This window comes from Alligator mississippiensis, chromosome 1 (assembly GCF_030867095.1).
Source record: "Alligator mississippiensis isolate rAllMis1 chromosome 1, rAllMis1, whole genome shotgun sequence".
NCBI classification, from domain to species: domain Eukaryota; kingdom Metazoa; phylum Chordata; order Crocodylia; family Alligatoridae; genus Alligator; species Alligator mississippiensis.
The window spans coordinates 112898061-113166590 of record NC_081824.1 but is presented as its reverse complement, the minus strand read 5'-3'; the positions used below and the strand labels follow the sequence as shown (position 1 = coordinate 113166590).

Here is a 268530-nt window from a genome sequence, read left to right as displayed (position 1 = left end):
GGTGGAGCAGAGCGGCATGGATTGTGCCCAGCTACACTGCCCTGCCCCGCTTCACTCTGCCCCCACCTGCAGTAGTGCCTGCCTCTGACTTGGGAGAATAGGGACGGAAGGGAGGAGGCAGGTAGTGTCCCAGATGTCCTGGATTTATACCTACTTATAGGTCAAAACCAGCACCTTGAGTTGTGCTTAGAAAGCTATTGAGAGCCAGTGCAGACTCTGGAGCAATGTAATTGCATGATCCTGGTGATGGATCCCACACTGAGCAGGCAGGCTGCTGCGTTCTGCACCAACTGCAGCTTCCAGACAGTCTTTGACGGCAACCCTACACAGAGCATATTGCAGTAGTCTAGGCTCACAGTTTCCAAGGCATGGATGATGGTGGCCAAATCTGAAAGAAAACATTACAGCCTTCTCACCACATGGAGCTGGGGAAAGGCACTCCTAGCCATGACTACCACCTGAAGATCTAGGTGCAGCAGAGAATCCAGAAGCACTCCAAGACTGCAAACCTGAGTGACAAGAAGAGGCTGAACTCCATCAATGATAGCTGTCCCTTTCCACACCCACTCCTCCTTCCAGCCCCACCACCATCACCTCTAGTTTACTAGGAATTAGTTTAAATAGGTTCACCTGCAACTAATTCCTAGTTGGAGCAAAGCAATGGGACTGAGATTGTGCAGCCAACTGAGAAAGAGGTAGTCGGGTGCTAACATCACACTGATGGTACCTCACTCCAGACTTCCACATAGCCTTGCCCAGTAGCCTTATATTGAACAGGAGAGGTAACAAAATGGAGCACTGGGAGACCCAATGGAAAAGATCTCAAAAATAGGATGTTATTTGGATGTCTGAACTTTGGCTTTTCCTCTGGAATGCCAAAGAGAGAAAATAGGAGAGAAGTGAGAGACAGACAGACCATAATAACCAGTACTGGAACAGATAGAGCATTCCCCTGGGATGGGAAGGACCCCGATTCAATCACCCAGCCCAGGGCTGTCCAAATGGTGATGTATAGGTTGCATGCAGCTCCTGAGGAGTTAACTTGCAGTCCCCAGGCTCCCCATTTGGGTATTGCTCTCCCCACTGTTCCTCCTGCTGCCACAGGGGTCTCAGGGCTTCCTTTCCATCCTTCTTCCTACTGCCTGCCCCTGCCCCTGCTCCTGCCCCTGGTGGCTCAGGAGGGGCGGTGTAGCCATTGGTCAGGCCCATGGGAGCCTGGAGGCTCCTGTGTATGCTCAAGCCATGAATAAAAGTAGATTCCAGACAGCAAGGGCATTTGTAGATGTGCTCTGGGAAATGGGAAGGGGTGCTTTAATTAGCAAGCCATGCTAATTAAAAGTGTCCAAGCAACATGTGTTGCAGCCCCCCTGTGCTGAAAAAATGTCAGTGGGGCACTTTGAACTAAAGCTCATTTGACGAGTTTTAGTTCAAAGCGCCCTGCCACCATTTTTCAGCCTGGAGATGCTGATACACATGATGCTGGAGGCTGCCAGAGAGCACTAATTTCCGTGCTCCAGCAGACTCAATAAATTGCATCTGCTCTGACGCACTGGATTTATAGCATGTCAGAGCAGACTCTCAGGTGTGTAAGTGCCCCAAGAGACTATACCTATCATTCTACACCCATGAGGCAGAATCCTATCTCACTTAGGTACCCAAATGCAAGATTTCCAGCCATGCAATTGGTATTTTTTACTCTTACCACAGTTTGCAATTCTCTTTCCTGTTCAGAGTGGCTTTGTCTATACAGCTACTGAGCATGCACCAGAGGCTACATGTTGGCTAGGCATGTACATGGTTCCGTATGCACAGAGCTAGGTAGACTTTTGTGAGTATAAGTCACAAAATTCTACCCAGGGAAGTGAAGAAGAAGGACACTCCTGTTTTTTAGCCCAGATACCTCACTACTTAGGGCACCTGCCCAGGAAGGTAGCAACTCAGCCACCCTGGTGATCTTCAAAAAGAGTCTTGATGCCCATCTTGCTGGGGTCGTCTGACCCCAGCAGTCTTTCCTGCCCAAGTGCAGGAGGGCTGGACCCAATGATCTGTAAGGCCCCTTCCAGCCCCTAACAACTATGAAACTATGAAATACAGTAATGCCAACTGTTGCAAAACCGTTGTGAGACTCAGGATTTCTAAGGTGAAATAACTCCAGCTCATGATCTCCCAATCCAACCCTCAGATCTCTATTTTTCCCAGCTGGTAAGTGGAGGGAAAGGGGTGGGGGGTGAGGGAAGGGGTGGGGGGGAGATTTAAGGCCCCTGCAGTGAGGGAGAGAATGGGGCAGGAGCAGGGGCGGGGGTGAATGGGACCCCAGGGCCAGAGTAGGTCATCTAAAGGCATGGGAAGGGAGCAAAAGAGGGCTGCCTGCTGTGGGCTGGGGCTCTGTGCCCTGCTGCCTTGCCCCAGGAGCTCAGCTGTGTGACTCCAGTGTGTCTCTTGCTGCAGGGTGGGCAGGGGATGTGGGGCGTGGCCAGCACACCCCACGTCCCCTTCCTATCCAGTGGGTGGCAATGGCATCATGAAGCTGAGCTCCTGGTGCAAGGCAGAAGGGCACAGAGCCCCAGCCTTCATCCGGCAGTCCACCCCTGCTCTGCCGGAGACACATGCCCCCATGCCTCCCCCAGGGGTGTGTGCTGCTGCAAGGGGCTACATCTCCCCCACACCTGGGGCCCCCTGGAGCCCCATTCACTCCTGCTCATGGCCCACTCCATCCTTCACCGCAAGGGCCTCAATTCCTCCCCCGCCCCTTTCCCTCTACTTACCAGCTGGATGCTGTCTGTGGACATGTGTAGATGATACAGGCGTTAATGTAGAGTGCCTGAAAATTTTAACACAGCTTTTATTTGGTGCGGTGCATTTTTATTTGCATGACACAGTGTTCATTCATTTATACCACCTGGTATAAATGTTTGTGAACCAGCCTCCGTGGTCCACCATGGCTTGCAGGATCATGGAGGCATATCCTTTCCTGTTTGTGAAAGCCCTTTCCCTCCCTGCAGGGCACACCACTGGGATCTGAGTGCTGTCTAAAGCCCCCGCACAGTTCAGGAACCCATTCTCATTAAATCCATCTAGGACTTGCTGCAGATTCACCAGGTGGATAATTTTGCTTGTGGCAATCTCCTTAAGCAGCTGGCATACCTCATGAGTTGCCAGCCTGACTGTGCAGGCAGCCATACCCAACTGGTTCATGATGTAGCGGAGTCTGGATAGGCTGGCCAATTTTGTGATGGCCATTAGGGCAGTGCGAAACAGCACTGTTTCGTTTTGACTTCCGTTTTGCCATTTTGATGGGACAGTGTTTCGTTTTGAGTTTTGTTTCATTTTGAAAGCACTGCTCCATTTCATTTATTCAAAACAGTTTTGCTGTTTCGATACTGTTTCAACCTTTCGCCCATAAGCTATAATGGGGAAGCACAAAACTGCCTATAACTTTGTAATTTCTCGCCCAATTTGGATGATACTGGCAGAGATGGTAGCCCTTTCTGAGGCCATGAAGCCTGCCAAGTTTCAAGGAGATAAGCACAGGGGTTTCTGGGAACCTGCACCTCAAGCTGCTGACAAGCAAAACTCGTGTCACGTGTGTGTTAAGGCACAGCAGAGTGAAAACTGCAGGCATGGTAGCCCCTGATGAAATGATGATTTATTAATGGTCAATAATAATTCTAATGGTTCAATTCCTTATCACAGTATTTCAAAGCAGGTAGATCTGCTTTATCACCCTGCACACATCACACACACCCTGGGCCTCCACCATATATATATAGCCAATATATGATATAGACTTATGTTATTAATAGATTGTTAGGGGCTGGAAGGGACCTTGCAGATCATCGGGTCCAGCCCCCCTGCTCTAGGTGGGAAGACAACTGGGGTCAAGTGACCCCAGTGAGATGACTGTCCCGTCTCCTATTAAAAACCTTCAGAGTAGGTAACTGCATCACCTCTGGAGGGAGTTTATTCCACAGACTGGACACTGACTATGAAGGAGTTTTTCCTGGGGTTAAGCCTGAAGTGGCCTTCCAGGAGTTTGTATCCATTGGTACTGGTCTTCCCCAGGGGTGCCCCAGTGAGCAGTTGTTCATCGAGCTCTTGATGCAGTCCTCTAGTATAGCGGTAAGCTGCTATCAAGTCCCCTCTCAACCTTCTCTTCTTTAGGCTAAAGAGGCCCAGGTCCCTCAGTTTTTCCTCATATGGCTTGCCTTGCAAGTCCCTGATCGTAGAGGTGGCTCTTCTCTGGACCCTCTCAAGTTTTTCCATGTCCTTATTGCAGTGCAGCGCCCAGAATTGGACTCGGTACTCCAACTGTGGTCTCTCCAGTGCTGAGTACAGTGGGAGTATCACTTCTTAATTTTATATGAGATGCATCGGTTGATGCATGCCAGCATGTTATTTGCCCTGCTGGCCACCGCATCACGCTGATGGCTCATATTCATGCGATGGTCAATCATTACCCCTAGGTCCCTTTTGGCCATGGTGCAGGTCAAACTGTCACCCCTAAGCCTGTATGTATGTTCAGGGTTGTTTGCCCCAGATGGAGCACTTTACACTTGGAAGTGGTAAACTTTATCTGGTTCTGGTATGCCCAACTCTCTAGCCTGTCCAGGTCTGCCTGTATCTACAAACTATCTTCTGGCGTGACCACACTGCCCCATAACTTGACCGCACTGCCCCATAATTATAAAAACATATAATTACAGTTCTATGCCCTACAATGAGCAAGCAGATTCTAAGTGTAAAGCAGGTGATTATGCGCCCTCTCTGCCTCTTTCCCCAATGCAGGGAGGGGGAGGAAATGTCCACCTCCTATTTCAAGCTCCTCCCGAGGTCCCTCTTTACCCATGGAGAAGAGATACATACCTTTCTGCTTTACATACTACCCTTACTGAACTTGTATTATTTCCTCCTCCTGGTTGCTGGCCACAACTACTGCTGAGGCTTCTCTTCTGTGTACTACTTGAATTGTGGAGGTTTTCTTCATAGGCTTTAGCCTAAGCATCAGCTCAAGTATGGTAAGAGTTGCACAAGTTCTACAGATCTATTTCATATTATTCTAGCCCTCCTCCTGGTTGCTGGCCCTGTTTGCAAATAAGTGTATTATGGAATTGTAATTAGAGGATTGTTGCTGGCCACCAATGCGGAGGCTTTCTTCTTGGTTACTGGCCAATACCTCTGGCAAATTCCCTCCTGGGGTCCGGGTAGTAGGCTCAGGCCCGTGGGCTCTTCACCACACTTGCCCACATCTGCATCTCTCTGTTGCACCCTTGTAACTTTCAAATCGTTGCTGGCCAGAAAGAAAGCTGTTCTCCTGAGCTATGACCCCTGCAGTGACAGAAGTTGAGGCTTCTTTGCTGGCTTTGGCCTGAGCATCAGCTTGATTTGCACAGTTCTGCAGGCCCACTTCATATAATCTTCTCACCCTCCTCTTGGTTACAGGCCATGTCCTGCATCAGTATGAACTAGACAAATTCTGCAAGCACATTTCATTCATAGATTCATAGATTCATAGATTTATAGATGTTAGGGTCGGAAGGGACCTCAATAGATCATCAAGTCCGACCCCCTGCATAAGCAGGAAAGAGTGCTGGGTCTAAATGACCCCAGCTAGATACTCGTCTAACCTCCTCTTGAAGACCCCCAGGGTAGGGGAGAGCACCACCTCCCTTGGGAGCCCGTTCCAGACCTTGGCCACTCGAACTGTGAAGAAGTTCTTCCTAATGTCCAGTCTAAATCTGCTCTCTGCTAGCTTGTGGCCATTGTTTCTTGTAACCCCCGGGGGCGCCTTGGTGAATAAATCCTCACCAATTCCCTTCTGTGCCCCCGTGATGAACTTATAGGCAGCCACAAGGTCGCCTCTCAACCTTCTCTTGCGGAGGCTGAAAAGGTCCAGTTTCTCTAGTCTCTCCTCGTAGGGCTTGGTCTGCAGGCCCTTAACCATACGAGTGGCCCTTCTCTGGACCCTCTCCAGGTTATCCGCATCCTTTTTCAAGTGTGGCGCCCAGAATTGCACGCAGTACTCCAACTGCGGTCTGACCAATGCCCTATAGAGGGAAAGTATCACCTCCCTGGACCTATTTTGTCATGCATCTGCTGATGCACGATAAAGTGCCATTGGCTTTTCTGATGGTTCGTCACACTGCCGACTCATGTTCATCTTGGAGTCCACTAGGACTCCAAGATCCCTTTCCACCTCCGTGCCACCCAGCAGGTCATTCCCTAGGCTGTAGGTGTGCTGGACATTTTTCCTCCCTAGGTGCAGCACTTTGCATTTCTCCTTGTTGAACTGCATCCTGTTGTTTTCTGCCCACTTGTCCAGCCTATCCAGGTCTGCCTGCAGCTGTTCCCTGCCCTCCGGCGTGTCCACTTCTCCCCATAGCTTTGTGTCATCTGCAAACTTGGACAGAGTACATTTCACTCCCACGTCCAAGTCGCTGATGAAGACATTAAAGAGTATCAGTCCAAGGACCGAACCCTGCGGGACCCCACTGCCCACACCCTTCCAGGTCGAGACCGACCCATCTACCACGACTCTTTGGGTGCGACCCTCTAGCCAATTCGCCACCCACCGGACTGTGCAGTCATCCACATCACAGCCTCTTAATTTGTTCACCAGTATGGGGTGGGATACCGTATCGAAGGCCTTCCTGAAGTCCAGGTATACGACATCCACCCCTCCTCCTGTGTCCAGGCGTTTCGTAACCTGGTCATAGAAAGAGACTAGGTTGGTCAGGCACGATCTGCCCGCCACAAACCCATGCTGGTTTCCCCTCAGCATAATTTGCCCTGCCGGGCTCTCACAAATGTGAGCCTTGATAATTTTTTCAAAGACTTTACCAAGGATGGAGGTGAGACTGACCGGCCTATAGTTGCCCGGGTCCTCCTTCCTCCCCTTTTTGAAAATGGGGACCACGTTAGCCCTTTTCCAGTCCTCCGGGACTTGGCCCGTGCGCCACGAGCATTCGAATATTCCCGCCAGTGGCTCTGCAATGACGTCGGCCAGTGCCTTCAGCACCCTCGGATGGAGCCCATCTGGGCCTGCCGACTTAAAGGCATCCAGTTCTTCCAAATGACTCTGCACCACCTCAGGATCTACGCATGGAAGTCTGGCGCCTTGCTGCTGCCTCTCTACAACCCCAGTGAGAGACTTGTCGTGCCCCTTGCTTAGGAACACTGAGGCAAAGAACTCGTTGAGGAGTTCAGCCTTGTCCCCTCTATCTGTCACCAATTGCTTCTGCCCATTTAGCAGGGGTCCTATTCCTCCCTGGGCCTTCCTTTTACTCCCTATGTATCTAAAAAACAATTTCTTGTTGTCCTTTACTTGGGATGCCATCCTCAGCTCCATGGTAGCTTTGGCCCGCCTAACTGCCTCCCTACAAGCACGAGCAGAGGAGGTATATTCATCTTTATTCATCATTCATTGCTGCACAGGGCTTGGGGTGCAGGTCACACCTTCCACTAAGGAAGCTGAGGCTTGAGTTTCTTTTCTGAATGGCAGAGGCCTTCTTTTTGGTTGCTGGCCAAAGCCTCCGGGGTCCGGGTAGTAGGCTCTTTGCCCCACTTGCCCACCTCTGCCTTACACCTTGCAGAGGCTTTCTTCTTGGTTGCTGGTGAAGACCCCCGGGGTCTGGGTACTAGGCCCAGGCCTGCAGGCTCTTCACCCCACTCACCCACCTCTGGCTTACACCTCTCTATTGCACCCCACTAACTTTCAAATTGTTGCTGGCCACAAAGGAAGCTAAACTTTCTTCACTGGCTTTGGCCCAAGCATCAGCTCAATTTGCACAAGTTCTGCAGGCCCATTTTATAGTTTTCTTGCCTTCCTCCTGGTTACTGGCCATGTCCCAGCAAATTCAGACTGGGGTACATGTCTTCTGATACCCACCTGTCACAACCCAAGGGTGTGATTTTGTGTGTGCGCACTTCGGCACTGCTAAATTATTTCCTGCCATGAGGAGCTTTCTTTGCAAGGTGCATTTCTCAGTTGCAAAGAGAAAACCCCGGTGCAAAGAAGTTCACGCCACCCGCATGCAAATTTGTGTCCCACTATTGGCCAGTTCTAAATTATTCCCACGTGGCGGCTAGCGATTGACTTGCTAGCCGTATAAGAGGCTTGAGCGGTTTCCGCCCAAGTTGGAGATCTCCAAGGAGAACCCCGCAAGGAAGGACTCCACAACCATCTGGAGGAGGGGAACTTCACGTCTCATGAAGAACTGTAAGCGCTGCATAGCCTAACGGACCCAGCATGTACCTTAAGAAGGCTATAGGGGTCTGATCAACCTCTGGCCTCTCCCCGTCGCCAAATGATCCCTCGACGAACCCCTCCCCTGCGCGCAAGTTCCACGGAGCCTAGCAAACTTCGTGTGAGTGTATCCAGAGCTCTTCTCTGAGTTGTTTTCTTCGGTTGACATGACGGGCTCGTGTGTTTAGAGCCTTCAGCCAGATTGGGCTAGAGTTCGCGAGTTTAGAACTCTTGTCCGCTCTTCTTTCCTGTCTGTAACTGCAACTCAAGCAAGTTTTCCTGCCTGCACCGTGACCATCTACGGTGTAAGTAAAATAATCTTTAATCAACCGCTACGTGTCCGTGCCTAATTCTAGTCCGCTGGCCTGCATTCCCCGACTCGCGTGCCAGGGCTGCTGGCCACAGCCCGCCGCGCGCCCCCGAGGGCCTCGGACTGCTCCCGGCCCACACACCACCCACCACTCTGTCTCCTTGAGGTTTCTGTCTCCTTGAGTTTCTTCTCTGACTTGCAGAAGGAAGGAAGATTTTAAATAAATAAGGATAACAGAAAGTAGTTTAAATAACAGGACGTGGTTTAAATAAATAAGGATAACAGAAAGTGGAAAGTCCCCTGTCACCTGAGGGGGCCCCTCCCTCCCTCCCTAAGCTTTGCGGCCAGCAAAGTTTCTAAAGTTACAGTGTAACATAGAGTAGCATGGCCCAGTTCAGCCAGCCTGCTGTGGGGGGCCATTCCTACGAGCGGCAGGAAATCCTGGGTCGTGCAAACACAAACGCAGTTGCATCAATATAAATGGGCAATATTGTTTCATCTACACACACTCCCTGCATCTGTCAGTGTCTCTGTGTGTCTCTCTGTCTGCTCCTCAATCCCAAGCCACATCCTACCCAGCCCTGTTGCTGCTTTTCACTCCTGACCCACAGTACCCCACATCCTGCCACAGTGTGTGGGGACCCCTCTCTGGGCTCCAAAGCCCACACACAGCCCCCAACACCTTCACAAATAACACCACCCCCCCCCACACACACACACACTTCAAATATAGCGTCTCATGATTTAAATGCTAATCTCTTGATTTTTTTAAGAGTTCATCTCATGATTTTTGGCATGGTGGGGTTGGCAATACTGCAGATATTTGTGCCACTGCTGTTTCCCTGGGGAATCGCACATGCATGTTTGTGAGGATGAGCTCTTTAAGGAGAAGAAGTTTGACCCAAATCCTCTCAGCATTTTCTGTTAGTGAGAACAGGAGGCTCCTGTCCCATCCCACTTTTAAGTGTGAATTTAGCTCCTAATAAAATCTAATGAGGTACCCATCTGCTTAATCTAAAACTAAAGTCCAATGAGGTACCCATCTGCTTTAGACACCTGAATTCTATTTAAAACAAAAAAAGAGCTCCATTGCTTTAAACAAGTCCTTCCATATGCTCTGTCCTGCCAGTTCAAGACCATTCAGCTCCTGCTTTTTAGAGAGAGAGTTAAATCCAGTTTAATTGAAACCCTTATTTGTATACTTAGAGAAACAATAGGTGTTTGGGGAAACCTTAAGACCGCTTAGGGGAAACCTTAAAGCCACTTAAGGTTTGTGTTAAGAGTGCATGGTGAAATAAATTAAAATTATCTTCTGCAAGCTGATAAAAAATAATCAGTGTTGAACTCTTGCATGAACAATTAAAAAGTATGTAAAGAAAGTCAACTGATATTTCTAATTTAGCTTCTTTCTTCATCTCCTAAACCTCCATATTTTAAAAATACACCTAGCTTTCTGACTGTGATCTTGTTTGCATTGCAGGGTTAGACTAAAACACTGCAGCCCCCAGAGAGGTGTGAACTTCTCTTGAATGCATTTTAATGGCTGTTTACCTCAAAATACCATTTTTGACCATTTAAATTATAGCAATGTTAAGTACTGTATACCCTAAATAGTAACACCCTTTCAGGTCCTTTACATTTATTTATCTGTGTTTTTCAAATACAAAACAGTATTATTTAATTTTTTCTGTAGAACAAAGTTCTTTCAAAGTGCCTCGATTACAGTGGATGCACTGGTACCTCAAGCCAACCCCCTGCACAGTTGCAGGATACCTAAATCATCCCAGAGAGATGCCTCTCTAGCCTCTTTTTGATAATCTCTAACAATGGAAATTTCACAGCTTCTCTAGCTAGTTTCTCCATTGTTCTACAGTTGTTATAGTTAGGAAGCTTTTTTTTTTCTGAGATTTAATCTAAATCTGCTTTCCTACAGTTTAAACTCATTGCCTTTTGTTGTGCCTGCTGTAGACAGGGAAAACAGTTGGTAGGCAGCCTTTCAAATATTTGAAACTTGCTATCGTATCCTCCCCTAATCTTCTTTTCTCCAGACTAAACATGCCTAATTCTCTCAGCTCTTCCTTATCACTCTTGCATTCCACTTTTCTTATCATCTTTTTGTTTACTTTGGGATGGGCTCCGGTTTCTCTACATCCTCCTTAAAATGAGCTGCCCAGAATTGGACACAATACTCTGGATGAGACCTAAGCAGTTCCAAGAAGAGTGGTATTATCAGCTGATCTGATCCATCTTGCATAAAGTACTTCTGTTAATGCATTCCAAAATTGCATTTGCTTTTTTCTTTCTTTCTTTTTTTTTTGTAATAGCATGACATTGCTGACTCATATTGAGTTTGTGGTCCATTGTAACCCCAGAACCTCTTCACAGTGCTATAGCCTAGTCAGGTAGTCATTGGTATTTACAAACTTGTTTCTTCCTAAACTGTAGCTCTTTACATTTGTTTATATTAAATTCTAATGGTATGCCCCGTGTTTGCAACCCCTCCAAGTTTGTGCCATGTGTAAACATGATCAGAAAGTGCTATATTCCTGCATATAAGCCATTTTAAAAAAATGTTAAAAAGTTACCAAATCCAAAATGAACTCCCTGGTGAACAGCCCTTGAAAACCTCCTGCCATTCTGACATTGATTCATTTGTAGGTGCCCTTTTTTGTTGTTATTCAACCAGTTGTATATCTATCTAAGGTTAATTCTATTTAGCTGACATTTCTCTAGTTGACTTACAAGAATGACCTGTGGGAGTATCTTAAAAGCCATACTAAAGACCAGAGATATTCAAAACATCCACCAAACTAATTACCTGTCAAAGAAAGATTTCAAGTTGTTTTGGCATTATTTGTTCTTAACGAATCCAATTATCTGCCAGCTATTGTCCCTTCCTCTTTCAGAGGTTTTCAGATTGTTTCTTTCACAATTTGTTGTAGGTGATAAGGTCGAGCTGAAAAATCTATAATTCTCTGGGTCTTGCCTTGCCCTTTTGGATCATGGGCATTATGTTAGCCCTTCTTCAGTCCTCTAAGCTAGTGTTTCCCAATCTTTTCCAGTACAACACACACTTACATTAATAAACATTTTCCACAGCACACCTGCTAAGGCATTCCCCATCCTCATATTTATGAGTTCATTGTAGCTCATTGCCGTGGCAAAATTCTGTGGCATACCTGTTCATTTCTGACAGCACACCATTCTGCCGTGGCAGCACACCAGTTGGGAAACACTGCTCTAAGCCCTTGCCTGTCATCCATGACTTTGCAAATATTCTTTGTACTAGATTAGATTTCTTTAGGTAGCCCCCTCAGCATACTTAGAGGAAGTATGTCAGGTCCTGTAAAATTAATTTCAGTCAGACTGTGTATGAAGTCTCAGAGAGAGCTGAGGAAGGGTATTTCATATCCCAAAGTCTCCCAACTATACCGATGATCCAATAAAAGATATCACCCATAACAATCTTTGCCTCTCATTTTTTCCTACACTATCACAGCTACAACATTGGCCCAATGCTATCACAACATGGAGGACATCAAAATTTGCAGCTTTTTAAGTGATATTTAAAATCATTCAAGATTCAGTCAACTATATATTAAGGACTTGATAAATTTGCATGGTCATACAATAACAATAGTGTGAGATGTTAAAAGAAATCATTATGAGTCTTCAGTATTGGTTTTCTTGTTTTGAACTCATTTTAAAAGTTGTTACAGCATTTATGGGAGCGAAATGTCCTGTGCTCTAACCTTAAAAAAATCTTATTCCAAATCCTAAATTTTGAGTCATCTCATAATGTTGAAACTAATTTCTCTTGGACTAACCAACCAGGAATTCTACAGATATCCATCTCAATTAACAGTCTGGCACAACATTATGTTGATGAATTTGTAGACATTGAGAGCTCATGTACTGAATGTCATCTCAACTTACAATGAGCTATGTGCTGAAACACGACTGCCCACACAAAGCAAAATATGGGCTTTGTCCCAAACAACTCTGCAACGCAGGCCTAGCTATTTGTCTAGGTTTCCCAGTAGTTTATTGACTCCTCACTTCTGTGGTATGTAAACAACTTGTTTATGTCTATCCCGACCGTGCATTTGGTCCAATAAAAAATATCACAACAAAAATTCTTCCCTCTCGCACATTTCCTGGACCATCATGGCTACAACATCATTATTACAGTCTTTAATATGCTTCTTAATACAACATGCCTGTGAAGAGGATAGTATTGTTAACCTCATTTTGCAAAAGAAGAAATTAGGTACAGAAGCCCAGCTCCTCCAAGGTTGGAGTTAAACTTCCTAAATGCCTTTTAGAATTGGGGCCAGAGAAACAGTCTGCATAAGGAAATTTGCTAGCATAACTACTGTCTATCAGTATAGTTATGCCACTAGAATTATACTGCTTTCTTCTTATTGTAGAATAAGAGATCCATCTTGGGTCTTACATAATAGATAAATTGTGCTGGTAATTTTTCCTGTGTAAATAAGCATTTAAGTGCCTTGCCAGATTTACACAGGAAGCCCATGTCAGAGCAAAGAATTAGACTTGGATTTCCATGACCAGGGTAGCATTCTGAGAAAAGACTATCATCCCGTGGGACAGATAGTTCAGTTGCAAACTGAAAGTTCAGTTTTCCAAGAGGTGCTGTTTCTTATTATTTTATATATATAAATGCATTGCAGAATTTGGTGATTAATGAAAGTGGTGGAAGCTGTCTCCATTTACTATGTGCATATTTGAAGCACAACAACAAACTATTCCAGCATGGTGGAAAGATAAGAACTGCAGAACACCAAGGTGCCTAGTAAGTAGCTTCTTAGCTACCTATGCATCTAGAGGGAAACATGAAGGCAATGGAAGGAAAGGTGAATGACTAAGAAAGTCTGCCAAGGAATAGCAAGAACAGGCAGGAACAACATCAGAAAAGCAAAGATAATAATGAAATATAAGTGGCAAGGGATATCTAAGAACATGAGGGGATTTTCTAAATATGTCAGAAAAGAAAGACCAGGGAAACCATAGATCCACTGTTCATTAGTGAGGGTGAGCTATTAATAGAAGATGCAAAGAGGGCACTTTGCCTCAGTCTTCACAGAAAAGATAAAAGTGCAGTCAGCTAACACAATGAATAGAAAGACAGAAGGGGAATGGCTGCAGGCCCTGATAAATAGAATGCATCAGAAAGTTTTTTGAACATTTGACTGAGATGAACTTTACAGGGTCTGACAAACTTCCTCCCAGGACACTAAGGGGACTAGCTGAAGAAACCTGAGCTAGCCCAAACAATATTTGCAAAGTTCTGGATCACGGGCAAGGGCATGGTGAACTGAAGTAGGGCTAAGACAATGCTCATCTTCAAAAAAAGAGAAGAGCATGACCCAGGGAATGATAGACTCCTCAGCCTGACCCTAATACCTAAAATAAACTGTAACAAGAACAACAACAAAAAAAGCAACCAGTAAATCCCTGAAAGAGGAAGGGACAATGGCTAGCAGATAATCTGAATTTGTTAAGAATAAAGGAGGCCAAACCAAATTGATCCCTTTCTTTGCCAGGGTAATTAGTTTGGTGAAGGAGGGCAATGGTTTGAATTAAAACATGCCTGGTCTTTAGGAAGGCTTTTAACACCCCACTTTCAGCTAGAGAAATGTGGGCTTGTCTCTAGTCTCAGGTCCAGGAGCAGGCAGGGCCCACAAAGATCCTCGCCTCTCGCTTGGCAGCAAGTGGCTCCCTTAGAAAAAGCCTCTGTTCTGTTCTCAGGAGATCAGGAGGCCTCTTCAGTATCAGCTGCATTCAGAGCCAGCACAACAGAGCCCCAGGTCAGCAGGGGGAAGATCTTCCTGGTCCCCCTGATGGAGCTCCAGAGCCAGGCATGCTCCCACCCCCCTTCCTTGTCCAGGGCAACACATTGTGGGCACTTGGTGTAAGGCACTGCAGCCACCCATTGCATCTCCCAGCTCCCGGGTAGCAGCAGCACTAAGCCATGTGCTCCATGCCTACATGTTAAATGCAGGCGTGGCCCCCAGCTCCGCAACAGCCATACAGTGAGTGCTAACGGCTCCAGGCCGGGGCCATGTCGGTCCCTTCCCACTCCCTGGTTCTTTCCTGCCCCACCTCAGCCCCATGACGGGCTGTGGCTGCCAGCATTGGGACCTCAGGGGGTTGTGAGGCAGATAAGGGGGCAGAGATGGTGGGATCTGCCCCTAGTGCAGGAAGAAGGGAGCTGAGGTGAGCTGCAGCCCTGTGGTGCTCCACTGGAAGCCAGGCCTCTTGGCTGTGCTCTGTTCAGCCCTGGGGCACCCAAGCCTCCCCTCAGCCCCACTGCAGAGCCCTTGTCTCCTCCCTGCTGGGCTGGGAGGTCTTCCCAAAGGAGGTGAGCTGAGGGGGAGGGTGAAAAGGCCAGGAGCATCTTGAGCACCTGCTTCTGTTCTGGCAGCATTGGCTGATGCATGCTGTCACAAATGGACCCCAAGTGGGAATCTCAGATTGACCATGGTGCCCCAGTTCCCTTGCCCAGGCATTACCACCAGGTTTTAAAGTCCAGAAGGGGGCTTCAGAAAGAGCAGCATGGAGTACCAGGGGGACAAACCCATCAGAGTTGTAGGCCAAGCATCTATTTACATTCAAGCTGAGGAAAACAGCTAAGATAGACTAGACTGGGGTACTCAGATCCCTGCCCACAGGCCATATCTGGCCAGTGGAGCCATGGCATCCTGCCTGCAGGGCTCCTCATGGGTTGGGAAAATTGGCAGCTAGGAGTGGCAATTAATGCTGCAACCCCTTTCTCACTACCAAATTCCCAAGCCCTGCATGGACAGGTTACGACATGCTCTCTCCTTCCAACATGGCCAGGTCAGGGCTACGCTATACGTCCTTCCCCCCATGCAGCCACCCTGTGTGCCAGAGCAGGCCCACTCCCACAGATGGACTAGGCACTGCCCATCTGGCCCACAGGGCAAAAAGGTTGAGCACCATTAGACTAGACTGGTCTGCTCATGGGGTTATTCAGGAATAGCTACTGGGCTTTAGATTCAAGCTTTAACTTAATGAGCTCTCTGAGTGCGAGCAGACTTGGGCTAAACTTTGCTCTCTGTTTGTTCTGCACCAAGAAGAGTGGGCTCTTGGCCTACTGGACATGTGTACACGAGCCACTTACTGCACAGTAGCTCATTAATACTGTGCGGTAGCAACACATGGAACGAACCATGATGCAATGTGACTGTGCAGTACTTAGAAAGCTGTGCAGGGACACTACTGTGCAGAAACACTGGCTACTGCACAGTCATTTAGTACGTGGGTATGCAAGTACTAAATGACTATGCAGTAACAACTGCTCAGTTAGCATCTTGTGCAGATGAGGCCATTGTGTGCTACAGCAATACACAACATAGAGAGAGGAAATTGGCAGTATTTGTCTGAAGTCAGGTAGAAGGCAGAGTAGAGGTGCACCTTGCAGACTAACTGAATTAGAGATGCATCAGCTTTTGCATCAAGAGCTCACTTTATCAGATACATAATAACCCTGAGAGCAATGCTTGGCAGTATGCTTGTTATGTGGGCAAAATTTTTCCATCAGCCTCCCCTCTAAAGCATTTGTCTAAATGTTTTTTTAAACAATCAAATTGCTTATGTCACTATAGCTCATTCCTCTAAATTTACAGCTAACATCAACCTATTTTAAATGAGCATATTCTAGAACATTGTTCTTCTTTAACTATATTGTTTCTTAAACCTGTATGGTGTTGGTGGTACAAAAACTTTGTGTAACAGCAGGAAGAGAAAATAAAGTGAAACTGTGTGTTATCAATGGGAAGAGGTCTTTAATAATGTAAGTTTAAGGGTCTAGAGGATTAATTGACTCAGTATAGGATTGAATGGAGTCTGATTAATTTATTTTCTCTAAACTTTGCAAAGTTTGGAACACACTAGTTTCATCTGATTTGATAGTGCCCAAATTGCGGTAATATAAAGGACAATTCTGGGCCATCTACCATTCTGGATTTTGATGGGGACTCCCATTGATTCAAAGAAAACAGGGAACCAATTCTATGACGCTCTACACTTGAAGTCACTTAAATGAATAAAAGTGAGTGCAAAGTAGGCAAAGTATGGAAAGAAGAGAGAGAGAATGAATGAATGAATCATAGAATCATAGAAGTAGGGTCGGAAGGGACCTTGTAGATCTTCAAGTCCAACCCCCTGCCTGGGCAGGAGGAAAACTGGGCTCAAATGACCCCAGTCAGGTAGGCATCGAGCCACTTCTTAAAGACCCCCAGGGTAGGAGCCAGCACCACTTCCCTTGGAAGTTGGTTTCAGATCCTAGCCACCCTAACTGTGAAGTAGTTCTTATGGATGTCTAATCTAAACCTACTCTCCAGCAACTTGTGGCCGTTATTCCTTGTTATCCTGGGGGGCACTAGGGGAAACAAGGTCTCCCCCAAACCCTTCTGGTCCTCCTTAGAGAGTTTATAGATGGTCACCAGGTCCCCCCTCAGCCTTCTCTTGTGAAGGCTGAACAGGTTCAGGTCCCGTAGCCTCTCATTGTAGGGTCTGCCCTGCTGTCCCCGGATCATGCGTGTGGCCCTCCTCTGGACCCTCTCGATGCTGTCCCCATCCCTCCTGAAGTGCAGCGCCCAGAACTGGATGTAGTATTCCAACTGCAGCCTGACCAATGTCACATAGAGTGGGAAGATCACCTCCTTGGACCTACTTGAGATGCACCTGTGGATGCACGATAGGGTCCGGTTAGCCCTGGCGACCGTGACCTCGCACTGTTGGCCCATGTTCATCTTGGAGTCAATAATGACTCCAAGATCCCTTTCTGCCTCTGTGCTCTCAAGAAGGGAGTTTCCCATCTTATAAGTGTGCTGCTGGTTACTACTGCCCAAGTGCAGCACCCTACACTTGTCAGTATTGAAACGCATCCTGTTTTTGTTAGCCCACCCTTGCAACCTATCCAGGTCTTGCTGCAGTCTTTCCGTCCCTACTAGCATGCCCACCTCACCCCAGATTTTGGTATCATCAGCAAATTTAAACAGGTTGCTTTTCACCCCGTCATCCAAATCGCTGATAAAGAAATTGAACAGTGCGGGCCCAAGGACCGAGCCTTGGGGGACTCTGCTGCCCGCTTCCCCCCAGGTCCAATATGACCCATCGACCACCACCCTCTGAGTAGAACCCTTCAGCCAATTTGCAATCCATTTGACCGTGTAGGCATCAATGCCACAGTCACCTAGTTTTTTAATGAGGATGGGGTGGTCGACAGTGTCAAAGGCCTTGCTGAAGTCCAGAAAGACTACATCCACGGCGACACCTGCATCCAATGCTTTTGTGACCTGATCGTAAAAGGCAATCAGGTTGGTTTGACATGACCTGCCCCTAATGAAACTGTGCTGGTTGCCTTTGAGCATCATCCCTGATGCCGGCCCATCATAGATGTGCTCCTTGATGATCTTCTCAAAGAGTTTCCCCAGGATTGAGGTAAGACTGACAGGCCTATATTTGCCCGGGTTCTCCCTCCTCCCTTTTTTAAAGATGGGGACCACATTGACTATCTTCCAATCATCTGGCACCTGGCCCGAGCACCATGAGCACTCGTAAAGCCATGCTAAGAGCCCTGAAATAACCCCTGCTAGCTCCCTCAATACCCTGGGGTGGAGAGTATCTGGACCTGCTGATTTGAACACGTCCAGCCCCTCCAGAAGCACTCTAATCCAGTCCTCCTCAACCTTAGGTCTGGAGGTGTTCCCCTCGAGTCCGTCTTGAACCATGGTGGGGGAGTCCTGGTCCCTGCACAAGAAAACGGAGGTGAAGAATTTGTTAAAGAGGTTTGCCTTCTCCTCTGGCGCAACCACCAGATTGCCCAGCATATCCTGCAGGGGCCCCACGTTTCCCAGTGCCTTCTTCATCCTCCCTATATATTTGAAAAAGGACTTTTTATTATCTTTGATCTTGGACGCTAGTCCTAGCTCTATGTCTGCCTTAGCTTTCCTAACAGCCCCCCCTACAGGCCCTACAAAATGAATGAATTCTACAAAATCAGAAACATAGATAGCACTTTACACCCACTCTGCACATACTATGTGCAAATAGTAGTCAATCAGGCCCAATGTTGTATGGCAATTCAATGACTAAGTATAAAGGGAGGCAGGGATTTTTGTGGGCAATATTTTTTATTGAATCAAGTGAAATTCCCAGGTTTGTCTTTTGAATGTGTTCTGTCTGCTGTTTAGCTCTGTCATGTCTGTTGGTTTCCCAGACAGCTGAGGAAGGATACAGTGGTACCCAAAAGTCCTTCCTGACTGACTAGTTGGTCCAATAAAAGATATCACCCTCAAAAATCCTTACCCCTCACATCTTTCTTGGACCATCACAGCTATATCACCTTAGAGACACTGCTATCCCCATTTTCACACAAAGACTTGGTAGCATTTATATAAATAATATTCACTTTATAGCAGAATGCTATAGAGGAATATATCAAGTTACAACATGGTCCAAAGTATTTGTCCTTAAGTAAGCAAGAAGAGATATACCAGAGTAGCTATGATAGTCTATTAGTCTGTGTGTTTTCCCAAGTGTATAACAGTCTCTTCTAGACTGAAAAGATGCTTCTGAAGGCATCTAACCCTGGGCAGGTCTATGACTTTAGTTCATCAATGTTGCATTAGTTGAACTTTTTTTTGCATTTCTTCCCTTTGATCTTGACTTCTTTCCATCCTACCCTCTCATGCACTACTGCAAATGCAGAGAGAGATTCCAAAATTGTATTGGGCTTGTCTTATTTCTTTGCAGTGTATGCTGGCTGTCAAATGGCTCTGGTCCTAATTGAGTATTCCCCAGCTACACATTTTTAAAGTTGTTACTGACTGCCTCTCTGAAAGGTAGCTTTGGCTGATGGTAGTGACCCCCTTGAAAGAGTGGTAGAGCCTTTCTAATGAAGAGCCTGGCTTAGAGGAACTTGCTGCCATCTGGCAGGATCTGGCCTCAACTTGATAACATCCACACACAATATGGGACTCCTTTGGTGTAGATGCTTGCTTAGTTGACTGGTAGAGTTCTGATGTAATCTGGGGTTTCTGGAAATAGAGAAGTGTAAGGAGAACTTTGTTCCTTCACTGGTATTTCTTTCACAGAAATGTATGCAAAGAGTAGATTGATCTTCTTATTGTTTATAGATGCTTTCAAAATACATCTGAGACGTTGAAATGGGCTTTGCTTAAGCCATACCCAGAAGATATTATGGAGATAAGCACAGGATGAGAATCCATGTAGAAACAAATTGAAGCAAAAAGCTACTTGTTCCACAATGTAACACTGAACATTTGCCGTGTGGAAGACAATGCCAATGGTTTTTACTGCAGAACTGACAGCTAGTTAGGGCCATATTAAAGTTTCTGGAGGTTGCAGCTTTGCAATTTATATTACAATAACCTGTGGAAGCCCCAGTTTAGGAGCAGATGCTGTTGTATGAGGTTTTACAGTAGTAGTCTAATGGTTTTTGCCTACATAGTTTATAATCCAAAGATCACAATCCTGTAAACACTTAAGGATCATGCTTGATTTTGGGACATGAGTAGGCCCCCAAATAAAAGCTAGTAAACAATGGGTACAACTATACATGCATTAATGAGCCATTGCTACTGTGCATTGAGTCTAGTACCTCTAATATGAGGTACTAACTAAATGTGCAGTAGCAGGCACTACTGCACAGTAACAAAGGCACATGGTCTTTTCATGATGCTTAATGCACAGTAGACTAATTCTACTGTAAATTAGCACATTAGCATGGCTTCTGCTGTGACACACTAATGTGCAGTAGAATTAGTCTACTGCACATTAAGTGTCTCATGTAGGTGCGCCCAGTAAGTATTACCCTGTCGATGAAGACAGGGTAATACTGACTCAGTCAATTAACCTTGAACCTACCCATAGATCTCCTAAATCCCTATCTAACATTTTAACAAGACATGTTTTCCCTCTCTCAGGATGAATCTTACTTACCCTTGTTCTGTATTTTTGTTTCTTTACCTTTTCTCATTTGTTCTGGGCCTGGCCTTGCTATACATTGCTTGTACATGGCATCAGGCAGTAAGTGATTACTGCAGAGGTGAGCTCTAAGCTTTTTATGTAAAACTGGTGCTTTCTGGTCATCACCTGGAACATCAGCTTTTATTAGTAGATACAGGTGGAAGTACTGCAATTACAGTAGGGAGGTTTCAAATCATTAAACACTAGGACATACTTCAAGGATGGTTGCAAGCTTCTGTAGTTAGCAGTCTTCTAATTAGTCAGTGGATCAGTCCTGTTGCTCTGTATTTACCACGTTGCACTGACATGCAAGCAATCCAGAAACAATAATGTGTCCAGTCTCATTCATAGAGGCTGGAAACATAGCAGGGACATCTTTGATAGGCCTTCCTGGGGAGTGAATGCAATCCTAGTAGGAGCAAAGCTGTTGGGAATTCACCATCCATTGATAGTCTGGTGTAGTCAGGTGTATATGTATGAGGTCTGAGGGAGGTGGGGTGGTGAATATTTTTTTCAGACATGTTAAAAGGTGTCTTTCTGGGGAAGAGGGGTGGTGGTAGGATGGAGAATTTGCTACTTAAACATTTTGGGCTTCTGGACTTTCAGCCTAGCCTTGCAGATAATTTCATAGATTTCATAGATTTCACAGACATTAGGGCTGGAAGGGACCTCGGAAGATCATCGAGTCCAGCCCCCTGCCCAAAGGGCAGGAAATCAGCTGGGGTCATAGGATCCCAGCAAGATGAGCATCCAGTTTCATCTTGAAGGTGTTCAATGAAGGCGCTTGAACCACCTCCGGTGGCAGGCTGTTCCAGACCTTGGGGGCTCGGACAGTAAAGAAATTCTTCCTTATGTCCAGCCTGAAATGGTCTTGTAGTAGTTTGTGACCATTCGACCTCGTCATCACTTGGGGCACTCTGGTGAACAAATGTTCCCCCAGATTCTGGTGGTCACCCCTGATAAACTTGTAGGTGGCCATCAGATCACCCCTGAGCCTGCGCTTTTCCAGGCTAAAGAGCCCCAGGGCTCTCAGCCTGTCATCGTAGGGTCTGCTTCCCTGACCTCTGATCATGCGCGTGGCTCTTCTCTGGACTCTCTCAAGCTTCTCCACATCCTTTTTGAATTGTGGACCCCAAAACTGGACGCAGTACTCCAGCTGCGGCCTCACTAAGGCCGAGTACAGGGGGAGAATGACGTCCCGGGATTTGCTTGAGAAGCATCTATGGATGCAAGCCAGCGTTTTGGTCGCTTTACTAGCCGCAGCATCGCATTGCAGGCTCATGTTCATCTTGTGGTCAATGATGACCCCCAAGTCTCTTTCTTCCATAGTGCTAGCCAACATAGCACTGCCAAGCCTATAAGGATGCTGCGGGTTTTTTTTCCCAAGGTGGAGAACCTTGCATTTATCGGCGTTGAACACCATCAGATTCTCGTCCGCCCACTTGCTGAGCCTGTCCAGGTCAGCCTGGATCACCCGCCTGTCTTCTGGTGTGGATGCTTTGCCCCAAAGTTTGGTGTCATCGGCGAACTTGGCCAGTCCGCTTCTGACTCCAGTGTCCACATCATTAATGAAGATGTTGAACAGTATGGGTCCAAGGACAGAGCCCTGGGGGACCCCACTGGTCACAGGACACTACGATGAGTGACTTCCATCAATTACTACCCTCTGGGTCCGACTCCGGAGCCAATTTTCCAGCCAGTGGATCGTGGAGGACCCAAGACGACAATTGGCTAGTTTCTCCAAGAGACGATCATGGGAAACCAGATCAAAGGCTTTTTTGAAGTCAAGATATATGACATCAATCTCATCTCCCTTGTCCAGGTGATAGGTCACCTGGTCGTAGAAGGAAATGAGATTGGTCAAGCAAGACCTACCTGCAACAAACCCGTGCTGGCTATCCCTTAAGTTGTTGGCGTCAGCTAGTCCATTAAGGATGGCCTCCTTAATAAACTTTTCTAAGATCTTCCCCGGGATAGAAGTCAGGCTGATGGGCCTATAGTTAGCCGGATCCACTTTTCTCCCTTTCTTGAAGATAGACACCACACTGGCCTTCTTCCAGTCTTCGGGCACTACACCAGAGCGCCAAGAGTTTTCAAAGATCTGCGCTAGAGGCTGGGCTATGATGCTCGCCAGCTCCTTGAGTACCCTGGGGTGAAGATTGTCAGGGCCGGCTGACTTGAAAGTATCCAGCTTCTCAAGATGTTCCTTCACGAAGTCAGCATTAATGGAGGGCAGGGGATCACCCTCACCCGGACTTCCCGGCCCTGTAGCAGGCATGGGCGTCCCATGGGGCTGATGAAAGACTGACGCAAAGTACCTATTTAATAGGTTGGCTTTTTCCTGGGCGTCAGTTGTCAGTTGCCCCATCTGGTTCAGCAGGGGTCCAACGTTGCCCCTGCTTTTCCTCCGGCTCCCCACGTATCTGAAAAAGGACTTTTTATTGTCGTTGATACTCAAAGCTAGCTGGAGTTCAGTTGCAGCCTTGGCTTTCCTGGTCTGCTCCCTACAGGACCAGACCAGTGCAGAATAATCCTCCTTGGAGGTGACTCCCATCCTCCATCCTTTGTAGGCCTTTCTTTTTAGCCTCAGGAGGTCTGCTATGTCCCTGGAGAGCCAGGGGGGCTGCTGTGCCCTCTTGCTGCCTTTCCTCCAAGATGGAATAGACTTAGTTTGTGCATTGAGGATCGCTCCCTTGAGGAGCAACCACTCTTCTTGAACTCCCCTCTCCCCATGGTCATGGTCCCTTAGGGCCTCACTGACAAGCCTCCTGAGCTTGTCAAAGTCGGCTTTCCTGAAGTCAAGGACTTGCGTGTTGCTGACTGACTTGCCAGCTTTTCGGCGGATGGTGAAGGTGATCAGCTCGTGGTCGCTGTCACCCAGCTTCCCATCGATCACTAGGTCACCAACTAGGTCATCCCCAGTAGCCAGTACCAGGTCGAGCAGCGCTTTGCCTCTCGTTGGCCCATAGACTTCTTGAGTCAGGTAGAGGTCATCCACACATGAGAGGAAGCTCTGTGACCGCTCAGATTTTGCTGAGTGATCCTCCCACGAGATGTCCGGGTAATTGAAGTCACCCATGACAACCATGGTCCTGGAGCAAGCTGCCTCAGCCAGTTCCTGGGCAAACTCCTGGTCAAGCTCAGGACTTTGGGTGGGAGGTCTGTAATAGACTCCCACCATTGTGTCCCCTCTGCCGTGTTCCCCACGGATTTTAACCCAGAGGGTCTCCAGCCATCCACCCTGGTCGCCAATATCGGCTTGCAGGGACGCGTAGCTTTCCTTAACATAGAGAGCTACACCCCCGCCCCTTTTCTCTACACGATCCCTCCTGTACAGGGTATAGCCATCTATACCCGTGGTCCAGTCATGGGTGGAGTCCCACCAGGTCTCCGTTATCCCTATGACATTGTAATTGTTTGCACTGAGCAGGAGGATGAGCTCCTCCTGCTTATTCCCCAAGCTCCTGGCATTTGTGTACAGGCAGGCAAGTGCCCCCTGGGGGGCTCCTTCCTTGCCCACAGATTTTACCAGGGCTGGGGCCAGGGTGGGCTCCCTTGAGTGCCATGATCCTCTGGCTTTGCAAGGATTGCTCAGCGGGCCAGCAGTGGCAGTAGTCCCCCCGTCCCCCAGCGGGCTTAGTTTAAAGCCCGGTGGAGCAGGTCAGCCAGTCTGGCTGAGAAGAGCCTCCTCCCTAGGGGAGAGAGGTGGAGACCATCTCTTCCCAGCAGCTCGCTGCCTCTCTCACCAAAGAGCGGGCTGTGGTCATGAAAGCCAAAGCCTTCCTGACGACACCAGTGCTGCAGTCTTTGGTTGACCACATAGATCCTCCTGTCCCTTCTCAGCCCATAGCCTGAGACTGGGAGGATCGACAAGAACACCACCTGTGCCCCCAGACCCTTTAGCCCCGCTCCCAAATCCCTGTAGCACCTCATGACCTGGCTGGGAGTGCTCCGAGCAGTATCATTGGTGCCCACATGAATAAGGAGCATGGGATAGTGGTCTGTGGGTTTGAGGAGCTTTGGGATCCTCTCCGCAATGTCCCGGATGTGGGCCCCTGGGAAGCAGCAGACTTGCCGGGCTAAGGGGTCAGGGTGGCAGATTAACCCCTCAGTCCCCCTCAGGAGGGAGTCTCCCACAACAAACACCTTACGTTTTGTCTTGGGGAGAGCAGGGGCGGGAGCTGCAGTTAGGCCCATGTTGCCTGTGGGGGCCGGCAACTCAGCAGGCTCTGCTGGGGCAGCAACAGGTGCATACCTGTTGCTCAGCTCTGGTGGGGGAGGGGCCTTGGTGCGGCGGGCCTTAGGGCCTATGACCACCTTGGTCCATGCCCCTGGGTGGACACAGCAGGAGGTCCCAGAGTCCTCCTTCGGCGTGGAGGGAGACTGTGGTCTACCCTCTGCCTCCCGGGGGAGAAGGGCCTGGCAGTAGGAGTCTATCTCCTGCTCGCAGTCCCTGATGGCACGCAGTCTCTGGACTGTGGCCTGGAGCTCTCCAGCTGGCGTGCCAGATACCCCAAAAGGGAGCAGACCCCACAAGGGGAGGTCACCATGCTCCCAGGCCCCAGAGCCTGAAAAAGGGACAGGCAGCCCCCGCAGCTGAGAGCCAGGGGCTCCGTCTGCGTGGAGCCCAGAACCAGGGGCTCTGTCTGGGTGGCAGTCTCTGAGGTGCCGGGGGGGGGCCGCGGAGCCCGAGGGGACCCTCGGGGTGCGGCGCATGCCCATCCATGTCATGCCTCTGGTAGGCTGGCTACGGCTCGGTCTGTCTACCCTGGGGGGTGCGCTGGCAGGGTCCAGGGTCCTCCCGTGCGCCCTCCCGCGTGAACTCTGCGCTAACTCACGCGCCGGCAGAGAAGCACGCCTGTTTGCACAGCCTGTTCGCGCAGCTCCCTGGGGGGCTGGGCGAAGTAGGGGCCTGGGCGGGGCTTGACCCGGCCCGGCTCCACTCAGCCGCCTCCTCCCACACACACACTAAGGGGTTAGCCCCCTCTCTCCACGGGCCCCGCTTACCCCCGGCTGTGCTGGGGGTCGGCGGGGGGCTCCGCGGCTGCTGGAGGGTTTCTGGGGGGCTTCGGGAGAGCAGAGGCGCAGCGAGCTTTCACCCGCGCGTCTCTTGCCGCTTCCGAGCCTAACTGGGCTTTTTCCCGGTCGGCGGGCCCTTTTAAACTGCGCACATGCTCAGTGGGCCTGCCATCGAGGAAGCTGCTCTTAGGGCAATAAGGGGGCCCTGCCCGGGATTTGGGGGACCCTGCCCTACTGGAGGGGGGCAGGTGAGTACCCCCCCTCCTCTCTCTGTCTCCCTGGGGGGCTGGGCCAAGTAGGGGCCTGGGCGGGGCTTGACCCGGCCCGGCTCCACTCAGCCGCCTCCTCCCACACACACACTAAGGGGTTAGCCCCCTCTCTCCACGGGCCCCGCTTACCCCCGGCTGTGCTTTCGTTAAGATAAACATTAATGAAACCTTTTAAGTCTAGATTGCCACAAATTAACTGTCTGTCTGCAAGTGTGCTAGTTGATCCAAAAACGTAGTTGCATCAGAGGTCTTCCAGAACTTTGTATCTCATTTTACAGTGGCCACTTATTTCCCCCCAGTTGGCAAATCATTCGGTGGAGTGTTTGGTACATGGTGCACAGAAGCAAAAGAGTGAAGAGAAAAGGAGCAGTAAGGAGATGTTGATTGTAGTAACAGTCAGCTTATAGACTGAATCTGTTAAGAGTCAGTCAGGAGATATATGGTATTCACTAAGAAACTAAGACTTTCTAGAAAATTAATACACGTTACTCAGGACTCATCTCATAGAATCATAATAGGGGAGTAGGGCTGGAAGGTACCTCACAAAGTCACCTGGTCCGGCCCCCTGCTCAAGGAAAGTCATTCCTGACCAAATCATCCCAGCCAAATGCCTGTCTAACCTGCTCGTGAAAACTTCCAAGGATGGCAATTCTACAGTTCCTCTAGGTAGCCTGTTCCAATGCTTGACCACCCTCATGGTCAGAAAGTTCCTCCTAATCTCTAACTCTGGGGTTGGTAACATTTTTGACTGGAGTGCCAAAAAACACCCCAACCCTGACCCACGCCTTGACTTGGCATGCCAGGGGCATACTGTAGGGGAGCTGAAAGAGGCCCAGTCCTCGTTACTGATAGCAACACATGTGCCTCCATGTGAACAGCCAGAGTCGGGCCAGGGTTGTGCTCCCCCAACCCCTTCTCTGCCCTGTGACCTGTGGTGCGCATGCAGTCACTGCCAGCACAGAGCCAGTGCCAGGGCTCCAGAGCCCGGTGCAGTTGTTTGCAACTTGCCTGCCACCTGCTGCACCTGCCCAGAGCTCAGGCCAGCTGTGTCAGGCAGCCAAGAGCTGCAAACAGGTGCACCAGGTTCCAGAGCCCCGGCTGCATGCCTGCCTCCGGGTCTGAGACACCACAACCCCAGCCACTCCCAACCATTTGCCTTGGAGGTGCATGTGCAGTCTCTGCCATCACAGAACCAGGCCAAGGGCTCTGGAGCCCAGTGCAGCTTTTTGCAGCCTCACAGCTGTAGCTGACCTAAGCTCTGAGTAGCTGTTGCCAGCCATAGAGCCTCGGCTGCTTGCAGCAGGGCTTGCAGCCTCCTGGATGTCTGCTGCGAGCAGCCCAGGCTCTGTGGCTGGTGGCAGATGCCCAGAACCCGGACTGGCTGTGGCATGCCATGCCAAATGACCTCTAGTGTCATGCTCTGGCACCTACTCTAACCTTATTTTCCCTTGCTGGAGCTTGAAGCTATTCCTGCTAGTTCTGTCCCCTATGGCCACAGAGAAAAGCCCATCCCCATCTTCCCTGTAATTGCTCTTTAGGTATTCTCCACTACAAAGCTTTTGCCTCTGTAGGTACGCCAGAAGAACCTTTCTGAGGAACATATGTTAAGCTGGCAAAAGAGCTGTCCTGTTGGCAAACCTGTACCCACACCAGCAGTTTTGCCAACATAGATATCACCTGGGGTAGAGGGATTTCTCTCTCCCCTACATACCTCCAGGTTGTATAGCTATGCCAGCAAAACTTCATAGTTTTGACTGGTCTCAGAGTGTTGAAATACTGAGGACAGCTTTGATGAGGATGTGATGCACTAAAATAATCAAATAGCTGCTAGAAAGCTGGCTTCATTTTTCTAAAAGTAACAATTGTATGCATGTGGAACATCTCTGTGTGTGAACAGAATACCCAACCATGCTGTACAAGCATATTTGTTGCATTTCATAGGCACATTTAGTACTTACTATTTTTTTGTTTGCCAGTTTATTATTTTTTATTTACTGCACTACTTATACTAGTAACAGACCTAATGTAGACACCATTGTACCACTGGTACAACTTCTGTGCACAGGTAAATTCTACTACATATATTTGCTATGACAACAGTGAAATGGTCAATGGCTTTGTTGTCCCATTGAGAAATTCCCAATTCTCCTTTGGAAAAAATATCTCTGTATGAACTCACTGATTCTCTCTACACTAAAAATGAAACTACTTCAGCTGTCTGGGGACCACTGTGTCATAATCAGGGTCTTCAGTGTGGATAATGAGGTTTTAATATTTAATATGTGGCAGGTTCTGCTTTATAACGTATACAAGATCTCTAATGTTATCTCCAAAACAATAATATAGATTTCCAGATCAAGTTTTCTCAGTTTACCCTCCCACCCGCACCACCCCTCAAAAGGAAGGGGTTATCTTCTCTGACATTCAGAGTCCAGCTTAAAGCTGGTGGTGGAAATCAAGCTGATTTTTTTCCTGTTTGTGCATATTGCCAGTGATCTGCATGATGGATACAGTCCTTGCTAATAACTAGATAACTCATTTTTCTTCATATTTAGCCTTTTCATCTTTATACAGCATTGTTTGCAAATAAGTTGTATGGGGTAACAAAGGCCCTGCAGTTGAACATCATTTGTGAACTTTGATATAGTATCATTTACAGTATCGTTGTAGAGACAACACAGCTAACAGGATTAAATATTAAGCTTTGAAATATTTTTAAATACTCAAAGCTGGCAGGACTCTGAATGTGTATAGGACCAGATCTGTTGTGGAAGAAGGCTTTTTCCATAGTTGTCTTTTGGGGTTAATTCCTGCAGTAGTGGAACCTGTCTGCTTAGCATGCTGTGTTCAGTAGCCTTGGTATTTTGTCTTTAACTTCCCTTAAGATTTATAAGGGCAGCCTGGCTTTCCCTTGAGATCACTTTTAAGTCATTGTCTTTTGAAAAAGGTGGGTAAGTTCCCTGCCATTTACTTCTGAGTAAGGGTAATGCAAGTTTTCTTCTTGGTGCTCTCTGAATGGCATTTCTGGTGTGAGTGGTTTTCCCACATGTAACAGTTGATTGTAACTGTGCCTCCTGATTTTTGTGATGGTTAATTTTGAGCACAGGTTGCTTGGGTAGAAGGTTTCCTTGTCAGAATTTAGAATAATTCATGCATTTGAAAGTGTTTCTCCTTGCAGCAGGTATTCGACATTCTCAAGTTTCTGTGAACTTGTGTGGAATGCTGTGTCAGCACGTGCTTGAAGAAAGCCAGTGAGAAGTTGTTGGCATTTTTATAGTGGTTTCTCTTTGTCGACAAGTGCCTATTTGTAAGGATGAAAAGTTGGTCCATACACCAAATTTTCTTTAAGATGGCATTGTTCCTTTCTGCCTCTCAGCAAAATAACATAATAGCAAATATAATATACTATGCTATTCAAAATAATAGAATAGCATGGTGCTGTCCAACTGGCAGCCTGTAAGGGGTTTAATTGTGGTCCCTAGGCACCAACTTGGCTGTCGCTCCCCACATTGCTCTGGCTGCAGTAGCAACCGAGGGCTCCAGACCCCCTTTCCCTCCAGCTTCCTCTTCCTGCCCCTGCTACTGGGGCAGAAAGGGGCAGGGTGGTGGGATCTGTTCCAGGGAAGCCCACAGCTGAGGTGCCTGAGTGGTAAGGTGAAGCAGGGGAGCTTGCCACTGGGGAGCTAAGGGTGAGTAGGGGCATGAAAAACAGCAGAGGGGAGGCACCTCGGCTCAGGGTGGAGCAGCAGGGGCACATGGGATGCAGCAGGGAGAGGAGCTTGGACACACGGTGCAGCAAAAGTGGGGACATGTGGCCCCCATGGCACATGGACTCTGCTGGTGTGGCTTCTGCTAGGGTGGCCTGAGGGGTGCTCTGTATCTTCCCACAGAAAGAAAGACAAATCAAGGCTGGTTTACACGTGCTTGAAAGCAAGGGAATTTTCAATGAAAGTATCTTTAATTTCATTATTTAATTCCCACTCATCAGGCTCAGTGCTTTAATTATAGGCCTTGCCCCTTTACAAATGTCCCTTACCCCTGCAATATGCACACATACATGTACCCATTCCTCAGTGTTGCACTAGAATGCAAAACAATAACCTCAGTGACATCAACACGCATGCCTTAGGCGCCAGCGAACCAGTAAATTGGTACTGGGTTTCTTAGTGGATCTAATGCACAGCGTACCAGTAAATTGGTACTGGGTTTCTTTAGTGGATCTAATGCACCTTCTTTTTTTACAAGTGCTTTGGGATCTGTATACAAATAGTGATATATATTAATAAGTTGATTTTTATTGTTAGATAAAGCTACATGTAAGCTATGGACTCTCAAAATATCAATTAGAAAGTAAAAACAAAACAAAAATGGATTTAGAAGCAGCATGTTCTTGCAAATTCAAGAGGAGGTTGGATGATCATGTCTGGGGTCTTGTGAACCCAGCATTCATTCCTGCCTGTGGCAGGGGGTCAGGCTAGATGATCTGTTCACGTCCCTCCTGACCCTAGCTACTATGTAACTATGAAACTATGTTTTATCTTTAACTTTACAAATCCTTGCACTGACATTTTTCTTCATATTCCCTAATGACAGATATTAATTTCATGAATCTGTGTGTTCCTAAACCAGAACCATGCAAAATCACTGAACATCTGAAGCACACTAGTGCTTCAGATGTTCAGTGATTATATATATATATCTATATATCTATATATATATATTTTATTAATGAATTCCTAGTATAGCCTTGTGCAGCGGTAAGCAGGACTGTGCAAGGACAGCAAATCTTTCCTGTATCTTTGGGCCAGGGTCAGCTATTTCAACTCTACTCCTCCTTACCGAGTGAAATAAAAGATACCAGCAAAAGCGCAGTTCTGCAGTTATGACTCTGCCTCCAGTAGGAGTTTCTGCCGGCAAAGCTGTGCTGGAACAAACCCACCCACCACCTTGCCCTTAACTGATGTCGTTCGTTGTGCTGGCAAAATGCTAGTGTAAATCTCTCTTTAGTACTGCCATTGTCCTCTGCTAGTGAATTTTTTTTCTAAATCTCTAAAAGGTGACAGTTACGCTACACATTTTTATTGTTCATCCTCATTTCCCTTGTGTGACAATCCCTTCTAACTTGACAACAGTATAATGCAAAAAATCAAACAGTCAAATTTCTCTTGAAGTACATATCAACATTGCATGCTGAGGCTGGGAGCTGGGAAAGGGGCATCATAATTGTTAGAGTAGGTGTAAACTTCTCAAAGGACTGGGAGCCCTGGAACCAATGTAAACCAAGAAATAATTTGGGTGGCTGGAATATAGCTCCTTCGTGGTCGAGTTTGGAATATATATTCCATTAGAAGATTCTGTGAGATTTTGCTCCCCCTCACCACTGCTATGAGCATAATTCAAATTAAATGAATCTGCCTGCAGTTTCAGAGATGTGATTTTATGCTCACGTAAAACTTTTGGGGAGAAATAATGTTTTGGAGATAAGAAGTGACCCTTAGACACATTATCTAAACTAGGGAATGCCTGCATTAGGAGCAATATTTTATACAAGTGTTCCTGATGGGGACTTGGTTATACTGACAAAGGTGTACTTTGCCCACAGATAGTGCCATTTCCAAGCAAAACAAGCCATACTCTTAAAAGCGCAGGGTTTTTTTCAGTCATTATTGTGTCTATGCTCAGAGTGTGTGATGACATAGTTCTCAGTCAAGGGCTCACACTTTTTAACACCTGTGATTGATGTTGCTATGCTGGGAGAAGTTGATAGGGTAGGCATGGCTGAAGTTTGGGCTAAGGAAATAAACTCTCATTTTTTCAGTCTCTAAAAGGCGGCTCTGGACACATGCTGTCATGAGTAGTTCTGTGGTTTTCAGTGGGTGGGATCCTGCAGAAGCCGAAGGGGCAACTTGATATAGAGGCCTACTTCTCCATAATATGCGTTTGAATGAATGGGTGCACATAATTAGTGTTGTGCTAATCATGAACAGGCAGGGATACTTGACAGTCCAAGAGCTATGGTGACTTCCGTCTGTACTTTACAGTTTATATTGCTGAAAATATTACTTCAGCTGATTTTTTTTTTGGTTCTGTTTAAAGTACTGACAGTCAAAAACTATATATTATGTGTACAAGGCATGGTTGCATCCTTGGATGTTAACATAATAAACATAATTTAATAATGTGGGGGAAAACGCCCGCACCTCAGCCATCCATCTTTAGTCCTTCTACTTTTGTGCATAAAGTAGGGGGAGGCTCTCTTCTCTTAAGCCTCCTTACATTATTGTATTGGAGCATGTAAGCCAGCTAAACTGTTGTTGAGAGGCACTTCAAAGTGGTGTAAAGTGCATGTGAATCAGTCTAACTTTCTGATGTCCCCTGAAATTTCTACCATTTAGAAAATATACACAAGCTGCATTTCCATGCACAAATACATGTTTGTATACATGTAATCCCATGCAGTTAGATATTTGTATGCAGTCTCCTTTTTCCTCCCATGGCATTTACTCTGCAATATTTGAAGTTTGGCACCTCTCTTCCTTCGTAGATATGACCTGTCATATGACGCAACCCTCATGGTCTAGGCCAGTGACCTTTTTCCATTTTTATGAATCTTGTTTTTTATTTTTCCATTGATTGGCTTTTTAAGGCAAATGTCTTCCTGCTTTGCATGCTGTTTTATCTTTTAAGGTTCTGAGGATTTTTTTTTTGGTCCTGCTCTTCACAAGGAAGCAAGAAGTGTGACAGAAAGGTGTGATTTTTAATTTACACCAGACTTCTCAGCAAATAATGACTTTTCACACCCTGTTATTGCTGCTTAGCCTGGGGGAGGAGTTGTATGGCTACTGTTGTCATATCAAATTAAATCCACTCTTGTAATTCGGAAAGACATTCCTTTTTAAATTAACCCTTTTCGGTTTTTGAAGGAATTGCTAGAGAATATTTTGAAGTTCATTTGCTGCATACAACCTATATTTTGGGTAAATTTCACACTGAAGTGAGAAAAATGTAAATATTTTTTTTTAAGTATAATGTGAGAGAGGTTGTTTTTTTTTTTCATTTGATGGCTCTGCTTCTCCAGTGAGCTTCCTGGGGACGCACCGTCATGCTGATATGGAATTTATTGCAAGATCAAGGCCTACGTGTATCATCTAAGGTAGGAAATCTAATGTGGCTGATGGTCCTGGAAGGAACATGATTGGTTCATCTGAAAGGTTCTCTTGAATCAGTAAATGCAATATTTCTACTCACAAAGCAATTATTTCAACTCTTTGAGAATTACCTCGGAGTTCAGTTGGCACCAGAGGCAAATTACACTAGGATGGAAGATCAACAAGAAAAAGCACACACGTGGCAAAAGTTTCTCACTGTAAAATAGTCATAAAGGTGAAAGGGCAATTTCCCCTACAAGTCTTCGCGATGCAATTGTTTAATTTTTTTTTTATGTGCTGCTAATTTCAGAGTAGTCCAAAAGCCAGATTAAAAGCAGATTAAGCCAGTCAGTAAGCATAGATTTAAGAATCTTGTACTCGAGATGTGGAGGGATGGATTCTGAGGTTTCCAAGCTGTAATGAAACGAAACCATTTTTCTCATCTCAAGGGCTTGTCTGTATGCTAGTCTTGCTAGTCTACAACCAATGATTGACTTGTGTGTCATTTACAACAAAAAGATTGGTTCAGACAACCCGTTCAAAGAAGGAATATTTATATGGCATCAAAGTCTTTGGGTGGAGAAGTCAGGCAATCTTACAGCAAAATTAGAGGAGGAGCTGAGTTTTCTTAGTCCCATGACACCGGAATTGAATACTCCTGGGATTGGACTGTCTTGATACCCTCTGTTCCATGTATTATGCATTTCATAGGGATAGTCTGAGTTTGAAGAGTATGAATAGCAATTAGCAAAACCAGCTCCCCCCCTTCATTTTTCAGAAGCTTTTATTTCCCCTTATTGTTTGTGATCAAGAGTTAATTGTTCACTCCACCAGTTGCTTGGTAGTGTAGAGAGGGTTAATGTGCTCGATTTACTATAACATATATGTGGCAGACTCTTATCTGGTTTCTTTTTTTTTCTTTCTGTAAAATGTCAACCATTTCCTGATGAGCAGGGTGGTGGTGAATTTCACACCTTTCTCTTCTCTGTGTGGAAACCTGGGTGTTAATGGTACAGGATCAGGTCGCATTTTATGTTATAAAGAATGAGGCAGTCTGTTAGAACAACACAAGGAAGGCAGGGAGGAAAGGAAGGGGAGGTGAAGAAAGAAGAAATCAGAGAATTTGCTGTTTGAAACAGCATTAGTTTAGTTTTATTTCTTGATACTTAACCTAGTTTTACTCAGCACTTATAAATGTAACATTTTGTGATAGAAATCTAGCTTTCTATAGAGTTTTGGAGTTAAGCATAAATATAATCTGGACTCAAGCATAAAAATAATCTTCTAATATCATTCCACAGTGGAATTTACTATTGCAACATCAGAAGATGGAAAGTTGGTCAGTTGATCAAGTCTGCAACTGGTTGATTCAGAGAAATTTAGGAGAATTAGTTCCTAAATTTCGTGGTAAGGTGTTTGTGGTTTATCTGCTTTTATTGTTTATTAACTTTTTTTTTTGTAAACAGCTTTCCTCCTCTCTGCCTTAAAAAACATAAAATGTATATTTTTTTTTACATTAAATTGTTTTTTTGATATGGAGGGTAGTTATCTGTTATAGAATAGCTTCAGCTTTTTATAGAATTTGAGAGAGAACGGATTCAGGCCGGATAAATCAAAAGGAGTCTAAAGATTTATTAAGAAGCCTAAAAGAACTAGTGTGTGAGACTGAAATCTATAAATAAGTACACCTTCTAGGAACAAAATTGTAGGTTTATGAGGATATGTTTAGGCCTATTTAATATTGCATGAGTCTATTTGAAATGGTGCATCTTTAATATGTAAATGTTTTATCTGTGAATATATGAATGCTCTACAAAGGATTGAGGAGACTGGCATTCAGGCATATTGTGCTAAAGCTTTTCCTCATTAAAATATCAGTATGTTCTGATCCAAGCAAATAAGCCTGTCTGAAAGTACTAAAATAGTTAGTTAGTTTTGTGCAAACTTCATGTTCCAGATTCAAATTCTTGTTACTACCCAACAACCTGTAGAGAATTTTAATTCCTTAGCATTTTGGAAGAGACATTTAGCAATAAATTGTTTATTTTGGTATGATCCATGGAGGAGAATTTCAGAGGTAAAAAGCAGTTTTGTCTTGGAGATACCTCACCTTCTATCTTCATGGTGCATTCAGAATCTAACAATAAAGTAACATGACTTTTTCTTTCTCTTTAATATTTAGAGGAAGAAGTGAGTGGAGCAGCTCTTTTGGCTCTGAATGATCGTATGGTGCAGCAGCTAGTAAAGAAGATTGGGCATCAGGCAGTACTAATGGATATGATTAGCAAATACCGCCAACGAAATAATGAATTAGAATCCCTTACTTACAGTTGTGACACAGTCCCTCCAACATCTCCAGAAGCAATCAGTGGGTGAGTTGTCATGAAAGAGTAATTATGATTCTGTTTAAGTACAGTTTCCTGTTAATAATTTAACACTAGCATTCAATATTTCTGTAGCTGTAAGTTTAACTTTTTAAATATTTTGATCCTAGATGGAATGCGTGTTCAGTGTTATAAAAGCGTATTACTGCATGGTTTTTATGAACATTCCTGAACAAATTGTTCTAGGTGGGACTGATAGCTGCATTTACGAAATTCGCCCAGTGTTTCCTTTATAAGATGTGTTTTCATTTGCTTATAACTTTGCCAAACTTTAACCACATAGACTGATATTTTCCAAAATGGATGTCTGCCTCTGACTGAAGTTTTCTGGAGAAGTACAATCAAAGAGCTTAAGCTATTTCCAAATATAAGGCTAGGGAAAAATGCATTAGTACCCTTATGCTTTGGAGTCGGGTCTTGAAATCTTACAAGGAGGTAATCTTTGTTCCATATATATTTCCTTTTTTGAGATCTTTATAAAATCTACCCACATTTGCTTTAAAAAAAAATCAGACCTTGACCAAGCTCAGAAAGGACTTTATGATTTTTAGAAGCTTTGGGAAGAGTACGCTGGGATAAGAAGCCCTGGAGGAAGTACGACTGGAATTTTAAGGTGGCAAAGAGAAGGGAGAGAAACTGAGAATAGGAAGGGGAACCTGTAGGAATTAAGAAGTGTAATGTAATAGGTGATGGGTGTTTTGAACTACTGTGAGTAGGGACCTGGAATTGGATATAGAAAGGTTACAGCAGTGCTTAACCTGTCATGTCTCTCCTCCTATTTTTAATTTCATGATCACATACTCTCTTTTCCACAGGATGCCTGCCTCAATCAGTATATCAGAAGCACCTGCTTCAAGGATGGAGCAAGGCCAAGCAGTAAAGTCTATTGTCAGTGGGGCTCCTGTTTCATTTGCTGCAGAAGCTGGAAGGTGTGTAGCAATTGCAGTAGAGAATTGCAAAAAGGGAAGGGATGGTCTCTTTATTAAGGCAGCTGAATGCTGCCCTGGAGAATTGGATTCTGTCTGTGCCAGTGCAGTAGAGTTCCTACACAGTGCTAGAACTTCTGTAGTATCACAAGCAATAAAACTTTCATCTTTTTTTCCCTTTCTACCACCACATATTTCTTATATGGATACTATTCCTAGCTGACTTGCAACTCCTAGACTTCATCATCCTATTCATTTTCCAAGGGGCACCAGATGAGACAGCAGGAGTTCTAACAGCCAGGGGGTTGTACTCAGTCTAGCATCTGCCTTGATTGGGTACCAAAATGAGAAGTTGTAACTATATGAACATGAGGTGATGAAACAGTTTCACATCCAGCATTTCTATTGAAGCCCCTGAAATTTTGAATTGGGACTTGGATACTGGCTTAGAGCTTTAGGTTTCTTGCTAATTATATGGTCAAAATGCACCAGGAAGTGCCATAGGACCTGACAATTTTGCATGGTGTCTCCACGGCTGCGTGAGTGAACAGTCTAGTGCAGGATTTCCAAAGTATGACCCACAAGCCAAAGGCAGCCTATGAGTCTTTTGATGTGGTCCACCACCCAGGACCGCTATTTCAAAATGGCATTCCCTCCACTGGGAAGAGACTGGCACAGCTCCTGGCCCTGAGCCCACAGTAAGCAGCCCATCCTCACCCTGCACAAAAATCTGGAGGGGCACATGTCCCTCATTCCTCCCCCAACGGTGCACATAGCTGTGGGGAGCTGCCCCACCTCCCCACCCCTCCAGATGAGCCACCCATGACTCTATCCTGCTCCCAGGGTCACATTCACTACCCTAGCTGGGCAGTGCCTGCCCCTACCCCACTCCCTCCCTCACCATGGGGACCTTGATTTCCCACCCCAGCACAACCCTTTCCTCCCCATGCCCCCTCCCCCCACAGACTTAACAGCTGGGTGCTGCGCTCCAAGCTGCCAGGATGCATTTCTGTAAATCAGCTATTGGATCGGTATCAACTGATATGGCTTGTTAATAATTGGCCATCAGTATCAGCCAAGAAAATCTTTATCAGTGTACCCCTACTTAAAATCATGACTGTTCAATTAATTCATGGAAAATCACTTTGTATTTCTGCAGTTAAAATTTTGGAATTCTAAAATTTCTCTCTGTACAAGGGCTGTCCAATTGGCAGCTGTTGGAGGGTTAATATGTAGCCTTTGAGCTCCAGCCTGGCCACCACTGACCCCACCATTGCACCTATCTTGGCAGCTGGGTTCTTTGGGCTCTCCCACCCAAAGAACCACTCTCCTCTGGCTTCTACTTCCTTTGTCCTCTCCTGGGGGCAGGATGACACAGCAGAAGGAGGCTATGGTGGGATGGGGGTGAGGGGGTCTTAGGATCATAGGAAAGTAGGGCTGGAAGCAGACAGGGGTGCTGCAGTTGTGGTGGGGGGAGCCAGAATGCCCATATGGCTATGGGGTTGGGGGGAGGAGTTGGGCTGCATGCCCAGCTGGGAGGGGAATGGGGAGGCAGACTGCCTGCACAGCAGGTGTGGGAGGAGCCGTGCTACCTGTTCTGTGCCTGCAGTAGGGAAGAGTTTCCTGAGCTGCCTGTTCAGTGGGGAAGAGCCCAGGGGAAGCTGCCAACATGGCTAACAGCCCCTGGGCTTATGGCCCCCATCTGCCCAGAAGCTGGACAGCTCTACTTCTTATAATTTTTGTGAAATGTACAGCTCATCAGTGAAAAACCTTCTCTTCCAGGACTAATGATGTGCAAGTGTTCAATCCCTTTGGTCCTACAGAGAAGACCCTTTATTTTTCTCCAGCAGAAAATAAAGAAGGATTAATTGACCGAAGAGTCTTAAAGCATAAGTGAGTTAATAGAGCATTTGCTAACTTACAGTTGTTTTGAAAATGATGTTAAATGTTTGTTTCTAATGCTGAGACTATGTAGTTATTTCTTGTTGTTAGGACATTCTTGTATGCTCGGTTACAGAAATTATTCAATCTGTTCCTAAATACTGAAGGACAACTCTGCTCTCAGGTATACTGATATAATTCCCAGAGAAATTAGTAGGAGTTGAAATACAGTTATGCTAGGGACAAAAGGGAGTCCTTGTTTAACAGTGAAGTGAGTAGGTTAGATTTTTTTTCAACACTTCTAGCTTTCTGCAGGAGAACAACAGTTTCAGAAGACTGTGCTTTTCTTTTTCTTTTTTTTTTGTTAAATAAAACCCAATATTGGCAGAATTCTGTAGAAATGAAAGCTGCTCCTGCAATGTTCTGACTTGCTTCATGGAGATTAGCCTTCTTTCATTAAGGGCTTATGGGCTAAAATATTGCACATGGGCAGTTATGACAAAACAGCTGACTTATAATGAAGCCCTGCCTTTATATATATATATTGCACCATGGTCAATTAGATGCATGTCCATACCCTTAGTTTTGCCTTTATAGACATTTTTGCTCTGCCAAGATTTATACAAGAACATTTCCCTGAAGGACAATGTACTGTAATATTCCTTTAAAAAAACAGAAAAGGTGGGGACACATCTATTAGGAACTAGGAAGAAAGGTACAAATAAATCAAATAATGACAACCTTAAAAAAAAAAAGAAAAGAAAACGTAATGGTTTGTCACTTGAGAAGACCCTTATTTAACTAGGAAATAACTCACAAGTCCTAAACCCTAAAATTTCACTGGCACTTTCAGCATGTTTCTATCAGAAAATAAACTATATATAACTTAGAGTATAACTTTTCCAATAAACCATAATAAGTGTTTGTAACTTCCAGGATCCATTTATTTTTAATGATGAATAATTTTATCTTATGTTTAATGATGGGTAATTTTATCTTGGGCTGCACACTCTTAAAATGGGTTATGTGAATCACCATAACCCAGAATAGACTAGCTCCAGAAAACATCTTCACTGCTACAGTGTGCAGCTTTCAAAGACCCCATAGCTAGTTAAGGGTTACAATTTCTTGATCCATGCTTTCTTTGACTTAACAACAGTTTCACATGTTGAAGCATACACTATGCAAAATGGATTCACTTGAGGGCTACTGGTATATATACTGGGTTCAGAGGAGGCAACAACTGTGAGTGTATGTCTTCATTGTTTGACGATATAACTACAAACTATGACCCATTTGCTTGGAAGGTCAGAATGAGAAGCTAGCATATAGATTTTGCCTGACTAAAAAAAAAAAGAGAGAGAGTTAAAATTGGGGTAGAAAGTGTTACTTAATGGACATAGTACATCCCACTAAAGTAGCGATCTTTTACAGACACAAGATGTTTACTGCAGAGTTGCCTAATTAGCTCCACAGTAAAACATCACTGTCTACATGTGTGGTGCTATTAGGACAGAGTAAACTAACTCTGCCATAGGATAGTACTGCCAAATACAAGTACTATCTTATGGCAGAGTTATTTACTCTGCCACAGTGCAGGTGTGTAACAATGGGGCAGCCAAACATACCTGTCTCAGCAGGGGAGAGTCCCTGGAAGCACAACAAGCCCTTGGTGGAGAGTAGCCGAATGCCCAGTAGGGCAGGAGGCAGTTAGTATTTACTTGCAGGTGTAGAGCCGACAGCGACGACAGAGCAATTGGTGCCACTACAGCTGTTTATAAGCACCTACTCCCTGCAGGTCTGGCAGCGTGCCGGGAGTGATATCACGAGCCCACAACCTGGCCCAGCCAGTAAAGGGGAAGCAGGGCTGTACAGAGAGGGCAGAGAGAGCACCACGGATACAGCAGACCCAGAAACTTTGAAGTCGGCAGGGAGCAGACTGGTATCCACAGCCTGGAGACTTGGAGAGGTTTGCAGCCAGCCGGTGGCCCAGGATCACCCAGGGAGAGACTCCCTGTAGACCCTGGCACCCAGGAACTGGGAGAGAAGCATGCAAGTCAGGCAGCCGCTGGAGCCTGGAGATCCAGGCGTGATGAAGACACTGCCACCTTTTATTTCCTTCTTCCTCAAGAGATAATTGATGTTGATGTAGAAGTTGCAGACTCAGCAAAGGGGGCATGGACTTAAAGGCCCTGAATTGATAGTCTGCTCACAAGTTGATTTGAGCAGAGGGGATTAATTGATGTTTGATTTTGAAAACCCACAAAACTGATTATAGACCGAATTAATTAAAGGAAGCCCATGGATTAATCGGTGTGATGTTAATGTGGGGTGACCCCTGAGTTAATTGGTTGCAGCTGACCCAGGATTGCATTTGGACTTTATTGTTCTAAGTAAATCCAGGAATTAATTAATTTTTTGTGAAGCTGGATTAAAACCCCATGGTTTACGTGACAAGAATAGTGAAGACCTGTGGGCCAAAACTGATTGAGGACCAGGCATCGCCAGGGCATAGGTGTGTGCCATCAACATCAGACCAGGGTAGTCTGCGAGCAGGACTGCTGACACCATCATGAGCTTGGTTGGCATGTAGATGGGGTGTAGGGAAGGAAGAACCCCAGGAGCCTCCATAGCATTGTGCACTCACAAAGGTACTGATAACATCTCAAGATCAAGGCATGGCAAGAAAGTTGAAGAAGGTACCCCGTGCACAAGTCACATTGCCACCCTCCTGTGTGGGTGTCCGCTTCACAACTTGTAGACACTGATGGTGCTGCCTGGGGCATGAGGGTACTTCATGTAGGAGCTGCCTGCTGGCCCAGCCAGACCCTCTGCAGTGCATTGAGCTGGGCTTGAGCAGCCCTGGGCTGGCAGGCTGACCCCCAGAAACCCCTGCCAGCCACAGCTGCTCTGCCCTGGCCCAATATGATGCAGTCCTGGGTACACATGTAAATAGAGCAATAAACTCTGGCACAAACTGCAATGGAGTTTATTCAATCACCTTAATAGCACACGTAGATGTACCCTGTGGTATTAAAAATATGTAAGGTTGGGATACGCAGCGAGATTACATTTTTTCCTGAAATGATAACTGTTGAATTTTAGGTGATAGTCTTGACATTTAATGTGCAGAGGCCTGAGGTTTTTATGCTGTCTGTATACAAGTTGCTAAGGGGCAGAACAAGATGTATGCTGTAGAACAGGAATCAGCAACCTATGACCCAAAAGCCAGATCTAATTCGCAAAGCCTCAATCTTGCACAGGAAATGGTAGCATGGAGCTGCACCATGCTGCTGCTCCTGTCTATTTCGGAGCCCACTGCTCTGCTATGTCTGTGCTGCCATTGCTGCAGAGGGGTGAGGAATCTGCAGCAAGGGTGAGTGCAGGCAGCTGGCCACTGTGGGGGACAGAGAATTCCAGCCCACAGCCACAGATGAGTTGCAGCCTCCATCCTATGTCAGCAAAGGCCTGCCAACCCCTTTTCTAAAAGCTTCTATTAGCAGAACAGAAAAGCTGATAAACTCGTATGGGTGGATCTTTGGTTGGTGTGTAAGTAAAATAGAAGGCAAGGTAGATTTGCACCTTATAGATTAATCAAAGTAAATGTATATCTTTGGCTATAGATACTAGATATATATAGCATAAGGTTTCATGAGCAGAAGCTCACTTCATCAGATATTGTGAAAGGACGTACAGAAAGCAGCATCTGATGAAGTGAGCTTCTGCTCACGAAAACTTGTGCTAATATATATATATATATATATATATATGCAATTAATATATTTGGTTAGTCTATAAAGTGAAAATCTACCCTGTCTTATAGTTGACTGCAGACTAACACAGCTAACTAAGTCTCTTTCTGCTCATGGTAGTAAAATCCTGGGCTGGGCTGGTGGAGAGGATGGAAGTATGGAATACATATCCTGAAGGTTCCTTTTTCACTCCCGGGGTAACTTATATGTGGTATATTTGGATTTATCCACCAAAGTAGGATAAGTTAACATGTATTCAATTATTAAACACTTAAAAAAAAAAAAAAACTTGAGATCAATAATGGCTACTTTTTTGGTAATTCACCATAATGTTAATTTGATAATTTTTCCAGTGTTTTTGGCCTTGGTTTTCTTGTAACTTTTTATCATCTAGTGATGCATTTGTTACTTTTATGCTACAGACTTGAAATAGTGTAAACAGCATAGCAATGTAAACGAACCAATCCATGCACCAGTTGTTCTATGGTAGCTGCTTGTGTACATGCTCTTACCCCGCGATGAACAAAAGCTAAAACTGTGGCAGCTTAGCTGTCAATGCAACAGAATAGGTGACTTGTGATAAATCCTTGCTTTCTTTATCTTAAGGTAACTTTTTCAAGTTCCCGTACCCTTAACCCATGACAGCTTTCTTTCATTGAGGGGTATGCTATCTTTCATTTACCTTGCAGTAAGAGCCTGCACAGTGTCTCTGCTGACACATGATAAAGCCCCATCATTCTTTGTGTCTCAGTAATTTGTTCATGTGCCCATGCCCTAGCAATGTCCATGTGGAGAGTTATAGAAACTACAGCACTATGAATTCACACTGTATTTTTTCCCTATGTAGGAAACTCCTAAAAGCCTCCTTCAAAGTACATTTCTTAGTATTACAGAGAGGTCAAGAGAGACCATCATCAACTTGATCATTTAAACATAAAAATAAGGGTTAAGAGCAGCATGCCTCATATACTTTACCCTCTCTTCCACTATTGAAAAGAAGCACCAAACTGCATTGTGAACTCATAGTCAGAAAGGAATCTGCAGGCTGTGATGGCAGAATTCTTTTCAGTAATAGGTCAAGAACAAATAAATCAATGGGGAGACTGTTCTTGTTGAGCACTCAAAGTAAAGGTTAAAGCTGTAGTAAAGCTCTTCTCTGAAATAACCCACATAACATACAAAAATGCTCTGGTGAATATTTTCCATATCTGCTTTTCTGTCTCTAAGCACTAGCTCCTGCACAGCTCCAGGCAGTCTAAGTTGGCCTTGTTATTAAGAGAGCAGCTGTTTTTGCTTCTGGGGACTTGAGGCTGCTGTACAAAATAAACATATTTATTGGCATATATTCTATACGCACTTCCTCAAGGTTCATTTTTATCAAATAATATATATTCCATACCCCTTTCTGACCGTGTCTTTTAAGAAACTCAAATTGTTCTCTTTGAAGAATGAGCTCCTGACAAAGATTTATTCTCCCTCTTTCTCAAAATGTGTTTCATAGCTTTCAAGAGGTGTTGCATAATGGACTTCCTTTCTGAATGCCTTGGAGTGATATAATTCATGCAGGGGAGATTTCTGTGCACAAGCAAGACAGCAATTTTTCCTTTCAAATCCTTTCTAATGTGCTAACCTCATTAGTGTAAATATGGGAGGGATTTTTTAGGTTACAGTCTCACCTTCTATGAGCTAAGTGTTCATCCAATATCAATAAATATCTAAAACATTCTCATTTTAATCTGTCCATCATTTGCTGACACACACTTTTTAATCATCCATAATCTGAACCTAGATAGTGTTAGGATATTGCACAGAAAATATATTTATACTTGTGCAGGAAAACCAAAAGACAGTGGTAAATCTAACTAGTCCTGGATGATTTTTTTACTTATTATTTTAACCTGAAATGTTATAGATTCATAGATTCATAGATGTTAGGGTCTGAAGGGACCTCAATAGATCATTGAGTCCAACCCCCTGCATAGGCAGGAAAGAGTGCTGGGTCTAGATGACCCCAGCTAGATGCTTATCTAACCTCCTCTTGAAGACCCCCAGGGTAGGGGAGAGCACCACCTCCCTTGGGAGCCCGTTCCAGACCTTGGAACCTTTCCTAATATCTAACCTCAACTTCCCTTGCTGAAACTTGAAACCATTGGTCCTCGTTCTGTTATCTGTCACCACTGAGAGCAGTCTAGCTCCATCCTCTTTGAAATGCCCTTCAGGTAATTGAAGGCTGCTATTAAATCTCCCCTCAGTCTTCTCGTCTCTCCTCAGAAGTCATGTGCCCCATATCCCTCTAACTATTTTCATTGTCCCCCACTGGACTCTTCAATTTGTCTACATCCTTTATGTAGCTGGGGGAGGGGGAGATGTGCAAAATGACAATACTCCAGATATGGCCTCACCAGTGCCAAATTGAAGGGAATAATTGTTTCCCTTGATCTGCTGGCAACGCTCCTACCAATGCAGCCCAGTATGCTGTTACCCTTGTTTGTAACAAGGGCACACTGCTGGCTCATATTGAGTTTATTGTTCACTGTAACCCCCAGGTCCTTCTCTGCAGAGCTACTACTTAGCCAGTCAGTCCCCAGGCTGTACCAGTGCATGGGATTATTCCATCCTAACTGCAAGACTTTGCATTTGTACTTATTGGACTTCATGAGATGTCTTTTGATCAAATCCTCCAATTTGTCTAGGTAACTCTCTGAAAACCTCACCCTACTCCTCCAGCATATTCACCACTCCCCTGAGCTTGGAGTCAACCACAAGCTTGCTATGGGTGCAATCTGTCCCATCTTCCAGATGGTTGATGAAGATACTGAACAAAACCAAGCAATCACCTACTGAACATAACTACTCAAATTATTGTCAGCACTGGGTCTCCAAAAAACCTAAAAAATGAGGAAGTGGAATATAACATTATCCTGCTTTGGAATTCCCGTGGTATATATCTTGCATAAAATGCCAGTGTAATGATTCTAAAAGAAAAGCTCCACTGGCTTGTTTGTCAAATCTTTGTTTGCAATAAGGCTTTTCTGAATAGACTTTTTTTTTATCCTCTGAATATATTGTACCTTCCCTGCCATTAGAGTGATCATTGGTAGCACCTTCCCTTCTGGACATTATAGGTTTTTTCAGTTGACTCCTTACAGGTTTGGTGTGCAAGAGGAGCCAGAATGGATGTTCTCATGCTTATTACAATGAGTCAAACTAGAACCAGGGAACTGGTTCCCACTGGTATTTTTTAAATTGAAATGGGACACTACCTGAACTGTAATTTTGTCCTATCTGAACCAGAACTGCTGTAAAAACAGGTTATAGTTAAAGTAAAGGTGTAGCTGGGTATTTTAAGAAAATGACCACAATCTTATTTCCCTTGTAAAAGAAGACATGGGTGAGTGATTGGTAGTAGGAGGGTTTCCCCTACTGACAGCAGTGACATTTAGGAGGTTCACGTGGGTGCACATGCACCCCCTATGAAAAGGTGCCAATGACACTGTCAGCAATGCCTACATGTGCCGCTCACCACCCCTGCCACTGATACTGCCGGCAGCATCTGTGGGTGGTCACCAACCCCTGGCTGTTGCTTGCCTCCCTCCCCCCACCACCGCCAGTGCCGGCGGCATCTGGAGCAGGTCCCCCACTTACCACTGCCACCGCACTCCCGCCTCCACCAGCACCACTGTGCCCCCCACAGCTGCCGAGGGCACATGTCATTCATGCCTACTGAAGTGAAAAGAGAATGAAAATAGAAGGAAGAGCTGCATAGTGCAAGGCAGGAAGATACTCCATCTAGCTTAATTTGGTCCCTGGAATGGACAAGGTTGGGATGGAAACCATTGCCCATCTTGATCCACTGGGTAATCCTCAGTTGTTCTGGTGCAGAAGTGTGGAGGAAGGGCACCATCCTTGAGGTTAAATGAACTTGCCCAGGTTGGTAATAACTCATGGTCACCTATTTCTGAACTGCTTCTCAGACTTTTTTCTGCTACTTTGCAAAAATCACAACCCTACTTGATTTAGATTCTGGAATATGCAATTGGGCTATACAGTTTCCTTTGGTTTCTTTTTAAAAATAAGTTTCTGCTATAATTTACTACAGCAGTTGAAAATTAATCATGGGGAAGATCCAATAAAATTCCTAAGAAAGTTCTTCAAATATGAAAATATTTAAAACAAACAAACAATCTTTTTTGGTCAAGTTGGAGAATCATTGTGCAATTCAGTCATGCCAGAAAATCATGTTGGCAACCTGGAAAGACTCATTGAAAAGCCACTGAGTGGTATAATGTATCTTCTATACAGGGAGAGAAAATTTACAAAATAAAACTAGCAAATGGCTGCAATATGCACAAAGTTGTGATGATTCTACATCCAAGAAATCTACCACAGCACAAGCTGTTTTGTACTCCAAAGTTTATAACTAAGGCAATTATTATAATTATTTATGAAGTTCCCTTATTGCATTCTTGCTGAGAATTAGTCACTGCAAATGGAAAGTTATAGACATTTTCCAAAATTATTAACCCTTTTTTAGAAGGCTTGGGGACAAATCTTGTACTGAAGGCTGAAAATATGAGACAAAGTTGCCACTGTTGCAGCCACCATGGGGGGTGGGGAGGGGAATCAGAAATCATGGGAAGACTAATTTAATTGTCAAATGACTTGACTGATTCCATTTAGGGATTAACATTCTGTATATATTGCAGGACACATTGCTTTTCTAACCTAGCACTGAAAGAAATCAAGAAAAGATGACTCTCCAAATATTTTAAATCCAAGATTCACAAAATTGATGCATATAGAATTGTTCCAAGGTACACAAACGGCATTACAACAAGTAATGGAGTAAAAGTGGTGAAAGCAGTGAAGGTAGTGGTTAGGGATCAGGATGCTGAAGGTATAAAACAAAAAGTTCGGAATAAAGGGTGAACAGAGTGTTTGCTCTTCAGAAAAGATGCTTAAGAGCAAGAATATAGACCAAGATCAGAATAATTTTGATGAATGTGGTTGCAGGAACTCACTTTGGTCTGTCACAGCTAGGACATTGGTGTTGATGTACTTACTAGCACTACTGCAACTTCACAATTACTGCAAACCAGGTATAACTTTTCTAGTGTTGTGGGTGTCTCTATGAGCTCACCACATAATGTATAAGAGCAGGCTGTTAAATCTGATAAAGTAGTTTATGCCTCTGAACCAGCTGGTCTTACACATTTCATTAGTTTAACCATAGGTGTAATGTTGCTCTATTTTAATTAAGCGAATATTTCTATATGGTTGCTTGTGTATATAGGAAGGATATTAGTGTGGAGTTGCATCTCTTTCTCGCTGACCCAACTATTCAATTTTAAAATTATTTTACTTATTTATTATAATTACTTACTCATCTTTGAGGTCACCTAAACCTAACATATTTCTTCCTTTACAGTTCATGGAAATTAAAAGATTTTTTTCATACCTTGTTTAGAGATTGAAAACTAATTATGTACTCCCGTGTAGGCTGGGGCAAGTTTGAGAGAAACTTCAACAGTACTGTGGAGCTTGGAGTGCTTGTTATGTGCTGGGAAGCTTTGAAGGGGATAGGGAGTGACAGTTTCCATGGAAGCAGACATGCTGGTTTCCAGGGAAGTTTTCTTAATTGACTCACAACTTTCATTTAGGAGTTTGACTTCAAGCTAAGCAGCTTTGTTCCAATGAACTGAGGCAGTGGAAAGATATAGCTTATAATTCTAACGGGGCCTGGTGACAACTTCCAAAACTTCCCACCTTTCTTGTTAAGGTTGGTTTGGCTCTAACAGTGGTAGCAACATTGCCCATCTTACTGTGTGATAGTTTGCAAGCTAGCTACATGGTTTGAACTTAATGTCAAATCGACCTAGCTTGAACTGGATTAATTAATGCTGGTTAAAAATCACTGGTGATAGTTGGCTTCCCATCTACTCTAGGACTTCCATTATTAGTAAAACTGAGGAAATTGAATCAGTGCAGGTGGTACCAAAAAGCAAAAGGATCAAAAATCATGGGCTGCACAGCACCTTGAATAAATAGCATTTAGAAAAGGAAGGCAAACATCAGAGGTGTCCATATCATCTATGTGCGATGTCTGTATTCCAATTAACATGTATAATTAAAGATAAAAAGGTTGATTCAAAAAAATTGCATACCTTTTTCTGTAATATGGTTAAGCCTAGGTATACAATTCTTACTCCTCTGTTTGTCACGCTTGGTATTCATGGGGTACAGGCAGGTGTAATAATTGTACTTTTATCAATGAATACTGATACAAGATGTTATGATGCAATTGTTAAATCAGCATGAATCTGTAGCACTACAAGTGTAGTAAAACTGCTCCAACTTTAACCCTGCTTCGTCCAAGGTCAAATTGAGGGCAGTTTCACTAACTTGTATCACTCCCTATAGACTCAGGCCCATGTAAATAGCTGTATCCTTACAGGAGCTCCCCCTTTCCTTTTAAAGTGGCTTAAAGATATGATTGTTCATACCTACACTCTTGTATTTTTCTGCCTTTGATGCCATTAACTAAGTAACAGTTGCAAAACTGATCTGGAGGGAGAGGTAATTAGCTGTGTTAGTCTGAAGGTGAAGCTAGGGTAGCACCCTGGGGCATGTATAGATGAAACGGAGACCCTGAATTGAAGCGGTAGGTTTTTAAAAACAACACTTCAGTTTAGGGCCCTTTAAACCCCAGTGTTGTGCACACACCTGAACTTACCTGCCTCTCCGGTGGCGGTGAGGGGAGGGCAAGCTGCCGGCAGGTGGAGCGATCCCTGGGTTGGGGGTTGGGGACTGATGCTTCCCTCGGTGGCAGCGGCAGCCCCCACAGGCAACACCTGCCTGCAGGCACCCAGCTCAGGCAGTCCTGGGGGGCCCAACAGCCATGGAGGGAAGCACCAGGCCCCTGCGCAGCTTAGGCATGCAGGCAGGCAGGCTCTTGGGGTGATGGGGGGGGAAATAAAAAGATCTTGGGTGGAGCCTGTTTATCCAGGCTGTGGCCAAGCTGCCTCCGTGAGCTTCCTGCAGAGCCCTGAGCTGCATGGAGCCTGGTGGATTTGCTCCACGGCTATAGGGCAGCAAACTAAAACTCCTCAGTCATTTAAGGTGCATTACACTGCCAAGTTTGCTACAGTGGCTGGAATTACTGTGCAATACACTGCCGAAGCATGCAAACAGTAACACCATTAAAGCGCTGCAGAAGCATTTAACCCACTTTAAAGTGTTGTGCGCACATGCCTCTCATTTCGTCAACACACAGCCTTATAGAAACTGGTTCAGAGAGCACAGAGGCTTTTGTAGGTGACAGCTAGGGTTGGATCCAAAGGAGATACAGGCTAAGGACCAGAGCATAGAAAGTTTGAACTAGTGGCTAGGACACAGGAGAAGGCTACAGGCAGGGGAATTACAGAGGCATAGTCTATGTCACAGGTTGCCAAAGCTGAACAGAGTTCACAAAGCCCGAGCGTATTAGCAGAGCTGAGCAAACTGGAATTCAGAAAACCCCAACGTCCAGGGAGGCTCACCACAACAGACTTTCAGGCAGAATTGTTGGCTGGTTTACAGTCTGATGCCAAAGGTGGACTTAAATAGGAAGCTTGCTATCCTCAGTAGCCAGTCAGCAGGCCCTGCAGAGCTTTGTAACCTAGAGAAGTACGTAGAAAGGAGTTTTTTCCTGCCATAATAGCTTCACCACTTCACCATCCCTCTGCATGAATGCTTAGCTAGCAAAAGCTGTTAGCTTCTACAGTGGGGGTTTTATTAGCATAGCTACATTGGTTAGGTGTGACTCTTTTTTGTTTGGTTGGTTCTTCAATGCTTCTAGTTGATATAGAAATGCCAGTAGACCCGTGGCTTAGTGGCTCTTGTGGAGAGAACTTGAGACATGAAAAGATGTATATTTTGTGTTAGACCTCAGTCTAGTCCAGTGATTCTTCCAAGGGTGCTACGTGGTGCTACACAATGTTAATACTGTTAGGTGTGTAAACATGATTCACAAGATAAACCCAGAAATTTCAAATAGGAATCCTTAGTGTCACAACATTTTGACCTGTAATCTTTCTTTGCAACAGAAGAATTCCTCTATTATTTTTCTGTAGTCAAAAATGGAGTGCAAACTAAGAGCTGACATCTTCTGAGGGGCATCTTGAGTCTAAGAAGGTTGAGAACCACTGGTTTAGTCTCTCTCTCTCTCACCTTCCTTTAGTAATTGCCTAATAATTGTCATTGTTAATTCAGTCACAGTTTGTGCTAATCTTATTTTAAAAGGAAATTTCAGTCACGGCTTGTGCTAATCTTATTTTAAAAGGAAATTTCCATAACTCCCAATACACTCTCACAAGATGCCAGTTGAAATTCATTCAGTGATTCATGAGAGCCATTGAACTTGCAGGGCTCCTAGCTTCTTTAAAACTAAGACTGCCTCTTGCAGTTCTGAGACATATGTTTGTTTTTGCATCTTGATATTTTTCATAAACATAGTATTATTCACACTTCCTGATTGTAGTGAAACATTGATTGTTAAAAACAAGTCTCCACATAGGTTCTGGCATAAAATGTGCACATACTCTGTGCACATTTGGTTACTGATCACATGTATGGCAGTCTTTTCCTAGCACTTGATTTAACATGCAAGTGTTCTAACATCTTCAAAGATTTTATTGCATGCTGTAAATGCAGCTTTATTTTTCTACTATAGAGACTGAGACAGGAAAAATAAGTCACCTGATTAAGTCCAAAAGACTAATGACTTCTAACCAATACGGTCATAGATTTATTTTGTATAAAAGTATGTGGTTTGTGGTGTGCTTCCTCCCTTCTCTTCCCCCCACTATTTCCAGCATGGGAAAATGTAACTATTTTAGAATCTGATAAACTTTGGCTAATTTCATCTCTCTCTCTCTCTTTCTTTCTCTAGAAAAAATATGAAGCCTGTTTTTGCAAGATATAAGACACTGCAGTGGACAAATTCATACATTTTGCCTGAGTTCCCTTATGATGTCAAATGTATATTAGCAGAAAGAAAGTGCCCTGACCACAGCATGCGAATAAGGATTATTGAATTTTTACAGGCAGACATGACAAAATACCTGGAAGGATCACTGTAAGTACAGCTGTTTTGGATTTACTCTTTTTGGAGTTGTCAACAGACTGTGAAATGAACTTTTTCAGACGATTCTAAGCCATTTGCTATGTGAGATTTAAATGATAAAAAGTGTTGATTCCAAGCTTTTTGAAGTGAATGAAAAGACTCTTGGCTTTAGTGGACTTTGGCTTAAATTATAAAGGTTCTCCCCATGCAATACTTTTAGGATAACCTTTCCTTTAATGCAATTTAATATAAAATATGTCAGAAATACTGCATCAGTTGACCATATCTAAATTATGCATTTCAGATTGAAGACAAAGTGCCAAAAATGCAAACAATTCATATATGCTCTTCATTTTGTTCAAACAGATATCCAAACAGTCAGCAGTATAACGTTGTTGTCAATGCACTGCTACAGGCATATCCATTTCTTGATGAGGATGGGAATGGTTTTGTAAGTATTGCAAATAGTACAGTTTTCAGGTTGTTGTCTTAAGAACACTCATACTAGAAAACATTTTTTTATCAAAATGTTCAGGAGGAGTTGATTTAGTTCAAGGGAAGCACACCAGGTGTTTTTGTTTCTTTCTTTCTTTTTGCATAAAATGGAAGCTGCTGCTCTTAGAGATGTATGCCAAATCATGTTTAATTTAAACACCAGCAGTTGCATAGGATTAATCAAATTACAGGCTGCTTATCAGGTCACTGTCAGATCATACAGGCATCCACATAATACTACTGAAAAATTACGTACTTGTTGCTTGGGAGGGATTTTACTTCCACTGTAATTTGCTTTTTCTCCTGAGGGCCTGCCTCAATTAGATAAGTATTAAAGTGCATTGATTTAAAAAAAAAAATACTGGTGGTGATACTACTTAATAAGGCCAGTAGAAAATTGTGTCGGAATGAAAATACACAGCCATTATTGAATGAGTCTTTTGTTTTTACTCCTGCTCTTGAAATATATTATGATACCTTGTGTGCTGCCATTCTTTATCTAAATCAGTAGTCATAGTAGCTGCTGCTGTCTTTAAATGTGGCAGGAATAGATATACTTGGACAAATTAAAAGCATAGCTCTGCATAGCACCATTGTGGTTCTGTCTATGGCTTCATCAGGAAGCAGAGTAGGAGGAGAAAACAGTCTTAGTTTTAGGCTAATATTTTTATTCCTATGGTCTAGAAATATGTATGAGAGAGAGTCTCAAAGGCTAATGTTCATCTTTTGACTTCACATCACTTTTTTGCCATGTGATAGTTGTAAATGCAAATATCACACATGCTTGCTTTTCCTCCCAACCAAAAGGATAGATGTGTTGTTTTGGGTTTTTTTAACTGAAATACGTCTTTCAGCAGCTGAGGCTTTAAGATTAAAAGGTGTTTTCTTAAGATTTACAAGAAAATCTTGAGAACTGGCAAGACTGGATTTATAAATCCTGAAAATAAAGGAATATTTTAATCCCCTATTGAATGAGCTCAACAGGCCAGGAAGAGGATGCTTCTACTGTCACTTCTAAAAATGTCCTGGGTGTGCAAAAGTCGATAATTCTTTTTGCTTATTGTTGCTGCTTATGCTAACACTGATTCAAGCATCTTGTCGGATATGTTAAACATTCAGATATGTTTAACACCACCCCCCCCAAATAACCCTATTCAGATAATTCGATTGTCAAATCAGAAACACTTGTTCATCCACAAGTCTTGGATTTGGAGAACATGTTTGTGTTCCAGATTCCTGATGTTTGAGACAATTAGTAATTACCTCCAGCCTCTGAGGAGGCACAGAGAAAGGGTATAGACAAAAATACAACTGGAACAGTTTCAAGTGGGGAGGGAGATTTTACCCTGGATGCCAAAAGCTGGTTTCCTGTACAAGTCAAAAGAAGATACAGTCAGAGTTAGGCTAGTTATCCAGAGTCAAAGCTAGGGTGATTTATCTAATATGTATTACTATATTCCCATGCAGCTATAGTAGCTGCTGCATATTCCTGAGCAACATCTCCTTCCCCATTTTAGAAGCTGTTACAAACATACATTTGTCCATACCCAGAGTCTTTCCTAAATATTACAGGAAAAGCAACTCAGAGGTGAAACAGGAATTTCATTCCTGGAGGACTGTGCCCTCAAAAAAGTAAATGTAAAAAAAAAAAAAAAGGTTACAAAATTGCATGCCCTAACTAAATTACAGATTAAGAAAATAGAACATGGGCTGCTGAAAAGTATAGAGCCAAGTTTGGTTAGACAGTTTGTCAGGCTGTATGGGGATAGATAAAGGTGGAGTTGGCAAAGGCACAAAAACACAATCCAACTGTAAATGAAACAGTAACTTTGGGTATCTATACATGCATGTATGGAAGGGGAGGACGGGCACTAATTAAACTGTCTGCAGTGTCATATGTATTCAGCATCCTGTTTTTCAGTAATCAGGAAAGTGTTAACAGATTTTTCTGTCAAAAAAGCAGTTTGCTGTAAAGACAATGTAAAGCATCCTCCAAAATTTGGAATAGTTGGCCTTAAAATGGAATTTCTCCCTGTGCCCTATCCCTTTTGTTTTCTTCACAAATGTTTTGAACATTTTCAAATGTGGGGACACTGAATACACATGACACAGAGGCTGCTGAAGCACTCGAATTAGCATGCTCCAGCAGACTTGCAACAGACTTGATTAATCGAGTCTGCTCTGATGTGCTAATTATCACATATCGGAGCAGAGGTCCATCACATGTATAGGTGCCCACTTGTCTGAGACTGCTGAGAGCTTAACCCAATACCTTGAAGAGGGTGTGCTTCATACATCTCAGGCTATGTTACTTCCACATCTTCCATTTGGAGCAACTTGCCACCCAAGGAGATGCAAGCTTCGTTGGTGGAGTAAGTACTCTGTGGGGAACTGAAAGGGCATTGCACCTCCTATTCATGAATGTAGTTTTGTGCAAGGGCAGGGCTGTGGCAATTTAGCTATGAGAAGCTGTACGTTTGCGCTGGAGGAATAGAACTGAGCCAACAAAAAACTTGTTTCAAAATTAGGTTTCATTTTGAATTGGAATGGAAAGTCAAAACATTCAATTCCAATAATTTAGATTTTTGGCAAAGAAAGATGAGGAGGGAAAAAGCATTTGGAGAGCAATTCTAAAAAGCCCTGTAACACTGAAGCACATATTACTGACAGGAAGATATTTTCATAGAAAACATTTTGAGCACTCCTAGGTATCACCAAAGTGAAGACTGGGAACACATATGGGAACATAAACTCCACCCCCATCTCCTCCATAATGGGATCTGGGAGAGAAACCCAATGCTTTAACTTTATTTAAGGATTTTTTTTTCAAGGGGGATTTTTCACTTCTATATAGTATGTATCAAAACTGGGGAAGAGAGAAAAATAATCTTTCTTAGATGGTATAGGCTGTTCTGGTCTATATGGTATTTAAAAATGGTTATACCAAAAATGGTTCAAAGGCCTTAATGGGCACTTAGATAATAGAAAACTAATGCTGGATGAGTCAAACATTATCTTTGGTTTTCTGAATAGCAGAGAACCCTGAAAGTCATTGTGTATGCAAGTTTTATATTTAGCAAGGGGAAAAATGCAAGTTAGGCATAGTGAACAAGAAGTGAATGAAAGTGGCAATCCCCTATATAAAGAGCTCAATAAGACTTTTGATTAAAAGTAACCATAAAGTGAAGTTTAGATATCTCTGATTCAAAACCAGCAGCAGAATTTAAAGATACTGAACAACCAAATAATTCTGCAGTTATGATACCAATTTTTAATGCTGGCTGCCTGTATTTATTTTTGGAAATGTCAAATTAGGGGAGGAAACTTCACATATAACATTATATAAGCTACAAAACTTATTCTCCGCCAATTTAAGTCAATTTTAAGAGGTGCCTTGACAGAAATTGACTTAAAATCTGTTAGTAACACTCAGAGTGGGCAAAATCCTTTCCTTCAAAAATGCATTCACCTTTCAGTAATCAGGAAAGTATTAACAGACTTTTCTGTCAAAAAAGCAGTTAGCTGTAAAGACTACCTAAAGTATTCTCCAAAATTTGGAATAGTTGGCCTTCAAATGGAATTTCTCTCTGCTTCCCTAACCCTTTTCTTTTGTTCACAAATACTTGAAGTGCAGCACTAGTGTGTTTAGGGTTTTCTCTTGAGCTACCTCTGGCTTAGGACCTAAAACTTGGGTTCAATTCATGGTAATTTCTACTTGAATACCTTGGCATGTTAGCCTGTTTAGCTTCATGTAAGATGAAAGTGAATACATAGGGGAAGTATTGAGTTCAGTGGAAGATGTTCTTTGGGGAAGCCATAGATCAGCCAAATTAAGCAGGGAAGCTTAGGGCTGTGTTTTCAATCATGCAATAGAGTGAAACCCTTGCAAGGGATACAAGTGAATTTGGATCTTTGCTCGGAGTTTCTGTTTTGAGGATGGCTTTGAGCAGGGGTATCTAGCATCCACCCTGCGGAGCTCATCCATCCAGGCTGCAGAGCTACTAGAGAGCCAGGGAACTTGAGCGTATGGCCAGCAGTGGGCATGGCTTAATGCTGAATCCCAGGGTCTGGGCCTCTGGTTGATGTGGCCATCAATGTTAGGAGGAAGAGTGAGGTCTGTCTCACTTGCCCCACCACCCCTTTACTCGCTACCACTTGTGCCACAGCACAAGTCTAGCTGCCTGGCCTGTAGCTGCTTGCCCCACTGCTGCCATGGTGGCTACTGCCACCATTGCTCTCTGGTCTGGGCCAGGTCTAGCCCACCTGGAAACTCATGGTCTGGATTTGGCCAGAGGCACAAGGTGAGTTGGTTTAGAGGTTTATCTTGTTCATTTGATCATTGACCTGGCCTTTTTAAAACTGGATCAGATGAAACAAATTGTAAACCAACTTCAAAGTCTTGTTGTAATGACTTTTTTATTTAGTTCATATTAATCTAACTCTGTAGGGTGTGTTGTTGTGTTAGCAGTTTTCAGTCCTGTTTATACTAGGTATATCATTTTTATTTTTATTAAAATATAAGTGTTGTTTTGGTTTGAATCTGGAAGTGGTGAACCCCACATTATAATACAGTTTTAAGCCTGCCATATTGACCACAGTTGAGATCAGTCGGATCTTTGGGACTGGATTTCCCTTGGTATAAAGAAAAAATACTGTCAGGGCACTTTGAGGGTTGCTTTCCTTTGGTTCACATTGATTTGAAATAGCCTAAATGTTACCTCCTGGCCACCTGCAGAGCCAAACTGCCTGCCTGGTCTCAGGGACTGGATTTATGAGGCTTTACAAGCTCCACCCCTTCCAGTCAGGGGTTTCCACTTAGGCCTGACAGTCTCCAGGGCAGCGTAGTGCTGCTACTCTCTAGCAGTGCCCTTGCTGCCCAAGCAGGGCTCTGCCCTACCATCCTAGGCTAAGTACAGACAGTCAAAAGCCACAAGGCTAATTTGATTCAGTCTTTGCAGTTTAGTCTAAGCTGCAGATATTAAACTGAGAAACAACTGGATACACATTCACTTTTGATTCAGAAAATGCAGCTACATACCTGCAGTGGCTCAGGCCAAAAGCCTGGGGGCACTAGGACACGGCTCTCTGGCACATAGCCACACACATAGGCTGTGTGTTCGCTTTTTTTTTCCCGCTGCCCCCAAGGTCTGGGATTTGCAGTCCAGAATTACAACAGCAGGACTCTACAGGGTTGCTCATCACTTCCGCTTCCTGCTTCCAGGTGCCTCTGGGACTTGTAGTCCACAGTCGCAGCCAGCAGTAAGTTTTTAGCTGAGCAAGGCAGCTCTGTACTCAGAGGAAAGGAAGTTTAAGCCCCTTCCCTGGCCCCAGACCCAAGCTGGGGTTTGCCAGGAGGCGGGGCAGTTCCTGCCTCCCCCACCACCCACAAACCTTCTGTGGTTGAGCAGACAGCACAGCCCAGCCCAGGGCTAGAAAGCATGCTGGGATGCTGAAGGACTGTGATTTAACTTAAACCTGGAAGTGGTCTGCGACAGTAGTCCCACAGACCAGTTTGACCTAAATCAGTTGAGTCTAATACTACATTCAACCATGTTCATCTAAACCAGTTTCAGCCATTTTGAAACTGGTTTGTGTGCACTGAGCTTCTGTTCTGTTACAGGTTTAAACTAGTTGCTGATGACTTAAACCAGTTTATGTGTAACTTCTGTGCCTAGCCCTATTGTTGAGCCACTAGCCCTGCAATAGATCCTCATAACCTGTGGGTCTGTGCTGGGTTCTCCTCTGCAGCCCATAATGAACAACCTTCCCCCCCTTGGGGACTTCCCTGTGGCTGCTTCTCCCTTAAAGTAAGGGGATCCCCTGGGTCCTGTTACACTGATGCCTGAGGAAACTTATGCCTCTTTGAATGAATGAAACTTTGAGGATGCTGACAGAAATGAAAAAAGAAAACAGCGCTTTACTGGAAGAAGTGTGGTAGTTTGACCCAGCTCCCCAGCATCTGTATAGATCGGGCACGTCAGTGGGGCTTTCTGACACTTTTATCTAATAGCTGATTCAATCAGCTATTAGATAAAATTGCCAGAAAGCCCCACTGAAGCACCCAATCTATACAGACATTGAGTGAGCTGGGTCAAACTAATGCAATGCCTTTTCTGGGCATGCACTGCACTTGCTGTAAAGGCACTCCAAACTGAGAGTAAAGCACCATTTTTTCCACATCTGTAAGCAGCCTAAGTGTCATTGCCCTACCTGTGGCCAGCATACAATGTGACAGATAGTCTTTAACTACTAACCAGGGTTCAAACCAGTATAGATGAGGCCTGCATTCAGTTCTGTTGATGTTTTAAATAAATGTAACAGGGCTTTCAATCAAATACTAATGGAGTAAATTGGGTATTTCAGTTCACATCTGTTCTGATGCTACTGTATGCTCAGAGATGGTTTCTTGTGAGGTTTGTTTGTATATGGCATATGAACTGGTTTGGCCAGGACAGTCCTGTCTTGGGGGGGAAAAAAACTGTTCCAACCTCCAGAAGAAATTTAAAATATCTTGATTTTTGTCCAGGTTAAAACTGTTTACCTCAGAAAGACAGTACTTTAGCCCAGTTATACCCAGTTTTTTTTAACAATCTGGTTGGAACGCTCTTTGACTAGGCATGTGCTGCCTCTCAATTGGAAACAGTGAAGCCACCTTGGAGCAATGCTGTGTGGACACCAGTTATGTCTGCTGAGAGGCAGAGCTGTTGAGATGTGTATGCCAATGCAGCTATACTGCTTCTGGCTTGCAGGGTAGTGGACCCAACATATTCAGGAAATGCAACCTGGCACCTTATTGGGACAGTATAGGTATTACAGTTGAGACTCCCATGATTTCTGTTGCAACATGGGAGGCCAAATGCAGCTCTGATACATGCACACAACTATTGCAGTCACTTTTATAGGATCAAGTGGCAGAACTTGGCCCTTTATCTATATATTCACATACTGTTTTGTTTTTTAAAAAAGGGCTTAAATTTGGAGGAGGCAGAACTGTTGGCAGCACTCTTTTTCCCTCCCGTTCCAAAAAGAATTAATTACAGGCTCTGTTTTAACCTGTGTTTTTTATCTTCCTCTGTCCCTGTTAAACAGTCACTACTCAGTTTGTGTCACTTGCTTTCTTGTTGTAAAATACATGCGCGTCTATGTGTGCGCACATACACACGTTACAGAGGTAGAATTTGAATAGTAAATTGCTTTAAAATGTGGGAGTGGATCTTGAATTAAATTTTTACACCGAATTGATTGCAATATAGAAGCTAAATATATATTTAATTCCTGTACCAAAAGACTTCTTAAAAACATGTAGATTCAAAGCTAAGGTCAGAGTGTGGGTTGAATAAAAGCCTATGATAATGCCTTCATTTTGATTTGGTACTGCATACGCGATAGGCTATTATGGGATGGATATCTCTCAGTCTCCCTGCTGGGTTGAACCATTCTGTATAATTAATTAAGCTCTCACTGACGAGACTGACTCTAGAAGACAGTGGTTAGGGCCATCACCTGGGCTGTGGCATAGCGGTGTTTAAGTCCCTGTTCTGCTAGTCATCCATGTATATGGCTCATGAGTCATGATCAGATCATGCTCTTGGTTATTCAGAGGTGGTGTCTTGGTCCTTCTGTGTGCGTGTGCGTGTGCACGTGTGTGTGCGAGAGAGAGAGAGAAAAAGGGATTTTGCTTGTAAAGTACTGTTTTATTTGTGGTACCCTTTCTTTCAGGACTAAATACTAGACAGATCTGGATGTGGGCAGTCAGTAACCTCATTTCAATTTATTTTAGCCAGCATCTAGGGAAACATATCAAGCTTCAAAAAGTAAATTTTATCAAATGTAATTTGGAGGAGGGAGGGGTAAAATGGAGGGAACTGATAAATCCGACCTCCTATATAACAACCCATGCTTCCAAATTCAGCATTCTTCTGCAGTACTAATGCAGTGAAATCCTGAATCTCTTTGTTGATATTTTTATTATATAACTGTTGCATACAACATGATTATTCTCTAGTAAATTACTACATTTAATCTGCCTATAATCCTTTTCTTCCTCTGTCAGATACACACAGAGTAATCCTTGTTCTCTGCTCATGAACACTGTAAGCCTTCCTGATTTTATGGTGCTAGTTAAAACAAAACAAAGCAAAACAGCTATGTAGCTAACTGCTTACTCATTAAAAAAAGAGTTTATATTGTGGGAAGCAATATGCACATTTGCGTTATCTTAACTTGTGGTAGAGGTTAAGATAATCCTGTTGCAGAAATAGATTCAGCTTAACCTTTAATTTACATAAAAAGAGGAGGATGAAATAGGGAAGTATTTTGAACTTCAGGAGAGATTTAAAGGTCCACATAGGTTTCTGTCTGTCTTTTTGTTAGAAAAATGAACTAGCACATCTCCAAAGCAAGCAAGTGGAGCTTTCCAAAGGAGAAACCTACACAAAGCCAAATTAAAATAATATTTTAAAATACTCAACTTTTATAGGTTTTTAAATATATCTTTGGGATATATCATATTCTCCCAAATATTTAATATCTACCAAACATTTCAGAAACTAAAGAAGTTTTAAATACTAACCTAAGAATTCTTATTTCATGTTTTTACTTTGTATTTTCTCAGGCACACATATACAAGTTGTTTGGCTCTTTGCAACCAAATACAAATGCTTGGATCCAGGTTTAGACATCTAACAATGCCAGTAGGCTTCCAGTAGGATTTTCAAAAGTGTATAAGCACCTTATTCTTATTGTAGTAATGGAAGTTAGGCACCCGCCTCCAAGCTTTTGAAAAACTCAGTAGATGTTTATCTATATCTTAAGGTGTCTCATAGTTTCTTTTTGTGGTGTATTTTTCTTTTAATCTAACAACCCTCAAACAGACGTGTAAGTATTTAGATACAGATATGCTTTTGGCAGAAAACTGAATGAACAGAAGGGCTTTACTGTTAACCCTGAGGTTCAGATCGGGCAGTGATTCAACAGTAGTTCTTGTGTTTAAATCTGAGTGAAAGCCAGATTTGCAAAAAGATTTGGGTTTGCAGAGTGTATCAGTGCAATGTCTATTTTTCGTTACTTACCTGTCTAATATAATCTGCATCCCCAAATTCGTAGCTTAGAACCTTTTTATATAAGGCATACTGAATGGCTAAGAATGGGACTAATGTTGAAAAGTGAACTGCCTTAACTAGCTAAAAGGAAATGCCAAGTAGAGGGGATGACCCAAGCTATTCTCCTAAAAGAGTCTTCTTATTACCATTGGGCTGTAGGAGGTGTTCCATCCACTTGGGTTCACAGCCGCTGACATTTTCCTGGACTTAGGTGTCTAAGCTAATCCTTTCTCTTAATATGCAGCAGGAGGACACACTGGTGGTCCATCTACCTATGATGTGTGAAGCTAGGGTTTAGACCTACTGTCTGCCTAAGGGGAATTGAACCTACTCCTTTCTTACAGGAGAGTGTCCCAGTCACCATGCCGCACACTCTCAGTTTCTTCTGATGGAGCTGTTTCACTTCAAGAACATTTGAATATTCATATACAGGAAACCCTCATTATTCGTGGGTTCAGCATTTGCAGTTTCAAATATTCGCGAATGCCAAACCAACATTATAAGTATGCTTTATACATTTACCGGAGCTCCTTGGGAGCTCTGCGCTTGCTTCCACCGGGCTCCCGCCACCACTGCCGGGCTCCTGCCACCGCCACCAGGCTCCCACCATTGCTGCCGGAACTGGGCCTCTTCCCCCCAGCCACCGGGGGCATATGAATTCATGAACACAGTCTGCGTTCATGAATTCAACACCTTATTTGCAGATTTTGCCATTCGTGGGGGATACAAGAACATATTCCCTGCAAATGTCAAGGGTTACCTATACATCTTATTTTAATTGAAAAAATCAGTATCAAAGTGTCACAGATGAACATATTTTCAGTGCTTAATTCTGGAGGGATCTTACTTACCATACACAAATATATTTCCAACTTCAAGTTACTACTGTTGTGTCTGGTCTCTGTTTACAGGTAGTGGTAAGCTATATTCAGTTTTATAATTTTTAAGTTTGTGGGAAGCATGGTGTTTAGTATGAATGTATTTTTTAAAACCTTACTTAAAATGGGCAGTCAGTTGATTGCTAAACCAAGGGCCAGGAATGTTTTCAACAGGCTATCCACGAAGAAGGAAACCCTGGCAAATCTATCATTTCAAACCATGGAACCCTAACAGAAGAAATATAAGGTTTCATCAAATCCATCTTAAAACTGCTTGTCACCCAAAGACTGATTTTCATCCAAGACACAACTGACTTCCCGCGAAAACTCAAAAACATAGAACACCTTCCCAGCAATGCCCTGCTAACCATCATGGTTGTCACTAGCCTATACACCAACATCCCACACAAGGATGGCATCCAAGCCTGCCTCAGATATCTACAGGAACAAGATTACAACTCAGTGTACACACCCCAGGACATCACTGAATTTCATCCTCACACACAACAACTTCAGCTTCAACGACCAACACTCCCTCCAGACTATGAGCACAGCTATGGGCACCAAAATGGCCCCACAATCTTCCAACCTTTTTATGGCCCACCTAGAAGAAGACTTCCTCAAGAACTGCACCATCAAACCCTTACTATACCTGAAATACATACATGACATCTTAATCATTTAGACCGAAACCCAGCAGTCTTTGATTTATTTCCACTAAAAAATCAACAATCATCATACCTGCATCTCCAGAAATGTTGTACAGTAGAACCCCGACTTACGTGTATATTGCATTCCTGAAAAACATTGCATGTGTCGAATTCACGTGACTTGAGGTGAATTTTCCTATAGAAAATAATAGAAAAGTGAGGGGTTCCGTTCCTTAGACCTATCATTTATGACACAAAAGGTACCAAAATAAAACCTTTTTCAAACAATATTTTATTTATTATGTTACAAAAAATTATTTTTTGGGTTCTCCCTCAGAAGTAGAGGGCTGAAAGTCAATTGATTGAGTCAAGATAGTGCCGCTTCTTCCTGTAAAGCTCCATGTAGCAGGCATTGGCTTCCTTCATCAGCCTGGCAACCTTAGCACTTCTTTCACGATTGGGGTCATTTTCGTCAAAGAAGGCTAGGTAACCATCCAAAAGTTTGAACACATCAGCTACTGAATGAAGTGTAAGGGGTTAAGAGAGCTCTTAACTGAGAGCGTTAAGAGGAGATGCTGCTGCCACAATGGTGACATGGAGACTGAGCGAGCCTCCACAATCCTACTTGGGAACCTAAGCTGCACATAACTCTGACTCAGCCTGCTCATCTCTCAAGGCGTGTCTTGGGGTGTATTTTTCTGCTTGGGCGTTAATATTAATTTGCATAAACGCGAGACTTGGGTAAGTCAAATACACGTAAAACGGGGGTCTACTGTATATCTCCCCCAGTACACCAAATGCTCTGATGGAAAATATGTAAGAGAAACCAACCAACAACTGCACACCAGAATGAACACACACTGAAAATCTATCAAAGACAAGAATACCCAATTACCTGTGGGTGCCCACTTCTCACAAGACAACCACTCCCTCTCCAATCTCTCACTTCTAATCCTCAAAGGGAACTTACAAAACACCTTTAATAGACAAGCTTACGAACTTCACTTCATAAATTTACTGGATAGAAAAAATCGTGCACTCAATATAGACATTGTTTTTATAACACATTACAACCTGCCTGATATCTGATTCATCAGGTACTACCCGACCTGACCTCTTACATTTTTCTTTTCCCCCATCTTTTCTCCACTCCCCTCCCCTACTTTTCTGTCATTTGTCTCCCTGATTTCCTACTATTTCCTTCTTCACTGAGAGCCTCTTTCTTACCTTGTATTAGTACCACTGTAGTGTTTCACTTTGGCCATTTTTCCTGTACTTTCTTCCCCTTCCCTTACCTGCTTTACCTTTTGTTTTTCCTTATTTACCTATTTATATTTTCACTACATCCTTTCACACTTTGAGCTTCTCTCATTCCTGTTTTCCTGATCTCCAACTATTTCCTTTTTCACCGACAGCCTCTTTTCTACCTTGTATTCTATCACTGTAACGTCTCCTTTTAGCGTTTTCCCCCCGCTTTCTTTCCCCTCCCCTCTCTGCTTTACCTTTTGTCTTTTTAATTTCTACCTTTTTAATTTCTACCTATTTACATTCTCACTGACATCCTGCCACACTCTTAGTTTCTCTCATTCCTTGGAGTCTCAGAACAGCAGACTCCCTATGCCTGAAGAAGGGTGACTGTGTCTGAAAGCTTGCCAAGAACTTTTTTCCAACTACTCATTTGGTTTAATAAAAGATATCATATCTACTCAAAGAACCTTGCCTTCAATAGACTATAGGTAGACAAGGGTCTTTGTTCACACCTCAGAAAGACACTAGTTTACAGGGAGCAAGCCAATATCTGTAATGTGCACACAAACAGTACTGAAATAAATTTCAAAGGGAGATGCCTCAGTTTACCCAGACAACAACTAAAGTGCATTTGGAGGTAGTTAGGTTTATTAGTCTGAAGTCAGGCAGAAGACAGGGTACATTTACATGTTTATAGACTAACTAAAGCAGAGATGTATAGCATGAGCATTTTGTAAGCAGAGAATTTATGTCATCAGATGCTGTGAAGGGACTGCAGGAAGCAGAGGTGATAAATAGAAAGCAGTAATTAGAATACAAAGGGTAAGGAAGAGGTTTAGGAAAAAGAAGGGGCACTGCTAAGACAGGCAAGGTGGGTAAGAGAGAGAAAAGCAAAGCAAATAACCCATTGAGGGACATAGGACTTTTAAAAGCTATAGTAATGGGATAAGAATATATAGTCTCAGTTTAGATCATATTCAACATAATCTAGTTTGTGGGTGGTGTCTTGTCCTGCAACATCCTGTTCAAGTTGTTTCTTAAAGTTTTGTCATCTAAGCACAGCCACTCTGAAGTCAGAGATGGACTGTCCAGGGAGATTAAACTGTTCTGCCATAGGCTTGTGTGTATTTTTGGGATTGTCAGATCAGTGTTTCTTCATTCTTACATTCTTAAAGATCACTCTACCTGTCCAATGTTATGCCCCAGCAGAGGGGCACTGTAAGCAGGTGATGGCATATATGTTGCTTAGAAGGTATTTCACTTCCACTTGAATATAATATTAACTGAGGGAAATCTGATTTGGAGTTATAATATTTGCTCTCTTCCTGAATACAGGTTTCCCTTGCTTTATGCTGTACATGCATTCCTGGAAAATGGTGCATAACTTGAATTTGCATAAAGAGAACCCACTTTACAATGTAATAAATAGGGATTCATTCCAAGACCTCGACTGCACTGACCACCAGACTCATTTCTATCAGTTTCACGAGACAATTTTTATACTCACCAACAGCAGACAGTACACACAAGCACAGGGCACTATCATAATGGGGATAGAAATCGTAGAAACACGTGTTGTAGACAACGAGAGAGGAGCACAGATCCATACGGGAGACTATATTTTGGTGCACATCACTCCCACAAAGCACCACACAAAGCAGCTGATTGTGGGCTTCCACCACACCAATCACGTAAGAGTGAATTTACTTCCCATATAATGAATTTTTCATATAAAAAGGGTCATCACATAAGAGCAAATTTGCACATACAGAACCAACATAAAGTGAGGGAAACCTGTATAATAAAGATTATGGAAAGCACCTAACTTGTTCAGTAGATTCCTGTCTGGGGGAAGGAAATCATCTGCATAATACACATTCTCCCTGAGAACTGAATAAAGAAATAAAGATGGGGAGATATTAAAGTATTTGAGATGCCTTCTGAGGAGAAAGTTTTTTAGTTAACCCTGTGCCTTAGGGCAAATTCCTGACCCCCAGCTGCAATAGATGGTAACAGTGTGGAAGAACCAGTTGAGGGAGCTGGTAACTGCTGGATGCAGAGACTATCAAATAAGTTGTTCAGTTTTATATATCTTATTGATTGTTTCTGGGAAAGAGTGTTTCCAGAACACTTGAAAACTAGGGGAGTTCATTTCCATGGAGATGAAATTGCTGGCACTGTGGTCCTCCAACTAAGCTGTAAGATCCAGACTGAGTGCTGGTTTAAACTGCGATTTTGTCTACCAGAGAAGTCTGGGGAGCAAGATCAAACAGGCATCCTGGGGTATCCCCCCCCCACCTTTGTGACACAAAGTGAAATAGCTTCATGCAGAAGATAATGAAAGTCTACTCCAGAATAGCCTGTAGCCTTGTGATTTGGGACACTTTTCCTAAGGGGTGAGAGAGGTGGGTTCAAATCCTTTTAGAAAGGGTCTCTCTCAACCTGGGGAATGGCCTAACAGGTGGGCTTCCGAATCAAGGGGACAGGAATAGTTTAGTGGTAACTTTGTACAAGACCTGATCTTCTAAGAACTCCTTCCATATTGTGTCCAGCAGATAAGGCGGATATAGGGCTTTTGGAGATAGTATTTAGAAGCAGCTCAAAGTGCTGGGAGAAAGCAAGAGGAAAACATAGGTATTTCCCTGTCTTCACTGATAAACTTTCCTAGTGCTATATAGTGTGTCTTTTTTACGTGGTTGTAATCACAGCTGCTCCCTTTTACAGAATCAGGAGTACAGTATTACTGAGAAACAAAAATGCAGTAACTGTATCCCAGCAGACTTGTTAAAATAATTAGGATGGGATCTTAAATTCATGAAGTGGTAGAAAATTAGCAGGAGGTCATCGCCTTGTATTTTGGGAGGAAATTTGAGTGATCACTTGTAGTTTGTAGTTCACTTTTCTTGGCAGTTTTTGGGCCCAGTGTGAAGTGTTGACATGCAATGTTGCACCTGTAAGTCAAAGAATTGCATCTTAAGTAGTCAGATGTTTCAGATGCCCAGTTTACTTAGCTTGGCTTTGCGTGCCAGAAATGCTTGGGGAAGACCATGCAGCTCTTTGATAGGATCTCTCATGAACCAAATACTAAGACTATGCAAAATTTCACCAGCTGTTTCAATTCAACACTGTTTTGAATCATTTTGAGCTCGAAACAGTGAAATCGAATCGAAACAAAGGGCTTCGAAACAGCCTTGAAACAAAACGAGGCTAGTCGAAACATTTCAAAACTTTTGAAATGTTTCGAGTTTCAAAGCAGCCAGCAGCGAGGTGGTGGGAGACAAGGGGGACCCAGGGCTGCGCTCCCAGTAGCAGCCAGGAGTGCAGCCCTGGCTCTCTTTGTCTCCCACCACCGTGCTGCAGGAAGCTGATCACAGTGCAGGGGAAGGGAACTGAGCCTGGACTCAGTTCCCCTCCCAAGCACTGTGATCAGGATGGGGATGGGAAGTCAGCCCAGCTAGAATAAAGCTGCTCCTTGAAAGTTTTGCTGTGAATACTGTTCTTTGGTGTCTTACTGAGAAAATTGGCTTGAAACTGGTAATTTCCTAATAAAGCCAAAATGTTGAGAGAAGTAAATGTCATTTAGGGGAGAATGCAAAGTTCTCATCTCCAAGTATAAAGTGTAACACTTCATCAAGGACCCAAAGCAATTAAGGCTTTGTAATAAGACTTTGGTGCCTAAAGTGGTACTTGGTGGAATGAAAGTTCTAAAATCCGAGTATATGATCCTCCCAATCCTGTAGGTGCCTCACTGAGAGCAAGCGCTCAAACTTTTGTCAGTAAAATTCTGTAAGTACCTAAAGTTTTGTTTTTGTGCAGGTTCAGAACTGCTGCCATCCTTGCAAGTCTTGATTGTTTGGCACCTAGGCCCAGCTAGGATTCAGATGAGGCATTTTCTTGTCTAAGTCTCTCAAAGGACCCTACACAATAGGTGTTCTCTGAGCCCCTATCCCTAGGGGTGGAGTGGTGTGGCATAGCACAGGGAGCTGAGGGTGAGCCTGAGGCCTTGTGGACCAGTGGTGCAATGGCTGTGGGACAATGTTAACATGTGATGCATTGGTGGGGGATCTCTTATGCAATGCAGTGTGGGGGCGTCTATGTGGAGCCCAGGAGGCTTGTGGCGCAGCTTGGTGTCTAGTGTTTACTCTAAGCCATTGGGGTCTGGGGATGGGGTACTCACTCAGACCTCCATACTTTTGGGGTTCTGTCCTCGAGTCAGCATTCAGCAGAGACTGGTGGGGTGGTAAACAGCTTTATTAGGAACAGGATTCAGCAACTCACATGCCCACAGCTTGCAGGGAGAACTACAACTACCCACCACCACAAACCACACCCACGGGGCATCGGGGGAGAGACTGGGTCATCCCACTGCTGGCCCCTTAAAGGTACATTCCATATACAACATCCCCCTTCTTTACTCTGGAAGCTCCGTCTTAAATAGTTGGATGTTCATCAGGTGCTACTTTAACATGGAATGTTCAGGATCGTGGAGCCAGAGGTTGCTAGCACATGGCTCCCCGGTGGGGTCTGGCCTTTACCGCTATCCCATTACATAGTCCTTGTGCTTCACAGGCATTCTCACCACATGTCCACTCTTAGTTTGTGTGGTGTCATCAGGTTCCTCTGTGGGTGCTGGTGGATTCTCTGGAATGTGATGAACCTCTTGCTCATGGTGGTCTGGTTCCTCTGAAGTTTGTTCTGCTGCTGTCTCCTGAGGTACATCAACATATTCTGCTAGTACTGATGAGTAATCCTTTCTTAAGTGTCTTCTGTTCCTCCTGCAGACAATACCGCTGGGGGGTTTTACTACGTAGGTGCACGGTTTATCCCTTTTTGCTGTAACAGACACTGGTGTCCAACCTGTACTTGTCTGCATCCTTACTTTCTTCCCCTCTCGTAGAGGTGGCAAGAATGCAGCTGTGCAGTCATAGTGCTCCTTTTGGCACCTTTGAAGGTTCCACAACTTGTGGGAGGCAATTGATGGTAGTCTGGGAGTCAGCACTGCTGTTGTAGCAGGGACAGTATTGCGTAGAAGTCTCTGTATCAGAAGCTGCGCTGGAGCATACTCAAGACCGGTAATGGACGTGTTCATCAGATTGAGGAAAGCCAAATATAGATCAGAGCCATCCTGCAAAGTCTTCTTAAACATGGATTTGATGGTTTGAACTCTGCGTTCAGCCTGACCATTGGATTGTGGGTAACTTGGGCTAGAATGGGACATGGTTGTGCTCCAGTCAGTTGCAAATTGTTTCATCGTGTGACTTGCAAATGGCACATGATCACAGACAATTTCTTTAGGTATGCCATGACAAGCAAACACAGACTTCGTTTTGGCAACTACCATGCCAGCTGTTTTGTTTGGAAGGTGCAAAACGTCAGGGTACTGGGAGTAATAGTTGACTATGATCAAATATAACTGTCCCCGTAGGTCAAAAATGTCTGCTGCCAGTTTTAGCCAGGTCAGGTCTGGGATCTCATGTGAGATCATGGGCTCTTTCTGATTACTGGGTTGGAGCTCTTGACAAATGCACAATTCACAATCCATTGCTTGATGTGGGCATTCAGTTTAGGCCAATACATGATTTGTTGAGCTCACGCTTTCGACCTTTGTATGCCTTGATAGGGTGAGTGAAGCAATGTCAACATGTTGGTCCTCACACCACTTGGAATGATTATTTTCAGCCCAATCATAAGCAAATCATCCTGAATCCGGATCTGGTCTCTAAGAGGCCAGTAGGGCTCTAGTTCAGGTTTGACTTGTTTTTGCCTGCTTGGCCACCCTTTAAGATGCTGCACTCTAAGAGCTTGTAGTTCCTTGTCAGACTTCATGTTCTCCTGTAACCACTGGAGTAACTGGTCACCGGGTGGCTCTGTTTCCATCCGAACATAAATCACCTTTTCTGAGTGGAAAACATCAGGTTCAGGAGGAGGAGTGAGCATTGTGGCTCTAGACAGCGTGACAGCCACTAACATGTCTTTGACTTGGGTATAGTGAATCTGGATGTCATATTTTTGGAGCTGCAACAGCATCCTCTGTAGCCGTGCTGGAGCCTTTCCTATGGGCTTCACAAAAATTGCTTCCAGGGGTTTATGCTCCGACTGGAGCCATACCTGGGCACCATACACATATTGGTGGAACTTTGCAATGGCAAAAACAGTTGCCAGAATTTCTTTTTCAATCTGCACATAATTTCTCTTGGATCATGTTAGAGCCCTCAAAGCATATGCAATTGGCTGCTTCTGCTGAAACAGACATGCTCCTAAGCCATCTTTGGACATGTCAGCTTGGATTTGCAACTGCTGTGCTGAGTTGAAGTATCTGAGCACAGGTGCCACTGTGATGGTTTGCTTGAGCTTCTCCAGGGCTTCCTGATGCTCAGGTCCCCTTTTCCAGATAACATTGTTCCTGAGAAGTGCTCTCAGCAGGGCCATCAGGCTGGACTCATGGAATGTGTTGTGCTGAGCACTGAATGGCTTTAAGGAGTCTCTGAAGGCCTTTTTGTCTGGGCATCCTGTTGATGGTTTCCACTTTGTCATTGTCTGGTTTAACACCATCTTGTGAGAAGATATGGCCCATATACCCAACGCTGCTGACTAAAAACTATATTTTGTCCTTATTAAACTTCGCTCCTTTCAGACGTGCTCTCTCCAGGACTTGTTTCAGGATCGTGTCATGCTCCTCTTTGGTAGCCACTGCAATGAGCATATCATCCACGATTATGTGGATTCCTGGAAGTCACCAAAGCACTCATGATTCTTCTGTTGGAATATTTCACTACCCAACTTAATACCAAAGGGCAAGTGATTGAAGTGGTACCACCCCTCACCACTATGGGGTGTTAAAGGTACACAGCACTGCCAATTCCTTGTCCAATTTGACTTGCCAGCAGCTGTCCTTTTCATCAAGAATTGCGAACAGCTTCTTACCTGACAAGCTCTTCTGCACATCCTCTACACTGGGAATCAAAAAGTGCTACCTCAGCACTGCCTTGCTGAGGTCTTGTGGGTCTAGACAAAGTTGCAGTGAACCTTCCTTCTTTTGTGTGATCACGAGGCTATTGAGCTAGGGTGTGGGCTTAGTCACCTTTGTAACGACTCCCATAGCTTCCAGCATTTCGAGGGCAAGCTTCAACTTGCCTAGGGTTGCATAGGGAATTTTTCTACACCCATGCACAATTGGTGGTCCTCTGGGTCGACATAGATGTGGTGGGTACCAGGAAATTAGCCCAAACCTTCAAAAACATCTGCATATAGTTTGAGAGGGTCCACCTGGGTTGCAGGTGCTGTCAGACCCATTCCATGGACTCGCCTGATAAAGTCTAAGGTGGTGCATACCACCCTACCAAGTATTGGTGAGTCACTATTGTCTGTTATATAAAAAGTTAAATAAGGTTCATTAGCACCAGATTTGCAGCGTGCAATGATTGCACCTTGTGGTTTGATGCGTACACTGTCAAATGCAACCAATGTAACATGATCTGGAGTCTTTCAAAGCCTTGCAAAGCCTTTGCTACATCTGCTGGGGTAGTGTTTGCTTCTGCTCCAGTATCTAACTTAAAAGCAATTGGCAAGTCAGAAATCATGACTGTGCTATACCAGGCATTTTGGGTATCAAAGGTCTGTGAATGCTGCCTTGCAGACATTGTGCTGACATATAGTGTGCCTCTCCCTTTGATATGCACATTTTCTCAAAGTGATTCACTCCCAAGCATTTGTAACAAGTTTCTCCAAAAGCTGGGCAGGACCCAGACTTGTGTGTGCTTCCACACCTTCTGCAAGCTCTGCCTTTGTTAGTTGATTGCCCACCTGTGCAGCAAAATTCACTGATGGCTTACTTTGTTTTTGCTCACTGTATGCAAGCTTACTTCTGCAGATATAACTCAGGCCTGAGCACTTGTGAGAGCCTTTGCTCTGCAGATAGCCACAGCCTGTGCTAGGGTGAGGGAGGGATTTTCCAGAAGCCTTTCTTTGAGCTTGCAGTCAGTTATACTGAAGAAAATTTTGTCCCTCAACATAAACAACCTCACCAAATCCAAATTCACAATGCTGTGATCTGCTTCAGAGCTCTGTAGGAAAATCATCTATGCCTGCAGCCTCATTGAATCTAAGTTGCCGGAACGGATACCTTCCAAAGACAGGGTTTTTTTTCTGGGTTCTCAGTAGTTCTTGAATGCTGCAAGCACCTCCTATAAGGTTTTTGTTATTAGGGTCTGCAAACACCCCTTGCATGTTGTTGTAAATTTCTAAGGCTTTATCCTCAATGCAGTGAAGCATGACTGCGATTTTATAATTCTTTGCCTCTTCCTCAAACTCCGTGACTGCAAGGTATAATCAAAGCTTCTGTCCCCATCTCCTCCAATTCTCTCTAAGATTTCCAGTAAAGCATAATGCTGGTGGAAGTTTGAAATGCTCCATTTTTTTTTCTTTGAATGAAAGCTGTAACCCCCTTAATCAGGATGCTGGTGACTCCACCGAGAGACGACACCATATAGTGTTTACTCTATGCCATTGGAGTCCAGGGATGGGGTACTCACTCAGACCTCCATGCCTTTGGAGTTCTGTCCTCAAGTCACCATTCAGCAGAGACCAGTGGGGTGGTAAAAGCCTTATCTTTTTTAGGAACAGGATTCAGCAATTCAAATGCTAACAGCTTTCAGGAAGAACTACAACTACCCACCACCATAAGCCACACCCACAGGGTATGGTGGGGGTGGGGAGAGACTGGGTCAATCCCACTGCTGGCCCCTTAAAAGTACATTCCATATACCACAGGTACAGCCCAAAGGTCTGCAGCTCCTCCTGGTGTGGTTTGCAGGGCATGCGGCCTCCAGCCACTTAGAAGTTGGACAGCCCTGCCTTAAATGAGAAATCGTGAATCCTGTTCTGGGGTATGTGTCTCTTAAGCACTAAAGTTAGGTGCCCACACCTCTGACTCAGGTGGGATATACAACACATGACAGTCCCATGCCAGGATTTCTAATTTGCTGTTGTAGGCAGCTCTCTGCTCAATGTGCTGTTTGTCATGGACCCTATTCCCTATGAGTTCTATGGAGAACTTAGGGACCCAACTTAGGGCTGTGGCTTCCACTCCAATGTCCAGGTTCATGGAAGTTGGCAATAGTTTCATAGTTGGTAGGGTCAGAAGGGACCTGAGCAGATCATCAAGTCCGACCCCCTGCCATGGCAGGAAAGAGTACTGGGGTCAAACAACGCTGGCAAGGTGTTCATCTAGCCTCCTCTTAAAGACCCCCAGGGTAGGAGCCTGCACCACTTCTCTTGGAAGTTGGTTCCAGATCCTAGCCGCCCTGACTGTGAAGTAGCGCCTCCTGATATCTAGCCTGAATCTACCCTCTGCCAGCTTGTGACTGTTATTTCTTATCACTCCTGGTAGTGCTCAGGGGAACAGGGACTCTCCAATGCCTGCCGGTCCCCCCTGACTAGTTTGTAACAGGTCACTAGATCCCTCCTCAGCCTTCTCTTGTGGAGGCTGAACAGGTTCAGGTCCCTTAGCCTCTCCTCATAGGGCCTGCCCTGCTGCCCCCAGATCATGCGAGTGGCCCTCCTCTGGACCCTCTCCATGCTGTCCATATCCCTCCTGAAGTGCGGCGCCCAGAACTGGATGCAGTACTCCAACTGCGGCCTGACCAGTATTGCATAGACGGGGGGATCACTTCCTTGGACCTGCTTGAGATGCATGTGTGGATGCATGACAAGGTACAGTTGGCCTTCTTGACCACGTCCCCACACTGTCGGCTCATGTTCATTTTGGCATCAATAATGACTCCAAGATCATTTTCTGCCTCTGCAATGATGAGAAGGGAGTTCCCCAGCTTGTAGGTATGCTGCTGGTTCTTCCCCCACCCCAGGTGCAATACCTTGCATGTGTCAGTGTTGAAACCCATCCTGTTCTCATCCGCCCACCCCTGTAACCTGTCCAGGTCCGATTGCAGCCTATTCCTCCCTTCTAGCATGCCCACTTCTCCCCACATCTTAGTGTCATCTGCCAATTTGAACAGGATGCTTTTTACCCCCTGTCCAAGTCGCTGATGAAGATGTTGAACATTACAGGCCCCAGGACCGAGCCCTGGGGAACCCCACTGCCCACATTCCTCCAGGTCGAATAAGACCCATCCACCACCACTCTCTGGGTATGACCCTCCAACTAACTAGTGACCCATTTGACTGTGTAGGTATCGACACCACAGTCTCCTAGTTTTTTAATGCGAATGGGTTGAGAGACAGTGTCGAAGGCCTTCCTAAAGTCCAGAAAGACTACGTCCACTGCGACACCTAAGTCTAAGGATTTTGTGGCCTGGTCTTAGAAAGCCATCAGGTTGGTCTGACAGGACCTGCCTCTAATGAACCCATGTTGGTTGCCCCTAAGCATAATCTCCCCTGCTGGCCCCTCGCGGACATGCGCCAGGATAACTCTCTCAAGCTTACCCAGGACCGAGGTAAAACTGACTGGCCTATAGTTTCCTAGGTCCTCCTTCCTCCCTTTTTTGAAAATGGGAACCACATTGGCCCTTTTCCAGTTCTCTGGCACCATGCCAGAGCACCATGAGTGTTCGTAAAGCCGTGTCAGGGGTCCTGCAATGACCTCTGCTAATTCCCTCAGTGCTCTGGAGTGGAGATGGTCAGGACCTGCTGATTTAAATACGTCCAGTCCCTCCAGAAGTTCCCTGACTAGGTTCTCACTGACCCTAGGCCTGGGTGTGCCTCCTCTGGGATCTACAAGGGTCCCTGGGGGAGGGGGGGGGAGAGAAGGGGTGACCCAGTCCCTGCTCAGAAAAATGGAGGCAAAGAAATTGTTAAATAGGTTAGCTTTGCTGTCTGGTGCGATGACCAGATTTCCTAGCATGTCCTGCAGAGGCCCCTTGTTACCTGGTACTTTCTTTTTACCCCCTATGTATTTAAAAAAGGACTTCTTGTTGTCCTTGATCCGGGTAGCTAGTCCCAGTTCCATCTCCACTTTGGCCTTCCTGACTCCCCCCCCCAGCCCCAAGCAACAGAGGTATAGTCCTCCCTGGTGATAGCCCCTCACTTCCATTGGGTGTACACCTCCTTTTTAGCTAGGAGATGTTCTTGGGTGCTTTTGGTGAGCCATGGGGGCTCTTGTGCCCTCTTGCCCCCTTTGATCCGTGTTGGGATTACCTCCCTTTGGGCTTGGAGGATTGTCTCCTTAAGGAACGACCACTCTTACTGGACACTCAACTCCCCTCCTCTCCGGGACCTCAGTGCCTCCCTGACTATTCTCCTCACCTCATTGAAATCTGCCCTCCTGAAATCCAGGGCTGCTGCCTTGCAGCAGGCCTTCGCCATGTTGCGCTGGATGGTGAATTCCAGCAGGTGATGATCGCTGTTGCCCAGGTGGTCAAGTACTCGCAGACTCCTTACCAGGTTGTCGCCCATGGCCAGGACCAGATCCAACAAGGCATCTCCCCTGGTGGGGCTGCGCACCTCCTGGGTTAGATGGAGGTCCTATATCTTGACTAGGAACCTACGTTAGTGGTCAGACCTGGCTTACTGCTCTTCCCAGCACATGTCTGGAAAGTTCAGGTCACCCATGATAACCACGTCCTTTGAACTAGCTGCCTCCGTGAGCTGACTTAAGAATTCCCCGTCTAGCTCTTCCCCTTGATTGGAGAAGTGATAGTGACTCATCTCTCTAAGAAATGGAAGATTTTTTTTAATGTACTTGTATGGTGAGGAGGGGGACTGTTCAGATGTACTACAGGAAGCATATTTCCTTTTGTTATCAACATAGAAATATCCACAGGTGGATGGAACCTGATAATGAATAAGCATAGGCAGTATGAGATTCTACTGTACTAATTGTAGCCATTGTAGAGCATCTCACTTGGGAACCACAGTCCAATTAATCACATAGATTGGTGCAGGGAAGGGAGCTAGATACAAAAATAGGACTGTAAGCTACTTCACATTTGTCTGTGTTGTATCCCTTGTTACTGTCATATTTCATTGCCTGCATATATTGATGCAAAGGCAAGATGCAGTTGATGGCAATCTAAAGACTGTGGGCAGTCTTTTAAAGTACTCAAATGGCACCTACACAGTTGCATAACTGCTATTTTTTTCACTTATGCAAATGCTCCTGTGTGTGTCTATTGAGCACATTCCTTTCTGTTTTTAGCCCAGTGGTTTGGGCACTTACCCAGGAAGTGGAAAACCTAGGTTGTAGGTTAGAGTACAACCAGGGCTAGAGTACTGTGCTGGAAAGTCAGAAAAATGAGGACGACTTAAGAGCTTGACTGTCCTGCTTCCTGGGCGATTGCCTTGGGCACTTGACTTCCTTTCCATTTTCTTGTCCTTATGACAAGGTGTTTAGCAGAATTTGCAGATTTGTTGTAATCTGACAGGGCTGCACCATGAGCACATCTGTTATGGCCTCAAACTTGCAACCTCTGGGCTTTCAACCATGTACCCAGCCCAGCCACTTGACTATTTGGCAAAAGAATGGAAGTGTCCTTCTTGCTCTACTGCCCCCTCTAGTCACAGACTTTTGCTGGGTAGATTTTCATAATTTGTGCTTTCCCCGCTGTGACTGGCTTTCCCCGCTGTGGCTGGCTTCGGTTGCATTTTTTTTTTTTTTTTTTTTTTTAATATGCCGGTACCACCGTCAAGTTTTGCTGTATTTTTCTTCTTTGGGGATCAGCTTCCCCACCCCTTTACTCGCCTGCTAGGAATATGCTATGAGTTATCTGATTCTTAAGAAACAGGGATGTTGACCCACAGGTTCCCAGACAGGCTCCAGGCTCACCACCTGTAGGATAATGAGGTATTACCTTAAAGGCAAAAATGCATGTTCCTACCTCCCCTTGATGTGCCCTGTGACTCGCAGATGGTTTTAAAAATGTGTCTTTATGTTGGGGGTCTCAGCCATTGGGGCTTGCTCTCTCTCTCTCTAGCTAGGCCTGTCAGTCAAAACCCACTAATCAGGGCTTGACTCCAAGGCTCTAGCTCTCTAACTCACTTGGGCTCAAGGCCCTCCGTTCCATGCTGTCTGCGACACCAGGCCTACTGACCCTTCTACACTGCGTGTCCCTGTAGTGCCAGACTGTTGGGGCCTCAGCCCCTTTCGGCTTTGCCCCTCTTTCTGTAGTTAGGGCCTTTCACCTAAGTCTACCCGCTAGGACCTGGCTTCAAGGCTCCTATCTTGCCTTCAAGCGACTTTGGGCTCGTGGCCCTAGTGTGGCACCCCTAGTGCAGCAGGGCTTCTCGAGCCCTCTATCACAGTGCCCCTTGCTGCTAATAGGGTCTCCTCCACCCCTACAGCCTCAACCACAAACCACCGGCCTTTTTAACATCAAATGTAAACCATAGGCTCCTATGGCTATATAATGAAAATAATAATAAAGAAATAAGAGAGGCAAAGTGCCCACTTACTTTATGTGATTGTCCTTCTGTCTCACAGCGTGGTGTATTTTTCCCAAAGCTGCAGCTGCACCATAGTCCTCAGGATCCCCCTCTCTGCTCTCTCTCTGGCTTCCTCCACTTGCAGTTTATATGGTTCTGGCCTTCCCCTTCCTGTCACCTGACCAGCAGGCGGGGCTTGATACTTAACCCCTACTCGACCGGCCAGCCGTGCCTGGAAGGTTCTGGATTTAAAGGGACCGCCCTATTTCTTGGTAATAGGGCTAGGGTTCCCTGTTACACCTGCCTTTGCATGTACAGCCAGATACCTGTTGCATGTTTAGTAGTTATATGGATAGTCGCATGTCTACACTGTGCATAGAGTAGGGTTGTGAATTGTGTAACTATGAGAAATGGCAGTTTTGCAGCTGGTTAGCTGCCATTTGGAGACATAAAATGAGCTGGAATTCAGGTCCAATAAATACTGAAGCATTTATATGAAGCAGGATGATAGTGGAGTAAGCAGAATATCTAAGAAGACTCTTTGAGGATCTACAATTAACATCCATTGATTCTAAAGGATGTTTTCCAAAGTTAAAAAAACCTCCATAGGATAATAGACCCATTTGAGTTCTGTCTTGACTTTCTCTTTCTCATGTCTTTGTGACAAGTTATTTAGCAGAATTTGCAGATTCTTTGGAATCTGACATGGCCGTGTTGTGAGTGCTTTTGCTATGACCTGCAACTCTCAACTTTCAGCTGTTCACCCCAGTGTCCACAACACCAGGGTGGGGTACTCTAAGGTGATTATTGGATATCTTAAAACATTTAAAAAAACAGAAAAATGAGTTGTTGCCATCCCCTAGTAGCAGGTACACAATTGATATTTTCAGAAAAATTTGGCTTGGGGTGATAGGTTTGGGAGTGAACAGCGAAGAGCCTCAGACAGTATCTTTTAACATCTTGTTTTAATAAGCATTCTTTTATTTATCCCTCTTGCGTTATCAGTTCATGCAGAAGTATAAAATATAATTCATAGGATGCTGCTGACCTTGGGAGATAAAGTTGAGAAAGAGATTTCTGAATTGCAGCTCGCCTGTGGCTTCAAGCACATTCTTTAGCTTGTACAATTGTTTGCTGTTTTTTGAGGTGGCCGTTTCATGTTGAGATAAGGTGTCGTTAAAGAAGCTTGCCGAAAATGTGTGTCTAACACAACTTGTCAGTAATGCCTTTACCTGGAAAAAGAGGGAAATATCCTGCTTTAGGAATGAAGTACGCTTCTCAAAGATACTAACAATGTTGGCTTTCTTGTACAGTTGCTATGGAAACGAGCCCTTAAAGATCGCTTCAAATATGTGCGGAGACCAATTGAAGATGATGAGCAGGTTCTGAGGAACAAATGCAAGTTTGGCCACAGGAGAGGACAGACTAGGAAGTCTGCTGCTGCTGAAAGCAGATGTGATGAAATCCAAGTGGTACAGATAAAGGTAAGGTTTCTGTCTCAGTCTATAAATAGTATGTATGGGTCCTATAAGCTTCCTTAGGCTCCAGTATGGCAGTAAGCCACAGCCTGCCATAGAAGGGAGTATGGAGAGGCCACTCCTTATTAAAGGGCTGACCGTGTTGGTCAGAAAAGAGGAGACTAGGTTATGACCCCCATTCCTTTCTGGGGAATCGTACAGTGACACTGAGAAACCCAAAACAGGTGATCCTCTGTTGTCTTGCACCATTGCTTGTAGCACCAGCTAAATGGATATAAAATAGTATTTGCCTTCCTAAAATACTTTCATTCCATTTGTTTGACTTCAAGAGTGTCTTTCTTGACTTCAGCAGTAACTAAGGGCTTAGATATTTGGAGGAAAGAATAATCAAAGATATGCAAACCAACAGAAACTAAGACAAATAACACACTGATTTTATCCAAGGGAGGTCACACCAGGCTTAATAAATAGCCTTTAGATAAGGGCAAGGTAGTGGACTTAGTTTATCTAGATTTAAGCAAAGATTTTTGATATTGAGCCCTGTGGGAAATGATTGGCCAAATGGAGAGAATGGGGGCCAATACTACAAACACGAGGAGGGAGGTAAAGGAGACTACACTGGGTTACGTGGAAGAGTGGGTTTTCAGACTGGAGAGTGATCGCTAGTGAGGTTCCTTGGGGATTGGTTTTAGGGTCTGCTTTCTTTGTGCAATTCATGCAATTCATGCAATTTTTATACAGTGCCAGTGCCAGGCTAGGTGGTGTCGTTCCTCACCTCGCCCACCCTCCATCTTCCTTGGGAGTACTGAACATGGCCACAGCTATGTTTGGGAGTTTTGACTGAGGTGCATTTGCACATGTGTTAAAAAATCTCCTGGCTGGGGGATCTTGCTCTGTTCCAGATCAAACCAATCAACACATTTGAGGGTAGGAAGGAATTTTCCCCTTGGGTTACATCCACAAGGACTAAATACTTTTTGCCTTCCTTTCTAGTCTGGGGAATTAATTGGTCCTCTCCTTGGATCCTCTGACCATACAAATGCAGTGGGTGCCAGTGTTTTTGGCAGGCTTGCCACAAATTAGACACACTCCCTCCCTGAGTGCCACTCCAATTCTTTTCCCCTGCCTGATCTCCAGCTTTGCTTCCTGCCCTGTGCTCCCTGCCTGATCTTCTGCTCTTCCTTCTGCTTCTTGCCATATCTCCTGCTCTGCTGCCTGTCTCCCACCCTGATCTGTTACATGCCATGCACACAGGCTGCCCATGCCACTTGTGACACTCATGCCACAGGTTGACAACCCCTGAATTAATCAATTATTTGCAGTTGCAGTGGCAGGGTACAGTCAGTGCCCTTGTCTCCCAGGCTTTTTATCAGTTGAATGCTGTGTGGCATTCTGTGTGTTTCTAATTGTGTGCCTTGTAATTGTGATGTATGAGGATTTGGAGTATATGATAAATAGGGATCTTTGCCCATGAGTGCAGAGGCTCAATAGCCCAGCTCAGTGTACCAGTCATGTTGCAGGTTTTGGAGTGCAGACCAATAGACGCTCGGGCTCAAGAACTACAGTTGTACAAACGCAGCTGAGTTCTCCATGTGCAAAGAAGAATGCATGTGCACACTTGACTAGATGCTGAGTAACCAACCTTTTATCCTCATACCATATGCCTCTTTGTGGTATGCTGAAAAGCAATTTGTGTATTGCTGTAGAGGGTTCTGGTGAACATAACAGGCAGTTCCTTTATTTCCTTTTAAATAGAGTTTCTATTCCAGAAAGAGCCATTACTGTCTTGTGTTTTAAAATGTACTAATTAATTTATACATTTTCATGCAAGCATGCATTTTTCAATTATACTTTACAAATTCTCTTACCACCTATTTCAATAAGGCAATTAAATACACAGTTAAACATTAAACTATGCACTTCTGTGAATGTGTTAAAAATCAAGACACACAATCAAATATTTGGCCTTTAGTTTGATCTAAATATGTCCATCCACTCCTGGAAAGGAGAACCCAATGCTCCCTTTGGTTTTGTGGTCACACTTGCCTCCTCTTGCTTCCATGTAGCTGCATGGTTGCTTCGTCTGCTGCATTGTTCAAATATATTATTTAGTTTTTGTTTGTTTTATAGTTTGGGGAAGGACTCAAACTGTTCCGCTGAGGAAGGAACAACAGTTTCAAACAGAGAACTCAGTTCAGTAGCATTGAAATGATGGACATTTCTCACTGGTATTTCTTCTGTCCTTGTCTATTTTAGAATAAGTGTCTTGGGCTTTTAGTGTCTGTTATCTCTCAGGATACTCAACACTTTACTTTTTTTATTTATTCTTTATCAAAAACACCAAGGAAAATTAAAATGCAAAAATTATTAATGCAACCTTTAAATTTGAAACAACAGTCTTGTAAAATTAAGGACTTTGCACATTATTTCCTTATGTATGTATCACTACATAGCAACCAAATACATCTGGCTCAGAGGTCCTTGCAGTTTCGTGATTTAGAAACTGCAAACACACACTATTGAGCAAGTGTTCTAGCATCCTTTTAGGCAAGTGCCTTTTTGGTTTTGTTGTTTGTTAATAAGAACACAAAGAGAGGCATGCATCCAAGGTGCTGGCCATCCTGCCATGAATTCAAATTGCAGAATGCATATTCTACTCTTATATCCTTACAGAACTTAATATTCCACAGACAAAAGGAACTGGTAAGTGCAATACTACCAACACATCCAGTCTTCTTTATCTCCTTTCTACTGACTGGAAAAACAGATGGGCCTGAATATGTGGGCTAGAGGGCAACATGGTGGGTACTTGAGACCACAAGAGTGGGAGCAAATTCCAAAATGAAGGGACCCCTCTAGAGAATAACATGCCAGAGAACTCCAGTTTTTGTGTCAGACTACAACCGGGTCTGTATGAACCTGTGAGAGACTCTCCAATAGGCAGGTCCCAGGCCAGTTAGAACTTCGTAAGTCAAAGCCAGCTGGTAACCAGTGAAAATTTAAGAGCACATCTGTTCATAATGGTTGATCTGCTTGCCAAATGTACAGCTGATTTCCATACCATGTTCCAGCTTTTGCACAGACTTAAGATGCAGCAGCTCTATGGTGTATACTTTGTAGCAGTTCACTTTTCAACTGTTAACAGCAGAAAGGTGAGATCCTTGCCTAAAAGAATGCTAGTAGAGCCAAAGCCTATTCCACCTATTGGCCATCTCAGCAGACTTCTGATTCTGTTCCACCCCATTCAAGTCCTGAAAATTAATTGATGCATCTACTTTTGAATCACACCACCATCTTACTTTTGAAATTTAGTCACAAAAAGGCAGTGAAGAGGAGGAGGACTAGCTCACCTTCACTGCATTGAGCAGGGTGGAACAGAATAGAATGAGAATCGCACTTAGGAACTTCAGTCCATATTTGTGCCAAAGAGTGGAAGTAGAATCTGACCCCTAGTTTTTGTAGTCAGAGTTGGGTTTGGGTTAACAAACAACACCCTTGACCACTGGTGTCCAAAAGGCATGACAAGGGCCAGGGACAGACATGCATTTGTAGTGCTACAAGTGCTGCAGCACTTAATGGTGCTACTAAAAATTACCCCTGTGTGGGTTGTACATATGTTCACAGCCTCCAGGCTGGAGTGTTACAAAGTCACTGCACAGGTGTGCTTTCCAACCAGCGGACAATAGGAAGTTGTTCCTCTGCTTCTTCCCACCTCCAGGAGCCTGCTGGTGAGCCCAGTCACTCACAGCCTGCCATCTCCTCTTCTCAGAAAGGTGGTTCACCAGGCAGGTTGTTAGTAGTGGACAAACAATGTCTGAGCATGACTGGAGAGAGTGATTGGTAGGCACTGGTGCCTGCCACCCCAGAGGGGCAGCAGTGGTCTTGGGCAGTAGGAGGGCAAGCAGAGCTACAGCGTCCTGCTATCTAGAGGAAGCAGGGCTTTTAAGGTAAAAACAGATGTTGCCAAATGAGTTCTTTGCATCTCTATTCCTAGACACAGACCAAGACAAATCTCCCAGTTGGACCATAGATAGACACAGGAGGGACACAACTGTTAGCCTAGACTTAGTGAAGGGGCACTTGGAGGGGCTGGATGTGTTCAAATCAGTGGGCCCAGATGAACTTCATCCAAGGGTGCTGAAGGAATTGGCCAGTGTCATACCAGAGCCACTGGCACAGCTGTTTGAGAACTCATGGTGCTCCAGTCAGGTCCCAGAGGACTGGAAAAGGGCCAATTTGGTCCCTATTTTCAAGAAGGGGAGGAGGGAGGAACTGGGAAGCTATAGGCCGGTTAGTCTCGCCTCTATCCTTGGGAAAACTCTGGAAAAAATCATTAAGGATCATATTTGCGGGAGCCCAGCAGGAGAAATAATGCTGAAAAGAAATCAGCATGGATTCATTGCAAGCAGATCCTGCCTGACAGTGAGGCCCTAAGGGACTGTGACCACAGGGAGAGGGGAGTTCAAGAAGAGTGGTTGCTCCTCAAGGGAGCGATCCTCAATGCACAAACTAAGTCTATTCCATCTCGGAGGAAAGGCAGCAAGAGGGCACAGCAGCCCCCCTGGCTCTCCAGGGACCTAGCAGACCTCCTGAGGCTAAAAAGAAAGGCCTACAAAGGATGGAGGATGGGAGTCACCTCCAAGGAGGATTATTCTGCACTGGTCCAGTCCTGTAGGGAGCAGACTAGGAAAGCCAAGGCTGCAACTGAACTCCAGCTAGCTTTGAGCATCAAGGACAATAAAAAGTCCTTTTTCAGATATGTGGGGAGCCGGAGGAAAAGCAGGGGCAACGTTGGACCCCTGCTGAACCAGATGGGGCAACTGACAACTGACGCCCAGGAAAAAGCCAACCTATTAAATAGGTACTTTGCGTCAGTCTTTCATCAGCCCCATGGGACGCCCATGCCCGCTACTGGGCCGGGAAGTCCGGGTGAGGGTGATCCCCTGCCCTCCATTAATGCTGACTTTGTGAAGGAACATCTTGAGAAGCTGGACACCTTCAAGTCAGCCGGCCCTGACAATCTTCACCCCAGGGTACTCAAGGAGCTGGCGAGCATCATAGCCCAGCCTCTAGCGCAGATCTTTGAAAACTCTTGGCGCTCTGGTGTAGTGCCCGAAGACTGGAAGAAGGCCAATGTGGTGCCTATCTTCAAGAAAGGGAGGAAAGTGGATCCGGCTAACTATAGGCCCATCAGCCTGACTTCTATCCCGGGGAAGATCTTAGAAAAGTTTATTAAGGAGGCCATCCTTAATGGACTGGCCGACGCCAACATCTTAAGGGATAGCCAGCACGGGTTTGTTGCGGGTAGGTCTTGCTTGACCAATCTCATTTCCTTCTATGACCAGGTGACCTATCACCTGGACAAGGGAGATGAGATTGATGTCATATATCTTGACTTCGAAAAAGCCTTCGATCTGGTGTCCCATGATCGTCTCTTGGAGAAACTGGCCAATTGTCGCCTTGGGTCCTCCACGATCCACTGGCTGGAAAATTGGCTCCGGGGTCGGACCCAGAGGGTAGTAATTGATGGAAGTCACTCATCGTGGTGTCCTGTGACCAGTGGGGTCCCCCAGGGCTCTGTCCTTGGACCCATACTGTTCAACATCTTCATTAATGATGTGGACACTGGAGTCAGAAGCGGACTGGCCAAGTTCGCCGATGACACCAAACTTTGGGGCAAAGCATCCACACCAGAAGACAGGCGGATGATCCAGGCTGACCTGGACAGGCTCAGCAAGTGGGCGGATGAGAATCTGATGGTGTTCAACGCCGATAAATGCAAGGTTCTTCACCTTGGGAAAAAAAACCCGCAGCATCCTTATAGGCTTGGCAGTGCTATGCTGGCTAGCACTATGGAAGAAAGAGACTTGGGGGTCATCATTGACCACAAGATGAACATGAGCCTGCAATGTGATGCTGCGGCTAGTAAAGCGACCAAAATGCTGGCTTGCATCCATAGATGCTTCTCAAGCAAATCCCGGGACGTCATTCTCCCCCTGTACTCGGCCTTAGTGAGGCCGCAGCTGGAGTACTGTGTCCAGTTTTGGGCTCCACAATTCAAAAAGGATGTGGAGAAGCTTGAGAGAGTCCAGAGAAGAGCCACACGCATGATCAGAGGTCAGGGAAGCAGACCCTACGATGACAGGCTGAGAGCCCTGGGGCTCTTTAGCCTGGAAAAGCGCAGGCTCAGGGGTGATCTGATGGCCACCTACAAGTTTATCAGGGGTGACCACCAGTATCTGGGGGAACGTTTGTTCACCAAAGCGCCCCAAGGGATGACGAGGTCGAATGGTCACAAACTACTTCAAGATCGTTTCAGGCTGGACATAAGGAAGAATTTCTTTACTGTCCGAGCCCCCAAGGTCTGGAACAGCCTGCCACCGGAGGTTGTTCAAGCGCCTTCATTGAACACCTTCAAGATGAAACTGGATGCTTATCTTGCTGGGATCCTATGACCCCAGCTGACTTCCTGCCCTTTGGGCGGGGGGGCTGGACTCGATGATCTTCCGAGGTCCCTTCCAGCCCTAATGTTTATGAAATCTATGAAATCTATGACTAATCTTGTTTCATTTTATGACCAGGTCACAAAATGCTTAGACGCAGGAGTCAAGGTAGATGTCATCTACGTAGACTTTAAGAAGGCCTTCAATACGGTATCACATTCTGTTTTTGTAAATAAACTGACAGGCTGTGATGTAGATGATTACACGGTCAGGTGGGTGGCAAACTGGCTTAGGGGTCACACCCAGAAAGTGGTGGAGGATGGGTCGTTATCGACCTGGAAAGATGTGGGCAGTGGACTTCCATAAGGCTCGATCCTTGGACCAGCGCTATTCAATGTCTTCATCAGTGACTTGGATGAGGGCGTGGAGAGCACCCTGTCCAAGTTTGCAGATGATACCAAATTATGGGGCAAATTTAACAGACTGGAGGGTAGGGAACAGATCCAGGAGGATCTGGAGAGGTTGGAAAAATGGGCAGAACAAAATAGGATGTTCAACAAAGACAAATGCAAAGTGCTGCACCTGGGTAAAAAGAACCACTAACACACTTACAGGCTGGGGGAGGACCTTCTTAGCAGCATGGAAGTGGAAAGGAATCTTGGAGTCATAGTTGACTCCAAGATGAACATGAGTCGTCAACGTGATGAAGTGATCAACAAGGATAACTGCACTTTATCATGCATTAGCAGATTCATGATGAACAGGTCCAGGGAGGTGATGCTTCCCCTCTATGCAGTATTGGTCAGGCCACAGTCGGAGTACTGCATCCAGTTTTGGGCACTGCACTTCAAGAGGGCTGCAGAGAAGCTTGAGAGGGTTCAGAGGAGGGGCACTCATATGGTCAGAGGCCTGCAGGCAAAGCCTTACGAAGAGAGACTGAAGGACCTAGATCTTTTCAGCCTTCACAAGAGAAAGGTGAGAGGTGATCTTGTGGCTGCCTATAAATTCATCAGGGGAGGGCAGCATGGAATAGGAGATGCTCTATTTACTAGGGCACCCCCTGGAGTAACTAGGAACAATGGCCACAAATTAATGGAGAGCAGATTTAGGTTGGACATTAGAAAGAACTTCTTCACAGTAAGGGTTGCCAGAATCTGGAATGGGCGTCCAAGAGAGGTAGTGCTCTCCCCTGCCCTGGGGGTCTTCAAGAGGAGACTGGGCAAGCACCTAGCTGGGGTCATCTGACCCCTGCGCTCTTTCCTGCCCAGGGCAGGGGGTCCAACTCAATGAGCTACTGAGGTTGCTTCCAACCCTAACATCTGTGAATCTATGAATCAGATCTCTGGTTGCTGTTATGTTATGACTTTCTTTTTTCAGGGTATGCAATTTCCACTGCTTGTATGTTAATATAAGGTGCAAAGTACAGGTTGTCACTCTCTTTAAAAACAAACAAAGAAACAAAAACAAAACAAAATTAATCTTATTTGCCTCTTCAGTCAATTTGACAATTTGCAGACCAAGAATCACTCATTGCCAATAAACTCTTTTAAAATGTGTGGTTAGTGCTGGTACACCTGTCTAGTCTTGAATGTGTCCATCTGGCTCTAGAGGGTAGTTACATGGCGCTAATGGAGTGAGAGCCGACTTTTAAGATTTCTTCTGATTATATGTAAGATTTGTTCCAAATTACTCTGGTTCTGATGAAGAAATAGTTTTTGTTTCCTAGTTACCCATTTTTTTGATTCAGATATTCAGAAAAAAGGGGAGGTGGAGAGACCTACCATCAACAGTAGGATTAGGGGTGCTTCATGCTGCATGCTTTCTGAGTCTGCTGACAAGTGAGCAGGGCATCTCTTCTACCTCAGGAGGAACGTATACCCAGCAAGGCCTTCATCTGCTGTTTCTGCTTATACTGCATTCAAATTTCAGTAATGCCAACCCTAGTGCTGACAGCGCTGACACCAGCTACCAGGCATCCACATGTGATGAATAGTAAATGTGCACTGACTGGTACTGAACTTATGGTGCCCTGAATGCACAAGGTCTTAAAACATCCTTGAAAGAAATTTTCTAAGCCCTCATTGACACTGATGGCTGGGAAAAAGTTAGTGACTGCAAGATGAAGCAGCAAAGACAACACAAGACAAGGCAGCAGCAATACAGACTTCAATGCTGGGCCTATGCCAGCACTTGTCACCAGTACCAAGTCACTTCTTTCTCACTGCTGAGCAGCCATGACACAGGAACTGAAATATGCCATTACTACAAATTGGAGACACTAATTTCACATTGCAATAAAGATAGGGCTGATCGGCAGTGTCTAGCTGCTTTCCCTGAGGCCCTTACATCTATTGTGCAATTACTGGTTAATTGCACAATAAATTTAGACATGCAGCATGTGCAAAGTAATTAATGTACAATAAAAGTAGCCAACAAGCCATAAAAATGACCAAAAAGTCTCAAAATTGGTGCTTGGAAAAATGTAGAACATGTTTATAGCTGATTTCTATTAAGCTTTAATTTGAACATGTGGCATCTCACAGATAGGGTGATAGTATTTGGCCAGGCCCTCCAGCATTCCAGGGTAGATTGCTTTCTTCCTGCAAGAGAACTCGCTGTGAATCATGCTGAACTGCTGCCCCAGAGCCCAGTAGCAGAAGATGTCATGACCAAGGATCCTGGTTTTCTCTGATTTAAAAAAATCCCCAATTTTTGGTTAAAAAAAAGTAACCCCAGATCTACATTTTTCCATGATTAAAATGAAATGTCAAATATCTCTATCTATCTACCTATCTAGATATAGATATATAAATATAGATATCCATATCTTATAAGCTATAAAGCTATATCTATTGATTGATAGATAGATATGTCTATATATAGATATCTATATGTCTATATAGGCAGCTATATAGATATATAAGTGGTGTTTCATTTTAATCATGGAAAAAAGTGGTCTGGGGCTACTTTTTTAAACCAAAAATTGGGGATTTTTTTAAATCGGAAAAAAACAGGATTCCTGGTCATGACTTACTGCCACTCTCCTCCTTTCTTCAACCAATCTTAAGTCTGCTGCTTTAAGAAGCCATTAGCACCTCTATGAAAGCCAAGGAGTAAACAAATACTTAAGTGACATGCTTTACTTCTCTGACACAGAGGGAGATGGGAAGGGAATTTGTTCAGAAATGTGGGGGCAGGATAATCACATACAAAGAAGAACCTAATAAGGTCCCTGGATAATTCAAAACCTGCTGCGCCTTCCCTCCCTCCTCCACCCCATCCCACTGCCCTTCTCCTGGGTCTCCCCAGATCTGCATGAGGGCTGGGGGGAGCAGCTCCTTACTGGGGGGAAGCCCAGGCGACTTCTTATTCCCAGACAGCTGAAGAGATAGATGACAACCCCTGGCAGCAGCTTTCTAACTCCCCTGACTGGCAAGTGCTGGCAGAGCAAATTATCAAGATACTTTTTCCTTTCTGGATAGCTTGTCCTTTCAATGTGAAGCAGGTCACGTGGCATGACAGTTTCCATGACGTGATATTACCTTCATGGAAATAATATCTGATAGGGACCTGAGTATACTGAAATGATCAAAAGCATAGTCTGATCTCATTTTTTCTGCAAAATGGCACCATGTTTAAAATTTTTTCGGGATGCTACCAGCTTAATTGACTGATGATGTATAGATGACCTAGAGTCTTCCCTAGATTTTAATTCAGTTGACTAAAATGCAACTTATAAACTAAGTTTGTCCCCATTCTTGCTGGCCAACTAGCTACTGCTGGACATGGCTGTCACAGAATTCAAATTGTGTTCAAACAGTATTCATCCAAAAAATTTAAGTCAATGTAGTTGGTACACGCAGCTATAAAGGGATCATTTTATTACTGAATGGCAGCCACTTTTCTACTGAAATGACTTTTCATTTCATTTGCCTCTCTTTTCATTTACTGTAAGTCATCTTGTAACAAGCTGGAAGATAAAGGAAGATGTGCGTAGGTAAAGTAAGAAGAAATCAGTATGTAGTTCTTTGAATGTTTAAGATTTTCTCATTTCATTTTATTCAAGCATACAGCATATAATGGCTTGTTCACTGCTCTTCCTTGGTAAGACTTTATTTGGTAAATGTGTATAGGAAAAAAATGTTCTGAAATATGCTGTTTCAGTAATAAGGTCATTATATACAGAACATATTCTGCTGCAAGCATGAAGTTTAACACATTTTTGTAATAGAAGAAATCTTTTGATGTTAGACTTTAATAAATTTGTATGGATATAAATTATTTATGCCTTAAACAATGCTAGATTTTCCTTAATCTATCAAAACCCTCAAATACAATATGAATAAAACTACTTAAAAATACTGAACAAGTGTAAAGAAATAATTTTTCCACCTTTATACTTTTAGCAAGTTAGGCTATGAAAGCAACTATTGATCCACAAGCATGTGTTAGTTCAACATGCTGCACTCCTGTAATGACTCTCTGCTGAGAACAATTACTGGATAAACTAACATGGCAGTGGAGTCCCAAGTGCCTGATCTACCGGTGATTGATGTACATGTGCCACTCTTCATTAAATATCAATTGGAATTAAAGCACATGGTGATGGAAGGATAGGTTACTTCATGTATCAACTAATCTGTACTTAAGTTGCTTGGTTAGAAGGCGATAAATGCGTAGATCTAAAAGGCTCAGGCATATCTGTGTGTTGCTGCCTTTGTGCACTAAGCTGAGAGCCTCACAACCATGCCAGTGACAGCCCTAAAAACCAGCCTGGAGTTTCAGTGGTAGATGTTGTATTTCCTTGATGTAGCATTTTACACTTCAGCGTGCTTTACACATGTTTCTTAGCTAGTCTGAAAGGATAGGAGGATCAGAGCTGCAGACAGATATACATTAAACAAGACTTTTCTTCAGTTCTTTTTAGTCAAGTTCATCATTTCTTGAATGTGAGGTTTTTGTAGGTTTTATGGTTTGGGGCATCCATCGGGATTGCATGGTATAGCTTGCCTAAGCTAGAAGTACTTGAAATCCTCGTTATTCATGGGTTCGGCATTTGCAGTTTGAAATATTCGGGAATGCTGAACCCGCATTTTAAATACACTTTATACACTTCCAGGAACCCCTTGGGAGCTCCGCACTTGCTGCCGTGCTCCCACCAGCGCCGCCGGAGCCATGCCTGTATCCCCTGAGATATGTTCTTGTATCCCCTGCGAATGGCAAGGGTCGCCTGTAGAGTTTACAATTTCAATGTGTTGGATATCATCAACCCAGTGATGCAGCCCAGGGTGAAGTTACATGTTATACTTAGGCCATACTAAGGATACTTAAATTTGAGCATTCCCACATTAAAGCTCCTTAACTCATGCTAATTACCCCTGAGCATCTCAAAGTTATGCCACTTCAGGTGAGGGTTAACTGGGTTGTGCTACCTGGCTCATGTTAGGATAATTTCTGTCTGCCCTACCGAGATAAAACAAGCAATTTGCAATCCTCCAGCAGCCCAAGATGCTTCCTTCCCACCTTCCCTCCTCCCCTGCCCCCCATTACCCTAGAGCAGGGTTAAAGATAGATGTCCTGGCTCCTAGCCATGCCCCTGCTCACCAGTCCTCTGTGGCAAGTCAGAGCTGTGGAGGCAAGAAACAGTATTAACCCTTAATATATGACTGCTCACAGGATGTTCCAACTTTAACAGCACTTGAAGTTCCACGGATTTGGTGTGGTCTGAGCGTAACGCAATTTCACTATGAGAGGTGAGTGCTTGCTGATTAATCATAGGATGCCCAGGAGTTGTCAGTATGCTGCAGCTGTGAAAAAGACCAGCACAATATCCTAAGGAACATTAGGATGTCTGCACGCAGCAGAGACAAGAGGTCCTAATAGCATTGTACAAGGAATTGTTATGACCCTTTTTAGAATAGTATGCAGTTCAGGTCTGCATTCAAAAAAGATAAATTGAAACAAATTGAAAGTAGTTCCACTAAAATAGTTAAGAGAAGGGAAATCCTTTATTATGAAAGAACATTAAAGAAGCTTGGCTTGTTTATTTTAGCAAAACAGACTGAGAGGGAATACAATCACTCAATAAAACTACAAACATGGGTCAAATATTAGGGAAGACAACAGGGTGTTTTTTAGGGCTGAAAAACAACAGTGGCACTAGGTCAAATAGCTACACACTAACTACCATAAATTTAGATTGGAACTTAAAAGCTTTCTAATGATCAGAGCAGTGCAGTCTTAGGCAAGGAGTGTACTTCTCCCTAAGACTGAACTGGTTAAGTTGATGGGTAGGATGGGAAATTTTGGCTTACAAGTCAGCATGTGTAGATGTAGAGTCGTGTAATTGCGGCCCCCAGGGCTGTACTGTAGAGTGTAGCTCTGCAATGTGGAAGGCCTCTGTAATCAGGGCATTGCTGATTGTCACTTGGGGCCAGGATGGGATTTTTTCCCTTTATGAGTGTTGCTGGCTTTTATTTCACCTTTCTCTGAGATATCGAGATATTGGGAACAGCTAAGGCTGGGGGTTCTCGACTGAGGGGCGCTGATGCTCTTGCTGGTACTAGTAACCCAGAGGTTTCTCGAATTGTTCTTCTGTTTATCGCCAAATTTGAGGCCAAGAGGGGACTTTTCTGCTGGGAGGCGTACATATGTATGGGGTGGAGGGGGGGATGGGTTGCTGCATAGGCAGTCTTTTTCCTAGGATCTTCTAATCATGTATTTACTCAGCGGTTCCCAAACTCTGACAGATCGCGCACCACCAATTTAAAACAGTACAACCTTAAGTACCACTAGCAATGTTTTCAGTTCAACCTTAAGTCTGACCAGCAAATTTTTGTCATATAATGATAATAAATCTGTTAACGTGTACACAGGTTATCTGTGCACCACTGGTGTTATGCACACCACAGATGGGAATTGCTGTATTAACTACTTTCCTGTTATTGCAGTGACAGGGCATTGGCAGTGCCCTCGTCTCCCCTGCTTTTACAATGATATGTGAAAAGGTATCCCTAATGTTTTGGATGTTGTCCATTGTAATCGCATGTGACTGTTTGAAGTGGCAATTTGGAGGATTATTTCAGATAACGATAGCCAGGGGATGCAGGGGACTTGAGCTGATAGACTAGGAGTCCCTTAGCTTACGTTCGTGTTTCACGTTTACCCATGTAAAACGTCTTAAAGCCTTCCTTGCTCTGCCAGTTCCACCAGTTCAAGAGGGATGACAAGCATGAACGAAGTGAATGGGACTGGTCCTATATCAGCTTTTTCTTTGGATCTGCAGTTACTCTAAGGCATTGTGTTATTTCTGCTGCTGTTTGTTATGAATATTTGTGAGTGTAGTTCAGCTACTGAAGTCAGTAAAGGAAGTCGCTCAGGACTGCACAGCAGAATTGCAAGAAGGATCCAGTCATCAGTTTAGCTGTGTTTGCCTTGATAGGTGTGGGTGGTGATAAAATAAAGGTCTAGTCTTACTGTTTTGTTTCTAAGAACAGGGTCCACTTGCTGTAGTCCTGCCATGCCAGATTGAATCTCTTGTGAGTGGGTTATTGAAGGTGTTTCCTTCTCCAGAAACGAGCAATTGCAGCATAGATCAGGTGTCTGAACAAACTGGTAGTCCATTGGCAGGGAGACTGGAAATGGACCCAGAAGAACCATACACAACACCAGTGCTACTTGATGTTGGAGATGACATTTGCATGTAGTTACTTGTGGTTTTTGAAGTAAAAATCATTGCTGTTTTAAAGAAGTCCTACTCTGTGCATCATGCATGTGCATGTCTGACTAGGAGGTTGACATTTTATCACATGTCCTTGTACTATGGCTGCATCGTGTTGCACAAGCTGGTATTGAATGCACTTAACATGCCACGATGTATATATTTATGCCGACAAAAACTGTCCCCTTTAACTGGAGTGTGTTTGTTAAGAAAATGCTCTAAAAGCATTTCAGATACTTCTAATCATAGTGTTGGAAAGGCCTTCAAAGGCTATCATCTCTGTATGAGATTTGCTGTTACTAAACCAACCCAGGCAGATACCTATTGAATCACTTCATGAAAATCTCCCATGAGTAAGATGTCACTAGTTTTTAATTTGTTCCATTGTACTATGGCTTATGCTGTTAGGAAGTTTTCTTCAGATTTGATCTAAATCTGCTTTGTCCTGTGTCTGAAGAAAGAAACCAGTGAGGTAGCCATGGCATATTATGAAATACTTTGCTAACAGTAACTCAGAAGGATATTAAATAGTAGCAGTAGAAGTTAGACTTCTTAAATCAACATGGCCAGGTGATTAGTACCAGAGAGCTTTAAGAGATAATCAAGGAGGTATTGTGGTGGAGGTAAGGGCAAATGAGTTTCATACCCCTGATCTAAATGACATGGTAGTGGTATTCCCCAAGCCCTTCCTAAACAAATATCCTCACCATTGTGCTCCTACCATCCGAGCTGTACCGGTGGGGTACTAGTATAAGTGCAGCCCTAGAGTGAATTATCTGACCAGTACTCCTTTTTCCATATATGTATCCCAGGGTCATTTCGACACGCAAAATCACTGGTTTCCTCTAACTAAGTAATTCCAGATTTGTTACATATATTTATTCTGATGGCATCTTTCCCTAGTAATTACAGGCTTTATAATCTTGGCAGGGACCGTAATGATTTTTTTAAAAGGAAAATTGTAAGTTAATGCCTGCACCTTCAAAATAAATAATGTCTCAGAAATCAACAATTAAATTACTTAACTTGTGGTTGCCATAAGAATGGTAGTTTCCCCTCTTCCTTTCTGGTTTAAAGCTGTAATATAGACACTGAGAAGTTAATGAAAAATGTCAGTGTAGTGGTCCTCTGGAGAGCAGATGTACGCAAATGACTACTTCACTCAATTAATCATACTGGGATTGGTCCAGCAAACATTTAATTGTGTGAGTCATCCTACTGATATCAATGGGATTATTCAAATGAAAACAACTATCTGGCAAATGAGTACCTGAGAACACCAGTGGATGGGACTAGACTGAGCAGCTGAGGTGGCCCCTTCTAGTCCCATTTTCCTACTTGTGTAGGAGCTGGGAGAATGGTCCCATCTGTTCCATATATTCTTGGTCTTATCTATTTCCTAAAATCCTTTACTTAGCGTTAAAGAATCAACATTCAGAAGGGTGTAAGAGTACATCATTAATAACATCGTTCACATATCTCTAATAGGCTGCATCTGTGCACCCCGAGGAAAATTAGTGGGATTGCACAAAGATCAATAAGAAGATCATTTTAGATGGAGAAAATTTACTAAAAGCAGTAATCTGTAGAGAAAGGGAATCTAGTCTGCATCTCAGAATCTAAGTTGAGTTTGCAGTGCTGGGGCCAAGACATTTTGTCTTAATTTATACATTATAAACGTTACATACTTAACCCGAAGACTAAAGCACAATAAACATGAAAACCAATACTATTTTTATATATTGTACATGTTCAGGAGTGGATCCAGGATTTCCAAAGGGAGGTACATGAGCAGCAACTTACACTGTAAGGGTGACTGCACCCTGGCTGCCAGCTTCCTCCACACCTACCAGTGCAGGCAGACTGAACCACAGGAGCCTCCAAGAAATTTTTTAAGTCCCTAAAGAACGTGAAAACCCCTCTCCCTTTTCCTTTTTGCTCCAAGAAAGGTGCCTCCTTCAACCCCATTCCTCTGCCTGTTTTCTCCCCTGCTGGGGGGTGGGGAAGCTGCAGACCCTGCTGGGCTCAGCTGGGGAGGCGACAGCAGCAACAGGGTAGCTTGAGAGTAGTTCTCCCCACCCTGTCCTGTCTCAGTGCAGGTGCTGCTGATGTCCCCATCCCCAGCTGATCCCAGCCTCCTTGCAGGGACAGAAATGACTTTGGTGCTTCCCCACCCCTGGGATAGTGGAGAAAGAAAGGCAGTGGAGTAGGGAGGGACAGGAGCGAGGATGGGGCATGCTTTTGAGCAGGAAGGGAAAAAGATTTTCACCTGCTTTAGGGAATTTAAAAAGTTCCCAGGGGGTCCCATGGTATGCTCCAATCCAACAGGGGCGTGCAGTCATGCCACTGTACCCCCCTCGGATCTGCCTCTGTACATGTTTTACATCCTGCATCAGACAAAGCTACATCTGGTCTATTTAAATTTGTAGAAAAAAAATCTGTCTTTTTATATCTCACAGGAGGAACCTGCCTGTTTTGAAGGAAGTGAGATGAATGAACACACTAACTGGTTTAAGCAAGAATATGTGAAAACAGAGAGGAACTGGGAAGAAGTTGATAATAGGATGAATATGACATTAGGAATACGAAGAAAGATGATTAATAATAAGGCACCTTTGAAAGAAATTCTGCGCCTGTTTCCATTTCTAAGGTGTCCTTATCAGGTAGTATTCTAGGTCTCTCAATAGCGATATTGCATTTTATCGTGAAATATAAACAAGCAGCATGTCACCAGGTCAGTTGTTCATTGCCAGGAACGCATCCATCATTACTCAATCTATTCCACTAATGCAATGGTAAATTCATATTGCTGCATCATTTTTAAATATTTGCCCATTACATGTTAAGCTTGCTATACACTATAATATCATACTAGATACTATATGTGTTCTGGTGAAGCCTGAAATACTTACTATTTTTAAAAAAACCTGAAAAAATTGTCAGTGTATAATCCTGATTTATTAACCCAGTCGTCAACGTTTGAGCCTCAGTTTTGTTTCGTCTTGTTATGAATACTTCGATAAAATAGACTTTTTCTCTCTTCTTTTTAGCTTTTTAGGGAGTTTCACCTCCTGACACACATGGATATTTATAAAAAAACAGTTGAGATTTTGGAGATGTATTCTGAAAACATATTGTCTCTGTACTCGGTGAGGAATAATCCAATTAATGTTATGCTGCAAGAAAATCTGAAACAGCACATGGAGGAAGACATTCTGAAATGTTAGTATAAACTGGCTCTGTATTTGAGCGTTGTAGCAGGTAATTGTGTTACAGTAATTAGACTAGCTCTTATGGGTAATGTAGAAACATTGTTTTAAAACTGGTGGCTTCTTGAAAATACACACAAGATAGAGAAATATCAAGCAAAATAAAACCTATTAATAAATGAAGAGGGGAAAATATTAATAAAATGAATAAGATACTGAACTCATGTTTTTCTAATAAGATAACGAAAGAAAAATGTTAATGGGTAAAATAACTATTATAACATGTTTGGCTAATCAGAAAGAAATGAAATATTTCCAAATATACAAAAGTGCCTTATTGTATCATAGAGGAATTGTGGACAGAGAGAGGGGCATCTGTTGGAGAAAACCAAATAGCAGAACCTCTTTTCTAAAAATGAAAGAGACATGATCTGAGATATTATTGTTTTTACGACTGAAGTCTGTTCCTGATGAAATAATGGAAAGAAAATTACTTGCTAATAACAGTGCTAATAACTCTGACTCTGGTAGAGTGTGATATTGTTGAATACTCTATGATATTTTTGAATGCTCAAGGTTATTCATTTTGAATGCTCAGGGATATTTTTGAATGCTCACAGTTCCTTGTGATGGAACCATTTGAAAAGCAGTGAGTAGTGTAGCCAGGCAGCAGGATCCTGGTACATGAACATTTGCCACTGTGGGCATAAAAGGGATTACATATCCCCATTGCATTGGATTTTGGGGGAAGAAATGTAATCTAGAATACTAGAGTGTGGCCAGAAGCATGGGAAGTGAGGATCTGCAAAGGCAATGCAGTTGAGCTCATTTCTAGGAATATGTCTTTTTCCAGAATTGCATTAGCAAATCCCAATAAGCTAGAAGTAACACCTGTGGAAGACAGCTGAAAAGATCTCTTCAAACTAAGGCTGCTCTCCTGAAATGCAGGAGAATGCTCTCCTGGGATGCCATATCAAGGGTGTAATGCACTGTATGATATTCCCAACAGCAGTTTTGTAAATCTGGCTGGTAGAGCTAGCTGGAGGAAGTGCAACCACGTTATGAACACTGGCTCCATGGTGTACTTGGTAAGTTTGTTTTAAACATCAAAGAAGGAGCATTCAGGAACGTCAGGTCAGTAAGATATTTGAATTTACAGCCTAATCCAGCCTTGTGGTAGAGCAGTGTTTCCCTACCAGTGTGCTGTGGCACAATGGTGCGCCATCAGAAATGAACAGGTGTGCACTGGAATTTTGCCATGGCAATGAGCTACAATTGAGGATGGGGAGTATGAGGATGGGGAATGCCTTAACAAGTGTGCCACAGAAAATTTTTATTAATACAAGTATGCCTTGGGCTGGGAAAGGTTGGGAAACACTGTGTTAAAGGTATACTCCCATATCAACCTTGAGGCAAGGTGTAGGGAATTTTCGAAAGTGTTTTATTTAAATGACATACCAAAGCTCTCAATGTCTACTTCTTAAGTGGTGAGGTCTTGGTAAAACTGGGAGAGATTACTCAAATGGGTTATACAGTATTCTTAAGGTGTAACTAGTTTGAAAGAGGTTCAGTAAAGGTTGTACAGGCCACCTAAAGCTTTGTCTATACTAATGATTCTCAGCCAAGGTACTGCAGCACCCTGGGGTGCCTTTAGGTACTTTCAAGGGTGCTGCAATGTTAGCACCATTAGATTTAGATATGCCTCATAAGATAAGCCCTGAAATTTCAAATAGAAATCCATAGTCATGGGTTTTCTGAGTCCTTTGCAAGAGAAAAACTGCTCTATTATTTTTATGTAGGCCAAACAAGAGTGAAAAACTAAGAGCTGGCATTTTCTGATGGGTGCCTCAGTTGACAGAACCACTGATCTGTCTATACAATGACAACAAACTCTTTAAAATTCTGATAAATTGAATTTATGCTAATTTTCCCAACCTAGATCAGGTCTAACAATCACCAGGGAAGAATTCAAGTGAGGCTGAAGGACCACTTCACTTTTTGTATCAAAACTATGGATGGAATATTTTACAATACTTGTAATGCTTACAATAACTCTGAAAAGTAGGAGGGAAAAGTGTATTGTTTGGAACATTTATTCAAATGAAAAAGTGAAAGTCACCTGAGCCCACTGAGGTACTTAGGTGACTACACACCAGTTTTTGTAGCCCGTTATTGTGGATCGCATTGTATTTGCCTGCTTGTAACTCTCCAGTCTGAATGGGGAGACTGAGTTGACTAGGGGCAGCATCTGGCATGGGCCCAGAGCAGGGTTTGAAGTCATGCCTCTGGAAGATGCCTGAACTGTGGGGTCACCACACCCCAGCAGAGAATTTGAGTGAGACGTACCCATTTTTTCTTTTAAATGCCCTATGCAGAATAATCCAGTCATGGCAGCAAGATGGCCTAGATTACTCCATTAGGTTTTCTCCTTCACTGACTTCTATAGGGGATTTGGATTCAGAGTCTAATTTTAGCGTGATTAAAAATTAGCAGCTAATTCTCTGATCTGGAACGCTATACTATACTTTTTTTTTAGTATCATTAGTTGTGGATTTATGAAATTCTGTGCCTTTTTGAAAGTAGTATGTTGGTGGCAGAGCTGAGGACAGACACTGGAATTTAAATCAACACAAGGGTTGCAGTTTACTTTTCAAATTACTTTGTAACCAAGAACATGGATACAGTGAGGAGTTTAACCACCACCTTTATAACCTACAGCTCTTACTTCATAAATCAGTCTGCTCTTCCACAATGATATCGAAAAGCTTTCGTTCGTAGTTCAGTAAAAACCTTTGCTTTGACAGATATGAAAATGACGGCCACTTGTTTACTGCTGCCAGACGCCTTTGGAGATGACACCAGTCTGTTTGTTGCTGTGAATGAGGAGGTATTTAAATGTGGCTATGAAGGCTAGTTACATTTCTAAACAGATAAAATCTACTGCATTTTCCCACCTTCTCCGCCATCTAAATTAAATATCCCTTCCCTTCCTTTCCCTACCCTCCCTCCTGTGTCAGATAGTGGGGGACAATTGCAGTGATTAGGATTTTTTTTTGTATGTCTCTTGTATGATATCTAATGACATCACACATCATAAAGTGACATTTAAAGGAAGAATGTGATGTAGTACTAAGATCAGAGGACCATGTCTATAGTTCTGGTTGTCTTTCTGTCACTAATTGCTTAAGAGTCAGTCATTTAATCCTTGATTAAGTAAAGACTTTCAGGTACTGCACTCAAAGACTGGAATCCAGAACCCAGAGTTTGGTGCTTATGCTGCATATGCAGTGCCCAAGGAAAGGGGTGACCCCAAAAAGCCTCACACTGACTGGGGAGTTGCCTAAAGCTGGCAAACAGGAAATGCTGAACTGAAATCCCACACCACGTAGGTGCTTAGGAGCCTGAATCCCACCCAGGATTCAGAGTCCAAACCTCTCCTAAGTGTAGGCATCTGCCAGCAATCTTTGAAGGTATTGAGTAGAGATCAGTTTTCTTTTTAAAACACAGCTGGCAGAAGGAAGCGGAATACTGAATAGCAAGTTCAGTGATTCTAGATGGGACCAGGGTGCTGTGAAATATTTTGACGGGGGCTCCTAGGTGTACAGGGATAATCGCAAACTCATCCTTGTCCAGGTATTCCCCTATGGCCCAATCTCTGTGCAGGGAAGTAAGAGCAGTTTTGTTCCTGTCTAGCTGCTCTTCCTTCCTCTCCGTTCCCTCCCCTGGCTCCCATTGCCTAGCCCCTCTGTGAGGAAGGAAGCAAAGGCTTGTCCCTGCCCAGCTGCTCCCTCCTCCCTGTCACCTTCCCTGCACTGCTCAGCTCCTGCAGAGAGAGTAAGCACATGCTCTCTTGCCCCTGGCTGGTTTTCCCCCCCACCCCCTGTCCACTTCCTTAGCCCCTGTACAAAGAGGTAAGCACTGTAATAATAACAGTTTTTGAAATAGGGTGTCACTCAATTAAGTGAAGTTGTGGAGGAGACTTGGGGTCTAAAAAGGTTGAAACTATGGGAGAGGCCATAGACTAGTCCAGTGAAGTGGGATACCTGGGCTCAACCTAGAACACTTCATGGACACATCCTGTATGCCTCCAGCTGAAGCCTAGGCCCCAGTAGAAAGTGCCATGGGAGTGGGGCAGTAGGCAACAGTATCCTAGTGCTTTTGATGTATCCTAGTGGTTGGGACACAGCTGGGAAGAAGCGCCCTGGGCTCCAGTGTCTGCTCACAAAACTATTTATACAGTTAACATTCATTCACTGGATAACCCCCCTCCCGCCCCCCAGCAATAAGTTTGAAGCCAGGAGCTCACCTCTCCCAGCTGCACGATCTATGCACCCAGCTGCAGTGAAACACCCTCTTGCTTATTTTCTTGTAGCTCCCAAGTCTTGTCTTCTTTTCTATGCTATGGCCCAACTTCAGGCAAGAAGGTTGATGAGTCTCCAACTTCATCCTGGGCAAGTGCTTCTGCTCTGCCCTGTTTTTCTACCTCAGTGGGGCTTCAGTAAGAGCCAGGAGCCTGTTCAGCTGGACCAGTTCTGGGCAAGGACAGAAGGGCAATACAAGCGGCCCAGGGGACTTTCCAGGCCAAAGAGGGACCTGTCCAGTAAATTTAGACACCTCCATAATTGCCAAGTGAGGGTTTTTTTAAATCATGATTTTGGATTCAGTCTGCCTAAGTTTGATTTTAGACGCATAACTCTAAAATCTTCCCCTTAGCCTTTTTGCAGCTCACTATCTTCATTGTAAAACCCTGGCCTATGTTACTTAGTGTCTTTTGATGCAAAAGATCTCAAACACCCATAGAATTATTAACCAATTTCGAAGCACCTCTTGAACATGAATGTAACTGGCAATCCTCATGAATTTTAGCTTTTTGTTTTATTGCAGGTGAAGGTCTCGACACCAGTGTTGGAAGTGAAAAACCCCTTCAATGTTAATACGTGTGAGTTTGCTTTGTATGTGGAAAAAGAGAAACTGGCTCAGCTTGATGATTGTACAATGGCACTGGCTGCTCTGCTGGCTGCGTTCCATGTGTTTGACATCCAGTGTCCAGAAAAGATCCATAACACACTTAACTTTCTAGAGTCACTGATCTTTGAGGTGAGATGTCCGCAGTCTTTCCCAGTGAAGGTAAAGAGAGAACTAGAAGAACTTGAATGTCTGACCATTTGATAACAGATGTGATACTCGTCTCAGGGGAATGCCTTTGGAGCACTGTCAAAAGAAATCTTTGGTTGTGAAGATAAGTCAGTGTAATTCTTTCCAGTGGAAGTGTATGAATATTTATAATACAGCTGTGTTTTTACAATACCTGTTTTTTATTGTATGGGCTGCTGTTATTTTTAAAATTTAAAACCTGAGCATTTTCATTATTTTTAATGAAAATTCTAGAGACATTTTTGTGTTAGAAAAATAGTTTTATAGTTCACTGTAACTGCATTATTTTTCTGATAGAGCTTTTTTACTCCATTTGGATCAAGTTTTGATTAAGTTAAAGGTAAGAAACTCACTTGTGAACTAATTTACTTTTAATACTTTACTGCCTCAGTTGTTTATATTCCTTGCATTTGGATTCATGGTTTGATGTGGGTGTTTTTCCTTGAAGTGATACAAGTTAAAGATTTGCAATTAAGAGGTAATGTGGTTTCACTGTAATACGATCATTGAAAGTACTATAAATAAGTATTTTTCCATTTAAAAAGTGCTGCGTCTGAGGTTTAATTTGCAGACACTGGATCTGTGGATAGTATAATTTGGCCAGAGCCTGAAGAATCTTCCCTGCCTATGTGACACGACTTACCTTTATTTTCCTGATTAATTGCACTTGAAACAACTAAATGAAAGTTCTAAGTTACAAAGAGTTCCTTAAAAGTACTTTGGAGCTGAAATCAGCAGATAGATCTCTCTCTCTCTGGATTTGTTTCTCACTTGTCTTCTTTGTGGGGTGCAATTTGGCCACTCTTCTCTTGCTGCACAATTGAGGTATAATGTCAGCATGTGTGTGCAGAGACCATTTTATGTGGAGATGAGTCTTTGTGCTAGACCAGGTTGCCTCAATAGTGACCAGGATCATCTTCCACATTATGGCCCAGCATGGTTCTTTTAACTCTCAGAGCCTTTGCTTCCTTGGAGTTTCTGTGGTTGAAAAATGGAAGTAGCCAGCAAAATGTCACCATTTCATTGCAGAAACAAAGATAATGCTCTTTGTTTGAATTCCATGATTTTAAAGCTGTCTTAAAGTATTTATGCAGGATCTCTTGAGTTTGTTGTTCCTGCGTTAATTTTAGGAAGCAGAAGTAGCTTGGAAAATTCCAAAGCTTTGTTTTTGATTAGTGGTTCTGCAGATATACTGGGGGACTTGGATATACAGCTTGGTTACACCCAGCATAACTTGCATCTCTGCATAGTATGTTACTGTTTCAGCATCTGTTGATAGTAGGGTGAGCAAGTAATAGCCTTTTTGCCTTGAACAAACTGCTACCCTGGGTTAGGCTGCAGACCAACACACACACACAACACTGTGGATTTATCACTGATTTTTCCTAGTCTACACTGAACTTACATAGGATGCCATGTTACATAGCTCCTCTTTTTTCCATGGCACCGGAAAGGGCAGTTACAGTAGTGTAAACCTTTTGTGTGTCCAAGCCCTAAGTACTATGGTGGAGAAGGTGGTGGTAAGTTTCAGAGCTAAATTCAAACTATTAAGAGATGATGTTTCTGTGTGACTTTTACTACAGATTACAGCAGTGGAATAGCTGCCAGTCTACCTCCTGTACCATGTTCTAAGGAATTTAGTTTTAAATATGCAGAACTGCTTTTCATTTCTTTTTGTTTTCTTAACAAATTTTCTCAACCTTATTAGTCTTCCTAATACAAATTATTTGGACAGCTGCACCTCTTGATATGATACGTGTTTATCAAATTGGAGATAGTGTGAGAGAGTAATGGAGGGAAACTACTTTGGGTCTGGGCAGTACTGAATAAAAGACTGGGCCTGTGTCATTTAGTCCATATTCACAGAGGTGTCTTGTAAATGATAAGCAAAAATTTCTCAAAGTTCAGTACTTTTCTAGAGGCAAGAGGAAACTGTAAGAAAATCCCAGTATATCTCCATAGAAATCAGCTATTCCTAAACTAATTTGCAAGGGATAGCTGATAGTTCACATGGTTTTGGTACCTCATTGGCTTCTACAGGCTTTCAGGTCCTTCTGAAGAGAAGAACAGAGAGCACCTCACTAATCTGTAACCTAGAGAAATGTCTGATGAAGAAGAGAAACAGGGAAAGTGCACAGGAAAGTATATACAAAAGAGCCAAAATGGATGGAACAGCTGGGTGGAGAAGACGAAAAGGTGATTAATTGCATTAATTTCCAAATGTTACATGCCTGTGTGAGCAACTGATGTTGCCACAGGTAGGCTGCGTGATACAGGAAGTAGCTCATGAGATGATATCTTTGTTAAGTAGGTGTTTGGGGAAACAGGAGAGAACTCTTTTATAGCTGATTTTATAAAATCATGTCAACAGTTGAGTTGCTGTGTAGAAATCAGTCCATACCACCCTGTAGACCAGCTAAGTTCATTTTTGAGAATCCTAGAAAAACACAAATGTAACAATCTTCTCCAATTCAGATTTTATTTTGTATTGTAGATACAATAAGAGTGCAATTTGAATGTACAAATTTTGAACAAAATGTAAAAAATATTATTTATGCAATGTCATGGAAGGAGCCTAATAGAGTAATGCAACTTACTTCATACTGACCCTGTTTTACCTCACATTATGGCAGGTGCCAGTCACTTAAGTGACCCACAGTGGCACAAAGAGTTCTCCAAATCTTAAGGAATTCCAGCCAATTAGGAGGCCCTAGCAAAGTGTAGGAAGATTTTGTTCCTCCCAGCCTCCTGTGTGGTAGGAATGTTTTGCTCATTCTAAATTGCAAAGATAAACGATCCCCCTTACTTCACACTAGGCATAAGAGATTGTATGAGCCAAATGATCCAGTTCTCACCTTCCTCCCATGTGGATCATTCTCACAAGGAGGATTCTAGATCCATCCTTAGTCTATGGGTAGCTAGGCCTTTCTTAATTTAAAGTGCATCTTGTTCTATATCCTTTTTTAGAAACAGTGCAACACCTTCCCTTAATCGAATGCTTCTAACAATCCTTCAAGAAAGAAGGGTGTCTTACTTAATTACCCACTGTAGGAATTGGTGCCTGAACTCACAAGTGTCATGCACCTTGCTCCTCAAGTTTTCCTTTTCTTCCTCCTTTCATTTTCCTTTGCACCGTAAAATATATTTCCTAACTTGGGGTGACCTTCAGGCTAGGAAGAAGGGCTAAGTAATACCCCAATGGTAGGAAAATGAGCACCCTTCACTGAGCATGGACCTTGGGGAGCAGTCTGAGCCTTTGTACTCCTCTTTTTCATTATTGCAGTAAGTACTGAAGACCAGAAAGTACAGACATAGAAAAGGTTTTCTTTTTGTTTTAAATTCTTACCTCAAATATATATATATATATATATATATATATATATATACATATATATATATACACACACACACACACACACACACACACACATACACACACACACACACAATTTTTTACTCCATGTGCTGTATAACACTTGTGGGCTCCCAGGTTTGAAAAAAAAAAGAAACCTGGAGTGCCATGGTGCAGCATGAATAATGGTATTCTGTGAAGTCAAACGCTATTCCTCAGTTGCAGCTTTCTCTATACTGGTCTTTCGGTAACTTACATTAAAGATGCTGGTGGAAACCCCACCCCCCCATGTAACATTTTTATAATCGTGCAAAAGTAAAAACATTCAGTTTATCCAAAAATCATTAGAATTTCAACCTCAACAATGTAATTGTTACAAGCAGGTAGACAATTTCATAATTTTGGAAAGTTTTCTATGTTGTAGCATAAAGTGGTATTTATATAGCATAAATGTGGTGTTTTAAACTATGAAACAAAACCTGCATTAGCCACAACAGTCTGAACTGGCTACTTGTAGCCTCATTTTTAGCTAACCAGTTTTGTTTTGACAGCGTGAAGTAAAAGTTACTGCAAAGAAAAATGGATACGTGAAACAGAATTCAGGAGTTCTTAGAAAATATTACCATTTCCCTCATTTTATTATAGCATAAATAATCAGCGAAGGATTTCCAGATGCCAAAATAAAGGTAGGAATCCTATCTAACAGTCCATGAGAGAAATAGTGCCATTAATTTGGTAAATAAGACTAGCTGACTCGGGTGTTATACAGTACCTTGTTAAAGGCTCAAACACTTCCCAGAAGGATTCAGGTGTAGTTGCTCTCAAAGATATTAAATAGTCCACCAGCACTGGCTTATTTTTCTTCCATTCCAAGAGTTCTTACTTGACAATTCTAGTGAAACTTTGTGCTTTGAATAAAACATAAGCTCCAGTGGAGAAAGCTGGCTTGTATACACTTTCCATTACTTTCAGAGTTCATTGTGTGAATTTTTCTCTGCGGCTTTGAACATCAGAATGGAATTGAAGATTTTTAGGGCTGGTCCCAGTTTAATGCTCATTATTTTGACTATGTCTGTTTGGGTCATTAGCAGAAATGCTTCTCCATCAATTTGCTTTAAAAAGAAACACAAGGACAGCTATTAATAGGCTTGATGCTGTAATAATGTAACTATTTAACAATCTATAAAATAAAATTCCCAGCAAGCCAATTTATTTCAGACTAGGCTTAAGTGGAAGCTTGAATTTATATCTCTCTGTATGCAAATCTGCCCATTGCTTTGGGTTAAATCAATTCTACAAGGGTGTCTGTACTCTGATGCTGGATTTCATCCTAGTCACTAAACTTGAATTAACTGTTCTTCCAAATATAAGTCTTATGCTGCCCTTCCACCCCAAACAACACCAACAAAAAAAAAAATCAAAACTTACTTTCTCTGTTTTAACACAGGGGGCTAAAAAATACTTGGCTCCAGGTGCCAAAAGGTTTGATAAAATGGCTTTGAGCACAGATAAAGCTTTTTACAGCATTAAATAATAGATAACCATGTTCCTCCAAATTTTATAGCTTCACTATTTTAGTACACATAATTCATGCATGGTTTTTTCCTGAAATGCCAAATCTATTGGAGGTTAATTGTAGAAGGCAGCACAAATACAGACACGAAGGGTTACAATACCAGCTTAGTCATACCAGGCCTCTGTATTGAGGCCTACACAACTTTTTCCCCCAGGAGCAAAGAGCCATGGGTAATTTTTCAAGTCACTTAGAATTATATCCAACAGCAGGGGCAGAAGGGTTTCATTACAGCTCTTGAACAGATCAACACTTCTGGATGAGCTACCAGGAAGCCAAACTCTTTCTTTCTCCATCCCACTGTGGAGGGGGTAGGGAGGGAGACTGGAGCTCTGTAGGATGCTGGGGGGGTCTTAGCAACCTCTGTAGTGTTACATATAACTGAACAGATGCTACATGCAGTGCCATAGAGCATAGCACTACAGAGGAGTTCTTGTTTTAAACACAAAGGTCTCTGTAGTGCTTGGGTCATGTTTGTAACACCATATACTGTTCGTGCTCCTGTACGCTCACATTTTGTAGCGCTGTGAATGAATGTAACAGCTGTCCATATCCTCACTTCAAATCCTTCTGACAATGCATGGCGGTAGAGGGAGGAGAAGGCTTGTACACAGGCCATAAATTTAGCAGGAGTGAGAAAGAGAAACCCATACAAGAGTCAGCCTTACTCCACAACCTAGGGGTTAGGACATTCAGCCCATCTCAGGGAGATGTGGGTCCAGTCCCTGCTCCAATGACTATTTTAGGATTTCATTCACTGAGTAACACAAAATATATCAATTTGCACCAGGACTAGAACACCCAACTGAGCACCCCAGTCGCTAGCTTGTGGAGATATGCTCATATTTGCTGATATGACCCTTCTTTTAACCACTTAACTGTTAAATAAAAAACAATCAATACCTTCTGAAGCAAAGGCTTAGGAACCTAACTCCAGGGGAGACCCAAGTCCCAGAGAGAGTACACATTAAGGCACATGCCTCTTGTCAGTATTTCCCATTGGCTAGTTTAGGCACCTCTCCTCTCACTCTGTGGTCTTTTCTGGTTCTTGTCTTTCCACAGGCTGTATAAAGGAAACTAAGACACCTAAATCAGGGCTATGGTGAAATGGCACCTCAATATTAACTGGTGCAATGCTGAGTTTTGTAGTGGTAAGTCTTGGGCAAAACTAGCCCTTAAAAATTAAATTACCTGACTGCAGTCTGACAACTTATTTTAATAGGTTTAACAGGAACAAAGAATCTACAGAAAAGGATTTCAATAGCCCTATGGAAACCTTCTGTACCTAAAACTCTGCCATCCCCCGATGACAGGCTAAGCAGGACTAACTTACGCAGAAACCACAAGTACAAGTCTGGGTCCGCTGAACAATACATATCCAGATGAGAGTAAGCAAGCAAAAGCAAATGTAATTCTGTAGCTCTGTGAGGAAGGCAGGGAGGGGATCAGAGAAAATTAGGGTTGGAAGGGACCTCAGGAGGTCATCTAGTCCAACCCCCTGCTCAAAGCAGGACCATTCCCAACTAGATCATCCCAGCTTCTGGAACTGTTACATTAGACAGTCTTTAAATAAAAAAAAAAGCAGAAATAACTCTGGCATCAGGGACCAGGACTCTACATTCCCTGTCCCTCCCCAGTGGGAATGTTCACATCACTGGCCTACAGAATCAGGCTCCGTCTTGCTAGTCCTCCTCCCAGCATGGCTCATATTTCACCTCCCAATGATGGTATAGAGGGTGGACTCTGCTCTAACTTGGTGAGTAAGGCACTCTCCTAGCAGGTGAAAGATGTAAAGTTGAATCCCCTGAGGTTGAGGAGGAAGAGCTTAGAACCCAGCTCTCTTCCACTTCCTGGACAAGTGCTCTAACTGGTAGGCCATTATGTGGAAAATCACCACCATTACTGGCTGTGTTTCCAAGTAAGAGTGTCTGTGGATTTTGCACCTGTACTGTCACTCCATGCAGCTGGTCTGAACTAGGCATGCCCTGTGGGTAACAAGTGGACTGGGATTCTTGGAGGATTTAGCCACCTCTTCAGATCAATTTAGATTGTACTGGAGCTTAGACAGCAGTTATGCATGTAGCTGCATGAATCGGATCACTCCTGAGCACTTGCAGGAGCCTAAGCCTAGGCACTGAGACCTTTTCAGGCCAAAACAGCAGTGCCTAATGATTGTAGGCATCCCAGGTGTTGAGAGCAATGGAAGAAAAAGCAATGCGTGAGACCTCTAATTTAGGTGCTCAAATTCTACCTAAGGCCTGTTTTGCTACCAAAGTGATCTGGATCTGGGTTTAAGTGGTGGACATAGGTGTGACTTTTGAAAATGGGCCTTAGACTTTCCAATCATTTTAATTGTTTTTACCCAAAGTTCTCGAGTCTACCATCAGGCAAAGGCCAGCTGACCTTGGTGGCAGTCATGTCTGAGGATGGGTTTTAGCATTTAATCCTATGGCTGTAGATAAGTAACATGCTATCAGTTTGGAATGCAGGCAAGCAATCATTTCTGTCACACTTTCCGAAACAAAAGCTGTACCAGACTCACCTCATCCTTAAACACCTTGCCATGCTCTTCACATCCTGGTAAACTTCGTATGAATTCAGAGACCTGCCACCAAATCATAACAAAAGGTTTGGGGGTGGGAGTGGGAAAAATAAAACCTAAATAATTTCCCTAAAGTTTTGCTTCAAACTGCTGATACATGGTGAAGCAAAACATTTCTCATCAGTCAGATATTCTTTAAACTAGAATTACTCAGTGACTTGGCCTCAGTGTTGCAGAGTCTATGTTTAAGCATCCTGTAGCCTAGTAGTGATTAGCTGCATCAGTCTGCAGTCAGAAGGCAGGTCAGTACTGAAAGACTAATTGGTGGTACTTTAAAGACTAATTGGTTCAGAAAGGTATGAGTTTTTGTCAGCAACAATTTATTTTATCAGCTGCTATGAATGGAGACAACTCCCCCCGATCAGCTGACTAACTAACCCAGTCAACAGAAGATGCTAAGGACAGGGTGGCTTAATCCAGGTGTCTGTCTACACATGAAATTCACAACCATTAAACCTTTCCTAGGGTTATCTACCTAAACCAGATAATTTATTTCTGGCAAAAAAGGAAGAAGAGTGCATAGTTCCCCTTTCTGCCTTTCTACATACATACCTTTTCCCTACAGTCTCACTGGTCAGAGCGGTCACTGGAAACTGGAAGACCTAGGTTCAAATTTCTACTCTGACTATGGAGAACAGAAATTTGAGGTCTCCAACCTCCCACAATATTGGTGCCCTGTTGGGTTGTAGGGCAGTCTGGAGCACGTCTCTCTCAAACTCTCCCATTAAAATCATCCCACTTTATTTATTTCGTATAAGTTATCTGAATGCTTCCCCAAGTCCAACCAGCTGGTAGTCACTATCCCTAGTCATTAGGCCAGGGAACAAAAGGAAGCTGGCCACATTATTTCCTTGTGGGCTGGTGGGTATAGTTGCTAATGTGCCTTAACCACACTAAGTTGATAAGCTCTCTAGGCCTGGGGCAGACCTTGGAATTGGATGCAAAGTGGAAAAGCTTTACAGGAGAAACAGACTTCACAATACCCAACATCTTGAAAATCAGGGTAATATCCTGGATTTGGGAGACCTGGGACAAGTCCTTGCACCAAATCAAGGTCTGTCTTGGGCAAACCTCCCCTTTTCCTCTCCCACCAACTACACTTTTTGTGGGGTTGGGCACACCCATGAGATGAGTCCTGCAGCAAAGTTGGCAGGAGAATGACTAATTTGTGAATCTGTGGGGGCTCAACCTTTTGAGGAAGCTGTTAAGCAGCTCAGTTTGGGCAGTTCTGTGTGTGCCCAGTGGGAGAAAGGTAGACACCTAGGTACATTAGATGCATAGGGACAGGTACCAGTTGAGCAAGGATTCTGCCAGTCTTGAACTCTGGACATACTTAAGCACCCACATTCCTCTCGGGAACCTAACTCTTTGGGTGACATTCTGCTTTTTCCTAGTTATCTACATGGCTAGTTTTGGTCATCTATGTCACATCTGTGACAGTTCCATGCAGACAGGAAACCTGTTTCTGGACTGTACACTGACAGAATGGGCATGTGCACTGGTAACAAAATGGGAGAGGGAAGAAGCCAGTTCCCACCTCTTCCTCTTTAGAACTTAGAGGCTAGGGAAGTTGCCAGGGAAGTCAGAGGGTCTTGATGACCTCCTAACATAACACTCTCACTATGCCACAGGTTAAATACTAGTCAGTCTCTTCACTAGCACCCTGTATGGAGAGTGCCACAAAGCTATTGCTTCACTGGGAGAAAGAGCCCAAACTAAAATCCAGAGCCCTTCCCTGCCAGGCCAGCAGCCCCTCAGTCTCTGTTTATTCTCTTCCTCCTGGCCCCCCTGTATCTCACAAGTGTCTCCCTCTCAGGGCTTGGTGGGGGAACCAATTCCAAAAGGAGTGCCAGAACAGCGCCTGGATAATGGCTAATAGTTGTGTGCAGTGACCTAAGTGCTGTGGTGGGAACTCAGAAAAACCCAGGATCAAACTCAGTCTAGGCACAGGGGGGCCTAGAACCCAAAGTCTCCAGCTTCACAAGTAAGTACTCAAGCCACTCAGCTATTGAAAGAAAAAGAAGGAGAGGGCCTTTTTTCTCTCCTGAGTGTAAGTCATGGATTTTGACAACATTTTCAGGTACCTAAGGCCACTACACAACTATAAAGGTGGAGGGGAAGAAGGGGTACCCTGGCTCCTTATGCACATGCCCAGTCTGCACACATACCTAAATTACTATAATTATCCACCCATGCAGGAATCCAGGAATGTAATTCCTACCTATGCCAAAAATGCCATGTTAGACAACCAAAAACCAGCCCCTTGGACAACCAAGCAAGAACCGAATGTCACCCTTTGTGTACAAATTATCTTCAGAATTGCTGTGTCATTTACTTGTCATAGAGCAAATCTGGGCTCTATCAGCTGTACAACGAATATATGTAATCAAATAATATGTACTGAGTGCTGAGGCTACAAAGACTGATTCCACAAAGGAAGCCCTTCTGAAGTAAACCCACCTCATCAGTACTCCACTTAGACACTTGACTGGCTGGGATTCCCACCACACTTGGAAGAAGCTTGCTCTGCTGTTCCCAGCGCAAAGGTAGACATGGGATTTGCAATTTAGAAGACAAAACGACTGGCTGAGGAAAAGGCTTCTGGTTGCTGGGTTCTTCTCTATCTGCAAAAGGTGGAATAAGCATTAAATCCCTCAACAAATGGCTAAATAAATCACACTGAAACATATTCATTATTGTCCACATGCATGCACACATACCCCTGCACCACCTGGAAACTGTATGGCTCTATCTATACTGCTGCAGTTAAAGGGGTACAACTCCCATAGTATGAACACAACTATATTGTCTCTATATATTGGCTCTATAGCAATACAACTATTCCTGTATGGGAAGAAGAAGAATCACAAAAACATGTTCATCCATTCAGAGGTTGCATTGGTGTAAGTACTGGGTAAAAAAAATTCTCCCATATCTAATATTGTCACGTGGTACAACTTCTGTGTTGAGACCAGGTTCAAACTATTTTCAGATGTGTATCTGAAGTTCAACCTTACTAAATCCAGAATTGCAATGGTATAAAACTTCAGTGGTGAATCAGGCCCTCTCTTTCCAGGACACACACAACATTTAAATCTTATAATTAGGAAAACACCTTCAGCTATTTTCAAAGATTTGTACAGAAAAACAATGCAAAATCCCTAATCCTCTTTGTTTGGAAAAGTATTTCTCCCTGGTTTTTTTTTTAATGCCCATTTTCCTTTTTTCCCATTAACCGTGCCTCAACGCACAAGGGTGCATCCAGATGAGAGCGGTTATCCAGTATGTGGTGCTGCAAACGTGTCTGCAGCGCCACATACTGTACAACCTGGTGTTCTCCATGCTGCAGGAGCACACTGCCCAAACGTGCACTGCTCCATTTTTTATTTCTGCAGTTTTCTTTGACCCCTAGATATTCAGGGATCAAAAAAACCCACAGAAAAAAAAACAGAGCAGTGAACGCTCGGGCAGCATGTGCTGCTGAGAAACGGAGCTGGATCACCCAGCGCTGCACTGCGGTGATGGACACTAGTCCCCCTTGCCCTCCCCCTTCCCTCATCCTCGCTCTTCCCACCTGCCCTGCTGCCTTCTGATTCCTGCTGGGTCACCACGTGTCTTCTGCCTCCTCCTCGCCCCCATCCCCCCACTCCCACCAGACTGCGCCCTTCCTGAGCTAAAGGATAACTGGTAAACTAATTGGTTATCTTATCAGTTAAATGATTAATCATTTAACGTTTCACATCTCGATTCTCCAGGGGTTGGTCCTTACTTCATTTCACCTTCTTTCTTGTAAGTTCACTTGTAAACAAACAATCGATTAATCTCTATGTGGATAGCCTCCATAACTCTTTTTCTTCTCCAGAGCTGCCTCTGTCAATCTAAACTAAACTAAACTAAAAATCCCAGCCTCTCTCTCTAATGTCCTTTCTGGGGGACTCACTATCAGTTCAAGTTCAACATGGCTAAAACGGAGCTCTTAATCTTCCCTACCATGCACTCCCAACACCATCTTGCCTGCCACTGCCCATAATACAGATGGCACTTTCTGATGCACACCTTACTCCAGGTCTTCATATCTAGCCTGTCTCAGGTATTTAGATGGCAAACTCTCAGGTCAGGATCTGCCTCTTTTTGTACAAAGCCTAGTATAATAGGGCCACTGACATCATCTGGCATCCTTAGGTGCTCCCATAATACAAAATAAGGAATAATATTTAATCCTCCCTAAAATTTAGGACAAATGCAGCATTCGGTAATTATGTAAAATATCCCATGCTCATACAAGGGTTGATAACCAGGCAAGGGACTGTTGCCAAATGAGTATAAAGTAGAATAAATAGCATGCAGGAAAGCAGCATAAATAAAATGCAGGAAAACCATGGCAACGAATTCAGCAACCAATAGTTAGCAGCACACAAGAGACTGCATGGGAAAATTAGGCATAGGCAGCCATTGCATACAGCCTCTGTTGGGTCAGCAGGCAGCATGGACTAGAAATGGTGATCAGTTTAGAGCCGCAGCTGGGATGACTTTATAAAGCCACAGATCCATCTGCTCAGTGTGTTGAATTCCGGCTAGAGCTGTTTGATCTCAGGGCATTTGGTAACTCTCCTCAATTTCTCAGAATACACAGCAAGGTAGGAAATACATACAGAAGAAGAACATGTCACATCTCAAAAAACTGGATTAATCTCCATTTCCTCAGGATAAGCCTCTTCATATATTTACTGACATGCATAAACAGGTACATAATCAGCACAAAAAGCAACAGTGGCCAACCATGAATAACTGCACTCAGGGCATGATCTGCAGAAAGACTGAGATGTTACAATAGAGAACACTGCAATGCCTAACCTTTATGTACTCTGCTACCCTGTGACATCCACAGCCTAAAGGTAGGTACCCTGTTCTATGCACGATGCATGGAGAGAGTTAGGTGATTATGAATGTGATCTGCAAAGGCCTAGAGCAGGGGTCAGCAACCCCCAGCACACGTGCCGAGCGTGGCATGCAAGGCCATTTTGCTCGGCACACCACTGCCAGCCTGGGCTCTAAGCAGCTGTTGCCAGCCACGGAGCCCAGGCTGCAGCCAGGAGGCTGCAAACAGCTGCTCTGGGCTCTGGCATGTCGGTACTCCAGCACCTTCCAAGGTAGACGGTGTGGTTTTTTCGGCATTCTGGCCAAAAAACCTTGCCTACCCCTGGCCTAGAGGATAAGCAAGGAGCCACCCATGCTAGCCAAGAGGACGTGCTAAGGAGAGGAGTCTTATTCTCAGTCCCTCTTAAGGACTTTTGTGCCTAGGTCTAATTGCAGATGGAGAAAGAGGTCACTTATCTCCAGAAGAGATTCATAACCAGGGGTCTTAGTTTTCTCTGATTTAAAAAAATCCTCAATTTTTGGATAAAGTAACTCCAAATTCACACTTTTCCATGATTAAAATGAAATGCCACTAATACAGAGATACACTATTTATCTCCACTAGCTGATATATTAGTGGTGTTTCATTTTAATCATGGAAAATGTGGATTTGGGGTTAATTTTTATATCGTAAAATTGGGGATTTTTTTTAAATCAGAGAAAACCATGATTACTATTCACAACCCTGAAGCCCCCGGTGAGAGCTTGGGCAGCCTTACTCACAAAACATAACAATGGCAGGACCTATGCCTCTCTCTAACTGTAAAGGAGTTAAAGCACTGAGCTAGAATGTAGGGGCAGTGAGTACAGTTCCCTCCTCTGGCTTTCTGTGATTTCAACCCATGCATCCCTTGTTCTGGGTGAATACAGGGTGTTCTGATGTGGGCTTCTGCAATCCCAAACAGCTGAAACTATTCCACTTGGCATCAAATAATTAGATACCACATTTATTCACGTATAGTACTGTCTAAATAAGACACACACCTTGTTTTCGAAAGACAGAATGAAGAAAAAGGATCTTTCCTTAAAAATACTGGTATGGATGGTATTTTATCAGCAAAGTATCATGGGTTCTCTGTTAGCCCCTTGCTCAGGACACCACAGGTATTGCTGCCTGAGTCAAACTACCTGATCCTCTTCTCTTCTCAAGCTGAACTGGGTGTGCAACCAGTAGCTTCTGCCAGGCCAGCTAAGGGCCCAATCCTAACCAGTAACATTTGCAGTCAGCTGAAGGCCCAGACAACTGAGTCAGCAGGAGCATCTCACCTGCACCAGGGATTCTGTTCTGCTTTAGGAGTACAGCAGAATCAGCCCCAGAGGCTTCTGCAGCACAAGCCTCTGCCCGGGGAAAGAAAAAGTGCACACAGCTGGCAGCCAGGCAGGACTTGCATCATTACCTGATCTTTCTTTTGCAGAGGTTCATGAACAGAAGTTGCTATTACTGTATTTCCTCACTTAAAAAGTGCACCCCAATTTCTGGCAGCTCATTTTGGGGAAAAGGTGCATATACAGGTGGGAAAATAACCGGGCCAGAGAGAAAGGATGCACATGGCTCTAAAAGCCTATGGGTGGCAGTCAGCTAGCCAGGAGGAACATACCAGTTCCCCATCCCTACTCCAATGAATACCTAAACATTCTTTAGGCAGTATCTATTAGGGTGACTGTATCTGGATCTTGGGGAGCACTGGATTTGCAGCTAAATAAAGGCTTTTATCTGTGTCTCAGCAAAAGCTGCTAACCTCAAGGCTGAATGATGTATTAAAATAACCTTGCAAATGCTTAGGCAACTAGTTTCCTAACAATGGGATAGTGTGTGTAGAACATATGGTGTAAGAAGAACAAGATGCAGCCCACCAGCTATCGTCAGGAGATAAAGCAGAAGCAAGACCTTGGAGATGAAGAAGGAGTCAGCAAGAAACCAGAAAGAACCAGCAAGTGACCGAGAGAAGCCAGGGTCACAGTCTTACGCGTGTACTCTTAGCAGAGGCATGTAAATGAGTGAAATGCATAGGCAATCCCATGCTAATGAAGTAGACAGTAAACAGAGGTAGAGCTTGAGATGGGAGGAGAAATGGGGGGAACCAAAGGTGGAGTGAATGTTAATGAGCATGGACCAAGGTGTATAAAATGTAAAAAGTACTAATGTTCAGGGCAGGTCCCTGGTTTGTTGGTTTTTTGGGACCTTTGCCCGAAGCTGTCTCCATTCTGAATAAACCTGTTGTGAGTAATGTGTACAAGTAGCGTTTGCTCCCTGCTTGCTTTGGCTAATGAGTAACAGGATCCATGAGCGATTGGATCGTCATCTCCCTAGTCATTGGGCGCCGCATGGAGTCGGGGTCTAACAGTATCGTTTACTGGACAAGTAGCAAACTAAGACTCAGAAGACCTGGCCCTATTCTAGTCTATTGTAAATGCTTTGAGATCTACTGTTGGAAAACATGGAAGAGTCAAGTGTTATTACTGACTCTTACTGCTGAAGATTTTCTGGGAAGGGATAGGTTTTAGGTTGTTAAACCTCACTCTAGTCCAAGGGTCCTGGCTCCCCAAATTTTGTTCTCAAAATCTCTCCTTCTTCTGACATGTGCCAGACAAGTGAGGAGCTTCTCAGGCCTTCTGTGGTATCCTGTTCTCCAGGTTGCCCTGCCAGCTAGCCTAACCTAAACAAGTACTCTCGTTTCTCAGTCCTCTTCTGCCTTGGTCCAGGGAACAGAGTAGGGAAATAATTAAGAGGAAAGAGAAGTCAGACTTAGTGGAGCAGAGCTACTGGCAATTTTCATGCCTGTAATACAGTGGAATTCACTACATTATTACAAGTTAAGCTTTCAGGTTCTGGGCCAGAACAGGTTGCTCCATCATGAAGTGTCACATTATTGGACCATTAAATAAATATCATGCAGATGAAGAAAGGGGATGAAAGACTATCCATTAAACAATTAAGTTCCTAAGTGAAATGACAGTATCCTGGCTTTACAAATTAAGAAAATGCAGAGTACTCTACAGAAAATCTGAATTTGAAATTGTATATTACGGAGACCTTGTGGGAATATGTTGTTTTGTTAAAACTGGAATGTTTCATAAAATGTAATAGATTCTGCAGGAATTTTGTTTAGAAAAGAAATGTTCAGAGACTGTCTATTCTAGTCCAGCAATTTTTGGAAATTTTTTTAATTTTGATTTTAAATTGCCAAATATTCTGTTTTTCATTTAGATTTTGTTAGTATTATGCACTATGTTACAGTATAATGCTAAAGAAAAAAAATCAAAATCAAAATAATGTCACTTTGTCAAAAGATTTTGAAGAACAACAAATGAAAAAAAAAAAAATAATTTTCCTTCCCAGGGATTATTGAGATTTTCAGTTTTTACTCCAACTGTGAACAAAGATAAATGCCTAAATCTCAAAAACCTTCAAAAATGGAACTTTTGTCCTTTGCATAGGGTTTGTAGTAAGTGGATTAATTAGTACTAATATACTCCTCAATGCAACTCCGCTACACTCAATAAAACCAGTAGTGTCAGGTAAGTTGAAATGTCTAAGCTTTAAATGGGAGCCCAATAGAGGGAACAGAGATGTCCACACAAAAAAGAGAAGTGAAAAGCACATTCATTTGTGCTTCTTAGGAATGATATGTCAGGATGATCCTGAAATACTTTCTTCAACTGAGATTATTTGCAAACTATGGGTTATATCCCTTATTTAGCAATTCTGATCTCTGTGGAAAGGACCACAGACTTAAGAAATTAATATAAAAAACTACTAAACAAAACAGATAATGGAAGAACTACCCTTCTAAAAATAAGAACAGATAAGTAACAATCCAATACAAAACAGCTCCATATAATAAATAACCACAGGTGAGAAAGTAGTTATGGTACAGCAATAATGTGATGTCTGTGTTTTGATTTTTCAAACTCAAACCAGGGTCAATCGAGAGTACATTTAATGACATTCTCTAAAAGGTTTTTCATTAAGTAGAAAAGAAATTCAGGCCCCATCAAGGCCTCGTGTGTCACAACAGTGTTAAAAATAGCGAATGAATGACTTGAAGAAAGAATGGTACTGCAGGGTGCTGTCTTGTGTTCTGTTGTTTAGTCCAGCAAAAGTCAATTGCCAAACAAGTTCTATTTAAGAGCTTGAACTGAACTTTAAACATTACCTGGCACTGTGCTACAAACTCAGCCCTGTTCCAACTTCTCCATCCTATTCTAAACGCTCCAGTTCTGGGCAGTAGAGGAGTCCCTAGGCCACTGGTTCTCAACCATTTTAGACTCAAGGTATCCTTGGATAGACTTGAGGTACTTCTTGGAAACACCAGCTCTTAGTTTTCATTTTTTGCCTACAGAAAAAATAGAGCATTTTTTCTGTTGCAAAGAACTCAGAAAGAGCACAACTATGGATTTCTATCTGAAGTCTTTGGGTTTATCTTGTGAATAAAGTTTGTAAACCTAGCAGTGCACCAACACCTTACGACCTTCCAACCTCAGACCCGATGAAACGGAAAGCAGCAACCAACCCACAAATATTATCAATCTCCCCACACACACGCTTACCAAAACTGAAAAATCTGTCCTTTCTAAAGGTCTAAATTTCTGTCCAGAAAAACACCCTAATAAAATACTTCAATGTGGAGAACTAGAAGAATCTTCCGACGCCTGCGCCTCAAAGAATATTTCCACGACCAAACTGAACCCACTCCCAACATCAACGCATCCTCTGACAACATTCAGGAAAGGATCAATGCCAAAAAAGCCCCCAAAAACATCAGATTGGATACCTCGCAGTGGACAAAACCGCTACATAGACTGCTTCAGGGAAAGAATGAACAATGAAATAATCAGCAACACACGCCACCACAACAACCTCTCTCTACCAGAGAAAAAGGCCATAGAATCTCTAAGATCCAACCACCAAATAGTAATAAAACCAGCAGATAAAGGAGGAGCCATAGTCATCCTAAACCATGAGGATTACATAAAGGAAGCCAAAAGACAGCTCTCTGACACCACCTACTACAAAAAACTACAAGAAGATCCTACTCCCCTTTTCACCAAAAAACTCAACAATACCATCAAATCATTTCCATCAAGACTACAAGCAAAACTACAGACCTTGATCCCCCCACTACCTAACCAGGGGACTTTTTACATGCTCCCTAAAATCCACAAACAAGGGAACCCTGGCAGGCCTATCATATCCAACCATGGGACCCTAACTGAGGAAATATCAGGTTTCGTTGAATCAATCCTAAAACCACTTGTCACCCACAGAGCAAGTTTTGTACAAGACACTACAGACTTTCTACAGAAACTTAAAAACATAGACCACCTTCCCAGCAACATGCTCCTAGCCACCATGGACGTTACCAGCCTATATACCAACATCCCAGACCAGGATGGCATCCAAGCCTGCCTTACATATCTACAGGAACAAAATTACAACCCAGAATACAGACCCAAGGATATTACTGACCTTATACACTTCATCCTCACATACAACAATTTCACTTTTAATAATCAACACTTCCTCCAAATAATGGGAACAGCTATGGGCACTAAAATGGCCCCACAGTATGCCAACCTTTTTATGAGCCACCTGGAAGAAGACTTCCTTAAGAACTGCACCATCAAACCCTTGCTGTACTTATGATACATCAATGACATCTTCATCATTTGGACTGAGAACCTGCAATCTCTGATTGAGTTCCACCAGAAATTCAACAGTCACCATCCCTCCATCCGACTTTCTTTAGAATACTCCAGCACCAACATCCCCTTTTTAGACACAATGATCAGTATCCAGAAGGGTAAAATACAGACCACAGTATACAAGAAACCCACAGACCAACATACATATCTGCACAGAACCAGCAATCACCCTAAACACACCAAAAAAGCTGTGATATACAGCCAAGCCCTCAGATACCACTGCATTTGTACTGAAGAGAACACCCGGGATTGCCACCTCACCAATCTTAAAAAGGCTTTCACCCAGCAAGGACACTCCTCCAGAGAGGTAGATCGCACGTTTGAAAGAGCCACCTGGATACCACGTGAAGAACTGCTGCAGTACAGAAGAAAACCCCCCACAAATCGCACACCGCTGGTTATGACCTATCACCCATCCGTTGAACCTGTACAGAAAATCCCATATTAGAAAGAGACCCTATTCTTAAAAAGATCTTCCCAGAGCCATCCATCCTAGCCTTCAGACAAGCACTGAACCTCACCAACCTCATCACCAGAAGCAAACTTCCTCAAGCCCAGAACACACCAAAAGGATCCAGACGGTGCCATGACAAGAAATGCAAAACCTGCCAACACATCTCCACCACCCCCACAATTACTACACCCCACAACAGAGCCATCAGCATTCCTGGATCTTACAGCTGCACCTCCAGAAATGTAATATACCTCATCCAATGCACCAAATGCCCTGATGGAAAATACGTAGGAGAGACCAAACAACAACTGCGCACCAGAATGAACGCACACCGGAAATCCATCAAAGACAGAAACACCCAATTACCGGTGGGGGCACATTTCTCACAGGAGGGCCACTCTCTCTCCAATCTCTCAGTCCTGATCCTCAAGGGAAACTTATACAACACTTCCCAGAGACGAGCCTATGAGCTCCATTTCACCAACCTGCTGGATACTGGAGATTATGGACTAAACATAGACATTGGATTTTTGATACATTATAATCTGCCTGGCAACTGACTCCCCAGCCCAGCCCAGCCCAGCCCAGCCCAGCCCAGCCCCTGGCTTCTTTACTTTTCATTCCATCCAGGAAGAGCACACACCAACTGCTGCAGCTTCCTGAGCCGGACGAAGGGTTTTTGAACCCGAAAGCTTGCTTAATAACTATTCTCCAACCATTTGGGTTGGTCTAATAAAAGATATCAAATTCACCCAAGGAACCTTGTCTGCCTATGTCCTTAGACCAACATGGCTACAACCCAAACCCCTGCAATATCTGACAGATGGCATTCTTGAAAGTATCTCAAGGCATCCCAGGGAGTTGTGACACCCTGGTTGAGAATCACTGCCCTGGGCATAAGCACTGTGAAAGACTGCTATGAAGTGGTTTTCCAAGGGCTCCTCTGCATCCCATGATCAAGGGGGGCTTGCTAGGTGTGGGGCTGGAGTCAGGACAGGCTAGTGTTGCAGTATTATCATGAAAGAGATTCCAGAAAGTGATGTAACACGCTGCACAGCCCAAGGACACGGCCATCACTTAGGAACACCTGTAGAGATGCCTATAGTACGCCTGGGGTCCTGAAATAACTTGGATCAGAAGGGTATACATACTTTACCTCACCAGGGCAGTCAGTTCTTTAGGTGAGCTAGCGATCACATGTAGATCCACGTGATTGTTATGTCACCGTATACATGACATGTATACACACCCACATTGTCTTTATTTCTTTAGTCTAAGTGAATAAGCACCGAATCATTTTACAAACTACAGCTGACCTTTGGCTAATTCACATTACCTTCTCTTTCCACATTATATGGAAGAGAGTGAGCAAAATAGAAGGTGCAATGCGACCAAAAATAGACTGATGGTGAATAAGATTGCAGCCCTACATATTCGTGCCTTTCTTTGGCTTGTAATCTATTTACAAGTGCAGCAATATACTCCTAAATAAATCCATCCAAGCCCACATCCTGATGGAATGTTTTGGAAGAACTGGAAAGAACTTCCCTGGCTTCTGAGTCCGATTCCTTGCATTTGCTAGCAATCATGAAATAAGTATTTGTTCAAAGAGCTCCACAACAACATCCACTGGGGCACTTCTCCCACCACAACCACAAAGCACCCTACTTAAGAGAGAAACAAAACTGAACCTGCAGCACACCATGAGAAAAGAGACAAGATGAGAACATCACCAACACTACTGATTCTTCAGTGGACAAAACATTTAGGTAAAAAATACACCCTCCTGATCTGAAGAAGTCAACCAAGCACCCTTCCTCCAAAGGAAGTAAAAAACCCAGCAATGGTTCTTGTCAATCTGACCTGGATAAAATTTCTCCCTGACCTCACATCCAGTGATCAGCTTGACTGAGCTTGAGAACAAGACCAACCAGTACAGCGCATGTGAGGTTTCTGTGGCCTGTCAGGGTGCGTTCCATAGGGGAAAAAACAAGCACCACAACACAAAATGCCAAACATGGCATTCAGAGAAGGGGAAAAAAATTTCCTGGCCCTACAGGTATTAATAGAATCTTTGATGCATTTAGGCGCTCAATGAATAGGCTACGTCTCATTCTATTCTCAGTTTTACCAGTGTCTAGCAGGGAAACGTCCATAAAGCAAATGTAACTGTACCGGTGTAAAGGTGATACAAGATTGACTTGGATCTGATAAAGGGGATGTGTAATAGTCAGGGCAGATGTCCAAAGGAACAATGTGTTCGGTGTACACTCACTGAATGACAAAGATAAAAATCAATAAGGTACATCTCGCTCATTACTGTGCCCTGTCTAGTTCTGTCACTGGATGAGTCAGGAGCTCTGCAATGGCATTACTTAAACTATTCAAGTAAAGATTATGACTGTGATCTTCAATGAAATATAAAATGGGCACAGAGCCTCATTCCTAATGAAAGCTACTGTGAATTGGGGACTCTTTCCTTCCTCTCACCCCCTTTGCAAAATTGCAACCTATGGAACAGGCAGAATTAAGGCCAAGTGGACAACCTTACCTTTGGTAAGCCCTGATTCTTAACTGTATTTTTCACATTCTTTTAATATAGTTTTTGATGGAATAAACAAACTTTCCCACCCTTATAGTTTAGCTATTCTCAAAATCAGTTGAGAAAAACACATTTAAAGAGTGATCTTGTATACCAAGATTCAGTTCAGAGCAGATTTTGTGCAACTATGATGAAATTTTAGGCTTGACCTTCAGTGATCACAGAGGCAAAATAAAATGTCAAAACTCCCCAAAGGGGTTGACAAAAGTAGGAAAAAAACTAGGAAAGTAGGAAAAACTTATTTGGGATTAATGACATTGGGTCTTCTTGTGACAAGGGTGAATTTGGTTCATAAATAGAGAGGTAGAACGAATAACCAATCCACCTTTTCATTTTAGTGCCCGACATCAAAATGTTGATAAGTTACCTTTAGTTTCATGTAACGTTGGCAGTTTATTTTCTGTCTCCTCTTCACACTCTTTCTTCTTAGTGGACTCTTTAGCTTGCTGCCCTCCACTGAGGAAAACAATGCATTCATTTTTTGTTAACTTATCATCACACCTTTTAAATATGACAAAAACCCTTACTGAGTGAATTAAACAGTCTGTGTTACTTACACAAACCATACTATACCATATCAATAAAATATATAAAGTAGCTCTAAAATGGCCTGTACCCCAACTGATTCAGATGGTAACACTGTAATTCTTACTGAATAATTCTGCAACTGAGGTTCAAAAGGATTATATATTAAACCCTCACACGTAAGCTGCTTGTGCTCAACAGGTGTACATCTGATCTGAAACTCCACTATACAAAGCACATAAATTAAGATAGGTGCATATATATCTATCTCTATATCTGTCTCTCTATATATAGATATAGATATCTCTCTCTCTCTCTATCCCGGGCTGACAACAGGCAAATAGAACAGTGTATAACAATGGCAAATGAGTAGATACTGCATAGGGCAATAGGAAAATTGTACCTTGACATACATGTACTTTTTGTTTCATCTTAGAAGCAATTTTTGAATACATGTAAGAATTAGGGGATAAAATTAGACTTCAGGTAGGTGGGCTGAGCGTCACTGAGATAAACAGTGCTGCACTTAACATGGTATAAATGGTGTACAGTGCATTTGGTGACCAGAAAATCTAGCCCTATCACTGTAGCATTACACAAATAATTAGTGACATGATAGACAGGGCCAATGAAAACATGCATAGCAGGAATTCCATGAGGTGCCACAAACTGAAAGGGTCTCCGTAGACTTCAATGCCTTCTGTAGAATTTAAGTTTTTATTTACTGAAAGATGATGTTGCTAATACTACATGCAGAGAAAAACCTTTTGAATACGAATTGATATAGAGCTGCCTGAGTAATTTTGTAGGCAGATAAAACAAATGCTCTGAGAGAGTTGTAACTCCTTCAATTATCTTGACAGGTGCTAACACCTGATGGTGACAACATACATTTCAATTTTTAACTATTTCCATGCAGGAAGTTATACTAGAAATATCCACACATTGAACTTAATCCAGTTTAGTTGAATACATCTTAATTACAATAATCATATCTGCACCTTGGAAACTTATTCCATTTAACTGCCAGATTTGAATTCTTGTGCTTCTTATGTGTAAATATTTCCATGGCAAAGCCCTTATTAAGTTAATTTTCTTTGCAGCTATGGATATCTTGTCAATGTACTTTCAAATTCTAGCTGCTCGATTTCTAAAATATGTTACTGGATCTGGTATTACTGTTATATAAATTTATCTTCAGTTTTAATCTCTGGATAGCTCTAGACCTACACACTGCAGGCTCTCAAGACATTAAAGTTCAGAAAAATTTTCTAGCATGACTAACTTCTTGCAGACACAAACACCTTTTACTGTAGGGGAAAAAAATATCCCAGAACAGACTCCTGGTCCCAGCTGAAGACATCGTTCAATACCGGTTATTTGAAATTACTGGATATTCAATTACATTGACCCATGGTAACCAATTAGACGTGGAAGTAATATTAATTGCAGTAAAAGCATAGCATTTAATCTTGTGCAGACGATAACATACACCTGTTTAAAAATGCCATGCTGGATATGATGATGCAGTCTGTTGAACAAAAATGTGCTCTGTATACGTCATATAACAGTAAAAGAGGTGAAATGTAAGATTGCTGATTATTAGTCATCATCACAATTATGATGAGCTGGATGGTTCATTCAAACTCATACTGTGTAAATGCCAGATATTTCAAAGTGTTTGGCAACAGCTTGCTACTCAGGTGAATTTGATTCCCTGGATACTAAGAGAGATATGGGATTTATCTGCTGCTTGAGAACTTGATTCACATAAATAACATCCTGGAAAAATGGAAGGCAGAAGCACAAACTTCATTAGGAACCTAATGATTTGTTTTGAGAGCGCCTCTATATAAAGTCCAAGTTTTGTTTCCTTGAGGAAGCATAGTTAACTTTGGCAAAATTGTACTATTAAAATGATATGTAAATATGACACTAGCACAGGTCATTTGTGGATGGTACACAGACCTATTTTTTGTTCCATCTGTCTTTTCTTGAGATTTAAATTGACTTGGGTATGACTGATAAATGCTACATATCTATCTATCTATCTATCTATCTATCTATCTATCTATCTATCTATCTATAAGTATAAAAGATATGGAACTGGCTATTTTCTCTAATACTGCAAGCTGCAAATAGTCACATTTTTCAACAGTAGCTGGATAAAAAAATAGAGGCTGTGGACAGACATTATGTTTATAGCACTATATACCCTTCTAGTGCTGAAAAAGCAGATGTACAGATGTACACCCTGCCTGTAGCACTACAAAAATTGCCTAAGCACTACAGCAATGGTCCTGGTTGAAACAGGAAATTTTCTGTAGCGTACGGAACATCTGTACAGATACATGTAATGCTACAGGGAATCTTTTGTTCTCCCAAAAGCCCACAGCAGAATGCTCTCCCACTCTGGTCCCCAAAGGTGGAAAGGAGAGAGAGCAGCTGGCTGAATAACGACAGCCCACCATGGAGTGGACCAGCAGTCCAGCCAGAACTAGAGGCTACAGCTTTCCTTGACAGGGCAACAGAGACTTGCAGAGTGCTATCCTAGTTCTGGGTGCTGGGCTCATACATGGCTCTATCTTGCCATGCCCTATAGTGGTTAGCAGCCTATCAGTGAACAGGCTCTGATGGGCTTCCCTCCCAACAGTGGGAGACAGGGGGAGCAGAACTGCAGGTCTGAGCAATCCCTTATTGCCCCCTGATTGGAAAGCAAGCTGCTGAGTGCTTTGCAGTGATTTTGTAGCGTTCCAGCTAAGGGACTCTGCATGTCAGTCCCTGCCAGGTATTGCTACATTTTTGTAGTGCCTTGAAGTGCTGTGGTACTTGCAGTGCTAAAAACTGAATGTTTGTACACAGCCCAGGTAGAGTAATTTAAAAGATTGTTCCAAGGGACAAAGACTAAAGGTTTAAAAGGATGCAAATAAGAAGATATTCTAACAGGTATTTGATTCTTCTCTAACGTAGGAAAAAGTGAAAGAGAGATTGCTATTCCATGGGAATTGGAAAATATCCAGTGGAAAAAAAAATGACTGGAAAATCACAGGATAATATGTTATCTTAGACAACAGATTTGGAAAGAGGAATGAAGAAGCTGTTAGGGAAGGATGCTGATGCGGGGGAGGGCAACCCCCCCCCCCCCCCCCAACAACAACCTGACCTGGTTGCCCAGCTCTGTGGTGGGGGAGGGGGGGATTAGACAATTTTTTCTAGCCTGGCAGTTTTCATAATCCCATCAATTCATTATCTGAATTATGCAAACAGTCTGATAAGAGGAAAATGCAGAAATGCCAAGTAACACAGCTTTTTTAAACATATCCTATATTTTAAAAGGTATATGTTCTTAGGGCAGATGCTGTCCAATTTGCAGTAATTAGAATGTGAAGAGTGAAGGTTCATTATGTCGCCAAACACATCAAAGAGAATATAAGGACCAGTTTGCTAACTAACATTTTAAAACTCTTCACCGCTCACTTAGAATCACAGAATAATAGAAAATTAGGGTTAGAGGGGACCTGAAGAGGTCATCTAATCCAAACCCCTGCTCAAAGCAGGACCATCTCCAATTAGATAATTCCAATCAGGACTTTGTCAAGCCACACTTTAAAAACCTCCAAGGATGGAGTTTCCACCACTGCTCTAGGTAATCTGTTCCAGTGCTTCACTACCCTCCTAGTGAGAAAGTTTTTCCCAATATCCAACCTACACCTCCCTTGCTGCAATGTGAAACCATTGCTTCTTGTTCTGTCATCTGCCACTACTGATAAATCTAGCTCCATTCTCTTTTGAACCCCGCTTCAGTTAGTTAAAGGTTGTTACCAAATCCCCTCTCAGTCTTCACTTCTGCAGATTAAATAAGCCCTGTTCCCTCAGCCTCTTCTCAGAAGACATGTGCCCCAGCCCCCTAACCATTTTCTTTGCTCTTCGATGGACTCTCTCCAACTTGCCCACACCCTTTCTATAGTGGGGGTCCAGAACTGTCCACATCTGGACAGTACTCCAGATGTGACCTCAACAGTGCAGAATAGAGGCGAGTAATTACTTCCCTTGATCTGCTGGCAAAGCTCCTACTAATGCAGCGTAGTATGCTGTTAGCCTTCTTGACAATAAGGGTACACTATTGACTCATACCCAGCTTACTGTCCACTGTAGCCCCCAGGTCCTTTTTTGCAGAGCTTTTGCCTAGCCAGTCCCCAGTCTTTATTTGTGCGTGGGACTGTTCTGTCCTAAGGGCAGGACTTTGTACTTGTCCTTGTTGAACCTCATGACATTCCTTTTGGCCCAATCCTCCAATTTGTCTAGGTCACTCTGAATACTAGCCGAACCCTCCAGCATATATACTATACTCCCCATCTTGGTGTCATTTGTGAACTTGCTTAGGTTGCAATTCATCCCATCTTCCAGATCATTAATGAAGTTATTGAACAAAACCAGCTCCAGGACTGACCCCTTTAGCACTCCACCTGATATAGGCTGCCAACTAGACCTTGAGTCATTGATCACTACCCCATTGAGACCAATGATCCAGTCAGCTTTCTATCCACCTTACAGTTTGTTCATTCAACCTGTACTTCCTTAGCTTCCTTGCAAGAATGTTGTGGGGGACCCTATCAAAAGCCTTGCAAAAGTCAAGGTATATCATGTCCACTGCTTTCCCCGCATCCCCAGAGCCAGTTATCTAATCATAAAAGAAAATCAGGTTGGTCAGGCGTGACTTGCCCTTGGTGAATCCATGCCCCACTGACTGTATTACTGACTGATTTGCCAGCTTTATGGCGGATGGTGAAGGTTCACAGATTCATAGATTCATAGAAGTAGGGTCGGAAGGGACCTTGTAGATCATCAAGTCCAACCCCTTCCTGGGCAGGAGCTTCCCTGGCATCCTACCCTTAGGGATACAGGAGGCTCTCCCAGACTGCCCCTCTCTGGGGCTGGAAGTACTTGCCAAATCTCACTGCCAGCCAGTCACGAGGGAGCACTTTCTCCAAAATGTTAGGGCCCCCAAGGGGACACTTGTGTTCCTATACACAAATGCCAGGAGCTTGGGGAATAAACAGGAGGAACTTGTCCTCCTGCTAAACACAAATAAATGCAAATAACTATGATGTCATAGGGATAACAGAGACCTGGTGGGACTCCACCTATGACTGGGCCACAGGTATAGACAGCTATACCCTGTACAGGAGGGATCAAGTGGACAAAAGGGGCAGGGGTGTAGCTCTCTATGTCAAAGAAAGCTATGCTGCAAGCTGACATTGGAACCCATGGTGGACGACTTGAGACCCTCTGGGTTAAAGTCTGTGGGGAACATGGCACAGGGGGTACTATGGTGGGAGTCTACAAATACCCGCTATCCAGGGTCAAGACCTTGACCAGGAGTTTGCCAGGGAATTGGCTGAGGCCGCGCACTCCCGGTGTATGGTTGTCATGGGAGATTTTAACCACCTAGACATCTTGTGGGCAGGAAGCTCTCCAGCCAGCGCCTGTCTACTGACCCACATGGAGCAGAGGTGCTTGGCAGAAAGGTGAGTGGCTGGAGGTCTGCCACTGAAGGAGATATGGCCGATGGTGTCGTAAGGCTACTCCCGTGAAGCTGAAGGAAGCAACCACAGAAGTGGGAAGTTCTTGTGAGGGCATTTTTCTCCCCCAGAGGAACTACCTAGGGTCCGCTGAGGGTCTGGGGCTCATAGCCCTACATGGACAGTGGTTCTTTTCCTTTTATTTTTTTCTCGTTTTCCTCTGTGGTATGATTTTTCTTTATCTTTTGTGCCTACCACCTGGCTAAGCTGATTGCCCTGTTAAGGGTCAGGACTGCATAGGCTGATTGCCCTGCTGAGGGCAAGGACTGTTGAGGGCCTCAAGGTCTGAAGGTCTTAAGGCAGGTGGGCCCACAGAGGCCTGAATTCTCATTACTTCCCATCCTGGGGGTTGGGGTGAGAGATCAGATAGACAGTTCTCAGCATATCTTTTTTCTCTGTGTTTTTTTTCTGTTGGACATTTAATTGGTGATTTAGTGGCCCCTAAGGGGTGCACCCCAACTGTGTAAAAGGGCCCAACTCGTTGTTTTCTTCTTCTGAGAGTGGGGAAGCACCCAGGTGGAACAACCACTAGTAGTGGTAAGGTTGGGCTGTAAGGAAGAAGGAGCCCCACAAACTGACCCTCTACCCGGTCACATGGGACTGGCATAACTCTCCAAGTGTAACCAGCTCCCCCAGTAGAGAAACATCAAGTCTTGGCAGGTGAGAACTAATGAGGTGGAAGATAGTTGGGGGAGGGAACACCAGCATCCTCAAAGTAAGATAGGACAGAAGGGAAAAATGTCAACCAGACAGGGACCAAGGCCCTACAATACATACCTCTGATACTAATATACTCGTAGAAACCCTTCTTGTTATCCTTCACATCCCTTGATAGCTGTAACACCAATTGCACTTTGGCCTTCCTGACTTCATCCCTGCATGCCCGAGTAATATTTTTATATTCCTCCCTAGTTAGCTGCCCAAGCTTCTGCTTCTTGTAAGCTTCCTTTTTGTGTTTAAGCTCACTGAAGATTTCTCTGCTAAGCCAAGCTGGTTGCCTACCATATTTGCTATTCTTCCTGTACATCGGGATAGTTTATTCCTACACACACAGTAACATTTCTTTAAAATGCAATCAGCTCTTCTGGACTCCTTTCACCTTCAGACTGGCTTGTGGCAGTGTTCTTGGAATCTCAGTGTTACTAGCACATTAAGTCAGGGGAGAAGGAATTAACAGGGTAATTCTTATAGCAAATTCCCACCAAGAGTTGCAATAGTCTTTCAAAGGATGACAGCAAGCTTGGAAACTGTTTTAATATTGACACAATTTACCAGGTTATTTTGATGAAAGTCCATTGTACTTCTATTGTTAGAAGAAAATCCCTTTCTTGTCTTTAACTGAAAGATATTCTTATGGAATACACTAGGGGCTCAGCACATTTTAAAACCAGGTCACTTATTAGGTATGTAAGAGCAGATTTAGAAAACTAAGTCTCAGCTCCTATTTCTGAAAATTTCTCTCTATGATCATAAACAGACACTCTCCTTTGACTGGGATCAGCTATGTTGGGGTATATCCCACCAATTCATTAAGCTGATGCAATTCACTGAGTAATAGCGATGTCACCCATTTTTGCAGAGTTTCAAGAGCCCAATCCTGTGGGACAACTGCAAACAGAGGAAGCCTGGGTTCTCTTGTTTGCAGAAATCTGCCTGTGTTCCCAGGGTCACTTCTGCAAGTGGGAAACCCAGGCCGGGGCTCCCAGGGGCTCTATCCTGTGCACCCCTGGAATTTCCAGCCAACCTACCCAGATGGCACTGGAAAGTGCAAACAGCTGCTGGGTGCCCACAGTCTGCCACCAAATAGACTACTGCCATAAAAAAGTGACAAAAACATTTACTACCTTTTGTTGTGGCCACAATTTGGGCGTTTGTGGCATAACAAGGGGCGTGGACATCTGTTTGCTCTGGCTTTGCACCGCCATAAAAAAAATGTTGGTGGCACAAAGGCAACCTTCATTTGTAGCCTACATTATTTTAGCTTTCTAATATACTGAGGTTCAAATTTTGTTTGCCTGCAATTGACTTCTGATTGTATCATCTGAGTGTATGGTCTGATTCAACTCCTACAGAAGTCAGCCAAAGTCTCTGATTTCAATTGAACGTATATTGAGCCATAATTGCTTAAAATAAAGTTGACTTTGTTTTTTAATGCAAGTATTGTCAATAGTGCAATTGTTCCCTAAGTTGTGTAAGAATGATCCAGAAATACAAGTTACCTTTAGGATCTTAGGAAAGTAGAGCTGGAAAGGACCTCATGAGGTCATCTAATTCAGGCCCCTGCTCAAAGTAGGATCATCCCAGTCAAGCATTTGTCTAATCTGCTCTTGAGAATTTCCAGGGATGAGGTTGTGACAAGGTACCTGGCGCACCTCTAACTTTAAGAGGAAAGGCTTTGGGAGAAGCAGGCGGCAGGTGGCGAAGGGGGCTGATAAGAGTCATGAGACAAGAAGGGAGCTGGGCTTGAGACATATAAGCTCAGAACCTGCGCTGATCACGCAGTCTACACCTGACTGCCATTGGGAGTGGAGCTCCTGGCAGCAGGGCTGCACCAGGACTCCTGAGATAACAAGTGAGCTGGGTAAGCAACACAGGCCTTGGAATAAGTAGGTCTGGAGCGAGGGACCCAGCACCCACGAGGGATGAGGTGGCCTCGGAATAAATAGGCCCAGGGACAGAGGCAGTGACCCAAGATCAATGGCAGTTGATCACCAGCAGGACAATGTGCTATACTGCTTCCATCTGCATTTTGTAGGTTCTGGACACTCAATACAACCATACTGATGTAGCTTACAGTGGTTTTGTGCACTGTAAGTTAAACTGTTGTCTGGGGGACAGAGGCAATGGCTGGTGATCAATGACAGCTGATGGGAGGGGTGGGGGAGGAGGCAGAAGAAGGGAGGGCCTGGGGCCCAGAGGGAGTGAGTATAAGCCCAGGAGGGACTAGGTCCTCAGGAGAAGGTCTGGTGCCTGGCGGAGGGCCTGGTGCCCAGAGCTAGGGTGCATTAAGGGAAGCTCTGGTGCCTGAGGGCCTGTCAGAGGGCAGAGCCTAGGGCCAAAGGGCCCAAGCCCAGATAGTGTGTCACCAGGGCTAGAAACCCCAGAGGTCTGGAGCCCAAGAAGGGCAAACATCAATCAGTTCTGGGAGCCTGAAAGTCTCACTGGCCCATCTATTCCAAGGCCAGGAGCAGGGCCACAGCCCAGAGATGGGCTGAAGGCTGAGTAGGGCCGCAGCCAGAGACTGGTAGGGCCAGAGGAGCCCAGAACTCTCACCCGGCCGAGAAGCAGGGCCAGGGTCTTGGAATGGATAGGCCAAAGACCAGGGGTCACAGGAAGAGACCGAGGGGGCCAAGGAGCCTGTAGCCCAGGAAGGGCAAGGACTGGGGCTGAGAGCCCATAGTCCAGGAAGGGCATGTATTAGCAGATCATCTATTGAGGCATTGCAGCGGGTACTGAGGAGGATGGAGCCCACAAAATTAGCCCTTAAAGCAATGACCATGGGCATCTGTGTTCATAAGAGCAAGACCAGGTTTGGAAAGCCCTGGGGCAGCCTCCCTTTCATCAGAAGTTAATGACATCAAGGTGTGGCAGAAGAGTAAAGGTGAGGAGCCACCATATGGAGTCAGATTGGCAACGGCTCAGCAGCCACCAGAGGACATCACAACTACCCCTAGGATAAGCATTTGCTACAGAGGTGTCCATGATTTCTCTAGGTAGCCTGTTCCAATACTTGATCACTCTTACAGTCAGAAAGCTCCTCCTAATCTCCAATCTCAATTTCCACTATGGAGGCTTCAGGCCATTGCTCCTAGTCCTGTCCCTGTAGCCACAGAGGAAAGCTCATCTCCATCCTCTCTTTATTTGACCTTCAGGTATTTGAAGATTGTTATGAAATAGCCCCTCAAGTCGTCTCTTCTCCAGGCTAAATAACCTTAGTTCTTTTACCCTTTTTTTAAACTCATGCTTCCCAGGGATCTAATAATTTTTGTCACTCTCTACTACACCTTGCTAATCTGTCCACAACTTTTTTGAAGTATGGGACCCAAAACTGGACACAGTACTCTCGATGAGGCCTCACCAGTGCTGAACAGAGCAGAAGAATCACTTCCCTTGATTTGCAAGTGACACTTCTGTTAATACAACCCTTTGTACTCTTACATTTTTAATTTACTGTTTACTCTACTAATTAAAAATAGCTGGCTTACCTTTTTCCCCTATCTGCTTTACCTTTTTCCACTTATTAGGAACAGAATAAATAATATACTTTGAAGCACTGTTCTTATCAATGTTTTATATGCTCTTCCACTTCCTACTGAAATACTCTAGATCAAAATAAAAGGACCCGACAGAATTACTCTTTGCTTTGTTTCCTATCACCTTTCAGAAATTCAGTTTCATTTTCAACAGAAATTACACGGACAGTCTTTCCTAAGGCAGCCCAGTTTACTGTGCAGAATTATGAAAAACCTTGAATATTACTGAAAGTATCAATTCTTTTTTATCATTTTCATATTGCCTTCGATGCCATCCCACACTATTTATTTTTAGGAAATATATTACTCTTTTATTGACTCTACTAACTCAAATATTGCATAATGTTTCAAGAATTGAAGCTTAGTACTTGCAATAAAGTTCAGTGCTTCCATTACAATTTCTTTGAAAAACATTCTATTTTAAAGAGAGTAATTTTGTTTGATGATTTCACAGACAGAAAACATGTCAGCAATGCCAGAATTGCTGCAGATACCTGGGGCACCATAAATAAGATGTTTCTTGCTGGTGGATATTTATTCATTTTGGTTCCCTATACTGTGAAATAGAGTAACACATGTTACTTGGTACTTACATATATTATTAACTACTGCTATACAGAGACTGATATAAACAACAGATTGATATTTTCTTTACGAAACTGCATCATTCCCATAGTGTCACTGATTTGTACTTCTCTTTAATTATAAATCACTTTGTGCAATGTCATAATATCATATAATAATATTTTTTATACATATTTATCACCAATCTTGCATGCAGTGTCAGCAGGGTGATGTGCTATACTGCTTCCATCTGCATTCTGTAGGCTCTGGACACTCAATACAATAATACTGATGTAGCTTACAGTGGTTTTGTGCACTGTAAGTTAAACTATTGTCTGAGGTAAACAGTTCTTCCAGGATAGGTGCTGCAATAGGCAACAGTACAGCACTCCATTGCTAGCTGCTGGAAGAGCTGATAATAATCTGTTTGCTAATGCAAATGGCTGTGCCAGACATAGCACCTAAAGTGGTGTAACTATTTGAAAGAGATGAGGCAAATCAAGCTCAGTAAAAACAAATGTTGATAAAATGGTGAGTGCAGAAGCCGAGGCTATGAGACCAAAGCCATGCAAATGATCCCTCCTCCATCTGGTTTTATCTTCTTCAGAGTCTCTTGAATGAGTCTAACATAGCCCCTCTGAATGTGATCTTCTTTCTGTATGACTTTTAAAAGTCATGAATGAGTTTTCCCCATTTACTGTGAAAGTAAGGTTATCAAAGAAAAAGCTCATCTGCATGATTGTTGTTGACAATTCCAATGTCAATGTCATTTTGACTAATCAATTGCCTATTTAAGGGTAGAGGGAGAAACCTTGGCTGCTTACAGATGTAAAAAAACCCCAAAGAAATGGTGCTTTACTTTAAATTCAGTGCGCCCTTGTGCTGAGTTCAGCACATGCCAAGAAGAGGCATCATGTTAGTTGGACCTGGCTTGCCCAACATCTGTACAGACTGGGTTGAATCAGCTATTAGATAAAAGCATCAAAAAGCCCTGCTGAAGTGTGTGATCTATACAGATGCTGCGGAGCCGGGTCAAACTAAAAAAATGCCTCTTCCATTAAAGTGTGTTTTTTCCATCTCTTCCCTGCCACCCACATCTGTCAGCAGCCCTTAACTCCAAAGATGCATAGCAACCATAGCCAGGCACTTTGAAAGACTCTTGGAGTGGCAGAAAGATCAAAGAGAAGGACCTTATAATGAAAGCGGTCCTTTCCCACTAGAAGATCTATGTGTTTTCAACAGGATGGTCCAGAAGAAATAAGGAAATGAGAAATTTAAAGAAATTTCTTAAAGAAATTAAGAACTGAAAACCAGTCCAGTATAGAGAGAGTGACGGTATTATGGAAGCTAGGAAATAAATGTAGAATCATAACTTCCTGAGAAAAAAAAGTTTACTAAAGTTGAGGATGGGGTGCATATTTTTTTTCTTCCAACTTTCTCTGGAATGAGGAAGTATCTCGTATAAAATTCCTTCCCTCTGTACTTGTTTTGAAACTCCCTTTATAGCTCCCACTTGCAAAAGGGAGAGAAATTCTGCTCTTAACAGATCCTTGTTAGACAGTTCCTTGAAAGGTGATGGGGGGGGATTTCCTTGAAACAGAATTACATCTAATCTTAAAGTTCTTAATCTTCCTAAATTTCCTGGAGTCCCTTGGATATGATATTCATCTGCTTGTATCTAGTCAGAAAGAAGGTATCTGAGCATACATGAGCAAGTTTCTTATATAAACTGAATGCAGGCCATTTCATTTGGCTGTGTGTGGTGATCCGCTCTCTTCTTAAGTTGCATCAGAAGTGTCATCCTAGAGCTGAAGAAATACTTTGCGAAAGCCTACTACTAAAATTACTATAAAAACTCATATATTAACTAGAGATAGAAGCTATCTAGGTCACACTAAAAACTATAAAGGTTTCTAAACAGGTGCCTTCTAAGTCAGGATAAGTCTTGAACCAGGATAAACTAACCCATCTGACTGCAGCTGGAATGAACTAAGACGGTCAGACAGCCATTCCCCTTTAGTCTTAGCCTCAGTGGACACTACTATTTAAGGTTCCACCACCCAAGCTCACCAGACAGCACCTCTCTTGAAAGAACCTATGCAGAGTATATGTAATTAAGAGTATAATTTTTAAGCTGATGGTATCTCTTCACATTAAATATATCAGCAAATATTTTCCTGAGGGGAAAGCAAAATGATGAAAGACTTAATCACTATGCAGAGGCAGATAACAAGGCAATTAGAACTGGTAAATACTGTCAAAGCACAAAGCTCAAATGACCTGCATCTCACTAATTGTGGAGGAAAGCAAAAAGGTGCCTATGGTGGGAGGAGAGGAATACCAATTACCTTGAGCCTGACTGATGGAATTTACATGTAAACTAATCCCAGAAAATCAGAACTGGCATACATAACTTCATTCATAGGCTGCTAGTCAGATAAAAAAAAGGACTAAAATATCTAGGGCCATCTATTCTACCTACTAGAAGTATAAATGGACTTAAGAACCTAAGTATGAATCTCTGTTTCATGCTGTTCAAATCCTTGAAAATCCATATTTTTTCTACACACCCTCCTATGATCCTTACGACTGAGTCACAGAAAAGAAGGATCCACTCACATTTGGCAGTTTCTGTTTTTAAATATCCTTGAGAACAGAGTGCAATAGAATCTGGCCCCTACAATGCAACTTACCCAGAATTTGTGTGAACACATCTAAGATGGTGATCCACAGAAACCCTCACTGGAGGACACTGGTACTGCAATAGACACCTACGTTTTTTCAGTGAAGTTACCTGAATGCTCATACTTGTGCTATAGCTCATGTCTAGAGGAACCATCATCCTGGCTGAGATGAGCAGTTAAATGCCAGGCTCCTGCAGGCCTGTTTTGGATTAAAGAAAGAGGTCTACCAAAAACCAAGGGCACCAAGCAGGTATGTGGTAGCCTGCTATATACCAACAGGATTTAATTCATTCATGGATATACAATTTTGAGAAGGCACATGCAGATGGCGAGGTGCATCATCACATGTAAAACAACATATTTTTGTCCAGTGAAAAATAAACTAGAAAATTTACTAATATGCTATGGGCCTAGGGCTATATTATTCAGTTTAAAATTGAAGGAAAAAAAAATTTAACTTTACTGGAATGAGCTAAAAACAATCTGCAGGGTTGTGAACTAGAAGCCTCATCACTAGGAGCAAGTAACAGATAGCACAATTGTAGAACAAAGGACTGTTAACACACACAAAATTAACTGTTTAGAGGGGATGAGATAGATTATAATGAATCATGAAGTCAATTCACTCCCTCAGCATTGCCTGACTAGAAATGCTGCTGCCACTGCGAGGTATTTCGTTTTAAACTTTGGGTGGGCCTGGAATCAAAAGGGCCTGCAAGTATACCAGTATGCTCTCCTGGTTCATCACAAGGTGAAGCACCCATAGCCACTTAAAAAAAAAAGAAAAGAAAATAAGAACTGAATGAGAAACAAGACTTAGTACTTTAGCATTTCCTGTTTAAAAAGTCAACACCATGCAATGCCAATAAAGCACAAAGCAAATGGATTAGGAACAGTCTAAAGAACAGTTACTGTGCTTCTTCAAGACGGTGTCATCAATGTGGATCATAACATATAGGCCTCAGACTAGAATCTTTTAAAAGCGGTGTCCAGGTGGGCAATGAACATGCCTTGTGATGTCCTATGTTCCTGTGGGACAGTGTAAAGTATGGAGTGGCTCTTTTATAATTTTCTTGCAATTCAAGCCCATGGCTGCTTAGGATTTAGTAGTCCTGCTCAATAGTTGGGGCTAATCTTGCTTTGAGCAGGGGGTCAGACTAGATGACTTCTGTCCTTTCCAACTCTCTTTTCTATGATTCTATGACTTTGAAAGTGGAGATAGATGGGTTCCCTACCCCACCCAGGACAACTTGCCATGGACCAGAGTGCGCGTCCACAGGTGTTTCCTGTAGTAGTGGCACATATTGTACTGCTGCTATTTGTCTCCGGGAAAATGCATGTATGCACTCATTTGGATGCGCCCAACATGGTTTTATAGAAAGAAATGCAAAATGTCTACGCTGAGGAAAAGGATTGCAAGCTACATGTGTGGAATAGTATCCTGGGAAGGATACTATTATCCTGTAATAGGATAGCAACTGTATCCTAGAAAGAAGTGACATAGCAGACAAACAACAACTGTAGCTCCCATTGTGATGTGTGGCACAAGGGCTAAATGCAGCTTTTGGATGTATAAACTGGGGAGCAATGCATAATAGCAGGAAAATTATTGTAACTCTGTTATGGTATTGCTGAGACTAATTCAGGAATAAGTATAATTCTGTTGTCCATATTTTAAAAACGGTGATGAAAAATTGAAGGGAAACAAGGAACCAGCTAAAAAATGACTTGGTAGCTGAAGAAAAGTTTTACAGTGGCTTAGGTCTGGTCTATGCTATGTAGCATTGCTTCCAGAACAGGTTCTACTGTGTGTCCATACATTTGAGTTCTCTTGCAATAGCACAATCCTGTCGTCCTGCAACAAGATAACACCAACTCTGTGACAGAAGGCTTCACCACTACTTGAAAACCACTACACAACATGTGCCGACATGCCTTGGTGGGCTTTCTGATGGTAGACATAGTCCCTTAAACAGCTGGTGCCTCACTACATTTGGCAGAGCTGCTGTAGTGAAGCTGTGTGAAATCACCAGAGGCCATGCAGGTGGGGACACATGCTGGCATCAGAACTGTGGGCAGAAGGTTTGTAAGGTAGATAAGCCCTTAACAAGCTTAATTTATCTAGCAACTGGAAAAGAAGATTGAGAGATGACATAATTACTATGGTTAAGTACCTTCATGACGAGAAGATATTCAATAATCCTGTAGAATGCTCTGCATTCTAATGGAGAAAAGCATGACAAGAACCAACGGCTGCCTGTGATATTCACATTTGAAGTTAGGTGCATGCAATTCCAACAGTGAAAGTGATTTTTCAAACCTCTCGATGTCTCCAGATCCAGACTGGATGTCTAATATGCTTTAGATGAGCACAAGTTGCCAGGCTCAGTACTGGGATAACCATGGGATTTAATACCTGCGATTTTCAAACAGGCTCACTAGATGATATAACAGTCTGTTTTAGCTTTAAACATATACAAATCTCTGAACTATTTCAATCCCATAGTTCTTTTACATCAGTTTCTTAGGTGAAATTAGGACAGAAGAATTAAATATACAATGTCTGCCAAAAAGTTTCAGAGATGCTAATAAGAGAAGCTAGTGAAATTATTGTGTAATATTGAACAAATAAGAGCCAAAAATTAAGATTTCACCATTTCCTTGACATACATGCCATCTGCTTATGCAAATAATACATCTTTTCATGTAAATGAAAGGGAAAACAACTGATTTTCAATTACACCTACAGTTCTGTTTTTGCTTTTTTTTGGGGGGGGGGGTTGTCTGGTAAACATCAACATTGAGAAGTAGAGAAGGCACTGTAATTAAAAAGAGATCAGGGGATATAATTGCTTCTTAATTAAACAGTAAGTTTCCATAATTGAAACTTTACTGTGAGATATCTACTGTATGTGATTAACTCCCGTAAGTGAAGAGTAGCATGTCAAATCATTTGCCATTATTGCCACTGGCAGTCTGGATGTTATGAGTATGCTATGTTTTAGATGATGTTGGATGGCGCAGGGTGGGGCTGTCCAAATGGTGGCCCTAATGGGGTCAGTTTGTGGTCTTTGGGATCTTGCCCAGACTCCACTCCACCTACTGCTCTTGTGGTGGCAGCTGGGGTCTCCCACTCCCTCCTCCAGCTTCTGATTCCCGTCCCCACTCCAGGGCGGCAGGGAGGGGTGGCACTGCAGGAAGGGGCCAGGCTGCTCATGTTGCATGCAAGAGGGTACCGGGGCTGTGTGTATTGCATGCTTGGAAAAAGAGAGAGCCAGGCTACCTATGCTACAGGCGGGCTGCCCACACAACGTGCCCAGCAGGGAAGGTGCTGCAGTGTGGCTCAGGGGAGCTGGGCTGCCCAAGTGGCATATGGGGCTAAGAGGGGGACCTGGGTTGCACACGGGACAGCAGAGGGGAAGCTGGGCTGTACATGGCCCAGGGCAGAGAGAGCTGGGCTGTGTGTGGTGCATGAGGTCTTGCAGAGGGGAGGGGGAGCAGCTCCTGGTGTGCACAGTCCCTGGATCTCTGTCTGGTGTTGCATGCAGCCTCCAGCTGCTGATATTTTGGACAGCCCCAGTACAGAGGATTAAGCATATTTTCCAATTCTAGTAGGTTTTTACTTATCAACAAAAATAAAACTGCCACCACAGTAAGGTATTGTGCTCACAATGAATGGACAGACTCCTGTATCCCCATAGAGCCCACTGTAACCATTCAAGTTTCTCTCTTTTAATTCTAAGGCATGTACCCAAACAAAATAACCTCTTCCTGACATCAGTCAAAGCATTTGCTGAACTTTCACAATGGTTTTACAAACAGCTTATCCATATCTTATCCATTTAATTCCGTAAGACTCTATTTTGTGGGGATTAAAACAGCCACTTTTCATTTTAATCTCTCTCTCTCTCTTTATTTGTAAGCAGAGGATAGGGAAATTCCTCAGTCTAAAATATTCAATATTTTTTTCTATTTTAAAATATATACTGTCTCATTTTTTCACTCTGATTTGAATTATATACTTGCTAAATACATAATGACATTATTTATTCCATACTTGAATTCAGAGACAACTGCATGGCGTTCTTGTGCCTTCCCACATGCTTCTAAGAATTCCACTAATAAATCACTGTACTGTACTCAGACAAGCTGCAATTCATATATACAATCCCAACAATTCATATTTCAAAAGAAGCTGATTGACAGTTACCTAGACTGTTTCTTTTCTTTCGCATCACATAATGGAGGCTTCTTGCAAGGAGATTTACTTTCTGTATCTTCTTGCTTTGTTGTCTCCAACACAGATTTCCCAGACAATCGATTATGAGCAGAAGATTTTGAGCCTGTGTGTCCAGGGCTAGGACATTTTCTGTCACTGTAAAACAAATTGACATAGTTTTAAAATCTGAGCTATGTTCCTGAGCTTACTTGCTTCACAGGAGACTTCCAGTTGGAAATTACAGGGCCATCTAAAAAAAACCCAAACACCAGAAACCATCAAAAGTAAAATTTTCTTAGTTGTTCCTCATAGAATTTTACTGGTGAAACTGTAAAAGTACACAGCACTGAATGAACTCTTTCCCCAACACAATCAAAGGTAAAACTCTCATGGAAGAGTTCAAGTGGAATGGAGTTTGCCCAACACTCAGTACTCCTGAAAACTGCACTTTTATATCATTAATAAAAACTAAAATCTAAGTGATTAAGGCTAAGATGGAATGTATTGCAAAAGCAGACACATTTATGGTTTTTCAAGGATTCAAGCAAGGTGGAAGAGGATCACTGTGATGAAAAAGACCTAAGAGTTCTAGCCTGCAGCTCTGGTGGGGAACACTTATTTTTTTAGGGGGGTGAGGGGAACGGGCAGTGTATGTGTTGATATAAATAGCTGCTGTAAATAGCTTTGTGAGCAGGACACCTAGACACACTTTTCACCCCAGGGAAAGTCTCGGTCTGGCAGCAGGCTCTGCTCCCTGATTCCCGATAAAATGTTTAATTTGATGACAAAATGTTAATTCCTGGGTTAATACAATACTTTTGTAATTGTTTTGTTGAGAGGGTGGGACTGTGCCTAAGAGAAAGTGTAGTCCCAGAGTGTACAGAAACCTGGATGAGAAAGTAGTCCCAAGGAGGACAGAGAAAGCAATCCAAAAGAGTACAGATTGGAGTTCAAGGAAGGACAGAAGCAACTGCAGTGGTACAATAAAGATTGTTCAGAGAAGAGTTGTCTGCTGTGGGATGCTGACATTCTGACTCTCTCCCTGCCTCTCTGAACCCCCGCTCTCCGCTCCTGGGAGATGACCAAAAAACTGAAGCTCTCTGAAGTGGGTGTTCTATGGATCACTGGGTAATTCCCAAGAAAGAAAAGGTAGGGTGGCACAGTCAGAGGCTTGCCCCTTCTGCAGGCCTGCCAGGGATGTGGGTCCTTCGGAAGAGTGAGATCAAAGAACATTTTTTCCTGAGGAGTCCTTAGGCACAGATTCAATTCAACAGAAATTCACAGGCAATTCAAACCTGGGTGAAATTGTTGAATGCAACACATTATCATGTTTCACCCATAAGTGGTCCTCAGAAATCAGAAAAGGTTACATTTATTTTAAAATGCTGCAAAATCTAAAACTTGTGATATAAGAAAAAACCTCTGAGGAACTTCTTGCTGTAATATCCATTGACTTTCTCCTGGCAGGTCTGTTATCTGCTCTTGCAAAACTTATTCCTAATACCTTGATTCCTCACCTTCCCAATAAAAGCAAAATGTATTATGGCTGTTTTTCAAACAGCAACATTCATGCATACATGTGGCAATGAGGCTGTTCTGGCAAACAATAAAAATGCAAATGAACTACTTCTGCAATCAGAATCAATCATTTAAAACCCAATCTGAAATTACAATTAACATCTTAATGATTTGCACTCTTACCAACAGTAAAAATGCACTCTTGCTAAAAATCACAGATAATGAATATGCATTGCTCTTTGTTAGATCAACGATCTACTGTATCAGCTCTGATATCCTGATTCCCTAGAAATGCAAATACAGAGAAACATATAGGCCTTTTGCAACCAAAATACCTTCAGGTACTGTGAAGTATGTAGCAGAGAATTGAAATAAAACGATGATATTATTGTTAGTTACTACTAGTGTTTTAATCATAATTACTTGATGACAGGAGAGACTGATCTTTCGTTTACTTCTGTCTTTTTGTTCCTGGGCATAGGACTGGCCAGAGGAATTTCTCCACTTAAACGATCTGGTAAGATAGTTTCTTTGTTTAAGTTGATTTCAGAATATGGGCAGCTGACAGCACTGAAAAACAAAACAGAAGAAAGCAGAAATATTTCCATTACTTAAGAAACTGGGCAGACTTTTTTAGTTTAAACAAGAAGACAATATTTGAGCCTGCTAGAAGCAGCCTGAATCAATGAACACAAAGGTGAAAAGAAATGCCTTGGTTTAATCTTGCTTGAAAATATCAACACATAACAGTGGATTGTCAAAATGTCAACCTGCAAGCCGCTTTGTTCTTAATTTCCTTGTACAGCAACTTACTATCACAGGATCAATCTTATAGCATAAATTCTAGAAAATACTGGTAATAGAGAATTCTTTGATGAATGTTCATTAACACACCAGCTAAAATGAATACTCAATCTGTCTCATCTTTATGTCTGAGTGACAACTGGAGCTGTGCTACTCATTTCACACAGTAAACTCAAGAAGCAAATATTTTCCTTTTGCTCCACAGAGAAGCAAACATGCTGTCCTGCTGCCTTGATATTTTTATTTTCATCTTGGCTCTCTCCCCTGCAAGACTACTGCCAGAATCTACAAGCCATTCAGAGGTGTAACAGGGCAGCCCTGTGCCTCCAGCAGTAGCATGTGTGGCTGCCAGTTGCAGCACTGATGTTTGGCCCACAGCTGCCGGGGTTGCTATTTCTGTACCCCCGCCCCCCAACACACTTCATCCCCCAAAGGGTGCCTAGACTCTTGTCCTGCTTACCCTCCTACTTAGTTACATTACTTACGGTTTTCTCCTTCCACTGAGAGTTAATCTAGTTGCTCTGCTAATGTCTGAGCAGTCCAGTAGAATTCTATGTATTTTATACAGAACATACACAAGCTACTTTGCCATGCTATCCTTTCCTTTTGACCATACCTCCTTACAATTTGTGTGGAATAAACAGATTCATGCTGTCAAGGTTGATTCAAGAGTTATCATCACTATGCTGTTCAAGTACAGCTGGCAATCGATTATCCAAAACTGTATTCTGACATCCTGTTTGAGGCTTTCTAATGGTATTACATACAAAAAAATACTATGTTACAGAGCATTATTTATACTGCAAAGCAAAGCACTCTGAGTCCTTTCATCATATCTGACAAAGTAGGCTGTCACTTATGAAAGCTTATGCCTCTGCACCAGTTAGTCTCTAAGGGCATCTTTACACATGCTCTGGGGTGGGGAGCTTTAATTAGAGTGGCTCTCTGGAGCACCTGCAGTGTCTTGTGTATTCAGGATCCCACACTTCAAAATGGTGGTGGGGGCACTTTAACTAAAATTCATTTGACAAACTTTAGTTTTAGTGCCCTCACCGCCATTTTGAAGCGCCAAGATGCTGAATACATGATATGCTGAGGCTGCTGGGGCATACTAATTAGCATGCTTAATGCTAATCAGATTTGATTAATCTAATTAGCACGTCAAAGCAGACATTGGGCACATGTATAGGTGAAATAAGGTGCTGTCCTGCACTGCCTTCTGCCAAGACCTTGAAAGTTACGAAATACCAGCTTGACAGAAATTTCTGTGGTCTTTCAATAAAACAGAAATATACCATGGAGCTTCTGCTTCTCTAGCTCTTCCCTTCCAATTTAGTTTCCACCACTCCAGTGTGCACCTCAGTGAAAGAGAAAGCTTGGCACTGTGTTTTTAAGAATAATTGTTAGAGTTGTATTAAAAAACAAACACCCCCCACCTTCTGTGCACCACTTTGTGATGAGCAGAGAAAGTCATAACAATCCAGAGATTTCTCAGGCTAAACAATATTATAATACTTAAAGGATTACTCTCTCGGATTCTGAAAGTTACATACTAGTACAGCTACCAAGCAGCAGAGATGAAAATAAATAAAAATTCCCAACTTTGAACTCACCAAGATAGAACTGAAGATGTATAAAATGATGTTCAATTTCTTGTCAATCAGCTAGAACACCTGCTGTATTCTAAAAATATGGTTTCCTAGTCATCTATATTTATCACAAGAACCCCTATCTTTGTACAATAGAAGTTCAACTACTGACATTTTGTCAATTTCCTTTTCAAGAGCGTATCTGTCTTTCCAAAAACCAATGCAAAGTTTTATTTGCGTCATTTATTGCTATACACCTGCTTTTAATAATAGAACTGTGTGGCACAAACAATAATCTACTAGTTTGCCAGCATATCCCTTGCTGCCTCCAAATTGCAGGCAACACGCAGAAAGAAAAGACTTTCCTCATTACTTTCACATCAAAAGACATGTGATGTCGTATACAAACACAGTGTATATTCTCCCCCCTTTTGCCCACTGAGCTTTGGAATCACAAACAATATGAATCACAAGTGAGACAGTACTGACACTAATGCTGAAAGAGTTGATAAAAATGGCATATTTAACATCAGGAGAAATACAAAAGGACCAGTTCCTTACATTCAGGCACCGCAACATGGGTCAATTAATCATCACTGCTGTTAACTAGACAGGATTCACAGAAATGAATCTGTTTTTTCCAGCTGGATAATTGACTCATTTGTAAACACAACAACACCTACTTGTTCTTTTTTTGTCATTCTCATAGAGCTGTGTTGAACTTGACCTGGGAAAATGCTTCAGCATATTTATTGATTTTATTTTGCTTCTATGATCACAACTAATGTCTATTACTACCCTTCTAAATCGGTAGCATCCTGTAACAATCTGCATTTACCCTGCACATCAAGCTGACTTCCCTATCCTATTTGAGAAGGACAGTTGCCTCACCTTCTTTGCATGTTCAGAGGAGCAAAAGGGCAGTTCAAACCTCTCCAGCCAAGGGAGGTTGGCCAGATGTTGTGGCACCCCCTTTGCACGGTTAGACTTTAGTGTATAAATATTCTATGCAGAAATATAAGCACAAAGGTTATTTACCCTTTTGGATGGCTGAAAAAGGGCCTCTGCAACACTGCTTCAAATTAAATAGTCCCCATGTTTATTCAAAATTTCTCAAAACATAGCACATAACAGGAAGAACCTTCAGTGCTACATTTTTATAGTTATTTTGAACTACTATTATGAAAAACTGTACTGTTTAATTTTCTGCTACAATCTCCATCTCCTAGTCCTTACTGCATCCAACAAAAGCTGACACCTTTACAGGGGGCATATATGAAACCACCGGATGCAGCTCAACATGAAGTGGCTTTGATCCAGAGGATGGCAGCAAAGTGAGAAAGAAGGAAGTGGCGTGCTATACACTTGGACTCCAACTCAGACAACATATGGATCTGTGAAACTTGCAACAAACTGTTGCTCTTGAATTAGGCTTGTCAGCCACAAATGGATTCATCAGGCATCTGACTAGACCTCTTACATGTACACTGTGATCCAGAGGATCAACGGTTGCCTACTAAATATGAAGCCAAACTTGAAATACATGACTGAAATACACGCCAGGTTTGGTTTTTTAAAACAGGTGCATATATTTGTTCCTCTAGTGTTTTTCATATTGGTTGTGTAACTAAGAAAGTTTAAAGTTCATGTTGGAAAAAGATGGGGTTTGAAGAGAGGATGGCTCCCAGCTATATCTGACATACAAAGGCACACAAATTCTGATTTAGAGTAAGAGTTTGTGTATACATCTGATTTAAAAATGGATTTAAGCACAGGCACAGGCACCTTGCTGAATCAGTACCATGGTCATTAAATTCAAAAGACTTGGAGTCAGGAGATTTTTGATACTTTCGGCTTTGCTGCTGACTTGACTATGTGACCTCAAGCAAACTGTGTAATGATCTGGGGGGCTTACCAGGCTCACAAGAATGCCATGATGAAGCTTCATCCTCTGACACTTATAAAGCTCTTTGAGCTACTTACCAGACAGCAGTTTAGAATATAAAGCAATGCTACAGTTTGTATTGTATATAGTTAAAGGAAACTTTACACTTCAATTATAATCTGAAAACATTTGTCCTTTATCCTGACACTTCCTTTGTACTCATCTCATATAGCAGCAGTAACCTTGAACAGTGTGGAGGGGAGGTGGTCCCATGGAATTTCACAGACCTACTACCAGGGTCTTTTTGTTGGCACAGTGCCATGTGATTGTTAAGATGTGCTTATACTTCTTAAGTTCTAAAGTCTAAAAAATTCAAAATGGGCTCAAACTTCATACTTCTTGGAGTGCTTTTATTTGTATAGTAAATATTTTTGTGCTTATTATTTTAACACTAGTGAACTGCCCATCAAGAATGACGGCGGGATGGAGCGCTGCCTTGATGGCAGGGAGGGAGGGGAGGTGAGGCCAGTGCTGCGCTGCCACCACCCTGCGCCACTGTTGCCTCCAAGGAGCGGGGCCCGGGGTGGGGGGGAAGAGGAGGGCAGTGAGGCCAGCACCATCCTCACTGTCATTCTCCCCCGCCTCCACATCTGTTTGGTTGTGGTGGCCTCTACCCACAGCACCACCAGGGAGGTTAGGGGTTTGGCTCTTGACAGGATGTTGTGGGACACGCAACCTGTACTGCAAATGTTGCTGCCCACCCCTGTAGCTGCTTGCTGCCAATTCCTGTGGGGACTGGTAAATTTGATGGTAGCTGCAGTAAATGCCACATTGACAATTCCCCCTGCAGTAGCTGGAGGCTGACAAGGGGACATGAACCCCATGATTGGGTGACTCCTGCCCTCACTTCTGGATTCCCCCGCTGGAAGAAGACAGCGGGCCAGATGCCCTGCCTCTCTGAGCCATATGTTTGATCCCCTTTTTTTAGATTATGAGGCTTATGTAAGAGTTCAGGGCATAGATTCTCAAACTGCTCTGCTTATACTCAGAAGCTCCAAGATACATACTCAGGAAACTCTAGGCCAAAATGGAGGTACCAAATGATTTTAGGTGCTTAAATTGTTTTGCAGCCCCTCAAGCTGGGTTGATTTGGATAGCTTTTGGGGAATTAAAACCCTAAATTGTTCATGAGTTCCACTTAGGCACCTATAAGAACAGTTTGGATCTGGCCCTTAATTATGTTCAATAAGGACAAATGCAGAGTCCTGCACTTAGGAAAAAAATAATCCCACGTACTGCTACAGCTTGGGAACAACTGACTAAGCAACAGTTCTGCAGAAAAGGACTTGGGGATTGCAGTGGACAATAAGCTGAATGAGCCAACAGTGTGCCCTTGTTGCCAAGAAGGCTAACAGCATATTGGCCTGCATTAGTAGGAGTGTTGCCAGATCAAGGGAAATTATTATTTCCCTTTGTTAGGCACTGGTGAAGCCACGTCTTGAGTACTGTGTCCAGTTTTGGGCCCCCAGTACAGAAAGGACATAGACAAATTGGAGAGGGTCTAGCAGAGGTCAACAAAAATGGTTAGAGAGGTGGAGCACATGACTTCTGAGGAGAGGCTGAGGGAACTGGGCTTATTTAATTTGGAGAAGAGAAGACTGAGAGGGGATTTAATAGCAGCCTTCAACTACCTGAAGGGTGGTTCCAAACAGGATGGAGCTAGAGTGTTCTCAGTGGTGGCAGATGACAGAACAAGGAGCAATGGTCTCAAGTTGCAGCAGGAAGTTTAGGTTAGATATCAGGGAAAACATTTGTATGAGGAGGGTAGTAAAGCACCAAAACAGGTTACCCAGAGAAGCTGTGGAATCTCCATCTTTAGAGGTTTTTAAGACCTGGGTAGACAAAGCCTTGGTTGGGATGATATAGTTGGGGATGGTCCTGCTTTGAGCAGGAAGTTGAACTAGATGATCTCCTGAGGTCCCTTCTAACTCTAATGTTCTATGATTCTATGTTCTGTTTGGGTCAATGGGGCTCACCCAAGTTTTAATAAATAAGTATTCCCATTTACAAAAGCCCCCATAGCAAATGATGTTAAATGACATTCTCAGCAGAGAGTTAAAGGACTCAATTAGCATAGAGGTCAAGCTATCAAACTAAGGGTCATGTCGCACTGACACATCACCTGTCCACAGATGAATCATAACATGACAGTCACACTAACATGGGAGCAGAGGGAAAAGGTTACACTGTTATGTGCCCAGACTGCATTTGTTCCGTGGACAGGATACTACAGCTTCCTGTGTTGCTGCTCCAGCACTCCAGCACTAAGTACAACATTTACACTAAGAAAAATCTGTTCTGGAAGGCTCAAAAATGATTAGGGTAGAGTAGAAATAATGTACTGATTATTATTACTGTTATACTGCACCTGAAGAGTCCTTCTGTGTAAAAAGCCAAGCGCTCTCAACTGTATGACAGCTTTGTACTGTCTGCCTGCTTCACAGCTGCCAGTCAGGACTACAAAATAAGCCTGACATCCACTGTCAGGTTCCTCCTCAGCCAACTGTATTATTCACATCCTGGTAAGCATTACATCATAGGGCACCCAGGCTAGGATTTGGAAAATATGTGAAGTATGCCAGGGTAGGGGCTCAAGTAAGTATCTGAAAAAATCTTGGATTTCATTATCTTTTAAGTTTCAAGACGTTTTTAATTGCTTGGAAACATCAGACTTTGACTAAGTACAAAACAATACTATAGCAGACAGTCTGAATCAACAGTAGTAAGAGAATCATGATCTCCACATCCCCATATATCCATACAATGGACTGTCCTTTCAGGTCAATTTCAATGTTTATTTCGATATTAACTGATTTCATAGGCAGGGAAAAAGTGAGAAGGACATGAACCTTTCACTTTGAGTGCCAAAAGACAGGAAATCAATGGAATAAGCTGAGACCCAGAGAGACTATGTGTCTCTGGAAGTTAAACACAGTCCATCTGAATTCCTCATCTGACAGCATCCTCAAGAGTCAGACTACAGGACTGTGCATCTTAAGTAAGTTAACAACACAGGACAAGTCACAACACCCAGCAGTAACAAAAATTAAGTGAAAATTAATGTTGGTTTTATCACGTTTCTTTCGCTAAGTTAAACAAGATTCCTCTGTATTTCCTGTGTTAGGTTAAACAAGGTTTCTCTGTGTATGTCTTTGCCAACTATTAGTTTATTCTTTTTAACAACTTTCATATCATGCTGATTGGCAGCATGCTGTCATTAATTTCTGCTAATCCAAATATTTTTTGATAATAAAGAATAGGGCTCAGAAACATATAGCCCACAAGGCCACTGGATACAGCCTGTGGAAGTGGTGGGGTTTGGTAGCATGCTGGCAGCAAGGGGCTTTGCCCACACCCGCATCAGGCAGCAAGAAGCTACCCCAGGCTGGGCAGCTAGGAGCTATGCTGCACCTCAGCTGGGGGATGGAGACAAGCAGAGATGGCCATGGCATAGTTGGAACAATGTCCCGCCTCAGACCTGAGCTGGGTTGTTGTAGGCTCATGGCTCTGAAAGGCTGCTGACCAGTGCTCTAGACCAGACAACAACTGTGCACCAGAATGAACGCACACCGGAAATCCATCAAAGACAGAAACACCCAATTACCGGTGGGGGCACATTTCTCACAGGAGGGTCACTCTCTCTCCAATCTCTCAGTCCTGATCCTCAAGGGAAACTTACACAACACTTCCCAGAGATAAGCCTATGAGCTCCATTTCATCAACCTGCTGGATACTAGAGATCAGGGACTAAACATAGACATTGGATTTTTGATACATTATAATCTGCCTGGCAACTGACTCCCCAGCCCAGCCCAGCCCAGCCCCTGGCTTCTTTACTTTTCATTCCATCCAGGAAGAGCACACACCAACTGCTGCAGCTTCCTGAGCTTGACGAAGGGTTTTTAAACCCGAAAGCTTGCTTAATAACTATTCTCCAACCATTTGGGTTGGTCTAATAAAAGATATCAAATTCACCCAAGGAACCTTGTCTGCCTATATCCTTAGACCAACACAGCTACAACCTAAACCCCTGCAGTGCTCTAGAAGGCACTTGATCTTAGTCACAAAAGGCCAAGTATTAAACAGTGGGAAACACCAAGAGATGCAACTATCCTTTACACTTTACAAAGTATGGTTATCATCTCATTCAGCGCTCTTGAAGCAGTTTTGGGCTAAACAGTGAGAATGACACAACTGTTCGTCACAATGGAATTATGTATAGCCAAGACACTTACGGAAAAGAAAAAAACAAAACTTTTCAAGATAGCATTGAAATTAGATTGGAATGAATTTAGCTAATACTATATGAAACTAAAATAAATGGGAAGAATTGCTGGTTCAGAGTCTTCAATGCCCTATGTCAGTGGCAGAACATACTATCAGACTCTGCTCAACAGTATCCCAGGTATTTACTCTCTCTCACATATAATTTTTGAGTTTGCACAGTTATGAGCTGTGTTTTTCTAACTGAAAGTCTACCTTTTTTTCCTCTGAAAGGACCATTAAAATTGTACCCATCTTATATGCAAGGTTTACCTATATAGTTCTGCCTTTTGAACCCACAATAGTTTGTGCCTACAATAAAACCGTCAAGTCAAATTAATTTCAGTAGTTATTATTTTAATATTTTTAGTCCATTTAACTTCTTTGGGTCCTTTACTTGGCTATTTGATTGTACTGTGGGATTTTACAAGTAGGGGTCTCAAGGTAGCAATCTCAAGGTAGCCACTGAGCCATTTCACGGACAGATGCCCAGGCTGGCAACCATTTTCACAGGCAGAGTGCAGTGCTCCCTCACATTTCTGACTGGCCAAGGGGCCCCTGTAGCCCTACCCCTTGCTGCTGATTGGTTGCGAGAGCTGTCCATCATGCAGCCCCACCTCACTGCCAATTGGTGGAGAGGATTGGGGCTGTAAGACGGACAGAATTTATTTTATTATATTCATTGAGGCATCCGTAGGCTTTCAAGTTGCTTTGAAATTGTAAATATATCAATAAAACATTGTGTTCAAATGATACCTATATATATAGTGGCATTTCATTTTGATAGTGGATTTGGGGTTTTTAAATCAGAGAATGTGTGTGTGTGTTTTTATCACAAAAATTGTGGTTTTTAAACACAGAAAACCAGGATCCCTTTTTATAAGTGCAACAGTAATTCAAGGTCTTTACTTTGAGTTATTGATGTACTGTATTTTATCACATACTGTATTCCCCAAATAAGACATGCACTTTGTTTTCAGGAAGGACAAATTAAGCTAAAACATTTCCAAAGTTAAGGCTGCACGGAACTAATCTTCAGTTCACTCACCCACCTTTTTTTGCTCAACCAAAAGCTGAAACCCTATCTCTGTTGATGAAGACTGGCCTCCATGGGTAGATCTACGATTTTCAAAAATGCTAAAAACAACCTGCGAGACTGAAAGAGTGGAAGAGAGACCTGAAGTAGCTAGGTCAAAATTGCCAGAAGAAAGCTTAGCTTAATTAGTGGAAAATTAAACCCATTAAAAAGGTAAGACAATCATTAACTCTTGTGAAGGGAAGAAGAATGAACAATTAAGTCACCTGACTCCCTGAGCTGCCAGAATAGAAATGCCACTGCTGCTGCTGTGTGGAGCAGGAATCAAAGCAGGATGCTTCTATTCCAGAACTAAAATCAGCTTCCTTGCTTAAAAGACACATCTGAATTTTAAGTGGCTGATTTTTCAGGAAAAAGCATATATATATGCAAGTAAATATGGTATATTAAGAAACATGGCTGTTTTTCCTAAAACCAAAGTTTAAGGTCTGGGGTCAATTTATATGCAAAGTCAGCTTCTAATCAGAACAATACTATAACAGATTTGAAATTTATAGTAAAATTGCCTTGAATAATATTTCTTTGCTGCCTATGTATTTCAGCAACTTTCCTACTACTTGATTAATGATAAGTATCAGGTCTGTACAGAGTACAGTGTACACACTTTAAATATATAATCTGAGGACCAAAAGGCTATGTGCTTAACTAGAGTAGGCACTTATCTGGACCCAATGAAAACAATGCTTGTAAGAGAATAACCAATCTCAACCCCTTTCAGGGCTGTGGCACTAACAGCCTTAAAACTTTCCTATCAATTTCAAGACTTCTAACAGCAGCTCCCAACAGCTGCTACTCTTTCACTGTTACTGGTGCTAATTATGACACAGTCAAACAGAATATAACCACATTAAAAATAGCCAGTAGACTTGAAAGGTGCTAAGCACTAAATTAACAGAGAGATCATCTATGTTTGTTAAATGTAAGGAAAGGGATGAGACCTCCATCATGTTATATAGTGATGTGAATAATGCTCTTATCCACAAGTGCTACAGGAGACACTGGCTAGGGAAAGCCTAGTACCATAGTTGAAACTGGCTCAGCTGAAGCCAATACTCTCTCTTATTACCCACTTATTGTTAAGTATTGCCTGCAACTACAATGAATGGCAAAATGTCTTTATTCTATTCTGCTCATCTGAAAACTATCAAAACACTACAACAGATAATGTTTATTCATCAACGACTCTGATGTTTATTCATTGCAAACTGACCCAAGACACTAACAAACTGCATACATGTGTCTGCTCTGCATGACTGCCAGGTTTTCAAGATTATTTCTTGCACAGTGCATTAAGGAGTACACAATTTACTGTTCCTCATAAATATACAGGCGATTTATATAATGTTATCTATTTGCATACAGGTCCCATTGTCTCAGTCTCTCAGCACACAATTCTAGATCCACGGCTGACATCAAGTCATTCTGAACATTCACTTTTTAAAAAAGTGCACACATTAACCCTGCCATAATTAATCATCTGAGGCTTTCATCTGGTTCCTAAGGAACAAGCGCTCAAAATTATTTCAAAACTGCTTAGCATTGTAAATGATCATTCTGCCTGCTCTCAGGCATTTACTCTGCAGACATATTGTACCTTGCCATGGAAAAAGAAAAGATAAGCATGGCAAAATACAATTTGAGGTTGCTGAGATGAGAGAGCCAAGGGACTGCAGTCCGGTGTGGATAATTACACCAAGTTTACAATGTCTTTGTTAATTCAGGGGGAAAGTGGCAGTGCAGTTTTAGAATTTTTAGGATGACCTGGATTCTCAAAACTGTAGACTCCAGATAAACAAGGAATCTATTTTTTTTCCTTAGACCAATTCAAGCAGAGAACAATTCCAGTGCACAGAGCAAACCAATTAATGAAATAAGATATTTACAGGGTTAATGGATTTGCTATCAGTCTTATGATAGCTTTGAGTCTTTTGGTCAATAAAACCTCTCTGGTTATATTTATATCCCTGGAACTATCAGGCATTATGCATACAATAGGATTTCTAAGACTAGAGTAAAATAAAATAAAAGACAATAAACTGCAATGATTGTATTTCTCTTTCAATATTCAGGCATGAATAAGCATAATCATTTTAAGTGGCACAGAAAATCTAGTTATAAAAACTAGATGCATGCACTGTCTTGATATATATTCCTTACTTTTTATTTCCCCTTACAACTTAAAATTGTTCGTGTCAAACTGTCTTGAGGTGAGAAAAATCAATGAATAGGTAAGTTTGTCTGACCCAGTTACTTCCTTGAATCGTTGCCTTTTTATGTTTGCTCGCTGAATAAGTTAATAAGTAAAGGGTTTGATCCTTCTCCAGTTAAAATTAATAGCAAAACGCCAATGGATTTCTATGGTGCAAGATCAGGGACTATGTTTCCCAACTCGGGGATTAAGAACAGGCAGTGGCGAAGCAGCAAAGGTGCAGAACAGGAGATGGCAACAGCTGCTATAACACAGATCTGCAAATGTGTTTTTTTCCACTGACTGCAAAAAGCTCCTGATGTGTTAGACAGGTCAGACTAACAGTCCCTTCTGACTTTGAAAGTTATGAGAACAGCCACCTGCTTCAGTAGTTGCACTTTAACACATGGAATTCCCTCCCCTGCATGCATAATTTTTCAGCATCAGATCAACATAAGCCTCTTCTCAGCTCTTCACTTCAGTCATAAAAACTTACAAAGCTTGGGCCATCAGGTTTATGCTGACATGGGTGTCGTGGTGGGCTGGGGACGGGACTGTGTTGGGCTGTTCCGGGCAGGGGCTAGGCTGGGCTGTGCTTCGGACAAGCAGAAGCAGCAGCACTGGAAGGGCGGTTGGGAGAGCTATGACAAATTCTGGAGTGGCTGTAGCACCCTTACCCACAGCCCCTCTCCCACAGGCCTCTGTGGTGAGGGAGGGAGTGGGGCTGGAGCAGGGGCAGGTGCTGCCCAGCTGGGGCAGAGCATGGGACAGGGCTGTGGGAGCTCATCTGGGGGCCCGCGTGCAGATCCGTAGCCACGTGCCCCTCATGCTCTCCCGGGGTGTGTGCAGCAGCAGGAGCCGTTACCCCCAACACCCTCCAGGATGAGCCGCTTGCGGCTCCAACCTACACTCCACCCTGGCTGGGCAGAGACCAGCCCCAGCTCCAGTCCCAGCCTCAAGAAGCCTCCTCCTGCCACAGCCCCAGCCTCACTCCCTTCCTCACCACAGGGGCCTACAGAAGCAGGGCTATGGCAGGGCTACAGCCACTCCAGAATTCACAGTAGCCCCGCTTAAGCCCCATCCCAGTGCGACCACCACCCGCCCTGAGTGCAGCCTGGCCCAGCCCCCCGTCGGGAAAAGCACAGTGCCCCAACCCACAGCAGCAGCCTTCCTGTGACCTGCATGCAGATCTGGGGGCATATGCACCCCATGCCCTCCCAGAGTGCGCGTAGCATTGGGAACCACCTGCCCACCTCCCGCATGGCTTAGTCCTGCATTCCACCCCTGCTGGGCAGCTCCTGCCCCAGCCCCACTCCCTCCCCACATCTGGGGCCTTGATCTACCCTCCCCGCAGCGGCAGCTTGCCATTGCTCTGTGCGCAGATCTGGGGGCACACCCCCCCACGCCCTCCTGGGGTACATGCATTGGCAGGAGCTGCCCCCCCTCCCCATGCCCCACTGATGAGCCACTCACAGCTTTGTCCCACACCCCGTTCCATCACAGATGAGCAGCACCTGCCCCTGCCCACTCCCTCCCTCACTACAGAGCCTCAATCTGCCCCCACCCCCCTTAAAAACAAGAAAAAATATAAAGGGGTACATGAGCTGAAACTCTAAGACAGAAGGGATACACTTGCTAAAAAAGGTTGAAAACTCGTGCACTATAGCTTTATAGGAAAAACCTTCTAGTGGAGCCACAACTTCTGCCATGAGGTGTTCCTCTGTCGGTAGACTTGTACCACCTTCCTGAATAACACAAGATTTTTCTGCTCTTATGATGTGCAACTACATAGGGCAGGGCTGTCTAACATCTAAGCAGCCAGAAGCTGCACTTCCCGACCTGGGTCTTGCTAGTGGGGCCTCCACACCATGCAGGGCATGCCAGCGCATGCCTCAGCCCCCCTGCAGACTGTACAGGTATTCCCCCCTGCACCAGATACATGGCTGCCCCCTGCCTCACTGAACTGTGTGCACAGTGCTCGGCCACCTCGCTGAACCAAACTGGCCCCATTTGGCAAGTTGGTCAGCCACAGCCAGCTGCGTCCAGGGTGCGAGCTCTGAGCAGGCAGGGTCCTGCCACTGGCCTCCGTAGCAGGAATTCTGGTATTCCCTATTGGAAAACTGAAAAATCCCTGCATGATAAAAAAATCCCAAAGTCACTGTAAAATACCCCAAAAACCATGTTCCTCCACAATTAAAACAAAAGACCACTAAAGAGAGAGAGAGTGAGAGACAACGATCAGTTGGGCAATGTTTTATTGATATATCTACAATGTTAAAGCAATTTGGAAGAGTACCAGTGTCTCTATCATAATAATAAAGTGTTAATAATAAAGAATTTTAATAAATTCTAAAAACATGTTTCATGAATTCATGAATATATGTTTTGCTGCCCCCCACAAGGGCTAGAGCCCCCCCTGGGGCCATGCCCCCCCACAGGGGTTACAGCCCCCCCACAGGAGCTACGCCCCCCTGCAGGGCCCACATGCCCCACACCAGTCCCCCAATTTCTGCCCTACTTGAACCCATCCCCTGCCAGCTCCTGCAGCCCCCCCCCCGATGGCCGCCCCACCCAGCCCCACCTTCCCTGCTCCCCCAGACCTCCCCAATGGCTGCCCTGCCCAGCCCCCATGCCCCACTTACACCCCCAGCTCCCGATGGCTGCCCCCACCCCTGGACTCCGGCATTTAAAAAAAAAAAAAGCCTCTACTCACCCCAGGAGCAGGGGCTGGGGGGGGGCTCCGGGGCCTCCTGGCAGAGCCCCCCTGGGAAGCACAGGGCAGTGTGGGGCAGCAGGGCCTGGGCTGGGGCCACTGGGGCTATCACCCTGTCCCGCACTGTGCGGAGGGGGCCCCACTGACCCCAATGGCAGCTTGAACTTCTGGTAAGTGCCGGGGGGGGGGGGGTGTCTTCTTTTTTTCCCTGGATGCTAGGATGGGGGAGCAGCAATCAGGAGGGCTCAGGGGGCTGGGTGGGGCAGTGATTGGTGGGAGCTCAGTGGGCAGGCAGGGGATGGGGCTTGGCAGGGAAGGGATCGGGGGGGGCCGGGGCCAGGTGGCAAAGGGATCGGGGAGGGGCTCAGGGGACAGGAGAGGGATGGGGCCAGGTGGGGAAGGGATCGGGGGGAACTCAGAGGGCTGAGAGGGTGAGGCCAAGTGGGCAAGGGATCAGGGGGGATGGGGGAGCAGGCGGGGCCAGCGGGAGTCCCCGCCATGATCCCCCTCCCCCCCCGCCCCCCCTCCAGTCCTCCAACCCCTTACTTACCTGCAGTGGAGTCTGGGTCTAGCTCCCTGAAGCTGGCACACTACCTGTGTGTGCTTCAGTGCAAGGGCTAACCATAGAGACACTCTGGCAGCCAAAGAATCTTTATGGAGGACCCAGCCTCCGGCTGCCTCAGGGCATAGTCCGAGACTGTGCCCTGCCCCGCTTTTTTTCTATGAAGGTTTTTTTGACCCCTGGATTTTCAGGGGTCTAATTCTGCCCCCGTGCTGCAAATATGCAGCGCAGGGAACTTTTTCTCATTCCTGCACATGCCTCTTGCAGCGTCTCAAAGGGGTATGAGACGCTGCAAGAGGCACGTGCGGGCTGGTCTGGACACACCCACAGTGTTACTGATATAACACTAATGACTGGCAGGAACATGAACTTTTATTGGAAAAATTATAGAAGCTGGGGACTTAGAAAATCCAGCATTTTCTGGCTAGCAGGCCTTACTTCTCTGCTCAGGGTCAGACTTATCAGCACATTTGGAATCAGGAAGGAATTTTACCCCATAATCAGTAGACAGACTGTGGCGGGGATAGAAAGGTTGCCTTCCTCTGTAGCAGGGGCCATGGTCCTCTTTCTTGGATCTCTTAAACATATGCCATATACTTTAACAAACTACTTCTTGTCCTTGGCAGTAGCAGGATATTGACAGTGCCCTGATCTCCCAGCTTTACCTGTCGCAAGTTAAAGGGTGTTTTTAGATTTCAAACATTATGCCTGATCATCTGGAGCATCTGGAGTCTTAAACCACTGATGAGACTGCTGAGAGCTGATGGGAGACTCTGCTTAGGTCCTGGAAAGATCTAGGCACTCTCTCAGAGTCTGGACATCCAACACACACAACAGATGTAATCCACAGCTTGCACCTCTCATGAACAAATGCACCAAGCTCAGGAACCCAACTCATGTGCTTTCTCTGCTGTGGTCATTCCACATTGCACATGCAACACACCGAACATGCATCCACAGAGACATAAGTGACGCATGTTGGAGGACTTGTCTTTAAGAACAGATTAGACAAACAATTATCTAAGATGGTTTAGTCAGAGGTGATCCTGCCTTGAGCCAAGGGGATGACCTCTTGATGTCCCTTCCAGCCCTACTTTTCTATGATTTTCTACCTAAGTTCTACAGAGTTTGCCAAAGCCTTTGATTCCAGTTGATATTTATTTTTGTGCTTAAACACTTTGCATTGATTGCATTTCATTAATGGGGCAGGGGTCTCAGGGTCATCTTATACTGTAAACATGCTTAAAAATAATAATAGAACTTGTGATCTCGTTCTCTCTTTTCAATTGGTCTTTCCCTTGCCAAATCTTTTTACAGAAGACCTGGGACTCTCTCATTTCTTTAACTTGCATCAGAAAGATGCACAAGGAAGGTAACGATAGCAGCAGGCTCATCTGATAGAGGTAATGACAGAAGTAGAGGATATTTTAAAAATGCTCTGCCAAAAAATTAACAAAGAAATAAACATAAAAAATTGAGCCATAATAAAACTACCACCTGGATCATTTTAAATGTACAAAGTTGATATAGCACAATTTTTGCATCATTTTCTAATCTGAACAGTCAAATGAGTAGCCCTATTAGGAACAAAGAGAAGAGCTACTAGATTTGTTATTTGCAAGAAGAAAAACTGTTGAATATGCTTTTTCTTGGCACACCTTGCTGCAAATAAGTTACAGAAATAAGTTACAGATTGTTAATGTTAATTTCAGCAAGTTCACCATGGCAACTGAAGTCAATGTGCATCTAATTTATTTTCAACTCTGCCCTGCTTTCTTGAGAACAGGAATTAACAGGTGCCCTCCATCTAAAGGATATAATAATACAAAGCAGCAGTTAAGAAGCAACTGTCTATAGAATGTACCTATGATGGCCCATGTGTCTTGCTCGTTTCATGTGTCCAACTCCTTTGCATCCTGTAGTAGGGCATCCTCCATTTTCTAAAGCTTCCACTAATTCCAAGGGACCTACATACCAGGAAAAAGTGTGAAAATAAAAGCCATTACATAAAATCAAACAGTAGCAAGAATAGGGCGATTACATTAAAATACTGAGAATTAGTAGCTAAATAACACATGATTTAAAAGTACTTTTAAAAATAATTTTTGCAAAAGTATGATGAAAATAACAAATTTCTATAGGAGTAATAAAATAGTCTGTGTAAATGAACAGGACAAGTACTTGGAGCAACTGTTTTAATTGTAAAAACACATATATTCATAGAATAGAAGCTGCAGCTATGTCATTTAAAAGGGGAAAAGCCAAACTAAGACTTCCAGCTGTGTTTAAAGACAGAGAAATCTGTTCATAATAGATATTGATCTTCAGTGCACTTGGCATGAATTTTCCAAGCTAAACAAAAGAGAGAAAATCAATGAGGAATACAACATTGTAGCACATCTTTGACAGGTTTATTCTGCTGAACACTTGGCATATCTAGCTTTTATCAACAGATAACAGTAAAGATTATAGAGACTTTGAAGAGTATGACTGAGACATTAGCTCTGGTACTCAAACAAAATGACAACACACAATCCATTATTTGATAGCATGTGACACACTGAGATTCTCTAGCAAATATGAACTGCTTTCAGTCTTTCTTTCTTGAAAAAAAATACACCTACATGGCATAGATCAAGCGACACAGATACATATTCAGATACACATAAGAGATATATAAAATGTACCTAAGTATTCTTTCCTACAGGCAATACATATTTTCATTCATACCAAGAATAACAAAGGGAGTATGACCAATGTGTATGTGTATATATGGCTTAGATAAATCGACACTGGGGGCATCTACACAAAAATACTGTACTGCAGAGCTAACAGTCACTGTCTATACATGTGGGAGCTATTAGTCCATAGTAAACTAATTAACTCTGCCCTAAGATAGTACAGTGTGGAAAAGACTTACCTGATAAGGAGTGGAGGCGGTGGGATGCTGCACCGGAAGATGAAAGTGGTGAAAGTGAAACCGCGGCAGGCAGAGCCACCATGGGAAAATACAAAAAGGAAAAAAAATAGTCGAGCCCAAAGGAGCTGGGATTGGCACCCCCATCAGTGTGGGCATGCTTTATAACAGTGTATCAGGAACAATTGGGTGGCCAGAACCCCAGGTCCAAGACAAAAGGCCCAGTGGAAGACAAGCAGGGGGGACCGGAAGTGGCATCCACAGCCAGCCCAGAGGGGCCAGAGAACACAAGCAGTCCCAGTGAGGGCACGTGGTGGTTACCCCAGGAAGGGGTCTCCACAAGATTGCAGGACCAGAGAGGGCCCAAGGATTTGTTTACAGGGCCAACGTGGATCAAGGAAGTCAACAGTGGAGCCTGGAGCCTGGCAGGACTCAGCGGAGCCAGGATACAAAGGAGACTGACAGACAGCAAGTACCAAGCCTGGGGCAGAGGCGACACATCGGGGAATGGACCGGTACTGAAGCCGGTCAACGTATAATTGGAAAGGAGGAAGGCTGTGGGAAACGCTCGGGATAGTAACATTGCCCATATCCGGCAGCCATCATATTCCAGGAACCCGAGCACTGAGAAGGCACAGGACAACAGCTTCAACAATGCAGGTGACGACATCGTGGTTGGCATTAGGCAGGGTGTAGGGGAGGTGGAGCCCCACAAAGGTGGAACAGCAGGAACGACTGAGGGGAGACACCAAGGGGAGGTGGGACCAAACATCGTCCTCCCAATCTGAAGGCAATTATCATCAAAGACTTGACAAACGAGGCCCCCTGGTGAACCGACCCGAAGCCATTCCAATAACCAAGTTGTTCATCCCTAAGAATAATGGTGAGCCTTGAGAAGAATCCCCATAAGCAACGCACCAGAGAGAGACACGGAAGACTATATACTTCCTGACACAAGTACTATCCTACAGCGGTGTAGTAATATGCAGTGAAATATATGTGTAGACAATGACGACGGGGCTGGCTGGGGCACAAGGGCTTTTCAGTGCGGAGGTTGCCAGCTGGTTAGCCCTATAGTGTAGTACATTTGGGCCCAGCCAGCCCCTCTGCAGAACACTGAACTGGGTCAGGGCCGCTCTGGGGCCTCCTGCCAGCTTGGGCTGCTCCATCCCAGCTCAACATGCTGTGGTCCCTAGTGCACATGCAAATGCTGCACCTAGAAGCAATGAACCAGAGTGCATACTGTAAGATTTATCTAAGGGATTCTTTCCTACAAGAAATACACATTTCCATTTACCGCAAGGATAGTGAAGGGAATATTTGTCACATCACTAAGTAAATCTTATATTTTATATGTGCATCTGAATACGTATCTGTGTGGGTTTAAGCCATGTAGTGTACACACACACACACACACACATTTTATGACATATTTCAAAAGCATCCTTTTCATCCCACTGGTATGACGCTACAGAAATTGTATAATAGAAAATTGAGATCTCTTATCATATTAAAAAAAATCCATAGCCACAACTCAATGACATAAATGAAAACACAAATACATTCAGATATACAAAATCACGTAACATACAAGGGGCTGGATTTTATGAGTGAGTTTGTGTATCTAACTTTTTTACTACAATCTCAACTGCCATGCAAATCACTAGCTAGCTGAAAAATCCAACTTTCGTGCTCATTTGGGGCATGCAATTGTGCACGCCAGTTTTGAAATGGACAGATGCATGGCATCCATACAGATCAAGAGGTATAATATTAATTTCACTTTTGGTGTAAATCACTTCAAAGATGAGAGTTGCCCTTAACAATACTAACAATACTTAAATCAATAAATAGGATAGCACACACTTAACGGCAAAAATAAAATTCCTATGGAGAGAGGAAATGGCATCCTAATGAGCTTAGCAGTCAAGATTAGAAAAGGAGGGTCCTAGATCCACTTTCGTAGTTTCAAGTGCTGCAGAGTCAGTGCATTCTTGGAATTCCAATAAAATTCCACAAAACCGGAAGAGTGTCAATGTTGCACTACTATTCAAGATAAGGTAAGCAGAACAACCCAGATAAATATATAGCAATCTTGGGTACAGTACTAGAAAAACTGATCAAGGATTCAAGGAATAAAGGATTAAAAGAGAAGAAATAATTGATGCCAGTTAATTTGTTTTTTCTGAAAAATGGGTCTTGGCAAAAAAAACCAAATTTTTTTTTGGTCCAATACTCCAATTTGTCTAGGTTACTCTGAATCCTAGCCCTACCCTTCAGCATATCTACTACTCCACCCAGGTTGGTGTCTTCTGCAAACTTGGTGAGGGTGCACTCCATCCCATCTTCCAGGTTGTTGATGAAGATATTAAAACCAGCCCCAAGACCAACCCCTGGGGTACTCCACTTGATACCAGCTGCCAACTAGACCATGAGCCATTGATTAGTACCCACTGAGCCCAATGATCCAGCCAATTTTCTATCTACCTTACAATCCATTCAGTCAACCCATACTTCTTTAGTTTGCTTGCCAGTATGTTGTGGAAGACCATATCAAAAGCCTTGAGAAAGTCGAAGTATATCACGTCCACTACTCTTACCACATCTACAGAGCCAGTCATCTCAACACAGAAGGCAATCAAGTTGGTCAGGCATGACTTGCCCTTAGTGAATCTGCGCTAACTGTTACTAATCACCTTCTTCTCCTTCAAGTGCTTAAAAATGGATTCTGTGAGGGGCTGCTGCATGATTTTTCCAGGGACTGAGATGAGGCTGACTGGTCTATAGTTCCCTAGATCCTCTGTCTTCCCTTTATTAAAGCTGGACACTATATTTGAGCTTTCCCACTTGTCTGGGACCTTTCTTGATCACCACGTTTTCAAAGATAAGGACTGAGACCACATGTAAACTAATGATAAGATAATGGTTAGTAATTTGGCCTTTGAGGTTGCTGCCCATTAGCTCTACTTAACTCATTCCTTCATAAAGTACACTGACACACCTTGGGTACAAAATGCATGATCTATATACTGCTCAATCCCAAATAAGCATTAACATATGAAACAATACAGTACACAAAACAAGGAGCTAAATATAGTAAAAAGCAGAAGTTAAGATAATTTTATGAAACAGTCATTTCCATAGCTGCAATTATGTCACTTGCAAGCCACTGCTTTGATAATCAACCAGTTGATTTGCAGTGAGCTTGGAACTAATAAACTTAGCATTTACGGTGAGAAATTTAGCATCATTTTAAATTTAAAAAAATGCAAACATGTTTCTGATTTACTGCTGCAACATATCAAATAATAATTATATCAGCATTTCTCCATGATTTGGTTCTACCTATAGCAAAAATGGAGGTGAATTTGGATAAATCCAGATGGAATTTAGAAATGTGGGGTTGGATAAGAATTTGCAAATTCAAACAGAACTAAATGTTCTCTGACCCAGGCTTCTTGTAAATATCCCAAACTGGGGACACTCTGATAAAAGAAAGACAGATTAGGAAAAAAATAGTGAAACAATTAAATTGTAGAATTTTTAACAAGTCGATACAATTCTTTCTTTTTACTACTGAAATCAAACCTATTTGATTTCTGCAAACCCATTCCTGTAGTTCCATAAATTTCCAAAGCTTGGTGCCCATAAGGACTTGAGTATTTCAGGAGACATAGTCTGTATCCCTGCCATTACCTCTTCCATTGCCCCAGTTGCTCAAAACTGATTTTGGATTTTGTTTCAAATGGAAAAGATGTCTCCAGCCCTGGCTACAACTTCAGTTTAATACATAAGCAAACAAATATAAAGGCATGCCAGATTTGGCTTCAGGGAACAAAAGAGCAAACAATAACTGGCTCCCTAAAATTAGATTTACAAGTGTGCTGAGTTTAGGTTAAGTAAATAAGATAAAGTTTTCCAGGGCCTTGAAAGACTCACTTGCTAAGTAATTATTCATATAGACTGCCATAGGGGAAGTTGCACATAATTATGCTCACCAGCCCTATTTTCAGCTGAAAAGTTTTACAAAAGTTGTGGCAGTTGTTGCCTTGTTACTGAGTCCTGTAAATCTGTTAAACCAACCTTATTAGGAGAGAAGGTAAACAAGGGATTCAGGAAGGCAAGGGAGAAGATGACACCTTTTGTACAGAGTAATTTAAGGTACTAAATATTTACAGTTGTATGTGTTAGGACTGTCAATGTTTGTTTTTAAAGAAGTCAGTCCTTAATAAAAAAAACACCAGTGTTTTTCTCCTTTAATAGAATAGGATTGTTAACTTGAAGGATTTACCAAGAAAATCAACAAATCAAAAAAGAAAAAATCTTTGGCATATTCATAGTGTTGAAGTGATCACTGTCATAATATGAACCTCAAACCTCAAATAATCCCAAACCTGGGTTGGCAGCAGGGCCGGAGCTGGCGAGCTCCCACAGGTGCCACCAGCAGCGGAGCTGGCAAGCACCCACAGGCGGCACTGCCGACAGCCCTGTCAAGGGGGCCATGTGCCCCACCCACCATACCTCTCCTACGCGTCACTTATGTGTCTGTGGATGCATGTGCGTTGTGGAATGACCACAGCAGAGAGAGCGCATGAGCTGGGTTCCTGAGCTTGGTGCATTTGTTAGTGAGAGGTGCAAGCTGTGGAATACATCTGTTGTGTGTGTTGGATGTCCAGACTCTGTGAGAGTGCCTAGATCTCTCCAGGACCTAAGCAGAGACTCCCATCAGCTCTCAGCAGTTTCATCAGTGGTTCAAGACTCCAGATGCTTGCCACTGTTCCCTGCTGCCCTGCTTCCCTCCCCCGTGACCAGGCGAAGCTGGGGACAGGGGAACCGCATGGGGATCTCCTAGCAGCTGCTCATTCTGCACCGCCCTGGTGACACGCCTCCTGCATGTGGGGCTGCACTGAGGAAAGTGGCAGGCACAGGAGGCGCACTGTCAGGGCTGGGGGGGGGGGGGATCCCTGTGCGGCCCCACTGTTCCCACCATGCCAGGTCTGGCCTGCTTAAGCCTGCAGCCTGCCCCAGCACAGATCCAGGGGAGCAGGTTCCCCCCTGTTCCCTGAGAGTAAAAGACACGGAATGCCTGGCCAGCTGCAGACCACCCGTGGCACTATTGGCCCCACCTGGTGCAATGCCTCCAGGTGCGGCTTCTCTTAAGGGCCCATAGCATCCATCACAGTCCATGTGCAGCGGCTGGGCACTCCATGTCTCTCACCAACGCCTCCCCGCTCCCAGCCAGAGTACCCAGCTGGCTGCACATGGACCGCGAGTGGCACTATGCACCCTTAAGGGAAGCCGTGCATGGAGGTGCTGAGCCCTGTTGGGCCAATAGCACTGTGGGCGGTCCACGTGCAGCTGGCCAGGCACTCTGCATCATTTACCAACACCTCCCTGCTCCCTCAGCCAGCTCCCTGTAGGCAGCCTCCCCGCCAGCCAGCTCAACCTCTAGCCAGCTTCCCCCCCACCCCTGCCCCACAACCCCCTGTAAGCCCCACTTTCCTAACCTTACAGGTTCCACAAGGAAAGTGAGCCAGAGGCAAACCTTGGGGCTAACTAAAAGCCTCAGGCCCCACCTTTCCCCCTCTCCCTCTCCTTCCCACTCTGGGCAGGGCTGGGGGCTTCCCGCCCCTTCTGCAATCAGCTCTTGCAGGCTGGAACTCTGCCTGCCTGCCTGCAGAGCTCTTTGCAAGAGTGGAAAATCCGCGGGTTTCTCTGCTAAAAGGGAAAATCCGCCGTTTTCCCATCATAAAGATGGGAAATCTGTGGTTTTCTCCGTTTTTCCATGGGAAACGGAAAACCTGTATCCCTGTTGATCAAAGAGGGAGAGTGTGAGGAAGGAATACAAAACAATGGAAAATGGAAGAAAACCTACTTGAGCAAAACAGAATGGGCTTGTTGGCCCTTTTGTTATGCATCTATTTCACTTAATCCTAAATAACTGGCTAAATTTCAGGTAAGTTACTCACATGTTCATCCAGATACTGATGGAGCTCTGGAGGCCTTTGGCTTGTGTCAGTATCCCCAAAATGTCTCCCTCTCCCAAAAGGGAGTGATCCCTTTAATCACTTTTCTGACCTCATCCCTAAATTCCAAAGAAAAATCAGTAACCTCAGAACATGGCTGATGCAGGCTAGTTAGTCTGAAAAATGTCAGCAACCCCCTAGTGGAGTGACCAGTGCCTCACAGGTATTTGGGAAGGAAACTGGAACAAAGGAAGAGCAAGCTCCCCCCTCCGAATGAAACCACCTAGGTGACCAGGTGGAGCCAGTAGACAGTCTGAATCCAGAGGAGGGGTGAGCAGACTCCGAGTAGGGAGGCCAGCAAAAAGTGAGATTTCTCCACATCTTCTCCTTCAGCTTATCCTCTTCCTTCTCCAGATAATCCCTAGTAGGTGTCTGGCTGCAGCTTAATTTTTTTGTGAAGACCATGAGGTACAGTAGCAGTTGAATAGCTCTGCCTTTTTTGCATCTTCAATTAGGAGCTCCCCCTGCTTCTTAACAGGACTCACAGCTTCCTTGGTTCTTCTTTTCTGGCTAACATAATTAATGAATCTCTTCTTGTTGTCCTTAACCTCCTTTGCCAGGTGAAACTCATTCTATTTTTGCCTTCCTGATTTTGTTCTTGCAGATTCTTGCTTTTTTCTGGTACACTTCCTTGGTGAACTGTCCATTCTTCCACTGCCTGTATGCTTTCCTTTTGCATAGGAGGCATTTTAGAAGCTCCTTGTACAGTAACACTGGTCTCTTGCCATTCTTCTTGTGCCATTGTGTCAGGACTGTTTATTTACTTCTGCTTTCTCTTATTTCTGACACTTTCAGAAACTTAGAAATAAAATTCCTTTTATAATAAATTCTAAAATAGTTTGTAGAATAGAAAGAAAAGAACACCCTATAGTTATTTAATTTCTAAACTGTGCCTATGTCATTTTCTATTTGGGAACAGTTATTTTCCGTAACTCCTGCCCTCATCCTTCCTTTTCTATTTAAACTGCAATTAACCTATCACTAGTTTGTTTTACAGTTTCCCAACATGCATTCTCAAAGATATCAGTATAGATGTAGAAACAGTAGCTACTCTGCTGTTTAGAGAAAAATGCAAAAAAACACTTATTTTTTATTACAAATTTCTTTTTGCTAATATCTGCAATAACCAATACATATTTTACACAAAAAAACTATATTAAAAGAACATTGCAAAGTCCAGTGTTCACATATTTAGAATTAAAATTACCCATATAACTGTAATTCGTCCCTCTGAATGATATTATCCTGCTCCAAGCATGTGGTTGAAATAGATGACCTTGGGAAGTCCCTTTCAGCCCTACTTTTCAATGATTCAATATGTATTATGATATCATCTTTAATTTTACATGATCACGTATTATTTTTTCCACAGGCCCCATGCCACATTCAGTGTACTGGATGGGCAATGCTCACTTAAAAATCAGCTATTAATCAATTATCTTCCTGTTGTTCAATGTCTGACTCCTGTACCTTATTTGTTGCACAGTGCTCAGACCCAACTCTGGGGACAGAATTATTAATTTTCTCATGGTCTAGTTACTGGCACTCATTTTACTGAGTACTTCAGAAATATTAATATATATTCTTCCATAATACCTTGTGAGATGAGAGAATATTATCATCATTTTAGAGAAAGGGTTTTGAGTCTTAAAGATTAGTTGCACGTTTCCACTATTTCTAGGCAGTGCTTTGAGACACCAAACACTCATTTTTTTAGAATACTTTGCACTGTACGGTACCTCATGTATGCCAAACACAACTCCTACTGACTTCAGTTCAGATGCAAGATATAATTCAGACCTCCGGATCTCCAGTAGCCATAAAATGAAGAACATACAATTTGCAACCACCTGCTAAAAGTTGGTTTAACTAACTTACATAACGAACACTGGAAATGGGACTAGGCAGATATGGAATCCAATTCTCTAGGCAGCACTCAACTGCCTTAACCATGAAACAGTTCTCTCTCCTATTGCAAACCCCAGCCTCATTCATAATACATCATCTAACTTATGCAATAAATGAGGCAGGGTTTCTGCAGAAAACAGCCTCTTTCACTACTGCAGCCCATATTATCCTGCCAAAAGGGCCATTTTGTACAAGGATCCAATGGTCTTGCAGGTTCTGAAGAAATTCCCTTCAACATAGGGTGCTTACAGATATTTGCCTGTTGGGTCAGGGGGAGTATGGAGCCTGGTTGCATCGGCCTTGGCCAGCAGGCAGGGGTGCTCCAGCAGCCTCTTCGAAGGCTGCTGAAATGCCACTCTCCTCAGCCCTGCCCTGCCTCTCCCCACTTCTGGGGTTGTCACTGCGGGAGGGAGCAGACAGCACAGACCTGCTGGCTGCTTCTGAATAGCCAGAGCTAGGGAGGGGGGTGTGGAATAGAGCCCCCTTGCCTTGAGGGCGCAGCCTGGCTCCCCCCAATATCCCAGCCAAGGTAGCTGGGGGGGCCTTGCAAGGCAAGGGGGCTACATTCCATACCCACCCCCCATACCTTTGGCCATTCAAAAGCAGTTGGCTGCTCCCTCCCCTTCCTCCTCCTTCCCCCACGGACAATCACAGGGACAGGGCTGAGATGCTGCTGCTGGCATGAACACCAGCCCAGCCCTGTCCCCACACAAAAAAATTAACCCCGGAGGAAGTATAAGTTCCTTAAAGCACTCTGCTTTAAAGTGCCCTAATCTAATATATTTTACCAAGGTTAACTTTTCACGCAATGTGCCATTTTAAAAGCACTCTGGAGCCACTTAACGTGTGTTAAGTAACAGCTGCAGAGCATTTTCAGGGGCCCAATCATGTGAAAAATGTCACTTGTATAAGCACCCATGGACAAATATTGCCCAAAAGAGCAAGTTTGAGGTTTGGCCTAGCTTGTGGATCACGCATAGTATTTTAATAAAGTAACTTTTCAAAAATAAGTTGCAGTGTTGGTCTTGCAAAGCAAGTTAACATTGCTGCTGTATGAAGAGACAAGACAGTGCAAATCAAATCCCAGCCTTACTGAATTTTGTCACTAACTTTCACAGGGCCAGAATTTAATTTGTAATTCTTCAGGATATGAATGTAATTCTTATGTACAAAGATAAATGTAATCAATCTACAAGGTCAGTAAAACTACCTTTTAAAAAAGTGATTTTGTCAAGCTTCCCATCATAGCTTCATAGTAGCTAGGGTCAGGAGGGACCTGAACAGATCATCTAGCCTGACCCCCTGCCACAGGCAGGAATGAATGCTGGGTTCACAAGACCCCAGACAGGTGGCCCTCCTCTGAACCCTCTCCAGGCTGGTCACATCCCTTTTGAAGTGCAGCGCCCATTACTGGATGCAGTACTCCAACTCATGATATATTTGGCCTGACCAAAGTCATATAGAGGAGGAGTATCACCTCTCTGGACCAGATTGAGATGCGCCTTTGGATGCATGACAAGGTATGGCTGGCCTTGCTGGCTGCGGTCTGGCATTGGCGGCTCATGTTCATCTTGGAGTCAATAATGACTCCAAGATCCCTTTCCGCCTCTGTGCTTTCAAGAAGGGAACTCCCCAGCCTGTATGTATGCTGTGGATTCCTTCTCCCAAGGTGCAGCACCCTGCATTTGTCTACGTTGAACCCCAATCCTATTCTCATCTGCCCACTTTTGTAGTCTGTCTAAATCTAGTTGCAGCCTCTCTCTCCCTTCAAGTGCGTCCACCTCACCCCACATCTTAGTGTCATCAGCAAACTTGGACAGCATGCTTTCCACCCCCTGTCCAAGTCGCTGATGAAGATGTTAAACAGTGCGGGCCCAAGGACCGAGCCCTGGGGTGCCCCACTGCTCACATCTCGCCAGGTTGAGTACAACCGTCCACCACTACTCTCTGGGTGCGCCCCATCAGCCAATTTTTTACCCATCCAACTGTGCAGGCACCCATGCCACAGTCGCTTAATTTATTGATGAAGATGGGGTGAGAGATAGTGTCAAAGGCCTTCTTAAAGTCTAGAAAGACTACATCCACAGCGACACCATCATCCAAGGATTTAGTTACTTGGTCTTAAAAGGCAATCAGGTTGGTCTGGCAGGACCTGCCTTTAATGAACCCATGCTGATTGACCCTGGCCCCCCGCAGATGTACTCCTTGATGATTCTCTCCAAGATCTTGCCAAGCACCGAGGTGAGGCTTACAGGCCTATAGTTACTTGGGTCCTCCTTCCTCCCCTTCTTGAAAATTGGGACATTAGCCAGTTTCCAATCCCCCGGCACCTGGCCAGATGACCACAAATGCTCATACAGCAGGGCCAAGGACTCCGTGATGACCCCTGCCAGCTCCCTCAACACCCTTGGGTGGAGGGCATCTGGACCTGCAGATTTAAAAACGTCTAGCCCTTCCAGAAGATCCCTAACTACATCTGCACTGACTGAAGGCCTGATAGAGCTATCCCCAAGATTGTCCCTACTTCTGGTAGGTGGGGTATCGTGGTCCCTGTTCAAGAAAACACAGGCAAAGAAACTGTTAAAAATATCAGTTTCTTGTCTGGAGTAGCCACAAGATTACCGTTTGTGTCTTGCAGGGGCCCTACACTGCCTGGTGCCCTCTTCTTGCTCCCAACGTATTTAAAAAAGGACTTTTTGTTGTCCTTAATCCTGGATGCCAGCCTGAGTTCCATCTCTACCTTGGCCTTCCTAATAGCCCTTCTACACTCACAGGCCAAGGAGGAGTACTCCTCCTTGATGATAGCTTCTCCTTTCCACTGGTTGTACACACTGCTTTTAGTCCTCAGGCATTCCCAAATGCCCTTGCTGAGCCAAGGGGGTTTCTAACCACTCTTACCCACCTTGCTTCTCTCCGGGACCTTTCTCTCAGTCCTTTGGGCCTGGAGGACTGCCCCCTTAAGGTACTACCATCTCTCATGAACTCCCATCTCCGCTACCTTTTGGGCCCTTAGTGCCTCCCCCACTAGTCTCCTAAGCTCATTGAAGTTGGCCTTTCTGAAGTCAAGGGCTTTAGCCTTGGTGTGAGCCCTTGACGCCCTGTGTTGGATAATGAAATACAGCAGGTGATGATCATGTTCATTTTGTTGAAAATGTCACCCTTACTTTATTTTGCGTATACTAATTGCTACTTTCCCATATACAATGTCACAGAGGTAATGCTAAGCAAATTATGCACGTCTTTTAACATCGTTACTTTAAAATAGGATCATAAGATCTCTCTTACTAAGAGGGGGGTGAAGAGGATGTCCAGTTTTTGCACACCAGCCAGCAGGATGGATATCAGGGCTATCTACATCAGTCCAGTAATCATAAATACTGTCCCAGCCATCAAAGTGCACCTGAAAGTAAAATAAAGATTTTTTTTTTTAAATGAAAAAATGCATTTTAGACCAGAAAGAGTCTTTGTCATTATCTCCTCATGAATCTCTCAGAATGATGGATGTTAATGCTAACTCCATTAGAGAAATCCTTTAAGAGAACTGTGGATGTTACATTGGAAAGAACTAAAAACTAGATTTTGCATTGAAGGGAACACAGTTTAACTGGTTACTTTAATGCAAACTGAACAGGTCCCTTTTTGCATAACACTGTCAGGTTCAAAATACATGAGCAGTTCAGGATAGTTATTAATCCTATTATGTTGGTACAGTAACACTTTAGACTAGTAAGGGCCAATTTCCCAGAGGGACCGGACATAAAGGCATTACATCAGTCTTCTGATACAAGGTGTCCCACTCACCTATCCACCTTTAAAAAAGAAAGAGGTACAGCTCTTCAAGGTAGACAATTAATCTAAGTGAGAATATACTACGTAAATCCATACAAAACAATCACTATCAAGCAGAGTAGCCATTGATTTCTTCCATTCAAGGATGACTGAAGGAACTTATTAAAATTATTCTGGTAATGAAAACCCCTCTTTTTATGTTCTTACATATAAAACAGTACATTAAATGCTCTGTCACTATACAATATGAGGGTAATTAAACTATTTACCCAACAAACCACATACCCTGGGTTGGTGTGTTTTCTTGACAACATCAAACTAATGTGTAATTTATACAGAAAATGTGTAGGTGTGGAGATGATTCTTTTGATACTTCTGATGACTCCCCAGCCTTTGCTAATTTTGATTCAAAATGAAATGTCAATTGTATTTGTCACTTCCAACATCACTTTATTACGAATGCTTAACAATGTGACATACGCTTAATAACCCTCTGTAAACTGCAGAACATAATATCTCTTATTTCATTTCCATTTAGCTAACTATCTAGAAAATGCTAGTACCTAACGGTTAAAAGTTTCAGCTTTTAAGGCATCTATATAACATAAGAAAACAAAAAACAAACAGAAATGCAAACATATAACTGCCAGAAAAATAGCAATATCCCCCATCAAATCTGTGATATGAAATTAATCCAATGTCAAGTCCAGAATTGAAAACAAAATTCCTGAAATGGAAAGGAACACAGAATGGGTTTTTTTTTAGATTTCCTCCGTTTCCCTTGGGCTCCTGCAGTGTGGAAGTTATAAACACATTTTATTAAACTAGTTCAAATATGGTACAAAAATACAAATGTCACTGAATTTTTTTGATACCAGTATTAAATCAACGTTCTTCTATGAATAGACAATTGCTTTAGCTCTGTTATTGCTAATGCTATTTCGCAGAACATTCAATCCTTTGCTCCAAATCAATCTACGTCATCATATGTCACTGATTAAAAGGATAATCCAGGGACCCCTTCCAAATCAGTTACATCAAATTAATCACAGAGGAGGAGATGGAAATGGTTTTAGTATCACAGGTCCAAATGACTCTCATCCCTCCTATGTGAGCTAAAAAAATTCCTGTAAAAACCTGAACTTGGAAGTATAGTATTTTGTTTTACAAAATTACTGTTATTGTGAACAAAGAAGAATCCTCAGTTTAAAGAGACAGACTTACTTTTATCCTATGGTCATCAGTATCTACAATTGTTGCTACTCTGATAAATGCTGAATTTCTCTTGTCAACTACCTCAAGTTTCATATTTTTCTGAAATCCATGAGATGGTTTCTATGATGGGAGAAGAAGAGTATTTCAGTGAAATGTAAAAAAACCCAATTATATAAAATACATATTAAGGGAAATCCCCCTGCAGAAACAAACCAAAACATTAAAATTGTGTACTAGAATTACGGTACTAGGCTAGAAAAATACTTTACTTTGTGAGACTTTTAATCTTATTCCATATCATTTAATCAGTGATAATAAAGAAAAGATACAACTCTTTTAAAAAAATTTAGCCACTTTCCCTTATACTTTCTATAAACATGTTAACAACATTTCAGCCTCTATCTAATTGTTTCTTGGGCAGCAAGTTGTCCCTTCTTACACTTGCAAATATTCTTATCTTAGATCACAAAGCTTTTAGCGAACTTACATAAGACAATGCCAGTTTCAGAGTAAAAGTGACAACAATAAATGACAATGCAAATATAAGTGTCTTATCATTCTAAAAGTGCTGCATGATTTAAAACAGAAGGGACCTCAACATTTTGTTTCAGAAGACTATTTTTGCATCAAGAGGGATATGATCCTATCAACTCCCATGTACAGCTACCAATTTGATTTAGAGATTACTTAAAACAGAAATGATTTGAGTACCATAAGCATTTATTTTTCCACCTTTTAAAATTAAAAAAAAAAGTCTCTTTGGGGATAGCAGGCTGTCAAAAACTACCACCATTTTTTCATAGCCACTATATCAGAATGCTACCCTCTAGCAGAAAAATATGTTGTACTCAATTATTTCAGCAACAAATCATACCAGAGAGTATGATCAGACTTTACCTAGTAGTTCAATGAGACACTTCAGACTTTTTTCCAATAAAAATCTGTTTTCCTAGATTTAATATAGTAATGAATATGCACTGGTATTAAACAATTAATGTCTAGTGGAACAATGTAGCCTCAAAAATAACAACAGTTTTATGAACATTGTACTTAGTGTCTTAATAGAATGCAATGTATTTTAAGTCAAATGTGCTATTTTGTGTATTCCAACATAAGATTACAGTATACCAAGAACAGAACTGAAAACAACATTATGACTTGTGATCAAAATAGGAAACAATTCTCCTATTCTCAGACTGCAGTAGACATTTTTACTTCAGAATAGACTATCCTGTGGACCCCAATCCTCACAGACTAATAATCCCATTAGGGCCTTGTTACATATTGCACTTTGAGGTACTCAAATGTTGATTAGTATTAGTGCTAGCTCAGTTTGGAGCAGTCACACCTTAAGGCTAAAAACCTTCTCTGACTGCCCCCTATCTGCACAGCTGTAAGTTGCCACTACAGAGCTGATAAACCAGAACTGGCTTCTATCTATGCTGTAGGTAGAGGTGTGTGAGAGATGAGTTTGGGTAGGGAGCCGGTGTTGGGTAGGGAGCATGAAGCTGGGTGGCAGAGAGTTAATGGGATGAGGAAGGAATGGAAGAATGAAATGGGAGACAGAAAAGAAATAGGGGCGGGGGGAAGAGTGGTGACAAAGAAAATCAGCCACTGAAGGATAAAATAACAAGTAAAAGAAAACAATGTAAAAAGAGGAAGTAAATTAAAGATGGTCTCATGTTTTAATAAACTGGGATTTGGGATTGGGGTGTGGAGTGTGGTTATGCTTCCCAGGATGACTGAGAGGTGGGAGCAGTGAGGAAAGGCACTTTTGGAGGAGCTACTGCCACTGCCCCAGGAAAAGAAGCTGCAGCTCAAGGGGCCACATCTGGTGCCCTACCTTGTTCCGCTCACACACTCCTAGACTGTACCCTGCAACCTGGCTAACTGGCATGTGCTCTGTAAGCAGTCTGCATGGGGTCGCACCCCTGTGGGTGCAAAGGTCACAATCCTAGGGGCAGGCTGAGGAGTTGGCTTGGTGCCAGAACCAGAATTGGGCAGTAGAGCTCAGGGGATGGACAATGCTCACCAATGGTAAAGATTCAACAAACTGATCCTAAACCAACCTGATTTTAACCTAATCTGACTTTTAACTACAGTAGGACAATGTTAGCTTAGTTTTTGCTTTGTTGGGCATGCATAGATCTCATTCTCAGCAAACAAACCAATCAAAGTTCTGTTGTATACAGATGAGTGATGGACCACCTCCATAGGCAGTGTTTGGGGATCAAAAGTGGCAGATCCTACTGGGTGTGAGTAACAGAAGAGGACCTAGATGGACTCGTGGAAGGGGAAAGAATCTGTCTCTGCCTAGATCTTTCTTCTTAGGTCAGAACTCTCCAAGGTCTTGATTGGGACCTTCCTCCTTCACAAATACAATTTTAAAACAGCCCAGCTCTTGGTTTGCTCATTCTGGTTGATCACTGAAGATTTGGCCAGTCTTGCTAAATATTTTTTCACATTTTTTAGTGAAAAATATCAGTGAAGCAATAATAAAATTCAGTAAACTAGAGCAGATCACTGGAACTGAAGGCCAGCACTATTTTAGTATAGTTAATTTCTAAGCAACATGATAGTATTTTTTTTTAAAGCAGCTTGGCATTCCAAAAGCTGAAGAAAACAGAGGAAGATCAGCCTAGGAAAGGAGTGCTCAACCTTTGGTCCATGGACCACATCTGACACGGATCCATGGCATTCAGCTTGCAGGTTGTGGCAGTGCACTGGGTGTGCCTGCCACTTGCAACTGGTGGGTTGCGTGAGGGGTACGGTGACCCCGGCCCCAGTGAGGGGGCGGCCCCAGTGAGAGGGGGCAGTGGTGAGAGCAACCAGTGGGTTGCATAGCCCCAGTGTGAGGGGGGCACTAGTGAGGCGCCCCAAGAAAAGGGGCGGTGATGAGAGCCCCATTTAAGGGGGGAGGTGTGTGGCAGTGCACTGTGTGTGCCTGCCACTTGCAACCAGTGGGTTGCATACGGGGGGTATAGACCCCGGCCCCAGTGAGGGGGTGGCGGAGAGACGCCCCAAGAGAGGGGGCAGTGTGATCAGGCCCCAGAGAGGGGGCGGTGATCAGGCCCCAGAGAGGGGGCAGCGGTGAGACCCCTCCCCCCCCACCAGTGAGGATGTGATGTGATGAGCCCGTGGAGAGTGATGGGGGCGTGGCGCTGAGGTTGTCCCGGTGGAGAGAGGATAGCAGCGCGGTGAAGCCCGAGGGGATAGAATGAGGGGCTAGAGACCCAGCCCGAAGGAGAGAGTACCCTCGACTGGCCCAAGCTGGGGCCAGGACTACGGTAGTCAAAAGGGCCGGGGGCCCACCGCAAGGGACGCCCAAGAGACGGAGGCCTGAGGTCCCGACTGGCCTTGAGGTGGGCCAGGGCTAGGTGCCGAAGGTCCCGGGGGGACCACACCTGAGAGGGGAAGATGGCTTCGGGGGGGCAGCAACGTAGAGCCCCAAGCGACGTAGAACCCCAGTGTGAGCAGGCGGAGCCCCAGTGTGAGGGGGCAGCGAAGAGTCTGCGAGGCTTGGGCTGTGGTATTAGGGGAGGTCAGAGCCGCAGAGCGCCCCCTGGCATCGGGGCATTACAATGGGCAACCTCCCGCTTAATTGATATCTTAATGAATCAATTACCATCAAAGGCATGGCAGGCGAGATAAGCAGGCGGTTGCCCAGAGACAGGTAGGCGGGCCACGAAGAGCTCGGCCCTGAGTAGGCCCCCTGTCACGGTGACAGGCAGGCAGGCCGTAGAGCTCGGCCCCAATGAGGCCCCGTCACACAGATCTCTCCATAAGTTGGGAAATTTGGCAGCAGAGGAAAAAGTGACAATTTTCACCTGCTGCCAAATTCCCAAGTTCCCCCTGGTGGGTCAGGGATGGGCCACACCCCATACTACCTCCTCCCCACACAATCAGACCAGGCCAGGCCACATCCTCTTTACCCCATACGGCAGGTTGGAGTCAAGCCACACTCCTACAGGGCTGGATCAGGGCAGGGCCACACCTCCTTCCCCCCATGTGAGTAGATCATGGCCGGGCCACCCCCTCACTCCCGCCTCATGGGGCCGAGCCAAGCCCCCTTCCCCCCACACAGCTGGATTGCGGCTGAGCTGCCCCTGCCCCACTGTGTGCAGCTGGATGGGGCTCTGCCATGCCTGCCCTGGGCACCAGATCGGGACCATCAGCTAGATTTGGCTCATGGATGGACTAGGCACTACCTATTTTGTCCACCGTGCAAAAAGATTGAGCACCACTAGACTAGGACATGAAGTCAGGAACTTCTAATCTTTGGTGCTGAGACAGCAATGCCTTTTACTTCCTTGAACAAACCCCTGCCTCACTGTGGCTGCTGTATGTACCATCTGTAAAGTAGGGTAATATTTACCTGTATCCCAGGTGTGATACAATCACTCACTGGCTGGCTAAGTGTTATTAAAGTAAATTAGTTGAAAAGATTTCTTCATGATTTCCCCACTGAATTCAAAATTCATCTAAAAATAAAGCATTTATTGTACATTCTATGACTAATTAAAAATATGAGAATAATATGAGCACTCTCTCACCACTTTAAAAGCCCTTGCAGGTGCAGGTAAAGAACTGGTTTCCTCCAAATATTTTTCCCAAGAAAAATGTTTAGCCTGTGGGTAATCTAACAGAAAAAATATAAAAGCCAGGTTTAATTATGTCAGGTAAATAATATAATATAATGTATATAACAGTACAATAATCTAGAGACGTTTTAATGCAAATATTAACTTCTTTAAATTTGAATTCAAAGAAGAGGCACTTATTCTAGATACCTATGACATACATGCTGAATAAACCAAAAAATGAAACAGTAACCCTTTAACAGTAGTCCATATAATATGGACTAACTAGCATCACCACAGGCTTGGTTGGGGGAGGTAAGTAATATATACTGCAAGACCTATTGATTCCCGTGTATTAAAGTATTTCACTCTAATCTTAAAAGTTCACAATAGGGCTGTCCAAGTGCAAGTGGTGCCCTGCGGACCACATGTAGCCCATGAGGGGTTAAACTGCCGCCCATGTGATTGCCCACCATGGAGTTCAGAGCCTTTGGTCACTACTGGCAACTCAAAATTGATAGCAGGGGAAAAAGGAGAGGCAAGCAGCAGCAATGTTTACCTGCACTGATGCAGCAACTCTGGCAGTTGTGTTGACAAGCTACTGCCAAAAGCATGTCATCTGGCCTGTGAGAAGTCCCATGGGCTGGATCAGGCACACAGGGCCAAATAAGTTGAACAGTCCTGCTTTATAGGTTTAAGCTTTTGCCAAATACTAGTCTGAACCTATGCCAGCCATGTACCAGTTTATGGTACATATGACTACTTGCTAGCCCCAACTTCTAAGAATACTCCCCAGATTTACACTATGCCTACGTAAAAAGCTGTCATTCTAAAAAAACCAGATTTTAAACTATCATGTTTATAAATGCATTATATAAAAAAGTCGTGATTTTTCCTAAACTTGCACTGGATTTTGCCCTCAGTGCTAATAAAAAGACTTAGGCACTACAAGTGAGGTAGCACAGCTTTGTCCCTACCCCTAATGCAAGTCTGCATGAAGGCAGGCACCCCTCTCCCCCACCCCGTTCAGAATTGGAGTTCAGAGTCAGATTTCTCTTGAAAGTAAGCACTGACTATTGCTCCTTGAAACCAGTGAGCTCTGCTCAGTTCTTTAAGAGCATGACTAAAAAGAGGAGGTGGTAAGTGTCCATTTTTTCAGTAAGCGCCTGGTGGTTACTGCACTAACCTGGGACCTGAGAGACCCGCATTTAATGCCCTTCTCCACCTGATATGATTCAGAAACGTATCTCTCACCTTCCAGAACGTGTTATCCACCAGGTTATACACAGGGAAGAAAGGAATGGAAGATTCATAAGGTCAGGAAGCGGGAGATCCCAGAACTGTCTCTTTTATACCTAATGACTGTTTAATGTAAAATGCGACTTGGGACCAGAACTTGGGACTTGCCCCTAACCCAGGTGAACGACCTAACCACTATACTCAGGTACACTCGTATGCTCTCCCTAGCCCCATGAATCTTGTATGCCTTACTGTACAGTGGGATTGTTTCAACAAGACCAGTGGAGAGTCCACACCCCTATTCCAGACTTGCCTCTTAACTTAGTGGTTAGAGCATTTTCCTGGCATGTGGGTTTGAACCTCCTCAGGCTGAGAAGGGAACTGATTCTAAGGGCACTTCTGGGGGTGGGGGTGGTAGTGTAATTAGAGCAACTCTAATTAAAGCACTGCTGTGTTTCCTGTGTCAGCGGTCACGCACTTAAAAATGGCAGTAGAGGTGCTTGAACAAAAGCTCATATGACAAGCTTTAGTTCAAGCCCCCCCGTCACCATTTTTAAGCACAGGACATGGATACACGAGACACAGGAGGCTGATAGAGCATGGCAACTGCCATGCTCCAGCAGACTCAATTCATTGAGTCTTCTCTGATGGGCTGGAATTCCAGCATGTTGGGCAGCCTCCAAACTCATGTATAGGTGCCCCATGTTTCCCACTTCCTCGGCAAGTGCTGTAACAGGACTATTACATGAGATGGGCAATACTACCATTTCTTCTCCCTATTTTGAAAAAAGGAAAAAACACCCAACAGTTATGACTGCATTTTGTGAGGGGCCAGTCTTGATGTGTGGTAGGTACGCTCAGAATGTGCAGACTGGAGCTTGGGATTTAGTTACAAGTCCCTCTCTGGACCTCTCTCGGGACTTAGTTACAACTCTGGAGGGTGTTTTGATTCCAACAAGACTGAGGCAGAAGCTAGGTGCGTATTCTCCAAGCCAGGACAATTCTGGGAAGGCGGAGAAGCCAGAACTGCAGGAACCTCAGGAACTTTCAGACTGAACAAGGAGGCCCCTGAGGAACCTAGTCACCTCCAGAGTCAGTGATCTGACTGAGCAGCTGATTAGGTGTTTTGGGGGCTTAGAACTAAGGGTGCACCAACAGAGATTTTTTGGGCTAATACCAATGGCCGATTTTTAACAAATCATCTCAGCTGATAGCATTCTGATTGCCAATATGCAGCCGGGCAGGCTGCAGAGCGGCTGGTAGGTCTGTTGTGGGGAAAGGGGCAAGGGGGAGGGAAGGAGCGTGGTGGGGACAGATCAAGGCTCCCGTGGTGAGGGAGGGAGTGGGGCTGGGGCAGGCACTGCACAGCTGGGGTAGGGCACAGGACCAAGCCACAAGCGGCTTGTCTGGGGGACGCAGGGAGGAGGGTGGCAGCTCCCACCACTGCATACATGCAGGGAGGGAATGGTGGGGGTGTCCCAGGAACTGCATGGGGTGAGGGCAGGCTGCCATTGTGGGCTGGGGTGGTGCCGGGCTCTTCCCAGTGGGGGCCTGGGCTGGGCTGTGCTCAGGGCAGGTGGTGGTGAGGGGCTACGGGGGGAGGGGGCTGTAGCCACCCCAAAATTCGCCATAGCCCCCCCCCCGTAGGCCCTCCCAGCGCCACTACCATCTGTGCCAAGTGCAGCCCAGCCCCCCTACCGGGAACAGCCCGTTGCAGACCTGGCCCCAGCTTGCTGTGCCAGTCCACCCTCATCCCATGTGCAGATCCAGAGGCACACACCCTCCACGCCCTCCCAGGGTGCACGTAGCGGCGGGAGCTGCCCTCCCCCCCAGACAAGCCGCTCGTGGTTCCATCCTGCACCCCGCCCCAGCTGTGCAGCGCCTGCCCCTGCCCCACTCCCTCCCTCACTGTGGGGGCCTCAATCTGACCTTCCCCTTCCCTCATGACAGACTTACCAGCAAACCTGGCTGCTCTCCACACTGCCAGACTGTGCTCCTGGCCACCTGCCTGCATGCTGTGCTGCAGCTGCGCGCATACACAGGGCATTTATCGGCCTGATTATTGGTCACATCAGCCAAAAAAAATTGATTTCCAATACTTTTAATTTTCCTTACATTGATGCCGATCCAATACGGAACCTATGTATCGGTGCACCTCTACTTAGAACCCTAATATCCACCTAAGTCCTTTTCTGGACCTAGCTCTAAATGTGTAAAGTTCTGATTCATAATATAGCAGTGAATTACATCAATATCTTATGTTTTGTGTGTTCAAGTTGTTAAATAATAGGCTGTAATTAATGTGCTGACAGATTCCTGTTTACTGTACGCATTAAGACTGCTCTCAAAGTAGCTTATAATTTGATGGCTTTGAGATGTTTCAAAACTTCCCAAAACTGCTATGCACTATGATTTTTCTTTCTCCTCCAGGGCTGTTGAAGTTATAACCTAGATTTAAATCCTTTAGCTTCAATACCAAAAGCCTACCTGCCTTTTATTTCTGTGTTCTTAGTCTTACAGAAATTTTTTAAACTACGGAAAAGTTTTTGCAATGGTGCCACATTAATCACACGCAAAGTGCTTCTAAACAAGGAGTTTATTTCCTCATTAAAAACCCATGGAATAACATAGTAAGGAATAAGGCAAAAGAGAGAAAATATGTATCTTTTGAGTAACAACATAAGTCTCTGCCAGGAAAGGCACAGGATTTGATGGAGGTCTATGTGGACGTAATTGTTGGGACAGTGTTTCCTGCTCATAAGCAAAACAAAAAGTTTCTCTTAATTGAAAATCTTTATCCTAAGAAATTCATGAAAAAACATGCTGCATGATATCTCACACCTGAGTTTCTTCACTTAAAAAAAGACTGCTCTGATTCCCATGATCTGTCTAAGCTGTGAAAATACAGATCCTTCCAACTGCTGATTGCCTTCTAGCTGACGGTTCGACTTTTTTCCTTTTATACAACATGGAAATAGTGGCCTCCCAGATTATCACATATGTCTGTTGCTGGAATCAAGCCCATATGCTACTTCTGTAGCTCCTTCCAGGTTCTACTTAGTTCAGCCCACTCCCTCAGTTAAGGCTTTCATTTTTCTGCACACAAAATGATTCCTGAGTGCTTTTCTTGGATGTTAACCAAAATGACTGGCCCTGTACAGCTCTTTAAATGTTTTTTTTCTCCTTTTTTGTTTCATAATTGAAACTCATACCATGTAGCTAGGAATTTACTTTGAGAAACATACAGCTTTTTTACTCAATCTCTTAGTTTGAAGGAAACAGGTCTTTGAGGGATATAAATGTCTCTTTTACACACACAGCTGGAAAATGGATTATATTAATTCAAAGCCTTCAGCATTGTCAACAAAAAATATTGCTGAGGTCTTTGTATGTAAACTTCAAATCCTCTACATTGTCATTGGCATGGATGCTATCAGTTTTCTCACATACGACTGTTTTCATCTTTTTCCTTTTTAATTTCTAAACCTTATTCTTTTGCCATGGCAGTCACCTTGTTCTTTCAAAATAATCCCTTTAAAAGCATCCCAGGCTCTTTATCAGTTTTCTTCTAAATCCTTAGAACTCCAAGACATTGTTTATATACTGTATTTTCTCACAGACAACACAAACCTTTTTCCCTAAAATCAGCCTTCCAAAATTGGAAGAAATGTATTAAGTGAGGAAACCTGGGACAGGAACATCCTCCTTTGATTCCTGCTTCCCAGTGTAGCAGCTGTAGCATTACTATTCAGGCAGCCGAGGAAGTCAGTTGATTTAATGGCTCATTGTTCTTCAAGCCATGTTTTTGTTAAGGATTGTCTCTCTTTTCAAACAGTCTTGATGTTTCACTAATGAAGCTAAACTTTCTCTTGGTTATTTTGCTGTCTGCTAGCTGTTCCTAGTCTCTCCCCTCCTATGGCTGTGTACACATATTCAAATGAGCTGTGAGAACTCTTCCAGGTTTGCTCTCCTGGTAGAGAAACTTACCCAGAGCCATGTCTGCAGACATTTTAATGCTGAGGCTCTGAAGAGTGAAGAGCTTTCAGTGCTGACACTGTACATCTGCGGTGGGGTGGGGGCATCTCATTATGCTTTGCAGGCTTCCTTAGTCTGCCTGGCAACCGGTGGCAGCAGTGCATAGGGCAGCTCTCACTGGCTGACCCAAAGTACCCATGTTCAGCCTGTGTTTCCTTGCAGTACAATGTGGGGATTGTAAAGGGGTGTGTTCTGCTCTCTGCTGAAGCATCAGAGTCCAATGAGAGAAACACTGTCTCACTGGGAGGGAGGAAGGAACACTACACAACTATGTTCTTTTCTGAGACGAGCCATGGCGTATATGGACATTCACTTTTCCAGGAGAAACTCTCCTTTGAGTGAGTAAACCCCAGTTGCTCCCAAGTTATTTTTCTCATGGAATGGCCATTTTTGGCAAGGGAGAAAAGCCTGAACATCTGTACACTTGTGATTTTTCCTGGGAGAGCAGCAACTCTCCACAAGAAACTGAATGTCTGTATGCGGCCTATTTCACAACCCTGGAAACTCTTTGGCCACATCCAGACAAGCACTTCAGTGTAGTCTGTGGCAATGCAGATCCATCAGCAGTGGCACACACCGCACATGCAGGCATTCCCTGCACTGCTACCATGCAGTACAGGGAGACATTTTGGGGGGGGGGGGGGGGGGGTTGTGGCTCAAAAAAAAACTATGCTAAAAAAAGTGGGACAGTGCATGTGGCGGCAGTCTGCACTGCCCAAAACCGGAGCCTGGCCACATGGAGCCATGCTCCAGCTGCCGGCCAGGCTCCTAGCTGCAGGAGTGCCATGGCTGCAACTCCCCGAGGCCCCCAAGACCCCAGGGAAGGCTTCTGAAGCCAACGCAGTTGCTGGCCCAAGCCCCCCCACCCCACACATGGTAACCTGCCACATGTCAGAGTATGCATGGTATGGGTGTTGCCCGGGGACAAGTAGCAAGAATACAAGGTGTGCTGCTGCTACTAGTCTCCAGGGAAACAAATATCTGCGCTCATCTGGACATGGCCCTTGGCTCTTTTCAAAATCTACAGAGACCAGTCTTCAGCAGCAGGTAGGATGTGATCTTTAATTAAGCAGGAAAGGGGGGGGGGGTAAGTCAGCTCAAAATTAGGCTATGAAACTGCTTTAGGTAGTCATAACTCTGGAAAAATCTTTTTCTTTTCATTCTGCCTTTCAAAAATAAAGCATGTATTATATTCTGGGGCATGCTCTATGCAACAAAACATGGTAGCTACAATTCTACCATAATAACAATAAAAATAAACAAAGGAAACGCACTTAAAGAGTTGCTTTGCTACAAAGTTTAGTCTCCACGTCAGCTCTGGGGGCAGCTATATCAAATAACAAGATTTTGTAAACTCTGATCCTGAAAGCAGCAATATCCAGTCACAAGAGAGCTCCAGGTTATGCTATGGAAGTTATATTGGCTAGCAACGTATGACATAAACACTACTGTTAACACACTGCTTTATCCCTGGTTCCATAGTAAGTATTCTATGAATATCCAATGTACCATATTTACTCACATACTACATGCAATTTTCCCCGAGAACCAACTTTCCAAAATAGGTGTGTATGTCTTAAGCAGGGAAGCTGATTCTTTTTCTTCACAGGAACAGAAGCAGGGAAAAAAGAAGCAAGTGGCCCTGTGCCAAAATGGCTGCTACTTCTCCCTGGGGCAGCAGTGACAGAGTCCCTCTCACAGCGCCTGGTGAGGCAGCAGCTTTAAACTGAAAAGCTGGCTGAGGGTGAGCAAGCTACTGCATGCAGTCTGTAGTCTATTAATGAGATTTGTGATATGGAGGCAACACTTTATTATTTATAGGAACTTATATACACAACTATTTACAGTAAAGAAGTAATAATGGTATTACTATCCTCGCAAGGGTCTGAGGCCCAGGCTTGCCATTGTCCTGCCACACAAGAAAGTTCCTGCTGCCTCATCTATGCCATCTCCTGGAATGCCACACTTCCTGGATAAACCTATGTTCCCAAAAGGACTTACTCTATATTGGCCATGACTCTAGAAAATCTGTAGTGAATTCTGCCATACAAAAACAAGAAGTGTATCTTATTTGGGGAGTGTGGTATGAGAGAAAAATGTGATATATTTGGAAAATAAATAAGTTATACAGCCTGCTGCACTGAAGTTAGACTGCACTGCTTTCACCACCACCAACTTCTAGAATATTCTCTAGCTGACAAGGGACTCCAAAATACAGTATTCCAGTATGTGCGTTCTCTTTCTCTCGCTCTCTTTTTTGCATGCTCTTAGCTTCTCATCTTGATTTCCTTCTTTCTAAGGGCCCTTAAAATGTTGTTCCCTTGTCAACCCAGGCCATCTATTCATTGATGCATTTATTTCCAAATCTGGTTCTTTTGCAGACACTTTTCTTACCCAACATTTCTGGACACCTGATGGTTATGCTGTCAACACTTGCTAAGTGTAAGACTCAGAAGCATGTGAACAAATTCCACCTATCACACCAAAAACAAAGCAAAACAAAAAAACCTAAAGAAACACACAGCACAGTAGAACTACAGAGGGGAAAAATACAGAGGAACACAGTTGCCTTGTCCCATTCCACTTCCCTTTTGAACTACCACCCTATTCCTGCAGGATACTTTATATGGATGGTGGTCTCTTTAATATAGCATATATACTAGCCAAAGAGGTAAGTAATTTGTGTACATGATCACTAATATTAATATATGAAGTACTCATGAGAAAAGCACTACAGCCCCCACCTAATATCAATCCTTAGCTACAGGACAAAAATTTCAGTGGAGCTATTATAAAGCTCGTCATGAGTTTTAGCCAATGCTGAGGCTAACTAAAATTTCTTCATTTCTTTCAGATCTGTAGTCTGTTACAAACCTGGAGGGGTGATTAGAGTTCTTTTATGTTCTTTACACCATCCAACAGGATGAATATGTGGACTGGCTGCCTCACACCTGGAAAGTAAAAATTAATGAAAATACATTCATTGTTATCTCACTTTTTTATATAAAAATACAAAATCATTTAAGAAATGGCAAAAAAGTTCCAAACTTTTCAACTCACAACATTAACTGTAAACATAACAAAAACATGGCAATATATTTAATCCAATCTGACTGTCATCTGAAAAGCCATAAAGTTTTTGCAACATACATAAAAGGTCAATAACCCAAGTCTATTGGACCAAGAAGAAAAGCAAAATATCAGTCAAAATACCTCCCCTAAGAAGATCTTCCATTAGACCTCCACCCAAACATTCAAATCCAGGACTTCTAAGCCCACATCTTACATTTTATCAACTTTTTACATGAAGGCAGAAAGGAAGTGCAAGCAATACTTAAGGGCTCTGCTGCAATATGTTCTAACTGTCCTATAGAGCAATATTCACACTAGTTTATGAGCGTTTCAAGTGAAGCTACACATAATACATTACCATAACCCAAAATGCATGTAAGCACAGTACAAATAAAAGAAACATAGATGCAACTGCTATCTTGAGTTCAGAAGAAAAACAGCACTTCTGGCATCAAACTATACGTGGGCCTCCAAAACTAACCATGAATTCAGAAAACCTTCTAAACTGCTAACTGCCTTGACAAGTAGTAGAAAAACCTTCTGAATCATAAGAGGAGGCACCATCCTATAATACTCTCTACATGCTGCCTCAACCACACTGAATCAAAAGCATCTTATATATTAGAGGAGACAACAGTTTATGTTAAATATGATGCTCCAGCCATTAACAGTGCAAAAAAGCTGGATCGTTCCTTACAAGGCAGGATAATTCCTGACTAAATCATTCCAATCAAGTGTCTATCTAACTTGCTTCTGAAACTTGCCAGAAATGGAGATTCTCTAGGTAGCCTGTTCCCACGCATGATCACCCTCAAAGTCAGAAAGTTTGTCTTAATCTCCACCTAAATCTCCTCACCTGAAGTTTGAGTCCATTACTCCTAGCCCTGACCCCTGTGGCCACAGAGGATAGTTTATCTCCATCCTTTTTCTAATTACACTTCAGGTATTTGAAGGCTGTTATCAAATCCCCCCTTGGCAGGAGGATTTGATGATGATGATGGGGAGGAGGAGGAACAGGAGAGGAAAGAGAGTCAGAGGCTTTAAAAAAGCAGCGCTCAAGTCTTTGATCCAACAGCACAAAGAAGAAAATGTTTACCATAACTCAAGGACAGATGTAGATTAGCTAGACTAGCTAAAATGTCACTTCTTTACAGCCAGCCAAACTTTAAAAAAACTCCCAGTTGTCATTTTCACTCAGGGTGCAATGAAATAACAAAACATGAGGGAGGCCATTTTGTACATGAAAACTTGCCAAACATCTCTCCCAATTATATAATTAGTCCAATAAAGGATACTATCAAATGCATTCTGCTTCTTTCAAATTTCCTGGGCTATCATGGCTGCGATAACAATATGACACTATTACAATATACAACATACGCACAGTACATATTCATCTACACCAATCTGAATATAAGATCAGGGTCTATATGATTACTTCTATTCATTTTCCTCAAGATTCATTTGGCCAGCAAGTCTGCAAAGTGCCAGTGTATTATGCATTCATATATCACTTTATTCATTAATAATAATGGGCACATGTATCCTAAGGATCTCACAGAGCCAGCCCTGCGACTGCGAAGCTAGCACTGGGAGAGAAGAATCTCCTAGCCCAGGCCCTGCGATCACGGAGCGGGAGCTGGGAGCAGAGCCTGCCCCAGCAGCAGGGAGCTCCTGGGGGCATGGAGCAATGTCCCAGCCCCCACTAGGATACAGCTATCTCCTAGCCCCGTGCTCCCTGCCAGCCCCTGGGCTAACACACAGGGGGAGCCTAGAACTCCCCCTAGCTGCTGCAGGGGCCTAGTGCAGGGAGTGGGAGCAGTCTGTTGCTAGGAGTAGCAAATCTGGTCCCACATCCCCACATGTGTAGATGTGTGCCTGGGAGAGTTTCCTCTAGAGTAAATTGCTCCTGGATTATTTGCATATGAAAGTCTATGTCCCATCTTCAAAAGGATCCTAGGACATTTCTAGATAGAAAGCTTCCTGTGCCTGACAAAGGCACCCTCAAAATTCTCTGGGATGCTTTGCTTTGGCAACTTCCCAACTGGAAGCAGAGTTACTATGTCTATATGGTGCATGGGGTAAATTAATTGACACTTAGTCTGCAGTGCTAATTAGCCCACCACTGTGCCACACACACACAACTCTGCTGCTCTGGTCTGAGAGGTAACACACACAGAGCAGTGTGGGGTGTCTGAGGCTGCTGCTGTCCGAAATTTGCTGCCAAGGTCACTTTTGAAGATAGGACTCAGCCTCCTAAGTCATTTCATCACCATGTCATGCAGGTGGGAAAGGGGACTACAAAAAAAATAAAAAACTTTGCTCAAAGGGTAAATCTACATCTCTGTCCTGACACTCCCACAGAGCACTTCCCCCAAAAGCACACCATGCCAACTCTTCCAACTCTGCTCCAGCTGCATCAATCCCAGAAACAATGTGGGGAAGCCATCCTGAGGATGCACCTCAGTGTCACCCTCATGATATCATCTCCAGCCTGCTTAAGAGGGGCAACTAGGAGAGCACCACTAAGGTACCTCACAGCCTTATTTCCAGGATGGGCATGTGCAGAGGAGGAGCAGATGGGCCCTGGAATTCCCTGGAAATGCCATGGAAGCAGTACAGTCCCAGCTCCAATGCAGGCATATAATAATATGTTCTAAAAAAATTCCCAAACAAAACAACTCAACTGCTCACAGCCCCCCAGCTCCCTTAGGGAGGATTAGAAAACAAACATGGGACAGATGTTCAGCAGACTGCTCAGTGCACTACCAGAAGACACTACAGTGATGAGGGAGGTAAAATAGTTCCCATGGAACAGAACTGAACATAATGTTTTGGCTGATGAAATAAAAACACCCAGGACATTTCCAGTAGCCTCAAGGAAGTTCCTGAGACCACAATACATCATGTGAAAAATTGTCCCTTAATGCACTGCATCTATGAAACCAAGATATAAGGTCAAATTTTACAGCACCTATCACCACAGCTTCAAAGCATCCTATAATCATTTTACAAGTCAGAAATACAGACAAATGCAAAGGATAGCCAAGTAAAATTACTGAGCCTTATTTTTTGCAGAATATACAATGCTCTTTCATATCTCTTGGACAGGAAAAGCTGTTGACTAGCAGACTAATTGCAAGATTTGGAGTTAAGAATATTACATTCTATTCCTGGCTTTGTCACTGATTTACTTCATCTCTCAGGTCAATCACTTAATGTCTTTGGACCTTATTTGCATCAACTTTAGAATACTGTACTTCATACAAATACAAAAGAAATTATTACTAATCTGTAACTGGAGTTAGAGCTTGCTGGTTTTGCAAACCTACTCTCCTTTGAAATGCAACTTGGCAAGCAGGGGGATCTGTGCAAAGTGCTGCACTAATGGTATAGGCACACCTGACTACGGCACCTATACATAAGCAGTGAGGCTGCTCCAACGAGCTGTAATTGCAGTGTGTTGGATTGGAGCAGACTCAATTAAACTCTAACTAAAGTGCCCCCCCCACCTCCCAGAGCATGTATATAAATGCCACTAATGTTCAGAGCAAAATTATCAAAATCACACAAGTCACACCCTTACAAGTCTATGCTTTTCTTAGCAGCTGCATGCAGTGTTCATAACCAAAAGACATCTGGCTATCCACACTAGTAAGCAGGGATGGCCAGCCTGCAGTACACGTGCCACAAGTGACAGGTGCAGCCTGTGTGTGTGGCACATGGCAGATCAGGGCAGGGCCAGGCAGCACAGCAGCAGATATAGGAGGAAGCACAAAGCAGATCACATAAGGTAGAGGTTCCCAATGCCTGGGCCTCAAGGGGTTGTCTGCCAGTCTGCAGGAGGGCTGGCTACCGGCCTGGAAGTCTGGAAGTGACCGGCATACTGTAGACCAGCAGCCAACCCTTTTTTAGACTGAGTATAAACCCTAAAAAAGGGTTGGCTGCTGGTCTGCAGTATGCTGGTCACTTCCAGTCTGCAGTATGCTGCTCTGCAGTTTCCCGGTCCACGGTCACTTCTGGTCTGCGGTCACTTCCAATCCATGGTTTGCTGGTCTGTGGTCTAAAAAGGTTGGGAACCACTAACATACAGCACACACGGCAGGAAGCAGAAAGTAGAGCAGCAGACAGGGTAGAGGAAGGGGATCAGAATGGCACTCAAGGAGGATAAGGGGCTAATTTGTAACATGACTGACAAAAAGGCTGGCCCCCATTGCTGTTAACCATGCTGAGTCATGGAGCCAACATGGAAGTTGGCTGTACCTATAAAAGAACCACAAAAATACAGAACAAGCCATAACTTTTATTTTTATTAAAAGAACTAACCACCAATTTTATAATATGTCTGAGCAGAACAAAGACATAGCAACTGAAGGATAAAGAACATTGTGCCATTTATCACAGTAAAGAAGAGGTAAGGGTGCATAGGATTATAAAACCCTTTATAAGTGCCCTTTAGAAGTTTTCATACATGAGGGAACAGATTTTCCCTTAAGTGACAAGTGGCTCCAAGCTCCTGGCACAAAGGTATATGCATTTCCACAAGTGGGAGACTACAGACAGCACTTTGAAAGAAGTATTATTTTTCCTTCTACTGCTCATTTTCAGTTGCCCTTCAAATTTTTTGGGCTTGTTGAATCTCTCTGTTGCGTATCCATAGCTCACTAATTAAATTCAGACCGTCAAGCAAGACAGAAGCTAATGATGATTACTAAAAAAAATGAATATTCAATTCTTTCAGAAAAATATTCATTTAAATGCATCTCTGCTGGGTGGTTTTGAGTAGCACTCTTATTGTATAACAAACACATTTTTTTTCAAAACACTAAATGTGTTACATTAATTCTGCTCATACTAAATTAACTACTAATTTCTCCACTGGATTAAAATTTAATTTTGAATTTGAGATTTTAAACATAAGTACTCCTTTTATATGTAGATGCTATCACAACAAAAATAATTTCTACTATAGATTACAGATGGCGTTTTTATAAACACACTGGTATATTATAATAACAAATAACATTACACTATAAGCACGGCTGTTTCTACAACTTTCATTTGGCAGAATACCATGCTGATGTACAGTAGCCAACTCAGCTATACTCAGAAGATACCATCTTACAGCCCCATCTAGTGTTTAAATGTTAAAATTAAACTGTGAACAGAGAAGTGCAAAACTGTTAATACTCTAGGTCAGGGAACATGCCACAAATTAGCCCTGTACCCTCTCAAATGCAACTCTGAGCCTCTTCTTCTGTTCAATTTGTTGCTCTTCATTTTGCTTCTTATTCTACAAGCTCTGTCAGATCTCCTGCTCTGCTTTCTGCTTCCTGCCCTATCTGCTGCTATGCAGTCTGTCCCCTCCCTGATCTATTGTGTGCCACACTCAGAAACTAACTCTGCCGCTTGTGACATTCATGCTGCAAGTTGGCTACTCCTGAACTAGGACCTAATACAGGGGTGGGCAATTATTACGGGTGGAGGGCCGCTTACCCAGTTTTGGCGAGCTGTTGAGGGCCGCACGGGTAGCCCTGCCCCTTGGCAGGTACCCCAACCTCTGGTTACCATCTTGGGACCAATGTCCCAATGTCTTGGGACCAATGTCCCAGGGCCAGCACCGGTGGGGCCCAGAGCAGGGTGCAGGCTGGTAGGGGTCTGTGGAGCCAGGCTGGGCTGCACCAGCAGGGAGGGGGGAGAGCTGGCCCGACTCCATAGAGCCCCTGCCACACCCAGGACCCTGTACCCCTGCTGCCCTGCTCTGGGCCCTGCTGACACGGGCCCTCGGACACTAGTGCAGGCCCTGTGCTCCCACGCCCGCTCACTCCCAGTGCCCCCCCAACCCCACGGTACAGGCGGGGGGCAGCGCACAGCCCCAACCCCCTGCTCGCCAGCAGGGAAGGAGCTGGTATGGAGTGTGGGCAAAAGCAGCCCCTCACCTGCCCTGTGGCCTGCACTCCCTACTGCAGCCACTCGCAGCCTGTGCAGGGCTGTCCTAAGCAGACACAGGCAGCCCCACGCGGCAAGCAACTGCAGCATAGGGTGCCAGGCACAGGGCAGGCAAGGGGCCGCATTTCTTGCGCTCAGCACCAGCTTGTAACCCGTCCCATCCCCGCTGCCAGCCTGGGCCCCGTGCCGGCTCCGGGCTCACCTACTGGGGCTGCGCCATGGCAGCAGTGTGTAAGGAAGTATGCCATCCAGTACAGTAGGCCTGTTGTTCTTGGTTTCCTCAATGGTACTAGAATTCTTCTAGAATAGGAGGGGTGTTGGGGGACAGACTCAATGGTGGCATCCATCGCAGTGGATTCACAGGTCAGGAATGCTTTGAAGTGTTCTTTCCATCTAGCGTTGGTCAATCATGTTGGTTGCAGAGGTGGGCGGATGAGAATAGGATGGAGTTCAATGCAGACAAGTGCAAGGTGCTGCACCTAGGGAGAAGGAACCTGCAACACACCTATAAGCTGGGGAACACCCTTCTTGTCAACACAGTGGCTGAAAGGGATCTTGGAGTCATTGTTGACTCCAGGATGAACATGAGCCGCCACTGCGCAAGATGTAGATGCACGACAAGGCTAACCGCACCTTGTCGTGCATCTACAGATGCATCGCAAGTAGGTCCAGGGAAGTGATCCTCCCCCTATATGCAGCATTGGTCAGGCTGCAGATGGAGTACTGCAACCAGTTCTGGGTGCCACACTTCAAAAGGGATGTGGCTAGCATTAGGAGGGTCCAGAGGAGGGCCACTTGTATGGTCAAGGGGCAGCCCCTATGAGGAGAAGCTAAAGGGACTGAACCTATTCAGTCTCCACAAGAGAAGGCTGAGAGGGGATCTGGTGGCCGTTTACAAACTCACCAGAGGGGACCAGTGGGAATTGGGGGAGGCTCTGTTCCCCCGGGCACCACCCGGGGTTACTAGGAATGATGGCCACAAATTGTTAGAGAGAAGGATCAGGCTGGACATCAGGAGACATTCCTTTACAGTCAGAGCTGCCAGGCTCTGGAATGGGCTCCCAAGTCAGATGGTACTCTCTCCTACCTTGGGGGTCTTCAAGAGGAGGCTGGACAGATATTTAGCTGGGGTGATATGACCCCAGCATCCACTCCTGCCCAGGGCAGCGGGTTGGACCTGATGATCTGTTTAGGTCCCTTCTGACCCTAAGCACTATGAAACTATGAAACTATCATTGTCTCTGAGGAATGTTAGGCCATCCAATAACAGCAGGAAAGTCGAGCTGTGGGAAATTGAGCTGTAGATGGCTTTTGTTGTCTGGAAAAAACTGTGTGTGTCACGTTTGTAAGCACAGAGCTGGATATCATTTGGCTTTATCTTGCCACCGCTGATCTTCGATTTCCCAGGTCCTCCTTTGAGCTTCGACACTGAGGAGCCGATACATCTCTTTCTTCTGCTGAGATGAAGTGACATCTTGCCAAGGAGAATGAGTCCTTCTCTTCCAGTCGAAGATCTCAATGTCACTCTCATCAAACCAGTCTTGTTGCCAACAGGTGGTACAGCCAGCACAGGCCATTTGGATGGTGGCTTTAAACCCCTTCCAGAATTCTTCAATGTTGCCTTCATTTGTGGACAGGACAGAGAGCTTTTCATGGAGACACTGTTGGAGATTCTTACAGACCTCTGGATCTTGAAGAGATTTGGTGTTGAGAGTCCTTTGCATTGATATTGGCTGTTTTTGGTGTTTCAGACCAAGCCAGATATTCATAATGGATCTGACAACATGTGATCTGTCTAACAGTCATTGGTTGCTTGCATGGCTTATGTGATAAGGACACCCATTTCATCACGGGCTCAACCAGAAACATAGTCAATGAGATGCTGACCCTCATTCTGGTTGTATTGTCTAGAGATTCAGTGTCAATGTTGTATTTCACTAGTTCCCTGGAGACAATGGCAGTTCTTTTTTTCTGGTCACTTGCCTTGGTTATCCATCAGGAAGAGAACATTCAGTGTTGCAAAAATCAGTCTTCTTATAATGGTTTCAGCAGCAGAGAGAGATTATGCTGGATGCAGGTACGCAACTAGAAGCAGATAAGACAGCCTAAGTTTAGGGCACCTTTTCTAGCCCCTTTCCCATTTGAGGTGAGCAGACTGAACAGGATCGCTCAGTCATAGTAGCAGCTGCTGAACTGCACCTCTGTCTCAACCCAGGTGCAAAACAGCCATCACGATACTGCCAGCTGTGTGCAGATTTGCAGCTGAAAACTGCCAGATTCACTAGATCTGTCTCCATCACTGCTGGTCTATCGATGCAGGGCTTTTGGAGGTTGGTACAGTGTGTTGTTTCCTGTGGTAGAAGCCAGCATGTGACTCTGTTTAATGTGAGGAAGCTAGTTTGCTGAAACAGCAACCACACGATCTTGACAAGCTGAAGATCTGGGCCCAGTGGCAAGAGAGAACCAAAGACTACAGTAGACCTCCATTTTGCTGCAACCTTCTTCCATCTTTACAGCTGTTGATATCCTGACATCTTTGTCCATCTGATATGCCACAGATGGCACTGGTCAGGCCGCAGTTGGAGTACTGCGTCCAGTTCTGGGTGCCGCACTTCAGGAGATGTGGACAGCATTAAGAGGGTTCAGAGGAGGGCCACCTGCAAGATCAGGGGGCAGAAGGGCAGGCTGTATGAGGAAAGGCTAAGGGACCTGAACCTGTTCAGCCTCCACAAGAGAAGGCTGAGCAGGAATCTAGTGGCCTGTTACAAACTAGTCAGAGGGGACCAGCAGGCGTTGGGGGAGTCCCCGTTCCCCTGAGCACTACCAGGAGTGACTAGAAATAACGGTCACAAGCTGGCAGAGGGTAGATTCAGAGTAGACATCAGGAGGCGCTATTTCACTGTCAGGGCAGCTAGGATCTGGAACCAACTTCCAAGCGAAGTGGTGCTGGCTCCTACCCTGGGAGTCTTTAAACGGAGGCTAGATGAACACCTTGCTGAGGTGATTTGACCCCAGTACTTTTTCCTGCCATGGCAGGGGGTCAGACTTGATGATCTTTTCAGGTCTCTTCCAACGCTACCAACTATGAAACTATGACTTGGGGTTGGACTGTAGTTTGTCTGGAACCTCCCTTCAGACCCGGTCGCCATGGGTCATCCTGCCAGGAATGTAATACATGGACACATGAGCCTCTCCACCACTACAAGGTCTCCATCCATGGAGAGGTGTTCTGCCAACATTTCTTGCTTAACAATAAACTCAAGATGTAGCTTGTGAAACCTGAGGTCTAAAGCTTTCGGGATCATTTGGGAAGGTAAGTGTGATATAACTGCTAAGATCATTAAAATTGTCAGTCTTTGATCTTTATTATTCTCATACATACTTTAAAAATATTTATTCCCAAAGATGATGTGCCTGCATTAAGTGTAACTTTTACATACATTATTTGTAATTTTTTGTCACATAAACTATTTTGCTACTTTTTAAACAATGAAAAATGTTAAAAAAAAAAAAAAAAATTGTAAAATATCCCTGCTTTATTCTGGCATCCTAACGTTTAGCTCTGGCACCTCCTGTTCTCACAGAAGTACTATGCCTTCTGTCATTTCTAGATAAGGCACAGAACAAAACATAGAAAGTTTCCAGAATACAAAGCAACTTTCACGTTCCTGAATTAAAATGATGATTTGCCAATTTTGTTCACTTTTCCTTCTCCAAAAAGGTGTTTGTAGGGAACAATGGGATTTATAGCACATTTAAAGTATGATCACTGTCTTACTGTATTATAGTAACGCAAGAGGCAAGAACTTGTTAAGGTGATATCTTTTATTGGAGCAACTATGTATTACAGCAGTGCCATTAAATCTAGTTGAGACACTTTTATTTAAAGTTACTAATGTATTTTCAGTAGTGCTTAAGTGACATAGCTGTGATGGTCCAGGAAAAATGGGAGAAGCAAACCTTTTTGTGGGTAATACTATCTATGTCTCCTGTCTATGGACAACCTGATAATTTCTCTTACATCCTGTTTTTATTTACATATGAAGTTTTACAAGCCTTTGCTCCATCTACTATTTCACTCTGCTGTGCCTGCTTCCCTCCCAGATACCTGTGGAAGGGTACTGGAATACGTGAAATCTTGTCTACATCTATCCCAACCATGCAGCTGGTCCAATAAAAGATATCACCCCAAAAAATCTTGCCTGTAATGTATATTCAGTTATTCAGAAAATATTAGCTTAAAAATACGCACACAAAATGAAATTTTGGTGGTGGATATTATTCTGTGGCTTCTCTCTGTGGCTGTAAAGTTCAGGACTAGGAACAATGGCCTCAAGCTGCAGCAGGAGAAATTTAGACTGGAGATTAGGAGGAACTTCCTGACTATACAGGTCAAGCATTGAAATAGGCTGCCTAGAGAAGTTGTGGAATCTACATCCTTGGAAACTTTCAAAGCCAGGTTAGACTGGCTGGGATGATTTAGTTAGGAATGGTCGGGCCCTGAGCAGAAGGCTGGACTAGATGGCCTTGTAAGGTCCTTTCCAGCCCTACTTTCCTATGATCTTATTTTTTCTGATGTTGCATTTTGGTAAAAGTACATTAAAACATTTTTCAGTTAGCCAAGAAAGTTAAAGAAATGTTTACACTTTACAAAAATTCAGGACTTTTTACCCACTTAGCTCATGAAGTGGTTGTGTTTTTGAAGTTTGAAAAAAAAAAAAAAAAAAAAAAACCCTGTATGCGCAATAAAGATAACTTTAAATAATTTACTGCAGGTACTGTTTTTCATTTTTCTTTACTGAGCTTCAGTGATTTAGAAATTTTCTGGCCTCATCTACAAGAAATGCTGACCGCATAGTCATTACTGTTTATACAAGTACTACATGACTGCACAGTAACCTGAGATACTGCGCAATAACACCGACGAAGGCTGCTGCCATGCGATGCTACGGTGCAGTAGTCTCGGGCTACTGCGCAGTCAGTGTCTCATGTACATGTGGCCTTTGAGGGTGAAATTCACTCTATAGTGGAAGGCCTCCACTCTAAAAACCTCGAGGTATAGGTTGAACAGGGGGCACAGCAGTTTACATGGTATGGTATCTATGTACCTGAGTTATTTTTAAGGCATTTACAATCTTGGTATCGAGAGCAAAGATACCAAACACCCATGCGGGAGATGTTTTCAGACTTACTTTTTTGCTAGTATTAAGCTGTTTGGGGGTGGGGGGCACAGTTACTCTTCTTCTGTTTTTTCTCCATTCTCTCCCTAGTTCCAGGCCAGTCTTCCATAAATGTAGCAGAAAAGTCAGGGCAACCTGATGCAGGTTTTCATATTTATTTTATGGAATTTTTGCCAATCATCTCTCTCTGAGACATTTACATACTTCACAAAATGTCAGGCTTTGGTCTCCTTCCCATAAATATATCCCAGCATCGTTACCCCTAAACTTTTGTATTCAGGCAGGAAAATGTTTCATTAAAATTTCTACAGGGGAACAAGATTCCCTGCACATTCTGATAAAATCTTACAGGATTAGCCTTAAAAGTGCTAAGACACTATTTTTCCATACTACTCAACTAGTCAGCTAGTGAACTGAATTTTTCTAAGTACTGTGTTACCGATTCAATGACATCAATGACGTAAAAGAATATCTCAAGCTTTAGAGAGGTGCCATTTTAGTTATTATTTCAATCTAAATAAATAAAGTGTTTTTTTTCAGTCACTTGCTATTTCTTCAGTACCAAAACATTTCCAAGAAATTACCATTAGTCCTTTTACTATTTGAGCCCTAATTCCATATAGTTATATAACCTGTGAATATGACCCATGACTCAGTGTTCTGAATTCTTACGGTTTGCTGAAACACCTGCTTGCCATTATCTCAGCAATTTAATTATTTTACAGTTTCTCTGTCCTAGGTGTCTACAACACTGATTCTTAACCAAGGTATTGCAGCATGCTGGAATGCTGTGAGATCCTTTTAAGAAAGCTGCAGTGTGCTATCCAACGTGAGCACTGTGTGATGTGCAGACACCTACATATGATTCACAAGATAAATCAAGGGATTTCAAATAAGAATCCATCATGGTCAAGCATTCTGACCTACAGTAGTCTTTCTGAGTTGCTTGCAACAAAAAATTTGTTCTATTATTTTTCCATAGCCAAGAAATGAACGAAAGCTAAGAGCTAGTATTTTCCAAGGGATGCCTAGGGTCTAAAAAGATTGAGAACCACTGGTCTACAATTATGGACTCCTTGGGTGTTCTGTAATTGGTTCGATCCATTCTACTCTGGACAGGTTCTTACACTAAACTGATCACTGTAGAATATGAATGTCTCATCAAGCCCAGATGCAAAGAATCTTGTATACCTTTTATTTTCAGGTAACAAGCAGTTCCTTATTTTTCTGCCTTACAAATAATATATTTCAGTCCTAAATCACAATACTAATAGATTCTAGGAGTACAGTGTAAACTCAAAGTTGAGGATGCAAGTTATTATTAGATGTATCAAGACATGCAATGCTTTAATCAGTTTCAGATAATATTAACATTATGGAGGTTTATCTGGATAGAGCTCCAAGCTTATCACACAGATTTTACTACAGCTTGGATTCATATAAAAAGCAATTAAGCATATTTTGTTATTAGCGTATGTCCTTTACCTGGCTTACTGTAGAAGAAGTAGGTATAGAAAAAACAAATCTGCATGTTGTAAACCAAAAACTGAACTATGGAAGAACTTTGTAGGCTGCACTGGTAATAAAGTTAGAGTTGACAAAGCCAGTGAATAATTCATTTTCACATCTGCTCATCCTTCATGTCCCTAACACATTCCATACCATAATCACTGTACAGCATAAATGCAACACATCAGGAAACTTCACTCCAGCTCCACAAAGATATTTAGGCAACTTACTCCTGTTAACCTGCCTAACTCCTATTGAAATCAACCCAAGTTAAGCACTGTGACAAGGGGCCATCATAAGGCTGGTCACTGAGTCAGCCTGTCCATCTGTCTAGAGCACCGTGCCCCGTCTCGCCTCTCACGACTTGATCTATATAAAAAAAAAAAAATGTAATAATGTGGGCGGCTGATGCCCTGATGCCAAGGGCGTTATATATAGCTCCGGACCTCTCCTTACACTGTGTCCCATGCTTTGCCCCTTGCTGAGGCCACTACTTGGTCTGCCTTCACTGGGGCCTCGGGGTCTTACACCCCATGGGATTCAGTTGTCCGCAGATATGCCTTGCCTCCTTCCTGTCCCTACTGCTGGGTTACCCACCAGGTTGTGGAGACTGAAGCTATAAGACACCCTATACTCACCTTTCACTAGGGGGGCAACTGATGTGGCATTTCCTGAGGACCACCCCACAACGAGCAGCCCCACCACACCATCCATCTCTAGCAGGATGTAGTTTTAGGTCATGCCCCAGGACCAAGAATCTCCTGCCATCCCCATTGTCACTGCCCTGTACTTCCAAGATGTTATGTGAGCAGCAGCTCCAGCCAGGTGATGTTCCCCCTTTGACTGCCTGCAGCAAACTGCTGGCCCTGCTGCTCAGGGCCTGCTTTTATCTCTAGCAGCTGTGCCTACTTCCCAATCAGGCAGCCGTCTGCTGGCCATGTGACTCCCCTGACTGGGATTCACCTGGAGGCTGCCCTGCTGCCTGTTCTGACCCTTAAAGAGGCAGGCACCAAAGATGCCCTGCCACAAGCACCTAAATACTTTTGTGGATTTGTCACTAAATTAGTGAATGAATTTTGCAAGGTACAAGAAAACATGGTTTCTTACTGTGCCAAAGCCTGAGGAAACACAACTTGGGCCCCTAACAGACATTAAAGTAATGGTGCAATGGGATCTGATGCAAAGCCGCATCAGATCCCCTTGCACCATTTTGTCCATACTGAGGAAGACCAACCCAAGGATCCCCCTGCATCGGCAAATAGCAAGTTGGGCAGCCAACTGGGGAAGTGTACAATGCACTCACGCAGCTGAAAGCCCCATCAGCTGATCAGAATTTCCAGCCACAGGAGTGCAAGATATGCTTCCCTGGCTACAAGTTGTGATAAACTTACAGAACTTCTAGCCCAGAGAACCCCAATTGGCTGACCAGGGCTCCTAGCTGCTAAGCTGGGCACCAGTCATACATTCAATTAAAGACATAAAAACCAGCCAGATTTATTGCACATATTTTGTAATGTCTTAAGTGTATTGAGCGTCAGGGGCCTAAAGTTCTTTCTGCACAGCATCATGGAACCATGCTGTAACTGGTTAAGAGACAATCCTGCCCTCAATGAAAAAATCACTATGCTGAGGTGAATATTTCTCACTAGAGACAGCAATCAGAATAAGTCCTGCAAAATTAAAGTGAGAAATTATTGCATAGTCTGCCAGAATTAGTGTCACATGTAACTAAGTACCTGTTTTGCACAATCTTTTAGAAATTGTGCACATGCAACCCAAACTTATATATTAAAACGTGGCCCTTTAAGTTTACTATGGACTTTTAATGAACTAGTTGCTCCGATTATAAAATCTGTGCAAAGTTACATCAAAAGTATAGAAAATGTTAGGGAAAGATACTATTTAACACATTTCTGATATGACTTTTACTGCAATGCAACATACCAGTAGTCATAACTCTCATCCCAGTTGTCAAAATGAACCAAAAAACGATTGTCCACCATGTCTGTTACCGTAGCAACACAGATGTATGTAGGATTCTTTTTGTCTACTGCTTCAAGCTTCATTCCCACTCGAAATCCCGATGGAATCACTGTCTACTCAAAGAGAGAGATTTAATTAAAGATAAATAATATGGCGCACATCCAGAAATCTCCATGGCATCCACAATCAATACATTCATGTCATTTCAAGATATACCAATTAACTGCCCCAAAAGTGTGGCAACAGCCTAATTTGCTGACATGAAAGATGATCAAACACAGATGCAAACTCTTAAAATCACGAGTTATAAACTAAAAAACTCTGAGCATGTTGCAAAATGTGTTCACTTTGGTTTTGACTCTGCCTCAGTCGAATCTCTCTCTGACAGACTGTTTCCAGTCCTAGAGTATTAGGTATAGGTCACTTCATACAATCATAAAAAAATAAAGGCATAATCTCAGAATCTCAATGTTCTTTTAATATGGTTTTTGACTATGATATATCAGAGGAATATGCCGATTATTTCATGTGGATTTTAGAGGTTTATTTTAATGAAGATTAATATTACATTAATTAAATATTAAGAGGAAACTGTCTAAAAGCTTTCTGAAATCTACTGTCACTGAAATAAAAAGAAGAACCTGCTAACAGAAAATTAGGAATACTTACTGTGTTCTGATTTTCAAACAAAGATTTAGGGGCAGCTTGAGCCTTACATGTTTTTAGATATGAGGACCAGTTAAATTCTTCTTCTTTATAGCCTACAAAATGGCCACAAAAGCATGAGTCAATAAAATATACATAAGACACAATGTGTCAATTGCAGGTATGTCAGTCATACTCCTTTGCAAAATTATTCCTTCAACAACTCATGTTTTTAATCTAGTGCAAAATCAACCAATATTATAATTTCAGGACCAGGAAAAATAGCTTAAATTATTTAACTTCACAATATTTAGGACCTGGTGAACTGTTTCATTACAGTATAACCTCATAAATCCGGTGTGCCCACCAGATATTTGAAAATGCTGAATTTTTTAAACCTGAGCGGCCGGTCGCAGAGCAGGGGGGCTGGGGGTGGGTGAAAGGAAGGGAGGAGGGAAGTGGCTGCCGGTCCTGGAGCAGTAGCCGCATGCGAATGGCATCACGGGGTGGTGGATGGCAGTAGCAGCCGCCATGTGCAAGCTTCCCCCTCCGCATCTGGGGGGTGGGTGAGAGCGGCGGCCTGTCCTGAAGCAGTGCCAGATTTTTGAGAATTCCAAATTTTGGAGATCCAGATTTATGAGGTTATACTGTTTTCTTATTTTAACCCCAGGTATACTCAGATTACTCTATGAAGTAATGTGAGTCTATAGAAAAAGAATATGATTCAGGATAACAACCTTAATTTATAGATGCCCTTGAAACTGTTCAAAAGAAAAGCAGGTTGGTGAAGATTTTCTACTTTTATTTAGGCGTTACCTCACTACCAAAATCCCTCTGTCATCAATTAGCTGAGTTTCCTTATCACCATGCCCTATGATCTTTTCAGTAACTGATCAAATTAGATTATGACCTGCGTTTTTAAGTTCTGAGCAGCTGCTGATTACCTTTTTCTTGTTTTCTAGGACTCTAGGTTTTGACTGTCCCTAACCTTCACATACAAGGAAGAATGATCTTGTAGTTAAGACCCTGGGGCCCCGTAGCCCCTCTCCCAGCACTGCCTGTCTCAAGTACAGCCCCGGCCCATCCCCGCACTGGGAAGAGCCCGGTGCCTCCCCCAGCCCCAGCAGCTTCCCTCACCCTGTGTGCAGATTAGGGGATACACATCCCCCCCATGCCATCCTAGGGTGCATGCAGCGGCGGGAGCCACCCCCGCAGATGAGCCACTCACTGCTCTGTCCAGTGCTCTGCCCCGGCTGTGTAGCACCTGCCCCTGCCCCAGCCCTACTCCCTTCCTCACCACAGGGGCCTCAATCTGTAATCCCTACCATGCCCCTTTCCTCCCGTTTGCCCCTTCCTCCACAACAGACTTACCAGCTGGACGTTGCTCTCCAAGCCACCAGGCTACATACTGGCAACTGGTATTGGCTCACATGGCTCATTAAAAATTGGCCATCAGTATCAGCCCAAAAAATCTCTATCGGTGCATCCCTAAATGCCTCCAAATTAGAATATCTCAGCTACACAACTTAAGGTGATGGGGGACTGCCCTCAGGCTTTCTATCTAGCTTGCTCCGTCAGCCTGTTGGCTAGAGACAAGCGAGACTAGGGGACAGCTGAACTCCAAGGTCTCCAGGCTTGGGACTTGCACATAGGATGCCTGCCATGGATTTGGGAGTATCTGAAGCCCAGGATGAAGAGTCTTGGAGGCAGGATATTTGTCAGTGGTAGTGCCAGGCAGACATGAACAACTGAACTCTGCTCAGTCAAAAGAATTTGGAACTGATCTGGCTGACTTAGCCCAAGACTTGAAATTGAAAAATCAACATTTTTGCCCAAAATGGGCCATGTGTTTTATACTCATGTTCAGTGTTGGTTGCATTTAATCAATTTCATAGCTGGTTTCCATTACTGAGCACATGTTGCTTTTGGCAGCAGTTTAACAACAGAAAATGTATTTAGTGAGGGTGTCTTGTATGTGTCTGTAAGACAAGGGACTTTTTTCACCATGATGGAGGGTGAAAAATACCCTCATATGAGATGAGGTTCCCCCTATGGGGGAACCTCATCTCATATGAGTAAATATAGTATTCTTTTCTAGTCAACATGCAGAAAGAACTCCCATTGATACTAATTAGAGGCGTATATTTCACTAACTAGAAAACAGACTCTAGTATCTCATAAAAGGGTGCTCAGTTCTTGGTTCCCAGGCCACATGTAGCCTGTGGAGCCATGTTATCAGGCCTGCAGGGCTCCCCATGAATCCAAAAAATTGGTGGCAGGGGAGCAGTGGCAGCGTTAATTGCCAGCACCCAGCTGCCAAATTTCCAGACCCCTGAGGACAGGTAGCGTGGCTCTGCACGCTAGATTGGGAACACAGGGCCAGGGAAGCACAGTGCTTGATCTGGGTGGTACTTGGGGAAATCTAGATGCACAGGGTCTAATCTGGGCAACCCCAGGTAGGATGCAACCAACAGACCAGCTCTGTACCACTCATCTAGCCCATAGGTCAAAAGGTTGAGCACCACTGTTTTATCATTTACCACAACCTTCAATCTTCTTATCTTTTTCCAAGTTTCTTTTCAGCCTCTGCTAGTTATCAGAACATTTTTATTACATTAATTTTCTTGTTTCTTCTTAATCACTTGTTGATGAAATGTCATTACTAATAGTGTGTGAAATTACATCGTTATTAAGGCATTACGTGCATGCGCACACACACACACACACACACACAATGAAATTTCAGTGAGCAATTATGCTACATATTGCTTTAGTATATTTTAAAAGGGTTATAGCCTAGATTAAATTTAGTTTTATAATGTTAAGTTAGGTTTTTTTCATTTAGTTTGGTTTGCTAACATTTGTTTATTTAGATTTATAAAACAAATGCTACATCTTTGTATAATTAGGCTTTCACAATAAAGTATCTGCCTCAGACTTTAGGGGCCAGCATTTTTTAAAGGAAAATTCTTGTTCTATTTTAGGACCTTCTATGTCACATTGTTTTCAAAGCTTCTGATTTTTTTCCACCAAATACATAGTAGCAATATGCTTGCAATTCTTGATTTATTTTCTGAAATGGAGTTGACCTGGCGCTCCAGGTCAAGCTGTCTTTTAAAAAACAATTAGAATAATGGTTCTCACCCTTTTAAGACTCAAGGCACTCTGCAGAAAATGTCAGCTTTTTCACTCAGTTTTTGACTGCAGAAAAATAATAGACCAATTCTTCTGTTGAAAAGAACTCAGAAAGACTGCAGCAGTCAGAATGTTTGTGACACTAAGGATTACTATTTGAAGTATCTAGGTTCATCTTGTGAATCACGTTTGCACACTTAACAGTGCTAACAGTATGTGGCACCCTGCAGCATGCTGGTTGAGAATCACTGACCATGAGAATCAGCCGACTGCCTGGATGAGTGTTCCTGTGCTGATTTGGGAAATCTATGTACAAATTTTAAAATGTTGTTTAAATAACATGAAGTTATTACTGTTTCTCAGGTTTAGGACCTAAGATCAACAACTAAACATAGATCCTCACATCCCAGGTAAGCTAGTCTGGTAGCAGGCAGTTGCCATGGTTCTGGCTCTGGGTCCATGGTGGGGGGTATGAATTTAAGACAACCTTCAAATAATTAGATTCTATGCATGTAAAATTATAAGAGAAACAGGTAGGCTGCTCTTATATTGTGATTTACAAAACAAATCAAGGTATTTTCAATCATTTCAATAAAAAGATGTTTTTAGTATTTTGGCATTTCACAATACCACTACGTACAATGCAAAAAAGAAAACAAACTTCCCAACTGCTGAATAAAAGAAAGCAAGATGCAATGTTAGAATATGATGACAAGATGAAGGAAAATGTTGATGCAAAAGAAAAAATCCAGGCATTACAGAGATAGTGATAATCTATATTTAAAACTGTAAAAAATAAACAGACCTTGATATTTTGAATTAGACAATACCTTTTGGTGGGTGAAGTTTATGCCCTGTTTTTTCACACCATCCAACCGGGTGAATGTCTGAAGAATCAGCATTTACCCAGAAGTCATAGCAACCTGGGTATCCATCAAAATGGAGTCGTATCCTGTAACCACAAACCTAAAACCACAATTTGCAAAGTAGAAACTTAATAAAAGTTCTAAGATGTCTCCTTTGTACATAAAAGTTTGTTCATGATGGTATATGTTCATAGTATATCAATTTTGCTCATGTCAATAATAAAAATAAATCATCATAATAAAGGGAAGAGAAAAAGCAAAGTTGGAATTTATGTGAAAACTTCTTTTGCTGATGAAAAGCACTAGGAGCTATTACTATTATCATTCAAAACTGTAAGAGAAAACTTAACAATGTTAAAAGAAAACAGAAGCCTGAAAAGTGTATGGAGGCACTACATGCCACCATGGACACGTCTACATGAGATAATTACTGTGCACTGGCCTAATAACACTGCACAGTAAAGCATCACAACATGAACCAAGCTAATAGCCTACTGCACAGTGTTATTAGGCTAATGTGCAGTAAGTGTCACTAATTAACCATGCACTAGTGCTAATGCGCAATAACTTTAGGTTCATAGATTCATAGATTGTAAGGCCGGAAGGGACCTCGTAAGATCATTGGGTCCAGCCCCCTGCACCAAGCAGGAAAGATAACTGGGGGTCAGGTGACCCCAGCAAGGTGACTGTCTAGTCTCCTCTTGAAGATTTCCAGGGTAGGTGATTGCACCACCTCTGCACATTTACTTAGTACTTTATTATGGAACTAGTAAATTAAATGCACAGCACCTAAGACCCATTAATGAACGTGCAGAGGAGCCCACTGAGAAAGTGCAGTTCTGGGTGTGGTGACGAAACCCTCCTTAACTGCTACACAGAACAGCACTACTAGAACACTAGATAAAATGGGTCAGGGCCAGACAAGAAGATAAATAAGGGTCATAATGTAAGAGGAAATGTGGAAGAGAGATCCCCAAAAATCAGCATTTCTTCTCCACTGCTGAAGTTTTCTAGGTTACACTTCCACTGCTACTCCCCACACTTTCCTGATATAAATGATCTGTACTCAGCTGTGAAAAACCGTTGCCCCAGAATATTTTCTACAATGTAGCCTTTCATTGTCAACATATTAATCCAACACCTTGAAAATTTGGCGTGGCAAAAAAATCTACCATCATTAATATAGATTAATATCGTTTGTCTATTTAACCATACTATTATTTTTCCTATCTAGCTGACCATAATTCAAATTGATATCATTTAACAAACTTTATAACAGAGTTTGCAGTGTTTCCCCTCAGAGTGTCAGTGAAGCCAGGGCATCTGGACAAATAATACAGGTTCTGCTACCATCTGGGGCTCTGATTATACTGAACTATTGTACATGCTAACTTCAGAGAAAGATAATAGACATTTCCAGAAAAGGGAAGTAATACAAGGCTGTGAAGAGGCTCAGAACATGGAGATAACTCCCACTACAAAACCATGACAATCACAGCAGTAAAATAGTGATTAGGACAGAGAAGGCAATCAGTTCTTCTTGATTAACACATTAGAAGAACAAGAGCCACTCAATAAAATTAGACAGTAAATAAAAAAGGGCCAATTCTGCTATTCTTGCTCATGTTATTAAATCCTAATGGACTGATCACAGGGTAAGGCACTACCCAGTACAAGCAAAGATGGCAGAATTAAGTTTAAAATGCATAACTTGCTACTAGATGGTTTTCTTGGGGCAAACAGTTAAATAAAGCATAAAAGAAATGGTTATATACCAATATGAATAAGCATTATGTTTGGGCTAGTGTGGCCTAGATACACATGATTTTCATAGATGTCTATACTTTGCCTTGTTATGCCTAAAAATTGGGCACAGTGCCCCAGGAGCTCAGGGTTAGGCAGCACATGCAGTGGAGAACTTGGCCATCTTCAAAGGTTGATTCAGATCACCCAGCAGCTGAGCATAGAGGTGCCTAGAGGTAGCCAGCAGAAATACAAGGAGGTACAACGGTATGTATGAGCTTCTGGCAGCTTGAGATCCAGCATGGGCAGAAAGGAGGGCCCTGCCTGAACCACACAGAGAGCAGCACTGCCTTTACTACAAAGCACAGCACCCAAAGTTTACTCTTCATATCATGACGGTAATTGTAGTGCCCATCTTTTACACAAAAGTTTAGTGGTCACAACACCTGCCTAGGAAATGGGAGACGTAAGTTTTAGGCCCTCCTCAAACCAGAGGTAACTCAAACTAATGTCTCTCCATAACTACTGGGTTACATAATAGGCTGAGGGGCTCCTTCCACATTTCTTTTTTAAATTGGGCCATGCTGCCACCAAGACTGCAAGAGTCATGGAGTCAGAAGGAGAGTCAGTAAGAAGGTGCACTTTTCTGCAGCCAAGTAAGGAGTGCACTCCTCTGGGAGGCAAGTCCTGGCCTCTGCCCCTGCATGCGTTGCTCAAAAGACAGAAATAACCTGGCATCAAAAGGTAGGCAAGAATAAACACAGTGTGCCACATTCAGTACTGGACTCAATGCTGCCAATTTCAATCAGGTACCAGGTATGGTCCATGAATATCTAACAGATCAGAAACTCAGGCAAACCTTACAGCAACTTTGAGCACCAATCTGAAGAGCTATGAATATTAGCCCATAGTTAAGCACATAGAGTACTGACAGATGTGGGAAAAAAAACAAAACAGTTCTTTACCAGAACAGGAATCACGTCAGTTTGACCCAGATTGCCCAGTATTTATATAGCTCACACGCTGAAGCATGTAAGCTATACAGCTGCTGGGGAGCCGGGTCAAACTGATGTGATTCCACTTCTGGGCACATGCTGCGCTTCGCACAGGGGTACACCAAGCTGAAAGTAAAGTGATGGGGTTTTTTTTCCATGTCTGTAAGCACCCATAGATGCTTGACTTGGATTGCTTTTGCACATGCACACAAGTGAACAAATTCATTCATGCCAAAATAAAGGCACCTAACTTTTATTTTTGAGTTACTGGACCTGAGTAGCTCTGGACCACATTTTCTGACTTAGGCACTTAAATTGCACAAAGTTCTGTCTAAACAATTTGGATCTGCCCGTATAAAACTACAAGAATTGGCATCTTTTATGCATTTTCTTCTTTTGATATTTTACCTTAAATGTAGATTTCTCCAATACAACATAATCATAGTTATATTGTTACAACTGTATTATACAACAATATAACAACGATATTGTTATGTATGCTTACATACACTGCCTGCGCATTTATAATAGTTCCTTGTCTGGTACCCAGATATAGTTTTCACATGATTCTCTGCTATAATCTAACAAAATTCTTATTAATTAGAAGTACATTTTCTACCTGGCTTGGCATTAGGCAATTAACTTTACAGCAGTACTTCATCCTTCTACAAAAATTGTCATTGACCACCACTGAAGACAGGATGCTAGATACAACACTTTAAACAGATCATTGTTCCAGTGCTGTAATTATTGTATTCCTAATATACTTCTGTCTTGGCCTCAAACTTCAGTTAAAGTTTGTATACTTACCTCAGTCACTGAGAGAACACAGTACATTGACTGGTGCTCAGGATCCACTCCTTCCAACTTCATTCCTGCTTTGAATCCATTTTTGTTGTATGGGAAGGACTGATACTAGAACAGAGAACAGATTAAATACTTAAAAAGAAGTACTTCCAAAGAAAGAACAAATACTTGTAAAGGACAACAAGTGTTACTGCTTGTTATTCAGCCATCTTCTCAAACTAAACATTCGCTTGTAAGTGTATCTAGCTAAATGTTATGCTTTTAAAATCAAGTTATTGCAGACAGAACTTAGTGAATGGTTGAAAAACCAGTTGATACTGGAAAAGTTGAGGACTTTTGAATACCAAAAAAGGCCATGAAGAGGAAACTCACCGTAGAAAAGCAGAAAAAGCTATATTTTTCATCTTTTTAAAATTGTTTTCAACTGAAATATTACAATAATTTTAAATGACTTTTTTCTCAGTCTGTTCACCAACATCTTCCTGGAGATCATCATTCATACAATGATAAGGGGGGAGGTGGAGCAGGTGGATGCTACTCACGGCAAGAGGCATGGAGGCAGCCTCCATGCCTCCTACTGTGAGCAGTCCTATCCTCCCCCAACCCTGTTCTTCTGACCCCCTCTCCCCTCCCCTTTGTCCCCCACCATCCACCCTGTCTGTCTTCCCTCCATACTTCAAGACTGCAGGGCTTCCCTGGCCTTTTCTCTGCTAACCAGTACGTTTGAGGCTTTTTTGCAGCAAGCCTGCCAAAATCACAGAGCCTGCTATTTTTTGTGGATCCCACCAAAAATTCGATTTCCACAAAAATCGTGCAATCATGATTCCAACAGATACCTACTTATGCGTCCTACCTGTGTCTAGGTCTGGCATGAAAGCTCCTGTTGGTCAACCATCTGGTTGCACAAATACTTTAACTGTTTCTTACAACTCTTAAATGAAGGGCTATGGTGACACCCACTTAGTTCCACTCAGCTCATCGCGTAACAGTACAAAGTGTTATGTAACTGTCACGGCGGGGTCCTCGCGGAGGGCCGTGATCTCCTTGAGGCCCTCTCACCGCGCTACTTCGGCCCAAGGGCACCCTCCATTCTCGCCCGCCACGTCTTGATGTAATATGTAATAGGGAGGCTGCCTTGTGTTTCCTCGGGCCTGTCAGCTCCTGGACCCCTCGTGGGTCTCCCCGTACAATGGGCGCTACCCAAGCGCCCTAGCCTTATGGGCTATGCGTGGCTCCTACCTCCCCTGATACCACGCCCCAAGCCTCGCAGATGTAAAGGACGTTGTCTGGTCTGTCTCTCTACTGTGGCCCACCCTGGGCTCCCTCTCTCATGCCCAGCCTCTTGCTGGGACTCTCATCTGGCCCACTCTGGGCCTCCCCTGCCGGTGTGGTTCCGCTCCGGGACTCTCTAGCGGGCCTCCGGTCCTATGGGCCAACCGCACGGATACCCTCCCTGACTCTGGCTCCCCGCGCTGCTACTCCCTGTCTTCTCAGGGGCAACCACAGCGCCCTGCCTTGGTCTGAAGGGTATTGCTGCACTAGCCTGCGGCCGGGCTCGCTATGCCCGTGCGCCCACACTGGGCTACTCAATAAAACACGATGGCGTTCCCCCTCTCTGGGGCTCGCCGCACCCACACGGGGCTACTCAATAACGTACAAGGGCGTTCCCCCTCTCTGGGGGCTCGCCGCGCCCACACTGGGCTACTCAATAATAGACAAGGGCGTTCCCCCTCTCCGGGGCTCGCCGCGCCCATACAGGGCTACTCAGTAATACCGCCCCTTTCCTGGGGCCGGGGGACTATGTTCCCCGGCAGGCAATCCGGGGTCTCGGTCCCCGTCCGCAACCTACGGGTTGCACCCGCGACCCACTGGCCGCGCTCCTCGCCGCCAGCTGCTCACGCAGTGGCATGCGAGCTGCGCCTTCGGGGTCTATGTTCCCCACACGCAATCCTGGGTCTAGGTCCCTGTCTGCAACCTACGGGTTGCGCCCGCGACCCACTGGCCGCGCTCCTCGCCGCCAGCTGCTCATACACTGGCGTGCGAGCTGCGCCTTCCCTGGCGCTATGAACAATAATGCGCCCTCCTGGTGCTAGGGCACCCCACACTCTCTGGGGTCCCTGTGATTGAGGCCTCCTCCAACCCCTACAGCCTCACCCAAGCCTCCGGGTGTAATAACACAAACACAAAGCAAAACCACAAGCCCCTAGGCTGTAACACAAATGCAAGCTGCATGGCCATAACTCATCATCACAGCTCAAGCCTCCAGGGCTATCATGAGCTGTACTTGCGACTTAGGCTCCTTCCCATATCTCGGCCAAGGGAGCTCCTGCCTCTCCAGCTGCTGGCAGAGAACTGCCAGCCTGGCTTTGGCCCTGGGCTTTATAAGGGCCAGGCCCTGCCCCCTACAGGCAGCTGGCTCCCCTTAGTTGCTCCGGCAACCCACAGCTGTGCTCATTTGGTTCTGCCAGGGCTCTCTCCCTGGCAGTTTCTCCTCTCTTAGGAGCAGGCACTAAGGTGCCCTGCGACAGTAACAAATCTGGATAAAATATTTTCAGCACATACTAAGTCAACTGAATAATGGACTTCTGGCTCAAACCAAATTTACTGAATAGTTTTGGTTGGAAAACCTTTTCTGATTTACATAAAAAGGCTAGGAGTAGCAGACATCTTTGCTACCATATCTCAGGAGTTACCAAGGTCCTGACAGATCTGAACACATGGCTTCCTATTTCCCTAAGACTGGCTGTGTCTACATGAGACACTGACTGCTCAGTAGCTTGTTACTACTGCGCAGTAGCATCACAGGGCAGGACATGTGATACAACACTATTGTACGGTAGTAACGAGCTACTGAGCAGTCAGCATCACCTAAAAGTCACAGTTTCAACAATGCTACTGCACAGTAACTCCAGTTACTTTTTATACAAGTACTAAATGACTGTGCAGTAACAACTGCAGAGTCAGTGTTTCATGTGGATGCGGCCACTGTGTCCTAACCCCGCAGGTTCTACAGTATTCTAGAGCCCCTGACAGACATTACATTTATTGTGTGGTTGTTAATCATAAAAGAAGTTGCAACCTCCCACACAGTCAACCAATTTATTGCATGAAAAAAATTGGTAAACCAGCCACAAAGATGTTCCACATTTAATGGAACTTCTTAAATATGGAACATCTTTATGAATGACTTGTATCACGCTTTAATTTGAACATACGCCATGAAGTTCCCCGATCCCCAGCTTCTCTGTGTGCATCATGCATGCATGCTTCTTCTATAATATCAGCATCACAAAGGGTTGCCTAATCAACATCTTCAAGTAACCACATATTGCAACCAACTGTATACAAAAGACTCTCAATAGCTTCATCTGTAGACAAGATGACACCTGACGATCAGGAAAAAATTGACCAAGCTCTTGCAAGAGCAATATATTCTTCTGGGACACCATTGTCAATAACTGAAAATGCATACTGGCAGGAAGCTTTTAAATTACTAAAACCATCATACCATTTGCCCAGCAGACATTCTTTGAACAAGCCTCTTTTAGAGTCAGAATATGTATGTGTAATGCAACCTGCGCAATGAAAAATCAATGAAGCAGTGTCTTGCAATGCTTACAGACGAATGGACAAATGTGCAGGGAGAGGGAATCATAAAATTTGTGATAACAACACCTCAGTTTTTAAAGAAGCACCAAAACAGTAGTAAAATATATGAAGTCCTACAGAAGATTGGAAGTAGTAAAGTATTTGCTTTGTTAACTGACAATGCAAGTAACATGAAAGCAGCGTGGGAGATCATAATGGATAAATATCCACATATTACTGCAATAGGATGCGCATCCCATGCACTAAAGTTGCTTCTTAATGACATCATGAAGTTGACCACTCTGCAAAAGATCTATAGATGAGCAAAAGAAGTTATAAAGCATGTAAAACCTACTCATATTGTAGCTGCAGTCTTTAAGAAGAAGCAGGAAGAAAAGAAAGCAAAGAATAAAATCGTGATACTCAAACTCTGTAGTAAAATTAGATGGGGTGGAGTGGTGATCTCATTTGAAAGTTTACTAAAAAAAAAAGAATCTCTTCAAGAAACAGTAATAACTGAGGATCTTAAAGTACCCAAAACTGTAAGGAACACTGTACTTGATGAGGATGTCTTCTGGGTTCAGCTGCAGAACTCCCTGAAGATTCTAATGCCAATCTCTTCAGCAATCACTGCATCTGAATCAGACAATGCACTTTTGCCAGACATTCCTTACCAAATGGCCCAGATAAAATCAACTGTTTTTGAAGTCTAGGTGTATCTCTGCTTACAAGTACAGAAGAAAGAAAAGTGAAAGGCTTTATTAACAGACAGGAAGAATTTTGTTGCCAATCAATTCATGCTGCTGCAAATCTCTTGGATCTAAGATTCAAAGGCAGAAACGTTAGTGATAATAGCACTGCTACTGCATTCGACTAGACTGCAATGCAAGCAACACACTTAGGGCTTGAAATCAGAAAGGTACTTTCAAATGTTGCAGAATAAAGAACATCTTCAGGTATTTGGTTCAGGAATGCAGTCTGGGACTCTGTCAAGCATATCCCTCCTGCAACACAGTGGCAAGGCCTTTGCACGACACAGCCTCTGACTCCTCTTGCTTCTCGCCTGCTTCAGATTCCTCCATCTTCTGCAGCATGTGAAAGAAACTGGTCTATGTTTAGAAATACTCACACCAAATCAAGAAATAAACTAACATGTGAAAGAATAGAGAAGCTTGTCTCAATCCAGGCAAAACTTCAGTTTTCAGAAATCCATGAAGATGATAAAAATGAAGGATAAGAAGAATCAGAAGAAGCAGAAACTGCTGATAGCTCAGAAATTGAGACTAAGACAAAGTTTCATATAGCAAAATTTGTATTCAATGAGTCTTGGGTTGTTTTTTTTTCAGCTTTTTCTAAAAATGAGTGCTTTCTGTATCTGCTTGACACTGTGGAGAAGACTAAGTCCAGAATACATAATAACTTTCTTTGTTTTACTATAATGTTGATGGTTTATTTTCCACTTTAATTTTTGCCCGCTTCTCATAAACTGGCAAAAACTAAGAAATGTTAGGTTCCTTAGAGTTAAGCAGCTTGTAGCTCCATTTGAAACAAAAATTTAAAATATTTTAAAGTAAATTCAATTAGTAAATTTGTAATTATTATCTGAATAAACTATACTTTTAAACTTAATAAATAGATACATAGATTCCTAGAGTTGGAAGGGACCTCAGTGGTCCATCTAGTCTGACTCCCTGCCCCTGGCAAGCAAGAAAAGAAACACCAACCCTGGGGTCATGTGATCCCAGCCAGGTGCCTGTCCAGTCTCTTCTTGAAGACCCCCAAGAATGGGGCGAGCACCACCTCCCTTAGGAGCCCATTCCAGATTCTGGCAACCCTGACCATGAAGAACTTTTTCCTAATGTCCAGCCTGAACCTTCTCTCTAGTAGCTTATGGCCCTGGTGAACAGATCATCGCCTACTTCATGTTGCTTTCCCCTTATGAATATGTACACCGCCACAAGGTCCCGTCTCAGCCTTCTCTTGGAGAGGCTGAAGAGATTATGGTCCCTTAGCCTTTCCTTGTCGGGCCTTCCCTGCAGGCCTCTAATCAGGTGAGTGGCTCTTCTTTGGACCCTCTCCAGGTTGTCTGCATCCCTCTTGAACTGTGGCATCCAGAACTGGACACAGTACTCCAGCTGCGGTCTGACCAGTGCCGCATAGAGGGGGAGAATCACTTCCCTGAACCTGTTTGTGAAGCACCTACGGATGCACAACGAGGTGCGATTGGCTCTGCCAACTGCTTCATCCCATTGGCGACTCATGTTCATCCCGGAGTCGACAGTGACTCCAAGATCTTTTTCTGTCTCACTGGAGCTGAGGTCGCCCCCCAGCCTGTAGGTATGATGCCAGTTCTTCCTCTCTAGATGCAGCACCTTGCACTTATCCTTATTGAATTGCATCCTGTTGCTCTCTGCCCACTTCCCCAGCCTGTCTAGGTCTGCCTGGATCTGGTTCCTCCTCTCCAGGGTGTTAGCTGCATCCCATAATTTTGTGTTGTCCGCGAATTTGGACAGGGTGCTTCCCACCCCCTCATCCAGATCACTGATGAAGATGTTGAACAGTACCGGCCCCAGAACTGAGCCCTGAGGGACTCCACTGCCCACATCTTTCCAGGTTGACACTGACCTGTCCACTACCACCCTCTGAGTGTGAACCTTGAGCCAATTTGCTACCCAGTCTACTGTGTAATCACCCAAGGCAAATCCTCTCAGCTTATTTATAAGGATGGTATAGGATACCTTTTCAAAGGCCTCCTTGAAGTCCAGATACATAACATCCACGTCGACTCCTGCATCTAAACAATTGGTGGCCTTGTCGTAAAAGGAAACTAGGTTAGTCAGGCAGGACCTGCCTGCTAAAACCCCTGTTGGTTACCCCTCCGCATCACATTAGCTAGCAGGCTCCCACAGATGTGTCCCTTGATATTTTTTCTAGGATTTTCCCAGGGATAGAGGTAAGGCTGACTGGTCTATAGTTCCCTGGGTCCTCCTTCCTCCCCTTCTTAAAGATTGGGATGACATTAGCCCTCTTCCAATCCTCCGGAACCTGACCCGAGCACTATGAGTGCTCATATATCCTTGCCAGTGGATCAGCTATGACCCCCTCTAATTTCTTCATTACCCATGGGTGGAGTCCTTCCAGTCCCAGTGATTTTAATACATCCAGACCCTCCAAGTGTCTTTTTACCATGTGTGCACTGAACGTTGGTCGGCTGATGTTCCCTTTGTTGGTGTTCGTGATGTATGTTGAGCAGTTCATTTAGATTCCCATTTAAGAAGACAGGCAAAAAACTCATTGAAGAGCTCTGCCTTGTCCCTGCTATCTATGACACTATGCCCCCCTGCCCATCCTGTATGGGTCCCATGCTACCCCACACCCTCATTTTGCTCCCAACATACCTAAAGAAGGACTTTTTATTGTCCTTAATCCCTGACGCTAGCCTGAGTTCTAGAGTTGCCTTGGCCTTCCTAACTAACTCCCTGCGGGTGTGGCCAAAGAAGTATACTCCTATTTGCTAGCTACCCCCAGCTTCCACTTCCTGTACATCTCTTTTTTTGCCCTTAAGGTATCCTGGATGCCCCTGGTTAGCCAAAGGGGCTTCCTGGCCCCATTGCCCCCTTTCCTCTGCCATGGGATTGACTCACTCTGAGCCCAAAAAATGGTTTCCTTGAGGAATGTCCACCCATCCTGGATCCTCAACGCATCTAAATTCTTAGCTCCTAACACCCTGCTAACCAATCCCCTGAGTCTATTAAAGTCAGCTTTTTTAAAGTTTAGCACCTGTGCCCTGCTGGGTATAATGCCCACCCTTTGCTGGACAGTGAATGTAATCATTTGGAGATTGCTGTCCCCTCAGTTGCCTTGAATCTGCAGGTCCCCCACATGTTAAATGTTTCAAATATGATAATCTTATGAGCAAACTAAGTTATATGTGATGCATTTTATGTTCTTAAGGTAGCAAAGTGAATTTAGATCTGTGAAGAGTGCTAAGAAAATAAGTATTGCATATATTTAAATTTTTCCCAAAATTTCTGCTTTTTCCAGAAAAAAACAGGGGAAAAATGGTTTTCCATAGTTTCAAAATTTCCAGAAATTTTACTTTTCTAGTAAAGGAGAGAACTGAATTCATGTCTCCCAGCACCACCACTGCCTCTTCTTTGTACATCTAGCCCTTTTTTTCCTCTGTATTGTGTATTTTGCAACCTTAAAGTGTTGCTTAACCTAGCGTTCTTTTGGTCGTTTGTCACTTTATTTATGTTGTATCACAACTGTGTCAGATTATGAACCGCAGCAAAGGCTCCAATCAAAGATCAGGTCCCATTGTGAGAGAACACATACCTACACTCAGATTCACACAATGAAAAGACAATTTAAATACAGAACAAAAAAAACAGACTACATAACTCTAGGCAGTGGCAGATCCACAGGTGGCACAATGACCCAGATGTACCTCATTTCCAGACTGCATGATGAGAGTAGCAGCTTTTTTAAGTCCCTAAATCCTGTTCCCCTTACACCTTCCCCGCTAGCTCTTAGCACATCCTCTCTTCCCTTCTGCCTTCAGTGTCACATTCCCTCCCCCACCTGCTGCTGCCACTGCCCCTGGCTGATGGCAAGGGAAGCTCCAGAGAAGCTCCTCCCCTTTCCAGTTGGGAACAGCAGCAGCAGTAGTGACAGCAGGCCGGTTCCACTTCCCTGCCTGGTCCTCCCAGGTATTCCCTGCCAGCCCTTGCTGAGCACAGCTGGCTCTGGAACCTCTCCTCCTTGTGAAATGTTGTGGATTCAGAGGGTACAGAGGGAATAGTGGCAGAGGCAGGCATGGGAGGGGGTGAACAGGAAAGGAGAGGACATGCAGCTGAAGACAGAGAGAAAGGGAGGTCAAGCTGAAAGCTGGTGGGGAGGATAGCATTCTTATCTGATTTGGAGACCTTAAAAAAAGGTTACCCACTGCTGCTCCTGCAGCATGTTCTGCCTGCCTTGGGGAAGAGGGGGCAGGTGGGGAGCAGGTTGCAGTCTTTAGTTTTGGCTTTTTTTGACTATGGGAAAATAAGAGAGTTCAATTGCAAAGAACTCAGAAAGAACTCAGAAAGACTGCAACAGGTCTTTGATACCATAGACTGCTGTCTGTAATTTCTGGGTTTAATCTCATGAAACTCATGTAGAAGTTTACATACCTTACAGTAATACTAATACTGCACAGTTCGCCGCAGCACCCTGGTTATGAATCATTAATCTAGAGTCTTTGCAAATTTTTACATAAGGACCTCTCTTACATGGCACAATAAAAATACTAAATTGTTTGTGGGAAAATTTGACTTCTGAGTAACAAAGAACAGCACATTTGGCAAAAGAGAAGCATGAGCTGATGGGCTGGCATTCACAAAAAGATGACAGGTAGAACTGCATTAAACTAAGTTTGTGTCTGATGCTATGGAAAAAAGGAAGCCAATGAGCATTGCAAAGAACAAGTAATGGAGTCAGAGAAGCAAGCCTAATATGATCTTTGTAACAGCTTTGTGAACGGATATAAAGAGAAAACACGAAATTTTGTATATCCTCCAAAAAAGAGACAAATACTACATATTCTCATGTCTGGTACAGGATTTGAACTGTGAAGACAGAAAAGAAAGGCTGAATGCTATGTAGGAGAAAGCAGAGAAATCTGAAATGTCCTGAAACCTACAGTGAGTGTAGGTTCCACATGATAATGCAGCAATCACAGATCTGCAGTTTATTAATTAATTGAGAAAATACAGGCAAACGTACCTACTTTCCACACAGTCTTCATTACTTTGTTACTTAAACAGTGTGAGACTTCATTCACAGGAAATGAAAGCTTACAAAGCCATCCTATATTTTGATCATTTATCTTTTGAATTTACTTCCTTAAAAATTCATGCTAATAGGGGATCAATTGATTTTGGTTTAAAAACACACACCTCTTTAAACAGCTTAGCAGGTGCTGCTATGGCCTTTTCTTCCTCCAAATATGAAGCCCAGCACCATGCTTTCTTTCCTTTAGAGGGTACAGCTGTAAAGAAATATGAAGTGTTAAAAATACTTTGGCAAAATTACTGAATTACTGACTTCCTAAAGAGTGCAAAATAAAATAAAAATAAGAGTGTGTCTGTCTCAAATCTCAGGTCTGTTTATAGGCATATATGGTATTTCTCAGGACTTAATCCAGAAAAAATTCTGTCTGCAGCCTTATACTAGAAAATTCCTGAGGCTTTCTTTGAAATGGCTTCTACATATCCAAACTGATTAGTAGGAAAACAAAAGTCTTATTACAATGACTAGAAAAAACACATTTAATCTTGCCTTCTGCCTCATTCCCATCATTCCCCCAAAGAAAACATCAGAAGTCTGAAATGTATGATCTTAGTACACCTATGTAAAAAAAAATCAATCCAAATAGTACAAAGGAACATTCAACATTTCAAAAAGTTTATCTAGCCTACAAATAAAGATTTGCAGTTCAGGGAAGTATTTTCATTCAGGGCAGCATTCAAGACATGCTTAAGAGCTTTTCTGAATGACAGCTATCATAATTTCTTCTTTGGCACTATTCAGAGTGCTTAACTCAAAACCATCACTTTGTACTTTGATGTTCTGGGATGGAATGGCAAGAATTTATAAAATCATTTCTCCAAACCATCAGAAATGTCACTAGCTCTTTTTCTACTACTTAGGAAATCACATGGTACAAATCTCTAATTTAACCCAGAATTAAACTCTAAACTTCTCAGAATATGTTCAGTGTTGTAACAGTCCATCATAAATAGATAGAGGCCTTGCAAGATGGGCTACTCATTACCAGTTGTGCCCACACACCCCAGTTCCATACTATTGATATTTGCTTACAGTATGCCTTCCTATCTCCCAACTCACCCCTCCCCCCAGCTCTCTCCCCCCCCACAGCACATTTAGCTTGCCATTTTTTATTATAAAGTCACTGTGGCTGGACTAAAGGTTACTCAGTATCTAGAAAAATGATCCTTATTGGGCACTATCACAATAGAAATAAACAACATCAAAACTAGTCTGGCTATCTATGCACAAATATCACTTAGCTCTGCACCAACAACCTATACCTATGCTATACCCCTCCGGAAGAAAACTTGCCAGAATCATCATATTATAATAAGTACTGGACAAACAGATTGCTTGGGAGAGATATATGTCCTTCTTTTATTTAAATTTACATCACATTTGAAATCAGATCTTCATATCTGTTTGTACAGTGTACCTATCTGATGGATTGTCTATCTACCACAATAATATAGATTAAAATGACTGCTTCTGAATCTATGATCAGAACTTTTATTCCGCACCCTTTTACTGAAACAACACTTTCATGAATAAGCTAAATGTGCAGAGATTATTCTGTCAGTGGATGGCAATATTTTCAGTCGCAAATCTGCTTTGCTCCTTTATCATGTGAATCATGCAGTTCTCACTTTGGAACAACTGCCTGCATAAATAACACTTAAACTTCAGTAGCAATACTACAGTTGTGTCAAGTGGGGCTCCTCCTTAACATCCTAAATACTGCAGGTGCCTCGCTGATCTGCATGCTTCAGCTGTCTAGTGGGTAGCAGAGCTACTATAAGCTCTCTGTTGATTAAGGAACAGGCAGCTGCTGCTGCTGTGAAACATCTGTGAGATGCCTCACAGTCCACCACAAGAAATATATTGGAGAGTAGTATATACAATGCTGAGAGCAAATAATTAATGTATTATAACTGCTTATCCTGTTGATTTTCCTAAAAGAATCTATCATTCTAATAGACTGAATATACTGCACTCATTTTAAATGATTTTATTAGGCCTCTTTATACAGCGTATATCCCCTTGGACTGATTAAGGCAATTATTTTGAAACAGTTCCACAAATGTGTCTAAATTTCCAGCAGAGATTGTAGATACAAAAATTGTTCCCAAAGGAAAAAAAAATAAATAAACTTGCACTTTTGGTTTACTGCACATCTCTGAATGACAAGTAGCCCAGGCCTTGTCTGCAAAGTAAGCCTACCTCTGTGTTCCAAAACAGCATTTTTCAGGCAAGTAGCCCTGTTTCAGGCATACAAGCAATACAGCTATATCCATATGATCTTACAGTGGGCTAATTAGTGCTACTGAACAACAATGCCAATTAGCTTGCCCCCTATTTAGGCCATTCCAGTTACCACACAGCTACAGCTATACTTCTGCTTTACACTACCTGCCCACCACAATGTACTTTACAATACTACTCTAGAGCTTGATATGTTTACTGAGAAGATGTAGCCAAAGTAAACTGGATTCCTGTTTCTATCAAGGCCCCTTTACACCACTGGCTCAGTCTCTAACATCACATAAAGTACACTTACACTTTTAAATACCTCTTCTCACTGCCAGAGCCAGGCACACAGGCTTTATTGCAAATGAGAATCAAGCACCAAGCATTGGTTACTTTCCTCAAAGCTACCTAAAAGTCGTCCTGACCCTTTACTCCTCTAACATTAATTGCTATAAATAGAATTATGGTAGAAAAAATTTAATCAACTGAAACACAATCAACACGGTATAAAAATTAATTGTAATAGTTTAATTTCTACAGCTATGATGGATAAGCTTGACTTGCTGCAAACATAGGGTATGAACAGTCAAACAATTACACCATTTTAAAGATATAAACTGGGCTAGCATAAACTAGCTGATACTTGCAAAATGTTCTCTCCCACACTAAATTCATCTAGACCCTAGTAATTTAACCCTTTTTCATTCAAAGGTAAGTGTTCTTGGTTTAGCAAGACAGACAAAACAGTAATAACAGATCTAACTGAGCCACACTAAAAATCCTTCCCGTACCCCAACTTTACAGTATAATGGCTTGTCTACTTCAGCAAAACTGCAGAATCTTTATTTTCCCCACCTATCAACTTACTTTGCTTTAAAAGGGCCATATCACCTCTTCTTTTTCTTCTGGCTCTCTGAGAAACTCTCAGAATCCTCCCTTCCTGCTTCTCCTCCTAGATTCAACATTTAAGAAAGTAATAATTTCATCAGTCATACAGCCAAATAAAGTTATAAAGGATGGGTATCTCTCCAATATCATACCTTAACCTGTACAATTTTAATAGCAAATTTAAAAAAAAAAACAAGGATGAATTACAACAAACACTATAAAATTAAAGACAACTCAAAGCGTCCTTAAATTTTGGAACTGCATTCTTTTAAAACTAGCTAGCCTTGTCTTTGCCATAGAGATTCCAGATCAGATCCTTATATTCTGGAACAGAATTCGTTTAAAACTAGGTAGCCTGCTTTTTGCATTAGAGACTCCAGACTCCTCAGAGCAGGGGGAGCTGGAGCTAGCTGTCATTCTCTTCACTGTGTTCACTCTTCCAAAATGATCTAAAAGAAACAGTATTTCTTTAAGAATTGTATCCTCGTTTAAAAAGCAAACTACAACTTTTTCCTCTTATGCAATGTAAACTGACATTGGTCCTTTTTACTTCATTTCAATGTTTCTGGATTAACAAATACAGTAATACCCTGAATAGTTACATGATTCATTTAGGACACTGCTCTTGCATGAAGGCACTGAACTGTCTCCTAAATTTTGCCCACAAAAATGTCTCATAGACAACTACAAATTCCCCTCCCACAACTCAGGTGGCTTCTAACATATCTCTAAGGCAAAGTTATTCCTCTTCACATTAAACCTCTATTTCTACCACCAATTCTGTAAAACCTTCTGGAAAAAATTAATGTACTGACACAGTGAAAGGATCTTATTTGCTTTTGACATAATGCTTTTATCCTTTGAAAATCTGTAATTCCAAAAGGAAAACAAAATTTATTCCCAAGTCATCACATATGAATTTCCATTTTCTTGCTTTATTTATATTATACTATGATGACTATTGCTTCATATTATATTTTTTATCATTTACAGTTTTACTTCTTTAACAAATGCTCCAAAACAACCTTTCACAATGCACAGGTTTAAATGAGTGCTATCTGCTTTTGCATACATCTAAGAGACATAAGAAATCACGCATGCAAGCTGGCAACCAGCTGGAGGTTTATAATCAGTGACAAGACATGCTAGCATACTCCTGGCAAAGGCAAAAAATAAAGAAAAACCTCATACTTCTTTTGTATCAGAAACATGAGCAATAGTGTAGGGCTTAAGCAAAGATATGTCAAGCATAGAAGACATGTTTCTCCTAAATGCCAGAGTATAGTTATAATTATAGGTAATAACTGTCATCATAAGCCAGAGCCTGCCAAATGTCTGTAACAAAGCAAGCAGGCATACTGACAGCAAGAAGCCACATGTGTTTGTTTAACAGCAAAATGTGATGGTTGTTACTTATTCCTAGAAACAAAAGTAACACAACACAGGATGGATTGTACCCCATCAGCCTAAATCAAGCACCTAGAAACTACAGGTAACTTTAAGGCATAGCTCAGACAAACAAGGAAGTGGTGACATGAAGCTAATTAACAAGTGTCACTTTCAGGAAGTGCAAAGAAACTGATACAGGTTAAGAAAATCATTTCCCAGACACAAAGGGCCAAATTCATCCCTCTATTTTGTCAGGGATAACTTTGGATACATCTTTAATCTTCATTGTTTTAGACTTTCTGGTGACTGACAACTACCCATAAAGATATGGTTCATATCTAACCATATATAAAAACCCAGAAAAGAACTAAACTGTTTGTGATAAACCTTCCCCCATGACATTGGGAAAAAACCTAAGCCACCACTGGAACAAGTCCTGTAAGATTAAAAGGTATTTATTAATAAAATATTCTGAATGCAATTAAAAAAAATCAGGGAATTCAAAGCTATGCTTCCCATAGCTGTAATATGACTTTACTGGAAATAGCTATTAACTTACTAATATCTGTAATACTATGTAGTAAAATTTGTGCAACATCACATAGTAATGCTTGTAGTGGGGTGTATATCTTCTATATCTCCTTATCTGTCTGTGCTTAATGCCCAAATGACGCTGTCTTTCCTTGACATTTTTCCCTTCTTTTTTAAAAGAAGAGGAAAAGAGATGGAAAAAAGAAATGGATCAGGATTTAAAATGGATTAGATCTGTCACCAATTGGGCATAAACATATTTCAATCTAATATTCTATCAAATACTACAATATAGACTGTGTGAGAATTATGTACTCCAAAGTGCACTGCAGTCCAAAAAGAATACTAAAATGTAAATGTTTGACATAGGTGATCACTTGAAACTTTTCACGTCCCACTGTGATGTATAAAAATGCTCAATAGTTAGCCAAATCAGGGTAGATGCTGCTAGCCCTGAATAAGTCAAAATTCCCACCAAAACATCGGCAGGATCATTTCTATGAATCATACTAACTGTTTCTTCAGTCTTCTCTTTCTTCTCTTCTCCATCCTCCTGGGATTCTCCTTTAAGAGGAAATTTTGTTTTTCTTTTCCGAGGGCCTTTGGAATCATCTTCCCCGTTGAATTCCACGCTTTCTTGGTCCTCCTTTGGTTCTCTGTGAAAAAAATCATAATGACAAAAACCAACATCATTTCAACTTCTGAATCTCTTAATCAAGTAAAAGGTAATGATCACTGAAAAATATATTGGTCTTAAAGTATCATACAAAATAAATTCTTTGAATTACTATTAAGAATAACAGCTGTCAAAAGGTTAACCTCCAAGTTACAGCAGTAATTGCTAAACAAAAGCTCTCCATCTATAAAGAACAGGTTCCATGTATTTTAAACATTTTCTCGTTTCCACTTGCCATCAAAATTCATAAAGAAGCAATTCCTGTGAAATGTCTGAGGCTACAGGGCAGTTTAAAAAAAAGAAAGAACTAGTAATTACTAAGCCTGACAAATCCATTTAAAATAAGCTGACATGTAACAGTGGATTGATAGGCAGGCAACCAAACAGACAACTTTGAGGCGATTAATTAAAAATAAAATTATTCAAAACATAAATGTCAGATTCACCCAGTGAAACTCACAATTCATAGTAAGCATGCAACAGAAAACCTTAATTTGTGGTGAGATGAGTAGCGTCAGTGTACCATCAAAACAGAAAGAATTGAGAAATTATCACAGGTTGGTGTTTGCAGTTGCTGACATATTATATAGCTGTTGCACTTAACCATAATTAACTCAGCACACAAACCATCTGATCGTTGATCATCCTAATTTTAGTTACTATAAAACAGAGTGGGAGTCTGGCACTACTTCATTCAGACCAGAGACGAATTCTCCATTGCTTGCATCAACAATATAGCATTCAAAAGACAGTATTTTCTGGGCAACTAATGCAGCTTTTAACGTACGCATTATACAAGAATAAAGATCTCATATGCTACCTACGGCTATTCAGAAAAAAAAAAAAAGACAGCTGGACCTTTAAACCCACCAAAATCAGGTTGCTTAATTTTTTAATCCATTACGTTCTCTTCTCATACTTGGTTCACATCAGCTTCCTTGTGTGTGTGATTTATAATAGCACCTACTTGTTTTTCATCTGCTGCGCACATTTCTGGCTGCAAAATTTCCCTTCGGAAACAAATTCTTCTACAGATCCATAGTGATAACAGTTTTCACAGAAAACAAGTCCGTCGACTTTTGCAGTTTCCTTCAACTTCATGGGGATCCCCATCTTCTCAGAAAAGGCTGGTAAAGAAAAGAGTAATTTCACTGAGCAACACATCAGAAATTTCAAACCAGAGAGTAGATCTATGGGGCAACCAGAGGATCTACTGTTAGCTCTTGAACCAATGCCTACTGTTCACAAAGGACCAGCCAGCACCTGAGGGCTGGTCTTGACCAGTAGAGGTTTTAGCATTCAGTAGAAGACACGTATCTATTAACTTCATATTTTTGCAATCACTGGAATAGAAAATATATTAATGTACTGGTACATGCCAAGATGTTGATCTTTGTCACATAAATTTACTATGGAAGGCAAATGTACTGAAGACTGAGGTACTTCAGCCACAGGATAGGCACTGAATGGGCAGGAGCTGTACAGACTCCCCCATGCTGCCCTGCCCACATGCCTCATTCCTGACCTTGTAGGACTGCTGTTATAATTGCCAACTGCATAAAAGGAATTTGGTGGTCATGTTTTTCTTTTTCTTTAATAAATAAACACTGATTTCTGTAATTAAAAGCCTAAGCCAAGAGGCTTCCTCCTATTATAGCATCTTCCTTCAAAAGTTTGCATTCAATTGCTCCTGTTCTCTACCAAAAGAATTAAATACATGTTTTCCCTCTTACTGCTCTGGTAAGAAGGCACTTTAAAAAAGACCCTTGAAGAAGTACTTACAGATAGAAAATGACTGAGAATGGAGCTTTTTATTCCTTTTATGTCCCTTAAAAGGTAAATTCCATGTCACAAACAAACTATCCTTAAATACAACTGTTTTTTAAACTGCAGGCAAATGAACTCCAGAATCTATATCTTTCTCCACTTGAAGAATCCATCACTAATAGGGTGTAAAGTAGTACTTAACAGCTTTCTGTTAGTTAAGTGGCACCATGGCCTTTCCTCAAGTAATTTCAGTCCAAAGGAGTCATGACAATAAGCATATCTTTGGAGATGAACAAACTTATCTGCCATAATGCAAGAAGTACGTCCCCATCCTGAAGTCATGGCTAAAACATAATGTACTGAATATATCTGATTTCACCCATAAGAGGTTAACTAGATTGAAGATGAAAATGTATATTTCACATAATAAAACTGTGATCACACAAATATAAGAAATATCTAAGAGTTGCAGGATATAAGAGATGATACGGATATAAGAGACACCTAATTCATGCTACACTGCATGGGGATACTATGTTAAATATTTTTTCACTTTCGTGTCACTAATTTGAATCTTGTAAGAGCCAATACTGCCTGAAAATCATTTACAGTTGTTATCAGTCTTGTTCCTTCACAGACACTAAACAAGCATCCAGGTAACAAGATCACCAGTAACAATGGATAATAATTATAATAATAAGTCATGCAAGTAAATAATTTCAGGAAAGAGGCTGAAGGTTGAATAATCATGAAAAATAAACTACTACTTCATCCTCCAGGTCATAGGGAATGCATATTAGTGAGATGGCATGAAAAAAAAATTATTGCCATTACTTGTGCTGCTGTGGAAATTTACTTACTGTCATTTGGTTAATCTGATATTCATAAAAATTCCAAGAAATATTATACCTTTAACTTAAAAACAAAAAAAAAGATAAAATGTAACATCTACAAGGACAACAACACATGGGAGTAAGAAATTATGGGAGTTGTTATATTTTCTTTTCAATGCTATCTTATTGATGTTGTATCCAGGCCATACAAAAATCATTTTGAGTATCTGTTATAATTTAGGGCACCTTTCTGAGGGCAAAAAAGATAAATTTCCCTTATGCCAATATTTAATTTCTTCAAAAAAACTCCAATCTATCCCCATTACCATGAGACTAAACACTCACACAAACCTTCAGATTTGATTGTACAAGATTTGTATGCAACAGTAAACATCCATCTATAACAATCCAGTGTGATGGAGTTATAAGGAACAAACAGATATCCCAAATTTAAATTGTCATGAGTTATGTTATGCAAAAATCATATAAACAATGCCCTGTAAAGAAGCAGTTCTCAACTTCTTTGGACTCGAGGCACCCTTCAACAACTTTTATGAATTGAGTGGCACCCAATTTCAAAAACTAACATACAGCAGGTCAAGGAACTTAAAGGAGCCCACCCCTGCCCCAGCCCTGGTAAAATCTGTGTGCAAGGAAGGAGCCCGCCAGGGGGCACTTGCCTGCCTGTACACAAATGCCAGGAGCTTGGGGAATAAGCAGGACGAGCTCATCCTCCTGCTCAATGCAAAAAATTATGATGTCACAGGGATAACGGAGACCTGGTGGGACTCCACCCATGACTGGACCACGGGTATAGATGGCTATACCCTGTACAGGAGGGATTGTGTAGAGAAAAGGGGCGGGGGTGTAGCTCTCTATGTTAAGGAAAGCTACATGTCCCTGCAAGCCGATATTGGCGACCAGAGTGGACGACTGGAGACCCTCTGGGTTAAAATCTGTGGGGAACACGGCACAGGGGACACAAGGGTGGGAGTCTACTACAGACCTCCCACCCAAAGTCCTGAGCTTGACCAGGAGTTTGCCCAGGAACTGGCTGAGGCAGCATGTTCCAGGACCATGGTTGTCATGGGTGACTTCAATTACCCAGACATCTCGTGGGAGGATCGCTCAGCAAAATCTGAGCGGTTGCAAAGCTTCCTCTCGTGCGTGGATGACCTCTACCTGACTCAAGAAGTCTATGGGCCAACGAGAGGCAAAGCGCTGCTCGACCTGGTACTGGCTACTGGGGATGACCTAGTCGGCGACCTAGCGATCGATGGGAAGCTGGGTGACAGCGACCACGAGCTGATCACCTTCACCATCCGCCGAAAAGCTGGCAAGTCAATCAGCAACACGGAAGTCCTTGACTTCAGGAAAGCCGACTTTGACAAGCTCAGGAGGCTTGTCAGTGAGGCCCTAAGGGACCATGACCACGGGGAGAAGGGAGTTCAAGAAGAGTGGTTGCTCCTCAAGGGAGCGATCCTCAATGCACAAACTAAGTCTATTCCATCTCGGAGGAAAGGCAGCAAGAGGGCACAGCAGCCCCCCTGGCTCTCCAGGGACCTAGCAGACCTCCTGAGGCTAAAAAGAAAGGCCTACAAAGGATGGAGGATGGGAGTCACCTCCAAGGAGGATTATTCTGCACTGGTCCGGTCCTGTAGGGAGCAGACCAGGAAAGCCAAGGTTGCAACTGAACTCCAACTAGCTTTGAGCATCAAGGACAATAAAAAAGTCCTTTTTCAGATATGTGGGGAGCCGGAGGAAAAGCAGGGGCAACACTGGAACCCTGCTGAACCAGATGGGGCAACTGACAACTGATGCCCAGGCAAAAGCCAACCTATTAAATAGGTACTTTGCATCAGTCTTTCATCAGTCCCATGGGACGCCCATGCCCGCTACGGGACAGGGAAGTCCAGGTGAAGGTGATCCCCTGCCCTCCATTAATGCTGACTTCGTGAAGGAACATCTTGAGAAGCTGGATACCTTCAAGTCAGCCGGCCCTGACAATCTTCACCCCAGGGTACTCAAGGACCTGGCGAGCATCATAGCCCAGCCTCTAGCACGGATTTTTGAAAACTCTTGGCGCTCTGGTGAAGTGCCCGAAGACTGGAAGAAGGCCAATGTGGTGCCTATCTTCAAGAAAGGGAGGAAAGTGGATCCGGCTAACTATAGGCCCATCAGCCTGACTTCTATCCCAGGGAAGATCTTAGAAAAGTTTATTAAAGAGGCCATTCTTAATGGACTGGCCAACGCCAACATCTTAAGGGATAGCCAGCATGGGTTTGTTGCGGGTAGGTCTTGCTTGACCAATCTCATTTCCTTCTACGACCAGGTGACCCATACTGTTCAACATCTTCATTAATGATGTGGACACTGGAGTCAGAAGCGGACTGGCCAAGTTCACCGATGACACCAAACTTTGGGGCAAAGCATCCACACCAGAAGACAGGTGGGTGATCCAGGCTGACCTGGACAGGCTCAGCAAGTGGGCGGACAACAATCTGATGGTGTTCAATGCCGATAAACGCAAGGTTCTCCACCTTGGGAAGAAAAACCCGCAGCATCCTTATAGGCTCGGCAGTGCTATGTTGGCTATGGAAGAAAGAGACTTGGGGGTCATCATTGACCACAAGATGAACATGAGCCTGCAGTGCGATGCTACAGCTAGTAAAGCAACCAAAACGCTGGCTTGCATCCATAGATGCTTCTCAAGCAAATCCCAGGACATCATTCTCCCCTTGTACCCGGCCTTGGTGAGGCCGCAGCTGGAGTACTGCATCCAGTTTTGGGCTCCACAATTCAAAAAGGATGTGGAGAAGCTTGAGAGAGTCCAGAGAAGAGCCACGCGCATGATCAGAGGTCAGGGAAGCAGACCCTACGATGACAGGCTGAGAGCCCTGGGGCTCTTTAGCCTGGAAAAGCGCAGGCTCAGGGGTGATCTGATGGTCACCTATAAGTTTATCGGGGTGACCACCAGTATCTGGGGGAACGTTTGTTCACCAGAGCGCCCCAAGGGATGACGACTAGGTCGAATGTTCATAAACTATGACAAGACCGTTTCAGGCTGGACATAAGGAAGAATTTCTTTACTGTCCGAGCCCCCAAGGTCTGGAACAGCCTGCCACCGGAGGTGGTTCAAGCGCCTACATTGAACGCCTTCAAGAGCAAACTGGATGCTTATCTTGCTGGGATCCTATGACCCCAGCTGACTTCCTGCCCTTTGGGCAGGGGGCTGGACTCGATGATCTTCCGAGGTCCCTTCCAGCCTTAATGTCTATGAAATCTATGAAATATATTACAGTGCTTACCTCCCTGCAGAGGGGCTAGGCACTGGACATGGAAGATTGGCCTAAGCCTCTGCTCATTTCCTCACACCTTGCTTGGCACCTTTTAAAGGATCTGGCTGCAACCTGGGGTGTTATAAAGACTGTTTCTGATCCACAGCACTCTTGGCATGTGCACTTGTAGCAGCTCAAGTAGCAGCAGAGATTTGTGCCTCAGTACACGTGCCTGAAATGCACTTTGGTGTGGGACAAATTGGGCCACTTGGGGCAAACTGACTCTGTCCAGCTCCTCCCAGATCTTCAGCCAGGGGAGCTGGAGGCTGAGGCCAACACCTGTGCAGTATGAAAAGCTGCCCTGGTGAGCAGCTCAGGGCTACTTGCTCTCAGGAACAGCATCCAGATATGCATGGACATTTAGTTCCCCAGGGAGAACTAATGGCAGTACATCTTGTGCTGCCACTAGTTATCCCTGGGGAATGCCTGTGCCACACATGCTCTGGTGTGTAGCAAGTTAACCCAGGTGGGGTAGAGAAGGCTCCTTTGAGATGCTGCAACACACAAGTGAACACTCGTGCAGATGTGGCCAATGGCAACAAGAAGATACAGAATACTAAACAGAGTAAGCAATTTGGGAACATTTTAATTAAATAAATCGCACATTAAAAATTAAATTCTTTTGGTTCTAAAGTTAGATGAAAGTAAAATATTCAACAGCTACTGCCACTATTCTCTAAAATTACTCCTTCCAGATGTTTAATAACAGAAGTGTTAATTTTTGTAATTCTTTCAACTTAAAAGACACTTATTTTGACACCCATTCGCACTCATGTAATAAACAGCATCCCTTCAACTTTTCCATGTACAGGATAGAAATTGTTAGAAGAAACCCAACTAAGCATTTTTAAAGTCTCTGGAAGTTTTTTATAGAGCAATATTAAATTCAAGAACTATAACAAATTCAAATCAAATACACTCTTACTGACCTTCTTGAGCAGTTGGCACCATCCAGGTTGTGGTGGCCGTTGCCTTTTTAACACTTTCTATCTCAGTTTCATCTGTGATTACTTCCAAGGCTCCAAATTCATTCACTCTAAACTGATAAAATAAAGACAAATAAAGTAAAATTCAGAAAGACAGTAATGATGGGTGCTCCCTTAACTGTTGTTCTACACACCTAGTTTCTTGTAACAGTGCCCTTCATCATACTTTCTGACAGCTTAGTGAGACTGCCTATCCCTTAAACACACAGAAAATAGAAAATCGCTCCTCTGAAGCAAAACACATACCCATGCTGTTACATAAAACTGTTAAAATATAGTATTATATGCAAATATAAACACATCCTACACACACAAACATACAGACAACATCGAGCCTAAACAAAAAGATCCACAGGAAAATTAACTATTACTCTGCCTTCTGGATCTTCTTCACTACCAGTAAAAAACACTCCTTTGTCATTGAGTATTTTTGTCAAAAGTGAATGGAAAACAATTAAGAAAATACAAATGTCTCACAGAATATTGTACTTTCACCACCTACTAAAAGGTGCCGGTTTTGCCATGCAAATTGCATGCAAGCAAACACCTCAACACAGTTTACAAATTGTTCAGTTAGATTAGTAATTCTCATCCTTTTGAGGAACCCCTCAATACATTAGAGACACCCCTCATTAGACTCTAGGCACCCCGTTCATAACTTTTGTGAACTAAGCAAAAAACACTAATTTACTTATTACAATGCTTACCTCCTTGCAAAGGACCGAGACACTGGGAAGGCACGGCAGTGGCCAGGCAGGGAAGAGCCTGAGCCTGTACTTCCCTGCTTAGTTCCTCACACCTGGTATACCCTCACACCTCAGGGCACCCTTCAAAGGATCTGGTAGCACCCCCAGGTACCCTGGCATCCCATTTGAGAATCAATGAATTGCACACTGCGTGTGATACAACCACCAAACAGGAATAAGGTTCAGCATATATTATGCTTATACCAGATCAGTGACAGGTGGGCAGAGTGGAGGTGGTCTTCAGGGAAAATTTGGTCCATGGAAGGTATGCAATGTCCTGCATAGAGGATGTCTACCTTGCTCTTCAGGCTGGGGATAGAATGGGGATTCTGTAGGTGTGCCAAATACTCCACTGCACAACTGATTCCCTGATTGAACTCAGCTGGTCTCACAGGTGGTGTTGAAGATCCCCAGACTTACTATCTTAGGAAACGGATGTCAAAGAAATAACCCCCAAGTCACATCTAGCCCGCAGAACTCTATCATCATCTGTCTGCCTGTGGATCTCAGACCTGTGCACTGCATGCAGCATGCACTGGCCCCAGTCCTGTGCACTGCCTACAGCTCACAGGGCCAGCCTGGGACATGTACTAGATAGCTGTGCATACTGGATTGAGAGCTAATCTAGATTGGGCCCACAGACTGGCCATGCGCATGCTGGATCCAGCCCACAAAGCTTGGTTTGCCATGGGGGCCACATACAGCATGTGCCCTGGACCAGCCCCATATGCCATTTGCCAGGTGGGGCAGGAGCTCATGCCTGCTGTATGCAGCACATGGGGCTGGAGCCAGGGCCTATTGCAGGCAGCACCTAGGGTCAGTCTGGGGTGTGAGCTGCATGTAGCGCCCAGACTGGACTGGCCCTGCATGCTGGATGTGGTGCTGGTGCAGATCAGGCCCTTAGACAATCTACAGGTGCCTTATGCAGCACATAGGACTAGTCCAGCATGGGTGCCACATGCAGACACGTGGGGATGTAGCCCACATTTGACTGAATGAGTGTGACACCCCATCTTAGGGGACTTCAGCATCCATGCTGAGGCTTGCTCTTTGTGGCTGAAGCAGAACTTCATGCTCTATGCCAATCATAGGGCTATCCTAGCTAGTTGCCAAAGAAGAGTTTTATGTGTCCTGGTGGGTAGGGTTGGATCTAGGATGTAAGGTTAGTGATGGATATGCATTCATAATCCTCTTGGAACCTTTTCAAGGGGCTCCATCTTGTCACCTCCGGTGTGCAAACTGAGGTCAGAAGCCAGGAGAATTAGAGAGCCAGCTGCTGAGTTCCAGGGAAGATCCAAGAGCAGGGTCAGGGAAAGCGGAAGATGAGTCAGGGGCCAGGAAAATAAGACAGAGAAGTGACGTGAGGCTTGCCAAAGCAGACTGAGGCAGTTGTCATGGCCTGCCTGCAGCTTGAGCCTGCAGATATGCTTAAAAGGGCTGAGTGGTGCTCTCAGCAGCCAATCCAGTTACAGAAAAGAGAAGCAATCACATTAGCTTAGGACTAAAGTCAAGTTTGGAAGCTCAAGACCTTGACCTGGCTGGCCTGACTGGCCAGAGGCCCTAACATCCATCCTAGCTTGTAAGAGCCAGTAGCAGGAGACTAGGCCTACTTCTGGCAGGGGGTTCCAATGCCCCCTTTTGGGAAGGCAGAATACCTGATGCTCTTAAGTCTGTGATTGTCCAGCCCAGCTCCAGAAACCATCACTTGATACTGAACCAACCTCTCCTTTTTGGAGAAGGCTACTGGCTGGATAGTTGTCCAACATGCTCCAGGTTCATGTAGAAGCTATCAGTATCCTGGACAATTGTCAATCTGGCTTTCATCCTGGATACAACAAAAAGACTGCACTTGGGGCCTTGGTCAATGATCTTTACCTGGATTATCAGTGGGGGAAATTGCACCCTGCTGATTTTACTTGATTTTTCGGCAGCCTTTGATAGTTGACCATAAGGTGCCAAAGAAGAGTTTTATGTGTCCTGGTGGGTAGGGTTGGATCTAGGATGTAAGATTAGTGATGGATATGTATTCGTAATCCTCTTGGAACCTTTTGAAGGGGCTCCATCTTGTCACCTCTCCCGTTCAGTATGTATATGAGGCCAACAACAAAACTGAGCAGAGATGTGGAGTAATAAGCCATCAGTATGCTGATGACAGCCAGCCCTTTCTCTCCTCCTGTTATGAGCTTGATTCTGCAGCCTCATTCCTCTCCCAGTGTCTGGCTACAGCCGGGGACTGGATGCAGGTAAACCAACTAGAACAGAATCTGAAAGATGGAACTGATGGTGGTGGACAGACCAGTTAATTTGTGGGGGAGGAGGTGGCTGGGCCACCTATCATGGATGGAGCTCTCCTTTTCCCTCAGGTTTGCAGCCTTGGGGTATGTTCCTGGCTCTTCACATGCTGGTCACGTCTAGGAACACCTTTTACCAACTCCATCTGGTAAGAAGGCTGAGACCCTTCCTTTCAGATTCTGGTCTGGCCACCACCATCCATGCTGTACCATTTTGTAACCTCAAGGCTATACTACTGCAATATATTCTACATATGACTACCCAAGAAAACCTTCTGGCAGCTACAGCTGGTACAGAACACTGGCCCACCTTTTGATAGCAGTAGGTTACACCACAACTCCAATGCTCTGGAATGCGCACTGGCTCCCAATAGCCTTCTGGGCACAATTCAAGGTGCTGGTTTTGACCTATAAGGCCCTAAACAGTCTGGGCCATAGGTACCTAAGGACATACGGGGTCCTTCCACCTTCCCACATCATGATCCCTAAATTCAACAGAGGGCCACCTTCTGCAAGTACTCTGCATTGGCACGCCAAATCTGCTTGGTTGAAAACATACAGGAGATTCAGAGTTCCTCAGCTCTGGAAGTAGGGTGTGGTTGGGGGTGTGTACAGTGGGGTGTGGGGTTTGTGAGAGGGTGTGGCTGGGTGTGTGGTGGCAAAGGGTATGTTGCAGGGGGTGTGTATATGTGGGGGGTCGTGGGGACAGGGTGTGTGTGTGTGGTGTACAAGGGAAGGGGGGGACCCCTCCACACACTCCTCCCCTATGGCACACAGCCCCTGACAGCAGCGGTGGCAGCAGCAGCAGCAGGCAGGGGTTCTCAGGGCGCTCTTGGCCCACGCAGGAACTGCCGTCCAGCGGTGCACAGCTCCAGCCAGAGCTGCACATGGCTGTAAGGAGTGCAGCCAGGCCAGCCCACCTCTGTTGTGTAGAGCTCCCTGTGGCACACATGCAGCTCCTGGGGGAAGCCCTACGTGATGGAGCCAGCTGCCTTCCCCACTGCCTGCCACCACATACAGCTGGTGGGACTCTGATGGAAGTGTCAGGGGGCCCTGCCCCCTGCTTCTGTGTTGGCAGGGAGCAGGGAAGGTAGCTGGCTTCATCGAGCAGGGCTTTCTCCTGGTGGTGTGCGAATGCCAGGAGCTGCACATGTGCCATGGGGAGCCCCACACAATAGAGGCCAGATGGCCTAGCTGTGCTCCCTGCTGCCATGTGCAGCTTTGGATGGAGCCGTGCGCTGCTGAACAGCAGTGCCTGCAGGGCCATGAGCGCCCCGAGAACCCCTGCCTGCTGCTGCTTCTGCCACTGCTGCCGGCAGGGGTTTTGTGTCATTGGGGCGGGAGGTGTGGGGAGGGGTCCCCACCCCTCCCGACCCTCCCTCACACCCCATAAACTCCATACATCCACACCCTGTCCCCACGACCCCACCACATATACACATCCTGCAACATACCCTCTGCCCCCCAACACACCTACCCACACCCTTTCACAAACCCCACACACCCCCTATACTTCCCACACCCCACTCTGTCCACCCAAGCTCCATTTTCCTGCTGCCCCACTGGGCCTGGGCTCCACGTTCCCACCAGCCCCATGCTTCCTGCCTCCACCAAGCTGCAGCTCCCATCCCAGCCACCACCACAGCTCCCCCCACTCCTGCCACTTCCCTACCTGCTGTCCAGAGTGAGCATGAGAACTGCAGCAGGGAGATGAGGAGGTTCTGGATGCCAGGGAACCCAAGCAGGTCCCCCAGAGGCTGCAGAAGTGGCAGCAGCAGCCCCACTGGGCCAGGCCCTTCTGCACATGTCGGTGGGGATGAGGTGTGTGGGCTGGGTGAGGTACAATTAATTGGAGGGCACCTGCACGCTGGATGAAAATGCCTGGTAGGCCAAATGCGGCCCACAGGCCCTAGTTTGCCTGCCCCAATCTAGTTCGTACAAACAGCACCAAGTTTCCACCACTGTAATGCTGCCAACCCCAACCACTCAAAAATCATGAGTCAAGTTTAAAAAAAATTAATAAAAGTTAAGAAATAATACCCTGGGGGATATATGTCTTCTAGCTTTTGCCAAGCTTTCTCCATAAGGGCTAGAAACATTTTTACATGAAAGTGGAGAAAATCTGATCCAATCATATGATTCCAGGAGCTGAGTCTAATAAAAATGCCAATTACCAAAAGACTCTAAATAGAAGTGTGACAACTGGCAACAATGGAAAGGCTTATAATCATGAATGGCAAGGACGAAGAGCAGTACTAGAGCTGTTTTACCAAGTATCAGCTCTTCTTACCACCACATGCTGAAAGGCTATGAATACAGCTATGAAATGCTTTGGAGAACAAAAATGAAGGGTAATCAGACTTGTTTTTTATGGACTGAGATTACCCACCCACATCTTTCAACTGAAAACATGAAATAGAGAGTGAAAACAATATAATAATGACTTTGAATCAGTGTAGTCTGAATATTCTCAACTCCCACTTAGCACTTTGCAATATCACGCTCGCTAATTTTACACTAATAATTAAGGATCAAATTCTGAGAGCTGCTGAGTACCTGCAAATTCTGTCAAAGCCAGCTTCTAGCCTTCTCACTCTGGTATATAAATAAGTCCTGAACTTAATAGCCACAGCCACTTGCATTCAAAAAACAAAGGAAAAGTAGGCAGTAATGGTGGTAATACCCGTATTTTTTAACAGTATAGGATTAGAGCACCTCCCCATAGGAATACAGAGACATGGATTCAATAACTGGCTTTGCCCAAGAAGGCTCAAACCCACACCTCTTACCTCCCAGGAGAATGCAATGACTACTTTGCCTGGGGACACCATGCCCCTTTTGGACCACAGCCTGGGAGCAGCAACTGGGGATATTTTTATAAGTCCTCAAAGCAGGTAAAAACCTGCTTTGGGGGCTTAAAAAAAATCCCCAGCTGCTGCTCCCAGGCTGTGGTTCAAAAGGAGTATGGTACTATATCACTGTACCCCCTTCTGGATCTGCCCCTGATTAGGGGTAAGAATTTCAAAATTATTCATCACTGACTTAACTCTGCCCTCCTTGAAATCCATGGGAAAATTCCTGTTCACTTCAACATGCACAGTTAGACCTATGCAGAGAACTTTGAAAACCCAATGCAAAAAGTCTAGATCGGTTCTCCCACATTTTAAAAGGAGATGACACTCACATATCCTATCAAAAGATTCAGTGCTCTTAAAAATAGAGAGAGGAGAAAGAAAAATTGTCAACACCTCAGCAGTCCCAAGCAGCCCTACAAGAGGTACAATGGACAAGGCTGAACTCCTCAACGAGTTCTTTGCCTCAGTGTTCCTAAGTGAGGGGCACGACAAGTCTCTCACTGGGGTTGTAGAGGCAGCAGCAAGGCGCCAGACTTCCATACGTAGATCCTGAGGTGGTGCAGAGTCACTTGGAAGAACTGGATGCCTTTAAGTCGGCAGGCCCGGATGAGCTCCATCCGAGGGTGCTGAAGGCACTGGCCGACATCATTGCAGAGCCACTGGCGGGAATATTCGAACACTCGTGGCGCACGGGCCAAGTCCCGGAGGACTGGAAAAGGGCTAACGTGGTCCCCATTTTCAAAAAGGGGAGGAAGGAGGACCCGGGCAACTATAGGCCAGTCAGTCTCACCTCCATCCTTGGTAAAGTCTTTGAAAAAATTATCAAGGCTCACATTTGTGAGAGCCCGGCAGGGCAAATTATGCTGAGGGGAAACCAGCATGGGTTTGTGGCAGGCAGATCGTGCCTGACCAATCCAGTCTCTTTTTATGACCAGGTTACGAAACGCCTGGACACAGGAGGAGGGGTGGATGTCATATACTTAGACTTCAGGAAGGCCTTCAATACGGTATCCCACCCCATACTGGTGAACAAGTTAAGAGGCTGTGACTTGGATGACTACACAGTCCAGTGGGTGGCGAATTGGCTAGAGGGTCGCACCCAGAGAGTCATGGTGGATGGGTCAGTCTCGACCTGGAAGGGTGTGGGCAGTGGGGTCCCGCAGGGCTCGGTCCTTGGACCGATACTCTTTAAAGTCTTCATCAGTGACTTGGACGAGGGAGTCAAATGTACTCTGTCCAAGTTTGCAGATGACACAAAGCTATGGGGAGAAGTGGACACGCCGGAGGGCAGGGAACAGCTGCAGGCAGACCTGGATAGGTTGGACAAGTGGGCAGAAAACAACAGAATGCAGTTCAACAAGGAGAAATGCAAAGTGCTGCACCTAGGCAGGAAAAATGTCCAGCACACCTACAGCCTAGGGAATGACCTGCTGGGTGGCACAGAGGTGGAAAGGGATCTTGGAGTCCTAGTGGTCTCCAAGATGAACATGAGTCGGCAGTGTGACGAAGCCATCAGAAAAGCCAATGGCACTTTATCGTGCATCAGCAGATGCATGACGAATAGGTCCAGGGAGGTGATACTTCCCCTCTATAGGGCGCTGGTCAGACCGCAGTTGGAGTACTGTGTGCAATTCTGGGCGCCACACTTCAAGAAGGATGCAGATAACCTGGAGAGGGTCCAGAGAAGGGCAACTCGTATGGTCAAGGGCCTGCAGACCAAGCCCTATGAGGAGAGACTAGGGCACCTGGACCTCTTCAGCCTCCGCAAGAGAAGGTTGAGAGGCGACCTTGTGGCTGCCTTTAAGTTCATCACGGGGGCACAGAAAGGAATTGGTGAGTATTTATTCACCAAGGCACCCCTGGGGGTTACAAGAAACAATGGCCACAAGCCAGCAGAGAGCAGATTTAGATTGGACATTAGGAAGAACTTCTTCACAGTTGGAGTGGCCAAGGTCTGGAACGGGCTCCCAAGGGAGGTGGTGCTCTCCCCTAGCCTGGGGGTCTTCAAGAGGAGGTTAGATGAGTATCTAGCTGGGGTCATCTAGACCCAGCACTCTTTCCTGATTATGCAGGGGGTCGGACTTGATGATCTATTGAGGTCCCTTCCGACCCTAACATCTATGAATCTATGAATCTATGAATGGAAACACTTAGATTTCAATAAAAGATGTTGCTTTCAAAGTTCCCCAGGGGTCTGTCTTGGGGTCTGGTACTGTTCAATATCTACATTAATAACATGAAAGATGGAATTAAGGGCTTAGTTAGTACATCTGCACACAACACCAAGCTAGATGAGTTAGCCTTAACTTTGAAGGTTTGGATTAGGATTCAAAATGACACAGAAATTACATGGAGCAGTGATGGAGCAGAATTACAGGAGCAGCGATGAATACATTAGAGAAATGGTTTGAAATAAACTGGAAGATATTCAGTTAGAACAAATGCAAAGTGCTGCACTGAGGATGAAACAAATGAACAAATACAAATTGGGAAATGAGAGGGTAGGCTGCAGTTCTGCAGAAAAGAACAAAGGGAGTATAGCAATCTGCAAACTAAATATGAGTTGTAAAACTAAACAACAGTATTGCACTGCTAGGATGCATTTACAGGAATGCTGTTTGCAAGTCATGGAAAGCAATTCTTCCACTCTATTTAGTGCTGGCTAAGCCTCAGTTATCTTTGGAAAAAAAGGAACAAAGATCTAGGAAAGATCAGTCCTGAAAAGATAGCAGAGCATATAATCAAGGAATCTATTTCTAACCATCTAAAAAAGAAAATGTGATAAGAAACAGCAAAAACAGATTTGTCAAGAACAAGTTATGCTTAACCAACCTGATTTACCTCTATAACAAGGTATTAATGGGGGAGAGAGCAGAGTGACACAGTTCAACTTTCCACAAGCTTTTAATTCAGTCTCCCATGGCATTCTGGTAAGTGAACTAAAGAAATACAGTTCAGATTAAACTAATGTACTATAAAATGGGTACACAATTCATTGGACAGTGGCAATCGAAAGCTATCCACTCGCCTGCCCACCAATGGTAAAGCGCACAGCTGGGAGCATGAGGGCTGCCAAGGGACAGGTTCAATGGACACCATTTGTCTGCTGAACCCTGGGGCATCTGGTGTTAGGCAGGAGTAAGCACTCACCTCTTCACACAGGGGCAGTGCCCTGGTTATGAATCAATACTCAGGTTTTTTTCTCTACTGTAGGCTAACTATCATCACTACTAACCTGTCAAACTGTGCTTATGATCTGAGAGTTGACATTTTTTGTGAAGGGTGAAGTAAAAAAGACATTAATCACTTCAGCTTTCTGCAGCACCTATCATTAGCTTCCCATCCTCATTCAGTAAGGCATTTACACTCACTTTGGCCTTCCCCTTATTTCTAATGTATATTTATACTGTTTTTGTATGGCCTTTTATGCCTCTTGGTAACTGTATCTCAATTTTTGCCTTGCCCTTCTTGATTTTCTCCCTACATCCTCACCCTATACTCATATATTCATCTTTCGTAATGTGGCCGAAGTTTCCACTTATTATGCAATTCCTTTTTAAGTTTCAAGGCTCTGAATATATCATCATTTGAACAAACCAGTCTATTGCTATGCTCCCAATCTTTCTTTCCCCTCAGGACAGCACGCTTTTGTGCCCTTAATTTTGTCTCTAAGATACAAATCCTGGACTACTTTTCCTCTTACATTTCTTTCCCCTGGGATCCTACCTACCAAGTTTGTTAAAGTTTGATTTTCTGAAGTCCTGTGTTTTATTTGTTGCTCCTCTTCCTTTCTTTCCTTAAGTTCTTGATCACTTTGTGATCATTGGGTGCATCTTCATGTGCACCTGACTGCGCAGTTGTTACAGCGCGCTCATTTAGTACTTGTTTTAGCAAGTAACCGCCATTACTGCGCAGTCCCAGTGGCACACGGGTCATTTCTGACCCTACTGTGCAGTAGCTCGTAGCTACTGCACAGTAGCATCAGCATCACAGTTCATGCTTGCCAATGCTACAATGCCATAGCAACGAGCTATGTCACAGCCAGTGTCACTTATTTTGCCTTCCACTCTGAAGATTTTCAGCCAGTTCCTCTTCATTTGTAAGCAGTGAGTTGAGAAAAGTTCCCCTTCAGTCAGTTTTTTAGCCATCTGCACCAAAGTTGCAACCATAGTTGTCCCCAACACAAACATGCTCAACTTTTTGCGTGCTACTATGTTACTTTCTGTAACCTAGGGCTCTGGTACTTAAGAGGGAAAAACAGCAGGAAACAGCACTCAGCAGCCAAATAAAGGTTAACCACAAAGAAATAGGCAGCCAGATGCCAAAAGTTTAGAGTGCCTTTGCTATGTTAGCTACACAATGACAGGACAGAGTCAACCGAAGCAACAAAGCCACTGTCCTATAGGAGACAGGGTAGCAACAAGCTGCCCACTAGAATGAGAGAGGGCTAGCAAACCTCCTGACTGGAAGGGGGCAGGGCTTAAGAGACATATAAGCCAGGTCCTGAGCCCAGGGCAGTCATTCTAGCTCAGGACACCACAGAGGGAAGAGCTCTGCAAGGAATAGCTGCAACATAGGACTATAGCTGCAGACAGAAGTGATCTTTTTTGTGCAATCTGGCCCCTGAAAATACTTTACAGCCATGTCATAACACAAGTTAATGGCTGCAGAGTGCTTTTAAAATGGCTGATTGTACAAAAAAATTAACCTTTGTTAAATCAGGTAGTAAATAAAGGGGCTCTCAATTCTATACAGTTCCCTGCTAGGGTTAAATGTCATGCCCCTGGTCTGCCACAGGGAGGAGATTTTCTCCATCCTGTGCAGTAAGGGAGGAAGGGGGAGAGCATGTGCACTCCCCCCATGGAAATGGCATTCTCCATGGGGACAGAAGGACTTGGGGAGTGTGCCCCCTCCTTGCTGATGCCAGATCCCACCCCACAGCCTGTCTGCTGCTTTTTGACAGCATGCCAGCCTGGCTGGCGCAGGCAACTGACAAGCAGCAGCAGGTGGGCTGGGATGCAAGTCTCAACGCCACGTGGACCCAGCCTGGCTACTCCTGATGGGGTCTGGGGAGGGGTGCCAGACCTGAGACACAGACCCCAACCTGTAGCCCCCTGATGCTTTCTGAAAGCATGCCGGCTGAGCCTGTGCGGGCTGCTGACATGCAGGAAGCAAGGCACAAGCTTCAATATAATGCAAGAGAGGCAGAAAAAAAGGCCATAAACCTAGAAGGAGAGGCAGAGAGACATGGAGAAAGGCATGAGGAACCCAGAGTCCAAGAAGAGGCAGAGGCAGAGACAGGGCCAAGGGCCTAATGCCAAGGGAAGCAGAGCCAGGGTCAGGGCCCTCAGTCCAAGAGGAAAAGAGTAGGTCCAGAGGCCCAGCTACCCAAAGAGGCAGTGACTGACAAGGACTTAGAGGCCCGGTGAAACATGGAATGAGCCTGGGGCAAAGGCCCACTGAACAGATAAATCACTAACACCTACGAGGCATGGGCACAGCTATTAGGGGCAGTCAGTGGCTGTAATTAGCCCATAAGGTTACAGGTGCACTGGGGGCACAGACAGGCCTGGAAGGCCAACTAAGTGCAAGTATTGGAGTGAGTCCAACAAGATCTGACAAGATCCACTGGCAGGACCCAGCATTGAGTTTGCTCTACAGCCCTGCGGCAGCCTCTTTTTCCAAAATTAACTAAGAAAATCAAGGCGTGGCAAGCAGGAGTGAACAGAGGGTAACTAGAGCCAGAGCAGGACAGGAGCTGCATGGCCACCAGGGGTTGTTGTCGTTGCCCCTGGAAAGCACCGGTCCTATTAGACCCTCCCAGAAGATATCACTGTAATTGGAAGTCTCCATAAGCACCAAACCCTGTGATATGGTTAGCTGTTTAAAAAAATTTTACTCACCACCTCCTTTATTGGATCTACTGGATACACTCACCACTGACATACCACTTACTGTTTTCCCTTTTCCCTTAACCTACAGACTTTCAACAAATCTATCTCCCATTTCATTCTGTACTTTAGAACAAGTTCAGTAATCTCAGAACATTATCTAACCTTTTCATAACCAATCAAATCCCATCTCCCCACTACTATTAGGAGCCTGTTCTAGATGCTCATTCCTCTGATAATTAGAAACCTTCTAATTTCCAACCTACATACATTCGTATCTATTTGTTCTTACGCCAGTATTGTCGTTTAGTTTAAATAGCTTCAATATCTCTTTAGTGTTTATCCCCCTTCCCCCAGAAGGTCAAATTGTGCGTTTCAGAAACTAATGGCACAATGGCTGCACATGCTACACATCTGTGACAAAGTAGGAAACTACAGAGCAGCGGGGAACACCAATGGTGGCATTGTCGAACACACTCTTTGTTTACAACTATATAGTGATGTGGTCCAGTAAATGATCATTGCGCACAAAATAGTTTTATTCTGAAATTGCCATTCAGTTCTGAAACAGAGATACAGAGAAACAGTCACTCTCAGCCTTCATTTTGCCACTCCAGAATATCCCTCGGTGGCGACTCTTGAGACCCTAGTTTCTATTGTACCTGACAGTGGAAGCTGAGGACAATTCCAAAGCAGCCTCAAAGTTAGATTTCTGTTTTTAGAGTAGGAGCAGCTGGACAGACAACCCAAGTGCATCCATGCTGGGACACAATGTCACTACAATGTGGATAAGTCCTGAGCCTCTTCTTATGAGCTCTCCTTTTTCATTATCATCCTTTCTTGAACAGGAATGACCAGAACTGTACACATTCCAGACGATATCATACCTGTGCCTGGCATAATGGCATTAACACTTCTGTCTCTAGAAATACCTTGCCTGATATATCCTTGGAGAAATTCCATCCTTTTATTTGATGCAATTACATGTTAAAGAGGCTTCTGTTTAATGTTATCAATACTTCACAGAACTGTTCAATCCATTTGTAAGTCAAGTTAAGTAACTGTAAAAATTTGCAATTACCATGACGAAAATCTGACAAATGGCAAGAAAATTAAAAAAACAGAAATCTATTAAAAAAAAAACAGGTGAACTAATCCTGGATTAAGAGCTGTATGTAAAACATGAATCAGAAATAAAATATTACAGATTATAAAATGTCAAAATTACTAATAAATCTGGACTACTAATGTCATACCCCAGGGGATGTCAAACCCTCAGGGGGTACTTGAGAAGGCCCTAGGGGGTACTTATGGGTGGGCGGGGACAGAGCACTGCTACACACTATCCTGCACAGGTGCTGCCTACCCGGCTGGACACGGAAAGCTTGAACATGGCTGCTACCACCACTCCGCATCCGGCCGCACGCCACCCTCCCACCCCACTGCTTGGCGGCCAGGGATACACTGCTCTGCATCCGGCCACCAGGGAGTACAATGATCCAAAAAGATTGAAAATCCCTGTCATGCCCCATTAAGCCACTGACTAGTCTGTCTAAAGACTGCAGGATCTTGTCACTGCTAATGAAGATCAAATCAGCAATGAGGTTGTTATTGTTCCATACTGGAAGGGTAAGTTGCTTAGGAGGAATGATAGAAAAGAGGGAAACTTATAGTTAAAAATGAAAACGAAGCAACAGCTTTTCAGACATAAAAACACAACTTCAGAAAGAAATTACAAAAAACAGCCAACAGTACCATCTACTGGGCAAGGTTAGGATAATATGCCTAAAGTAATAAAAACAACTGGTACTATAACAGGTAAATAAATTTGAGAATAATGAGTTAAATATCCTGACCTCACACCAGGGAAAAAATAGACTAACTCCACTGAAGTCAAGGGAATCAAACTGATGTAAAACTACATGGACGTGTGATCAAAATCCATCCATATACTGTTCCTCATACATAAGAGGTAAGAGGTAACATTTAAGCAAGTAAAAGCTATACTGGCAATCTGTCAGAAGGGAGCAGACTTAGATTTCATAGACATTGGGACTGGAAGCGACCTGAGAAGATCAAGCCCAGCCACCTGCCCAAGGGGTAGGAAGTCAGCTGGGGTCATAGGATCCCAGCAAGATAGGCATCCAAATTTCTCTTGAAGGTGTTCAATGTAGGTGCTTAAACTACCTCCAATGGCAGGCTATTCCAGACCTTGGGGGCTCGGACAGTAAAGAAATTCTTCCTTATGTCCAGCCTGAAACAGTCTTGCAGTAGTTTATAACCGTTCAACCTCGTCATCCCTTGGGCACTCTGGTTAACAAATGTTCCCCCACATACTGGTGGTCACCCCTGATAAATGTATAGGTGGTATAGGTGATAAATGTATGTGTATAGGTGATAAATGTATAGATCACCCCTGAACCTGCGCTTTTCCAGGCTAAAGAGCCCGTAGCTCTCAGCCTGTCATCGTAAGGTCTGTTTTCCTGATCTCTGATCATGTGCGTGGCTCTTCTCTGGACTCTCTCAAGCTTCTCCACATCCTTTTTTGAATTGTGCGGCCCAAAACTGGACACAGTACTCTAGCTGCGGCCTCACCAAGGTTGAGTACAAGGGGAGAATGACGTCCTGGGATTTGCTTGAGAAGCATCTATGGATGCAAGCCAGCATTTTGCTCTCTTTACTAGCCGCAGCATTGCATTGAAGGCTCATGTTCATCTTGTGGTCAATGATGACCCCCAAGTCTCTTTCTTCCATAGTGCCAGCCAGCATAGCACTGCTGAGCCTATAAGTATGCTGCAGGTTTTTCCTCCCAAGGTGGAGAACCTTGCATTTTTCAGTGTTAAACACCATCAGGTTCTCATCCGCCCATTTGCTGAGCCTGTCCAGGTCAGCCTGGATTGCCCTCCTGTCCTCAGGTGTGGATGCTTTGCCCCAGGGCTTGGTGTCATCAGCGAACTTGGCCAGTCCACTTCTGACTCCAATGTCCACATCACTAATGAAGATGCTGAACAATATTCATAGATTCACAGATGCTAGGGTCGGAAGGGACCTCAATAGATCATCGAGTCCAACCCCCTGCATAGGCAGGAAAGAGTGCTGGGTTCAGATGACCCCAGCTAGATGCTTATCTAACCTCCTCTTGAAGACCCCCAGGGTACGGGAGAGCACCACCTCCCTTGGGAGCCCATTCCAGACTTTGGCCACTCTAACTGTGAAGAAGTTCTTCCTAATGTCTAGTCTAAATCTGCTCTCTGCTAGCTTGTGGCCATTATTTCTTGTAACCCCCGGGGGCGCGTTGGTGAATAAAACCTCACCAATTCCCTTCTGTGCCCCCATGATGAACTTATAGGCAGCCACAAGGTCGCCTCTCAACCTTCTCTTGCGGAGGCTGAAGAGGTCCAGGTGCCCTAGTCTCTCCTCATAGGGCTTGGCCTGCAAGCCCTTAACCATACGAGTGGCCCTTCTCTGGACCCGCTCCAGGTTGTGCACATCCCTCTTGAAGTGTGGCGCCCAAAACTGCACACAGTACTCCAACTGCGGTCTGACCAGTGCCCGATAGAGGGGAAGTATCACCTCCTTGGATCTGTTCGTCATGCATCTGGTGATGCACGATAAAGTGCCATTAGCTTTTCTGATGGCTTCGTCACACTGCCGACTCATGTTCATCTTGGAGTCCACTAGGACTCCAAGATCCCTTTCCGCTTCCGTTCCACCAAGCAGGTCATTCCCTAGGCAGTAGGTATGCTGGACATTTTTCCTCCCTAGGTGCAGCACTTTGCATTTCTCCTTGTTGAATTGCATTCTGTTGTTTTCCGCTCACATGTCCAACCTGTCCAGGTCTGCTTGTAGTTGTTCCCTCTCCTCCGGCGTGTCCACTTCTCCCACGACTGGGCGGTATGGGTCCAAGGACAGAACCTTGAGGAAACCCACTGGCCACAGGGCACCATGATGATTGACTTCCATCTATTACTACCCTCTGGGTCCGACCATGGAGCCAATTTTCCAGCCAGCAGATCGTGGTGGACCCAAGGCCACATCTGGCCAGTTTTGCCAAAGGTGATCATGGGATATCAGATCAAAGGCTTTTTTTAAAGTCAAGATATATGACATCAATCTCTTCTCCCTTGTCCAGGTGATAGGTCACCTGGTCACAGAAGGCCTAACCCACAACAAGCACATGCTGGCTATCCCTCAGGATGTTGGCATCAGCCAGTCCATTAAGGATGGCCTCTTTAATAAACTTTTCTAAGACCTTCCCTGGGATAGAGGTCAGGCTGATGGGCCTGTAGTTTGCCGGATCCCCTTTCCTCCCATTCTTGAAGATAGGCACTACATTAGCCTTCTTCCCTTCTTTGGGCACTACACCAGAGCGCCAGGAGTTCTCAAAGATCTGTGCTAGGGTCTGGCCTATGATGCTCGCCAGCTCCTTGAGTACCCTGGGGTGTAGATTGTCAGGGCCGGCTGACTTGAAGGTATCCAGCCTCTCAAGGTGTTCCTTCATGAGGTCAGCATTGATGGAGGGCAGGGGATCATCCTCACCCGAACCTCCCTGTCCCGTAGTGAGCATGGGCGTCCCATGGGACTGATGAAACACCGACACAAAGTACCCATTTAATAGGTTGGCTTTTTCTGGGTGTCAGTTGTTAGATGTTCCATCTGGTTTAGCAGGGGTCCAATGTTGCCCTTGCCTTTTCTCTGGCTCCCCATATCTTTTTCAGATGAAAAATAACTTTTTATTGTCCTTGATACTCGGAGCTAGTTGGAGTTCAGTTGCAGCCTTGGCTTTCGCGATTTGCTCCCTGCAGGACCGAACCAGTGCAGGACTATTCCTCCTTGGAGGTGAATCCTGCCCTCCATCCTTTGTAGGCCTTTCTTTTTAGCCTCAGGAGGTCTGCTAGATCCCTGGAGAGCCGGGGGGGTGCTGTGCCCTCTTACTGCCTTTCCTTCGAGATGGAATAGAATTAGCTTGTGCACTGAGGACTGCTCCCTTGAGGAGCAACCACTCTTCCTGAACTTCCCTCCCCTTAGAGTCATGCTCCCTTAGGGCCTCACTGACAAGCCTCCTGAGCTTGTCAAAGTCAGCTTTCCTTTAGTCAAGGACTTCAGTGTTGCTGACTGACTTGCCAGCTTTACGGCAGATGTTGAAGGTGATCAGCTCGTGGTCACTGTCACCCAGCTTCCCATCGACCACTAGGTCGCTGATTAGGTCGTCCCCAGCTGCCAGTACCAGGTCGAGCAGTGCGTTACCTCTCGTTGGCCCATAGACTTCTTGGGTCAGGTAAAGGTCGTCCTCTAACAGGAAGCTTTGCGACCGCTCGGATTTTACTGAGTGATCCTCCCACAAGATGTCTGGGTAGTTGAAGTCACCCATGACAACCATGGTCCTGGAGTATGCGGCCTCAGCCAGTTCCCGGGCGAACTCCTGGTCAAGCTCTTGACTTTGGGTGGGAAGTCTACAGTAGACTCCCACCGTTGTGTCCCCTGTGCCGTGGGGCTCAGGGGACACTTAAGACACTGTGAATGTGGCTCAGAAAACTATACCTAGGGTTCATGCTTTATTTCAACTAGATGAATATTACAATTAATTAAGGTTGAATTACCCACATGCTTAACACGGTGCCCCAGCTGGAAGCATAGTGTAGCTACCCTCCCCTTAACTATGCAGGAGCAATCTACTCACATCACAAGTCCCCACCTACAAATGTATATATATGCTCATATAACTCTTTTAATGGCATTTAGATTGAAAAAATGTAACAAAATTTGTCCATACAACTTTAATTCTGTCTATTTGTGCACATGCATCACCAGTCACGTCATCATTGCAATGTGATCACAAAGTATTTTTTTCATAGGACCCCAGCCTTGTTTAGTACAAAGGCCAGTCTGCACAGAAAACATGGCAGCTCTTTGTGTTTTTTAATTCATCCTTCATTTACCAGGCCCTGTTTTACCTGATCTATACAATCCAAAGTCTGCAATGCATGGGTTTTTTTACTTATGTCTATTAAGCAACAAAAAAGGATGCCTATACAATTTTTTTAGGTACTCCAACAATTTATAAATGTAACTCAAGAAGAATTAAAACAACACTTTATGGCCATCCACAGTTCCTGAAGGTTCTTCTAACCCTTTCCTTGCCTTTAGAATAGAGGAATCCAGCCTCAGCATACAATCCGGCTGACTACCACCCTGGCAATAAGGAAAAGAAGAAACAGAGAGATAACCTCAACTAGGCCCAACCCAAGTTAGGACTCTATAAGTTAGAGCCAACACCAAGAGACCAACAGCAGCCAGTCTAGATCCCCCTAGAGCTGGCATTCTTTTCTTAGAGATGCCATCTCAATTAACAAATCATTTCTTTTTGCACTAGTTTCAGTCTCTGAATGATTTTAGTATGTCCCATGTGTGCTGAAAAAGATTAATGCTGAGGTCACAAAGACTTGGATAACACCATACATTCAAAAGGAAGGGTTGCAGCCACCTAACCAGACACAGCTGATAAAAACCTGAGAGAATTGTGGCAATGTACCTATCCAACAGAAGCTAAAAGCATAGGATCACCCCAAGGTTACAAGCTTTGTTTTTTAACAGCAGATGCATGACCATGCATTCCCTCAAAGACACTCATATTACCTTCCTCCCATCTCATCTTCATCACCACAGTCCTATCTGAGCTTACCTTCCACTAATTCATACTTATCCTTCTCCCACTGTCACCTAGACATAGTTCCTTACTGTTTCTTTCCCGTAGTGCTCAATCATCACCGTAACATATACAGAAACAGGGAACAACATATTGCTGCCCCAAGCCAGAGTTTGGGACCTGGTTCCCTACTGCAGGCTGCAAATCTCTATCCCTCCCAAGAAAGCTCAAAGCTGCCAGCACTTTCTTCACTGCAGATATTGAGCCCTTCTACAGCGAGGGCAGGTGCAGGCAGACAGCACCAGGGAGGGATGCCAAAGCCAGTGCTGTGGCGGCTCAGCACAGTTCCTTGCCACCCAATCTTCTGTTGCCCCAGGCCAGATCCAACCTATTCCTGGGCTGGATCTGGCCCAAGGAGCATAGTTTGCTGACCCCAATGCAGAGGATTCACAGTCATTAATACATTCACCTTTGCTGAAAGCTCAGCCAGCATTAATATCTCCATTTTACACATGGGGAAACTGGAGACAAAGGTATTTGCCTAAAGCCACATAGTAAGTCCGTGGCAGAGCAAAAACTAGAACTCGCCCCCCTGACCTCCAAGTCTGGTCTCATTTATCCAGAACAGACTACATTAATGCCTGAAGCACTGGATATCCAAAGTTCCTCTTGGCTGGAGTTAGGAGTGGCAAACGTTCAACATTTCTGCATACTCAATGATATGTATCTCAAGTTGGGATCCAGAAAATGAGGAACACAAAACCAGTGGCCATCTGCCACAAGTTAGTTCAAGTGACTTGTTCAGCATTGCATAGGAAGACTGCGGTAGAAGCAGGGGTAGGTCTTAACTTTCCTTTGTGGGATTCACCTGCATTAACCACAAACCCTGCAGCCCTCTGCCTTGTTTTCTATGTGTGTTCTGATGTCTATAGGAAACGAGGTAGAAAGAGTTCTACTTACTACACAAACCTGATCCATTGTTATTACTAAGCGAAGAAAATGTAGTCTAGCCTGAAGTACTATAAGATGGGTATGTAACTGATTAGATTGTTGTGCTCAAAGAACAATCATCAATGGCTTAATGTCTAACTGGAAGGAGGTAATGAGTGGGCTTCCCAGGGGTCTATCCTGGGTCAAGTATCATTTAGTAACTTCATTAATGCCTTGGAGGATGTGACTGAGTGGACAGTTTGCAAATATGCAGATGACACCAACCTGGCTGCTGCAATGGTAAGAAATGGCTCCTGTGTTGATTAAAAGCGGGGGGTCCCCCATGAAAACAGGTCACACTTTGACTGTACACACCTACACTGAAAGCTATTTTTTTGCAACTTAGCTAGAAATATCCCAAAACACACTACTTTACCCAACCACATTCACAGTCGTGTTTGTTTTAAAGCACTCACTGCCCAGCCTTGTTTAATTTCAGCATTTTTTAGCCACCCTGTTTACTTATACCATTTTTTTTACAGCTTAATTAAACTGTATATAGCAACCTGAAATTGTATTCATGTAGCACAGTGCTGTTTAACTGGTAGCCTATGGGCTTACATTGTGTCCCCTGGACTCTTGCCTAGCCACTTCTCTCCATACTGCAGCTAGAGCCTCTGGGTTCCCCCTCCCTCCTATAGCTGCTGCTGCTTGCCCCTGCCCCAAGGGTGAGAAAGTGCAGTGTGCTGTGTGAGGAGATGAGGTTGAGTCTGAGACTGGCACACAGGGAGTGGGGAACTGTGCACATGCAGTACAGCAATGGGGAAGGAGGAAGGGGGAGAAATGCAGTGATAGGGGGGACACAGCTCTTGTCTGGGCAGAGTGTAGCAATGGGAAAGCACTAAGAGGAGTAGTGGGGGTTGCCCAGTGCAACAGTGCAGGAGGTGTCTGTGTGGGTATGTGGTGCAGCAATGGGGTAGGAAGAGTATCTGTGCAGTGCGTAGTCTAGTGGCCTGTGCCTCATCTGGTGGAGCTCACACAGCATGCAGCTTCCACCGGTGCATTCCTCAGGGCATTTGGCCCCCAGGGGCTTCAACACTGAACAATCCTGATGTGGTGTATTCCTGCTCACTTTGAAAGCACAGAATTAACCAACAAACTTAAAGCACTCAATAAATTTTTAGTCACTGCATTTGGAAGCAATTTTAAATTATTACAGCTTTCAAATGTAATGAAAACACTTAAATCTTGATGTGATGGTGTTTCTGCAAGTATTCAGGATGGAGTGATTTAAAAAAAGCGGGTACTTCACATTTACACATGCTCTTCTCTTCAGAAGTTATCAGCTCTTTGACCTTGCAGAGCAAGTAGAAAGCAGAGAAGTGTTTCAGATGTGCACACTACTTTTTCTACCACATGGAGGAGTGCTAAAGCCTGTAAATGTGTCAAGAGTGAAGTTATAGATTACATTTACAGTGAAGTTATACATTACAGATACACCATACTAAAGGCACTTAAAATGCAAGCATCTGCAGGTTAAAGCTCATTAAGTCATGCTAAGTACCCTCTGGGTGTCTCAAAGTTAGGCCACTTCAGGCAAGGGTTAACTCTGGGCCATGTTACATAGTTTGTGTTATGGTAACTTTAGTCTGCTCCACAGAGATAAAATGAGCAATCTGCAGTCTTCCAGTATCCCAGGATGAATTGCTTTCAGCCTACTCCCACACCCAGAGCAGGGAAAGAGCCCAGGGGTCCTGGATCCTAGCCACACCCCTACTCAACAGCCCTCTAGTAGCAAGTCAAAGCTGTGCAGGCAAGAAACAGTATTAACCCTTAACATAAGAATGCTCACAGTACGCTCTAATATTAACACTGCTTAACATTCCACAGTATAACCCTTAGACCATACTAAATCTGTAGTATTTTCCATCCAAATATCTCAGAGTTTAATAAACTTACATTAAACTTCTAAAAAGATTAAACTTTATTAAAAATTGCATTCTTGCTCTTTTACAGATGTAGAAAGTGATACACAGAAAAGAAGTCAGTGGCACAACTAAAAACAAAAGCCATAACACCTGACTCCCACCCCTTATTTTAATCAAAATACGTTTTAATTACATATTAACAAAATGATATTCCTGTTAGTAGTTTCAGAAATCTCTATATTACATTGTGTGCCACAAGAAAATATCCATAATGAGCGGCAGACAAAAATTAAGAAACGGTATTTGGCAAACATTTCAGAAATTCTAAATAACATTTTGACTGTATACTCCAAACACTTTTTTCTTACGTTATCATGAACAAACAAATCAACATTTTTGTTCATAGAGAAGCTTGTATTCATGTAAATACAGTTATTTATGTGACAATCTGCATTTTCCTCCTAGAAAACACATTTGTTTCAGATACTCTTGCCTGAACATCTACTGATGAAGCAAGTTATGGATATAGTAAAAAGAGAAAAAAAGAGTAAGGAAGAGATTTCTTTTAAAATAATAAAAAATTAATATAAACTGAATCTTCTCAGGGTAGACAAACAAATGTGATGCGACCTAGATGATGAAAACCAAAGCTAAAATAGATAAGGTTCAACATTCAATTTTCAAAACAGTGCTCGGACACTTTATGAGTAATCCATCACTTGAAATGCACTCAAAACATCTGAATAATTCTGAATTTGTGAAAGATACCATCTGTTCACACCCACAAAAAAGCTAACAGAAAAAGGGCTAAATTCAAAGAAAAAATTGTTTGCTGTGAATACTTTGACTATTGTTTATTATTTATTGCAGGAGTGCCTAGTAACCTTAGTCTATTAGTAATCAGTAAAGAATATAACTCTAGGTTTGTGTGTACTTTTCAAAATGAAAAATGACATAACCTTTTTCTTATTTCTGTGATAACATCTATTAATGGTTAATATCCTTACTGGAACAAAACAAATAAAACACTTTATGAAGAAATGGAAATGTACTCTAAATGACTGCTGTATGTTATAAACTGTAACAGGGCAAGGACATTTTTATATATTTACCCAAATCCAAGACAACTCTAAATTTAAGAAAACCCCCACCCCATATTTTAGAAGACCCCCCCCCCCCAATAATTAGGCTCTTTACGTGGAAAATTAGAAATTTTAAATTACAAATTTTCCATGTAAAGGATCTAATTATTGGAGGGTCATATTAAATTAGTCCCGCCCACTGCAGCAGTGGGAAAAGCAGTGGCAGGGGGCAAGTAAAGGGGAGGCAAGCAGCCTAATCCCAATCCCTTGTTCCCCCTGCCTGCCCCTCACCACTTCCCACCCCCCAGTGTCTGCCTCCCTTCCACCTGTCCCCCCCCACCCCACAACTTGACCCGCTCCAGTGCCTGCCCCAGGCCCGGACCTGGCCAGGATGCTGTAGCTGCAGCTGCCCAAGCCAGTGCCACATCCAAAGCTGAAGCCAAAGCCAAACCCGAAGCCAAAGCCATAGCAACTCTCTGCCACTGTGTGATCTCCCCAACACTCCCCCATGCCTTACACCACGCAATCTCTCCCATACTCCCCCACACGCTCCTTCCCTCCCCCATACTACAGTTTCCCCCATGCTCCCTTCACAATCTCCCCTACACTGCCCAGCCCTTCCCCCACTATACAAACTACCTTGAGCCACCCTAGCCCCAGCCAGAAAGCAGCAGCAGTGACAGCTCCAACCCTAGACCCAGCTCTGGCAGCGGTCAAACACAGCTCCAGCTCCAGCTCCAGCCCAAGCCCCAGACTTGGGGCCAGAGCTGCAGCTGCTGCCTTCCCCAGGTTGGTACTTGAGTGCAAGATGAGGCTTTTTATTTCCCCATGTTGAAGGGGGCAGGGATCTCATCTTGGATTCAAATAAATACAGTAAGTTCAGACTACATCAATTAAACACTGCCTAATAAGTAACCCTCTTCTTAGATCAAAGCTGAGTAAAAGTGTCCAAATAACATTCCTTTCAATTCCCAGTTTCACATTTATTAACAGTCATATGAAGCATGTCAAGAATGGAAGGTCTTAAATCTTTTTTTTCCATTTGGATTTTCTATGTTCATTAGAAAGGTAAGGTTTCTCTACAACTATATTCTTCTAAGATGGTACACATAAAGGGAAAATAGATACTATAAAAGTTTCTCAATTAGTGCAGTATTAATCTGATAGTAAAGGCTGCAGAGCTTGCTTTCCAAAGTAACTCAGAGCCATTCACTCCTTACATCATTTGCTCTATCACTTTCTGTTCTGGGCATATTTTCTCCACTGTTGTAATTCTTAAGAGCTCTTAAATCTTGCTGTGTTATTCCTCCATCTTTTCCTTGGTTAACCACAAGGTCAGTGACTAACCAGGACATGCCTACCTGGTCTGTCTTCTGGCATCCTAATCTCATGCCATTACTAGTCAAGTTTACAGAATTTCACTACATATACTGTAACTTGGTTCTTCATATACTTTTTTATTAGATCTTCTATCAGCTCCACCCATCATTCTCCAAGCCCAACAATCTGTCTCTGTACTTCATTTTCAAAAGTATTTAGCTGTCTTTCTTCCTTCAGTACGTATTCAGATCGCAGGCTTATAAAACAACAGGCTTTATAATGGTTTTGTATATCTGAAGCTTGGTCTTTGTCAACTGAGCAAAAGAGTTCATTTTCTCTCTCATGAAACAATTACTGGCAACCAATGCTATAAACTACTGATATCTTTGGTTAGTGTTGGATAGGTAAGCTTGCCCAATATCTTTCTGTCAGTTTTTAAACCCATATTTGGTTTTATCTTCATTTATCCTAAACACATTTTACCTAAAGCTTTCTTAAAGCCTACAATCATCTTTTGTACCATTATTTCTGTCTACCCAAATCATCAACAAGTGCAAAACATTGGGGCAGGCTATTTACATTTTGTAATGATCCTTTCCAAACCTGCATTAAAGATTATCAGGGATAGTTTACGTTCTTAACCATCTTTATTTAGAAGCTGGATTACAGCCTGAAAGTGAGCGTTTATAATCTTTTCAAAACCTTTTTGTTTTTTAAACTTTTACTCTAACAACTCTAAATGTTTTTGTCAGGCATATACATACAGTCTTTCTTTCAATGCCACTCTTGACTTCAGTAAGCAATGAGTTCCATAGGCTAACTGTGCACTGTGTGAAAATGTACCGTGTCACATTTGCTGCCTTTCAGTTTTACTAAATATCCATTTGTTCTTGTACTACAAGACCATGTGGATAGAATAGCATGATCTACCTTCTCTATATTATTTATTTTAATGCATCTTTCTCGTGACAATTATTTATCTCTCTCAACTCCTACTTTCAGGAAAACACAACAGTCATCAAAAGCTTATACTTCAGACCAATTTCTGGACTTAAGCACACATTTAAGCAAATGCTTACCTGAATAAGGAAATATTTAAGTGCTTTCCTGAACTACTCTCTTTATATGCAAGTCTTCCATGACTCTATATATTGTTGCCCAGCAGCTGTTCTCTCTCTCTCTGTTTCTGCTCTATATCTTTCGAGATAAGGTGACTGGGACTGAATATATCAGCTCAGTTTGTAACACTGACTTATAAAACATCACTCTAATGGCTTCTGCATTATAACTTATTTATCCTGAATTTACCTACTGGCTGCTTTTAGAGCACTTCACTTGAACAGCAGAACACCCCAACCTTAATGAGGCACCCAAGGATATAGAATTCTTCAACCCATGGACATCAATGAATGGCTTCCTGAGACCCTAAATGAACTATAAAACACCTTATCAATGTCCATCAAAATGGAAATACTGTATGTGAAATACTCTACTTTCACCAGTAAAAACTGTGTAAATGATGGCCTCAGATAACATATCTTTGGTTAACACAACTAAAGGCATTCTACAAGCGGTCCCAAAAGCTTAAATAACAGTTTTGACAGAAAAAAATTCATAAATATATAGGTGATCTTTAACAAATATTTTATTTTCAAAAATATTTAAAATAGAAAATATCCCTGTTATCATAATAAACTATAACAATGGCCTCTGCTTTGAAAGGAAATAATACACAAATCCTACTCAGATTTTTTAAATGTTCCAACCTTCAGGACTATACATTTTATACACACTGGGCATATCACCAAAGCTCATTACTATGGCAATGTAGTGTCATCAGGCATGAACCATGATGCCAACACCACTGTACAGTAGCAACGAGCTACTGCACAGTAGCTCATTGCTACTGCACAACAACTGCTAAAAATAGCCAAGCGGTGTCGGAACTGTGCAGTTACTCTGGTTACTGCGCAGTCATTCAATACTTGCTTAAGCACTAAAGTACTAAATGACTGCGCAGTAACTGGCATTACTGCAGTTATGATGCCACTTGGCTAGTCTTAGCAGCTACTGCACAGTAGCATTGGCATCATGGCTTGTGCCCACCAATGCTATGTCGCTGTAGTGATGTAACATCTCATGTAGGCGTGCCCAGTGTGTATAAAACAAATAGCCCTAAGCGTTGGAACATTTAAAAAATGTGAGTAACATTTGTGTATTATTCCCTTTCAAAGTAGAGTTCGTTTATTATGATATAGGGATATTTAGTATTCTTGCTTAAGGAAGTACTAAATGACTGCGCAGTCAGCTGCATGTGTAGACACGTCCACTGCTAGTTACTGACCACCCACCCAACTTTTATGCAGGTCTTTCACACAATGAGACAGGGAAAAACAATTAAAAAAAAGATGCTATATGACCATAAAAATGACAGGTTACAGGCATTACCTTTTTGTTATTTACATTGAAAAGACTGGAAACTGACAATATCACTGAGCACACTGTTCAGTCTAAGCTTCTGATTTGATCTTCTTTGATTTAAAATGTATTAGTGCTAATTCTGTATGTGTACATGGTAGCTGCCATGTCAGTAAACGTTATAATGGAATCAAGACCTTTTGTAGCTAAAAGCATGTTCTTTCTCCTTAACCTGAAGAACCAGATTTGTAATTCACAGTTGTAAGGACTCATATCTTCCACAGATGAAGCACAGAGACCATCACTACACATACTGACCAGTGAGTTACATGTATTCCCTTTTCCCTCTGCACTTATCAAAATAATATTTTATTACATTTATTCAAAATATAAATTTCTTATCTTACCTTCAGATCACTTCCTGGCAAAGTACCTATGCCATCCTTCCAGTCCATAACACTAAATACATCAAACTCTTGGCCACTTCCACTTGAGGCAGATTCATTCATGATGCATGCACTGGAAAATAAATTGCAAATCTGAAAATGCTAACAACAATTTGATGTTCAAACTCATGGACATTTTTTCAAGCATACTCTGCATAATTAATATCAAACTGCCCTGCACTCACACCCGCAGTGCCCAAACCCTGCTTTTCCAATGTGTTTTAAACATGAGTTAACATCATGAAACACAAGGTGAAAATTTTTTAGAATCCTTTTAAAAGTAATACCAGCAGTCTATCCACCATTCATTAACGAGGCTGAACTGGAGGGTAATCAGAAAATTCGAATTGCAAATAAGCTCTCACGGGAAAAAGTATCATTTTTTGGGAAAGCAAAATACTTTAATAAATATGTTAAGAACTGATTAAGAGAACTAGCTTGTTCTTAATATCTAGTAATATGTTTAGGCAGGTTCCTTATCCAACTCCAAATTAAACCTCTTGCTTGAAATTGGCATAGTTTTGCTGGATGACTCAGGGGAAAAAAATCAAGCATTTATGGATGTGAAGATTCACAAAATATTTTATACAAATATATTTATTTTAATTATATACATTGCTCATACAGAGTGGATTCCTGTCTTACTGGACTTAATTTTACTAGATCTCTTTTTACTTCACTGTAGTGAAACCAGAAGACAAAAGATCTGTTTACCTTTATAAATAATGGATTTCAATGCCCTTTCCTGCTGGAGGAGTTTCTCTCAAATCAGTAACACAAGCAATAACAGTTATACACCACTTGTCACTGTTCCCTCATTGTAATCCACTGCCCTTACAATCACAAAAGGGTCATCAGTTACATTCAGCTGCAAAAAATGCTAGCAGCCATTTGTCAAGAAAGGTTGTTAACTTTTCCTCCTCTTGCAAGCCTAAGAATATTAGCAGTATGGGCCTGTGCTTGGTTTTATGTCTGTTTCACATGAAAACAAAGTGAGTTTAAATACTTCTGTGCTCTGCACAGCAGCAAAATTAATAATTTGTAGCAGACATATTAGCTTATCCTCTAGTTGCAAACAATTCCATTAGCAACTTATTTTTTCCTCAAGTGTATTTAATAGTCATATTTATATAAAATATTTTGAAGGTAAATAAACATTTTGAGAGTCTCTAGAATTCACTTCCTGCCTTTTGACACTATTTCACTTAAACTCTTCCTACAGAATGTTTGCAAAGTTTGTTAAAATGATCAATATTTGAACACCAAAATATTAGTCAGTTTTGTATTTGAGCATCTAGGTCATAAGGTTCCATTCCCCAACTGTTTGAAAACTACTTGTAGAGTTACCTTGGCTTAAAGGTTCAAAACCCACTTCCTGCAAATATTCACCTATAAAATCTAGTGTTTCCATAAATGCTAGTGTAAGCAAATTTATTCACTACACCAGTAACAGAAAGCAGATGGAAGAGAGGTGTGAACACAACTGAAGTTAATTCAGGTCTGCTGAAAGTTTCTAAGTAAAAAATTGAGATAGAACAATGTTTCAACACACAAAACTAGTTCTGCTATAGGAAAACTATTCCATTTCAGTTTGGGCTTTTTAATTTGTAAAATCAGTCTGAGCAACTGAATTAGGTCAAGATTTTACATCTGTCTTTCCCTTAGAACTGGGCATTATGACATTTAAAGTCTCCACTTCTATGTCCCCAACTGTGATTGTAGTCTTTTCATTTCTACGTTTTCCTCCAATTTTCTAACAGAAATGCTGTTAGAATTTGATTCTGCCACCCTTACCCTCTTGCCTTACTTTATTACGGTGTTTCCCAACCAATGTGCCGCAGCACAAAAGTGTGCCGTCAGAAATGAACAGGTGTGCCGCAAAATTTTGCCATGACAATGAACTACAATAGGTATGAAGATGGGGAATGCCTTAACAGGTGTGCCGCGGAAAAAAATTATTAACATAAGTGTGCTTTGGGCTGGAAAAGCTTAGGAAGCACTGCTTTATTAGCAGTCTCACTAAAAACACACCACCAACAAGAGACTGTGGGCAAAATCAGGACCCCAATGAGGAATTATCTTGCTGTGATCCTTTGACCATAGCTAACTTCCTGCCCCTGGGGCAGGGGGATTGACCCGATGATATTCCAAGGTCCCTTCCAGCCCTAGTGTCTATGAGATCTATGAAATCTATTAATCACTGCCATGAAGAAAACTTGTGCGTTCATCAGACCCATGTGATAGCTGGGGCTCAAAGATGAGAAAAGGGCCCCGAAGAGGACCTTTTGACAAAACCTTACATCGTTTTTGAACAACTCTGAACTGGCAAGTTGAAATGGATCATTTTTAAAAAGCTTTTCTTAACTTCAATTATTCCACATAAAAAGTTGTAAAAAAACATGCCCTAGGTGCATATGTAATTATTTTATATTGTGCCAGTAAACAAACACTGTCTCAACATAAACTAAAAATTCCCAGACCTTCAGGGACTATCCTTTGACACCCCCACCGTCAACATTCCTCATCTGAAGGTCAACAAATATGAGCTGTTTGCCTAAAGAAAAAAGTGAAATCCAAGGCTAAGCTCCACTAAGAATCCCATCTCCAACATGCAGATTTATCATTCAAGACAGACTCAGCTGATCTAAAATATGACAACCATAAAGAAACAGGAAGTCTCTCAGAAAAACATGACCAAAACCCATAAATGCCTAACTTGGATTGTATCTGGAAACAAGATGAAAGCTAATGCCCTCACCTTCTATATGAATGCCTTAGCTAAGCTTCTCTGTGAGCTGAACGTCCAAGTAATCATAAAATATCCCTTCGCTTAAACCACATTGCAGTAATCCAATCTGTAGGTTTATTATTATAATGCAAGTTGTTCCAATTTCTCCCACTGAAAAAATGACAATGGAAAAAGACCATAAAGATTGCAGAGGCTTGTTTCCTCACAGTACCTGCTGCCCCAAGAGAGAGAGCACCTCAAGTGAGGAGGGTGATAGTGGTTACAGCAGTGTCCTTAGAGTCTGCTGGTGCTACTTTCAGCACTGAAAACACTCTGTAACAGTGTGATTTGAAGAGAATGAGTTAGGGAAGAAGGAAACCTAAAACCTAAATCTACTTATCCTTGACATCTATTTAAAGAGACAAAAGTAAAGAGAATATTGACCATTCAAGTCTATAGGGTAATGTTTGTTCCCCTCAAACAAGCAACATATATTTTAATTTGATTACTGCTATCAGTCCACTGCTGCCTCAAGTAATAACAAATACATTTTGTAGACTTGGCTGTTTGGCAAGAGTAAAAAATGGAGGGACCAAAACATAAGGTTCAGGGTGAAAACCAACATTCATTATTGTTTTTCCTTCTTTTAAAAACAATGAACCTAACCACATAGGTACAATTTGCACTTTCACCCACTGGTTCTCTTTTCAGACTTCACGGCTGTCCTCTTTGCATGGTGAAAGAACACCAAGAAACCAAAATTAGATTTCCCAGAGATGGCTGCATTTCACAAAATATCTGCCTCCTAAATTTCTGGAGGCTGAACATAAGGGGTATTTGTACACATGCTTGTGCCGCAGCAGGTGCATGCATATGTATAAATGGTGAAATGAACGGAAGCGCTGAGAAAATGGCAGCAATGCACTTTTAAACTAAAACACATTAAAGGTATTTTAGTTCAAAAGTGCACCACCACCATTTTCTCAGCACTGACATGCATTTCTCCATTTATACAAATGCATACGATGCAGAGACACAGCGCAGGGCGGATCAGCTCACAAGCAGAGCAGACTTGATTAATCGAGTCTCCTCCAATGCACTAGATCTCCAGCACATTGGCGCAGACAAATTAATGTATACAAATGCCCACTGAGGATGAAACATCTGAGACTGGCAAACTATTTCCTCTACCCAAAGTGGTAAGGGAAAAGAAACAGGCCAATTACAGAAATTATGACAGGAACGAATAAAAGGAAAACAAAGAATAAAATCACATACTGTGCCTAAAACACAGCATATTGAAGGCTATGGTGAGCTTTATCTATTCTCATTTTCATTTTCGCATTCAAAGTTTTGATTTGTTTTATTGGAATAATAAAACACTCCTTTTGCAAATCCTATCCATCACTTTATCAAAGAAATCAAAGATTAGGTAAACTTTGGCTGCAGTACTGCATCCAACTTAAGGCAGGATGATGTAAAAGTTAGGACACAGAATCAGGAGCTAAGTATGCCAGTTTTAAAAGCCTGACCCAAAGTTTATTGAAGTGACAGATCATCTGACCCCAGCACACTTTCCTGCCCAGGGCAGGGGGTCGGACTCAATGATCTAATAGGTCCCTTCTGACCCTGAAATCTATTAAATCTATTAAGTCAATGGGAACCCACCTCTCCTCTACTTGATTAGTGTGTGTCCTCATAGGTCTTAGGCTAGAAGTAGACCTTGCCAAATGAAGCGGATCAGCTGTGCTGCAACATGTCATGGCACAGCTGATTCCTTTCACTGGGCAAAACAAATTGCCCCTTGTCTTGCCTACTGACTGTGCAGGACAAAGGACAATACATTCTCCTGGGGCTTTGGGGACCTGATCCTGCAAACCCCAGGAAATCCCTGAGAGTGCCAGCCCAGCTTTACCTGCTTACTCAGACAGGTCCCTGGAGTTCCCAGACCTGGGTCTGGGTAAGGAGGGAAAGTCTAGGTTTCCCTCCTTACCCAGACCCATCCCAGAGTCTCTAGGGGCCCATCTGGATAAGCAGGGAAAGTCAGGCTTTCTCCACTTACCCAGACTGCCTCTGGGATCTACAGGGACTCATCTGGGTGAGCAGGGTAAGTTGGGCTTTCCCTGATTACCTACACCACCATTTTTCAACGCATGGGTCGCAACCCAAAAGTGGGTTGCCAGACTATATGACAAGGTCGCGAACAAACTTAAAAAATGGATCAATAAACTTTAAAAATGGATTCTCCTTTAAAGAAGAAAACCGTGGGAAACCATGGCTATTCCCTTACAGGCTGGCAGAGTTCCAGTCTGCAAAAGGATGCTTGGGGCCCCCATACACCCACCCATTGCCCCACACACTGGGAGTTGGAGGAAAGGGGTAGCAGGTTGGGAATGAGGGGCACTGGCAGGGCCAGGGGGCTGTTTTCTATTTAAACTATTTACTGGGCTGGAACTGGCCATCGATGTTTACAAATGGGTCCCAGTACAGAAAAGGTTAAGAACCACTGACCTAGTCCACCCCAGTGGGGTGAGCCTTCGTAAGTGGGGAACGCTGACTTCTCCACTTACAGAGAGGTGCCCCAAGGTACCACAGTCTGCCTCTCTGTAAATGAAGAAAGCCAAGCAGGTGCTCTGAGGGAACTGCCCGGGGCAGCCAGAGACTGCAGGCAGGTCAGGCTGCCCACACTCTCCCACCACAGAGTTAATAGATGTTGGATGTAATAAAGCAGAACAATTTATTACTACCGTTTGTTGCACCACTAATTTGCTTCTGATATGGTGCAACAAAGGGTAGGGACATCTATTTACTTACCATTTATGCTGCCATAAAAATGTTTATGGAGGCACAAATGTGACATTGAATGATATCTGTTTCTAGCCTTAGAGAAATTACTGTATCTATCTCAGTTTGCCATCTAAAACCGTAATATTCATTAAAAATTGCAAAATCTGTTTGAAGCAGTGCTTTACATCTTAAATTTTTTTACATAAACTTTCTGTTTTATACCTATTTAATATATTATTAAAATACACAAGTATCTGAAATAAGACTGCTTGCTTTCTTTAGAAAAAACATTCACCTTTACCAACTGAGACAATAAGAAATGCACACTCACAGAACAGTTGCTTAACAGGAATGATAGAATTAAAAATTAGAACTTCACTAGTTGGGAAATTCTCTATTTAAATATTTCAAGCAAAGAAATAGGAAGGAATGTGTCAATTAAACCTACAAGCATCATAGGGTTATGTTCTAAATGGGTCAGAAGGCAATAATAAATGGTGAATGCCAGCGAGTGCTTCAAAGTCCACATTTAAAAATTGTACCTGGCATCTACTTGAGTTTTGATAATTTAAGCTATTACCCATGCAATTTACAAGGAAGTTGTATATGTGATTTTAAACCAGCAAGTGGACCCAAGGCATCATGGATACTCAGCAATGTTGACTATAGACAAAGGATGTCATTTATTTCAAGGGACAGGCATCATTGAAACAACAGTGACAGTTGTCAAAGCTTGCTGTTACCAAAGTCAGAGTGACAGGAGATAATTCACCATCCTGACGAAAGTTAACAAATCTGCACTAGGAGGTAGGTCCTCAAAGCCACATGCAATGGCATAAGAGGGACCTCTCTCCATTGGAGTCCTCCTCCCGATACTGAATTGTATCATTGCCTTTCCATGGACAGTCGATGCACAGCAGAACTTGACCCAGCTGTCCCGGTGTGCTGACCAACTGTAAAACTACAGCAAGGGTCCAGCACCCCGTTAAGTGACCACTCCCCTGTTTTCTGTGGGATGGAGACTGGAATGTATTTCATATTTCCCACTTCAAGAATTTGCTTTCATTTTGTTTTGTGACTTAAAGGAACACCATCAACTCGGGAGGGAGGAAATATCAGACCTCTTGTTAAATTAAAATTGCTACAAACACCATGGTAGATTACTGCATTCAGAAGAGAATAAAAATACTTCTTTCTTGCAGTTTGCATATTTGACAGTACTTTGTAATCATTTAGTTTCGTTATTTTTCCCTTTTTATGAAGCTTTTTAGTAGAGTAACAAAGGAGATTAGTCATTTAAAAAAAAGGAATTTATGAAGGTTAAACCATCAACACAAGAAAAGGGACTAAAGGGAAAAGAAAAATTTGGAAAATGTTAACTCGTTAAACTGACTACATTTCAGGTTGATGCGCTTTTAAATACTACTTCTTCCGCTCTTTTTCTGTTCATTTTATTTTAGATATTTCTTCTTTCCTCTTTGCTCTATTCTCTAGGGACACCTCCATATGTATGTACCTATTTCTCAGCATATTCTCTTAAACTGTTTCCCCACAAATGGTCTCTGGCTGTCAGAAAAAATAAAGCCAATTTTTTCTGGTCGAGGTACATCCGCACCAGGCCCAGTAAAGGGGTATGATGCTTTTGCTAGTATACCTACACTTGACCTGCTACAATGCTGCTAGAAAATCTTCTAATGAGAATGTTAGAAATCAGTTATTTACATGTGTTTGTAGAGCTGGTAAAGCACAGAGGACCCCACGCAGGGTAGCTACACAGGCACATAGCTAGTGTATGTGAATGCAGTCTAGAACATGCAGTTGGTCATGCAGCCTACGTTAGTCTCCCACACTTTTTTAAAGTATAAGTACAGCACCATAGTAACAAGGCTTACCCAGTACAAAGTTATGCTACCGATGTAAGTCTATCACTGATGGCCCTTATTTTATTTACTGAGACCTTGTGCCCCAACCACAAAATATTTCATTTGCACTACTTGACCTGGCATGTGTTGTTATTGCCTACAAAGCCCTGCCTGAGTGGAAATTTAATCTGATCAAATCATAGCTCCAAGTAAAATAGCTTTAAATCCTGTTCATTAGTTTTTCTTAATTCTTTGCACCAAATGGCCAAGTTTTATAGTAAACTTCTGCCTACTTCTATTTGTTCCCCCCCGAAGGTGATACAGTCACCCACCCTAGCAATCTTGATGCCCATCTTGCTGGGAACATCCAGTCCTAGCTGCCTTTCCTGCCCAAGTGCAGGGGGGCTGGACCCAATGATCCGTAAGGTCCCTTCCAGCCCCTAAAAACTATGAAACTGAACTCTCTGGAGTGTGGTTTTTTAAGTTCTGATACTGTACTTTATCTTACTTATATGAAAACTTCACGTTTAGGACATATGAAAATCCCACAGATAATTCCACTAAACAATTATCTGGCCATTCCCCCTAAAAGATTAATCACTCCTTCCTTTTCCTCTTTTGCCCACTGTGACCATTTCATATCTACCACTGAGTAGTTAATTATGAATCCCAAGCTTTCCGATCTTAACAGTCACTTGATTACTGAATTTATAAACTTTTCCTTCTGCCACAGTTTTCAGCAGCCGCCACTTTTGAAGTGTTCAGCCAGTTACTGCACAGGTTCAATCACTCCCTCTGTCTTCAAAATCACTGTATTGTATAGTCATTGATCCTCAGAGCCCATCTTCCCTCCGCACACCACTCCTCTGTCTTAATTAGGAATGGTAAAAGAGACGGGCAAATGGATTAACCCACAAAGGAAAGTCATCTTCTCAACCAGCAAACCTCCTGCTCTCTGCACACACAACAGGTGATGTTCAATTAAACTCAGCAAGTCAGAGGAAAGTAGATGTTCAGCATGCAGTCACTTTTTATACAGAGAAAAGGTCTTGAGACCTCTAAAAACACACTTCTGGATAGGTTCCTTGACTTAATGGGCATGACATGCCACAAGCAAGCAAATTAAGTTTAAGCCAAAATTCATAACAAGTAGAACAGGAATCCCAAAGATATGACAGCTCTATCAACAAGTCACTTGCTCCAGTCATTAAAAAAAAAACAGACTGTACGAACGCAGTTGAAGATACACTGCCAAGAATGCCAATAACCCCGAGCTGTCAGGGTTTGAACGAGATGACTTACTGACTTCCATCTCTCCTTTCTCTTGCGTGGAAGTTAATATTAACCTAGTCAGCCAAGCTTCTGGGAATCAGATCATTTTCCTGTGTCAAGGAATCGGTCTCCTCAACTGCATTCAAAGTTGCTTTAGAAAAGCTTTTTCTGCTTTTCCAGATTAGATTTGGGAGGGGGGGAAGAGGGGGGTAAAATCAAGGTTTGTAACAAAAGGTGAATCAAAATCTTGCCCACTTAAAACACTGGCTGCTGCCTTATAAACCCTGCTGAACCAAGGACTGAACAAACCTCGAAGCAGCCGGGGTGCCACCACTGGCCAACAGGAGGGAAAGGCAAAACCTGGATTGCACTGCACGAGACAAATGGAGGAATCAAACTCACTTCCTAGTCCGACCTGCTGCTAACGGGCCCGAGTCACCACCCAAACAGCCGAGCCTCTGCAGGGATGAAAGAACCGGGGCCTTCCTGGCTGCCAGGTACCTTCAGGGCCCTGATTTGCAGGAAGCGCCGACACCCCTCGCGTCGGGAAACGCGCTGCTTGCAGGGCGACCCGCGGGGCAGGGCCCGGCTCCTCCAGGGACTCCCGGCTCGGCGGGGGTCTGGGGACCCACCCGGGCGGCTCCGCGCCGCCGCCAGGGGTCCCCCCGCGGCCGGCTTTGGCGCCCGGGCTTTGCAATTTTTTTTTTTTTTGCTGCTGCTGCACTTGAAACTTTCCGGAGCGGCGGTGCGGACCCGGCCGACCCGCGGGAGACAAAAGCCGCTCGCACTGCAGGCCCCCAGCGGGAAGCGCTCCGGGGAGCTCCGGGCCCGGCCCGGCCCGGCGCGGCCGCGCTGCGGAGGAAGTTGCACAAGGAGGCGCGGGCTCCGCTTGTTGTTTACCGCGGCCCCGGCTGCAAGAGCAACACCCCCCCTCCTGCACGGGGCTGCGGGGGGAGCCGAGCCGAGCCGAGCCGCGCCGCGCCCGGGCCGGGAGCTGCCGCGCCGCAACTTTTCTCTCACGCTGCCGCGTGCAGCCCGCGCCCCCCCGCCCCTGCCCCGCATCGGCGCCCCCCACAACAAGTGTGCGCGCGTCCATAGGTGTATGGACATGTGCGTCCATGTGTGTATATGGACATGCGTATGTGTGTATAGGTGTGCATGCGTGTGCGCGCGTGTGCATGTCGGCGCGCGCGTTTGTGTGTGCGTTTGTGTGTGTGCGTGTGCATATGCGTGTCCGTGCGCGCGCGCGCGCGTGTGTGTGTGTGTGTGTGTAGATCTGTGCGCGTGTGCGCGCGCGCGCGCGGGCGGCTGGGGACGGATCCCGCCCTGCGCTGCACCGGCTGCAGGAAGCGCCGCGACCGGGGAGGGCCGGGGGGGGGGTTGTTCCCCTGCAGGGCAAAGCCGGAGCGACGCAACTTGTTGGGGGGAAAAAAGAAAGAAAGAAAGAAAAAGGGGGGAAAAAGTGATGCCTCTCCCCTCCCTCCCTCCCTGCAAAAGAATAAATAGCAATAACCTCCGCCCCGCGGGGTCCCCGCGCCCCGGCCCGACCTCAGCGGGGCCGGGAGCGACACGCACGCAACGGGCGGGCGCGGCCCCCGAGCGCGCATTTGGGTGCCCGCCGCCGCACACGCGCACACACACACATCCGCGCACACACACAAGCCCAGCGCCCGCACAGCCGGCAGAGGAAAAGCAAGCAGCAAACCCGGGCCGCGCGTGTGCGCGCGCGTGTGTATGTGTGTGTGTATGTGTGTGCGTGCGTGTGTGCAAAGTTTCCCCAAAATGGCGGAAATGGGGGAGCCGCGACTATTTTAAATAGCCCTCCCCGCCGGCTCGCCCCGCCGGCAAAACTCTCGCCCTCCCCCCGCCTCCCCGGCCCGGCCGCCGGCCCAGGCCTCCCCGCCCGAGGGGACGCGCGCCCCGCACACGCAGCCGGGCTATCCCGGCACCCGCCGCCTCCCTCCGCGGCCGGGGTGGCGGGGGGGCTCTTCACACCCCTGCCCCCAACCCCGCTGCTCGCCCGCCCGGGGAACAAAGAGCTGGCTGGGGGGTGCGGGGGGCGCCGCCCCCTCCCCAAACGCGCACCCCCGCCCGCTCCCCCGGGTGCCGCAAGTGTCACCCGCCGCAGCCAAGCGGTGCTCGGCGGGGCAAGCCTGCACGTTGCGTCCCCACCCCCGGCCCCAGCACACGGGGAAAATAAGGGAGCAGAAATGCCCCCGCATCCCCGCGCCCGGGGAGGGTGGGAGCCAGGCAGCAGCGCCAGGCACCTCTTTTCTTTTGTTCCTCTTTCCCACTCCCGCACTTGGGAGCGGGGCGAGGGGCCCCCCGCGCTCCGCACCCACTTGGGAGCCGACTTTCCCCCCGCCTCGAGCCGCCTCCTCGCGGCCGGCTGTGGCGGGGGAGAGGCGCCCCCCGGCTCGGCGGGGACAGGAGGCGCGTCTCCCTTTCCCCCCTCGCGCGCTCGCTCTCTCTTAACTTTCATCTGCGCCCCGCTGGGGGCCGGGGGGTCCCAGCCCGCCCCGGCCCCGTCGCCCTGCGGCTCCCCAGGGGAGGGCAGAGCCCGCCGCGCCTTACCCCCCCAAATTTCTCTCTCTTTTTCTCCGGCTTTCGAGTAGTCCCGACAAATATGGTCCAGGGCTGCGGGCACAAGTGAGCATGCGCCCGTGGAGTCAGGGCTGGGGAAAGGGGAAGCTGCCGCCGCCGCCGCCGCCGGGGTGTCTCATTCTTCCTCCCCTCGCTCGAGCTGCCGCTGCGCCGGAGCCGCTGGGAAGCAGCAGCCGCAGCAGCAGCAATCATCCCTGTTACCAAAAATACAGCCGCAAACAGCTACATCTTACATGCATCCTCTCCCCTGATTTCAAGCCAACGTTGGGAGAATAATAAGGAGAAATATGCAGCAGCCTCCTCCTATTTTTAGCCCCTTTTCTTTTCTTTTGTTTGGGTTTTTTGTTGGGGTTTTTTTTGCAACATTACTTTTCCTTCTAAAGGCGGGCGCTGGGCTGATCCTAACTAATCAGTCGCGTTCATCAAGAGTGGAGAAAGATTTTCTAGACAATAGGTCCCTCCTCCCCACCCCCACCCGCCAAAAAAATCTCTGGTAGCGTTAGGGAAGAGAGGGTCCAGGTACATGGCAATAATGAA

At 43.7% G+C, this 268530-nt stretch overlaps 2 protein-coding genes across 4 annotated transcripts; one reads left to right on the top strand and one right to left on the bottom strand.

Moving 5' to 3' along the window:
* The first annotated feature begins 34206 nt into the window (after positions 1-34206).
* Positions 34207-101413, top strand: SAMD3 (sterile alpha motif domain containing 3). Its single transcript, XM_059712949.1, has 10 exons — positions 34207-34437; positions 35213-35402; positions 38123-38233; positions 50903-51088; positions 51443-51527; positions 78136-78306; positions 94923-95126; positions 95514-95685; positions 98477-98559; positions 100557-101413. Exons 1-10 carry the CDS (start codon positions 34359-34361, stop codon positions 100839-100841), a joined length of 1566 nt encoding a protein of 521 aa, XP_059568932.1. The 5' UTR covers positions 34207-34358; the 3' UTR covers positions 100842-101413.
* Positions 101414-103288: 1875 nt separating this feature from the next.
* Positions 103289-268078, bottom strand: L3MBTL3 (L3MBTL histone methyl-lysine binding protein 3). Of its 3 annotated transcripts, none has more exons than XM_014611069.3 (22): positions 267964-268074; positions 256702-256813; positions 230131-230242; positions 224231-224390; positions 223102-223243; positions 220647-220731; positions 217658-217749; positions 208134-208238; positions 204550-204685; positions 200609-200700; positions 199901-200052; positions 185121-185197; positions 176946-177031; positions 172402-172512; positions 170674-170788; positions 158402-158504; positions 141801-141947; positions 139851-140015; positions 122400-122488; positions 110814-110977; positions 108294-108356; positions 103289-105290 (listed from the first exon to the last, which is right to left on the bottom strand). In XM_014611069.3, the coding sequence occupies exons 1-22, from the start codon at positions 268044-268046 to the stop codon at positions 105147-105149; spliced, it is 2535 nt and encodes an 844-aa protein (XP_014466555.1). In that variant the 5' UTR covers positions 268047-268074; the 3' UTR covers positions 103289-105146. The 3 variants fall into 3 exon arrangements, with proteins under 3 accessions (XP_014466555.1, XP_014466556.1, XP_059568924.1); XM_014611070.3 differs by lacking the exon at positions 267964-268074 and adding an exon at positions 265792-266030; XM_059712941.1 differs by lacking the exon at positions 108294-108356 and having other exon boundaries at positions 267964-268078.
* Positions 268079-268530: the final 452 nt, after the last annotated feature.

What these genes read in the sequence shown, in the direction of transcription:
- L3MBTL3 (XM_014611069.3), bottom strand. Translation starts at nt 268,046, where the DNA reads ATGCTCACTTGTGCCCGCAGCCCTGGACCATATTTGTCGGGACTACTC. An exon ending in GGTGCCAACTGCTCAAGAAG is followed by an intron (nt 224,391 to 230,130) that starts GTCAGTAAGAGT and finishes TTTCTTTACCAG; the next exon opens with CCTTTTCTGAGAAGATGGGG. An exon ending in GATGAGAGTTATGACTACTG is followed by an intron (nt 185,198 to 199,900) that starts GTATGTTGCATT and finishes TTTACTTTCCAG; the next exon opens with GTGTGAGGCAGCCAGTCCAC.
- SAMD3 (XM_059712949.1), top strand. Translation starts at nt 34,359, where the DNA reads ATGGAAAGTTGGTCAGTTGATCAAGTCTGCAACTGGTTGATTCAGAGA. An exon ending in TCTCCAGAAGCAATCAGTGG is followed by an intron (nt 35,403 to 38,122) that starts GTGAGTTGTCAT and finishes CTTCTCTTCCAG; the next exon opens with GACTAATGATGTGCAAGTGT. An exon ending in TCCAAGTGGTACAGATAAAG is followed by an intron (nt 78,307 to 94,922) that starts GTAAGGTTTCTG and finishes TATATCTCACAG; the next exon opens with GAGGAACCTGCCTGTTTTGA.